General features: G+C 40.0%; 5 protein-coding genes across 9 annotated transcripts; 3 read left to right on the plus strand and 2 right to left on the minus strand.

Moving 5' to 3' along the window:
- Positions 1-4,392: 4,392 nt before the first annotated feature.
- KIAA0232 lies at positions 4,393-242,104 on the plus strand. Of its 5 annotated transcripts, XM_081325244.1 has the most exons (12): positions 4,393-4,486; positions 18,451-18,957; positions 24,088-24,225; positions 27,568-27,634; positions 28,822-28,906; positions 30,733-33,973; positions 37,596-37,704; positions 52,176-52,274; positions 52,491-52,562; positions 53,128-53,226; positions 55,568-55,665; positions 57,130-59,599. In XM_081325244.1, exons 2-12 carry the CDS (start codon positions 18,727-18,729, stop codon positions 57,301-57,303), a joined length of 4,413 nt encoding a protein of 1,470 aa, XP_081181370.1. In that variant the 5' UTR covers positions 4,393-4,486; positions 18,451-18,726; the 3' UTR covers positions 57,304-59,599. The 5 variants fall into 5 exon arrangements, 3 of the variants coding, with proteins under 3 accessions (XP_081181370.1, XP_081181371.1, XP_081181372.1); XR_014026118.1 differs by lacking the exons at positions 37,596-37,704; positions 57,130-59,599 and having other exon boundaries at positions 55,568-55,628; XR_014026117.1 differs by lacking the exons at positions 52,176-52,274; positions 52,491-52,562; positions 53,128-53,226; positions 55,568-55,665; positions 57,130-59,599 and adding exons at positions 50,268-51,475; positions 241,889-242,104.
- On the minus strand, positions 65,285-74,001 carry CFAP184 (cilia and flagella associated protein 184). The gene is made up of 2 exons (XM_081326100.1): positions 72,736-74,001; positions 65,285-66,610 (listed from the first exon to the last, which is right to left on the minus strand). The coding sequence occupies exons 1-2, from the start codon at positions 73,822-73,824 to the stop codon at positions 66,065-66,067; spliced, it is 1,635 nt and encodes a 544-aa protein (XP_081182226.1). The 5' UTR covers positions 73,825-74,001; the 3' UTR covers positions 65,285-66,064.
- TADA2B (transcriptional adaptor 2B) lies at positions 74,454-89,685 on the plus strand. Its single transcript, XM_081324781.1, has 2 exons — positions 74,454-74,729; positions 85,778-89,685. The coding sequence occupies exons 1-2, from the start codon at positions 74,460-74,462 to the stop codon at positions 86,768-86,770; spliced, it is 1,263 nt and encodes a 420-aa protein (XP_081180907.1). The 5' UTR covers positions 74,454-74,459; the 3' UTR covers positions 86,771-89,685.
- Positions 94,672-102,903, minus strand: GRPEL1 (GrpE like 1, mitochondrial). Its single transcript, XM_081323246.1, has 4 exons — positions 102,809-102,903; positions 101,084-101,249; positions 97,701-97,782; positions 94,672-96,513 (listed from the first exon to the last, which is right to left on the minus strand). The coding sequence occupies exons 1-4, from the start codon at positions 102,883-102,885 to the stop codon at positions 96,167-96,169; spliced, it is 672 nt and encodes a 223-aa protein (XP_081179372.1). The 5' UTR covers positions 102,886-102,903; the 3' UTR covers positions 94,672-96,166.
- On the plus strand, positions 110,695-233,060 carry SORCS2 (sortilin related VPS10 domain containing receptor 2; the record flags this gene model as incomplete). The annotated part of the gene is made up of 28 exons (XM_081325247.1): positions 110,695-110,928; positions 116,874-116,941; positions 136,956-137,055; positions 145,621-145,785; positions 146,556-146,629; positions 151,018-151,082; positions 152,466-152,584; positions 160,630-160,719; positions 162,112-162,291; positions 164,379-164,525; positions 179,201-179,303; positions 184,024-184,100; positions 185,243-185,334; positions 187,732-187,839; positions 189,560-189,680; positions 193,649-193,782; positions 195,718-195,843; positions 196,794-196,965; positions 202,187-202,373; positions 213,920-214,053; positions 219,139-219,262; positions 219,601-219,713; positions 220,639-220,764; positions 222,218-222,317; positions 223,268-223,370; positions 225,397-225,551; positions 229,604-229,683; positions 229,952-233,060. 28 exons carry the CDS (start codon positions 110,695-110,697, stop codon positions 229,973-229,975), a joined length of 3,321 nt encoding a protein of 1,106 aa, XP_081181373.1. The 3' UTR covers positions 229,976-233,060.
- Positions 242,105-247,320: the final 5,216 nt, after the last annotated feature.

Below are 247,320 nucleotides of genomic sequence, written 5' to 3' on the forward strand. Positions count from 1 at the left end.
ATATGCCGCCCTATCTCCCGAAGGACTCAGGGCGGCTAACGACAATAAAATACAACGATACAAAAGTTAAAAACAATTAAATTAACAGCCCCAATAAAATAAATTAAAATTGAAGTTAAAAATTAAAAAACATTTTAAAATCCCTGTTGTCAGTCCAGGTCAGCCTGATGGAAAAGACGTGTTTTAAGGCCACGGCGAAAGGACCGGAGATCCGGGCCCATCCGGAGCTCAAGGGGAAGTTGGTTCCATAGGGCTGGCCCTCCCACAGAGAAGGCCCTCCCCCTGGGGGTCGCCAGCCGACACTGTCTAGCCGACGGCACCCTGAGGAGGCCCTCTCTGTGTGAGCTTACTGGGCGATGGGAGATCGTTCCCGGCAGCAGACGGTCCTGCAAACATCCCGGGCCTAAGCCCTGTAGGGCTTTAAAGGTAAGTACCAGTACCTTGGTTGATCAATTGCACTCAGTGTGTAATCCTTAATAGAACTACATTTACATAGAGGGAAGATGCAGTGGGACACATCAAGGTTCTGTCTTGGGCCCAGTGCTCTTCAACATCTTCATAAACGATCTCAATAAAGGGATAGAAGAGGAATTCATTAAATTTGCAGGTGATACCAAACTGGGGGAAATTGCCAACACTTTGGAAGACAGACTCATGATTCAGAAGGATCTTGACAAACTTGGGCCCTATCCAACAAAATGCAATTCAGTGGTGAGAAAAGTTGTGAGAAAAGCAACATCATGCATTTAGGCAGGAAGAACCAAATGCACATATATAGACTAGATGGTACCTGGGACTCAACAGTAGTAACTGTGAGACAACAAGACTCTGTGAGAAGAGTCTTGTTGTCCTAATGTAGCATTCCCCAACCTTTCTGGGTTGGCAGCCTGTCATGGCGGGGGGGCAAGGGATGGTTTTGTGTAAGAGGCAGGCATGCACATGCACAGCTTCATTTGTGTGAGCAGCATACATGTGCACTCGCAGCTCACACAAGTGGGGCTATAAGTGCTGGCACCCTCTGCACACCACTCATGCGGCCCAGTAGCGGGTCGTGGCCCACAAATTGGGGACCCCTGTCCTAGTGGACTATCCCTTAAAGCATGAGCCAGCAATGTCCTGCAGTTGCCAAAAAGCCAATGCAGTCCTAAGCTGCATCTACACAGAGATAGCATGAAGATTACGAGAAGTAATAGTTCTACTCTATACTGTTCTTGTGAGGCCATACTTGGAATACTGTGTCCAGTTCTGGTCACCATTATCCCCAAAAGATGTGTAGATTCCAGAAAGAGTGCAGAGAAGAGCAACAAAGATGATAAGGGGGTTAGAGGTTAAACTGTATGATGAACAGGTATGGGAACTAGGTAGGTCTAGTGGTCTAATGAAGAAAAGGATTAGGGGTGACATGTTAGCTATCTTTGGGAGACAGTCACAGGGAGAAGGGAATTGACTTATTCTCCAAAACACCTGAGGGCAGGATAAGAAGCAAAGGGGAGAAGCTTGTTAAAAAGAGATCCAATCTGGAGCTAAGGAGAAATTTGCAGACAGTGAAAACAATTAACCAATGGAACAGCTTACCTCCCAAAGTTGTGGGTGCTCCATCAGTGGAGGTCTTCAAAAAAAGATTGGTCAGCCAGTTGTCCAGGATGCATTAAGGTCTCCTCCCTTGCATAGGGGGTTGGGCTAAAAAATCTCCAAGGTCCCTTCCAGCCCTATGATTTTATGACTCTGTGATTTATGGATTTGCCATGTTCGTAAACTATGCCTGAGTAATCCTGACAAATAGTGTTTGTTGACCAGCATGGTAAAATAAAATAAAAAAATCAAAACTTGATATTTGAATTATTCATGGTAATTCCAAAGAAAATAACTGAGGAGGGTATTATCTGCTTTGCTTGAAAGTTGAAAAATAGTTTGACCAGAGAGAAGCAGAAACTGTACAAAATTTACATGTGAAATAAAGAACTCTAATAAGCTTTCTCACACTTGCAGAAGAGATAAAATTATTGATTTTGCTTGACAGTAGCAGCTCTCATTGCGCCTTGAAATTCTTTTGAAAAATGAACCTTTAAATAAATATTGAGTAAATATCACATTAAGCCATAATGTAGCTGGTATCTAGAGGCATGCTATTTCCAAGCCATAGACACCATTAGGTCTTAAGAACTAACAGCCCAGTCCTCATATCTATATCTTAAAGCCAAGTTGGTTACCACCACATCCCATGGTAATAAATTCCATGGGTTAATTATACACCATATGAAGTTCTTTCTTTTATCTGATACTAGTGTTTTGAGAGAAAAAGTTTCTTGTTTACTTCTGGCATGCATAATACAACAGTAATGCTATCAACTTTTTAAAGTTAAAATGTTCCCAACATTCTACCTGTTTCTTATACAGAAGCCTTCAAGCCTCCCAATTATTTTAGCTATCCTTTTCTACACTTTTTGTATATGTAACATTCATTTTCAAATAAACCATGCAGAGTTGTATGCAGTATTCCAAATGCATACATACATTTAAGGGCATTACACAGTGTTGGAAGTTTTAGCCATAGTGTGAAATTTGCTTTTTTAAAGTTGCTTCAGCCTGCTATCCAGTGAGTCACAAAGATTATTTTTCCTGCTTAGCTCAGTTCATTCATTAATGTGGAAGTGAAGTTAGGAGTGTTTGCCCCAGTATTCATCTTTTATAGTTCCTGAAATTGATCAGCATTTGTCATTTGATTGCCAATTCATTAGTTTTATAATCACTTTGGTTATTATCACCCAACAAACCTTTTACCAGTACAATAATAGGTGGGGAATTTCCCTTTTGTCAGATCATAGATAATCAAGTAAAAATTTAACCTAATGTAGAAATGTAGTCCATATAGTTAATGAGAACCCAGAAAATTGAGTTAATTTAATAAAACATAAATATGCTATATGAACACAGCCTGAGTTTCTTGAATGTCTTAATAGCTGAGTTTACACCACAATTATGCATAAACCATCATTTTAACATGCTAAGACAAAAGCAGACCATTAAAAATTATAACTTAGTGTTTGCTCAGAATAAAAAAAAGTTTGAGAATAAGAATATACACTAGAAAGAGCAATGTGTTGTTTCAAAGATTGCATTTAACCATGGATTGCTTAATCATGGGGGACAAAACACAACTGATTATGTTCATACATTAAAGAGAATAAAAATGAAAGAAGCTACATTATAGCTTAGCATAATGTGTTTTCAAAGAATGTAAAGCACTTTGCAATGCCCTAACGAATTCCACTTTTTACATACTTATGTGACGTGATTCAAAAACTAAAGGATGCGTCTTAAGGTGTGGCACCATAACACTTATTTTATCAATATGCTATTGTTGTGTTTAAGAAGAGATGCCTATGGTTAGCATACTGTATGGATCCTGTTTAGTTTACATTTAGGGCAGTAAGTAAAGAGAGTCATGGTGCCTATAAACCATGGTTTATGAGATGGCTTTTTGTATAATATATAACCCAAGCCACCACAGCTCTGTTTTCCAACTATACAAAGCCATAATATCATTAATTTGTTTGTAGTTTCACATTATGTCCGACTTCAGCCATTGGGAATTCCTTCTTAAGTCTGATAAAGTTCTTAGATAAGCCTATTAAGCATTGGTCCATTTCAATGGGTTTATCTTAAGCATTTCTTTCTCAATAGAATAATAATAATAATAATAATAATAGTATAATAATAATAATAATAATAATAATAATAATAATAATAATAATAATAATAATAATAACAACAACAACAACAACAACAACCTTTATTGTCAAAGTACAACATGTGTACATTGAAATTAGCTGAAGGGTTGAACTGTAAGTTGATCCATGCAACCATTCTTGTCAAGTTGAATTTAAAACCGGGCATTAATCAGCAAAAAAAAAGCTCTATTCAAAAAGCGGCAGGACGGAAAGCGCTGTCTAGAAATAAATGCGTTCCACGTCAGTTACACTTGGACCGCCACTTTAATCACATTTCAACTCAAGAGACAAAAGCGCCGTAGCGCGACCCTCCGCTGCATATACATAGAATGAAGGCTATTGCTAAGCACATTGGTTTGTGCTTAAATTGTAAGCCGCCCTGAGTCTTTGGAGAAGGGCGGGATATAAATGGGATTACAATAAATAAAATAAATAAATAAAGCCCGGCTGCGGTCCACCGGCTTGCAAATGAAGCCCCTCCCCCCGTGCCAGGATCCGACGAGAGAGGCGCCACAGCACACACAGCCCCCGCCCCGCTCGCGCGCGCGCGCGCGCAGACGCCGGGCGGAAGGAGCGGGGCGGAGCCCGGGGGGAGGGGAGACAGCAAACCGCTTGCGCAGTGGCCAGCGAGGGCGCCCCGCCTTTTCGTTCCTCCCCTCGGCGGGGCCGGTGCCGGTTTACGTAACGCCTCTTCGGGCGAATTCCGGCTTGGTCCCGCCGCCTGACTCGGGACGGGTCGCCAGAGGCCCCGGCAGGTAAGGGCGACCTTGAAGGAGGCCGCTGCCGTCTCTCTCGGACAGCGCCGCACCGCATCCCTCCGCTGCCCCCCCCCCGCCGCCCGTCCGGCCTGCTGAGGCCTGTGGCGCTGTAAGGCGAGAACGGACTGGAGAGGCGGGCCTAGCCTGGTTTGGCCTGGCGGCCCTGTCCGCCGAGTGATCCGGAGGCACGGCTGGCTCGGCGCAGGGGGCAGCGGGGCGCCCCCTCCGGGAAAGAATGCTCGCGTTCCCTCGGCCTGTCAGCCGCCTGCCGCCTGCAGGAGAGGCGGTAAAACTCCGCGCCGCGGCCTGCCGCCCCAGGGAGTAGGTCGCGCCGACCGGGATGGGGAAGGCTACCTTACGGCCTTCGGGAAAGATCGGTCGGCCGGCGGCTTTTGGCCAGATCGGTTCTGAAGGCGGGCGGTTGTCTGCAACTGCTTCGCGCCTCAAATAACGGCCGTGTTTCTTAACCATTCCCCCCTCCCCCTGTGGTTTTGTTCAGATCCGTTTCTTCGTCCTTGGATGGGTTCGGCACTTGCGGTGCCGAACTTTGCGAGAGGGTGTTAGAAGAAGATCCCGAGTCTTTGCTGTGAGAAGCGCTGCTTTGGAGTGGGCATCTTTCTTGGCTCGCTTGCAGGCTCGCACCTTGCTAGTGGCTTGCTGTAGGTTTGGCTGCCTTGGACCTCCCGATGGGTTTGCCTGAATAGTCTGGTTGCACCGTGAGGCTCAATAAGTAGCGATTCGGTTTTGTTGGCTTGGGTATTTGCTGCATTTGTTAACTGTTTTTGTGCTAAGTGTATTCAAGACTGTTTAGGCCAGGGGTCTTCAAACTCGGCCTTTTTATGACTCGTGGACTTCAACTCCCAGAATTCCTCAGCCAGGCATGCTGGCTGAAGAATTCTGGGAGTTGAAGTCCACGAGTCATAAAAGGGCCGAGTTTGAAGACCTTTGGTTTAGGCCAGGGGTCGGCAACCTCGGCTCTTTTATGACTCGTGGACTTCAACTCCCAGAATTCCTGAGCCAGCATAGCTGGCTCAGGAATTCTGGGAGTTGAAGTCCACGAGTCATAAAAGAGCCGAGGTTGCCGACCCCTGGTTTAGGCCTATAATTGAGTTATAAATAGTGTCAGATGAATGTAGGAACCAAATGCTCTTAAACTGTTTTTTTGTTCCAGGTATGTGCTGCCAGTAATAGATAGGGTGACCTTGGTTGATCTTGAAAAACTTCAGCTGTGTTAGACTGGTTACTATTTGGATGGGAGACCATTAGGAAATTTAAAGTGTAGGGTCTAAGCTGGGAAGTAAAAAATAAATCCCCAAAGATAGTAATGACAAACCACTCTTACATAGTTGCTAGATCACTACAGGAGTATGAGGAAGCCTTGAATGCTACCAATTAAGACTGTGGCTTAAGCAATTGTTGATAGCACTGGTTTTTACATAAAGACATTGCTGAATATCTGAATCGAGCCTAAGGAACATACTGCTAGCTTTCCTGCTCACAGTTGCCTATTCATCTGTGGCATATCAGTATTTTGATGAATTACCTGCTAAATTGCAATTGAAATGATCATAGTATTGATGTACCTGTACTTGAAAGGTATTACAAGTGTTAAGATGATGAAACTATAAACTATAAATTCCTAATAGATCAAGTTTAATATGTGGCTTGAAATCAGACCACTATTTTAAATATTCAAAGGAGGAGTTTCAACTATTTAAAATGAATTACTCATCCAATTAAGAAATACTTGTGTGGATTGTGTACATCAGTCGGTAAAACAGTATCTTCATTCTCTCTTCCCCCCTCCCCCCATTGAACCAGAACATACATATGTTGCAATCTTAATTAGCTTGTGTAATTTATTCTCAAGTTGTATATTGGTAGTTTTCAATCCTGAAGATTATTTAATAAAGCACAGTTTCTCTGACTATACAACAGCTAACTGATTTCATGTAGACCCTGGAACTACAGTATTTCCCTTCATTTTCAAGAAATAAACATTCTCTGAATATATGATGAAGGCTCATCAGAAAATCAGATCTGTGACTTGTATTCAAGTGTACAATTTGATGTCTCTCTCTCACACACAATGGATTTGCAGTTGCACTTCAGGTTCTGCTTTTTTGTCATGGAAAAGTATTTCTTACAAGTGTCTTTCAATGAGTGTTCTCCATTGATTCTCTACATCTTTAATAATGCTGCCAATATTTTAATGCCTAATTTTCATTAGAGTCAAAGTTAACAGGTTCAACATTATTCACTTACTCAGTTCCTATTTTTGCTATGCCAGAGGGCATCTCCCATAGTAATCACTGTTCATGTTCCTTCTGTTTGGTAGCATTGCTTTTGTAAGTCCCCTCCCACCCTCCAGTATTGTACACACAATGTTGTAAATAGTGGTAAGACAGATGAAGGCAGAGGATTTTCATAATGACACCAGTTATATTGTATAACAATTTAGTTACAGAGTCAGTTTGGTGTGGTAGTTAAGGTGCTGAATTAGAAACTAGGCATTATGAGTTGTAGTCCTCCCTTACATGCATAAAGGTGGCTGGGTGACTCAGCCCAACACATCTTGCAGTTTGTTGTTATAGGAGGCTGACTACTGCCTTCAGTTGTACAAAATAAAGGTACAATATTTGGTTATTCTACCATCTCAAGTAATTCAGTGTAAAAAAGTGCTTACATATTAATTAGAAGAATGTGATAATTTTTAAAACTACAAATACTCAAAAATAATGGGAAAAGTATAACATAGTTTCTTATTTCTAATCTGTTTTAATATATTGTAGGCTATGTACTGTGTAAACCTGATCACTATGTGATTTATGTTATAGCATAATATGTGAACTGAGCAATTGCTTGTTAGCAGTGATTGGTAGTTTATGCAGGGAAAGGCTAGGGTGAGATAAATCTTTAACATTTGTGAATATTTCCATGGTATGTCAGCTAATAGGGAGACTAACATTTTTCTCCACTATGTCAGTACAAATAGTTCTTGCTTAGTGACTTCCTTTGGCAGTGATCATTTGCAGTTATGATGGTGATGAAAAGTAACTTTGCAACCACTGCCTGCATTTACGTCCTTCACAATATGTTTCTCTTCCTCTGTCACACTTTTGTCATTATAATCAGATAGTACATGTTGTCCTGTGCCTTGATTTTTTTTTCCTCCCCCTTGCAGAATGTAGAGATTGTTTAAGCAAGCTCTCTTCCAGAATTGCTTTTCTGTCCGGTGTAGTGGAGTCCTTCCCTAAAAATATTAAGAGCAAGTTAACAAGTTGAGACCTGTGATCTTAACTAGTTAATTAGTACTCTTGTAGTTGCTACTTGAAATTGACAAACTATAATCAGTTTCACACTACAAGAAGTCCTCAGCTTACGACCACAACGAAGTCTGGAATTTTGGATGTAAGTTATTACAGCTGTAAAGTCAAGGCATGTGACAGCCTCAATTTTACAATTGTTTTTACAATGGCTCTAAAGCAAGTCACACTCATTACGCAAACCATGTGGTTGTTAAGCAAATCTATCATATATATAGTAAGTTTCTCCCCCCCCCCCATTTTCTGGCAGAAAATAGCAAAATGTTTTTGCAAATCACAGTCATGTAATTGGAATGCTGCAACTGGTCATAAATGTGGGCAACTGCCAAAGTGCCCAAATTAATTTGATGGGAGGGAGGGTAAAGTCACAACTTTGAGGACAGATTGTAAGTAGCTTTTTAAAAGTCCATCATAATTTTGAATGGCACTTAAATGATTGGTTGTAAGTCAAGGACTACCTGTAAAGGTTTTTCTTTTCTCCTAAGCCTGGTTCAAAAGCATCAGCAGGCTCCTTTTGATACACATATTCTTTATTGCGTGCCTGCTTACACACTCATAATCCTTTCCTCCCCAACGAATGTAAATACAAACCTCAATTCTCTTCTTGCCAATTATGCCAGCATCAAGGGGAATATTTTAAATGATGGCGGAGAGGGTGAAAAAGAGTTATAAGATTTCCCCTTTTACCTGGCTTTGTTCTGAACTGAATTCCAGAAATCCTCCTGGCTGTTTGGGATTTATCTGACACTTTAAAATAAAGAAAAGCTGAAGTAAAATTGTAAGCATGGTCATGGTCATATGATTTTTCCTCTCATAAACTTTTTGCTTAATAACTGTGTTGCTGATCCCAATAGTAATTGCTAAATGAGGACTACCTATAGTGTAATCCCTGGCTAACATGGGAGCCTGAAATTGAAAAAAACACGATATAAACACTTTTCTCCTAATAGTGCCTGATGAAAGAATGAACAGGTCCTGATATAATTTGAACATGTTTGCACTCTTGAAATATTTTCAGCTAATGCAAATTTATTCTGGTGATGGAAGAAGTAATCAGGATAGCAAATATCCATCTCATAACCAAGAACGAAGATTTTCCAGATCATCTAGCTAGTTGATATGCTGCAACAAAGGAAGTTACTGTCTGTAAAAAAAAAAGACAAAGGGAGAAAATAATTATTTAGAATGATAACTAAGAAAAAAAAAAGCTGTAGCCATGTCATAATAGTCTTAGAGGAAGGAAGTTGAAAAATTCTGAAAAGTCACTTAGTGTTCTCCTTGTATTCCTGGCCCATGAAAGAAGAATATTGTAAGTGAATGTTAGAGTTCCGCAAACTGTGTCATGGATATTTAGTTTTGGGACAAAGTATTGAAAGACCTATTGGCAAGAAATAAGGTGTACTTTGTAAGGGAAAATACATTTGTCTTAAGAATGTTGAGGTTGTTTAGAAAAACCTTAAAATTAATCCTGTGGTGGCTGGAGACGAAAACCGTGAAAAAAAGACTTCAGATAAAACCTGGGGCATGTAGATTGAAGTAAATGAAGGAACAAATAAACAGTATTTTTACAACTATCCAAGGAGATATGGATGATAGTTCAGAAACAAAAAAATGCAGATTTTTCGGAGAGGTATTAAATTGTAGTGATGGGGGGACACAGGGAGATAGACAATCTGACCTTCATACCATGGTAGAGTCTAGAACAGATAATAAAGTGAACAAAATGAAAATGAGGGTGTTTAGAATAACTCAACATGTATTTGACAGAAGCAAGTCTTACCAGGTTGACAATATAATTATTGGATCAGGTAACTTAATAGATTTCAGGAATGTTGTAGGCATAATGTGTCTTGATTCCAGCAAAATATTTCATAAAGGACTACAGGATATTCTAATTAACATACTAATTCTACTTAGCATAATAATATGTTACTGTATGGATGCCACAAGGGTTAGTGCTAGTCCTCCCATTCTATATATGACTTTAAGGGGTGTCTGCTATGACACAAAATTCTATCTAATAATGCTAGATAGAATACATATAGGTAGTCCTCAACTTATTATCACAGTTGTGATCATAACAACATTTCCATTGCTAAGTAAGACCATTGTTAAGTGGGTTTTGCCCCATTTTACAACCTAACTTGCCACAGTTAAGTAAATCACTGCAACTGTTAAGTTAGTAGCTTGGTTGTTAATCTGGCATCCCCATTATCTGATCACATGACCCCAGATACTGCAACCATCATGAATATATGCCAGTTGCCAAACATCTGAATTTTGATCACATGACCATGGGGATGTTGCAACAATCATAAGTGAAAAACGATCATAAGTCACTTTTTTCAGTGCCACTGTAAACTTCAAACATTCACTAAATCAGGGGTCCCCAACCCCCGGTCCGTGGACCAGTACCGGGCCGTGGCATGCCAGCAACCAGGCCACACAAACAAGCCCAATCCACAGGATGCCGGCAGCACACAAAACCACGCCTCCTCCAGTCCACAGAAAAACCTCTCTGTGTAACTGGTCCCTGGTGCCCAAAAGGTTGGGGTCCTCTCCACTAAACAAATGGTTGTAAGCCAAGAATTACCTGTAATTGAAAGACAATCTTGATTGATTTAAAATGAAAATGAACAGATTCTTTGCTTTGGAAGAAATCAAATGAGATTTAAAATGGAGGATACTTTGATAAAAGTGTGAGAAAAAGATCTTGCAGTAATAGTTGAGTGCAGAGTGCATGAGTCAACAGAACGATGGAATTGTGAAAATGTACAGTTGCAACCTTAGTCTGCACCAATAGAAGTATGGTTATAAAATCATAAAAAATAATTTTACTTTATTCCATGTTGCAAAGCCAATGTGTTTTTCATATGAGTGGAAGCAAGTCCTTGATGTTCCATTACTATGAAATTGTCTTCCTCTGGAGATTCAAGCACTGCCATGTCCAATAGCAATTTGGAAACTAATTAATTGGAGCTTTCCCATAGCCTTTTAAATTATGAAAATCTAATCTAGTTGTTTGTCAATAGCAATGTTAATAGATTGGTTATTGCCTTATGGATTTTATATCTCCGATTTTGTTAATTAGACATCAGACTTATTCATGCCCTTCTGAAATTTTCTTTTAAAAAGTAACCTTTTATTTAATTTTAAAATATTGTTGTAAAGTAAGTCTAACCATTATCCAATACATTGAAACATATTTCAACAGACTATCTGATAAATAATTGTTAAGAGGTTTGTTGTTTACAAATATAGAGCTTGGCAATATCATACAAAATTAAAGAAATAATTAAAATAGCATACCGTAGTATGATATATATATAATGGCTAATCTATTTTACAAAACTTTATATTTTTCTATTGTTCTGTTACTGTATATTCATTTTTACTGTATGTTATTGTATCTAAAACTCTTGCATTATTATAGCATGTATTAGAGAAATATGTTACTTGAAAGCATTTTTAAATGTCTTAAGTTCCATTTTGTAGTAATAGAGGACTGTTAAGGCAGAATGTTTTTTTCCTCCTTGTTATCTGCATCCTTTAAATTATTCTGAAAATTTCCTTTCATCTGGAGATTTTGAGGATATATGGAATAGGAAGACAGCACTGAGATGATTAAAAAAATTACCTGCCAGTTGCCTCTGTTTAGTTCTAATGATAAAAAATGTCATTGTATATTACAATGTGTTACTAAAGAGTAATATAGTTCAGTGATCACTTAAAACATTAGAGAACGCTGAAACTCACCAGAGCACAATACAAGGCAAGAGATTACGTAAATTTCCATGACATTTGTATAATGTACAATGATATCACCACGAAAGTGCTGTAAATCATCATGGTGACATCTTTTTATACTTAATGGATATCAAGTATAAAAGTATATATCTCTTTGCCCCCAATTAATCTGTTAAGAAGAAGCTTCACTATACATTAATCTTTCCCTTGGCTGTAGTTAAGCTAAAGTCCTGTAAATGCTTAGTGAACAAAAAATCATTAAACTTGGTAAGATACATGAATAGGGTCAGGTGGAAAGTTAACTGTCTTGGGCTGGTATACTCTGTTGTGAGAAAAATTAGTGCAATGTAACTTAGTTTTATTAGATTTGGTGTCTAAAAATCTTTGCTTCTAAGCTAGGACTTTCATTTTTGATACTGGGTTTTAAAAAATGGAAAGCTATTATAAACTGAAAGAATAGCACAATACAGTACTGTTTGGGGAATATTGAAAAAGCTGATTTATGGTGCAAGTGCAGCTAAAGTGTATGTGTGTGTGAGGCTTTTTGCAGTGCTCTTTTGCCTAAAGAAAGGCTAATAAAACAGCTTTAAATTAGTCTGCAGTGTATTAGCAGACCTTTTAAATAAATCAGCACCAAGAGAGCCTGTAGACTTTGATTCAGTTTGCTTCAATTCTTGATGTTATTTAACTAGCTTACCAGTTCCTACTGTGTTGGCAGAATCTTTGGAGTTCAGTTTGCCTTTTTTTGGCTATAAAATTCATTCTGGCTACCTTCCTTCAAGCTGGCCAGCTTTCGTTTGCTTAACTAAATTGTGCTACCTAGCCATTTCTTTGACTGGATAGAATTGCAACTGCTAAAATGAGTATTTTATCAATATTCATTATATTTTTCAAATGTTTCTAAATGCACATTGTTAACAAAATAGTAAGTGATATAAGCGATTAATGAAAAATATGTGGTCCAGTAAAAGTCTAAGGATTAAATTCAAGATTCTACAAGGCTTGAATGACCAAGGTGGATTAGCACTTCCAAACTTTAAATTGTGTTATCACGCTAGCTACTTAAAATAAAATTCAAAATGGATTATATCTCTTTATGATTTGGTTGTATTTGTGGAAAGGCCAGGTCTCGCATTCTGCATAATATTTCAATAAGAGATTATGCAATATTAAACTATTGAATATCGGGACAAATACAGAAAAAATCAGTATAGATCTCTTCCCCTTATATTGTTATTACATGTTTATTTTATAAAGTAGTAACTACCAAGAAATTTCTCCAGTGCAGCTCTAACAATATTGCAAGGTTTATTTATTAATACAGTGAAGATAAAATCCTTTGAAACTACTTCATAATGGTTTAGCTTACCTTATTGGTTTCAGAATCTTCAAATATGTAGCATAGTATGAAAAAAATGGAGAAACAAAACTATTCGATTGAATCTTGTAGTACATAACTTGGAACATTTGTTGGTTAAATTTATTGCCCAACCCTTTTTTAAACTGATATAATATATAAAAAGAAAGGTAAAGGTTCCCCCACACATGCGTGCTAGTCGTTTCCAACTCTAGGGGCCGGTGCTGATCTCCGTTTCAAAGCCAAAAAGCCAGCGTTTGTCCGAGGACGTCTCCGTGGTCATGTGGCCGGCATGACTAGATGCCAAAGGCACACGGAATGCTGTTACCTTCCCACCGTAGTGGTCCTAGGTTGGCAGAAGCTGGGACAAGTAACAGGCGCTCACTCTGCTATGCGGCACTCGGGATTTGACCCGCCAAACTGCCGATCTTCTGATCGACAAGCTCAGCATCCTAACCCACTGAGCCACCACGTCCCTTGATATAATATATACAATATGTTTAACTATTTACAATTAATTAATGACATATTAGAAAACTATAGCCTTTGTGACACTTTCAAATCCCTGATTTATTTATCTATATTACATATTTTTTCTATGTTCCCTATTTGCTTATCTGTATCTTTTCTTTCAAGTGTATACTGAAAAACAATTTTCAAAATAGAAAAAAATAAAACATTGTAAGGAAACATTTCTTGAATGGATTACACTTTGTCCTGAAATTTATAATTAGTGTTGTGGTAGCTTCCTGCTTGTTTCCAACAAGGAAAACCAATGGGAAAGCTAGTAGAAAGTCACAAGTCCCAGGCAACTCAGAAGCAGGTAGGCGGGTAAGTGGCTGATGCAGTGGAATGAGGGAGGTTATGCAGGTGGCTGCTGCATCACAAGCATAGCAAGGCCCAAGAGGGCGGCTCCTGGGTGGGAGACGTGCAGGAGCTGCCAGGGGCAGGTGGGTGGTGTAGTTGCATGGAAATTTCTTTGAAGGTGCTAAGCAGTAGCGAAGACGATTTTGACAATTTTTGAAAGGGTACTTTGCTTCAGTGAAGATTCAAGTGAAGCACACTCTGAAAAATCTCTTATAGCCCGTATTAAGAGTAAAACCAGTACTGGGAAGATTGCTAGATTTATTTTTATTTATTAAATCACTTTATTATTTATTAAATTGATTAATCAATTTTGCGAATGTGATCTGGGCAGCTAACCATACATTAAAATAATAGAAATATACTAGCAGTCCCATTGTATTAATTCCCAATATGCACCTTTCCATCAGATCCTCTCAGTTCCTGCTTCCAATCATGTTGTTAACTTACGAGGAGTGTTTCTTTGTGGTTTGTCCACTTCTAACAAACTTCCTTCCTTTCTGGGATGGAATGTTGCTCAACTTCCTAGGATGGAGGAACTACATTCCAGAATAGCAGGAGACCGCTCAATTTAGATAGTTCATGTGGGAGAAAAGGGGTCAGGACAGCTCCTCCCTAATGGTTCCCAGAGTATATGTGTCGTGGTGTAAATAAGCTGCTTTAGTTTGGCAAGATTTCTGTCTATAGGTGAGGAACAGTAAAGGAATCTGCTTAGTCAACCTGTCTGTCTTGTTTTTTTTGGAGCCTGACAGTTACTGACTCAAACCCTCTGAAAATTTTCTATTTCATCTTCAGGTTCCATATCAATTTGACCATTACTTTCCCCAACTTTCACCTCATCATACAGACTATTTTCTGGGTTTTTCTTTGCTTGAAAATTGCTACATAAAAATTAAGTGGTGCTTTGTGTATTAGCATAAATCTTTGCATATGCTATATTTATTTAAAAGAAAGATTTGGATTGTTCTATATACCATTAAAATTGAAGGTTGTTTTAGATTATCTGAGACTATGGTAATGGAGGTAGATTTCTGGGCGGGGACAAAATGGCAGCCGTATTTGGGTTGCTGCTGCATGGCCCAAAGACAAGCTACTGTGTTTTGCTGCCTTAACAAGCTCTACATTGTGCTGCAAAAGCTTCCTGCAGCACAGTGCAGATCTCTCTTAAGGCAGCAAAATGAAGTAGTCTGTCTGGTAGCCACCGTTTTGTCCCCATCCATCTGTGCGTGGGGACAAAATGGTCATATTTGACTCGCTGCAGAGTAGCCCAAGACATATGGCCTCCCCTCCTTCCATTACAGGAAGTCCTGACAGCTTGCAGAAAGTAAGTGTGGGTGTGATGGCGTGTGAGGAGGAGGCCCAAATGCTGCAGGCTTCCGGTGGGGTGGGGTGGGATGGGAGTGAGGTAGGGAGGTGCTGCAGCAACCCTGTGGTGGCTCATACAGATGAATTATCACAGCCCGCTGCAGCCGTTGTAATTTTGAAATGGGGTCATAAGTAACTTTTGAGGGGTCGGTTGTAATTTAGAGCATCCATTAAATGACATGTCAAATCTCTAGGATTACCTGTACTGAGAAAGTTGGTTTGTATCTAAGAAGGATGATAGCACATGGGGAGAAATTTAGCACTTCACTCCCATATGGGCATGTGCTGAAGATCTCCTCTCTACAAATTTATAGTAGCTAAGCTTAGAGAAATAGCTTTTATTGATGCTAATAGATTTTTTTAAAAAAAATAATGTCAGAATGAGAAAATTGTGAATTGCAGCATAAGGGTTGGAAAAGATTGACTATCCTTTCTCTGACAATACTTCCCCTGGCCCTAGGTTAATAAAACCTCAGAAAAAAGTGATTTTCTTTTGAATTAATAGATGTATACAATTCTGGAACTGAGAAATATTTCGAAAATAATCTGTAAATGCTCTGTGATGTAGGCCATCCTCAATTTATAATGGCAATTGGGACCATACTTTCAGTTGCTAAGTGATACAGTCATAAAGAACAAACACATCACTTAGTGATGGCGATTCTACAATTCCAATTGCCATCATTAACTGAATTGTGCAGCCTTTGGGCAAGACAACTTCCTGCTGGCTTTCCACAACCAAAGTCAATGGGGAAGCCAGCAGGAAATTGCAAGTCCCAGGCCTGTAGGCAAGTAAGTGGATATTGCTGGGTGGGAGAGGAAACAAGGGTATGTGCAGAGATGTGGGGGAAGGCCAGGAAGGATGCGTGAGCATGTGAAAGAGACGTAGGGTCTAGGAAAGTGCACAGGTGTACACAAGATGTTCAGGTTAGGGAGGTTGCAAGTGTGTCTTAAGTGCTGCGCAGGTTGGGAGAGTACACAGGATTGTATAAGAGGTGCTGCATGTAATCACAGAGCAGCTGAAGGGATACACAGGTGCGGGAGATTACCCCAGTGACTTGTGATCTTCCCTTCCCGGTTTCCCTTTTGATTTTCTGGAGAAGTCAGCATGGAAGGTTGCAAATGGCTGTCATGTGTAAATGCAAATGAGTTGCCAAGCCCCCAGAACACGATTTCATGAACATCCAGGACTCCAAGGGCAGTTATAACCACCATTCATTCAGTGCCATCGTAACTTCACATGGTCGCTGAACAAATGGTTCTAAATCGAGGATTACCTATAACAGTCAGATACCTCAGCCCCTCCATCTGCCGGAGGTAAAAATGTTTGAGTGGCCATTCCCCTTGTTCTCTCACAATAGAGTGACCCCTTTTGGTGTAATCCTTTTAGAAGATGTCATGCCTGTTGCCATAGTTCCGTGGTGGCGAACCTATGGCATGCTTGCCACAAGTGGCATGCAGAGCCCTCTCTGTGGGCACGCATGTTGTTGCCCCAGTCAGCTGGGTTTTATAAAACCTTTTCACTTCAGGCCTCCGCCGCCATGTGCAAAAAAAAAAAGTTTCAATCAATCAATTTCAACTTCTTGCCGGAAAAAAAAAGATCTCGCAAAGTTGGAATTGATTGAACTTTTTACTCCTGCCCAGTCTGCCGTTACCACCGCAGCCACGCCCACCGAATGGGTCATGCCCACCCAATTAGCCATACCCACCCAATGGGCCACACCCACCCAATGGGCCACACCCACCCGGCACCCGACGATACATAGGTGGGTTTTGGGTTGTAGTTTGGGCACTCGGTCTCTGAAAGGTTCACCATCACTGCCATAGTTAGTGTTGCTATCAAACTCCAGAGATGATTGCTCAGGGCAAACGGCATAATGAACTGATTACCATTCCCTAGTGCAGGGGTAGGCAGCCTTGGCTCTTTTATGACTCGTGGACTTCAACTCCCAGAATTCCTCTGGCTCAGGAATTCTGGGAGTTGAAGTCCACGAGTCATAAAAGAGCCGAGGTTGTCTGCCCCTGCCCTACTCTTACCCTTCCCTAATTTTGAGGACATTACTCACTAAGTCATCAGTAGTGAACCTACCAAGATTGACCTGCAAGAGCAGTTTCTTCTGGATAGATGGCTGGGCTTAGAGCCTTTTTGTAAATTCATACATCTGATACCTTCTTTGATGTGACAGTTTTGAAAATCCTAAAATATAACTAGTTATCTGCACCATCTTTTATTTCAATATTCATTTAGAAGTGGAAATCTGGACTTTTTCTTACTTTCTCTCATACTTTCTCTCATATTCAGACGTTAAAAAGTTAATTATTAAGAAGTTAAGCATAGGAAGTTTTTTTTTAAAAAAAAAACACTGTAGTCATTCAGTTCCTCCTCCAGACCATGCCAGTCTCACCATTCCAGGATGGCTCAGTGGTTTTATACTAACCTTCCAACCTGGAAAAGGTTTTTGATGTGCTGGACATAATGTAAAGGACATAAAGAACATTCTAGAGTTCTTCCAAAGTGGTCCATTCCCCAAACTGTAACTTTTACATATCATGTTGCAGAGCCTTAGAAATTTTTTTACTAGCAACTACCCTCAGTGTGCTTTCTGGATGAGCTGTATTCCCGTTACTATGTTTCTGATAGCTAGGATTATGAGATTATTTTCTAGCACAGTGGAGCATGCAATTCTATAACATAGTTAATGTTCCACATATTCTGTTAGGGAATCATAGCTGCATAATTATCTGTGCTCTCAATCATTAACTTTTCATTTTTTTATATAAATGAATGTTTCTAAAACTATATTAATTTAGCAGCAGATTTTGACTAAATTGGCATTTTTTCTCTTTACTTTCTCACATTATAGTTGTAGTTCCTTTGAGTAACAAGGCACTGCCATTGTACTAAAATTCTATTCAGATTCCATCTGTCGTAAGATATAAGCATGTTCACTGCTTACTGCTAATGTAACATGGGGTGGAAAAATAGTGCATGGAAACTAAGTGAGTTCCAAAATGGTGAATGCATACATAGATTTGTATTTCTAAACGTTGAAAAGAGAAAAAAGTGCTGGACATTTTGGAAGAAGCTCTTCAAGTCTTTTAAAATTATAACTTCTCAGCATTCTAAGCAGGTGCATGCCTAATTCTTTCTGTGAGGCTTGTCTTTTATTGTATGTGTCCATTTATAGGAAACCAAGTTTGATTACTGCAGTGCATCAGTGTGCGTGTGTGTGTGTATGTGTTCTTAATTGCCATCTGTTTTCTTAATACAAGTCACAATTTCTTTTTTCCCCTTTTTATAGGTCCTGCTGGGGATTTACATCTGGCTTCAATGTGAAATTAAGGTAGAAAAATGCACATAAACATGTGTTTCCTGTTAAGATTTAGTATACTCTGGTTATGCCTGAAGAGTGGGTCTTGTCTTTAGACTGTTAACTGCCAGCAAATATAAATGATGGTCCCATAGATGCCAAGCGTGTCTCCTCAGTACTGGAGTGAAAATACCCACTTCCAGGTTCCCACGGAATATCATCTACAGAAAATGCTTCATGTTCTAAGGATGAAAGCCACCTAGATTCATGCACCTAGTCTATACAGTTGTTGTGGATGGTTTGCCATCTGAAAGCTCCTCAAGCTCCTGTCTGGGTCCTGTATCTGTTTCAGAAATGTCTCTGCTTCAGGCCTTGGGCCCTGTGCAGACCTGGCTGGGACAAGAGCTAGAAAAATGTGGCATTGATGCCATGATTTATACTCGCTATGTCCTCAGTCTTCTGCTGCATGATAATTATGACTACGATCTGCAGGAACAGGTATTTACATATTTTAGATGTGCTTGACTGAAAAATAAGTATGTTTTAAATTTATCTGTGTATGCTATCAAAATAAATAATGCATCATAGTTTCACATTTTTAGAGCAGCAAACATGGGATGTTTTGAAGCATATCCCAAAATTTAGATATACTCAGTGGGATGTTTGACGGATAAAATAACCATCTTGACAAATCAGAGCAGGCCTTCGTAAAACTCAATTTCAAAAATAATTTGTGATACAGTTTGGAAGATGGGACGTACCTTTTAAGAGACATGATTTTTAAGTCTAGCAATTATGTCTACAAGTAGTCCTCTACTTACAACTATTCATTTAGTGACCTTTCAGAGTTACAGCAGCCCTGAAAAAAAGTGATTTATGACTGTTTTTCACACTTAATGACCATTTCGGCATCACCATGGTCGCATGGTCAAAATTCGAATGCTTTGCAACTGGTTCATATTTATGATGGTTGCGCTGTCCCAGGATCATGTGATCACTTTTTGCAAACTTCTGGCAGGCAAATTCATTGGGGGGGGGGCAGATTCACTTCACAATTGTGTAATTAACGGCTGCAGTGATTCTCTTAACTGTGGCAAGAAAGCTAAAACGGGGCTCACTTAACAAACGTCTCGCTTAGCAACATAATTTATCTTTGGGTTCTACTGCGGTGGTAAGTTGAGAACTACCTGTATTGTATTAGAAAGACACTGTATTTTAAAAGTTCTTAAAAAGTTTGCAGTGAACTATGCTAAATCTTTTTAGTTCCTTTTAAGAAAAGAAAACTTTAAAGAACAGAAAAGTCTTACCTTCACTGAACTAAGCTGTGGTTTAAAATCATGCTTTCATTGTAAGAGTTTATTACGCTACAGCTCAGTCCTCTCCTGTCCCTTACTTCGCTGTGCTCCAATGCCCCAGTGCCCTCCCCATGCTCCCATTTCTTTGAATTTTTTTTTTGTTCCCTGGTGCACCTTTTCCCATCCTCCTTGACTTCTCTTTTTGCCATATTTCCATTACCATCCCTAGCTTCTCTCCTTTCTTCCCACACTATGTGCTGCAGAATGCTGATATCCCCTTCTTTTTTTTCATTCTGCCAGTATGTTGTTTTCCTTTCACTCTCTGCCTCATCCCATTGCTCTCATTTAGCTCCCCACAACTTTCCTGGTGTTCTTTCATTTCCAGCTGTACTTTACTTTCCCGTGTGTTTTCTAGTTACTTACTTATTACTCATTTAATGCAAATGCTTTTATTCTATTTCAGTCATATAACATACAGCTTTCATACACCGCTTTAATTGGATTCCTTTGCTTCCCATCCTGTCTAATATTGTGTGTACATTAATGTGTGCATGTATCCAGGTGAGTGGGCATACATATTAGCGTCTTTTCTGCATGCATATTCAGCTTTGTATTTTTTTTTTAATCTGAATAGACACTCCAGCAGTTCCCTCCTGTCCCAATTTATCTGGAAGTAGGAGAAGGCTGGACTGGGCAACTGAAATTACTTCGGGAATGTGCTTTGTACACTGCATCTCAAAATATGTATGCTTCTTAGCTTGCTAGAAGTCACACTTCTGTAGAGTAATGAGTAGACTTGTGTATGTTTTGAAGACCACTATCCTTGGTTTTGTATTTTTCATTTAAGCTCTTCATTTTAAAAGCTCTACAGTATGTATTTCTGCTCAAATAAATATTAAATGAATAATATATTCCTGCAGCTAGGTTAAGTACTTTGTTCTATATTGTGAAACACAGTTGGGAAGCCAAGTCTTTTTTCCATTGGGGACCATGCCCCAGTCAGGATGGCTGAATTCAGAGCTGGGTGGGCTTTTTCTTCTCCAGTTGGTAGAAGTCTTGAATGGATAATTGCAGAGGACTTCTAAAGTGAGACCAAAAGCTAAAGATTGCCCACCTTTGGTGTAGAAAGCTAGTTACTGGGAGAACTGAAACTTTGTTCAAGTGAAATGAGATTGGTGGCATTTTAGCAAAGGGACTTCGCTAATGAAATGGCCAGGTATTTTTAATTGGCAAGCTAAAACATTTTCGTGTCCCAAGCATTGTTATGCTTTGTAGTTATTTAAATTGTGTGTTCTGTATTGGGGTGGTAGAATTATGCTTCCCCCCCTTTAGTATGCTATATTAATTATCTTGTATTATTTTCGTTCATTTTCTGTTTCTTAACGTGTATAGGAACTTTGTAAATATTCATTTATTAGACCATTCATATAAATAAATAACCTACCACTTGGTCTAGAAAAGCTATGGTTACAGTATTATGGGAGTAGTCACTCCTCCTTAAAAAAAATTTTTTTAAAAAAGTAACAGGAATGCTATTATCACTGTGTTGGCTGATGTTAGGATTGTTTGCCACATCATCCTTTATGTGATACTCTTCAGGTAATGTTCTGGGAGTACCTGAGTTGTGAAGGGACAACTCGCAGTGGCCGACTTACCCTGGCCAACTCACCGCGGGACAATTCAACATGGGATAATTCAAGAGAGGGACAAGTGAATTGCAGCAGGCCTTGTCATGCTTTAGGCTTGAACCTTCTCAAATTAGAAGTCCTTGAGGCTAGGGTGAGTTGCAATTCTACTTGAGTTATCCTGCGGTGAGTTGGCCACAGCGAGTGGTCCCATAGTGAATTGTCCCACTGCGAGTCAACCAGGGCACATTGTCTCATTCCGGTTGTGAAGCTCCCCATTGGCCTAAAGTCCTAGCACTTATTGCTTTGCTGTCATGCATAAAAAGAAGATCATGGCTGAGAAACGTATTTAAAAGCTGCACTCATGTATTCAATATTATACAGTGTTGCAGTCATCATTCTTAAGGCTTAGATTCTGATCCTAACAGGGCAGCCCATTCATTACTTTCTGTAGTTCATAATACTTTGTAGAAAAGAATTAAATGTTGGCTTATTGTAAAGTTCATGTTTTAATTCCAGATAGTCTTGGAAATATTTGCTTAGGCATTGTACGACATGTCACTTGTCTGTTATATCTTCTCTGCCCCCTTCCCCATTCACCTCTGTACTGCAGTCTTCTTGGAGAAGAGTTCTGCAGTGCTAAGGGAGTGTTGCAGAAATTTTTTGGTAGAGCTTTTTCCTAGGTATTGAGCAATCATGCAGTTATTTTCATCTCATAGCCCTGTTTTGACTCTAGGAAAGTGTCTTCCTTGTCACAGCTCAATGCTGAAGAAATAGGCTACATTGCCAACTAATGCAAATTGCAAAATGTGCTTTTGCTTTATTTGGGGTATGCATATCCTGTGTTCCAGGATTTCAGTTGATATGTATGGCTCATTGCTTACTTTTGCAGGTGTTGAAACGTTTGTTTTGCTGCTTCTTTCTAGAAATCTTAACTTTTGTTCCTCAAAGGAACCACCTCTTCAATTGCATTATACTTTGCAGAAAGTAATACACACACACACACACACACACACAGACACACACACACACACAGAGACTTACTAGTAACTATAGAGATGCTTATTGATGTACCAAGATGTAATTTGGCATGTTTATTCTGTATATAAAATGGATGATGTTGTCTATGAGAAATGAGGTGCAAAGTATCTATTGTTACTTTCCTTTCCTAGATCAGTTCTACCTGTATCACGGAATGAAATGGAAACAGATATTTCTGAAAGCTTGAAACTTGAAAGCCAAATGCCAAAGAACTCTTTTGTTTTATCATTTTGGCTCTATATGTCTTTTTGATGTATTAATATAGCTTTGTTTAACCTTTTTCTAGCATATTATTTCTTATTTTAATTGTTTTAAATAGTATAATTTAATTTCCAGTTTAATTTCCAGTTACACCTAGTTTGTGTAGAAGCAATATTTCTGTTACAGTTTATGCTGCAAGCATCTGATATGTGATGGCTTCTTTTCTGCTCAAGTGCATTGAAGAAATGGGGAGACTTGCTAAAATATAGCAAGGGAAAGAAAGAAGAAAGGACTTAAGATACAATTGTATATTAAGTTAAAAATTTTTTTTAAAAAAAGTAGGATTGAAGCATAGAAGAAATAATCCAAACTAATGAGAGCCAGTAGTTTGGATGACTAGGAAGTATAGATGAGATTTTTCTGTTGAATCGTGTATCTTTGATATGATACCGCTCGCATTCACTAGCAAGGTCAGCCTACATTGGTCCTTAAAAGTTTGTAAAATCTTTTGAATTTTGAATCGTTCTGCATAAATATAAATGTGCCCCAAAGCATAATTTGTTCTCCTTGCAAGTTCTAAAACTCGATACAGTGCAGAGAACCCAGTGAAGCAAATAAGTCAAAAACATTACATGTGTTTATTCACTGAGGAAAATTATCAATTTGAGACCATGGTGAGGGGGAAGGGCCACAGTCTTGGAACTGTCATGCAGAAGCAGTCAGTCACCAAGTGGCAGCATATGAGCTGTGACATAATCAGCTGAAAATTGCTGGTATATTTCTGTTACATGGATAAGGGAGTTTTTTAATTCTCTCCTCAGGATAAGTACAATATTCAGTTGGGATTATATTATGCCTCAGTGTCTTTCCGTTTCAGGCAAAATCTATGTAAGGACAACTTGAGTGTTTTCATCTCGCCCTCCCCCACTTTTGCCTTCAGTTGTTTTATGTCCTTTTTTCCTCCGGTTCTTGTACATTTAACTTGAACATTGTGTCCCTGGTTGCTGGTTTCATTAACTTCTTTATTTGGCTTTTAATATTCTGGTTAATGGGATACAATCTGCATAGTTCCTGTTTTAGTGTCCTTTTGGCATGACATCAATTTAATTTTCCTAGTCAGTAACTTGGTCTTTACCTACTTTTATTATCTGCTATTTCAAAATGGTGCTGCTACTAATTTGAATAAATTAATATTACTAATATTTCATTGCATTTTGAATAGTAAAAGTAGTAAAACTGCAGAAAAACTCTTGGAAGGATTGGGTATGGAATGTCAAATATATAATAAAACCAAGAGTTGTAGTAAATAGGTCCACAGAATATATATCTGTAGATAACCTTTCCAGAGTCATACTCCCCCAAGTGTCTTCCTTAAAAGTCATTCAGAGTTCCAAAGACAATATACAAGGAAATATTGCCGTTATTATGATTTTCAATTCTTTTCTTTTCTTTTCTTTTCTTTTTAGGAGAATGACATCTTCCTGGGCTGGGAAAAGGGAGCTTACAAGAAATGGGGGAAAAGTAAGAAAAAGTGCTCTGATCTTACACTAGAAGAAATGAAGAAACAGGCTGCTGTTCAATGTCTTCGCTCTGCTTCTGATGAAGTAAGGACTAGCAACATAGTCAATTACGTTTAAATTCTGATTCTTCATTGTGATGTAAAACAGCATAACAATTTTTGTTCATTTTTTAAAAATCTATTTGAAATTGTTATTTTGGAGGTATCCTTTTCAAAGTAATTAAATGTCAAATGGAATCTGTATTTAATCTGAACATGTTTCTTGTATTCAATTATGGAAAGTGTATTATAAAAAGAGGAATAACTTTTGGGTTGTTTTAAATTTATTTATAAGACGGACAGCCAGTTTAGGGTAGCGGCTCAGGCATCAGTCTAGAACTCAGGAAACCATTGGTGCTAGTCCCACCTTAGGCATAAAGCCAACTGGGTGACCTTTGGCCCATGATTCTCTCTCAGCCCTAGGAAGTAGGCAGTGGAAAATCACTTCTGAAATCTTGCCAAGAAAAGTATAGGAACTTCTCTAGCAGTCGCTAGGAGTCAACACTGATTCAAAGAAACTGTTAAAAAAAATATGTGTGTAGGTAGTCCTCGACTTACAACCATTCATTTAGTGACTTCGAAGTTACAATGGCACTGAAAACAGTGACTTACGACTTTTTCACACTCACAACTGTTGCTGCATCCCCATGGTCACGTGATTAAAACTCGCTTGGTAATTGGCATGTATTTATGATGATTGCAGTGTCCTGGGGTCATCACCTTTTGTGATCTTCTGACAAGCAAAGTCAATGCAGAAGCCAGATTCACAATTCAATGTAGTGATTCATTTAACAACTCAAGTCAGGAAAAAACATAAAATGGGGCAAAACTCATTAACTGTCTTGCTTGGCAGCGGAAATTTTGGGCTCAGTTGTGGTCAGAAGTCATCAATTTAAGTCAACATTAACTGTTTGCTAGCTTGTGCTTGAGTATATCCAGTAAAAGAGAGCTACTGCCTCTCTGGATAATTGATTATATATCTCAGGGGTCTCCAACCCACGGGCTGAGCAAGCAGCCGGCAAGTCTAGTTGCATGCACAAAACTATCTCCTCCCCCCTCCCTCCCCACTGCTGCTGCCTGTCCATGGAGTTAAAAAGTTTGGGGATCACTGATATAGCTTATTTATTGTAAATATTAGGAAATTATTTGTAATATTCAATCAGAACCTGCCTTCCTGTAACACAGACATGTCAAACACAAGGCCCGGGGGCTGGATCCGGCCCACGAAGTGGTTTTATGCGGCCCGCGAAGCCATCCTGGAAACAGTGAGGGAACGGCCCCCACTGCCTTGGCCCTGGCCCAGAGACCCTCCTTCCTCCAGAGACCCCCAGATCTGTCCCACTCCTGCCCAGGCCCCCATAGGCACCCTTGATGCCAATGATGTAGAGCTGGCAATGCCCACCCAGTAGGCCATACACACTCTAGCCACGCCCACCCAGTAGGCCACGCCCAACCTGGCCAAACCCACCCGGCCCCCTAAGGGCAACCGCAATGCTGATGCGGCCCTCAATGAAATTGAGTTTGACACCCCTGCTGTAACCAATTATTCCTTCCTCTGAAATGATAAAAGAGCAGGTTTCTCCCTCCCTATTAAATATGGCAGCTTTTCAATATTTATTTACAAATACTTTATGCTGCTTATGTTGGGCAAATCTAAGTAACTATCATCTCTATCCTTAGGCTTCTCTCCTGAAGGTTAAATATTTCCAGATCTTTTCATGAGAATTAGTTGCGAATATTCTAATAATCTCCACTGGTATTCTCAGATTGTGTTTCAGTTTGCATGAATCCTTCTTAAGCGTGCTACCCAGTACTGGACACAGTACCCAAAGTGGGATCAGACTAATAACAAATTGGTAGAACAATCTGCTATTTGGAAGCTTTGTGTTTGCTGATACATTATAGATTAAAATATAGTACAGTAAATTTGATTTTACTTATGGAGCTACTGTTAATAGATAATCACATATTGTTTTCTACTGTATTCTTCCTATGTTTTAATTCATGACTTCAGTTCTTAAATTTTTAGTATTCAAAATACAGGCAGAAGGATTTAGGGTTGCCTTTGTAAAATTGGCATAGAATTGAAGCGAATCTCACATTAAAATCTTAATGGTCCTCTTCTGATATTCCTGCAAAAAAAAATATGGAGCAACATTGTCATTCCATACATTGCAGGAATATCGGAAAAGTTCACAAGGATTTTCAACAAACCCCAACATACGTGCACACTTTAAACTAGGAACACATTTAAGATAGAAGCTAGTGCACACCAAGGACAAAACAGCTAGACACAAACAGAGCAATATTGTATATTCAGTACAGTGCAGTGAGGCATGTGCAGATGTGTACACTGGGGAAAGTAAACAACCATTACACAAATGCATGGCACAATACAGAAGAACCAATGCATCGGGACAGAATTCAGCAGTCCATCTGCACCTGAAAGAAAAGGGCCACTGCTTTGAAGACAGCAAGGTTCACATTCAGGACAGAACAGCTGGCTGGAAAGCGGCTATCTATGTTAAAATTGAACAGCCCCCTCTCAACAGAGGGGGAGGGATTTATTTTTATTTTTTATTTTTTTTTAAATTTTAATTCCATTTATATCCCGCCCTTCTCCGAAGACTCAGGGCGGCTTACAAGCTTAGCAGTAGCCTTCATTCTATGTATATGCCTGCTTATTAGGGCTTTCATACACCCCCCAAGCGGCATTATTACAAAGTCAGCTTAATTGCCCCCAACAATCTGGGTCCTCATTTTACCTACCTCGGAAGGATGGAAGGCTGAGTCAACCTTGAGCCTGGTGGGATGCGAACCTGCACTAATTGCAGGCAGCTGGTGTTACTTAAGGAGGCAGTAGCCCACTGCTCCACCAAGACAGTACCACCTGTCTTCTCAATCCATAGTTCCACACTCATTGCACTCGGATTCGGTTGGCTCTGAGAATATTCCCAGATGGTTTCAACGACCCTCAGTGTTAGATGACTGCGAAGACTACAAATCTTTTCCATTCCCCACCAGTTAGTTAGAACTGAAGAAGCTTCTTTGATGAGATGTCTTCAAGAATTTTTTTTAAAAGTCCAGTTGCTTTTTAAAAAGCACCTTTGGAACAATGGGCTCTCTTGTTTCGTTAGTTTTATTTCAGCCTTGAGACCAATCTTCCCATTATTTAGAGATCAATAATTCTGTATATTTAGATGAAATAAGTGATATAGAATTGAGGAAAGGTAGATTTTAATTTTAGCGCAACTGCATAAAGAAAGATAGACTATTGCAAATTCTTTTTGGGTTATTCTTTGATAATGGAAATAATCACTAGACATGTATTTTATGAATGTTCAACTGTAAATAATTCAGTTTAGTGTTTTTTTTTTCTTAATGGCAGAGTTCTGGGATTGAGACATTAGTTGAGGAACTTTGTTCCAAGCTAAAAGATCTCCAGAGCGAACAAGGTGAGATTCCATTTTGGGATGAGATTTCTTGGAACATGTTAAACTGGAATGTGGCGCCTTGGTCAGAAATATAAAATCCTGGCCTGAAGCCAGTTTGTTCTGTGGTTACATTTTTTTTCTCTGAATCGCTAAATCCATTAGATTTTCATAGATATGCTTGGCATATAATTTGCTTTTTATACTTATAGGATGATTGGGCAGCATTTACCTAGATTAAGCTTGTATGCCTTTTTAAAAATAGGGATTTTACAGAGCGGTTCCTTTCATTGAGATCTGCATAGAATCATTTATATGTATAAGAAAATGATACCAATACACGGCACTATATTATGGTATCAAGTCCCCTCCAATCCCTTTATTAGATTTGGGAGATTGTGGATTTCTGAAGTAATAATGGGCGGGGGGGGCAGTCAGGGGATGTAAGATGAAATGCTTGGAAAGTATTTAATAATTTGGGGACATCAATCATTGACATGAATAATTGTTTAAATAATAAAGCTTTGAAGGATGCTAAAGAAATGGGGGCTAGTGTAGCTCTTGCAACTAAAGACTATGTATCTTTATTACTGTGTTAGATTCAACCAGTTGCTAGGTAAAATGTTAAAATTAAATTATTAAAATTAAATAAATTCAATACAAGGAAGTGGTTACTATTGCCCCCAACAGTCTGGGTCCTCATTTTACTGACCTCAGAAGGATGGAAGGCTGAGTCAACCTTGAGCCGGTCAGGATCGAACTGCTGGCAGTTGTCAGAATTAACCTGCAATACTGCATTCTAACCATTTCACCACCATACATCAATTAAGAAACTTAATTATACTCAGAAATTCCTTAGATAATGGAATCATACTTTGTTTTCATCCTGTTTGAAATTTTTGAGTAAAGTAGTTGTGACTAACTTAAGTATATACCGTGTACTTTTTCAACAAACTAAATAATGCAACTCATAGTTTAGAACCGTGTGTGTGAGCTTCATCACTAATTTAATAACTGCCCTACTAATCTCCAGATAAATGAAATAGTTTACTGTTAAAAAATATGGGTGATGTAATTAATTTATTTGTAAATTCAATGTATAAATTCTTACATTAAACTTATAGGCCAGAATATGGAATTGATTATTATATATTTGTATTTATTTCAAATTGAGTCTGATGAGGTTTTTGTACTGGTTTTTTTTTTAATAGCGGAGGAGAAGATTTCAAAAAGACTTGAGGACTCTTTGCCTTCTGAAATAGATTTATCTCCTGCAGCAAAAGATCAAGTAGAAATGTATGTTGCATGTTAAAAAAACACTTAGTTATTTTATTCTTCTAAATTGGAAAAGGACACATTTTTCTGGAATGGTGTTAACCATGAAATAATGAATTCAAGCTATCATTTTCTATTAACATGTTTTTATCTGATTATTAAACTTTAAAAAAATAGTATTAGTTTGGATGAACTCTTTTCATTCCAATATAGTTTATTTACCGTTTAGTGAATGATAACATTGATTTTTATCCTCAACAGTATCATACATCTTCAGGCTTTATTGTAAAATTAGGTTTTTGAGAGAAATAATGAGAGTCAGGTTCATAATCTGGGGGAGTAGAGAGGCATATCACAACCTAGAAACACCACAGCATACTTCCCTGACATCTTGTCATCTCTATGGAGACACCTAGACATTCGAGGAAAAGGGATATACAGAATGCAAGCAATACAAATGCTCTTGGAAAAATAATTTTTGTTTATTTTACATGCTTTTTTAGGGCAGAATTGTGGCATTATTGTCAATTACAGACTTTAGTTAATGTTCGTTACTTTATGGATGAATCTGAGAACAGATGGAATTGCTTCGAGTATACAATATAAACAATACATAAGTTTGTATGGTCAGTTAAGACAGTATTGCTAGCAGTTTGCCATGACACTAACTCTAGTACATTTGACATGTCCAACTTCCAGTGTAGAATAATTTCAATATGAGTCTGATTTGGGAAGGACATTTCGATACAACCAATGGCTGAAAACTGAACAAGAAAAAGCTCAGATCTGTAATGTAATGTAGCTGACGCCTCAAGTACTGGGTCTGGAAGGAAGGCCTTCTGTGAGAGATGATTTTACTAGCATAATTAATTTTACTGATCCCCTGCTAAGATTAATAAGAACTAGGGGACATACTGCTTTAATAATGAGCTTGTTGCCATGGTCTTGACCATGCCAAAAGTTAGTAGATGTTTCAAGCACATTATCAAATCAGTCCTTTAAGCTTATAATGTTACTACAGCATTTGGAAACCTTGAGAACAACTGAAGAGTTTTAACCTGGTAAGCAATGAAATGGAGCCAGATCAAGAAATATCAGTCCAGAATCAGCCAGTTTGTGGAGGGATGCAACAGTGCATTATATGCAGCTCTGGTCCCAGACCAACAGTTCAATCTTCTCAGTCATTGGCAGGATCCCAGTGCAAAACACCAAAGCAAGAGGAAAGCAGAAACTATTTATCTCTCTACAACATGGTTATTATGAACCTGTTCAAACAAACTTAGCAGATTACAGAGCAACACTGTTGTCTATTTTATTAATGCATTTTTTGTCTCTCAGGTCCCTGTAAAAGACAAACACTGTCCTGCCCATGAGGGCCTTTCGGTCAATTTGAAAATAGTTGTTAGAATTCTATAGTTTATCTGTTGAACAACCACCAAGCGGATTTTTATATAAAAGAAGGAAAAATTGTCTTTCCTGACTTGGCATCCAATAGAAATGTTGAATTACCTATCCCCAGATAGCAAACTAAACTAGAATGTTTCAACTGTGTCTTAACTGAAAAAATTATTTTATTTTGTTTTATTGTAATCATATTTTGTTTTATTTTAATTGCAGTGACGGTATTTTAGCATTAACTACTTAATAGTTTTTGAAGTACAGTAATAGTTTATTTTTTCCTTAGACATGAGCTAAATAATATATTGATTGGTATGATTTTGTGTTTTAAAACATTAGCTCATAAAAAAACTTAATAAAAGTTCATGTTGATAGTAAAATCACTAACGTTTAGTTTGGTCCGATTCTCCAAAACGTGACACTGCATGTTTTACCTTTTTCTCTCTCAGGTATTATGAGGCTTTTCCACCTCTTTCCCAGAAACCAGTTTGCCTGCAAGAAATCATGACTGTGTGGAATAAATCCAAAATGTGTTCTTACTCCAGTACCTCCTCATCTTCCACTGTCCCAGCAACTAGCACAGATACATCATCTCCAAAGGACTGCGTTAGTGAAAATGAAGCATCCAAAGAGAGAAATAGTAACAAAGCATCTGTAACTATACAGGAGAGAGCCACAGAAAAGAATGACAAAGATGAAAAAGAGAATAAGTTTGGAAATCGTATTGAAGGAAAATCTGTTTCGTACAAAAAGCAAGTCCGGCATAAATCTGAGGGAAAGATACGTCTTCGATCCTGGTCTTCTGGTTCCAGTGAAGAAGGTTCAAATTCTAGTGGCAATCATGGTGAATTAAAAGCAGCTACAAAATATGTAAAAATAAGGCATAAAATAAGGGAGGCTCGGGGTAAAAAAGGATGGAATGGACAAAGTAAGTATTTGCCAAAAGCTGGTGAAAAAACTGAAAGGAAAATTCCTGGCAGCAGCAATGGATCCATCAAGCAACTCTGTAAAAGAGGTAAACGGCCATTAAAAGAAATTAGACGAAAAGAAGGTGGAAACCACGAGAGAAAAGAGCTATATTTTGATGGCAGGAACGAAACTGAGTATAAGGAGGAGCCTCTGTGGTATACTGAGCCAATTACAGAATATTTTGTTCCCCTGAGTAGAAAAAGTAAGCTTGAGACGACATACCGCAACAAGCAAGATGTATGTGATGCAACATCAGAGGCTGTAGAAGAATTAGCTGAATCAGTGCAAGGTCTTTGCATCAGTAACAACAATAATATTAATAAAACATACCTCGCGGCAGGTACTTTCATTGATGGTCATTTTGTGGAAATGCCTGCAGTTTTAAATGAGGATATCGGCCTCACTAGGACCTCAATATGTTCTCCACCAGAGGACGATATACATTTAGATGGTGTACATCTGTCAGAACTAACACACTTCTATGAAGTGGATATTGATCAATCCATGTTGGATTCTGGTGCCTCAGGCAAGATGCAAGGAGAAAGTCGGATTTTGAATATGATTCGGCAGAAAAGCAGAGAAGGAACTGATTTTGAGGCAGAATGCTGCATAGTGTTTGATGGAATGGAATTGAAAGGGGAAAGTGCAATATGGGCAGATTCGGCCACTTCTGGTGCTGAAGGGTGGTTCTTGCAAGATCTTAGTAATTTAGCTCAATTTTGGGAGTGCTGTTCATCTTCTAGCTCTGGTGATGCAGATGGGGAAAGTTTTGGAGGAGATTCTCCTGTTAGACTTTCCCCTACCTTAGACAGCACAATGCTTAATTCATACATGCTTGCAGGCAATCAAGAGCTGTTTGCAGATACTAATGAAGGATCTGGTTTAAATTCTTTTTCAGTGTTTGAAGTGCAATGCAGTAATTCTGTCTTACCATTTCCTTTTGAAAAACTAAATTTGGGAAATGAAAATACAGATTCTAGTAGCAATGTTGGTATGTTTGGGAAAACACAGTCAAGATTGTTAATATGGACCAAAAATAGTGCCTTTGATGAAAATGAACACTGTTCTAATCTGTCAACAAGAACTTGTAGTCCATGGTCATATTCTGAAGAAACACGTTCAGACAATGAGACTTTAAATATTCCATTTGAAGAATCCCCTCAGTTTAACTCTGATGATATTAATTATATAGTTCCCAAGGTATCTTCAAGTTATATAGATGAAGAAATTGTAGATTTTTTGCAGGAGGAAACCTGCCAAGAACAGACCAGATCTTTAGGAGAAATACCTACTTTAATTTTCACAAAAAAGTCAAAATTAGAATCTCTCTGTGGTATTCAGTTAGAACAAAAAACAGAAGATAAAGAATATGAGACTCCACAAGCATGTAGCGACAGTAGTCCGCCTGAAGATGACTACGGCTCTGGAGTTATGAAAGATATCTGGACAAATATGACAGATGAAAATTCTGCAGCAATTGTAGAAATAGAAGGAATAGAAGAGGAACTGTTTCCAACTGATGTAAATCATTATTGTTGCTGCTTAAATGATGCAAAGGTAGAAATTCTTCAAGGTCCAAACAAAGCAGTGCAAAGATCAGAATACCATCTTTGGGAAGGTCAGAAAGAAAATTTAGAGAAAAGAGGCTTTGCTTCAAACAATTTATCAGAAATAGATTGTGGAGATTATACTACACCCTCCAAATCATGGGATGTTAACCAAGATAAAGAAAATTCATTTATTCTTGGTGGTGTGTATGGGGAACTGAAAACATTCAACAGTGATGCAGAATGGGCAATAGTGCCCCCAAATCACCCAAAAGGAAACTTACTACAGTGTGCAGCTTCTGATGTAGTCACAATAGCTGGTACAGATGTCTTCATGACACCAGGAAATAGCTTTACTCCTGGTCACAGACAATTATGGAGACCTTTTGTATCATTTGAGCAGAGTGAGCATTTGAAATGTGATCATGGATTAAATAGAGGTTTTTCTTTTATCTTCCATGAAGACTTGTTAGAAGCTTGCAGTAGTTTTCAAGGTGAAGAGTCTGGTCTTGAATATTCTTTCTCTTCCTTTGATTTAAATAATCCATTTTCACAAGTTCTTCATGTCGAATGTACATTTGAACCAGAAGGAATTACATCCTTCAGCCCTTGCTTTAAACCCAAATCAATCCTTTGCTCTGATTCTGACAGAGATGCTTTTCGCCCTAGAATATGTGGTGCTGGGAGGACGCAGTACAGAGCAATACGGATTTCTCCTAGGACTCACTTTCGCCCCATTTCTGCATCTGAACTTTCTCCATGTGGTGGAAGTGAATCTGACTTTGAATCTGAGAAAGATGAGGGGAATGTTCTTGTCTCTGCTCAAGCTGAATCATTTGATGATCCACAAGCGGCTCTCAAACCACTGGAAGAGGATGCAGAAAAAGAAGGGCATTATTATGGTAAATTAGAACTTGAATCTGGGAAGTTCTTTCCTACATTAAAAAAGTGTGGGATGGAAAAGAGTGCACAGACATCTCTGGATTCCCAGGAAGAATCATCTGGAATATTGCTGGTAGAAAATGAGAGTTCTTGCTTAGAATGCAGTATGAAAGATGTGCAGGATACAATGGCTGTGAAAAATTCTGAAGCTAGCTGCAATGTTGTGGAGCCACAAGAAGAGGAAGACAAGTCTTGCAGTTGTAAAGAAAGCTCATCGATGCAACTGAAAGAGGTATGTCCTTGAGAATTGTACATTGTATAGATAGGTGACACGCTTCATTAAAATGATACATAATTCAATGGATTTTAATGCTGGTCTTCTGTTTTGCCACTCCCCACTGTGGGTGTGTTGAGCCAACTAGATGGTTCTGCCCCAGGCGCTTAATGGACCCTGAAAGGTTCCAGGCAGTGCTGGGGTCCCCACCTGCCTCCTCTGCTCACAGCTCGGCAGATGCCTTAGTGGAAGCCTGGGAAAGGACGACCACGGAGGCACTTGACCGAGTTGTACCCTTGCGGCCCCTGACCCGGCGCAGATCCCAGTGGGCTCCATGGTTCTCTGCGGAGCTCCGGGAGATGAAGCGTCGGAGACGGGGCCTAGAGAGCGGTTGGAGGTCCAGCCGATCTGAATCCGACCGATTGCGACTAAGAACCCATATTAGGTCTTATCTCGCAGCGATAAGGGTGGCGAGATTAATTACTTCGCTACCCTTATCGCGTCCACAGATAATCGCCCGGCCGCCCTGTTTAGGGTGACCCGCTCCCTCCTCAATCAGGAGGTGAGTGAGGAACCCTTGCAGGGGCGTGCCGAGGAATTTAGTCAACATCTGTCGGATAAAATCGCTCGGATTCGGACCGATTTGGACTCCGACTGGGCAGAGTCGGACGATCAGGACATGGGTGATCTTGTCAGTGTGATCTGGGAGGAGTTCGATCCTGTAACTCCGGAGGAAGTGGACAGGATTATGGGGAGGCTGAGCTCCACCACATGTTTATTGGACCCGTGCCCTTCCTGGCTGGTTTATGCAGCCCGGGAGGGGACACGAGGCTGGTTCCAGGCGGTTATATCTGCCTCTTTGAGTGAGGGTAGTTTCCCCGCCGTCTTGAAGGAGGCGGTGGTGAGACCTCTGCTCAAGAAGCCTGCCTTGGACCCAGCTGTGTTAAATAACTTTCGTCCGGTCTCCAACCTTCGCTTTCTTGCGAAGGTTGTTGAGAGTGTGGTGGCGCATCAGCTTCCTCTGGTTCTGGATGAAGCGGATTATCTAGACCCGTACCAATCGGGCTTCAGGCCCGGGTACAGCACGGAGACGGCATTGGTCGCTCTGGTGAATGATCTCTGGAGGGCTCGGGACAGGGGATATTCCTCTGTCCTAGTCCTATTAGACCTCTCAGCGGCTTTCGATACCATCGACCATGGTATCTTGCTGTGGCGTCTCAGGGGACTGGGAGTGGGAGGCACGGTCCTTCAGTGGTTCTCCTCCTATCTCCTGGGACGCTCGCAGTCGGTGTTGGCAGGGGGGCAGAGGTCGACCTTGAGGCCTCTCGCTTGTGGAGTCCCTCAGGGGTCGGTCCTCTCGCCTCTCCTGTTCAACATCTGCATGAAACCGCTGGGTGAGATCATTCGTGGTTTTGGAGTTGGTTATCATCAGTATGCTGATGATACCCAGCTTTTCATTTCGACCCCAAACCACCCCAGTGATGCCCTCGACGTGATGTCCCGCTGCCTGGAGGCGGTTCGGGTCTGGATGGGGAGGAACAGGCTTCGACTCAACCCTGACAAGACCGAGTGGCTGTGCGTACCGGCATCTCGGGATATTCAGGATATTCCATCTCTCTCTATGGGGGGTGAGTTATTACCCCCTGTAGATAGGGCTCGCAACTTGGGAGTCCTCCTAGATTCACAGCTTTCTCTAGAAGACCATATAGTAGCTGTGACTAGGGGGGCCTTCACCCAGGTTCGCCTGGTGCGCCAGTTGCGGCCCTATCTAGACCGGGATGCCTTACGTATGGTCACTCACGCCCTCGTGACCTCTCGTCTGGACTACTGCAATGCTCTCTACATGGGGCTACCCTTGAAGACCACTCGGAGGCTCCAGCTGGTACAGAATGCAGCCGCTTTCCCGACACTCCCATGTTACACCTCTGCTCCGCGAGCTGCATTGGCTTCCAGTTGTCTTCCGGGTGAGATTCAAGGTGTTGGTAATGACCTACAAAGCCCTACATGGCATGGGTCCGGAATACCTTGGGGAGCACCTGCGGCCGGCGTCAACTTCCCTCCGCCCAGTACGCTCCCACAGAGAGGGCCTCCTCAGGGTGCCACCGGTCAAAGAATGTCGACTGGTGGCCCCCCAGGGGGAGGGCGTTCTCTGTGGGCGTGCCGGATTTATGGAACCATCTTCCGGTCGAGCTCCGGATGGCGCCAGACCTCCGCTCCTTCCGGCGCGATCTCAAAACCTACCTTTTCGAACAAGCTGGCCTGGCCTGATGGGATGGGGTTGGGTTTTATTAATCTGTTTTAATCTATTTTTTAATGTGTTCTAACTTATTCATGGGCATTTTGTTTAATTGTTTTTAATTTTTGTATCTTGTTTTTTAATATGTATTGCCCTGTTCACCGCCCTGAGTCCTTCGGGAGAAGGGCGGTATACAAATTAAATAAATAAATAAATAAATAAATAAATAAAATATATCAGGAAGATATATTCCTGAATTCACAAGAATTAGTAACCTTTTTCAATCCAAGGTGCTACTGTGCAATCTTTAATTCTTTTTTCTTCGCACAAAAATTGTTTGAAACAAAACAGCGTTCTAACTGAGCAACTGCCCTCAGGTGCCTGGGAAAAGTGATATAACTCTGTTCTGAAAATGAGCATAGAAGGCAAAAGAGACATTTCCAGTAGTTTCTATGGAAGAGACATTTTTAGTTGGTAGGGGTTATATTACATTGAGTCGTCCTCCTTTTCTTGCAAATAAACATATATATTGTTGCTTTTATGCAGTTATTCAGTGTCGTCAGCCATTCAGTCATGTCTGACCCTTGGCCGCTCTGTGGATTAGCACTCTCCATGCCCCTTTGTCTCACACTGCCTCCTTCAGATCCTGCATGGTCGTGCTGGTGTCATCCTTTATAGCAGGGGTGTCAAACTGCCGGCCCGCGGACCGGATGTGTCATGCAGAAGCCGCACCCACCCCATTGCCGGCAATGGCAAAACCGTCCCGATACGTTGCGCGACGTCACGTGACGTCGTGAGTTTGACATGTCTGCTTTATAGTGTCCACCCAGCAGGTGTTAAGGCATCCCCTTCTCCTTTTTCCGCTGATCACTCCCAGCATGATTGACTTTTGAGTGAGTCAGCTCACATGACATGGCCAAAATATGGTAGCCTTTATTTGGCAATCTTGACTTTGAGTGATGTTTTGGTGAGGCTGAGTCTAGGACTTGTTTCTGATTTTTACAGTCCATGGGATGTGTAACAATTGTCTCCTGTTTCACTTATTTCCGTAGTCAGAATAGGCATTAATACTTCACTTTCAGAGGAAAGATGAAAAAGAGGTTATTGAACATAAAATATACAAGGAGATAATACTTAATGTAATATTTAATGTTTACTTGGAAATCGTATAATTAGAAATTTTAAAACAACTTTTATACTGCAGTAATAGCCCCCTGCAGACTTATCTTAATTGACTTAAACATATACATTTATGCTTTGCAGAAACCAGCTGTATGGAAGCATTTAGTAATTTCTTGAAACAATATCACATTTTATTGGGATACATATTCTCTAGAATAAGTAGCATACTATAGGGTCACTTTCTATTGTCTTTGAACTAAAACACAACTCTTCTCAAAACAGTTTCCTGTATTGAGTAATGACCTTCAGAAAATAAGCTACAATCAAGCAAAACAGTGCTGGTGGGAGAAAGCTCTTTATACTCCACTCTTTCCTACATCACAGTATGAAGGTAGCAGTATCTTTGACCTCTTTGTAATGGACTGAAACTTTACAGCTGAGTTAGATAAAAGATGAATGCAGGTGATCATGTTCCAAATGGAAGCCACTTAATTATCTGAAAAATTGCCCCATTCATTTGCTTCCATTGGTTTCTCATCAGTACCATGTTTCTCCACATGGCAAGAGGATGCTAATTAATCAAGTGGTTATGGGCACACTTTGATAAATTAGTTATTAACTATTATCATATAGTCATTATTCCTTTGGAGTGCAAAGGAATAAGACTATTGAGAAATAAGAGTGGCAGTATTACTGTGTGGGGGATTCTGGGCTTTGCAAGCAGGGAATGAGCTGTAGCTAATTGCATTAGTTTCTGCTAGCCAGCTGTGAAGTCTAGTCCTGCTTGGGTACGCCAATATTACATGCATATATCAATAAAAATATTGTTCAATGAACTCTTGGTTCCAATAGGTTTAAACATTTAACAGGTGATTCATTCTACGTATTTAAATAGCCATCTTCTTTTTCAACCTTTGAAGGCTGCTTTTCCTTTCCCATCTCTCCTTTTCCAGCTCAAATGTGAAAAAAAACATTTGTTTTGCATAAGGTCATACCAGGAGGTCCCTGCATTGATTAAGATATCATTGTTCATGGACTTTTAGTAACTTGAAAACCTTTTTGAGATTACTTTCACAGGTTGCCAAAAGTCTCTGAAGAATGAAGCTCCTTTTTCAAAATGCACTGTATGAACATGAGCCCCACTGCTAAAAAAATCCTTCTAGGCAAAGGCATATGGAGTAAAATCTCTTGATATGTTCAAGTTGTATAGCCTTTAAGATTAAATTATTCTGAATGAGGAACTGAATTGGGCTGCACCAAGCGCAGCTGATGAAGCATAGGCACAATCTGATCAAACAATAAATCCATGTAAATGATTGTGCATTCTTATTTTGGGTTAAGTATACTTTCTGCATTATATCTAACATGCTGCAGTATTTGCATTTTTCCGTCATATTAAACATTACAACTTGGCAACAGGTCTTGGAGAAGCTCTAAGAACCATCCCCAAACCTTGGGAATTACTTAGGATCATGGGAACTATGAGAAAATGTTCTAAAAACTAGTATATACCAACACCATTCTTTATAATTTCATATTTTTATGCCTTTGCAAACACCTTTTTTTTAATTACATCCGTATGAAGATTTGTATCTTGCCTTTTCTTTTTAAAAATTGTAATTATCTTTTTTCAGGGTCGCATCAATTCTTGATCTTTTCCTTCTTTTTCTCCATTTATTCTTCTTTATTTATTTTGCAACTCAGTTCTTTTTCATTCACCCTGTATGACCACATAAACTTGATATAATTCTTTCTTGTTAATCATTCATTTTTGTATTTAATTTTTTATCCATCAGTGTTTATTCTGGACTCAAGCTTCTCTTGTTTTAACTTTGCTTAAATACAGTGTCTCAATTCCACCATATTCCACTTCATATTTCTCCTGTCATACTCAACTCTCATTTCCATGTAATATGGCCCCTTTTAATTCTTTCATTCCTTACCTTTGACCAGATAATATCTGCTAACTCTCTGCACACAATTTCTCAATTTTCCCATGTTAAGTAAATATGTTAACATAGCAAGGTATATGTCTATGAATATTCTCAGTCATCCAGGTCATGGTTGCCCCAATAGTACTTTTTCACGAGGCAAGTGGACTTTCTTTTTTCTCTTTGAAGACATTTCACTTCTCATCCAAGAAGCTTCTTCAGCTCTGACCGGATGGTGGAGAATTAAAAAGAATTAGAGGCTGCTGTGCATGAGTTCTCCCTCCCTCCCTCCCTCCCTCTCCCTCTCTCCCTCTCCCTCTCTTTCCCTCTCCCCCTCCCTCTCTCTGATCTTCTGCTCACCTGGCAAGCTGGCTTCATGCTGTTTTCAGACAAGCTGACACACATTCTTATTGGGCTGGCTCTCCTGCCCTTGAGAGCTGCTGCTTTCTGCTGCTTCCTGTGGAGATGCAGCAAAGGCAGGAGCCCCGCCCAGTAAGCTTGTCAGCTTCTCAGAACAGCACAGGCCATTCTCTTTTATACACACACACACACACAGAGAGAGAGAGAGAGAGAGAGAGAGAGAGAGAGAGAGAAGGCAAGTGCAAGTGCCTGTTTCTGTCTGCAAATGGTGGAGGATGATTGGGAGCCGCAGGAGAAGGCTGAAAGAGCCACGGGTTGCCGACCCATGTCACAGGAGAACAAACCCATCAGGACAACATTCAGCAGTCCATCTGCATTTAAAAAACAAAGGCCACATTTTGGACAGAAAGAACCGCTGGTTTGAAAGAGGGGTTAAAGAGGCCTTCTGTGTCAAAACTGAACAGCTCTCTCTCAACAGAGGGGGAGGAATATGACATCATCTATCTTCAGTCTAACCAACACAGTCCTTTCAACAGTTCCAAGAAGGCTGCACACCCATTTGCACTACTCAGGTGACCCTGAGAACACAGATAAGCCTCCAGGTGGCATCAACGACCCTCTAAAATAATGCAAATGACCAGCTGTCTGCAAGGAGTATAAATTCTTCCATTCCCCACCATCCAGTCAGAGCTGAAGAAGCTTCTTGGATGAGAAGTGAAATGTCTTCAAAGAGAAAAAAGAAAGTCCACTTGCCTTGTGGAAAAGCACCTTTCAGATACCAAAGTATATAAATTAATTTGGTCTGAGTTGTTTTGCCTTTTATGTGTAACTACTTTCCCTTTCAGACACCATGTTTCCCCGAAAATAAGACCTATCCCGAAAAAAAGCCCTAGCTTGATTTTTACGTCTGCGCCTAATATAAGTCCTCCCAAAATACACCCTAGTTTTGGGGTGGAGCTGCTCCATGTGCCCCGCACCTGCTTATCTTAGGACTGCTGCAGCCAGGCCTCCCTCGCCCTGACACCTGTCACGCTGCTTCCTGAATTTGGCCACTTTTAGGCCACACGACACTTGGCTCATTGCACTGGTACCGCTGCTCATTGTGCTGATGCTACCGCTCGCACGTGCTGTGCCATGCAACCTGCCACAAGTAGCGGCACTGTCAGCATGGCATGGCGTGACGTGCCACACAGTCTGCCACAAGCGACAACACTGGTGCGATCAGTGTGATGAGCCATGCCGCCTCCTGCTGTGAGCAGCAGCAGCAGCACCAGCACAATACACCATGTGGCCACAGAAGAACTCGGGCAGCAGCGCAACAGGTATCGTGGTGTGGGAGGCCTGGCTATTGTGGTCCTAAAGTAAGCAGGTAAGATATATCCTGAAAATAAGACCTGGTGTCTCTTTTGGATGCAAAAAAATAAAATAAGACCAGGTCTTATTTTCGGGGAAACCATGGTACAATGTTTTTCTGTAATAAATAAATTTTCAATTCCATACTTCTTGTATTATACAATCTAACATTTGTCGAATAGAGTTTAGGTTCTTAGAAATCAATACAACATCATCTGCTAGCAAAAGTACACGTACATTTACATCCCTAAGCTTGACAGTTCTCTCATCAAAAACATTCCATTTTATCTAAAAATACCTTCATTCTCTCATGTCACATTCAGCAATCACTCGGAATTTTGTATTTACTAAACATTCCGTGAGTAAGTTGATTTGCTTATGTACTTTCTCTAAATCAGAAGACATCCAATAATTTTTCTTCCCACATTCATACATTTTTCATAATTCATACATCCATACATTTTGCAATCGCTTGCTGAATTGTACTTCTAAATTTTTGCTCGTTGGCATCTTTTATTTTATTTTCATCAGAATTCTGCTAAATACCTTTATAGACATGCTTAACTAATTCACCTGTAAATTTGCTTTCATTTTCTTTCTCATTCCATAGGGAAGCAGTAACAATATCTTCTGTTCTTTGGTCACAGGTGCTATTTTTCACAGATACATGACACAAGTCACACAGCTAAAGGAGACACATCTATAACTTAACATTACTCCACTTATATTAGGGGTGTCAAACTCAATTTCACTGAGGGCCGCATCAGCATTGCGGTTGCCCTTAGGGGGCCGGGTGGGTATGGCCTGGGTGGGTGTGGCTAGAGTGCGTATGGCCTACTGGGTGGGCGTGGCCAGCTCTACATCGTTTGCATCAAGGGTGCCTATGGGGGCCCGGGCAGGAGTGGGACAGATCTGAGGGTCTCTGGCAGAAGGAGGGTCTCTGGGCCAGGGCTAAGGCAGTGTGGGCCGTTCCCTCACTGTTTCCAGGATGGCTTCGCGGGCCACATGAAACCACTTCGCGGGCCGGATCTGGCCCCCAGGCCTTGTGTTTGACATGTCTGACTTACATGATCTGCAGCCTTAATATTTTTTGTTTTGAATATTTGTATTAAGAATTTTAATTGCACTGGTAAAAACGTATACAAACTATATTTACAGAAAGAGAAGAGAATTTGGGGGGGGGAAGAGATCTTTGAAAAGGGTTAGAGTTTAAAGAGCATTTAAAAGGCTCTGCCAAGGTTGTAAGCAAGATGTCTCCTGGTCCTCAAACTTGTGAGAAAAAAAGTATCCTGTGGTCTTCTCACAAGAAGCAGCTGTCCTCATCTGGAAAGATTCCAAAGAATTGGTCTACTCAGTGGTTCCTTGGTAAATTGCCATTGTTATTGGTTCCACTTTTGAGACCCATCTTAAGTTCACCTTCCCCAGAAGTCCACCTTAATATTTTTCAACATTCTAACATAATTTATTATTCTTTTTCTTCAGTTGCTTCTTGTATATTAACATTTATGGGACTTTTTTCCAATTCTTCAATATACCATGCTCATTTGAATATAAATAATTAAGATACATGATTCAGCATTCTGTCAAGTTTGTTTTCCAGATTATTTCATCTTTTATTTTAAAAAACACTGCTTGTTTAGACATATTTTATTTGGGCTGATACTTTAGATTAAAAAAAAACATACAAATCTATGTGAAGGCCAGAATCATTTTTGGCAAATTAGAGACTAGTATTTTTCTTTGCTCTAGGCTAATTTTTCATTTTATCATTGTGTATGAATTTAAATACTCTTATATAAGAATATTTTATAGGACTCTAATAAAATTCTGAATAGCCAGAGACCTTGTTGGAAATTAAGAGAAATTTCCAACAAGAAATTGGTGTTTACAGAGACCAGCTTATTTACAGTAATCTAATAGATGTTACTAAATGAGACTGAGGTCCAAATCAAACAACAGGGTTAGATTAGCTCCATCTTTATGATGGCTGCAATATCCCAGGGTCACGTCATCAGTTTTTGCGCTCTTCTGAGAAACAGTCAGTGGGGAAGCCCAGATTCACTTACGGTAACTACCGTGTTACTGACTTAACAACTGCAATGTTTTGTTTAACAGCTGTGGCAAGAAAGGTCATAAAATGGGACAAATCTCACTTAACAAATGTCTCAATTAGCAACATAAATTTTGGGCTCAATTGTGGTCATAAGTTGAGTACCTATAGAAGAGGATGATGAGTTATCTATCTGTCGTGGAAGATTTACGTTTGTGTCAAAGATTTTCCCTGGAGTTGAATCTATAAATCACTGTTATATTTGGGAGAGTATTCCCTTTAAATAAGAATATATTGTATACTCATAAACCCTGAGTGTTATTTCATGGATGAGTGTATGTGTGAGATAATCTCTATTTCGACCTGTTGTTAGTTGGGGATAATCGAAAGTCCTTCCAGAGTTACGCATAACTTTGAAAAGTAATAATTGTAATTTTTTTCAGATGCTTTAGGAAACTTCATGAAAAGGCTATGCAGTTATTTGTAATAACTTTGTAATCTACCTAGAAAGTAAATTTCATTAGTCTGTTTCCCTGGGTTGCTCCATTTAAGATGTGATATTTTATTTATTTTAGCAATACACTATGCCAGGCAAAGTTCAGCATAGTTGCATTTTCCATCCCAAAGCTGATGTAACTCTAATGGTAGAAACAAATTACTTTCAGGAGTTGGGGGTGGTACAAAAGGCCAGATGACCTGAACCTAATGTTCTATTTAGAATCAATAACTAGCAGAGCCTGAACTTGGAAGCATAATTTTCTACGCTCTGCCATATTTTTGTTGTTATTCTGAGATTTTATGCTTAGTGGAATAAGTAAACATCATATGAAGAGAATGCAATTTGAAATTAACTCGCTGCCATTGCTTTGAATGGCACTATTGTGCTATGGTTTATTTTAAGTTTCGGGGAAATTAGTATAGTCAACCTCTTATTTGGCTGCTTTCCCAACAGAAGCCCAGTGAAATTATGTTGGTGTTCTTTCATCCATTTTTCTGGTAAAAAGATAAAATCAAAATTAATTATAAGATTGATACAGTCTGGATCTCTTACCATAGCTCCAGAGCAGCGAGGAAGGAGAGAGAGAGAGATGAAAGCAGTTATCGGCTTCCTGCAATCTGAGGATCAGCCGTCTCTTTTTGTGATAGTGACTTCTCTGTCTTGTCAGCTGGCCTTTCTTCAATTCTTGAAGAATAGCTTCTGTGGAATAGCTTTTCTTGGAGAATAGCTTCTGTTCATTTTGATTTGGCAGTGGCTGTATCCAGCAAATTGTCCGCAAGAGGATGACTTTCTAATGGCAAACACGCATCTCAAAATGGCATGCTTTATTTGCTTATTAAATTTATATGTCCCCTAGGTCGCCATTCCAAGCAACTCTTTTGAGAGGCTCAGAGTGTAATAAAACGTACAGATATAAAAAATGATTATGCATATAAAAACAGATAAAAGTTACAAAGGATTAAAACAAACTTAAAAAAAACCCCACAGATTTGGAATGGAGCAGTGGTAGCACGTTCTGTTTCTGCACTGACCACCTCTAGCCAACTGGCGTAGCCAAGTTTTAAGGCTTTTTCTGAAGGCCAAATTGACGGGGCAGATCTCGCCTCTGGTGGCAAGATGTTCCAAAGTTTGGGTGCCACGGCAGAAAAGGCTCTTCTTCTGGACCCCATCAGCTGAAACTTCTTGACTGATGGGATCCACAATATGTCCCTTCTGCAGAAGGAGTGGGGTGAGCTGATCTCATTGGGGAAAGACAGTTCCTCAGATATCCCGGACTTGTGCCACAGAGGGCTTTAAAGGTAATAAATCTACACCTTGAATTGGACCTGGAAGCAGATGAGCAGCCTGTGCAGCTCATGTAACAGTGGTTCCTTCCTTGTTTGTTCCTCCTCCCTCCCCCCCTCCTCTTCTTCCTCCTGCCTTATTTCCCAAGTATCATTGAAGGAAAAATAGCCTCCTTCAATGCCATGATAATTCTGATACCACCTTAGTAAAATGATAACCATCCTATATAAACCCCACAATCAATGGGATAGATTTGGGATTACATCAGCTGTCCCAAATTTAGAATTTCTCTACCTGAGCTCCATTTCATTCTGTTAATATTCTCATTTGCAGGGGTGCTTGGTTATTGGAAAACTCATTTAATACCTGAATTATTCTAAAGATTGTAGAAGAAGAGCTGTGACTGTAGTAGCAAAAAATTCGAAGAGCCTGGCAATGCCTTCTTGGACTAACAAATTTTATTAAAAGCACAAGGGTTTGGAAGCTTCAATTCACTTCATTACTAATTAAAAGGTTGCTACCAGGCTGGTTCCGAAGGAAGTTTAATTGGGTAGATAAGGTTCTCTGAGGCTTCATTACCACCTTGAGTTTGGTATTGTTCTGCTCTTTCTTCTCTTGTAGCTTTCCTCTTTTTTATGAATTTTTTATTCTGGCTTTCTTCTTTAATGTCACTCCGGATTTTACTTTTTGTACCGCCAAACTTGTTTGACTTTTTAGGTAATTTCTGCACTTGTCTGAATGCTTAAATCAAAAAGTTTCTCTAGTTAGATATTATCTATGTGTTCAAAAATAGAACGCACAAGGCACTGTTTAGATATGAATAAATCACTCATAGTTTCTCTGGGTTGCAACAGAGACTAGTTTATTTATAATTACTATAGCTGGTACCTGTGTTCAGATTGCTTTTTTAATAATTCTATGTGATATAATATGGGACTGTGCAAAGCAAAATTAAAAGGAACACAGCAAAATAAATTAAGGAGACTCCCTCCCTCTCCCTCTCTCTCTCATGCACACACACATGTGCCCCCCCCCCAGTTTTACCCAATAGTCTTGATGAGCAACTCTGTCACAAGTAACATGAGGAATTAAATTCATTGAGTGTTTGGGGTCATAAAATGTACCTTTCCTGTGTTGAAGGACTACATCTCTTACCAAATTCACCATTGTCCAACCATCATTGTAATAGTTCAAAACATCATGGATGTCAGAAAATATTAAACTTTATTTGAATGTCAAATTAATATATGTAATTAGTTCTTCCTAAACTTTAACATTAGGTGATCTCAGACATTTTATGTCAAATGATCTCCAATAGCATGAGGATTTATTCATATTCATATTTTCTATGCAAATGCAGTTGGATGTGTTAATTCCAAAACATCATTTTCCATTGCATAAGGTGTCCAATATAAAATCTACTATTTTTTTGATACTGAGTTTAAAACAATTTCTGTTTGTTCAGATAGAATGAGTACCTCAATTCCTTATTGGATTCCATCTTTAAAATTTGTATATTTTACTGATTTATCTATCCCAGGATTGTAGGATCACTTTTAACAATTTAGGTAACTCTGAGGCTGAAAATGTCTCTAGTCCACTGAGATGACATTAAATAATATAAATACTGCCAGTGGATAGTGATGGACAAACAATATTGTACGTTTTAAGAAAGAAAATGATAAAAATCATTGTCATCAAATAGATGTACAGTGAGAGAGAGAAATTATTTGATCCCCTGCTGATTTTATACGTTTACCCCTGACAAAGAAATGATCAGTCTGTAAATGAGTAAAATAAGTATTTGACCCTTTGCAAAACATGACTTAGTACTTGGTGGCATGACCCTTCGCAAAACATGACTTAGTACTTGGTGGCAAAACCCTTGTTGGCAACCACAGAGGTCAGACGTTTCTTGTAGTTGGCCACCAGGTTTCCACACACCTCGGGAGGGATTTTGTCCTACTCCTCTTTGCAAATCCTCTCCAAGTCATTAAGGTTTCGAGGCTGACATTCGGCAGCTTGAACCTTCAGCTCCCTCCACAGATTTTCTATGGGATTAAGGTCCGGAGAGTGGCTAGGCCACTCCAGGACTTTAATGTGCTTCTTCTTGAGCCACTCCTTTGTTGCCTTGGCTGTGTATTTTGGGTCATTGCCATGCCGAAATACCCATCCGCGACCCATCTTCAATGCCGTGGCTGAGGGAAGGAGGTTCTCACCCAAGATTTTGTCCTGTCTCCTTAGCAGAAAAACACCCCCAAAGCATAATGTTTCCATCTCCCATGTTTGCCAGTGGGGATGGTGTTCTTGGGGCCACTGGCAGCATTCCTCCTCCAAACACAGCGAGTTGAGTTGAAGCCAAAGAGCTCGATTTTGGTCTCATCTGACCACAACACTTTCACCCAGTTCTCCTCTGAATCATTCAGATATTCATTGGCAAACTTGAGACGGGCCTGTACGTGTGCTGTCTTGAGCAGGGGGACCTTGCGGGCGCTGCAGGATTTCAGTCCTTCACAGTGTGGTGTGTTACCAATTGTTTTCTTGGTGACTATGGTTCAGCTGCCTTGAGATCATTGACAAGATCCTCCCATGTAGTTCAGGGCTGATTCCTCACCGTTCTCATGATCATTCAAACTCCACGAGGTGAGATCTTGCATGGAGTCCCAGACCAAGGGAGATTGACAGTTATTTTGTGTTTCTTCCATTTGCAAATTATCACTCCAATTGTTGTCACCTTCTCACCAAGCTGCTTGACGATAGTCTTGTGGCCCATTCCAGCCTTGTGTACAATCTTGTCCCTGACATCCTTGGACAGCTCTTTGCTCTTGGCCAACATGGAGAGTTTGGAATCTGATTGATTGATTGCTTCTGTGGACAGGTATCTTTTATACAGATAACAAGGTGAAATTAGGAGTACTCCCTTTAAGAGAGTGCTCCTAATCTCAGCTCATTACCTGTATAAAAGACACCTGAGTGCCATAAATCTTGCTGATTGATAGGGGATCAGATACTTATTTCACTCATTAAAATGCAAATCAATTTATAACTTTATTGAAATGAGTTTTTCTGGATTTCAGTTGTTGTTATTCTGTGTCACTGTTAAAATAAACCTACCACTATAATTACTGACTAATCATTTCTTTGTCAGTTGGCAGATGTACAAAATCAGCAGGGGATCAAATTATTTTTTTCTTCACTGTAAACTAAACATGTTAGGTTCCATCCAGATTTTCCTTACAACATCTCTCTCAATATTAAGGTCTGAATTATACCATAGCATCAATTTGCATGAGAAAGAGAGATCAAGTATGATTTTTTTAAAAAGATATCACAGTGTTCAGTTTGTTACGATAACGACATAAGCTATATATCTGACATTTTTGAGTCAAAATAGTCAAAATAATGAAAGTTTCCACATTTGAATATTGCAAAGAAATAGGAAATAAAATTTATGCTAAAGTGAACATATCCAAATTTTGGTACTAAGTATATATAATACAGGTAGTCCTCGAGGTATGAGTGTAATGGAGCCTACCCATTCCACTCGTAACTCGAAAACTCATAGAGTGAATCTCGTACCTCAAATGAGATTACTCTCTTGCTCGTTAAAACTCCCGGGGCTCGTTAAACGAACATGAGGTATCTCAGGGTGGGGAAGGCCATGGAGGGCCTAGTGATGGAACAGGTCCCCAAGGCCTCCCCGACCCATAAAAATATCTCATCCTTCCCTCTCTCTTCCTGCCGCACCGGACTCACTTACCTTGCAAAAATCCCTTCTGTTGCAGTTTCTTTCCCCTTGAGGGAGAGGAGAGTCGGCTTGGAAATGCTTTTTACGCCGACAATGGAAGCTCCTAGGTGCTACAATATTGTGTGAGGTCAAAATAGATCATAGCCCACGGAAGCTTCCATTTGGGGGAGGGAACTGTTTGCTTCATTTCCTTGCCTGTGAGGCAAAGCATGGAATTGGAGTCGGCAGGGTGCAGGAACCAAAGGAGTTTGGGCGTGAGCAGGAGACACGGCATAGAGTTTGCGCTGAAAATGAAAGTTTCTGGGGACCGTGATCTTGCGAGAGTTCAGGTACCCATTCTCTGCAAAAGAGCATGGGAGCCTGAACTTGCGCAATACTACAGCATTCAGGAGCTCGTTGTTGTTCCCTGACGTGGTGCTGCAACATTCATAATTTTGGGATTTTCTCGTAAAGACTAGGGGGGCACTTATCGCGTAGCTTCGAACGAGTGTTAAGTGAACACTCATAATTCAGGGATTACCTGTAGTATAAGTCAAGATTCAGGAAACTAAAACTGCAAAATACCAAAGAACTTAGAATTACATTCATGCTGAGTCTGTGTATCCCAAGGATAGGGTTTAAAGACTTCCATAGACAAGAAAACCTCTATATATTTTATTCAACCTTTTCCATGTACTATATGCACAATTTGTGCATTATAGGAATTTGAGCAGACCTACCCTTCAGGAATATGGATAAGAGATGTTGGTGCACATCCTCGTCAAAGCAAAATTACAATTAGGTTGGGTCATATATAAAAACTATTATTCTCCCTTGAAAAAAATTCGGAAACCAGATATGTGCATGAAATTTAACTATACTGCGTCTAGAATTGTATCAGTTCTTTAGCCTGATCCCAATATAAAATATATAACTCTGAATAGAGATACACCATTTTCTTCATTAGGTCTTTCTTCCAAGTGGATTGAAATGTATAATCAGTCCACCAAGATGCATTATAGTTAACAACCCAGGCTCTGGCAAATGCTGAAAACAGTATTTGGAACATGCTTAGGAGTGATTTCTGTACTTGTATTTGTGGTGCTTTTGAAAACAATTGGTGGCATTGCAATGTCATCCACCTATTTTTAAATACAGTGCCAAGTTGTATAATTTTTTTATTCAAATGGTGGTTTTAATATGGACTTTGGATCTATTGGCAACTATTACTTTGGGTTTTTGACAGTTAATTACCAAATGTTGTTCAACACAATATTGGAAAGTAGATTAAAAAAGATCTTCACTGTAGATTTGGGAGTTGCATAGAGTAATTTGCCTATTTTATAAATCCTTTGAGAAATCCTCTTTTGGCTAAAGTAACATATACGTTTTACACATTTAATCCAAAGCTTTTTTTCATAATGTGACAGAATTGTAGCTTTTGTCTTTTTTGTTCTTGTTCAAACCAATCAAGTCTACCACTCACCAAATATTATGTGATCATGTATAATAAAGCCCATTTCATCCTACTTGACAACTGAAAAAATTACTTGTTGAAATTTATTAGCCAACACAAAATATCTAATTAATCAGTGAAGTAGGATTGTAGTTAACCTAATGTATGATCTTTTCCAGGTTTTTATATAATTGTAATTATATGCTTCACTAACTGAAGATAGAACACCATTTTTGTATGGTTTATAGAATTTAGGAGCAAGTATATCAATAAATGTTTTATGCCATTCCACAGGAAATCCATCCAGACCTGGTAGGATCTTGGCAAACCGCTTGAAGTGAAAATTAAAAAAAGAGATGAAAAAGATGGGGATGATAAGATATATAGCTCTCCTGAAGATATACATGTTCCATTTTTTTAAAAAAATGTTACTTGGACTTATATAGTAAACTGAAAACTTATCTGATGAAGATACAGAGGTGTTTTTTTTTTAAGCTAAACTCGACTGTCTGCAATTAGAATTTGAAAGCATGCATAGACCCTGGGAACACCAGTGGCGTGTGGTGGCTCTGCATGCACACAGATGAGGAGACAGCCTTCCAAGCAGTTGAGCAAGCCTTGCCTGGAAGAGGTGCGTTCTGCTAACGCACCTTCCGAACCACCTATTTAAAATGCTTTGCACAGCCCAAATATGTTATTTCTTTTCAAACAGGTATACCAACAAAACTACTACTCTATGCTTAATTGTGAAATGATGGTTTAGTGTGTCATGAGGAGTTACTAGATACCTTTTGTCTGTACTATGATCTTTATTGCCTTTTCTTTTTCCCATCGTCTGATGGCTGCCTTCTCGTAGCTGTTGCTCCAAGCTCTCTGCTTTGCACCTGCTTTCTTTATAAGAACGTAATTTGTTAACCTTTACGTGCATTCTAACAGAACAAAAAGTACTCTCTAATTACACCCGTTTCAATTTTGTTTTGATCTTAAAGTTTTTATTAATATAAATTTATAAACTTTCTATCTTGTGTGTGGTAAACATTTTAACCTGTTGGAGAATGTGGCTGCAGGAACAAAGAAAAACACAACTTTAAAAGGTGCTTGAAAAGGATTTTTTTTTAAAGGTGCAGTATGTTTCAGTTCAGCCAAGTCATTTTTCTCACCTGTGAATGAGTTAATTATTAAAAGAATCTGAGATACACCTCATGAGTATGCTGATGTCTTCTTTGTGAGCTATAATGAGAAAGTCTCATTACATTAGGAAAAGATAACAGCAAGCATGGGGCAGAATGTTTGGAAGGAATGTGAGAATGTAGGCAAGTTCCAGTAATTCATGAGTTTTTATTGGAATCTAACCACATTCTCTGACATCCACACAGAATAATCAGAATTTTGAGGAACAGTTAATGTTTGGAATTAAGACATGTGTTGAGACTATGTTACTTTCATGGTAGGACAGTAAGCATTTTCTGTTCTCTGTAAAATAATTACCGTAATATATCTCAGTGCTAATAGAAATAAGGCTACTTATAGGGATTAATTGAATGCTTGCATTCCTTTTTTTAATGAAGGAAGAGTACTAGCGATAGAGAAACCTATCATGATTTTATTCATTTTCATTTTCTCAGTTGTTTACCTTTAGTGTATTTTTGCATAGTTTTGAACTTGTAAATTAAAAGTTGACCCAGAATTTCTTAGATATTTTATGGCCTTTTTCTAGTGTGTACCTTCTTGCAATTTTCCCTAATGTAAGCAATTTTTGAGATACAAAGATTACAGTGCACAATTCTAAAAAGCACTGGACTTAAAAAATTTTTTGTTCATGATAGATTTGAAAGTGCAGTTTCTCTAAATACTTGGAGGACTGAAAGGATGACAGAATAGTGTTTCATCTGCATCACAGTGCCACCATTTGGAATTGAAAGGATAGAAGGGGGAGAAATAGGACGATTGGAATTTTTTCTCTCTCAACATTGTTCCTTTCCCTTATGCTAATGTGGTATTACACCTATGAAAAATTATCTTAACATATGGCATAAATGTATGGTTACCTTTTCTGTTTGGAGACAATAGTGTTCTATATGATGTGTTCATTAAGCTATGGCTTTGGCAATTTTTATCAAAGGAGGAGTTTGTGTAAATCACAAATAGCCAAGGCTAACAGTAAATACAAGAATAGCAGATGAATAATTTTTGTATTCTTAGACCCCTTACAGGTACTCTGCTTCTGGACTCCAGGCATGCATGTGCACCAGGAACCCCATTGCTGTAACTGGGGATTAAAAGACAAGGCACCTAACATAGGTAATCAAATGGGGAGCTATACACTAGGGAAGAGTATAACTGAAACTCCCTTTCTAAGCGCTCTCAAAACAAGCAACGTACTCATAGGCTATTTTGCCCCATTACTTCTGAAGACTTCAGAAGCTCCGTATTAACTAAATAACAACCCGCTACTTTTTAGAACATAACAGTGACACACTGTATTTGCCAAGGGTTGTGACATATTCTTTCTTTCAGAATCAGAAATGGTTGATGTTGGAACAGAACAGCTGTTGGACAAAGAGTTCCAGTGCGATATACATTTGACGAGTAAGTATTCCATCCAGAGTAACAATACCTCTCTACCTGGCATGCTCCCAAACCACAAGAATGCATACTTGCAGGGATAATGGGGAAGAATGTGGACTGGAAGCCACATTTTCCCTGTTATCCCTGCAAGTATATATATAGTAAAGGTAAAGGTTCCCCCGCACATGCATGCTAGTCGTTTCCAACTCTAGGGGCCGGTGCTCATCTCCGTTTCAAAGCCGAAGAGCCAGCGCTTGTCTGAGGACGTCTCCGTGGTCATGTGGCCGGCATGACTAGACACCAAAGGCGCACGGAACGCTGTTACCTTCCCACCGTAGTGGTCCCTATTTTGCTACTTGCATTTTTATGTGCTTTCGAACTGCTAGGTTGGCAGAAGCTGGGACGAGTAACAGGCGCTCACTCTGTTACGCAGCACTCGGGATTCGACCCGCCAAACTGCCGACCTTCTGATCGACAAGCTCAGCATCCTAACCCACTGAGCCACCGTGTCCCTTTTACACACACACACACACACACACACACACACACACACACACACAATCTGCCCTTTTTTCTTTTTCCACAGGTAACCGGGCAGACACTCAACATACACAGAAGCAAGGATATTCTTCTCACAGCTCGTCATGTAGACAACAAGGAAAATCTACAGCTTCAGCAGCTGCCAGTGAGAAAGCAACTGTTTCTATATGGGGTGGTCTCCATTTTGTTCCAAGAGGGTTTTTTTTAAAAGCTGTAAGATACAGTACATGGGGCAGTAGGGGCACTTGTTCATGGCATATGAATGTAGTGTTGGGGAAAACTGCATCAATATGCTCCTTTTTTGTGCAACTTTCAGAAGGACAATTATCCTTTTGAACAAGGTAGGTGCCATATTTACCCTGTAAAAAGGTAAAGGTTCCCCCGCACATGCGTGCTAGTCATTTCCGACTCTAGGGGCCGGTGCTCATCTCCGTTTCAAAGCCGAAGAGCCAGCGCTTGTCCGAGGACGTCTCCGTGGTCATGTGGCCGGCATGACTAGACGCCAAAGGCGCACGGGACGCTGTTACCTTCCCACCGTAGTGGTCCCTATTTTTCTACTTGCATTTTTACATGCTTTCGAACTGCTAGGTTGGCAGAAGCTGGGACGAGTAACAGGCGCTCACTCTGCTATGCGGCACTCGGGATTCGACCCGCCATACTGCCAACCATCTGGCCGACAAGCTCAGCGTCCTAACCCACTGAGCCACCACGTCCCTTTTTTACCCTGTAAATGATGTCTAAACTTTCTCCATGATTGAAAACTCTCAATAAATGTGGTGACTTTTTCACATGCTTAACCACTGTTATTCATCATAGATGACCAGAGCCAAGTGAATTCAGTTTCTCAGAGCTTTGTTGTTGGAGTCAAAGAGATGATCTCAACAATCTCATGTGTTTATTCCCCTTTCTACAGTTACTGCTAAGACAATAAACTGAGCAGAATTCATGCAATAACGTGAAAAAGAACATAAGCTGCTACGAACTGAATGTGGAAGATAAACATGACAATTTGTGACCTAGGCAGGAATGAGTTAGGCAAAATGGTCAGGAATCAGTGGCTGTTTAAGTGGCTGTATTAAGGTGGATGACAGGGCAGAAGAGGGGAGGTAGGCTGTTACCAGTTTATCATCTCAAGATAGCACTGTGTCCTCTTATATATCCTGAGTGTGCTGTTCTTCAAGGTTCCCTGGAATGGTCAGTATCAATCCAACAGGTTGATGGGACTATCCAAGGGGTTAATGTTATTTGCAGTATTATTTATTAAAGTAGCATTTATTAAATTATTTTCATATAATGAAAGTTGGGAGAGATTGGTGAACAACCTGAAATTTCAGGAGGGTAATGAACAGACAAATTTGGGGACCCCAGACTTAGGGCACAGCTGTTAAGGAAGGTCTTCTCTGTTGGGCTGTGGTGCTGGGATTTCTGAGTTTCTTCACACAGGTGGAAAGGGAATATCTGCTGTGCTAACCCTACAGGTCAATTATTTCATAATGAATTGTGGGTTTTTTTTGGTCTAATCCTTTGGCTACAGAATTAAAATACATCCAAAGTATTTATTGTCTACATTCAAAGAATTGTCTTTGCATTGTAGCTTCCATACTTGCTCTTTATTCAGACATGAAATTAAAGGTGTATTTCCTATTAACCACTGCATTGATCTTTGCTATGGAACAATTTCAGGGTGTGTTAACCAAGTCTCTTTCAAGAGGAAGGTCAGTAAAGATACCAGTATAATGTACACACAACCTATTGGGCTGTACATTTTAAATTCAGTTCATAAAGTTTCTTTGGACCATATGGAATTTGAGTGACCTTATAGAATAAGCATACTGTTTGAGGTAAACACACTTGCTTTGTTGAGTCATGCACATGTTGCATTTCTGTTTCTCTGTTCCAAAACAACTTTTTCAGAATCAGATCAAAAATATTAGACACACCGGTTGTTTAAATTATGTAGCATAATCTCCTCAACATAGGGCCTTCTGTTAGCAGTATGAAGGTAATCTGAATTTATAATAAAACATCTGAGGGTGTTACATCAGTGAAGGTTGCCTTAGTTTCAGAACACTAAAAATACTTGTTGGAGAGCAAAGTGGAATAGTAAATTGGAAGAAATTAAAAGCAGTGTCATAGGAGAATCTTGGGTCTGACTTACCAAAGAATCTCTTGATCTACTTAATTTTCCTCCCCCAATCAATTGCTAAGCACATTGATTTGTGCTTTAGATTGTAAGCCGCCCTGAGTCTTCGGAGAAGGGCGGGATATAAATGGGATAAATAATAATAATAATAAATCTAAAAGTTTTAATTGTTTAAAATAAATTAACTTGACTTCTGAAACTGTTTTTCTCACCAGCTGGAGCTTACTTTTGGTTATCAAATATTATAACGAGGTTTTTTTAACTTAGGTCTTGTGAATTTAATTTTCAAAGTCCTTTTTTCTCTCCATCATTGCTTTGATACTTTGAAACCAAACTTTCAAAGAATGCTGTACAAATATCAAGAGGGAGAACAGTGATGAAGAAATCACAGATATGAAAGAATTACTGCACAGTGAAGAGCATCTTCAAGATTTTAATATGGTAAGTTGAAAAAACATACCAGGTATAGTAGATCTATCTAAAATATGTAAATGTATGCTAAAGAACAGAAGACATGTTATGATTCTTTGTTAGGATTGTAAGAAAATTAAGTCTGAATTGGGGTACAGTTTTTAATTTTAAATCTTCTGATAGAGATACATAGATAATCCCTGTTTAGTGACCCCAGTTGGGACCAGTGACTCAGTCATTAACCCAGGGGTAGGCAACCTTGGCTCTTTTATGACTCATGGCTTACAATCTTATTTTAGCTTTCCTTTGCTTTACAGACCTACAAAGATCGTAAATGCAAAGATTGGTCACAAAGTACTTTTTTTATCTGTATCATAACACAAATGGTTGCTAAATGAGGCAGCTGCTAAACAAGGATTATCTCTATTTTAAAGGCATACAATCATATAACTCATGAATTCACAATTCATCCATGTGACAAAACCAAACGAAAAGAAGGCCAGACTAAAGGGCCAGATGTTTTTGATAGTTCTTTTCAATCATAGCCCTTTAGAGGAGACAAAGGTGCTTTAATGAAAAACAAACTAAGATAGAAGGCCTAACACTATATATTTCAGGACTGATAGTGATAAATCACAACCTGAAAGCAGGTTTAAGAATAGGTTAGACCAGACTGCCAAAATTCCTCAGCCAACGTGCCTGGCTGAGGAATTCTGGGAGTTGAAGTCCACAAGTCATAAAAGGGCCAAGTTTGAAGACCCATGGATTAGACCCATCCTTGCTCCTCTGAATAAGAAGGCCTTTTCCCAGAGTGGATGAGCTGAATTCTAACAGATGATGGAGGTATTTCTCCCCCTTTCTGACAGAATGATTCACCACGTTGTCCCAGAGGGTTCCTTAGAAATTCAAACTGGCGCTAAGGGCTGCAGGGAAAAGAGCCGTTTATGAATGCCATCTTCCTCTCTTTTCTCTCTGTCAAGGAATAATTCTTCCTATCAGAGGGCGATGGACCGTGCTTCAGATGATGCATAACGTGTGTGGGTGAAAGAAAATAAAACCCGACGCATATTCTATTAAAAACCTTTAATCACAAAAGAAATATAATATATATAAACAAAGAAAGCTAACCGACTACATCGTTTCTCATCAGACAGTAAAAGAAAAGTGAAGACAAAAACTAGAAAAACTTTTACGCTAAGCTAACTCATAACGTAGCTAGACCACGTGACATTCACTATGGTTACCAGATAGGTTATCAACACAGGTGCAGAACAGGAGGAAATGTACAATTAGCATTGAGCTTTTCGGACGAACTAAAAAAAACACGCGCAGTGACACTCTCATGCCAACAGAAGTCTGCTTACTATAAATTTGAACCCATGTTTTGTAATTGCAATATGAAAATGTGAATGATTTTGATTTTTTAAGATTTTTAATAATTTCTCCTTTTACAAAATTATAATGTACGTTTTTTTTAAAAATGTAATCCTATAGATTTCTTCCATGCATGAAGCAAGGTGTGCAGATCCTAGAGATTCTGAAATAAAATCAAATGGCTTTAGGAAGAAGTTATACTCCAGTGACAGTTCTGAAGATGCAGCATCAGAAGGTGGAAATGGATGGACAGATCCTTGTGAAGAAGAGCTTTTTTCTCGAACTCACTTATAAAGTTATAGAATAAAAGGATGGCTTGAAGAATAACATGAGGTGGCAAACTCTTCCAGAAGGCTCGTAACTCAGCAACAAATTGAGTTCTTCCTTCATATAATGGATTCAGAAGTGTATTTATCTTTCTCTTCTTGGTATTTTATTTTTAATAGTGGGTTATGGCCCCATTAGAAGCTTTTTTCCCTCTTTTTCTCCAAACTATTAGCTCCTTGGCTATTTGGACCTAGAGTAGATTGTGTTGTCAAATCAAGAATGGATGTGCATGTGATTGTCTTAATAGTATCACTGCTCTTTTGCATCCTAGTTGCAGTTATTTTTATTTTCAACTGCAGCTGTATCAGTATTACTATCCTACTAGCATTGCAGTGTCTACAACTATTCAAGAGATTTTATCTTTTAGCACATTTAGGCTTTTTAAGATTTGGGAGATAAATACTTAACACTGTAATCTATCAGTGCCTTTCTGAATGTGAGAGGAAAGCATGTATGGCTTGTCCTGTCTTTTAAGATCTTACAACTTGGGATTAGAAATACTAGGGCTGTGCTTTAGAGACTTTCAGAAACTGTACTTTCAATTCTAGAATCTCTTCTCCTAACATGCATAGAAACCGAGTTGGAACAATGGTTTGTTCCTTTCTTGCTAACTGAGAAAGCTGCGCGTTTTTGCAGGGATGAGGAGGAAGAAAAATGGATCATTCCCCCTTTCCCCCTCTTGTTTTCAGGGCTTAGTATTTCTTCTTTTTCAGGACTCAGTGTTGAAAAGTAGATGATTCAACAAGTGACACTACAGCCTGAACCAAGCACACTTACTTCATACTTGTAAGTGTACTTAGGATTGCATTGTCGGGGAAATTATGGAACAGTGAACTTCGTAAAGAGCTTCATATAGTTGGCCTGAACAACAAAAGAAATCTTAAGAGTCAATGTTTAATATTTTTTATGCAGAGAATTAGTCTATCACTCAAATCCAATGGCTCCTGCAGTTAGCTACTATTATAGCTGTAATTTAGTAAAAATTTGTAGCTAACTTCGTGTCCTGAGAGAATGTTAGAAGTAAGTTGTGTGTTGTGGGAGGGAATGGGAACATGATTTACACGTGTGATTGCAGTAGTGATTGTTGCTTTATGTGACCTGTTCTTAAAGTTTATTTTAACATAGTCAATGCATTGTCAAAATGTAACTGTGCAAGACTTATCAACTCCCTGTGCTAATAATGTATTATGCAAATCATGTCAGGAGGAGCAATATTGGTTTATACCATTTCATAGTTTTAAAAAACTATACAATAGCAGCATGTTTAAGACACCAGAAAGAACAGAAAGCTTACTGTTGACTTGAAAATGCTAAGCCATTAATTTTAATAGGCAAGAAACTATTTAACAATTATAGTTGTTTCAAATGGTCAGCTGAACTGGCTTTAAATTTTTATTCTGTGCTAGTGAGCTTAATTGAATTGAATGAAGTTTTTTTGCCTTTTCTTAATTGATAGTACAACATTTAAGATCTAGGGTACGGGTTGTATATCATCCTTTCAGTTGAAACTTCCAACTCCTTTGGCTTGGTTTGTACCTTCCAGGGAAATGTCATTAATAACATTAATAATGGCTTTTAAGCTGCTTTATTTTAGCACCCATACTACAAATCTTTACAGTGTTTTTTTTTCTTATTTGAAATTTTGGATATGTGTTTAAATATTTACTTTCTTCTGGAGCTTCCTTTAAAATGTTATATAGGCACATGCACTAAGGATATTATTGTCAGTATGAAAGCAAAGAACAAAACTGATAAATCTTAGTGATTAAAGAATTATTGTTAGAATTATGAAAAGCCAAATGGGAATATTTGGGGAGGGAAGAACCCACACTTCAAAAATTCAGCTTATTTGGACTTTTATCTCAGTGAAAGGATGGCTCATTTTATTATGATTCAATATTCTAACACCTTTGAAAATGTGTATGTTACATGTGTGGGCAATAACAAATAATATTTATTTGTTTCATAACTGGGTAAAATTCTGAAGCTTTTCAGTGAGAAAGTGGATGTGTGAGTTCGTGTTTCTGTTTTCTGCAAGGATAATTTAAAAGTGGAAATGCTGAAATGCACTGTGGTATGAAGCACACTGCATATCCATAGCACTGAAGTATCAGTTTTTCATTCCTGGGCTGAACTTGTTTCTACCTTTTTGCTTCAAGTGGTGTATTGTTCTGATTTCACATACATCAGAGTAACTGAATTTGTTTTTTTGTGGAGTTACTTAACACCAAATAAAAATAAATAAAAGAATAATTAAATTGTGTTTTCTTTGTTCAATATGCAAAATTCCTTTTTAAATAGCACTATGCAAATAAATAACTTTGTACAGTACAGCAAACCTCAAGTTTATGGACCACTTTTTAGTTGCCTTCAAATTAAGTAGATAAATGTATGTTTTTGGTTTCTCAACACTTCCCTAATTTTTAATTTATTTTAATTGGTATTAAAATAATAAAAAAATTGAACAAAACACAAAGATAATTCTAATAGAACTATGCACATTATGTAAATTATATGAGTAATATAAATTATCAGTTAAATTCATTTTTAACAGACAACCTTTACCCCAAACGGGTTTGTAAAATCAAATTTTTGCTATAGTGTATGGTGAGGGGAAAAATTATTTGATCCCCTGCTGATTTTTTACGTTTGCCCACTGACAAAGATGATCAGTCTATAATTGTAATGGTAGGTTTATTTTAACAGAAACAGAATGATGAAAAACGCATTTCAAAAAAGTTATAAATTGATTTGCATTTTAATAAGTATTTGACCCCTTCGCAAAACATGACATAGTACTTGGTGGCAAAACCCTTGTTGGCAACCACAGAGGTTGAGACGTTTCTTGTAGTTGGTCACCAGGTTTTCATACATCTTGGGAGGGATCCTCTTCAAGTCATTAAGGTTTTGAAGCTGTCATTTGGCACCTTGAACCTTCAGCTCCCTCCACAGATTTTCTATGGGATTAAGAGCTGGATACTGACTAGGCCACTCCAGGACCTTAATATGCTTCTTCTTGAGCCACTCCTTTGTTGCCTTGGCCATGTGTTTTGGGTCATTGCCCTGCTGAAATACCCATCCACGACCGATCTTCAATGCACTGACTGAGGGAAGGAGGTTCTCACCCAAGATTTGACGGTACATGGCCCTGTCCATCGTCTCTTTGATGTGGCGAAGTTGTCCTGTCTCCTTAGCAGAAAAGCACCCCCAAAGTATAATGTTTCCACCTCCATGTTTGCCAGAGGGGATGGTGTTCTTGGGGTCACTGGCAGCATTCTTCCTCCAAACAAGGCAAGTTGAGTTGATGCCAAAGAGCTCTATTTTGGTCTCATTTGATCACAACACTTTCACCCAGTTCTCTGAATCATTCAGATATTCATTGGCAAACTTCAGACGGGCCTGTATGTTATGTGTGCTTTCTTGAGCAGGGGGACCTTGCGGGCCCTGCAGGATTTCAGTCCTTCACAGTGTGGTGTGTTACCAATTGTTCTCTTGGTGACAATGGTCCCAGCTGCCTTGAGATCATTGATAAGGTCCTCCTATGTAGTTCTGGGTTAATTCCTCACCGTTCTCATGAACATTGAAACTCCATGAGGTGAGATCTTGCATGGGGCCCCAGACCGAGGGAGATTGACAGTTATTTTGTGTTTCTTCCATTTGCGAATAATTGGACCAACTTCTTACCAAGCTGCTTGACGATAGTCTTGTAGTCCATTCCAGCCTTGTGTAGGTCTACAATCCTGTCCCTGACATCCTTGGACAGCTCTTTGGCTTTGGCCATGGTGAAGAGTTTGGAATCTGATTGATTGTTTCTGTGGACAGGTGTCTTTTATACAGGTAAACAGCTGAGATTAGGGGCACTCCCTTTAAGAGAGTGCTCCTAATCTCAGCTCGTTCGTTACCTGTATAAAAGACACCTGGGAGCCAGAAATCTTGCTAATTCTTGGGAGCAAATAGTTATTTCACTCATTAAAATGCAAATCAATTTATAACTTTATTGAAATGCGTTTTTCTGGATTTTTTTTTGTTATTCTGTCTCTCAGTGTTAAAATAAATCTACCATTACAATTATTGACTGATCTTTTCTTTGTCAGTGGGCAAACGTACAAAATCAGCAGGGGATCAAATATTTTTTCCCCTCACTGTATGTTCAGTGAAATTCCTTTATTGTCTCATATTGAATCATAACACAGTTTACTTGTATCAATTACAAAGCAGTCCAAAATGAGCATAAAAATAAAACTGGCTAATTTCATGCCATCTCTTCTCACACTAAATTGAGCACCTTTAAAAAAATCTCGTGATGATCAGTTTCTATTTATGAACAATATAAACAATTATGTTTGTATCTCTTCAAGAAACTCCCTTAACTCTCATCTTCAGACAGAAAAGAGAAATATCTGCAAGTGCTGACTTGGCAGTGATACTTGAAAGTACACAAGTACACAAGCTAGTGTGAATGGCTAGTGTTACTGCATAGCTAGATGCTGTTTGGTGATGTTACCTGGAGTTTGGTTCTGCATCTCCTTGCCTGAATATAAACTGAAGCTGATAATGCTTTTTTGGGAAGGAAATATATGAACTGGCTAAGCATTCAAATAAATGAAAAGTTATTTCCTTTACTTCCAAATGCACATACCTTACGCTTGTGCTAACCATTTACTTTCAAATGCACACACCTTATGCTTGTGTTAACTCAAGAAAATCAAGAAACACTTCAGTATTAAAAAAAACTCGGTTTCCAAACTGAGACATTTTGTATTAAAGAGGTTTTGTAGACAGAACTAAAAAGGTTCAAAGCGTCTAGGAAAACTGAATGGCCATAGCAGTTAATTTTGTGGTTTGCATGCTGAGTGTATCAGTTCCTTATTATAGATGGTGATTATCCTGTAAATCTTGAACAAGCAATTTCAGCCCAAACTCAGAATTTGTGAAAGCATCAGATATTAAGCAGCATCTAATCATGCTCTTAACAAAAGTATTTTCAAAAATACTTCTAGCAATACACTTTGAATCAGAAGAGCTTACAGGGCCTTATAAGTGAACTCCCCAAATGGCAGCTTTTCAACAGATTGCCATATCTGTCAGAGTAAAATACAAATGATACCATGTTAAAAATTCATGTATATTTTTTTCTATTTTTTAATCAAACATGTTGGAAGAAGTTATATAAACAAACAGTAAAAAGAGGTAAAAAATAAAATTCAGATGAGTAAATGTATAAAAAATGGTTCACAAATATGGTGCTTACAATTTCTCAATATGTTATATAATTAGTTAATAATAATTGAATTAATTACATCATTTTAAAGAACTAAAAACCACTCGTAAGTTTGAAGTAAAATCTGAATATCAATAACCACGATAAAAACAGTATAAAAACAAATGAAACTGCACTCTACAAAAAATTATATTCATGTTTCTAAAAGACTGTTCTGATATGGAAAACCTATATAGTTTTATTTGGTATGAATCCATATACAGTATTAGGTATAGCCTAAGAATGGCTTTCAATTTTAGTTAGATTCTGTTTCAAAATTATACTTTTCCAGTAAAAAAATTTTTATACTTTTGCAGCAACTGATATGTAGAAATGTACAGTAGTTGAGGAAATGAGTTTGGTAAATTTAATAAAAGTTGCAGGTTGAAATGAGAATTCAATTTTAAAATTTGTCTTACTCTGTTATGAATTATTTTTCATAATTGCTGTAATTGCTACAATATTGCTATTAGATACAAAAGAATAATCCACCTGCTCATTACATCTCCAGCAAGTTTTAGAAAATGAATTACCAATTTAAGCAATCAAAAGTGGAGTAATATACCGACATTAAAACATCTTATACCAATATTTTCTAACTAGTTTTGAGGGTTAATGTAATACACTTCTATTGAAATTTCATTGTTGTAAATCTATTACTACATCTAAATTCTGCATCCATGTAATCATGTGGACTTTGCCCTTTTGGTTTTTTTATCATATTGCACCATCAATTTATTAAAAGCATGACCCAGCAAAGTCTCTAAATTAAAAAAAAATCAAATTCAATCATGTCTCTGAGGTTCCTTCTTTTTTTCTGTAATTCTTATGATTCTGGACTATTTATGTGAAGATACTAAAATTAGTCCAAAGAACTAGACTATTGTGAAGTAAGAACCTCAAAAGTTTTTATCTTTGTGTTATTAATAATAAGGTCTTTCAGTCTAAACTAATTAATTCCATACAGCAAATTTCTTTGTGTATTCATAAGAATAAATGTTTAGTAATAACAAAGCAAGAAGTGAACAGTCGTAGGCATTCTTTTCCTGTAGTTTGTATTTAAATCCAGAGTCTATCCATGTGATGAAGGAGCCAAAAAACCCCTTCAAACAAACTTTAATGTCTATTTTATTCCAACATTTGTCAGGACCTGTTACTTCCCTGGCCACTTGATTAGTTCTATTTAAGCCTCTTGTTCTCAGATTCAAATGACTATTCCTTAAGTGTTGCCCAATTATGTCATATAATGTGTACGATGTGCACCAGTTTGAATGATAAATCTGTTACTTTAGATAATATCAATTTTATTTATTCAAGTGTTTCATTGACTACTATAAAGGTTCTGATTCCAAATGTTCAATACATTGCTTACTATTGCATGGTCTCATATAAATTGTTTATTTGTATTTGTAACAGTCCAAAATATTTATGTTTACTGGAACTACTGCCCCTTCTTTATTAGGGCCTTAAGGAGATATGATCCATTCTAAGCCATGTTAAGCAACTGGCATTATGGTATAATATAAACTTTACAGCCATCAATCCACTTCATTTTTCAACACCTGTTTAAATTTAATCCTTGTTTTATTTTTATTGGACCATGTTGTTCATTCTGCCAGTCAGTGAATCTCATTTTCAATATGTATTGGAACCATTTGGAAAAGAAAGTTCTGATAAAAATTAACCTTGATGGCTGCAATTCAAGAAAGTTTATTCCTTCTCTCCTGAAATAACTGCCATTTTCTTTTTCCAGCCTTTTAAATAATTATTTTTAACTAAATAATTTTATGAAGTATTTAATTTTTTTTAGGTCTTAAAACCATTTCTAGATGCAGGTGTTGTTTTCCTTCCTCTATTACAATGCCAATAAATGCTATTGTATTGAGTGTTGGTTGAGTGACTGTGAGTATAATTTCATTGGCATATAATTTCAGAAATTTTATTTTCTTGACATATTTTCATTACCAATAGTTTTAATGCCAGTAGAAAAGGGGAAAAGGGATAATATTGTCTTTTCCCTTTTGTATAATGCATGGTAGTGATAAATAGCCGTTTACTATTTTCTTGGCGTTTTGTCCTTTATATTCTGTATCCCTATGAAAAAAAAGCTACATCTTTTTTATGCAAACATAAAACTTCATCCTAGATTGTCAAAGGTTTTCTGCATAAACAAGGATTTTAGCCATTTTTTGTTGATGTGATTTAATCAATAACAAAAATGATGTTGTCTCTGATATCTCTTCAGAACAAATCCATTCTGATCAGGTTATATCATTTTAATTTAAAAACTACTTGTTGTCTTTGAGTATTGCCTTAAAAAGCTTATCTACATTCAGTAAAGAAATTAGGCTGTATGTCTATAAGCAAATCAAAATCTTTTTAAATTTATAGCTAAAAGTGTTCCTGAATCTCTCTTACTACTTGAGTAATAGTTTTAACTACAATTACTTGGAAAGTCTTCTGGTATATTGCAGAAATGCCATCATATCCCAGAGCTGTTTTTTTTTCCCTCTTTAGTTTTATCTTAGGGGGTATGGAATGATTAAAGAATTCTTGTTGATCTACACATTTTGGAAGTAACATCCTATTCAAATATTCTTCATTGTTTTCTGGGCTTACTATATAATTTAAAATAATTTAATTTACAATAGTTTTTCTGCCCATCTGATTTTTATCCCATCTTTATTGCTTTATAAGTAACTCAAGGCAGCAAACATACTTAATACTCCTTCCTATTTTCCCCATAACAACAACTCTCTGAGGTGTGTTGGACTGTAGTGGGGAAAAAACTAGGCTCTTCAGAATTTTCTTCAAGAGAAACAAGCATATTTCTTCCAAAACTTTCAAAGTCCTTTGTCTTATCACAATTCCCCAAGCATATCTGTCATCTCCAATTTCCCACACATACACATTTAAAAAGGTAAAGGTTCCCCTGCACATGCGAGCTAGTCGTTTCTGACTCTAGTGAAAGCCATCTTTATTGAGGAAAGAACTAAATGACTAAATAAAAAATGCTTTCAAAAGATGACACATAACATTTTTTTAATTTACTAGAACAATTTTGATACTATTAAAGGGTCAAGGAAAAATGAAGATAGGTTACCTATTATAGCTAATTAAAAACACAAAAAGGCGAATTTCTCCAATGGAGGCTAAGCATTTTACAACTTTATTATGCTTATTCATTAATAATTGCCAATGTTTGCTTATGGTCTATTTTTACATTAAAAATTGAATACAGATTCTGTTAGTTTAGTTTTGTATACTTTTAGTGTCAATTATAAATTAACAGGGTATTTATGAAGGTATTATTAAAGTGATATCCTCTCTTTCTGCTTATATAAGCACTCATGATGGCTATTTGAATTTGAGGCCCAATTGTCTCCTAACCACACCTTAATCTATAGACACAAGTATGTTTTAAAATTTTTTGACATATTACTTTGTCCTATTTACCATTAAAGACATTTAGAATGGCAGAAAAGATTTTGCCCCTTTGATTTTCTTTTTGATTCCATTGCAAGTAAGGGACAATCCAGCATGATGACGCTTCAATATTTCCAATTTCTCTTTCAATATCTCAGCAGCATCCACTTTCTCCTCAAAGTCCCTCAATAGCAATGTATTTCCAAGTAAACCACATTTCTGTTGAAGCCTCTGATTGTCTATTCTCAATTTATCACGAGCCTGCTTGGTCCTTGTTAATATGTCTCTGTTTTGAGCTACTAGACTCTCCACTGCCATTAGCTGACCCTTCTGGCCTTGATTCTCTGCTTCCACAAACTGCAGTTTTTCTTTTAGTTGAGACAGTACTTGCACTGTATTGGTGACCTTTCTCCTGAGTTTTTGAAGTTCTTCATTACGCTCTTCAATTTTTTCATTGTAGGTCTGGTTTTCTATCTTCAGTTGCTCAAAGTCTATTAAATGTAAGCCTTCTGCCAGTTCTTCTTGGGCTTTTAGACTTGCATCAAGTTTTTGGATCCTGTGTTTCAATTTTATATTTTCAAGACGTACCTAAAATGATAAAAACTGGTCTAATGATACTACCAAATAATTGTTTTATGTTGGAGCAATACTAATTTGAAATACAGTGTGTGGCATGCCATGAGAACATGGCCTTTTATTAGCCATTCTCTAAATCAGAGATTTGGATAATAGTTATAAAGAGTCTTTAGGAATGATTTGCAAAGACCTCTTCAGTTAATTAAAGAGAAAATTTCTTTCTGATCTCTGTTATGTTATAGGGCAATTCTTAAGATTTAGCCTTCAGATAAGCCCCACTGATTTACCCGTAAAAGACCATGGGATTTGTTGGCAGTCAGAGTGAAAATGGGAGTTATGGGAGTTTGCTTATGTAGCCGGTTGTTTTTGTGCCCTGCTCATTGAGCAGGTCACCGGTCTACCCTCCCTAATACACACACACACACACACACACACACATTCTCTCTCTTAGTTAGTGCTCTGGGACATAACTTTAATCTGGATGCTCAGGGCCTTATCTGCAACCTGTCACTATCAGAGACACATTTGATGAGAACACAAAGAAGGATTTCTTTATGGTTGTTTTAGTATTTGGACATCAAGGCAGGCTTCTGTCATTTGAATGAATTATTGCTGATGATGCTCGGTGGCATGCTGCATCTGATGAATTATATTGTTAGCCAACTTGAGCACCATCCAATATGTGGCTCATCCCATATATTTACAACTACCAAAGGACTTAAGACTTCAAGCTTGGTTATTTCTTATACTTTGAATTTTAGAATATACCAAGTCAAGGGCATGAGTTTTATGAATCAATGATTTTATAATAAAGTGCTTTAATGGCTCCTTCAGCTATTATTTTCTTTTGAGCAAACATATTTGTCATCTATACCAATGACACTGATGTCTTACAACTAGAATACAATGGAGTCCATGTGAATCGGTGGCCATAGATAGTAGCCTATAAAAAAATTGGACACTGTAGATGACACATTAAATTGGGCTAATAAACATTTGAAAATTAATACAACTGTTTGAAAAAAATCATTGATTTCACATCTTCAAGAAGCACTACTCACTAACTGGGAGTCAATTCTAGAATAAGGAAATATAAGGAAATTGCAGAGAAGCTAAATAATTTCTAAAGTCTGCTATGTAGAAAACATAGAGCAGAAACAATAGTTTAAACTGATACTTCCAGGAAAGAAATACAAAAGCAACTTCCAGGAAAGAAATACAAAATCAAAACAGCTAAGACTGTATGGAACTGTATGGAACTTTCCTTTTGCCTACTGAGGCTCTATTCCCAAAGAATGACCTCTAGTTCCCCAATGTTTCCTACTTCTGATTTAGAAGCTGATGTTGTGCAGACAAATTTGAAGACCAAGATGATCCAGCAGATACTATTTACTTGGACTTTCAAAAGTTTTGTGATACAGTCCTTGACCATTATATTCCTGGCTACCATGAGAACAGAATAGTAGATTTTGTTAACATTCAGTATAATTCTTAAGTTTGGGGTGTATATCCTTGCCTCATTGCTCTTTCATCAGTTAAGCCAGTGAAATATTGAATGTAGAAGAACTGAAACTTAAATCTAGATAAGCAGTTTTTTTACAAAAATCCTGATAAGAAATTTTATAAACTAATTATTCCTCATCAACCTGTTACTGTTTGTAGCACACATACTAACCTAGGCTGTTAAAAATTACAAATTCTGCCATTATAAAGGTTTACTTTACTTTGCAATTTAGGAATTTTACAGGCTTATTTACAAGGCTGGCCATAAGATCCAGGAAATGGTTTGGTTTAGATTAACTTTGCTTTTTCTGAGAATGACATTTCAATCAGTTTCAATTCCTCCTAATCATGAATTTGGTGCCCTTAATAGGCCTTATAGTTATGAGATAATACATGCCCGCTCAGTGTTAAGTCTCAAAGACTCTTCAGTTGAAAGATGTAGAAAAAAGAGATTGCCACATCTTAAAATGAGTTAATGCAATTATCCCAACAGCAGGCTGCTTAGACAGGGCATTGCCGGGAATGCCTTTCTCCGCTGCTGGAATATCGTTTGGATTGGCGGGCGGACGCTTGGGGGAGAGAATGTTTTTGCCCTCCCCCCCCAGACTGGCGGCAGTGGCCGGCGACCCGAAGATCGGCAGAGGCCTGGCTTGCTTTCTGTGCTGGCAGGCAGGTACTATGGCTATCTCCATGCCCGGCTGGAATCAAGACCTCCCCATTGACAGACCAGTTTGGCCTGGGACTTGACCGTGGTGGGAGGACGGTCTTGGACTGGTCACTGACCACCTCACTGGTGTGAGAGACCAGTTGGGGTGGGCTTGGCCCAGGACTCCCTCTTCTCTCCACTCCAGATTGGACTCCTCAGCCGGAGTGAGAGGACGGCTGGGGCTTCCTTTTGATTGCCATCTCAGGTGAGAGCTGAGATGGTCTAGTGGATCGAGAGACATGCCTACTGGATTTAATATTTCATATGTATAACAATACTCCATCGAACTACCCTTTGGACATATCTGTAACATCTGCCCTATATGGACATTTTAGTGCTGCATGGTTTGTTTCCATTATTCCGAAGCTGATCTGTATGCCCTCAGGGGGGTTTCTCCCTCCTGGGTGTGACCTACCGCCTGTTTCCACACTCCCCTTAATGACGAGCCCAATTGTTGGGACTCCGAGAGGTGGCTGGGCTTAGATAGGGGCCTCGAGCTGAGACGCGCTAAGAGGCCCCTGATACATTTTTTAGCCGGTTATTTTAAAAGGTTAGGGAGGGGGAGGGGTAGGAGGGTGGGGAGGGAATCTTTAACCAGCACTCAGTCTGGGCCTGTTAGGGGTCCTGACGGGATGGGGTTGGGGGAGGTGTTTGCTGGTTCTGTGAATGTTGGGGTGGGGCTTCAAATCCCCACGACGATAGGGAATGGCAGCAGGTGGTTGCACGGAGGGCCATATCAACATCTGGGATCGCACCCCCGCTGTCTCCAAGCGGTGGCGCGCTCCGACCCTCCGGTTAGCACCCTTTTACCCGGGGATGAGGGTGATAGGTCCCTGAGCTCAGGCTGGTTTATTTTAACGCCAGATCCGTCGTTAACAAGGCTCCCCTCATTCATGATTTGATCGAGGAGGAATGTGCGGATCTGGTGTGCATTACGGAGACTTGGCTGGGCTCGGAGGGAGGGGTGCCTGTGACCGAGTTATGCCCTCCAGGTTTCCGGGTGCTACACCAGCCACGGGCTCAGGGCAGGGGTGGTGGGGTGGCGGTGGTTGTCCGGGAGACTTTATGCCTGCGGGAGGCCACCATTGTCCAGATGGCCGGGAGTGAATCCCTCCTCTTGAGATGTGGTCCTCGGGCTCAGTTGGGCTTGTTGCTCACATACCTGGCGCCCAGCTGTGTGGCAACAGCCCTGCCCGAGCTGCTCGACACTCTCTCAGGGTTGGCGGTGGAGTTCCCCAGGCTTATAGTTCTGGGTGACTTCAACCTGCCTTCACTGGGAGGGTCATCTGAGTTAGCCCGGGAGTTCATGGCCTCCATGACGGCCATGGGCCTGACCCAAGTTATTGAGGGCCCGACTCGTGGGGGATCATACTCTCGACCTGGTGTTCCTATCTGGACAGTGGCTGGATGATCTGGGAGGGGGTTCACCAACCATTGCTCCCCTGTCATGGTCAGATCATTACCTCCTGCGGCTGGTCTTCCGTTATGCCACCCCCCGCCACTGGGCTGCGGAACCGACCAGGTGGTTCTGCCCTAGGCGCCTAATGGACCCGGAACGGTTCCAGAGGGCGCTTGGGCCTATACCCATCACCCTTACCCACAGCCCAGTCGATGTCCTGGTGGATGCCTGGGAAAGGGCGGCCGCCAGGGCACTTGACTGTGTTGTACCCTTGCGACCTCTGACCCGGCACAGATCCCGTTGGGCTCCATGGTTCTCTGCGGAGCTCCGAGAGATGAAGCGTCGGAGACGGGGTCTAGAGAGCGGTTGGAGGTCCATCCGATCCGAATCTGACCGATTGCAGTTAAGAACCTTTATAAGGTCTTATCTTGCGGCGATAAGGACGGCGAAGTCTAACTACTTCGCTGCCCTTATCGCGTCCGCAGATAATCGCCCGGCCGCCCTGTTTAGGGTAACTCGCTCCCTCCTTAATCAGGAGGTGAGGGAGGATCCCTTACGGGGACGAGCCGAGGAGTTTAGTCATCATCTGGCGGACAAAATCGCTCAGATCCGGACCGGTCTGGACTATGACGGGGCAGAGTCTGATGTGGAGGAATCGGACGGTCTTGAGCATGTTATCTGGACTGAGTTCGATCCTGTTTCCCCTGATGATGTGGACAGGATCATGGGGAGGCTGAGCACCACCACCTGTTTGTTGGATCCGTGCCCCTCCTGGCTAGCTTATGCGGCCCGGGAGGGGACACGAGGCTGGTTCCACGCAGTAATAACTGCTTCTTTGAAGGAGGGTGTCTTCCCTGCCGCCTTGAAGGAGGCGGTGGTGAGACCCCTCCTCAAGAAGCCTGCCCTGGACCCGGCTGTTTTAAATAACTATCGTCCAGTCTCCAACCTTCGCTTTTTGGCAAAGGTTGTTGAGAGTGTGGTGGCGCATCAGCTTCCTCTGTTCCTGGAGGAAACTGATTATCTGGACCCGTACCAATCGGGTTTCAGGCCCGGATACAGCACGGAGAGGGCATTGGTCGCGCTGGTGAATGATCTCTGGAGGGCTCGGGACAGGGGTTGCTCCTCTGTCCTGGTCCTATTAGATCTCTCAGCGGCTTTCGATACCATCGACCATGGTATCCTACTGCGGCGTCTCAGGGGGTTGGGAGTGGGAGGTACCGTTTTACGGTGGTTCTCCTCCTATCTCCTGGGCCGTCTGCAGTCGGTGTTGACGGGAGGGCAGAGATCCGCCCCAAGGCCTCTCATTTGTGGAGTTCCTCAGGGGTCGGTTCTCTCGCCCCTCCTGTTCAACATCTGTATGAAGCCACTGGGTGAGATCATTCGTGGTTTCGGGGTGGGGTATCATCAGTACGCTGATGATACCCAACTTTTTCTTTCCACCCCGAACCAACCCAGCGATGCCCTCGCTGTGATGTCCCGTTGCCTGGAGGCGGTCCAGGTCTGGATGGGGAGAAACAGGCTTCGTCTCAATCCCGCCAAGACTGAGTGGCTGTGCATATCGGCATCTCGGGTCAACCAGACTATTCCATCTCTAACGATGGGGGGGTGAGGTGTTACCCCCCGTTGATAGGGATCGCAACGTGGCCGTCCTCCTGGATTCACGACTCAATTTTGAAGACCATATAGGAGCCGTGACCAGGGGGGCTTTTGCCCAGGTTCGCCTGGTGCGCCAGTTGCGACCCTATCTGGACCGAGATGCCTTACGCACAGTCACTCATGCGCTCGTGACCTCCCGTTTAGACTACTGCAACGCTCTCTACATGGGGCTGCCCTTGAGGACCACTCGGAGGCTTCAGCTGGTGCAGAATGCGGCCGCGCGAGTTGTGATGGGGGTTTCCCTATACTCCCATGTAACACCTCTACTCCGCGAGCTGCATTGGCTTCCGGTTGCCCTCCGGGTGAGATTCAAGGTACTGGTGATGACCTATAAAGCCCTAAATGGCTTGGGTCCGGGATATCTGAGGGAACACCTGCTGCCGGCATCAAGTTCCCTTCGTCCAGTGCGCTCCCACAGGGAGGGTCTTCTCAGGGTGCCACCGGTAAGAGATTGCCGGCGGACGACACCCAGGGATAGGGCCTTCTCAGTGGGGGCGCCTGCCCTTTGGAACCAGCTGCCAGTAGAGCTGAGGACTGCCCCCGACGTCCGTTCATTCCGCCAGGACCTGAAGACCTGGCTCTTCGAGCTCTCTGGCCCAGGCTGAGGATTAATCTTAATTTTAACTGGGGTTTTATTTATGCAGGGACAAATATAATTTTTTTTAAAATTTGTTTTTAACTTTTGTATCTTGGTTTTTTAATCACCCTGTAAACTGCCCTGAGTCCTTTGGGAAAGGGTGGTATATAAATGTAATTAATAATAATAATAATAATAATAATAATAATAATAATAATAATAATAATAATAATAATAATAATAATAATAATAATAATAATAATAATTTAACATCCCTCTTCTTATGCAGGGCTCACCTCTGTCAACTCCTTCTCCTTGCTTTGTTCTTTAGCTTGGATCTTGTCCACTTCCTTGATGGCAGCTTGTCTACCTCCCAGCCGCCTCCCCATAGTATACACAGCTACTTCCTTCTTGACTGCCTGATAGGTCTTCCATTCACTCTCCACCTTGGCCAATTTCTGATCGCAGGACCGCTGGAGAGCATCGATCTCTTTCTGGTACCAAGCCGTCTCCTCCGCCTGCTGGTTGCGCAATTTCTCCAACATGGCCAGGTAGCGGCTGTAGCGCTGCTCCCAGTCGGAGATGTGCTGCTCAAGTTCTCGGAGGCGATCCTTGCCCTTGGCTTTGTTCAAGAGCTCGGCCAGTTTGCCCTGCAGCTTGGCGTTGTAGCCGCGGAGGCGGCCTCGCTCGGCCAGCAGCTGGCGGTACTGTTCGGCGAGTTCGGTTCGGCGCCGCTGCTCCTCGGCCGCCCGCTGCTCCCTCTGCTCCTCCGTCTCGTTTTCCAGCGGGCCTTCCTGGCTCTCCGGGCTGCCGCCGAGATCGACGGAGCAGCTGCTCGCCTGCCTCTGCTCCAACTTCCAGAGCGTGCTGCTGAGCCTGTGGCCCAGCTCCACGCCAACCTGGAAGGGAGACGGCTCGGCCAGCTCGCCCTCGTCGAAGGAGGCGCTGGTGGGCAAGTCGCGGAGGAGCGACAACCTGCTGGAGGCGACCGCCGGCGCCCCGCTCGGTCCTTCCAGTTTCTCCAGAGAGGAGATCTCCGACGGAGCCCTCGCCTCCTCCTCCTCCCCATCCTTCGGTGCCTCGGCTGCTCCCGGACCTTCGCCCGAGGTGGCGGGCTCCGATTGCTTCTCCGCCAGGGACTGCCGGTCCGCTCCTTCTAACGCTGGCGGCTCTTCGGCCGTCGCTGGCGATTTCTCTCCTCCGGCCGCCTCGTCTCCCTCGCCTTCCTCCGCCGCCGTCGGAGGCTCCGCAGCGGCGGCACTCTTCGCCGTCTCCGCGTCCGCGGGCGACTTACGTGGTTCTGGGGAGATCGGGACCGCGACATCCTCGAGGTCTTGGGCCACTGGAGTAGAGACCTCCTCCGGCACCTCCTGTATCTCCTCCATAGCATCCAACCCTTTCTCTCTCTCTCTCTCTCTCTCTCTCTATCTATCTATCTATCATCTATCATCTCTCTATCCCTATCTATCTATCTCTCTATCTATCTATCTCTCTATCTCTCTCTATCTCTCTCTCTCTCTCTCTCTCTCTCTATCTATCTATCTATCTATCTATCTATCATCTATCATCTCTCTATCTCTATATCTATCTCTATATCTATCTCTATATCTATCTATCTATCTATCTATCTATCTATCTATCTATCTATCTATCTATCTATCTATCTATCTATCTATCTATCTATCTATCTATCTATCTATCTATCTATCTATCTATCTATCTATCTATCTCTTTCTCCCCCCCCCCGCACCAAACAAATCGCTTTGCTCCGTCGCTAGGCGACAGAAGTTCCTTTTCTCAACCAATGGGAAGGAATTAAGAGAAGCGAGGCCTGATTGGAAGTTGGGCGTGGAAGAGCGTCGGACATTTCGGAGTCGATTGGCCGTTCCTTCCTGGGACACACCCACCAAGCTCTGCCTCGATTAGTGGGCGGGAGTTGGTCCCTGTCGCAAACTTGGACGTCAAACCTTCGCTGCTCTTTTTACCTCTAAAGGAAGGAGGGAGGGGGGGGGGAAGCAAGATGGCGGAACTAGGGAAAAAGTATTGCGTGTACTGCTTGGCTGAGGTCAGCTCGCTTCGTTTTCGCTGCACCGAATGTACCGACATCGAGCTTTGCCCCGAATGCTTCTCAGCCGGCGCCGAGATTGGCCCGCATAGGCGCTGGCATGGCTACCAGCTGGTAGATGGTGGGCGTTTCACTCTCTGGGGGGCCGAGGCCGAGGGTGGCTGGAGCAGCCGCGAGGAGCAACTCTTACTGGATGCTATCGAGCAGTTCGGCTTCGGCAACTGGGTGAGAAGTTCCATGCTGGTTTGTCAGCCGGCCCTGTCCTTCCGCGTCGGGAAAATCCTCCTGTTCCCATAGCGCAGGGGTCGGCAACCTCGGCTCTTTTATGACTCGTGGACTTCAACTCCCAGAATTCCTGAGCCAGCTATGCTGGCTCAGGAATTCTGGGAGTTGAAGTCCACGAGTCATAAAAGAGCCGAGGTTGCCGACCACTGCCATAGCGGTTCCTCACTTCTCATTTTAAGTAGCACGATTTAGCTAAGGGGAAAAGAATGGCTGGAAATATTGGGCAAAGTTAAAGGGGGTTACTTATTCTGGTCAACATTCAAAACACAGCTCAAGCAATAGAGTGAATACAAATCCAAATTTTTATATGTTGTCGAATTGAAAATTAACCTAAATTCGCCTGTATCATATCTCTGCAACCAGACACGCTTGCCTTTCAAACTACCCAGGAATTCCATCGAATAAAAATAATTGTACAAAAATATTGTGAATAATCTATACGTTCAAAATGCTGCAGCTCACATTTGGATCACTCAAAACCATACCATCGTGTTGAGCCAACTTTTCCTGAAAAGTGAAGGAACGTAAAATAATTGTACAAAAATATTGTGAATAATCGATACGTTCAAAAGGCTGCAGCTCACATTTGGATCAGTCAAAACCATACCATCGTGTTGAGCCAACTTTTCCTGAAAAGTGAAGGAACGTAAAATAATTGTACAAAAATATTGTGAATAATCGATACGTTCAAAAGGCTGCAGCTCACATTTGGATCAATCAAAAACCATACCATCGTGTTGAGCCAACTTTTCCTGAAAAGTGAAGGAACGTATCTTGTCTTGCCCGAAACTGTGTGCATGACACCCACCTTCACATTGCAAATAGAGATAAGTAATCAAATATCTCCCTCCAAAAATCTACAGAGCCACCCCAGATCATATGTTCACATGTCCTAGAGAGCCCTTGATATAATGGGAATATATTTTCTCCAGTTCAGACTTCGAGGAGTCCTTGGTGCTCTCTGAGCTTGTTTTCTTGCAGACTTTTTATTACCCAAACTAGGTGATATTACCTAGTTTGGGTAATGAAACTTGTGCAAGAAAACAAGCTCAGAGAACACTAAGAACCCTCATTCAACCTGAGCTACAAATATTCTCCTTTATTAATTCAAACATTATCTGTTTGTGAATAACTATTCAGTAAAACTTGCATATTTCAAGAAGAAATGAAATCAGAAAAGTGTATGGAAAATTCTAAAAAACCCTTAAAATCAAAATTATGCTAAAAACAACTGGAAGTGGTAACTAAACAAAAATGTATATAACTTTATGAGAGATTAAGGAGATCTTGACTGCCAGACTGTTTTTAAATTATTCAAAGTCTATAGAAATACACTGAATAGATGAGATACTTCAGAAATTGAATCATGTAAAAGTGAATATTTTTGACCAAAATACTATGTTCTATCACCATCCTTATAATAGATGTTTGTCAGAATTCCAGTCTTTCATTGTATCTGTCTGGAACTGTGGTTGTATGATTTTAGGTGGCCTAAAATGATTTGGGGTATAAATGCTTTATTATTATGGTTTGTTTAGTCAGACAGATGTTTAGATTGGATTTGGCATTTTTATCTACTTAATTAAGTCCTTTCCAAGGACCTGGGATAAGGAGATGTCTTTCATGGTATTAAACATATTGTTGCAGGATGTAAGTTGTCTTTGGAATTGACTGTTGGTGATTTGTTAGTACCGATGACCTTCGATTGGTACTCCAGAGGTTTTTGGAATTGCACCCAAGGTGTCTATTACTATTGGTACTATTTTGTTTTATTTTGCCACAGTTGTTCCGCTTCTATTTGCAGGTCTTTTTATTTTGTGATTTTCTCCAGTTCTTTCTCTTCTGTTCTGCTATTTACAGATACTGCCCTGTCTACTATCCAGGCTTTGTTGACGATTTGTCAACAATTGTTAAGCCTGAGATGTTATGTGGCAGGTTCTTTCAAAACTAAAGTCCGTGAGCACTTTAGCTTCTTCATTTTCTATTACTTTGTCTGTTTTATGATCCCACCAGTTCTTGCTTGAAGATAAATGGTATTTATTGTGGACTTTCCAGTACACAATTGTTGCTACTTTGTCATGTGATTGTTTGAAGTCCATCTGTTGGATCATCTTGCAGTAGCTAACCAGGTAGTCCATATTTTTTTCAGGTTGCAGAGATGGCATTTGCTGCCTGTTGCTATCTTCTCAAGTTGGGTTTGTATGTGTTTGTTGTTAAGTAGCCCCTCTGTCTTTCTTCAAATTTCCTACTGTTAGCTTAGACACTGCCAGGTCTTGATTATTTTCTGCTTTGCCTGATTTTTTTAAAAACACACTGGCCATGTAATACTTTGTCTTGCTAGATCTCTTTTCTATTCTTTATTTGATCTTTCTTGTAAGTCAGTTTGGTTCCTCCACTATTTAGTAGGCCTTCATAGCTTCAGTGCATCTTTTTCACTGCCCTCCAGATATTCTTCCAATGCCCTTTTTTCTTCTTCAGTTGTCTGGTCTACTTGCAGCATTCCATACTCACCTCTATTCCATGGTAGGTAGAGTCTGTCAGTGTCGCTGCAAGGATGAAGGGCATGATTCATTCTCATTATTTTTCTGGTCTTCCTATCCAGGGCTTTTAGTTCTTCTTGAGTCCAATTCACTATTCCAGTTGGGTAACTAATGACTGGAATTGCCCAGGTGTTAATTGACTTTCCTCTGTTGAGTTTGGACCTTAAGATCTTCACTTTCATAATGTATTCACTTCTTGACTTTGGTGTGCTTGATGTTGTCATCTTGAAGGATGCCTAGGTATTTGTAATGATAATCTTCATCCAGACTTTCAGTGTTATTTCCATAGGGCATATTCATACATACATTACATACATACATACATTTAAAAAAATCCAAAAGAAGACTGAAAAAAGGACAAAAACACAAAATAAAAACATTAAAAATGGTGCATCAAAAAAAGAACACCACATATACATATATTATCCCCTCTAGTTGAACACTTGATTAATACATTATTACAACATTAATTCCCACCCCTTGCAAAATAGGCCTTCTTTAAATTACTAAATCTATTTGCAAATTATTGACCTGTCTTCTATGTTATATTAGTTACAAAGTAGTTAACAGAAAGAATAATAATACTAAAACAAAACAAAAATAAAGTTTCAAAATTCAACAAACTTGTTATTGTAATCCACTTGTAGAAAGTTTACTACGGTATCTTATCTATTCCAAATCATTCCAAAAGTTATAAATAATTTGTCCTGGATCGACTATCCACGTTTACTTCTTAATGCCATCTGTTGTCAATTGTTTGCTTAAGTATAATAGATTCAGTCTCCAGAAGTGGTTACCAGTTAACTGTAATAAAATCCATCCAGTCCCCCTCAGTCTTCATAAATGAAACAAATTTGTTGCTTCCCCTTTCAGTCAGAATCCTGATATTGTAGTAATGTGCAGATTTAAAGTTCGGAGCAACAGATGAAATCCACTCCAGCCGTGAGAATGTCTCTGGTCTGGAACTGGATCAAAGTCCTCTTGTATATCTTTAATCAAAATTCCATGCCCCAACATATTTTGCAATGCAAAATCATTATTGTCTCATCAAGCTTTTAAAAGAGAAATACTCCTAGAAGCTGCATATTCCCCTGCTCTCCTTTTCTTAGATTTCAGCCATTTTAATCTGTGAAACCTGTTCAGGGAACCAAGAACAAAGAAAGTATGTTTTCCTCTGTATATCAATCCAAATTATAAGAAAATTCAATAAAAATGAACTGCAGATTTTTCAAATTCAAAAATTACAGCGATCCAGTGGTGAGAGTCTTAAAACTCTTCAACCCCACCCCACCCCCATGTTTCCATACAAAAGGGACAAAAATTATCCAGAATAACATATATCAAAAACAAAAAGAAAAAGCAATTTAGAGTCCAGTAGGAGGTTGAAATAAATCAGCAACCACTAATCAACTTTTGAGGCCAAAAACAAAATGAAACCATAAATTCAAAAAGTGAAAGTTAATACTCAGGCATGCTTAGAAAACAAAATTGCTGACAGGAAGTCCCAAATATGCTTTTTTTCACGAGGCAACTGGACTTTCTTGTTTTTCTTTGAAGATGTTTCACTTCTCATCCAAGAAGTTTCTTCAGCTCTGACTGGATGGTGGGGAATGCCAGGATTTATATTCTTTGCAGACAGCTGGTCATTTGCATTCTTTAGCGAGTCGTTGAAGCCTCTGGAGGCTTATCTGAGAAAACCACGGCTGCGCCATGAACTCACCTGTGTCCCCCATTGTGGCCAATCTCTACATGGAAGAGGTAGAAGGAATTCCACCCATTCACTGGTATAGGTACAGTATGTGGACGATACTTGGGTGAAGGATCAAAACACAGGAATTGGAAGCATTCACCAAACATATCAACTCGGTGTACAGATACATCAAATTCACACGGAGGAGATAAGGATATTATCATACCTAATATAGACATTAAAAATCCAAGGAGAGGAGCTGCTCAGACATCTCCCCTGAATTGTATCGGAAGAGGAATGGGAGGGAAGAAAGGAGAGGAGAGAGGGAAGAGAGTAGAGGAGGGTGAAGGAAGTAGGAAGGTTGGAGGGAAAGAGGAGAAGTGGGGAGAAACGGGAGGGGAGTGGTGAGGGAAAGAGGAGAGGAGAGGAAGAAGAGGGAAGTAGGAAAGAAAGGAGAAGGAGAAAGAAAGTAGAGAAGAGGGAAGAGAGAGAAGGAGGGTGGATACAGTGAAAGGGGAAATGGACGAGCCGCACCCAAACTTACGTGTATGTATTTATGTATGGCGATATATTTGTTGACTTGTTTGTGGAAGAAATGGGAAAATAAAATTGAATATATATTTATATATATAAAAATAAATTCACACATGAAGATGTTAAGGAAAATAGTCTAGGCTTCCTGAACTGTGCAGTAAAGATTAAGGAAGACAGAAGCCTTAACACTGAAATTTACCAAAAACCCACACACAGAGATCAATATTTACATTTTGATTCTCACTACCCACTGGAGCTCAAAATGGGAGTTATCAGAACCCTACATTGTCGAGCTGAAGTCCTGCCTACCAGCAAAGAAGGAACAGAAAAAGAACTAAAAAAAAAAGCAAGGAAGCCCTCAGAACCTGTGGCTATCCCAAGTGGGGCTTCATCAAATCTCAAAAAAGACCCAGCAGGAGCTTCTCCATAACAGAGAAAGAAGAAAACAATAAATGAAGCAACATAGTCATTCCATACATTACAGGAATATCAGAAAAGCTCAGGAGGATCTTCAGCGAAGACAACATACATGCACACTTCAAACCCAAGAATACACTAAGGCAGAAGCTTGTCCACCCCAAAGACAAAACCCCCAGATGCAAACTGAGTAGCGTGGCATATGCAGTACAATGCAGTGAGCCATGTGCAGATCTGTACATTGGGGAAACAAAACAACCACTTCATAAACTCATGGCACAACATAGGAGAACAACCCATCAGGACAATATTCAGCAGTTTATCTGCATTTAAAAGAGAAGGGCCACTCTTTTGAAGACAGCAAAATCCACATTTTGGACAGAAAGGAGCGTGGGTTTGAAAGAGGGGTCAAAGAGGTCATTTATGTCAAAATTGAACAGCCCTCTCTCAACAGAGGGGGAGGGATACAACATCATCTATCTTTAGAGTACAACACAGTCCTTTCAACAGTTCCAAGAAGGCTCTGCACCCATTTGCAGACGACACAGATAAGCCTCCGGGGGCTTCAACAACTCGCTAAAGAATGCAAATGACCAGCTTTCTGCAAGGAGTGTAAATCTTGCCATTCCCCACCATCCAGTCAGAGCTGAAGAAGCTTCTGAGATGAGAAGTGAAACGTCTTCAAAGAAAAACAAGAAAGTCCAGTTGCCTCGTGAAAAAAAGTATCTTTGGGACAACTATGATCTGGATGACTGAGAATCTCCATAGACAGTTGCTGATAGGAAGATGTATACGCCCAGTAACTTCGATTGCTTCTAGAGGAAATTGGAATCTTCAAGACCCACCCCCCCTTCCTAACTGGGTCCATGATTGTCCAAAAGCTGTCTTGGGTCATTCCTAACTGCTCCCATTCAAAACCAGGGAGCAGCACTGCCAAAGAACCAGCTTTGGCAGTAAAATCAGCAGATTGTTGGTAAGAGAAAAAAGAAGCTCTTACTGTGCAGCAGCTATGAGCTACATAGGGCATCTTGATTCCCTTGGTTTTCACTATTTTTCCTGTTGATGGTGAGGGCTGCACATTTGTCCAATCCAAACTCCACTGCAGTATCTTGGGTATATATATATACAGACAGTGTCGAGCAATGATTCTATGTTAGTTTTATCCATATAGTTTCAGATCATCCATGTAAATGAGATGAGATAGCCTGGCAGATGTTTTGAACATGGCCTGACTTCTTCAGTATTGTTGACAAAGGAATTAGTGCAATGCAAACAACAATAGTGATAGTCTCCTTCAAACATTCCTCTCTTGTTAACCTCTCCCAGTCAATCACATTGACCTGCAGCTGTATCTTCCATTGTGCCATTAATCTTTGCACAAGGCTTCTGATGTTTCTACTGACTCTAGGCACTTGGTTAACCAATAATGTGGCAAGTACTCAAATGCTTTTTCTCTGAGGTTTTAGCTCATTGTAGAAAATAAATTGTAATGAGAGTTTGCCAATAAAATGTTGAAAAAATATTTAGTGCTTCCAAGACTATCACCCATGCGCTCGTGACCTCCCGGCTAGACTACTGCAACGCTCTCTACATGGGGCTGCCCTTGAGGACCACTTGGAGGCTTCAACTGGTGCAGAATGCAGCCACGCGAGTTGTTATGGGAGTTTCCCCATACTCCCGTGTAACACCTCTTCTCCGTGAGCTGCATTGGCTTCCGGTTGCCCTCCGGGTGAGATTCAAGGTGCTGGTAATGACCTATAAAGCTCTAAATGGCTTGGGTCCGGATTATCTAAGGGAACACCTGCTGCCGGCATCAACTTCCCATCGTCCTGTGCGCTCCCACAGGGAGGGCCTTCTCAGGGTGCCGGCGGTTAAGGAGTGCCGGCGGGTGATCCCCAGGGGGAGGGCATTCTCTGGGGGCGCGCCTGCCCTTTGGAATGATTTACCGGTGGAACTTCGGACTGCCCCCGATCTGCATTCATTTCGCCGGGACCTGAAAACCTGGTTTTTTTATCTATCAGGCCTGGACTGAAGGGGTTTTAGCTTTTAATATTGTTTTAATTGTTGGGCTTAAGTAATTTAATCTATTTTAATTTTATACTATTTTTATATTGTATTTTATGCTGCCCTGTAAACCACCCTGAGTCCTTCGGGAATAGGGCGGTATAAAAATTTAATTAAAATAAATAAAATAAAATAAACTGTGAGCAGGACATGTTCACTTGTAGCTATTTACTATATTATACGTAAAATAATCTGATAACTGTTGCATTGGTTATTATACTAAATTAAAACTTTTAAATTTAAATTATAAATATATACCATATAAACCAGCTGGTATGGAATGCTGTACCAGGGTTACTTTTTAAATATGCTTATTAGATGACATTTTGGGTATGTTCACACAGAGTCCTCAAATTATGACTAGTCGCTTAGTTATTATTCAAACCTATGACAGAACTAACTTGGGGCTAGTTACAACCCAGATTCAAAGTTCCTATGGTCACCCCCCCATGGTCATGTGACCTAACTACATGCAGTCAACAACATGACTGCATTCACACCATTTGCAGTGTTTCATAGTCATGTGACCACCTTTTACGATGATTTTGCCAAAAGCCGATAGCTACGGTTTTTTGCAAAACCATCCTCAAAGTGGGCCATTGATTTGTTTAACGACCACTGCAAATGTGGTTGTAGAATTGAATCAGTCATGTGACCAACCTGTTTTACAACTGTCACAACTTACTACCATGATGGGCAGGCTCTATCACAGTCATAAGTTGGGGACTACCTGTACCAGAATTTTATTCTGTCCTTGAGAATAAAGTGGAATTGGTGAAACAGTTTCTTAGCCCATAGAAAGTAAAAAATGTGAGAAAGGGACTCAGAATAATCCTGCTTTTTAGTCCTTAGAAAAGGGGCAGTTAAGATTTTTGACATGCTTTCAAGATTAGTAGTATATGTTAAAAGAATAAAATAGCATTTCTAGAATCTCTGCTTCATCTTTTTCTTGAGCTGGGTGACATCACACCAGATTCTGTTTCTTGGTTAACCTAATCCAGGTTTACTCTATTAATCCAATATTATGAATCTGCATGACATTCCAGACAATAAATTTATAACATAAACTGAGTTTGTACACTATGCTAGGCAATAATGAGGTTAATTAATTTATAAAAATAACTGTTAAGCAGAAGACCACAGGTAGTTAACTCAGCCAAATTTAAAGGATGCATAAATGAGCTGGGACTGAGATATTTTTAAAAATTGGTTCCATAACATCCAGTTAACTCTATGAGGTCCTCAGATAAATTTTGTATCCTGTAATTTTTTTATAGTGAACACGTGCTATAACACTTTCTCTGCTATACTTAAGGTCAACATTCAAGATTAATGGTACTCCTATAAAAGTTACAGTAATCTTATTTTTGAAGGGCAACATATATTTTTTTAAAGTACTCGAAATAAAGATGGATTTATGATTGTATTACTAAAATAAAAATAAACCTCCCTTTTTACATCCCTGTAATCACTTAATTCGGAGTAGAGTTGGGATGACTGGATGGAGCTGAACATTTACTGGCTGGATGCCCTTCCTGGAATTTGCAGCAGATATTTTTTCTTTGTGCCCTAAAAAGGAAATATCTGCCACTATTCTAGGATTGAATTCTCAATCTTCCAAGTGGGACACAATCATCTTCATCACTAAGCCACCACGCTGCTCAGTATTACTAAAATACTATTGATAGTATTAATAAAACTAAAGTTTTAATGTGATTTCCTGAAGTGGGCAACCTGGTTTATGCTTAAGAATTTATATTTAGAATATACTGCTGATACTGTAATTTATTGTGAATTGTAAGTTTCCCTTGTTTTAAGGACCTTTGCTGGGTTCACAAACATGTTGTTTCTCTTTACAACTAATCCTAATAAGAATTTATCAATATTTCTAGTATTCCTTATGCCATTCAAGCTTGTATTTCAGTGGGTTAGGACGCTGAGCTTGTCGATCAGAAGGTCGGCAGTTTGGCGGGTCGAATCCCGAGTGCCGCATAACAGAGTGAGCGCCTGTTACTCGTCCCAGCTTCTGCCAACCTAGCAGTTCGAAAGCACGTAAAAATGCAAGTAGAAAAATAGGGACCACTACGGTGGGAAGGTAACAGCGTTCCGTGCACCTTTGGTGTCTAGTCATGCCGGCCACATGACCACGGAGACGTCTTCGGACAAGCGCTGGCTCTTTGGCTTTGAAACGGAGATGAGCACCGGCCCCTAGAGTCGGAAACGACTAGCACGCATGTGCGGGGGAACCTTTACCTTTACTTTATGCATAAAATAGTCAAAACTAGCGGAGTAAAATCTGCAGGGTCTCCTTTACACACACACACACACACACACACACACACACACACACAGAGGAGCTGACTAAATACATTTATTTCCCTTCTAAAATTAAAAACATTTTTTTAAATGTAAAAAGTTGAAATTTAGAACATCGTACAAAATATTTATTACTTATAAATTCTTTATATTGATGTGTAGTTTTACAACAAGTTGATGATAGGAATATTTATCATGTTTTCCCAATGCCTCTTCCTCCCAAGAAGTGCTCTGGCATTTAATGGATGTTCCAGAACAAATTTAGTCACATATAGAAGCTGCAGAACAGGAAAAAAAATTTTTCCTTGGGTCATTTCTTCTGACTTACTTAGTATCTTTATATTTTTTAACAAGCATAAAATTTAATCTTTTGTATGTTAAGGTTGGCTTTTCTGAGAATTATTTCAATTCATTTGGGAATTTTTGATAGAGGTTTTTAGTGTTCCTGAGCTTCAGCATCATTCATATACTGTGTTTCCCCAAAAATAAGACCTGATCTTGTTTTTTTCTTTTTGCCTCCAAACGAGGCATCAGGTCTTATTTTGGGGGTGTATCTTTTCCACTCACCTCTGGCACCGACAGCGCAGCCCAGCCGGCCCACTTCTGTGGTTCTCAGCTGCAGAGGCCTTCCGGAAAGGCCTCTGACTGCAAGATGCAGGCTGAAGCTCCATTCTCAGTTGCAGAATGAAGCTGCTCCTTCGGCCTCAGAAGTGGGCCGGCGAGGCAAGTGTCGGTCCATGGGAGGCCCGGCTGCAGTGGTAAGCTCCAACCCCCACCCCCACCCTAGCTTGATTTTTAAGTGTGGGCCTTGCCCCAAAACTAGGGCTTATTTTTGAGGTAGGCCTTATATTAGGCCCACCCCCCCCCAAAAAAAAAAATCAAGCTAGGGCTTATTTTCGGGATAGGCCTTACTTTCAGGAAAACATGACAGTAGTACTTGCCAGCATCTTCTTAAAACTGCATTTTCTTTGGGTTGTGTGATTGCCTTTTGCATCTGCAAGAGAATTCTGGATAAAGCATGTTTAGGTGTTGCTGACAGGTACCATGCACTCCACACATGCTCCAAAGCACCTTTTTCACTTTGAACCCAAGCAGTGCATAGCCCTATTTTTTTCCAAACTGACTCTAGATTTATGCAATACTTGATTACAAAGTTCCAGTTCTATACATGATGAGCAAAAAAGTGAATTTCTTGGGGAAAGCTTTACATAAAACTCCTCCAGTTTAGAGCCTTCTCTGTTTGAATCCACTGAACTAAAATAGTACTTTAAGATCACCATATATGAACAAGCATCAGTACTTTGAAGTTCATATTCATTAGCTGTATTGAAAAGAATGTGAAATATTGGGTCGTGACAAACATAATAGGTGTATCTACTACATGTTCTTGAGACAGATAATTCAAAAATTGTTTTTCTCTATTGTAGGAAGATATGGCTACTCATGTTGGAGCATCACGAACTCCTCAAGAAGTTATGGAGCACTATGTGAGCATGTATATACATGGAAATCTTGGGAAAGCCTGCATTCCTGACATTATTCCTAATAGAGTGACTGATCATACGTGCCCAAGTGGTGGTCCACTTTCTCCTAGCCTTACCATGCCTCTGCCACCTTTAGATATATCAGTGGCTGAGCAACAACAGCTTGGATACATGCCACTTCGAGATGATTATGAGATTGAGTATGATCAAGATGCTGAGACTCTAATTAGTGGCCTTTCAGTTAATTATGATGATGATGATGTAGAAATAGAATTAAAAAGAGCTCATGTGGATATGTATGTAAGAAAACTGAAAGAGAGGCAGCGGCGAAAGAACATTGCTCGTGACTACAACTTGGTTCCTGCATTTTTAGGCAAGGATAGGAGAGAGAAAGAAAAACCTTCAAAACGCAAAACTACAAAAGAAGAAAAGGAACTGAGGTTAAAACTGAGGTCGCTTTACCAGTTTATGTCTTGCAAAGAATTTGATGATTTCTTTGAAAATCTGCACAAGGAAAAGGTTCTTCGAACAAAAATAAGAGAACTCCAGCGTTATCGCCGAAATGGCATAACAAAAATGGAGGAATCTGCAGAATATGAAGCAGCTAGACACAAACGAGAGAAAAGGAAAGAAAATAAAAATATTGGTACTTCTAAAAGAGGAAAGGAGGAGGGTAAAGACGGAGAATTCTCTGCAATTGAAAATCTTCCTGGCTTTGAACTCTTATCTGACCGAGAAAAAGTACTTTGTAACTCTATTAATCTGAGTCCAGCACGCTATGTGACTGTTAAAACTATAATTATTAAAGATCATCTCCAAAAACGGCAGGGCATTCCCTCAAAAAGTCGCCTTCCTAGTTACTTGGATAAGATACTAAAAAAAAGGATTTTGAATTTTTTGACAGAAAGTGGTTGGATATCCAGGGATGCTTCTTAGATCTGGACTACTTTGAAATAGTATCAGTATCAACAGAGGAACCAACATTCACCATTGATCTAGTTACCAGCTTTTTAAAAACATCCAGCATTTTGTAAAACTCACTCCTTAACAACTGGATTTTTCTGTAAGGGATCATGTCCATGTTAGATCTTGTTTTATGAACCACCTTACATGTTACCTTAAAACAACACAACTATGGGTGAAGTGATTCATTTTACCAGTGTATCAAAAGTGAGATGTGAACTCTACCTCTGCTGCAAAAACTTGTATTTTAGACATGATACTGGGTTAAGGTTGCTATTCTTCACACATTTACTTGGAAGTATACCCCACTACATTGAGTAGTATTTATTGTCAAGTAAGACCATCAGATCAGGCTGCTTATGTGTCCTACTAAATCCTGGATAATGAACTTAGACACAAATTACAATTTCATATTGGAAATGTATACTACAAGTTTGTTACATTTTTTCACAAGCCAAGGCATTCTGCTATATTGCCACTAGAGCAGAGAATGCAAAACTGAGTAATATAAAATGGTTTAACACAGCACACCACATGATGAAAATGAGTAGACGAGCTCCACAATCTAGCTTGCACAGAATCATTGAAAATGATTTTCAGCAAATAACAGGCATTCTGATTGTAAAACATGGGGGGGGGGGGTGTTTGAACTGCTTTAATATATGTACTAATGTTCCACTTCTATACAATTTGAAAAATGAAAGGAATTTTTGTGTGGTTTTATTTAAATATAAGTATCAGCTGAGAAAATGGGAATGATAAAGAGTTTATGAGAATTGGTATATACTGACAGAAGATTCTTAAGCAACTCCTTGTGACTTATCAACCTATGCTGTTCTTCAGGTTTGTATTTGTTAAATACAAATACAACACTTGTTTAAACACTTTTTTATATGAATATTTTATTAATTTCAAGTTTTACAATCATAAGTACATAATAAACAACTCGGTGTCTGGGTTCATCATTCAGTGGTACATATTAACTTTCACTCAAAATATCCAATACTACACCATCCAGTATTTCCCTGGTCCTCTCTTCTTCCAAATAATAATCATTTTTCCACACTATGCAAATATAATTCTTATGCTATTAATACCTATACAATTAAATATAAACATCTTCATCACGTTTCTAATAATAGTGTCAATATCAGTTTATAATATCTTCTTTAGCCAAAACATATCAAATGTATTTGTAATCAAAGTTCCCTTATGTTGCGTCGAGCGACCGGTCAGGGTTCCGGCCTCAACTCTTAGAGCCCCGTAGCAGGGGTGAGAATTTAGAGGGACCCTCGCAAGGGTGAACACCTTGAATATGGAAGGATTTTGCCCTTTGCCACCGACCCAGTGTGCCGGACGTTCCAACGGTCACACTTGGGAACTGCGATAGCGCAGGAACAGAATCCTAGGACAAACTGAGGCACCAACACAAGTTTGTTCAAGGTGAGAGAGCACAGAGTGCCCGGGGTGGATGGTGTTGCCCCCGAACAGCTTTGCACAGCACTCTTTTATTGAGCATTTTCATCAGGGAGGGGGAAGTACACTCATGAGGGATTAACATATGTAAGGTCATAGGAGAACATAGCTCGTTGCATACAACTGCTAATGAAGAGGGCAAAGGTCATCACAGGAAACAATAAAGCATAGCCTATCGTATACAAATGCTAACAGAGAAGACAAGGAAGCAATAAAGCATAACTTATACAAATGTTAACAGAGAAGACAAGGATTATCATAGGAAGGCATAACTTGAGGCAAGGATAATTACAGGAGACAGGAACCATATACAAATGCTAACAGGGAAGACAAGGGTTATCACAGGAAGGCATAACTTGAAAGGCATAACTTGAAGCAAGGACAGTTACAAAAGACATTATCACAGGAAGGCATAACTTGAAAGGCATAACTTGAAGCAAAGACAATTACAGGAGACAGGAAGCCATATCTTGAGGCAAGGGCAATTACATGAAACAAGTCTTGTTATATACAATTGTAAATGAAGGATCACCAGAGGCAGGAATGTGATTGTAAATGGAGAAGAAAGAGTTTTATCACCAGAGGCAGGAATGTGATTGCAAATGGAGAAGAAAGAGTTTTATCACCAGAGGCAGGAATGTGATTGTAAATGGAGGAATGCAGGACTTTACAGCTTTCAATATAGAAGGCAAAAAGGTCTTTGGGAGTCTAGGATAACTACACCCTTATTCAATCTGCATCCTGTTTTTCCCCCCAATTTTAATTTCCCATCAATATTCAAAATAACTCAATTATCATTTTTCTCATAATTACATTTGGGTAACTAAAAGCTTCCCTTATACCAACCCTCTTAGTATTTTCATATTTCCCATCTCAGAAAATTGTTATCCTAGTTACAAATCACATCCTTCTAATTTATAATGATCCTTTTATTTCTAACAGTTGTCTATTTTAATCATATTCAAACATCCATTAGATGATATAATACCTCATCTAATTAGTCAGGACCTCAATTTTCTTCAGCCTTACTCTAGCTTTCTTCCTTTGCCAAATAACTTTGCAAGTCAGTGCATTTAGGTCACCCAAGTATTTTTTTCTTGTTTCTGAATATATTATTTGAAATAAAAGGCAATTTAATTAGTGTTTATGTAAAAACCCTTAATCCATTTATATTCGTTAAATAGCCTCCGTTTTCTTCTGTTCCGCTTAGTTTCTTGTTCCCATTTTCACCATTTCTCCTAACAGCTCTCTCATCCATTCTATCAATTCTTCCTTATCCTCAAATATGTTCTGAAGTCTTGAAAAGTAAAATGTCTTTCCCATTTCCAGTGTTATTTTGGGGTCTTCGAAATTTTTATTCATCTGTACCTGTCTGTTGGTTTCTTCTTTCAAATCCTCTGTCTTTATATCAGTTTCCTCTATTTTTTATTCTGGTTTCTGAGTTGCTAGTTTATTATGGTCATTTACTGAACGTTTTTTGCTTGCAACTTTAAGTTGGAGAGTTGCTCATTTATTTATTTTTAGTCTCATAATTTAAAACAATTGTCTCTTGAATTGATTTCAACATGGAATTTCTTTCTGAAGTCCATTTACATTTTCTTGTTGATTATCCATGTTTTTTCCAAAGAGAAATAGTCCAGAAGCAACTTTCCCACTGTTTCATAATATTTCTTGATAATTCTTGAAACTAAGTCAATATTTGTAATCCAGACCGGCCAATTCAGAATGGTTTATTGTCTCCTTCATACAGATAAAACAGCCCAATGATTTTTTCCCCTTTTCCCAACTGCAGTCTGCAAAAGTGAGTGTCGAGCCCCGCAGGCCCGACAGTCAGCGGGGGGGTTGAGACCGGCTGGCACACCCCGCCCGCAGGACCTCTCCGCTCTAGCTGCGGCTGCATCACCCGACTTGCCCGGAACACAGGCCTGACACTCAGCAGGGGGGTTGCCACCAGCTGACACACCCTGTCCACCAGACCTTACTGTTCCTGCTGCGGATGCGTCCTCCGTCGAGCCCGGACTGCCTGCACGCTCCCGGCTGCTCTGCGGTGCTGCGCCTGCACTGGACTGCTTCGTGGGTTCCCGGCTGTCCCTGGGAGCCGCGCCTGCAGCGACCCACCATGCGCAACCCCAGCCGGCTGAGGAGGGTGTCCCTGCGCAGGACTCTTGTGCAGGCCCTTGCCCGGCGCTGGAGGCTGCACCAACGCGACCGGCGCTGGAGGCCATGCCGGCATGGGGATGCCTTGCCGGCAAGGAAGCAGGAGCCGTGGCTGCTGGCCCAGGCCTCCCATATTGCGTGGCAGACGGAACCCGGACTGGCGGAACGGGCCTGTCTGACCGGGAACGCAGTGATACCAAGGACTGCGGGTGGTGGGGTTTGGTGGGCTACGTACCTGGCGGGAGGGGCATGCTGTGCCTCGGGGAAAGGTAGGAGCCAAAGGGAGCATGAGGGGAGGGGTGGAGTGTATATAGGGGAAGAGGCGGAAGTTGGTTGGTCTCCCGTTCCTGTTGTGCGTTCTTCCTGCTTTTCATGGACAGGATTTGACAGTAAGTCAGCGTTCCTTATTTTCGTTGCTGTGTATCCTCCAGTGAGAGTTGGGCATGGCAGAGGGGACGCAAGGGGCTGCTCCAGTGGCTGCCATGGAAGAGGCAACCGGCTGCAAAGCCCCTTGACGTGGTGGAGGTAGAGGAGGCTCAACCAACAATGAGGCCTAAGGTGCGGACCTTTCCACCGGTGGCGTCTGCGGCTGAACCCCAGGAAACTGGTAGCCAGGATCGTGGAGGGGAGTGATGGCTGAGCCCTGCCCTGGGGTGCAGAGAGCCCGACTGGGGACAGGCAACCTGGGCAAGTGGGGCACTGCAGGAATGGAGGGAGCGGCACCTGACGGATGATGACGGAGAAGACTGGAGCTACTCCACCGCCCCAGGCAGCCAAACCATGGACGTACTAAGGGACAGGTTCGGGGAGGCTGGTTGCCAAGAACCCACTCCTTGGATGGTCACAGACCCCGAGCAAGATGCAGGATGCTGGTCCCTCACGGGGACCCAGTCGGTATGGTCAGGCCCGTCTCGTTTCCAGTTGGCCAGCCCGAGGTTTCGAGGTCCACCCAGCCTGAGCGTGTCCCAAATGAGGGCCCCTGAAGCTCAACCTCCAGCGGCCATGGTGTGGAGTGGTCCGGCATCCTGGCCAGGAATGGACAGAGGCCCCAGCCAGCAAACAACATGACCAGCCGGGCGCACTAGGGCCCTGGGTGCACAGGCGGGACCCTAGGGGCCAGGTGTGGTGTGGGGCCCACCAACTCTGCCGATGACGTACGACGGCCACCCTGATCGCTTGGCTATGTTTCTGGGACAGGTGATAAACCATATGGACAGGTACGCCCAGACCTACCCATCCCAGTGGGCAATGGTGGTGGCGGTGACGGCTTGTTTGCAGGGGGAGGCCGCAGCCTGGGCTGCCGACCTTTTTAGTGAACACGCCCGTAAGCTGGGGGACGTCAGACTCTTCCTAGAGGCCCTACGGGCCCGTTTCAAGGACGTCTCACGAGTACACCACGCTAAAGCCGACGTGCTGACCCTTTGACAACGGGGCAGACCGGTGGTGGACTACATCGGTGACTTCCATAAGGTAGCCAGGAAACTGCGCTCGTGGCCAGAGCGCCTTCTCGTGCACTTCAAGGCAGGACTCGACGGGGCTCTTCGTAGGGCATGTGTGGTGCGCAGTGTTCCAGCCCGGTTGCAGGAATGGTTTCAGGTAGCCGTGGAGTTGGACATCGGGCTACAGGACGTACGGGGAAGGCCTGAGACCGTGCCTGGAGGTTGGAGGCCTGCCGAGAGGGCAAGATCGGAGGAGCAGAAACCCGTGCACCAATGCGACCGGCGCTGGAGGCCGTGCTGGCATGGGGGGTGCCTTGCCGGCAAGAAAGCAGGAGCACAGCTGCTGACCCAGGCCTCCCATATTGCGTGGCAGACAGAACCCGGACTCGCGGAATGGGCCTGTCTGACTGGGAACGCAGTGGTACCAGGGACTGCGGGTGGTGGGGTTCCAGGGGCCTGGGGTCGTGAAGGGAATGTCCTTAGGTGGGAGGTGGTTGCTGTGAATGGTGATGGGGTGTGGGACCGCGGTGTTAGGGTTTGGTGGGCTACGTACCTGGCGGGAGGGGCATGCTGTGCCTCGGGGAAAGGCAGGAGCCAAAGGGAGCATGAGGGGAAGGGTGGAGTGTATATAGGGGAAGAGGCGGAAGTTGGTTTGTTTGGGCGGGGTGTGGGTGTGTGCGCCGGGCAGCTATAACAGTGTTGGATGCAGTGAGCAGCCAACGCTGACTTTGCTCCTGCTTGGATTTGCTGTGTTCCTGCAATAAACACATTTCTTTTGTGGGTCGTCTCCCGTTCCTGTTGTGCGTTCTTCCTGCTTTTCATGGACGGGATTTGACAGAGAGTTTCCAGGAACAACAAAGCCTTATCTATGTCTGGGCTTTGTGCCAAATTTTCTTTAAGCATAAAAAATGGTAATGCCAAAGTTCACCACTAGATATCGCTAACATCCACCTTCCAACTTCTAAGTCCAAACTTATTTCACCAACTTTCCAAATATCTTTTCCAAAAAGAAAGTTAAAAATACTTTTTAGTCCCCAAATTTGTCAAAGCTATGTCTATATATTAAATCCAAATTAATCTTATGGTTTTCTCTAATTTCCCTCCAAAGAAAGTTATTTACTGCTTCTCTTTTCTTGAGAGAATGGGTCAGAAATACACCCTCTATCATCTGGGGCTATTCTTTGCTTTGGGAATTCTTTTTTCCAGGAAGTTTTAAAATTATATATAGAGGATTACGTTCTCACCCAGTTCCGTGTTGTTCAAAGGTTGCTAATTACCGTAGTGCTTATTTTGGGTTGTTGGCCAGTCTTCTGCTGGTTTGAAGGGCTTCTTTGGATCAAACAGAAGGGCCGCTGCCCCTCTGTGATTGATGAGGGTCCCCTTTGTCGACTCTCCGGGATGACTTTAGACCCTTTTTAGAGTCCCTAGCAGAGTGAAATCAGATGTGGAAAACAGCCGTTTTCCTGCGCCTGTAACGCCGCAACGCCTAACCCAGAAGTCTTGTTTAAACACGGATTCTCTTGGGCAAGAATCCAAAAATAGAAAACGTACATATTACCAGGCTACATGTGAATATAACAGGTGATGTGTGATTTATGTATGATGCTTTGTGTGCCTCAACATGTTTTAGCAATGTAGCAGTTGATAAAAGGCCTTGGCTGTTGTCCTGAAATGATTGTATTTCCTTTCCTGCTACTTTTTTCAACAGTGTAACTGCAAGGTTTTTTTACTTTCTTAGTGGTCTTTATAATACCCGTGCTTCCCATATTTCCTCACAAACTACTTAAAAAGGAAAGACACACTTTGTTGGGTATGAACAATCTCAGTTATACATAGGCAAGATTCTGATAAAATATCCATTACTAAAACCGTACTTCTGGTCTACTCACTTTGCTGGATAATGAGTCTTGATAGCTTTTTGTTAAGCTTATTCCTAAACTTCTTTTGAATACATAATTTACCGCATGTGCAGCAGAAGAATAACTCTTTCATTTGTCAGTTAATTACTAGTAAATGTGCTTTGAGTTACATTACAATTTCTTGTATTTTCAATCTTAGAAATCAGAATCACTACATGGATGCATGGAAAAGTTCAGAATAAATTGTATATGTCTGTGAATCTCTAAATGAAGAGAAGCCAACAAAAGAATTATGTTGTACAATTTAAACATAGGATCTTTCTGCAAATCTGAATACACACTATGCATATGCAATTGGTTTTTTTAAAGTGAATATGGCAGATACATAACTGAATACCCTTTCCACTAGAATTTTGAGCACCTTTGCTAGAAGTAACAGTTTCCAGGATTACTTTTTTCCTCACTCTTCTTGCATAATATCAGAATATTAGAAATATTCTTAGGTCCATCTGTATGCAAATGTTTATTTCAAGTCTGAGAACAATGAAGGCCATTCCAAAACCATTAACTTTTACAAGGACTTCATGGTTAATTTGGGTGTATTTTTAGGACAGTTCTGCATCTGACAGATCTGACATCTGAAAGTGTCCCAACATTATGCACAGAAAGTGTGTGCATTCAAAATTCAACTTCTCTTCACTATTTCATTGCAATATATAATTTGATTAGGCATACATAAACCTTTGCATGCAACTGCACATATTGCATGTCAGTAATTTCTACTTAAGTGATGAAAGTTTTTCTGCTAATGTGCCAATTTAGTATACAGTTCAGGAGAAGGATAATACTAAAATATACTTGCAGTCAATGATAGATCTATATCATTCTGCAAACCTTACATATCTGTCACAAATAGCTTATCATACACATGGAGGCTGGCAACATATTGCATGCAGGCACAATTTAATCTAAAAAAATAACAAAATTCTTCCAAGAGCAAGGAGATATCACAAAACAATATAGCTAAACATTTTTAACATTAAAGATCATATGTTGTCAGTTTCTGGTGCTTGCGTTTTATGATGGAACTCAATAGCCAGGGAAAATTGCATACACCAGTGAATACCAAAGTCACCAATTACAGTTCTATGTTACTCTTACTAATGAAGTAACAGAGGTACAAATACCACTGTTCCTTAAGCAGTACCTTTTTCAGCCTGATGAAACCTCATTTTGCGCAACTTTTATCACGGGATCTCTCATTGAGTTAGATCAGCATCAGATATGCTGACTCAGGAATTCTGGGAGTTGAAGTCCATGAGTCATAAAAGAGCCGAGGTTGCCTACCCCTGAGTTAGATGAATATATCAAGCATATCAATTTACAATATATGACCTTTAATACTTCACCCCGAAAGGGCATAATCAAGACAAAAAGTAATTGTCAAAATTAAATGCAAGATGCTAGAGTTAAAAAATATTGATCCCCCTCTGCATATACCAACTACTTCTTACATACAGACCGTTCATACAAAGAAATGCCTATGACACCATTTCCCACCCTTCAGGAAAAATAGAAGAGATGGGGCTTAGTAATTTCATCGGGAAGAAAACTGAGGAACTAGATTTGCAATGAGATGACACAAAGAAAAGACAAAGGAGGAAAGAAAAGACAAGCTGCTGTGCTCTTACGGGAAGACTGAAATCTAATAGGAAAGCTGACCCTCTCGAGCAGGAGTCAATTTTCAAAGGCATTCATATACAGCTGCATGTCACAGTCATCTATACCTCCTGTTCAGTTTGCTCGTTTCCAGTAATGTCTTCTAAGTGATGCAAAACAACTCTCAATTTAAAGGTAAGCAGCAAACAATTAAAAATATTTAGATTAATTGCATATTACTTTAGCACTGTACTATTCCGACACCTTTATATGAATTAAAGCACTTAGGAGATGCTAAGTGGCATCGACAAGGAATGGTTTCCAGTGATCTCACTGCACGGATAGGATGATGCCATTATTGGTTGTGCATGTGTATCTTGCCACCATCTTTGTTCCACCACAGCGCAATCTCAGCTTAGGACAGGGCTTGAACAGAAGCATAGATGACGCAAAGAGTTTGGAAGATTTCAATGTGGAAATACCTATATGGCATTCTTCTTGTTGCCGTTATTAGGCAACGTATCCTTGAGGACTTACATTAATGAATAGGTACTATATATAATTTGAAGTTGTAATTTATGTTTGTAGTTTGCATTGTCTCCACATTATATACATTCATTTAAAAAAAAATTCACATTGCTCTATATGCTTTATCACCCGTCCGTTATTTTCCTCTGTATCCCCACTTCATTTGATAAATCACCTCTATATAATGGGCCATTATTAAGAAATCTAACTAGTATCTATGTGATGCCTATTAAATCTTTCAGATTAGACTGCTATTGTTCTTTCACAACAGCTACCAATGCAGGTCTTAAAGTACGGCTATGTAATTTATAGCCAACCTTTGATACTAAAGCTACAGTGCCCGGTTCTTTCCCTTCTGTGGGGACATGAAATAATGCTTCATGTTCATAAGGATCAAATTTGGCTCCGAGAGGATTCAATTTCACCAATCCATGTTTTTTAAACACTTTCTGTATTTGAACTTCAGTCATGGCAAGACCTTCATAAAGATTTTTCAAATGGGGGTTTTCATCTTTTAGTTCTTCTTTGGGAACCGACTCGGTTGCTTTTTCCAGAACATCAGCAACTTCCAGTAAGTCCTTGCAGAAACTCTGAATTCCTAAAGTGCAAAACCATAGTAAAATTATAGTCAATCCTTAAAATATAGATGAATATTTCAACATGTAAAAATGGCATTTGAAAATGTATTTTCGCTACATTTTGATTTTACTATAATAAATTGAAGCTGAGAATCAGCTACATCCAGAATGAATCATGATCATGCTGCACATCAGAACAAGTTATCATAACTATATTCATTTCAGTGGGACTACAGTATGACTTTTTAAATGTAGATCCAATCAATGGATATTTTTTAAAACCACAACTAAATTTATAACCAATGATTACCAATTACCAATACTTTTAAGTCTTTCTAGACTCAGCTCCAAATTATAACAGAGCTTCTATATGGTAAAATAGCTGCACTCTACTTTTTCCTCTGTAGAATAGCAGGTGATGTGTGCTAAAGGTTATTAGGCAAATGTAGTTTCTCATTGCAGATGACAAAGTCTTTATTTTCTGAAATTATTTTCTAGGGCCGTGGTGGCGAACCTATGGCATGTGTGCCACAGGTCGCACGCAGAACCCTCTCTGTGGGCACGGGTGCCATCACCCCAGTCCTACGCCTTCAGCTGGGTTTTATAAAACCTTTTTGCTTTAGGCCTTCGCTGCTGTGTGCAAAAAAAAAATTCAATCAACCAATTTCAACTTCTCACAGGAAAAAAAGATCTCGCAAAGTTGGAATTGATTGAACTTTTTAGTCCTACCCAGTCTGCCGTTACCACCGCAGCCACACCCACCCAGCACCCAACGATACATCAGTGGGTTTTGGGTTGCAGTTCGGGCACTCAGCCTCTAAAAGGTTCTCCATCACTGTCCTAGGGTTTTTTTTTTAAATAAAGAATCCAGTCCTCATATCTTTTTGTTTCCAATTCTTACCAAGCCCCCCACCCCAAAAAGAAAATCAAGCACTGATAACAACAGTCCCAGCAGAAAACTAAATAGTTTTAATCAATGACCATTACATGAATAAAAAAACCACTAGTAACTATGGTGTATTTTAAAACTATAATTGGTTGGCTTGTACAATATACGATACCATGGACCATCGTTAACAATTTACAATAACTGAGTACACACATTGAGCCAAGAGCATTCAATTGATATATGGATAAACCTAGTCAAAATCTGTATGTTCGGGCTTGCATCTGCATTCTAATTCCAATAAGCAAAATGTGAATGTACCATATAATTTTGTCTCTTCTACCAATTTCTGAGTTCTCTGCCGCAGATTCTCTGCATCTGCCAGGGCACGTTTATATTTATCCTAGAACAAAAAAAGAAGTGTAACGACATAAGATGAAATATAAAGTCAGTCAAATTATAGAACTCCCCTCATTCCATCCCCATTTATATCCATATAACTTTTCGAGTGAGCTTTTTAATTGTACTTTATTCTGATTATTTTGGAAGTCCCAAATATGTGTTACTATAGGTTCAGAAGACATGCTAAACTTTCAACCCTAGTTAATGAATCCCAAGCAATGGAGGATAGATAGAAATGCATACATTCTCATTAATCCTTTGTTGTGACTTAGGATGTAGTGTGAACACTGTCAGTGAGGTATATCAATCATACCTGTCTAAAAAATATAAACCTAATATTGCAGCAATTTGTACGTTAAATGGGATGGGAGTGACATAATAAATCGCTTCTTATATTGCACAGAACAATGTGGCTTTGTTTTGCACACACCAAGTTATGGTTTACGGCCAATTTTAACTTTATGGTTGATCTATGTGTTTATGGTTGATTTGATTTAACAAGTGAGTTACAAACCATCATCACTTAGCATAATATAGGTAATCCTCAATTTATGTTGGCAACTGTGACTAGAACTCCTACAATTCCTACATTCCCAGTTGCTGCTGTTAAATGAATCCTATGATTGTTAGGTAATGCAACATCCTGCCACCTTCCCACAAGCTGGGAGGAAATTGCGATCCCAGGCAACTCACAAGCAGGTAAGTGGCTGCTGCCTGGTGGGAAAGGGCACAAAGGAATGCAGAGGAGGTACACAGTGAGGCTGGGGAGGGTGCCTAGGGATGCAGGAAAGGCTGAGAGAAGGTGCAGGTCAGGGAGGGTGCATGAAGGTGTGGGTTGGGATGGTGTGCAGGGGTAGCATGGCAAGGGTCTAGTGCACAGGTCTGCAACTTGCGGCTCCGGAGCCGCATGCGGCTCTTTCAGCCGTCTCCTGCGGCTCCCAGTCCTCTTGACATGTACAGTCCCAAAAAAAAAGTGGGACTAAAAAAGTTCAACCAATCAATTCAAATATGCAGGGTAGGTGCATATCTCGCCTTGTCTCCACTCTTCAGTCAAACCCTGTTCTGCGCATGTGCTCATGTATGCGCATGTGCACACATTTTTTGCGGCTCCGTTTTTCCTTTTGTGAGGGAACCGGTTCCGAGTGGCTCTTTCACTGTTTCAGGTTGCTGATCCCTGGTCTAGTGGATGCATGAGGCTAAAGGGGCAATGTGAGGGCCGGGGAGAGTGCAAAGGGATGCATGATGTGAGAAAGGTGCAGTGTGGGTTGGGGAATGTGTGAGTGAGACACCATGGAAGTTTGGGAGGGTGCAAAGGAACTGTGGCAAGGATTGGAGAAAAATACACAAGAGAGGTGTGGTACAGTTGAGCAGGACATGCAGGAATGCATAGGTGGCCAGTGTGTTCCAAGCACAGAAAGGTTAATGGAGGGTACACAGATGGAGACTTATTCGAGTGACTAGCGATATTCCCTCTTAACTTGCCCACTTATTTTCTTGGGAAGCCGGCAAGAAAGATTGCAAATGGTGGTCACATGATTGCAGGGTGCTGCAACTGGTTGTATCAGCTGGCTGCCATAGGCTCAGACTGTGATCACATGACTATGGGGGTGCTGGAATGGCTGGAACTCTGAGAACCAGTCATAACCACCATTCCTTCAGCATCATCGTAACTTCAATTGCTGAATAAATGGCTGAAAGTCAAGGACTAGCTGTGTAAGAACTCACTCTAACTGCAGATACAGGCAGTCATCAGTTAATGACCATAATTTGGACCAGGAACTATGTTGCTAAGTGATTTTAAGAATCACAAATTTTAGTTTGCACTACGACTAATCATTAATTAAAATTCTTATTCACATAAACTAAAAATTCCACTTGTTCCAGATGTGATCCTGTTGCCGAAGGTTGCTTAGCAGATTGTCCAGGAACTCCTATATGTCCTTTCTTTAAAACTGGAAACAATGGGAAACACCTTTCTATGGCATTGGAATTAGTTTTTAACCATGATACAGAGAATCCTCACCTTGACACCATTTGTTTAACAACCATTCACTTACAACGGCATTGGAAACAATGACTTATGACTAGTCTTCAAACTTATGATTATATAGCATTGCTACAGTCACACAATCAAAATTTAGGCACTTGGCAACCAGCATGTATTTATGACAGTTGCAGCATCCTGGGGTTTCATGATCACTGTTTCTGATGTTCCCAGAGGGTTATGACAAGCAAAGTTAATGGCGGAAACTGGGTTTAAAAAAAAAGCATGATTTGCTTAATGACTGTGATAAAATTGTAAATTCAGGTGCAACTCACTTAATGATTGCATCATTTAGCAACAGAAGTTCCGGTCCCAATTGTGGTGGTAAGTTGAGGCCTACCTATAAAGCATTAAACCAGGGGTCTTCAAAATTGGCCCTTTTATGACTTGTGGACTTGAATTTCCAGAATTCCTCAGCCAGGCATGCTGGTTGAGGAATTCTGAGGGTTGAAGTCCACAAATCAGAAAAGGGCCAAGTTTGAAGACCCCTGCATTAAACTGTCTTCCAGAACTCTGATTTTTCACTTGACTCTGCGGCCCCTAACCTTTTGGGCACTAGGGACCGGTTGCAACCTAACCCTAACCCCTTCCTCCATCACCACTCCATGTGTGTCCCTCCCAAAGCTGCGCATTCAGTAGAAGAGGACCATCCCAGATAGAAAACCACCCACCATAAACAATGAGTTTGCTTAACAACCATGTTCACTTAACCACTGTAAAGACTTGTAAAATCAGGTCACATGATCCACTTTATGACCATCATGACTTATGATTGTAATTGCTAGGCTCAATTATGGTCTTAAACTATACGCATACATCTCTATCATACCTGTTTTTTAGTATTTTTTTTTAAAAAAGCAGGCATGATCCAGTGTCAACTTTTAGTAACATCCTTATTACATTATTACAGAATGAGAGTGTTGAAAGGGACTTTGGAGGTCTTCTAGTCCAACCCCCTGCTTAAGCAGGTGACCTACTTCCAAGAATGATTCTAGTCCTCACAGGCAATCTGAGATTGCAGACTGACATTTGGGAATCTGTTCATCTGCCCCAAAGTAGACCAAAATGATATTGAAGGGAATGGAGGCAGAGAGTAATATCACCAGTTTATTTTTTGTTAAGCAACCATTCTGTGGCTGGTTGGCTATGCCCACCCAGTGTTAGCTTTAAAAAATGAGCACACCCTATGACATGTGGTTCAGTTCCATTAAGATACAAAACAATTATTGTTTTCCCTACAATAAATAAATATTCTTACAGTTATTTCCTTTAATTGCTTTTCCAGTTTAGTCTTTTCCTTGGTTAATATATTTGCATCAGAGCAAGAATCAGATTTTTGTTCACTGTGCCTTTGGCTTTGTTCTTCTTCCAAATTTGGTCCAGTGCTTTTTTCCTGGGTCATTGTGCAAAGCAGCTGAGTAGACCTAAACCAACATCAGAAAAAATTAGGAATATGAGTGCACATAAATCCAGAGTATTTTAGAGCAAGAAAAAAGATGCTTTCTATTAGAAAAACTGGCAATATGCCGCTTAACACTCTGATCCCAAACCACTTAATGTGGTTTTTTTTTTGCCAATGGCATACAAATTAAGTCTCTCCGGGAAATCACTTATCCTTGTATTAAAATTAATACTTCCATCATCATCATTGCTTTTTTTCTTGCAGGTACAGGGTCCCCTTTTTGGATCAACAAGTGCCCTCTTGTGCAATCAAACAGTTGTCCTTTATTTGACATAACAATTCTCATCTACTTCTCCAATTATTAAAATAAAATAAAAAATAATGACATTAAACCTGTTGTCACATCATCTACAAAAGCACTTTTCTATGATAAGTTTACCATGACCACTGTAGACCCCAACATGATTCTAGAAGCTTTTATTCTAGTCCTACACCCATCATTCTATTTCAAAAGGTTATTCCATCCCAGGGACCTGAACAGTTCTATTATTCAAATTCCATGCCTATTTTAGCAAAAGTGAACATTATTCCAGCCTGCTTACAGTCTTTCATTAGTACTATCCAGTTTTTCTTTTTTATATGACCTACTTTAAGAGGCTTTTAAAAATAAGAAAACAGGAAGAATGGTTTTAGCTTTGGGTATATTAACATAACGTTAAAACAAACAAGAATTTAATCCTTAAAATAATATATATATATCAGGCAACATTTTATTTCAGTCCAATCTTTGGCCCATTCCATCTTCTTTCACAGTTATTTTATTTACTACAGTACCGTATTTCTCAATGAAGCCCAGATACCAACAGTCATTCTGAGTGACCATTATATACTGTGGACATTTAGGTCCTTTCACTATGACCAAGCAAACTGCTATTTAATTTCCTGCTTTACCTACAGTCCGGGATTTTAAAAACCTAATTTTTTCTATTTTGGGGCAGTAAAATTGTCATGAGGTAAAATGGAAGGGAAAAAAAAAGAGGAGTGCAAGGAGAAAGAAGTAATCCATAAGACTGGCTTGCCTGCTGGGCTAAAACACAACCTTTTGCTTGTCTTTTGCAGCTCTTAGTTTCGAAGAGATTTAGTAAACAGCATTTGCCTGATACACACAAGCTTTTCAAAAACTTAAAAAAAAAAGATATTCCCTCGAAGCACCGCTGAGAAAATCCGAAAAGCAAAACCAGGGAAGGTCGTATCATCTCTCCCACCTTCGCAAGAAGAAAGCGGCCCAGCTCTACACCCAGGTTTCGTCACTTGCAGGACAGGCCTTTCCACCCGGCCAACCTCCCTTCCTGCCGGTTCTCTCGGCACAGCACTTTCCCAACTCCTCCAAGCGTCTTATTTGGTTGGAAGCCGTCCCTGCGCTACACGCCACTCTGGGGAGACTGGCTACCTCGCCTTCCTAAAGAGCGAGAGGCCCTGCTCGAAAAGATATATATATATATATTCGCCTGAGGTTTCCCAGCCGTGCTCCTCTCCCAGGAAAAAAAAAGAGAAGCGCCGCCTCCATCTTCTCCCTCTTACCGCCGCGAAGCCCCGGACAAGAGAAAAGCCGCTCGCCCCGCCAGGCGCCGCGCGCCGAACACCACAACCGCCGCCATGCCGCCACCTGGGTCCCTTCCGCTTAACTTCCAACGGAAACTGATCCCGACAAATCAGAGGGCGCGTCTGTCGTACTTGGCGGCTCACTTAGCCAATTAGGAACGCCCTTGGTACCACGTGCCATGAAGAGCGCTCTCTCTCTCTCTCTCTCTCTCTCTCTCTCGTTTTCCGCCGCTTAAGCGCGGTCGGTCTCCGATTTTAAGGAGATGAAGTATAAAGTGCTTTATCGGCGGAGGCACGGTTGCGTGGCAACTCATGTTTCCCTACGAATTAAGAAAATGTCAGTTGTTCCGCAACGTACACAAGTCAAATTTAACCGAAGGATACTTTAGGTGTCTGGGTTTCTTTCTTTTTTTTTAAAAAAAATGTGTGAACGTGTGGCTTCGAATCGGTGGTGACTCCTGGCGACTACCTGGACCAGGGGTAGGCAACCTTGGCTCTTTTATGACTCGTGGACTTCAACTCCCAGAATTCCTGAGCCAGCCATGCTGAGGGAAAAGGGAGAGGTTTTCATGCTGAGTCATGCTGGCTCAGGAATTCTGGGAGTTGAAGTCCACGAGTCATAAAAGAGCCAAGGTTGCCTGACCTGGACTAATCCTTACAGTTTTCTTGGCAAGATTTCGGAAGCGATTTGCCACTGCCGCCTTCTTAGGGGTTGAGAGAACTGAGCGACTGAACGAAGGTCACCCGGCTGGCTTTGCAGCTAAAGCGGAACTAGAACTCTCCGTCTTCCGGTTTCTACCCTAGTGCCTTAACGACGCCGAATTTGGCTTCCTTCTACCGAACTGGCTCTCTGCCCGGGTTTCTAAACTTAACTTAAAACAGGGGTCTTCAAACTTGGCCCTTTTATGACTTGTGGACTTCAACTCCCAGAATTCCTTAGCCAGGCACTCTGGCTGAGGAATTCTGGGAGTTGAAGTCCACAAGTCATAAAAGGGCCAAGTCTGAAGACCCCTGACCAGTGCTTTTTTTCTAAAAAAAAAAAAGGTGCCGGAACTCTCATCTTGGCGGGCGCAGGAGGCGGGGGTGGAGGGGCAGTGCTGCTGCAGTCACAGGTGCGAAGGGTGTTGGCGGCAGGCTCCCCTCCCTGGGGCCGCGGCTGGTGCTGTGGGAGCAGCAGAGCCCACTCTATATGGTGGGGCTGCGCAATGCGGCCAGCGGAGGCAGTGCGGGCCAGGCGATGTTTTAATCTTATGATTTTAAATTTTTTTTTTCCTATTGTAAGTTTCCCCAAACCTCGCCCTGTGGATTGCATACAAATATTATATAATTGGTAAATAAAGGTAGAACATATGTTAAATATGCATCAAATGATAGTATGCTTCCCTACAAAGTCAATTCTTGCTCAATGACAGACCAAGGAATTAACTCGGAAAGGCAAGAGGAAAATCTAGAAGAGGTCTGTGCAGCTCTTCAACATCTTCATCAACGATTTGGATGAGGGGATAGATGGGGAACTCATCAAATTTGCAGACAACACCAAGCTGGCAGGAATAACCAATACTCCAGAAGATAGGCTTAAGATACAGGAGGATCTGGACAGAGTCGAACACTGGGCGCTATCTAACAAAATGAAATTCAATGGTGAAAAAAGTAAGGTTCTACATTTAGGCAGGAAAAAATCAAATGCACAGGTATAGTATAGGTGGTACCTTGCTCAATAGTAGCAACTGTGAGAGAGATCTCGGAGTCCTAGTGGACAATCACTTAAATATGAGTCAGCAGTGTGCTGCAGCTGCCAAAAAAGCCAACACAGTGCTTGGCTGCATTAACAGGGAGAGAATCAAGATCACGTGAAGTACTAATACCACTTTACAATGCCTTGGTAAGGTCACACTTGGAATACTGCATCCAGTTTTGGTCACCACGATGTAAAAAAGATGTCGAGACTCTAGAAAGAGTACAGAGAAGAGCAACAAAGATGATTGGGGGACTGGAGGCTAAAACTTATAGGGAACGGTTGCTGGAATTGGGTATGTGTAGTTTAATGAAGAGAAGGGTGAGGGGTGACATGATAGCAGTGTTCCAATATGTCGGGCTGCCACAAAGAAGAGGGAGTCAAGCTATTCTCCAAAGCACCTGAAAGCAGGACAAGAAGCAACAGATGGAAACTAGTCAAGGAGAGAAGCAACCTAGAACTAAGGAGAAACTTCCTGACAGTTAGAACAACTAACCAGTGGAACAACCTGCCTCCAGAAGTGGTGAATGCTCCAATACTGGAAGTTTTTAAGAAGAGACTGGACAGCCATTTGTCTGAAATGGTATAGGGTTTCCTGCCTGAGCAGGGGGCTGGACTAGATGACCTCCAAGGTCCCTTCCAACTTCTTCTTCTTCTTCTTCTTCTTCTTCTTCTTCTTCTTCTTCTTCTTCTTCTTCTTCTTCTTCTTCTTCTTCTTCTTCTTATTATTATTATTATTATTATTATTATTATTATTATTATTATTATTATTATTATTATTATTATTATTATTAATCTTGTAGAAAGGAAAGGCCCACACTGATAAATTAAAAATCTTTGTGGTCTGCAAAGGAATGCTGGTGGGCTAATCAATGATTTGGTGACTAGAGGAGCATCTACAGTGTTGGAGCTTGTGGTCATGGTAACCCATGGAGGCACTAGGCAACATGACTTTCAGGCTAGTGGTGGTGATTTTATTACTTTTAAAAAATAGTCTGTGCTCTGTCCAAGGGTGCTTGGTAGGCTGCATGTACAGGCCTGGTCTAGAATTTATTTTGGAGCATTCAACTATCTAGAGCAGACATGTCAAACTCATTTTGTTTGAGGCAACTTTTTATAAAAGAATTGCCATTAATTTGTTTTAATAAAATAATTTAAATCAATTTTTCACTTGATTTCAAATTAAATGAATGAGATTTTTTTAAGTACAATTGCTAAATGCAATAAACTGGTTTTAGGTATATGTTACTGGAAGGAAAAAGCAATCCCTGTTGCGCTACTGATCCCAGAGAAACATTTGCATGTATGCAGGTATCCTTAGGGTTCCATAGTTATGGATGAGAAATATTGGTTGCAAAGTTGGCATTTCTGGATGTAATACAGATATTTTGGACTTATTTTTGTTTCTTTGCATGTTTGATATTTTTTAAAAAGGCATATGCTACTGACTACGCTTATGCACATATGTAACATGATCACTGTTTGTCCAAAATTTTACTATACAGATAATACCCCCAGAAATTATTTTAGCCTTTTTAATAAATGTTGTTATTGATGTTAAGCTCACCAGGGAAAACATCATATATTGTTATGTATATACTAGGTTAATTATTTAAAGACTGAAGTGCAACATAACTAGATTCTAAATAATCTATTTTTCAAAACACACAACAGTCCAAACAGTAAAAGTAAAGTCCAAATTAAGAATATTTCATTCTTAAGAATTGTTTAGATTCAAAATAGTTTTCAAGAGTGTACAAAAGATACTATTTTTTTCTAGAATCAGCTAAATTAGACATATTACATTGAGAAAAGTGTTTCTCATTTCTTTCCTGTTACCTTTGATTTCATTGCAGAGATGTTAACATAAGAAATAGATTATTTTGTTATCTAATTTTACCTTCCAAAAGACAGAAGCAGAAGAAAAATGTGAGGTTCTTTCCTGTTGGCTTTTCTGAATTAGCTGTTTTAGATTCTAAAAGTTTAGTTCCTAAAGAAGTAATCCTGTAAATAATTTTAATGTCCTCCTCTAGTGCAGGCTCTTTTATGACTCAAGGACTTCAACTCCCAGAATTCCTGAGCCAGCATGGCTCAGCTTGGAAACCTCTCTCCCCTTAGCATGGCTGGCTCAGGATTTCTGGGAGGTGAAGTCCACGAGTCATAAAAAAGAGCCAAGATTGCTAGCCCTGCAATAGGCTTAGGAAAACCAATAAGGGAGCTGGCTTGTTTTTTTGTGTTTTTTTGCAAAAAAAAAAAAGGTTCTGGAATGCCGTTCTGAGCGTTCTATGAGAAAAAAAGCCCTGCTTAAAACAATCAGAACATGAGAACAAATACTGATTTATTAGTCTGTAGATAGTATGTGCTGCAAATCTAACCAATTTCAGACAAGAGCTACGTGGAGTTTAGCAATAATTTTCTGAAGAAGCTCTCAGAGATACTAAACTAAGTCACGTTATGGTTGAATTTACATGACAAACATTAACTATAGCTACATCTGGTCTGAACTTTGGGTACCTGACTTGCTCACTGATCCCATGTCAGAGTGTCATCCCTGAGATAGCTACACTTTCTTGAGCTTTTAAATATTTAACAAAACATATTACCAAAAGGTTTAGCTTCTCTTACCCATTATTGCTCTCATTTCATCTCTCCAAATCAATTAGAAGGGAGGGATGAAAATACCTCCTACAATGAAGCTCACAGATACTTCTAAGTTCACTTTAATGGGACATCCCTGGCTGCTGCCACCACCTGCCCCACCCACCACTGCTGTCACTGTCTCCAGTCTCTTCAATCTGGAGTTCAGCATGGTAACAGTGGGGGGGGGGGGTGAAAATGGGAAGCCCCTGGCCACCAGTCTGTGCTCTGCTCACTTGCTCACCCATCCATTTCTCCAGGCACCCACAGTAAGTTGTCCCCATGGTGAGTTGGCTGTGTGTTCTTTGGCGGCAGTGAATTGGCAGAGGCGACTTGGCAGTGTAAGCTGCAAGCAGCGAGTTGGCCATAGTAAGTTGTCCTACACCCCATTTGATATACCTTTGTTGACAAAGTATTGCCCTATTTTCCCCAACTAAAAGTTACAAAGTATCAAACACACAAGTGTTTTAGTAGCATACAGGTAGTGATTTTTTCCCCTAAACCTACCCGCATGCATCTAAAATGATGTAATCCAGAAGTAAAAGGGGAAAATCATTAATATTTGGGAAAATTATTTGCATAAATTATACAAATTAGGAACAAAAACCATTTTAAGTAAGTAGAAAAGTAACAAAAGAAAATGGCTAGAAACCAGAACCAGGAAGAACATTTTAGCTTTGTATTATATACAGGTAGTCCTTGACTCATAACCATTTGTTAAGTCACTGTTCAAAGTTACACCAGCACTGAAAAAAGTGGCTTTCACACTTACAACTTTTGCAGTTTCTTCATGGTCATATGATCAACATTCAGTTGCTAGTTAACTAGCATGTATTTATAACAGCTGGACTGTCCCAGAGTAATATGATCATCAATTGTACTCTCAGCCAGCTTCCAACAGGCAAAGTCAATGGGGAAAGACAGATTGCTTGCGTGATTCACTTAACAATTGCGGTGATTCGCTTAACTGGTAAAAGTCATAAAATGAGGCGCAACTGACTTAACAACTGCCTTGCTTAGCAACAGAAATTTTGGGGTCATTTGTAGTCATAAGTCAAGGAGTTACCTGTATAAACTTTGTCTATATGATGGTTACTGGTTTAATATGTTACATAAACCTAGAAAATTGAATTGACAAATTGTGCTTAAATGTATTAATGACAGTATATTAATTCTATTGATAAGAGTAAATATTGTAGTTCTAGAAACTATGATTGTGTAGGAAAAACCTTGAGAATAAGGACAGTGAAACAATTCAGAAAAGAAAAGTCAAGTTATTTAGAATCTGATAATTATTTACAATATATTGTCAGTAATAATCAGTAATAATTCAACAATATGGAAAAATAAATTATATTTAAGACATGATTCAAAATAGATATAGCATAATAGGATCTTATATAAGCAATATTATTTTATATGGCAGTACATTGGCTTTGTTATAGTTTTATTTTGATGTACAGCATGGGACTTGTATTTCTCTTAGAATTGATTCTTGCTGGAACATTTAAAAACTGCAATTAAATAAAGTTGCTTGTAGTGTAGTAGACTACACGTGTTATGAAATAGCACTTTTCTTTTTTCTTGCACAGGAACATATTCATGGCGCACAATTCTTACTCAGGTTTTTAAGGTGAATCGATGACAATTGCAATAGGCTGCTGGAAGAAGATTCATTTAATGAAGCCTCATTATTGTCACCTAGCTCTTGACAATAATTTTAAGGTATGTCATATCCAGCCTTTTTAACAGGATACCATGAATTAAGCTAGGTAAAGGTAAAGGTTCCCCCGCACATGCGTGCTAGTTGTTTCCAACTCTAGGGGCCGGTGCTCATCTCCGTTTCAAAGCCAAAGAGCCAGCATTTATCCGAGGACATCTCCGTGGTCATGTGGCTGGCATGACTAGATGCCAAAGGCGCACGGAACGCTGTTACCTTCCCACCGTAGTGGTCCCTATTTTTCTACTTGCATTTTTACGTGCTTTCGAACTGCTAGGTTGGCAGAAGCTGGGACGAGTAACAGGCGCTCACTCTGTTACGTAGCACTCGGGATTCGACCCGCCAAACTGCTGACCTTCTGATCGACAAGCTCAGCGTCCTAACCCACTGAGCCACCGCTTTTGGATCCAGCTTTTGTACTTTTGCACTGGTCTTGGACTGTAATAAAATTTATCTAACCCAAAAGAAGTGTACAATAGCCATAACGTTGATTGCTTTCTGACTGGTACCTTGGTTCCATCATATTTTCTACTTGCTCTTCCGGTGGAAGTATTCAGGGCTGCCTCTTATTACAGTAAGACGCTAAAGCTGGAATGACGGAATCTTTATCTTGCAAGGCTGTGTTGTTGTTTTTTTCAGGCTTGACAACAAAAGTGAAACCTGAAATGCTAAATCCTGCTGTTCTCAGCATACCCTACTTTAGAAGGTGGTTGAAAGGATGTAATCACAGATGGAAGCCATTTATGACATTCTACGCTCTAAGGAACGGTGGAGTACAAATGAAATGGGTCCAAGTCTGAATCTTTCCCAAGAACTAGCCACACTCCCTGTATTTATCTACCCCTCACGAGATAATTTATCCATCAAGTTCAAACAATACCCGTTTGCAGTGCTTTTTTTGTAAAAGAAAAAGGTGCCGGAACCCACACATGTCATACAACCCGCCTTGCCTACCCTACAAGGTTCCATCCAAAAAAGGTGCCGGAACTCCGTTCTGAGCGTTCTATGAGAAAAAAAGCCCTGCCCGTCGTATTATCAGAGGAACGTTGTTTGACACAGTGGCGTAGCGTGGGGGGTGCAGGGGGGGCCACATCTGGGGGGGGCGCATTAGATGCATTTTACTTTAATTACATCAGTATTTTCATAACAAACAATACATGTGCTTAGGGGGGTAAGGGTTTCTTTAACTAATCTAGTGGAAGAGACTCGAGTGCTAAAATCCACGGGTTAGGGGGCGCAAATTACTTGCCTTGCCCCGGGTGCTGACAACCCACGCTACGCCACTGGTTTGACATTCGTTGCTTGTTCGATGACTGCCCCCTTAGAAAGGGGTTGGGAAGCCGGCTGCTTCGCGAGGCTCTCTCAGAAGGTGGCACTCACAAGTCTTCAAACCCGTGGCGTGGAGCGAGGCGTCTGTCAGTCATCCGAGGCCCGACAACCGCTGCTCGGCCGCGCTTTCTTCAGGCGGCTAAACTGCGCAGTCTCGTCTTTCTTGACGGGAGCATCAGCGCGCCCCGTCTGCTCCGCTCTTCGGCATCCGAGGCAGCGCCGGCAGAGGGCAGCGCTGCTCCTTAACGGGGCGTGGAGGCTCAGACACGTTGTTTCCCACGCAGCGCAACCTCGCGACGCTCCCTCCGTCTCGGGCTCAGCCTCCCCTCGCCCTCGCTCATCTGCCAGACTCCTTATCTTGGCCCGGCGGCGGGAGCGCAGCGGAGGCCGAGCCGGCCCGCCCCGCCAGCCGCTCTCCAGGAAAGTGGAGCGTCGAGCCTCGGGATGCCGCTAAGGCTGCTGCTTTTGCTGCTGGCGCTGGACGCCTGCCGGGCGTCGCGTCCCCACGGCTGGCTCTACCGCCAGAGACGGAGCAGCCCGCGGGAGGAGGAGGAGGGCCTGCGGGATCGTGCCGCGGGTGGCCCGGAGGCGGCTTCCTTGCTTAGCACCTCTTTCGTTCTGAAAGGCGACGCGGCTCACAACCAAGCGATGGTCCATTGGACGGGCGACAACAGCAGCGTAAGTGCGGAGTAGCCGACGCCGCTCGCCTTGGCGATCTGGGGTCGCCCCTGGAGCTGCGGGCTTTCCTGCTCGTTCGAGCCGAGTCCTCATGGCGCCCTCGCCGGCAGCGGGGAAGGGGAGGGGGAGTGACGTGCCGCGTTTGGGTGGGGAAGGGAAGACCCTCTTCGGTCCTCCCCTAAGGAAGAAGAGGGGTCGCGCGGGTGCCTTTTGGAAGCCTTGGCCAGTCGCCGCGGAAGCCAGCCAGCCCCGTCCTCAACTGGTCAGACAGACCTTCCCCCCCCCTCCCAGGCTTCCTCCAGTCGGAAAGAAAGCTTGACATGTAGATGGACGAGTGGGATTCCTATTTTCTGGAATTTTGCCTGCTTGGGCGGATTAATCCAGGGGTCTTCAAACTTGGCCCTTTTATGACTTGTGGACTTCAACAAGTCATAAAAGTCCACAAGTCATAAAAGGGCCAAGTTTGAAGACCCCTGGATTAAGCCATCCAAATGCCGTTGCTTCCGAATTCGTGGGAAGAAGTTAGTATCTCTGACGGGGTCTGCTCTAACTAAAACACCACCGGCTCCAAAAACCCCCAATGAGATTTCCTCTCGCTCCCTCTCCCCCCCCCCCGCTGTTAGAGAGAAGAAGCCCATTTTTCATATCAATTTCATAATCTCCCAGATGTCAGTGGAAGTATATTTGTCCATTTAAATCTCTCCCAACTAAGATATATTTTTTTTATCCCCTGTGTAACTCTAGGAACGTAATTTTGCCCTCTCCTGGATTGTGATAACTAGGGGAAATCTTACCCTTTTACACTTAGAAATGCCTGCTTGTCCCAGATTGCCATGTTACGGGACCACATTGGGACTCCTCCAATCCCAGCTCCACACACACACACACACACACACACACACACACACACACATACACACATACACACACACACACACACCCGCCACTTGATGGTTACAAATGGACATGTCATGCTTGCACACAAAGAGACACAAGCTTTCTCTTGGCAATGCAAGAACAGAACCACACTTTGAGATCCTCTAGGACAGAAGTCCTCAACCTTTTGGGCACCGGGGACCAGTTCCGTGGAGAGAGGTTTTGCACCGGAAGGTGCGTGATATTCTTTGCTGCCTGCATCTTGTGGATGGGGCTTTGCTTGTTTGTTGCTGGCATGCCGCGGCCTGGTACTGGTCCATGGACCAGGGGTTGGGGACCCCTGTTCTAGGATATGCAGTTTGGTTGAGAGGTATGCTGATAATCGTGAAAATTAGTATTCAGTTCCCATCCTATTTCATTTTATGGCAGTTTTTGAAGAACATGATTTCAGAGGCAAAAGTATTGGTCTTTAAAGTTTTAAGATCTCCAGAAATGCCAACACCAATTAATATCCATCTGCCCCAAAACAATGTGTCTTAAAATCGAGGCAGTTACCGGTATTTTATAATTTGGTGGCATCCTGTGTTGGTTATTTCATTATTTTTTGTGCTTTCCCAAGACAAGATTTTTGGGGTCAAATACCACAACTAATTCATTCAAATTTTGTGGAACCTCTGCACATTATCATGTTGCTTTTTTAAAATAAAAATTAAAGACTATTGTCATCTTTTATATAAAGATGGAATGATAATGTAATTTACATAGCTGCAAATATATTGAGCATTGATGTTCATTTTTTCAAAAAGAGATTGGATGTGTTCATTGATTAATAGAGCAGCTCAAATACTAAAGCATAAACATACATTCAGTATAATCTCTGCAATCAGTTACTTTATATCTGGTGTATTTTATTACTTTAAAAAAATAGCAACCAAATACTTTTCTGGATATTTAAAAAGACAAGTTTAAATAATATGGTTTTAAATTTAAAAGAAATTATAAAGGAAAAGGTAAGAAAAAGCAGGAAAATCTACCACAAAAACATATCTTTATTATATGTTAATGCAAACCAATCATACATATATATATTCATGTCACAGTGCACAATTTAATTAATAACTTTTAAATCAGCTTTCTTAACAGTGCAAAGAGGAATTCAAACTGTATTAACCACTTTTATGTAGTCCAGATTTTCAAGCAGTCTGTGTTTTCTTTTAAAAAGTATTTTATTTCATTTTACCACATGTTTGAAACTTGTAAGAAAATTCTCTCTCAGTTTCTAAGTCGTATTTCAATACTGTCTTGTAAACAGAGCTTCTGAATGTTGTTACAAGCTTTTCAAATTCAGTCAAGTCTGACTGCTCTGCTTAGTTTTATCATTCTTTCCGAATTAGTTGATGATATTAGAACGAATGTCATAAGTTGAGGACTACCTATATGTTTTAATTAAACCACATTTTATCCTGGGTCCACCAGTATTTTGAAAGTATGCCCTGTTTATTGGATCTTCCTCTCAGCCTGAGAGGAAATTTGGCTCTATGAGGAATGAAATATGTATGTGCAATTTTTCCCCTCTCCCTCTCCCTGAAATTTCCTTCCACCAAATTCTTAAAGTGGCTAATTATCTGTTCCTACCCTCAGCAGGGAGCAGGTAAAAAAAAAAGAACATGTCTAATATACTACCATGGTTACTTTCTCTACCCAGCACTGTCATTGCAGTTACTATAGGCCAGGGGTAGGCAACCTCGGCTCTTTTATGACTCATGGACTTCAACTCCCAGAATTCCTGAGTCAGGAATTCTGGGAGTTGAAGTCCATGAGTCATAAAAGAGCCAAGGTTGCCTACCCCTGCTATAGGCTGAAGCCCAGGTAGACAGTTTCCTGAGATGGCCACATTGTCATCACTGTCCAGCCAAGTCTCAGTAATACCTACTAGACCAGCGTCCTCATCCATCATCATATCAGACTTGGATGCAACCTGTTTATGATCCGTCCTTTACAAGCTGCCCTTAGAACTAGGACATCCCCTTCTCCTGTGGCAACATGTGCAGGGTGATGTTGCTTCTCCTCCTGCCTGTCTCTATCCCAATTTGGGTCCCAATTGTCTTAGCCCCAGAGACAGACAATTTCTCCCATCTATCTTCACATGCCCCACTCAGCTCCACTCTTTGGCTTACACTGGCGTGTATACGTAAGCAAGCAGACTGTATCTATTCTATACTAGCCAGATACATAACCCCTGATACTCAAGGTCCTATCTGTCTACCCTAATACGTATTCAGTTTTCTTTTGCCTTCAGCCACATGGCTAGCCTCCTCCAGACCTTTCCAGGAGCTTTTTCTTTGCTCTCCATACAGTATCATGCATTACCTAGTAAAATCAGAACGAGAGAGGAGAACATTTCAGCACTTCTCAGCTGCATCTGTACCATGTGATCTGAAAAGTCCAAGTCCAGGTTTGATTAACCTAGCTCTGCTGTGGCTTCTAGGTCACTTCCTTTCTGCAGCCATGGTATATTCCTTCTCTCCCTGTCATTGTTTTCTTTCTCCATGTCGCTGGTCTCCATGAATTCTTTTTTGAGGGAGCCAGTCGAAAATCTCCACTTCTGTTCTCTTTTCTCTCCTTAATTACCCGCAAAACCAGATTCCACCCTCTAACATTGATCTTTGTTGCTTTGTGTCATTCATGGTAACTGCTCTGTTGTCCTCTGCAGCAATTTCCATGTAGGGTTTTGAATCTGAATTTGAATTATTCCTTGTTGATATTTCTGTTACAGTCTTTTCCAGTTCAGCTCTTGTGGGTATGGGGCAGGAACTGGTATCAACAATTTGGACGATCTTTTCTTTCATCTGTCCTACTTCACCCATGTCTTCCTTCCCTCTGGGACTTATTTAAAGATACTTGCAGTTTTCAGTCATCTATCACTTTCACCCTACCCAATTTCCTTACTCTCCTCTTCTCACTTTTTCATTATCCTGCGGTAATATAATTAACACCAACATTGATTAAGCTGACTAAATTAAACATTTAACCAGAGTGCTACTAAAATTAATCATCTGTCCAATAGTTCATATGCATCTCTAGATCCAAATGCTGGCTATCCTGCATTTGTGGAATTACTGCAGAGTTTCATAAGCTATGTCGTAGTCTTGGGAGGAAAAAGTGCTATCAAGCACCAAATTTGGCTAGTACGAAACAGAAACTATAAGTTCATGATGTAGAACTAATTTTTCATTGAGATACTAGAAACTGTGATATGCGAGCCTCTGATAAGGCATGACCCAAAAGAGTTTTGTCTGTTTTCCTTCGAAAGAATAGAACTAATTTTGGAAAAGGAATATGTATGTTTTCAGTTCCTTTGGAATTGAGCAATAAGGATCAATAATGATTAATACAGCAAAGCCTGTATTTAGAGAAAATATAAATCTGGTTCAGGGACAGATCAACAGGACAATTGCCTTCTGGTGATATTCATCCTTAAAGTTCTTTTAGAAAAAAAAGAGTGGCATGACCCTGCTGAAATCCCAGTGTAATAGAGCAGCTGATTTGAGCACATATTTTATGTGGTTTCCAGAAGATCTCTAGAATGTCTTGAAAGAAAAGAACAGTGGAAAAATAAAAGTTTTCTCTGTACATTGAAAGATCAACTTCTATCAATTTTCCAAGTATTGTGAAGCTCATATTCTGCTAGATCCCTATTTTCTTTTGATTTTGAAATCTCTTTCATTCTGCTGGATTTAGAGTTGAAAGAGTAGGCAGCCAGACTTAAAAGACAGGCTGGGGACATTAAGCAACATTTCTTACCAAGCAGAACATAGCAAAAGAGCTAATTTGGGGAAAAACCTCATTGTGTCAACCATCTGTCTAGCAAATTCAAAATTAAGGAATCTTCACAGCTTTGAGGTGCCAGAAAAGATATTTATTGAATACACATCCCGGCACTGAAGAAATAAAACTAACTCTAGTTTTCCTGCGATAAAATCTGGTTAGTTAACAATAGCTTTGCATAACCTCCACTCACCAAGTGTTCTTGTTGCCCTATGAGAATGTTCCACTTCTCGTCAGACACCTGCTTTTGTGACCTTGGCTCTCATGGTTTCTGGTTGGCTTCTTAGAATTCTGTTTCTTTCCCAAGCTCTCTATTCCCTCCTCCCTATATCTGTGGCAAGTTGAATAGTGATAGAAGTTAGCAAGCATCTTAGCAATTCAACCTTGACACTTTGAGAGCAGGTGAGCGGTATGAGCTATTCCTTGGTAGGTGGCTTGAATAAGGAACACAAACAATTCAGAGATAAACCATGAATAGAAGAGAATAATAACTTGATTGTCACTTTGAATGTACAATAATCGGCATACATTAAAATGAAATTTTGTTGCATACAGCTCTCAAATGGCCACCACCTCCAATATACACTACATAAATGTGACAAAAATAAATACAGAATTATGCATATACTCACATAAATTATAGGTTCTGTTTCAGCTATCATAAGAAACTACATTGTGAACCTACCACATTCTCTAAGCCAAGGATTCAAAGAATGTTTTGCCAGAAAAAAACCCTTCAATTTTATTTATGGAATGAAACAAACAAACAGCATGATGGCTTAGCATTATGTGAGAATGCACCTAAAGACTAGAAGCTTAATTATAGTTTATTTATGAAGCTTATAAAAAAAGTATGTAATGTATCTGTTCATTTAAACTGTAGACCTATGTATACTTTGCTAGGAATAAATCCTTTTAATCTCATGATTTTAAGTAATAGCTGCATCAATCTGTTTTGCTGATTTTCTGAGACATTTTTGGTTTACAGTGCAAACCTGGATTTATCTGTTTGGCAGTAAGCCCCTTTGATACCTCTCTGACCACAAAAAGGCAAAGAAACAATGCTCAGCTTTTTAAAAAGCAGTGATACAATGGATAACTTAATAATTCTTAGAATTCAAGTCTTGTCAGTTTGTTTATTTTATTGCATATTAATATGGATAATTTAATTATGTATATATATATGTGTGTGTGTATATATAAGTATACCTTAGTTTTCTTTTTTGCATGCTTTCCTTTAGGTAATTCTGATCCTTACTAAATATTACCACACTGATATGGGCAAAGTGTTGGAGAGTTCTTTGTGGAGGTATGTTTGTTGCTTATATTCTTAGTTTTCCTAGAAATCAAAGAGAAACTATTTCCTGCTTGAACATATTGGTTTTTTTTAATTGTTGTCACTTGAATGGGGGAAAGATATGGGTATGGCTAATGTCTTCTATTTTGGAGGCTTTTGTTTGTTTTCTTAAATTATGTTGCTTAATGTTTACTTCATAATTATGGGAAAATATCAGGAAAATCACCACATTGATTTTTAGTTGCCGCACTCAGCAGTGTAATAGTAGAAGCTTCAGGAGCTGCAAGAAAGGGGATCGGGAATTTGCAGATTGCTCCCACTAGGTCAGGGGTAGGCAACTTTGGCTCTTTTATGACTTGTGGACTTCAACTCCCAGAATTCCTGAGCCAGCATGGCTGGCTCAGGAATTCTGGGAGTTGATGTCCACGAGTCATAAAAGAGCCAAAGTTGCCTACCCCTTCACTAGGTCATACAATTATTCTACTATATGATTAGCACGATTCACATTAGCTCCAGTGTCAATTTATTTTAGTTCAAATGAATATCTATTGAGTGAACGATTAAAATGAAAAGTCCTTTTAATGCTGTTAAACGGTAGAGAATAAACAAGCATTCTAAATCTACGATCTCTGCTCCAGATCCCACTGCTCTTAATCCAGATTGCTGTAAAATTAGCATGAGCATAAAGATTTCAGCTAAAAATCCCCCAGTTTTCACAATGAAAATATACAGGAAATTAGAAATTAGGGGAAGGCAAACTTATAAGGTCAGGACGGTGTTCTCCCATGTTATTGTATTGTAATGAATAAAAAAAGCTTTCTCCAAATGCTGAGTTTCTAATTTTAATTGTGACATCATTGAGTACGGAATTAGAATAGGATTTGCTTCTGCTTCCTTGTGCTAAAAATGTTTACCAAGGGATAAGTGCTAGATACTAGATTTTTGAAAGAAAGGTGTGAAGAAATAAGAGCATGATTATTTGTAGGACTGGTAGGTTAAATCTGTTTCATTTTTACTACATTCTACCGTCCTTCCACGGAGTTAATGGTATAAAACTAACCACAGGACAATAGCATCGGATGGAATTGTCTACCTCTGCAAACCTCCTCATAGAAATAGAAATCCACGACTAGATGATTGCTTAAATCTGGAAATTCAACATTAAAACATGCATTAAAGTGGGCTGCATATAATTAATTAGCTTCCCAGTCAGCAATACCAATACACGAGAAACAATACTGAATTGAATGTCACTAAGAAATAACATCTTTTAGCTCGGAGGCCTTGTTACTAACATCAGTGAAAAATAGGACCGGAAAGCTAGAGCCTTGGTGGAGCAGTGGGCTAATGCCTCCTTAAGTAACACAGCTGCCTGCAATTAGTGCAGGTTCGAGTCCCACCAGGCTCAAGGTTGACTCAGCCTTCCATCCTTCCGAGGTAGGTAAAATGAGGACCCAGATTGTTGGGGGCACTGACTTTGTAAAAATGCCGCTAGGGGGGAAACCCTAATAAGCAGGCATATACATAGAATGAAGGTTATTGCTAAGCATATTGATTTGTGCTTCTTAGATTGTAAGCCGCCCTGAGTCTTCGGAGAAGGACGGGATATAAATGAGATTTAAAAAAAAAGCTAGATGCACAGCAAAGTAAGAGTCTGGCAAGGACTCTGTGGTTATTTACCTCTAAGGACTTGTAGCTTATGTGCCATCATGTATGCCTTTAAACTTGTACGTGATTGTGTACTAATGAAGAAGAGGAGGAAAGAACACAAGGTCCAACATGCAACTTGCCAGCATTCCCCCCCCACAAGAGGTCCCCAAATGTGTGGAGGCAACTTTTGGTCTTTTTTTGGAGATTTTGAAGGATGCTCAGTGCTGTCCCTTCTACTGTATTTTTTGACTAGCTGGAGCTTCCAAGTGGTCTTCAAGGGAGCCTGCTGTAGGGTGCATTACTGTAGTTCATTTGTGAGGTGATTAAGGCATGTTTGTAAAATGAGCTCCTAGTCCAGGAAAGGGAACAATTGGTGCACTAGATGTACTTGCACAAAAGCCATCTTGGCTACAACTGCCACCTGCTTTTTGAATGGGAGTTGTGAGTCCACTATCACCACCCAGTTGCACACCAATCTTGAATATAATTTCTTTTTTTAAATTTCTTTTTAACTTTTGTATTTTGCTTTTTAATAACCCTGTAAACCGCCCTGTAATAAATGTAAATGTAATAAAATAAATAAATAAATAAATAAATAAATGGTGCGATCCTATCGAAGTCCTATCCTATCCATGAACAAAGATGGAAGATCCCCAGTCTTGTCAGGATTGCGCCTGAATCTCCTCTTCTTCATCCAAATCCTGACACCGCTAGATAACAGATCAGTACATTGAGAGTTTCACCTGCACTGCCTAGGGATGAAATGTATCATCACATACTGGGTTCTCAACTTACTAATGACTTCACCCAGAGGTTTCATGTAGATATTAAACAAGGAGTGTGTGGGGGAGTGAATCTATCCCTTAGTTAATTCACAAGTAAAGAATTCTAAACTTGATCTCTCCCATCCTGTCAACACCAACAGGGACCAACTGCTGAGACAATTGATGAGATATTCTACTCATTGAGTAGAAAACAGCTTTTACATGTAAATATTCAGTTAAATTGGCAATGTAGAGTCTTTTTCCCCCCAGCAACATATGCATTTGCGTAGGCGGTAGCCTAAATGCAAGTGCTGTTGTATATAAAATTAAAAAGAGTACTGTGATAATTCCAACATAAGGTATCTTCTTAATGAACTGTATATTATAAGGAAAACTGTCAAACAAAAATTGAGCAAATCAGTTTTAATGGGTAACCGTGAGAGATGGAGGGGAGGGAGAGCTAGTGTGATGGACTATAATGAAGCAGCAGTTTCCCAGGAAGATGGAGCACAATGCAGAAAGAATCGGGAGAGACAAGAGGCAGCACAGCTGGGAGCTGGAGAGGAGACAGAAGAAGAGAGTTAGAATAGCCACTCCATAGAATTTCCCAGGGTATATCTATTGGGCTGAGAATAGTAAGGATTCTGTCTATTGTGTGTAAGCAAATAAACTGAATTCTGACTGGACAACACTACAACATTCTTGGGATAAGAATGACAGTAACTAAAATAACGCAAGATCGAGTTCTAGTTTCACCAGTGGTGAGATTCAGCCGGTTCGCACCAGTGCGGCAAAAACCGGTAGCTAATTTTTTGTTGCCCAGGCCCAGAATGGACTTCCGGAAGCGGCATCCACACAGAGAACCGGTTGTTCACATACTTGAATCCCACCACTGAGTTTCACCCAAAATCTAAAGTTAACCTGGTGACCTTGGGCTAGTCCCTTTCAGCACTAGGAAGGAGGTAGTGGCAAACAACTTCTGAAAAACATTGCCAAGAAAACTGCAGAGACTAATCCAAACCGTTACCAGGAGTCAAGATTGAAAGTGCCAAAAATAAATAAATATCCAAAATACGGAGCACATTGCTTTCATATCTTATTTGCTCAAATTTCTGCATAGCTCAAAGAATTTTGTCTAGAAATTCAAAGAGCTGAGAAAAATTAAACAAAAAGTTTTATTTTTTTTTTTCATTTTTCTTGCATTTTTAAATTAGTCTGTTTTAGAATTATGAATAAATTTTTCAGTCAAGGTATTCTTGTATTGGAACTCTTTATTCAACCTAAACTTTGTTCCTAAAAACAAGGCAGAATGTTTCTAGATGCAATATAGAAAGGTTAATAACCACATTTGAGCTGAAGACAAAAACAATTTTTGCAATATTTCTCTGGCACAAGAGAAGAAGGAGGATCCAATGCATTCTTTACTTATAGGTGCTCTTATTTACTTTTGTCAATATTGATAAATATTGCTGTGCTCTTGTTGGCCTGACTAGATCTCAAAAGACAAGAAAAATAATAGAATGGGTAAATAGACCATTTATTGCTGTAGGCAGGGCTTTTTTTCTCATAGAACGCTCAGAACGGAGTTCCGGCACCTTTTTTGGATGGAACCTTGTAGGATAGGCAAGGTGGGTTGTATGACATGTGTGAGTTCTGGCACCTTTTTCTTTTACAAAAAAAGCACTGCCTGTAGGCATTCAATTAGAAACGGATTGTCCTAGCTGTACACGAGGATTCAACAGATCTACAGATTTTGCAGAATTACAAATAACATTGAAGCTGAAAGAAGGCATAATACTTACTGAAATATGAAAGTTCTAAATTCCATTTTTAAACTCAGCTTTGCTGTAGTTACCGGTTACTAAAATAATATATTGTATATTGTGTTCAGTTGTATATTGCATCTGAATTCTTAGTAATTTGTTATTTTGTGCAAAATTATCCCTTTATTCATAGTTCTGAGTTTTACAATCCAAACACAGTAATTTTATGAGAAAACCAAGTTATAGTTCACACCACCGATGGAGACAGATGGAGGTTTCCTCATGTCCTGCTCAATTTGTCCTCGCCTCCCCCCTAAGATTAAGCCAACACTCTCTCGTATGGTTTTGGAAAGTTTGAAAACCTGGCTTGGTCTCAGGTGTGGGTCTAATGTTTGCTATTTGTTTAATGATCCCTGTTTTGTTTTATTGATTTTGTCATTAGAACATTTTAGTCTGGGCTGCTTATTTATTTAATTTTTATTTATATCCCATCTTTATTATTTTCATAAATAACTCAAGGTGGCGAACATATCCAAGACACTTTCCTCCTCCTATTCCCCCCCTTCCCCCCCCTGCAACCCAGTGAAGTGAGTTGGGCTGAGGGAGAGTGACTGTCCCAAGGTCACTCAGATGGCTTTCATGCCTGAGGCACGAATAGAACTCACGGTCTCTTGCTATCTCTAGCCTGGTGTTTTAACCACGCTTATCCCAAGAACGACGTAAAATCGTCCACCTGGAATTCAGTTTTAATTTGCTTGTCATTGTTGATTTAATTTTTTTTAGCTGTTTTTATGTCTTGTTTAGTTTTGTGTGCTTCCCAGAGTACATTGGAGTTGGGGAGGGGGCTAATAAATGCTTTTATGAATTAAAATTTCTGGGGATTATATAGTTATTTCCATGTGGTTTTCTTACCAAAGAATTTGGAAGAATTTTGCCATTGCCGCCTTCTTGAATGTCTGTTTGACCTCCCATTCTAATCCACAGCACTGAAATTTTGTGGTGATCTCCAAGTACTAACTAGATCCAGACCATAAAATTATCCCCTCACCCAGTTTATTCTTCCCTTCTTTAAAACAAAAACCCTACAAACTTTCATAAAACTTTCTATTTGTAGCTTGTTTGACAACCCTGATATCCAGTTATCCCAAAGATGCTTTTTCACGAGGCAACTGGACTTTCTTGTTTTTCTTTGAAGATGTTGTGCTTCTTATCCAAGAAGCTTCTTCAGCTCTGACTGGATGGTGGGGAATGGAAGGACTTATACTGCTTACAGACAGCTGGCCATTTGCATTCTTTTAGAGAATCGTTGATGCCACCTGGAGGTTTAGCTGTGTCCTCAGGGTCACCTGAGTACTGCAAATGGGTGTGGAGCCTTCTTGGAACTGTTGAAAGGACTGTGTTGTAGACTGAAGATAGATGATGTCATATCCCTCTCCCTATGTTAAGAGAGGGCTGTTCAGTTTTGACATAGATGACCTCTTTGACCCCTCTTTGTCCTCTCTGTCCAAAATGTGGAGTTTGCTGTCTTCGAAAGAGTGGCCTTTGTCTTTTAAATGCAGATGGACTGCTGAATCTTGTCCTGATATCCAGTTAATTCTCTTTTTGGTGAGGTTGAATGGTGACATCTGTCCATGTGCTATTGAAGTTCCAGTTCCATTATCTTAACTTTTTGAAAGTTTCTACCAATCATAGAGATATTAAAATACATGAAATATAAATGAAACATGAAAATAAAACTACTTGAATTAGTATTTGCATTTTTCCTGTTTTGTTGATTTGTTACTTTTTAATGCATATACAATATCTTACATTGGTTTGTATTTATTATCGTTCTCTTTCTCAAAGAAAAATCTAGTCCTGTGGAATACTGATGCTATCTCTGAAGAGTCTTCTAATACCACAGTAAAGTCAAAAGGCTAGATTCACATAACATTCTATCACAAAATATAGATTTTCAACACAAAAGATAAAATGTCAATCACTTCTTTATGAATTATCCTCAACTTACAACAACAATTGAAACTGCAATCCTTGTTGAGCGAAGCAATCGTTCAATGAGATGTCACGTGTCTGCTTCACTCGATGACTGCAATCCTGGCGCTCCCAGTTGAGGTCATTAAATGATCTCCTGGGTCATTAAGCAGACAGAGTGAAAGAGCTGCCTGCCAGAGAGTCTTGGTCCTGTGCGGGGCTGAATCCCTCTGACGGGCAGCCCTTTTGCTCTGTTCCCTTTGCTGCTGCATCTGTCCTGAAATCCAAACAGGATTTTGGCATGGAGTGTTTGCAGCATGGAGGTTTGCAGCCAGTTCCCAAAGACAAGAGGAGTCCCTCTGGCTTTTGGGACTGACTGTCAATGCATCGTGTTGCAAACATTCTGTGCCAAAATCCTATTTGGATTTCAGGACAGGCCATTTTTGGCCAATGCCCAGAAACCAGGAGTCTTTCAGCAAGCAGAAATGGCTTGTGACCTTCCCTGTTGGTTTCCCAATTGACTTTCTAGGGAAGCTGACCGGGAAGATTACAAACGACAATTACAGGATTGTGAGCACCCATATCTCAATCCTGTGAGGCTACAATGGCTGTAACTTTTTGGGCATGGGCTGTTACATCCTTTGTTCAGCACTGTGGTAATTTTGAGCAGTCACTTAACAAATGATTGTTAACCGAGGACGGCTTGTAGTGTATTGTGTAAACTCAGCTAGTGTGACTTGTAAATTTATTTATTATTAATTCAATTTGTATACCACCCTATTCCCGAAGGACTCAGGGTGGTTTACAGGGCAAAATATAAAAACAATACAGTACAAAATTAAGTTAAAATAAAATAAAATTAAATATGGCCCCAAGAATTAAAATCCCAATTTAAAATCATTAAAACCCCTCAGTCCAGGCCTGATAGCTCAAAGAGCCAGGTTTTTAGGTCCCGGCGAAACAAACGAAGGTCAGGGGCAATCCGGAGTTCCATTGGCAATTGGTTCCATAGGGCAGGCGCGCCCACAGAGAACGCCCTCCCCCTGGGGATCGCCAGCCGACAATCCTTGACCGGCGGTACCCTGAGGAGGCCCTCCCTGTGGGAGCGCACAGGACAATGGGAAAATGACACTATTTGTACTTTACTGTACCATTTTTACCCAGTTAAGTTTTTATTCAAGAAACCAGTATTACACAAAATATGGCTTATGTGAACACAGACAAAATTTGGCAATTGTTAATTTGAAACTGATCTCAGAAAACATGTAACACATTTTGAGAGTGTGTCCCCTTGCAGTGGTCTACTGTATCACAAACAGGTTTTGGTTTTGATCTCCAAAACCGAAGTTAGTTGGGTCAGATTCTTTTTTCTGTTGCCCTGCATATAGAACAACCTTTTTCCAGATATTTTGAGAAAACTCCTATTAAAGTGTCAGAGGTCTGCTATATATTTGTAGACATGATATTTTAGGTAGTTCATTACTGAAGATCTTGTTGAGTTGGCTTTATTTGTTCAATCCTAGTTATTATTTTAATATATGTTTTAATGTATGTTTTAAACTTGTTTGTAGAGAATCCTGTGTAGTTTACTCTATGTAGTAAGCTGAAAATGGAAACTAATTCATGAAGTACAGCTGGGGTTGTTTCAGATTTCACTCTATATGCTAGTGGCTTCAGATGTGTTGCAGTAACAGTGCTTTGTTAGTTATGTATGCCTCACCACCCCACACATCCTATTTTGCAGTTGGGAGTTTCAAGTGCTTTTGTTATTTTCTGTATTTAAAAATAAAACACGGAGCTGCACAAGAGGAGCAAAAGAGGAAAGCATAATGTGATTCAAATGCCACAGGAAGAAATTAAATCTCGACTGCTTTGAAAAAGGGATGCTTCTCGGCAGGAAATAAAAGAAGCATTACTTGTAAGAATAGAAAATTGAGATGGGTTGCTAGGAAACTAATAAATTAATTGAAAGATAGATTCAGAGGGAAAATTGAACAGTTGAAACCTATTGTTACTGTCACATCCATTTCTATTTTTGGGTAACCCCTTTAGTACAGCCAGCCAAAGGTTCCTAAAGAATAAGCAAGTTTTGGAATTCTCCTGAACTCTTCAACATGCAAGATGGGGGGAAAAGCTGAGAGAAAAATGAGTGTTTTAGTCATGAGCTCTGTAGTTCAAGTTGGTTCCAAAATGAAAGTTGTGAATTGAACGTGTAGTTAATGGTGCCGCGATCCGAAAACAGGGAGGATGGAGTGGCTACTCTTATCTGAGGGGCTCTGCTAGCTTTCAGAGACATAGTCCCATAATAAAGGAAGGAGAGATCATGTTCAGTTGGGTTCTAGGGTTCATTTGGGATCTCAATAAATTAAATGGAATTCTTGGGTTTGTTAGTAAGGTTATCTACTTATTTATTAGATCCGTGTCTGTCCTGATTTATTAAAGTTGCCTGGAAAATGACATGCAGTTGGTGATAGCTGTGGCCATGAGTCTCTTTGTATGGAACCATCTTACAGTATGTGGCAACTACATCCTTTCCTGGATCAGGAGGCCTTACTCATGGTTACTATTGCCTTGGTCATTTTATGGTTGAATTATTGCAGTGCACATTACCTGGGGTTGCACTTGAAGATCACTTTGAAGTTATAGCTGGTCAAGAATGCAGGGGCATTAGTGATAATGGGGACACTTTGGTTCACTCAGAAACACCTCTGCTCCATGAATTGCATTTGTTGCCATTAGGCTTCTGCGTAGAATCCATAGTAGCGGTCATCGTCTATATATCCCTTCATGATTCAGGGCCTGTGTGACTTCCTTTCTCCAGTTATGTATCCTGTCCTATAGATTTAGTAGAGTGGGCATATTCAAGATCCCATTGTTAACATTATATTATTTTGTAGGACTTTGGAAGTTCTTCCTTTTTATGCCCACCCCTGCCCTGTGGAGTAGTATCTTTTACCCAAATCCTCCCAGGCCTGACCCCTGTCATTAAGGAAAGACTATAAAACATAGTTTTCCATCATGCCTTGGGGCAGGATTTTTGGGAATTCTCACTTATATTGGGACTTTATTCCTTGGTTTTTAGTAAGATATTTAGGTTGATGTTTTCTACTGTTTTTATTGTTTTAATATTTCTACATATTAAAACAATACTCGGAGTTGCTTGAACAATTCAGGAGGTTGATTAATCAGATAGACAGACAGTCAGACAGACAGACATAGGGGATCTAATGGCTTTTTATATTTATGCTGGGCTGGGAGAGGCAACAGTTTTCTTTATTCCTTAATACTATGTAAGCTTGTCCAGGAGATGTGAGGAAGCAGTTGATGTATTCTTCCATGTGTTTCACACAAATCTGATAAACATGTTACATGAATGTTCAAAAGAGGCTTCTGGCAAATATTTCTTAAGGTAGATTATTAGAGCAGTTTGTGGAAAATTGCAGGCCCAGTTATTGTTCACAATTCCTATCTAGAATTTCTAACTGCTTTTGGATCTCCACACAACCTGCAAATCTAAGACAATTTCAGTAGCCTGCCATTCTCTAGTTAATTAAAAAGTACAATGTCTCAACCGGCGTTCAAGAAAACATTTCACCCATTATTGTACAAAAAGGCAAATTCCAGTAGTATGCATATAGAGTGTGTATTTTGAGAGCAAAATGTAAAATCATATTTTAGAAATTAAATTTTGGATTATATTTTTTTTAAAAAAGAGTCTCAATAGCATTTAAGAGGAAGCAAAGTAGGGCAAAAAGTATCAGAAGTGGCCTGGGCGAGAGATGACACTATGTGAGATGGCAGCCAGGAGTCCGAAGGAAAAGGGATAAAAAATTTCTTATAACTTTTTAAATTTACATCTGGCCTTTATTATTTTTATAATAATTTTATAAAATTTTATAATTTGTTTTTATAAATAAATAAAGTCAGTGAGCCTAATACTCCTTTCCTCCTTCTGTTTTTCTCACAACAACCTTATGAGGTGGGTTGGGCTGAGAGAGTGACTGGTCCAAAGTTACCCAGCTGGCTTTCATGTGTAAGGTAGGACTAGAACCCACAGGCTCCCAGTTTCTAACCTAGAGCCTTAACCACTAGACCAGACTGCCCTAACATTTCCAAACTGAACATTTTCTTATAGCTTGCAAACATACTTCACATATGGCTAGTATCATTTCTATGAATTCTCAAAAGAAAAAAGCACAATAAAATTTAGCAAACACTTCAGGAATATTTGGATCCATTAGTAACTTTTTTTAAACAAGACAGTCAAAAGTGAGTCTGATGCCACTTTAGAAAGAAATAAAAATTAAACAAATACAATATCTTTTGCAGAATACAGGCAAACTAAAAATGGCAGTCCAAACTCCTCGAAGAACACAAAAACAAAGGGCAGCTGTAAAAAAAAAAAAGAGGTCAGAAAAGAAAGGTAAGCATAGAGATTAAGCTGGTATAAATAAAAAGTGATATTCGGACATGGTGATTATTTTGTCTTTAATGAAAAGTAACATTCATCACGTTTTAGAGGAAAGTGTAAAAAGGAAAGGAAAGACATATTTAATCTAAAATCCTCCTCTTAAGTGGTACAAAGGGAAGGGATTATAATAGTAAAATCCACTTTTAACAGAAAAAGTATTGGCAACGTTTACATTGTTAGCGGGCTTAGAGCAGAGATGGCAAATATTGGATACTTGGCTGTAGGGCAGACATGTCAAACACAAGGCCCGGGGGCCGGATCTGGCCCGCGAAGTGGTTTCATGCGGCCCGCGAAGCCATCTTGGAAACAGTGAGGGAACGGCCCCCACTGCCTTGGCCCTGGCCCAGAGACCCTCCTTCTGCCAGAGACCCTCAGATCTGTCCCACTCCTGCCCAGGCCTCCATAGGCAACCTTGATGCGAACCATGTAGAGCTGGCCACGCCCACCTAGTAGGCCATATGCACTCTAGCCACGCCCACCCAGTGGGCCACGCCCACCCAGGCCACACCCACCTGGCCCCTTGAGGGCAACCGCTTATCCGGCCCTCAATGAAATTGAGTTTGACACCCCTGCTGTAGGGCATCCCCCAGCCAGCCTTGTTCCCTTCTTCTCTCCTTGCTTGTCACATAGGACTTAGGCTTGATAAAAGTTTTTTTATTATTAATGGTAGATTTTTTTTCACGTCCAGCTTTTGCAGAGAAGTTTCTTCCATTGTAGTATGAATATATGTCTGAAAAAAATGAGAATTAACCAAAGTATGTGTCTGTCATATGTGAGAGTGTGAAGGAATGCACGAATGTGAATATTATATGTAGATATGATATGGCTGCTGTGTTATCAAACATACTTTTTGCTTCGACTGTGTCCATTTTAACTCTTAAAAATTAGTTAGCAGGGAATATATTAAATTTTTACACCAAATCAGTATGGAACTACACAGTGGCTTATTATAAACATTTTTTTTAATGTCTGATTCTCAGAAACTGCCTGGGCAGGTTCCTGCAGGTTTCTTGGCAAGATTTCAGAAGTGGTTTGCCAGTGCCTCCTTCCTAGAACTGAGAATAATTTGCAGCCTCTTCAGACAATCTTGGTGACAGTACTGAGAAAAGCAGATTATTGTGAATTATTATTGTAAAACCAGCTTCAGGAAGGGTTAGGGTTTGCTGATTGCTCTGATCAGCCTGATGAGTGATCTGTATTTAGGGATCATTGAGGGAGGGTGACCCTGTTGATTTTTCTCACTGCTGCAGTGCCTTTAACATCATTTATAGTATTAACCTTCTGGACTGCCTGAAATATTTGGAAATCATAATGTCTTGATAGATTTCAGATAGCGCTGCTGCAGACAGCTGCTTTTTGGGGGAAATGGAGTTATGGTCTCTCACATGGCTCCACTCAGTCACCAGTGCTTTTTGATCTCAACATGAAAGACAGCAAGAGTGGATTTGGAGCTGGACCTATCAATAAACTGATAACAACCAGAATCCTAGGTAATGGTGTGATACAGTTGACTGCGTTCAGGCACCCCTTGGAAGAAACTTAAAATGATGGTATACATACTGATAATCTCCAGAGTGAACTACTACAATATGTAAGTCTACTTTTAGTGCAGAAAGTTCAGGTAGCATAGAATTATGGGACCAAGTTGGTCGCAATGATTTAAGGACATACTTACACTGTGCTGAAAAAATATACTTGCTATACTACAAGTCATAGTTGCTTGGTTTGGGTTACCTGACATTGTCTTCTTCTACACAATCTTCCTTTTGCTCTTGTAGGAGCTTTGCCTACAGAGGTTAAAATTATATCTCTGTGTCATTTCCCACATAGCATAGAAGAAGAAAAACTTAAGACAACGTGATAAAACAGAGAAATAGAGTACATGATGAAACTCAAATGAGTTTAAAATACTTGAAATGTGAACCTGAATTTCCTGTCTTTTGAAGGCAAAAAAGAAATGCTTGAAGAAAGTAAATAAAAAATATATAAACCATTACTTGATTAAGATATTGTGTGTACTGTACTAATATGTTAAATGATCTTTTTCAAAATTGATACTTTTAATTGAAATAGAAGCAGGAAAATTAATGTGGGGAAAAAGCAGAAGCAGTAAAAGTGAAGGAAAGGATTCATTAACATTCATCAAAATTCATTAAAATATCAAAAATGCAGTAGCAGGAAGCCATATAAAACTCAGTAGATTTGCTTCTAAATAAGCATGTATAGAATGTTGTATTTAAAAAGTCTATTATATCTCTGCATTTTTAATTATGCACAGATGGACGTATTTGGAACTTTATTATAGTTTCCATAATATCTGAGGGAAGTCTCATGAATATCGTAACACCTTCATGCAGATCGTTGTGAATATATATGGTAAGCACGGGGGTGAACAGAGCCAATTCAACAGAGAAGATTGACTGAAAAGGAACTGTTTTGGACTTAAGACACGTAGGAAAAAAGCAAATCATAAGAAATGAGACACAAGGAAAGAAGTAGATGTAAATATTTCAATTGCTGTCATGTTAATCTGTTTGTTGTCTTCACTTGGCTTAATTACAAAAAATAGTACACCAGCGTCATATAACAAGTATAATTTTATCATTTATGAGCATAAAAATATGTAGGTTGGAAAAAGGATGGAGAAATAAGCATTTCATTGTAGAGAAAATTCATATAAATCAATATCAATACTAGGAACAACTTTCACGTTCCTTACTACCATTTTTAAAATGACATCGTTATCTCCCTGGCTTAGTAGAAGCTAACAAGTACAAAATCGGATAACAGCCCATTGAAGACCACAACTAGCTCTTTCCAGAATGGAGAACCTCCCATCGCACAAATCTTTTCATCTTACGTGGGATTTCAGTTCATGTCAGTCATATGCCAAGGGAGCATCCTGAAATATGGAACAAAGATCCAAGCAGCACTTTATTTTTGGATGCTGTCCATGGTGCTGACTCCATTCTCTGCTGCTTAAAATTATTTTGACCATGATCTCTTGGGCTTCAAGAAGAAACTTGGCCCGACAGTGTCCACTTACTTGAACTGCATAGTGTGTATGCACTATAGAGGAAGAGACTGAGATGCAATAGTATATGGTGAGTGGGCATTTTACCTGCATTAACCTTTTTCAGCCACATTTGTGGTTGTTAAGTGCTCATTCATTCTGGTAATTCCAGCATACTCCCTCTTGCTAGTGCCTGATTTGCCCCGAAGTCATCATCATGTAGTAGATTTTTTTAATGAAAAATTAGCTTGTCCTTTGCCAAAACAATATTTACTGCCAGTCTTCTCATAGTCCCCAATTCACATAGCCAGATGATGTATTGAAAGAGATATTTAAAATGGATTGTAATGCTTTCCTTGGTTTTTTTTTAAATGTTCTGCTAGGAAGTGCTTGATCCCTTTTAGCTTGGAGAGGCTAGGAGGATGTTGGAGAAATGATAATGCAGTTGATGATACAGCACTTGAAACTCCTAATCTGGAAAATGATGATTCCTTGATTCCACTTATTTTTCAAGGTTGCCTCAGAGGCAGTTTATCAAATACCATAACTGTTGCTGATATGAACTGTGGAAAACACTCTGAGAGGTACCTCTTTAGAGACTAAAGCAAAGAAATATCAAACTTCATTATGGAAAAAGAAATCAAAGTATAATAGAAATTAAATTTGAACCTTAAGAATTTCACAAAACTCAAGACCTTTTTGAATATAGATCTAAAAGAACAGGAGCACTTGCAGCAATCTCAGAAAGAAAGAGAGATTGGCAGAAAGAAAACTGGTAGATTAGTAGCAACCTTGCCAGTTTTCTTCTTGCGTCTGTGTCTGAAGGTCCTTACTTTACAGTAGGTTGTTGGGATCTTTAGCTACTTGTCATTAATATGTGAGATCCAAGCATGAGTTAGGTTGGGATTTTTCCCCCCATCTGTTCAGCTGTAGCTGACTCAATGTTGCCCCAGAGCCTATTAAAATCTGGGTAGAAGAGGTAATACCATAAATGTGTTTGGATTTCTGGTTCACATCGTGGCACTACAGGCAAAGGAATAGCGGGGCTCCGCTTTCCTCAGCTGATTTCTCCCTGCAGGGGCCCTAAAATGGTCGAAAGTTGCCCGGGAGAGGCAATGAAGAAGGAGGGGACCCTTGTCGATCACAGAAAGACAGCAGTCGATCTGTTTGATCTGAGAAAAGCCCTCTAAACTGGCAGAGGAAAGACGAGCTACATTTGTGTGGTACCTGTTCAGAAAGGAACACCTCAGGAGATTAGGCCCTCTGAGGCAGCCATGGACATGTGTTGAATTGGCCTCCGCTCATGAATGAAGAAGGGCATACTCTAGAACTGGACCTCTATTAAGTTGAATGATCTCTTGGCAACTCTTGTTATCATATTTTAGGCAGTCTACTGCTGATTACCTCCAAAGTGGTAATGGATTGTTGCAATTATGTATCCCATATTTCCTTATGAAACCAAATACTTTCCTTGAGAATTTTCCGCCCTTCTTATCGTATTGTCAAAACATTGGCTGATTTATGGACTAAGGAAACAATAGAAGAGTATATATCTAGTTCATGATTGACCTATAGAATCTTTGGTCTTTCTCAGCTCTGTTGTTTCCTTACAGATATTTCATTATCAACTAAGTAACATCATCAGTGCCCTGAAGATGTACGTACTTGAGTAATGAAACATCTGCAAGTAAGTTCACAGAATACCAGGACTCCACTATGGAAACAGCCTTGAGAGTGAAAACTGTCACTGCTGAGCATGCCCCATGGTTAACAGAAAGCTAAGGAAGCCAAAACAAAAAAGCAGCAGCTTGAGCAGAATATTAGATGTGTATCAGTCTCACACAGACTAATGATCTTTTACAGCAATATTTCATAGTGATAGGAGCAACAAAGAATTCTTTCTTCACAGCATCTGCTGACAATAAGCTCTGCATCTTTTCTTGCTGTATAGCTCATTATGATAGTCAGAGACTTCTTTCTTTACAGGCTGAGTTGCTTGATCCACCTCAACTTGGTCTCCAATTTTGCAGCAGATATAGTAATTTAACCATAGCAACTATTTGACTTATTGGTCTGCATTCTTTTCAACTTACAGATCTCAAGGATTCAGACAAACTTGTCTAGAAAGATATAGATGACCTTGTGCTTGTTTAATGCTGGTTAGTTAAATTGGTTGGAAGAAGACTAGATCCACAGTAAGAAGTAAATTAGTGCCTTCCATCCCTAAAGCAGACAGTGATAAGACCACTATTAAAGAAACCTTTCCTGATTAGAAACTGTTGATTAATCACAATTTTACCATCCTTTCCACACAGACATATTTGGCATATATTATTTATCTGGAAGGGACGCAGTGGCTCAGTGGGTTAGGACGCTGAGCTTGTTGATCAGATGGTCGGCAGTTTGGCGGGTCGAATCCCGAGTGCCGCGTAACAGAGTGAGCGCCTGTTACTCGTCCCAGCTTCTGCCAACCTAGCAGTTCGAAAGCACGTAAAAATGCAAGTAGAAAAATAGGGACCACTACAGTGGGAAGGTAACGGCGTTTCATGCACCTTTGGCGTTTAGTCATGCCAGCCACATGACCATGGAGATGTCCTCGGACAAGCGCTGGCTCTTCGGCTATGAAATGGAGATGAGCACCGGCCCCTAGAGTCGGAAACGACTAGCACGCATGTGCGGGGGAAACTTTACCTTTACTTCTATTTATCTGGAACTATTTTTATTGGGTTTTAAAATGGAATAATTAAGTTTAAAATTTTTATATGAGCCATTTCAGGATCAATTAGGATAGCCTCCCCATCATTAACTAAAAACAGATATATCTTTAGTGTCTGTATTTAACAGATGTAGTGCAAGTCCCCCCCCCCCCCGGTGCTCCCTTTTCCCTCCAGAGGAAGTTTAAGGATACCACCAACAAATGTGGTCCTTTTGTTTCTGAAATCTTGGCTTTTATCTGAATAGATTTGGAATTCATTTTAATTGTAAATGCTTTACATAATTGCATCAAAATCTAAATGCAAACAAATCGAGGAAACTCTTATTAGGATTTATTCTCAGATCCCTGAGGAATAAAATCCTCCTTCAAATCTTGTTTCTCAGAATAAAAAGAGTGTATAGAAACTAAATATCTGAAAGAAGGAAAAAGAAAGAAAGAAAGAAAGAAAGAAAGAAAAGAAAGAGGAAGAAAACAAAGAGAAAGAAAAGAGAAAGAAAGAAAGAAAAAGAAAGAAAAGAAAGAAAGAAAGAAAGAAAGAGAAAGAAAGAAAAAAGAAAGAAAGAAAAGAAAGAAAGAGAACCAGTTTTCCTTCTGCAAATCAGAGGACTGGAACTGAAATTAGAAGATCATTTCTTTGGTGTACCCTATTTTTCATCAGCACTAGCCTAGAATAACCAACTATTATAGAAAATTGTGCTATTAAAGGAATATTAATTCAAGGTGATTTAAAGATAAAAAAAATCCTAAAAGAAGAAATGCAAGGACTATAAAATTATCAATCATAGCAAACATCTGAACAGCAAACAGAGTCTATAAAATAGGCTGTCTGAAGATATTCTTTCTCATGGTGGTAAGATATGCCATACTGTCATTCCAAATTTCAGCTCTACATCTATATTAACTTTCAACCTCCATGCAGATTTGTATCACATTTTGCCAATTTGTTTTGCTGACAGAGTTTCTGACTTCTAGTTTTTGACTTATGACCACAGTTGGGACCAGAGTTTCAATTACTATATGATGCAACCATTAAGTGACTAGACCTGATTTTATGATCATTTTTATTACAGCTATTGAGTGATCACGGTGGCTGTTAAGCAAATCATGTGGTTAAGTGAATTGCATGGTCACTAGTGATTCTGGTTTCCCCAATTGACTCTGCTGGTCAGAAGCCAGCTGGGAAGGTCGATCGTGGGATCCCAAGACACTGTGACCATCTTAAGTGAGCTCACTTACCAAGCACCTGAATTGTGTAGCATGACCTTCGGGCTTGGTGCAACAGTCGTAACTGAGGAAGGGTTGTAAGTCACTTTTCCAGAGATATTTCTAATTTTAATTCATAATTTTAAGGTCATTGAGTACTTCACTGATACTATATTTGTCTTCACTTACGGAATCCCTGCTGAACATATGGTACAAGCCAGGGGTAGGCAACCTTGGGTCTTTTATGACTCATGGACTTCAACTCCCAGAATTCTTGAGCCAGGTGGCTCAGGAATTCTGGGAGTTGAAGTCCATGAGTCATAAAAGACCCAAGGTTGCCTACCCCTGGTATAGGCATTGCACCTTTTATCATCTAAAATTTTTCTTGCTTGTTTCCAAAAGGCCTAAAAGAATCCAAGGAATTTGCAGGGGGACAAGTGGATTTGCTGATTTATATTGGGTAGAATGCCCCTTAGTTCCTTTCAGTTACATTCAATGTCTTTTTGAATTATAAATTTTGAATTTAGGAATATATTAGGAATCTGTAGGTGTTTTGAAAGGCAATTTTATAAGGTTGGATATAACTGCATTTTGTTCAATTTTATTTCTTTGCCGATTTTTAAAAATATCCTAAAAATTATGCTAAAGATAATGTGTTTTAAAGAAATCGCCTTTTGCAAGGGCTTGATTGACTGGTTTTATAGTTAGGCGAGGTATGACATTTTTAAACCAAAGCCATGAAATTGATACATTATAAATTTGCACAACTTTGCAATTAAAGGTATCTTTTCATACTTTTATCCATGGTGGCATGAATTGCTTTAGATAAACAGCCATCAAACCGTAGTCTTCTGTCTGTATTCTCCACATCTGCTTGATTACAACACCTACAGCAGCTAACCAGCACTCAGACTAATATGATGTCTGGAAATTATGTGAGTGTAGTTTTAATACATTTTTAACAATCCATTAGGAAATGTGGCAGTGTTATACATTATTATTTTTTACAACTGGCCTAGGTTTGAATGGTGTAATGCTTGATCCCCACTTTTTCACCAGTCTGATAGCTTGCCTCTCAAGAGTTCTGGATACTCCATCACTGGATGTTTTAAGAATTTAAACCAGAGAACCATTTGTCCAGGACGATATAAGGACTCCTGCTTTGAGCAGAGGGTTGAAGACCACTGAGGTCTTTTCCAGCCGTTTGATTCTATGTGCTATCCCTGGAATTAGCCTAGAGCAGGGGTAGGCAACCTTGGCTCTTTTATGACTCGTGGACTTTAACTTCCAGAATTCCTGAGTCAGCTATGCTCTGGGAGTTGAAGTCCACGAGTCATAAAAGAGCCAAGGTTGCCTACCCCTGGCCTAGAGCATTTTCTAAAGTATTTTTCAAGGAAGCTTTCAGCTAACATGAATGTGTGTCTCCCTTAAAATGGTGTAATACCACATTCAAACCTTTATCAAATATGTGCCACCTGTTTAGTTTGGAAGGATATCCAAGCAATATTGGCTCTTTACCTTCATTATTTTCATTGTTTTGCTGAGAAGGGAACATCGTAATGTGTGTTTTCACTGTAATCTGCTTTATACTGAAAACACGGTGGTAGAGCAGATACAGTCTGAAGGGTACCTCATACATGTTTTCCCTTGCAGAAGAATGACTCTTGGTCCCTTCAGATTTCTTAATAACTGTATTTTTGGTTTATATTTTATAACATTGTAAAAAGAATAACAGAATATAGTTCTGCTCTAGGTTTTCATAAATAACATTTCAGTTGCTTTTACGAATTGCCTTATAAATTTACTGTGTGTCTTGATTAATTGTACATATATTGTGAAAGAAAAAATAATTGAAGTCCTCCAAACTCTATGTGAATTAAAACAGTGAATGAAATAATATATTACTGTATTATTTTACAATTAGTGACAATATTCTCTGCAAATTGAAAGCTGTGAAAAAGAAAAAAAATGCAATCACAAGTTGAGTTTAGCTCTCATTCTTTTGGCTTTTAGGAAACCTGTAAAGCAGATCTTTGTAGCCAAGCCTTTAAAGACCAACTGCTTTATTTTTTGTTTTACTATTTGTAAAGTTGTATTTTTTGTTTATATGTTTTAAATTAAATGTCCCTCTAACTGTTCATTTTGAATGTAGCCCTTAAATTAAAATGTTTTGTGCAGTAGCTAGTTTTAAAATCTTTTTAGGGGGTTTTATTTTTATACTTATGCTTCATAAATGTTATTCTTTGTTGTAGAACTTACCTTTCTTCTGATAAATTAAATGTTTTTGTTTTTCAGAGGTAATATTTTGTAAACAATATTTACAGTCATTTTGGTTTCCTGCTTGCATGAATTTTGGTATTTATTTCAGTTGTCAAATATATAATTAGTGGCCTGAACACTTCTCAGTTATCATTTAAAGTTGAAAATACATGCAGATCATCGGAATACCACTTTTGCTTTTTTCTTGTCTCCCAGGTCGTCAGATTTTGGAACACTATATACCAAATTAAACTTACAGCCTGGAATTGTTACAGTCATTGAAAATTTCTACATCTGCCCTGCTAACAAGAAAAAGGTATGGGGATAATTGTTTAGTTCAATAGAAGAGCCCAGGTAAAAAAAAATGTGTTTAGTAGAATACATTTCTAGCAAAGCATGTCAGTCACATGTACTCCAGCTCGAAAGAGAAACGATCAGAAGTACGAATTAACAGAGAATTAAAACTTGATTAGGAATTAACTAACTGTAATCAAATAATAATTGTACTAACTGTAGCTATATTTATTCGAGCATGAGAAAATAACAATATATATGAAAAAGTAAAACCATGCAATGGAGCTTAAATAATGTAACTACATACACACCCTGTGCAAGACAAAAACAAAATCCTGCAGATATATGCTATATGACCAGGATGAAATTTATTTGAATGTATTTCATAGCACAAGGCAGGGTTAAGGTTAAAGTGTAGTTCTTAATTTCTGAAATCCCTTGATTATGTGTTTCACAGAGGGCCAGTACTTTCTTCAGCACTGCAACTCTGGCATCAGATCTTGAATCTACTTGAACAGCTTTTCTGGAGAGGGCAATAGGGTAAAAATAAGTTATCCCTTCCTTCTTATAGTACTTTGTCCTCAAACAATTCTGTATCCTCCATCCTCCTTTTCACTCTCTATAGCAGGGGTGTCAAACTCAATTTCATTGAGGGCCGCATCAGCATTGCGGTTGCCCTCAGGGGGGCGGGTGGGTGTGGCCTGGGTGGGCATGGCCTACTGGGTGGGCGTGGCTAGAGTGCATATGGCCTACTGGGTGGGCATGGCCAGCTCTATATTGTTCGCATCAAGGGTGCCTATGGGGGCCTGGGCAGGAGTGGGACAGATCTGAGGGTCTCTGGCAGAAGGAGGGTCTCTGGGCCAGGGCCAAGGCAGTGGGGGCCGTTCCCTCACTGTTTCCAGGATGGCTTCACGGGCCACATGAAACCACTTTGCGGGCTGAATCCGCCCCCCCGGCCTTGTGTTTGATATGTCTGCTCTATAGTATGTGTGAATAAACTTGCTGAATAAACATGTAATATTTTTCTTAAAATGTAAGTTGGCCTTAGCTCATACTGTATATATATGTATATATGTATAGACAAACACACATACATACATACATACATACATACATACATACATACAATGTATATTCTTGGTAGTATTTCTCCCTTGCCTACGAGATATTCTCTTGAAGCAGATGATATATGTTTAATTTGGTATCCAGAAAATAAAAATTGGTTATTTTGTTAAATAAGCATATTCCTGTTGTGTCTGTCCATTTATTGGACTGTACCTGTTTTTGGATCGAAGCCCTCCATGCTTCTCAACCTGTTCTATAAGGTTGGGAAACCTTGTGGAGCAGATTTTAATAATGTAGAGGGAGGAAAGAAAAGCTCACTGTGAATTCGGGTATGTCTACACAGTATTGGGTATCGTTCTGTAAAAGGATGTTTTCTGAGAATTAACAAATCATACTGTTTCTCTAAATTTTGTCCATATCAGGGACAAATATCAGGGACAAATATTATTCCCAGCTCGCCTGTACACAAATACCTCTTTTATTTATTTTGTCCAGTGTAAGTTTCTAAAACTTATTTAAATGGTATCTTATTTGAGAGGAATTCTGCAGCTTAATTGTGACAATCTCAGCAGATGTGCTCTAAAATAGCCATCAATTATTCAATATCCTGTGAGATAACTTTTTAAAAATTAAAATGTTTTCACTTAAAAACCGTAACATGTTTTACTTATTACAAGGAAAGGAAGAACACTTCAAAATATTCTGCTTAAACAGGCAGCAGAACAAAAGGACCACAACACAAATATTGCAACATAGCATAGGATGGAAACAATTATAAACAACTGGAAAAAGTTTGGACAGAAAAGACTTCCAAACACCAATTCTATACTCACTCTTCAATAGTGCGATGGAAGCTAGTTTTGTGTGGCAGTCAGGAATATATACAAATGAAGCACCCAGCTAGGATTGGTTGCCTACATTTCTCCCCCCCCCATATTTCTCCTTTCCTGCTAGATAGATACTAGATGTACATTTTATGCCATTGATCTTTGTAGTTGCTTCCTTCATAGAAACCTTCCACCACCCCATATGATATAGTAACGCAGTGAAGCAATATGCACCTAATAGACTACCATCTCCTTGTTCATGCATTGAACCTGGCTTCTTGTAAAGTCCTTAGACTAATTCCAGCACACGACATATCGTATTTTTCCTTTTGCTGATGTGAAATACTTTGCTTCTTGACCGCTGGAAGACATAGGTAGTTGGCACTATAATTAACTATAGATTAAGTCATTTTTGTAAATGTTGAATCTGACAAAAACTCTGAATTCTTCATTCTTCACTTGTAGCTTTTGACAAAAAAAAACTCGTTTCCATTTCCTGTTCTGAGTACACTGCCCTCTTTGTTAGGGTGGAATAGGGCATTTCTAAGATTGCAAGACTTCCTGGCTTTCTTTGTGTGTCACCCTTGTTTAAGTGCCCAAGTCAGACAATAATTAAAGTTTTGTTAGGATGAGACCATCAGTCATGCTTGAAGGAATGTGGGAAATTATAGACTGCTGTTAAATGAAGTGAGCAAAGCTGAAAAAATATTGATAATGCCTGGTAGTTTGGCTTATTTGTCAATCAGTTGTTTCAGATGGCATTTGAAGGCCAGTTGGAGTCAAAGATGCCTGAAGCTGGAGTTTGGAATGTAATGAATGCTTCTTAGTTCACATGACATGCCATCAATTATGGGTTGTCTCATGACAAAAAATTTGTTACTGTTATTTTAGCTTGGTCATTAGTAAAGAGGTTATAGTACTTATCACAGAAATAGTCAAGAAAATATAAGGTTGCAGTGTAACCAAGGAAGTCCTAATGACAGCAAAGATCCTTTAGCTTAAAGATCTTTTTTTACTGTCAGGTCAGTGATCAAGACCAGCACTTTCATCCAGTACTTTTAGACGTTTTGCCAGCAATTAACCAGGTTTGACAAATGGAGGGGATTCAGTCCTCCTAACTAGGATTACTCTAAGATGTAGCAGTCTAAGTCTGTAGGGGGAGGGTTTGAGTATATAATATATGGGATTCTGTCTTATCTTCAAGCACAATACCATTTTGAGTCCTCTGTTGATTTTAGGCTGCTGGGGTAATGTAGATAGTTGGCCGATGTATTTGTATGCTGTTGGGATAAAGTGGTTGGTGTATTGTGTGTGACAGTTGGGTAGTCTCAGGCATGATGTAGGATGTTTCTTGCCCTGGAGCTTTTCAGTGACCAGTCAGGAAAAGCTCAGAATGTCAACCGTGCCTAGGCAACCATGGATGCATCACAACTAGCATATTTGATAAGAGAAAAATAGTACTATAGAGATGATGTTTTGAGTTATCTGACACTAAGACTGACATTCTCACATTGATTGGAATGGAGAGTTTGTTGGACTAAATGGAATTGTAAAAGAACTTTTCTAATGCTCTTTTTAACATTTAAAAACTATTCAGACAGATTAGCTTTAGAGAACAATGTTAGGAAAAGAGCATGTGTTTGCCTCCTCAATATTATTTTCCTAATTAAAATTCTTCACATCCCCACGAGCTGCTAAGAACTTAACTGGGAAGTATGGGGTAAGGAATTTCTTCTTTTACTCCCTGTCTGCTTTTTAGCTTTAAAAAAAATGATATTTTAGTGTTATTTGTATTATTTCTTTCATTCTGTCACTCTGTTTTCCTCTTTTCTAATCCACGCGTTTGTTTTCTAATTTCTTGCTTTTATGCATCAGAACTGTATGTTGCCCAGAGTCACTTTTTGTAGTTATTTAAACTGAATAAACAAACAAAGAAATAAATTGCAACAGGAATGCAATTCCTGTTTGGGAATTGGGAAACATAAAGCTAAAGAAGATGTTCATTTACTTATAATAATGTAGATTTAGTATAAGGTTATCAAACATTATTTTCCCTGCCATTAAGCAGGGAAACAGGAGAAAGAGCAAAGGTTATGGAAAAGAACTAAATTATAAATTATTAAGTGTAGAATGTAGAGATGTAGACATTGCATGATCGTGAGGCGAGGAAAACTGTAACTCAAAGGACGGGCTTCATATTATCCTGAGGAGGAGTGTGGGAAAATGTCAGGGAGCCAGATTTGTTGGGCAGCCGTAACAGTCGGCTTAGGAAGCCAAGATTGAGTTGGAGCCAACTTGTGGAGATCTTCCAATGAAAAGGACCACAGACAATTTCAAATTTGTTAAATAACGTGGCACGGTTAAGAAAGTTAGAAAGTAGTGAAGAAAATAAAGAGGAAATTGTTCGATTAAGATTGATCTCTTGTGACATGTGCGCTGGAATCTTTTGAACCACCCCAGTGATGACAGAGGCCTTTCCCCAGGTATTTAATAGTCTAGTCTTGTCTAGTCTTTCAGATTTTCCGTAGCGAATAATAGGATCAAGAAAAGAAAATCAGACACTCATTCACATTTCTTGTAATGGAGGCCTAATGGATCTTAAAACACTGAACTCTACAAATCTTTATCTGATAATAGATTTGTTACTCCATAGGTACCCTAAAACCTGGGGAGGGGGTTGTAGGGATGGCCTTAAATCACTCTTTTGGAAGCATTTGGAATATTTTACTACTCTTCTGCCTTACAGATATTTATAGCTACTAAAATAAATGTCCAAATATTAAGGTATAGCAAAACTGGGTATGTAGTGAGGATGCAACTTTGGATTGTAGATGTAGATGATAGTACAAACAGTAAATGTTGTATATTTTGTAAAGCCCATATTTAAACAAAATATTATTTCCATGTATGTCCCACGTGTTCCCCATCTATTTCTATCTGAAAGCCTGCTTATTCTGTAACGGAAACTTGATGAAAGCATATAAAGCTTTTGGGGACAGATTTATACAGTCCTTAATTTCACACCATCCAAGTTGCTACTTTTAGCTCTGGCTTCCGTACAGCGAGAGATTTAATTAGCCACTCCACAAACCTCCCTCCTCCGCTCACCTTGCTCACTTTTCCCACAGATGAAAGAGATGTTATGCATCACATTCCAGAAAATTCTTTACGGTTGGGAAGCAGGCACAAGGCATTTGAAAATCGTTCTGCAGATTAAAAAAAAAAGGGGGGGGGAAGCCATTTAGGATCTGCCAAGTAACAGGAACAGGCAACCACTCTAAGCCAAACGCCCCTTGAAGTGACTTACGGAAACATTCATCTAGAGAACTTTTTCTCTCCCTTGGCGTTTTAAACAGTCCTTTGTTTCTCCTCTCTCTCTGTAGATTAGCTTTCCATTGGGGACTGGCATGCAGCAACAGTGTTGGGATGGGAGGAAAGTGTGTGGACATAAAAGGTGCTGTTCCCCAGCCTCTCTTTTAGGTGGCCCTCACAGCAGGTAATGGGCATTTATTTCAGGGCTGCTTTTCTCCTCTTCCCAGTATCAGCAGCTACAGCCCGGAAGATACAGAGCCTAGTAAGCAGACAGGAGTCCATCTTGGTTGGTATTGGCTGGAGGGGCTCACCTGATATTTGTACTCAGCCACTAATGCCACCTTCACTAGGAGTTGAAGGAGGTGGTGGTTCATAACCTTTGTAAAGAAACCCATCTTAGATCCCTTCATTTTTGGCTGGATCAGGTTTGAACTAGAGAGCCACTTCTGTGTGGTGGTTAAAATACTAGGCTAGAAACAGAAAAACTCTACATTCTAGTCCCATCTTAAGCTCATGCTTGGGCCAGTCACACACTCTCAGCGCTAGGAAGGAGGCAGTGGCAATCCACTTCTGAAATCGTGCTAAGAAAACTGCAGGGACTAATCCAGATAATTGCCAGAAGACAAAACTGAGTCGAGGGTGCCAAATTAAAAAAAAAAGATTTGAACTTGGCCAGTTTGGGGCAAGGTGATGAAGTAATGGCATTGGAAGAATTCCAGGTGTCACATATATGAGACTCGATGGTTTTTAGATTATTACAAATTATGATGAAGGTATATTTTTGCCATTCAAGCGTGTGTATCTTTCTATTTATTGAAATAGTACTTCAATTTTTTAATGAAAATTTATCTTAAAATTTGGGGTTAGATCTAATACTGCACAATGTAATACTGATAGTCCTCAGCTTATGAGCTGATGAATTAAGGGGAAATAAGTGAGAGAAGAAACATCTACAGCATTGCTGGAAAATTATGAAGAGCAAAGCATTAGAGCCTGTCTTGTTGCGGTGAAGACAACAAAATATCCTTATTTCTGTGCCCATATTGCACCTGTGGTTGACTTTCCATTGGCCTTGTTTAGGGTAACCTGATTCCCCCTTGGGAGGGGATCCTGGGATCCATCTGCAAAGCATTCTTGTCTTGAGGCACCTCCTGGCTTAGCTATCAGGTGACAGGAGGGGTTGATCCTGTTAAGCTAGACTAGAGGATCTATATGCTGCCTGGTTAGTTAAGGCTGCTGAGGAGAAGGTGGGCTGGGTCCGAGCAATGCTAATGCTTCTTTGAGAGAGAGGTTGACCTGCCACTTCTTAAGGAGGCAGTGGTGTGTCCCCTTTGCAAGAAGCTATCACTAGACTAGCATTCTGGACAATTGTGTCCAGTATCCAATCTTCCTTTTTTTAAGGAAGATTGTAAAGAAGATGGCTGCACTATAGTATAAAGAACCCTTGGAAGAAGAGCATTATCTGTACCTCTTTCAGTCAGGGTTCAGGCTTGGGTGTGGGGCTGGCATGGCACTTATCATACTCTTGGATCACTTCTTGGCATGTCCTTGCTCTTCTTGACCTCTCAGTGGCTTTTAATAACATTGATCATGGCATCCCTGTGTGGTGGCTTTGGAAGTTGGGAGTGGGCAGTGCTGCATTGTGCTCATTCTCCTCCTGCCGCGGTTCGTTTCACTTGCTGTTGAGGAGTGAGAGAGTCCAACCCATGGCTCTTCATTTGTGAGGTGCCACATGGCTGAATACTTTTTCTCTTCCTGCTTAACATCTACACGAACCTACTGGGCAAGGTAATCTGACAGTTTGGGGTGAGGTATCATCAATATGGTGATGGTACTCTATATTTCTACCCCAGGTGGTCTGAGTGAGGCCATGGAGATTCTGTCTTTTTATCTTGAAGCTGTGGGGACTTGTTGGCCTTCTGCAAAGCCTTGAAAACGTGGTTTTATGCCCAAGCCTGAAGACCTGAGTGTGAGACATGGCCCATCTCCTGGTTATTGTTAATGTTTAATTTACAATGCCAGCTGTTATGTGTTTTATATTTTTTGTATCGTATGTATTCTATTTATTTTTATTGTAAGATATCCAGAGACATGTATGTGAGGTGGGGCCAGGGCTTTTTTTCTCATAGAACGCTCAGAACGGAGTTCCGGCACCTTTTTTGGATGTAGCCTTGTAGGGTAGGCAAGGCGGGTTGTATGACATGTGTGAGTTCCGGCACCTTTTTCTTTTACAAAAAAAGCACTGGGTGGGGCAGATATATAAATCCATTAAATTGATTAAGCATCAATTGAATAAGCATCCGAGAAGTCAGTTAGAATGTTCAGGGCGGGGCTCAAGGCAACTGGCTACAGATACCTGTAAAAATGCATGTCATTTCCAATGCAAGTGGACAGCTTTATATAAAAGGCTTCTAGCTTTCATCGCAGTGAGATCACTAATTCCAAGAAATTTTTTCCTTACCTTTTCACACTTCTCTATGAGAGTCCTTTGTCTACCAGCTGCCAGAATGTCTGCAGCAAGCTGAGGGTTTTTTTCCCCCCAAAATGAGGAAAGTATGCATCATGATGTCACAACGCAAGTTCTATCCTTGTGTACAGCATCATAACGCTAGTATGAACTGGGCAAAATTTGCATTATAATATGTGTCTGACATTGCCCAGAGCTTGTCTCCTCTGTTGGTGCCCATGACAATCACACGTTCAAGCTTAGAGGTTATATTGTGGAATCTAGAGTAGAAGCTGTTGTGTAATTACAGAGTCCTTTTCTTCTTTACTTGATGTTGGGTCCTAGGTCAGTTAATTCATTGGCTTCCAAGGTCCCATCACACAAGTTTTCTACAAGACTAATAACAAATAATAGAGTTTTGTTATATTCATTTTCCTAGCGTACACGACTGTATTAGAAAGGTAAGTTGAATGGATATATATTTTTGCAGTTTCCAGTTTCATGATATGTTGCTTCCTCCTCCCAAGACTTCTTTGGTTATTCTGATACAAAGTAGACCTAAACTCAGATTAAACTGCAGCCCCACTTACTAGAAATGCAGAAGAGCATGCCGTAGTTTGTGTGATAAAACCTGTTTTACTTCTCATTTACAAAATGTGAGAGTTGTAGTTATGTGAAAACCACTAGGGATTAGCTAGAAAATCTCCTGCAGTTTTGCTAAGCTTCAGTTTTTAGGAGTCTTTATATAAACTCTGAGAATTTAGGAGATTATGAGAATACTTGGCAGAATACTTCTTTTAATCTATTTTGGATCAAGTGATATTGAGGCATTGCTTATTTAGTTCCTATTTTCCCCCCTTCTTAATTAGATAAAATTATGTGCAGATTGTATTAGAACTTGGCTAATTTGTTTGCTTTGCTTTTTTTTCTTTTATAGATAATTCTTGTAAGTTCTTCCCACAATGACCTGGACCAGAATCTTTTTATTAGTACAGATGAAGGTGCTACTTTTCAAAAACAGCCCATTAGTTTTTTTGTGGAAACACTGATATTCCATCCAAAACAAGAAGATAAGGTGCTTGCTTACACCAAGGAAGGACAGGTAAAAAACTAAAAAAAGTTGTGTGGTTTTGCTTTTGATACATCTGAAATATGTTCTGGACAGCTTGGAGGAACAATATGAAATATCAGACAATTTTACAACATAAAATACTGTAATATAACCAATATAGGAAAGTTTTCCAAAATTGTTTTATGTAACATCTGCATGCATATCCCTTTCCAACTGTCACAGGTGAATCATCAGATACAGAATTACATCTTTTTTTAAATGGCATTAAACTTAACATTTAGCAACAATGATTTGTTTGCAGTTGTATGTCATTAGTTGATCCTGCATTTACTGAGTGATTGATTTGTGTATATGATCCAGTCTCTCTGCACTGTGTTCATTTATAGGAATCCAAATACTGTTTCATTCTGCATCATGTTTGCTTAATACTGAAATGACTTTACATTAAAAATCTGTAACAGAGACACAAGCTATTTACACTTTTAGCTCTCTAGTGTTAATTCAGCTTTCAGTACTAATTTATGCTTTATTCCTTGGCAAAAAATATTATGGATAAGAATATGTAAAGTAAGTTTTAAATATGTTAAAATATGGAAGTGCCAGGGGGGTAATGACTAAGATGTTCGACTAAATCAAGTCCACTGTCGGTTATGAAAATTCATTGGGTGAGTTTGAACCATTCATTTCTCTCCACTCCATCCTACAACTTGTTGAAGGGAAATGTTGGAAGAGTCCTGTGTTTTTACCTTGCACTCTTGGAGGAAATAAAAATATGCTTTCTCCTTCTTTCTCATTTTAAGCTTTATGCATCTCTTGATTTGGGGATAAAATGGACTCGCGTACAAGATCACGTATCAAAAGATCATATTTATTGGTAAGAGGCATATTCTTGCTATTCAGGATTACATAGTACAAATTATGGAGAAAAGTGATATTTTTCAGTCTTTGAGGGTATTGTATTCAACTGTACTGCAATATATAATGCCTACAACTTTTTGCTAGAATTCATAGAAAGTGAGAAAGTTGATTTAGATACCGTGATAAGGAAAATGCCTTTAATTTTTCCGCTTTATTTAAGTAATTTATACTTAATCTTCATTCTTTATGTTTTACTGAAAGGTTTCCCACCATATCCAATTCTAGAATGTTCATCGCTTCAAAGTACCTGCACTGTGTGAAATAAGACTTAAGTTTTAGAAGGTCACTCTTCTGGCACTGAACATTTTTCTGCCAAGAATTTGATGATTATTCATTTGCCAATTATTAAATCAAATACCCTTGCATAAGACATTAAACATACTTGCCAGAGCTTTTTAACCTTCTGACTTGCCAAACTGCATCCTGGTGTACATCAGGAATTCACATTGGGCTGTATTTCTGACAGCTGTTACATACAGAGGTTTGTGTAACTGGTTGTTCAATGTTATATTCTGATTGGTGTTTAAATGATTAAATCATCTCTGTAACTGAATCCTACACATTTTTTCAGGACTTTTCTCAACACCATGATTAATCTCCTGCTGATGCCATAATGAACATATGTTTTGATACCTTTGTTCAGAACCCTTTTTTTAAAAAAAGTATTTTATTGATTAACACCATCTTTAGTGCTTAGTAAACAACATCTTGTCTGGGTTCACATAACTTAACATTAGCTTCTTCAATATAAGTATGTTCAATATTAAACAATCCAGAGTTTTTTTCCTGATCCTCTTTTCTTCCCCAATTTATTTTCATTTCCCCCACATTATGCAATTCTTGCTACAATTAAGGCATAAAAGGTTAGATATAAACACCCTCATCATATTTTCTTAATATTATACAGATAACAATAATATCAGTTTATAACCTCTAGCCAATTGATACTTCAATTTTATTTGCCATTAAAATCTCCTTGTAGAGTCAATATCCTGTTTTTCACGCTCTTATTTAAGCTTGATTTCCCATCAATATTCAAAATATCTTTTATCAGTTATGATTTTCTCGAGATTAATTACATTTATATAGCTAAAAATTTTGTTCATACCAGTCATTCTCTTATTTTCATATTTCTCAGATCAAAGAAGAAAGAAAGAGAGAGAGAGAGAGAAAGTGCTACTCTAATTCTAACATATCTTTTGTTATAAAAGTCTAAATTTGAGAAAAACATGTGACTATGATTTCTGAGGGAAGAGGTTTACAGCCCTGTAATTATTCAGTGAAACCAATAATATTATAAGAGGTAGAATGGTGTGGGAAATTTTTTGCTACCCAGGGTTACCTAAATTGTCTGCAGGTAGTCCTCGACTTACAACAGTTTGTTTAGTGACTGTTCATAGTTACAACCACACTGAAAAAAGTGACTTGTGGCCATTTTTCACACTTACAAATATTGCAGCATCCTCATGGCCATGTGATCAAAATTCAGAGACTTAGCAACTGACTCACATTTACAACGGTTGCAGGGTCCCAGGATCATGTGATCACCTTTGGCAACCTTCTGACAAGCAAGTCAGTGGGAAAGCCAGGTTCACTTAACAACCATGTCACTAACTTAACAACTGCAGTGATTCACCTAACAACTTTGGCAAGAGAAGTCGTAAAATTCAAGGCAGCTCCTGGTCGCATCGTGTCTTCTTTCCTGAAGCTTGTTTGCATGTGACTTGGAAAGCCACCAGCATCCTTAGGAAACCCCGCAAGAATGGAACCTATTCCAAAATCACACAGGACTTCCTCTAGGCTTCTGAAGGATGGAACTTGTTCACCTGGGGCTTCCTGAGACTTTCAAAGTTGCACAGACGGGCACTGGGAAAGATGGCCTGGTGTGATGAGAAGCTACCTCAGATAGGCCATGTGGGGCCTTTTAATAGTAGGAGAAAAATGGCTGAAGGTAAGCAGTGTGTGGCAGATCTCCAGGAGTGCTAAGCAAGGCAAGGTAAAGGAGAAACTCTTATCTATGTGATCATTAAGAGTTGTCAATAACTTGATGGCATATTATTGTATCTAGGGTTCTTTAAGTGAGTTCAGCCAACTGATACTGTAGGCCAGTCTTAGTGCTCTTCTCATGATTTGAGCAGTATCATCAGGAGCTGTGCATAATCAGGTGTGGTACACATAGGAAACAGGACTCTTGCTAGGAGAATCTGTAAACGTTAAGAGGGTTCTGAACCAGCTTTCCAGAGAAGCATAATTCATGTCCATGATTTCACAGATGGCACTCAAAGGAATCCAGTTACTAATAATCAGTTTCATATCCTTCGTCACAATATATAATTTTCTTTATGTGGAATATGAGAGTGGATACAACCAAGTTGTGGAATCCCTGAGGTGAATAGATTATCACATAAACATTTGTTCATGTGTGGATATTTCTGTGGCAATGTACCATCATCAGTAAAATACACATACCAAATTTCTGGTAGTGATTTGTAATATATTTTTATGGAGCATTTTACAAGTGACAAAGCTAATTGAAGATTCGTAAAGAGAAAAGTTTATGTGACAAAAAGCAATCTGAACCATTAAAGTATTAGACAGATAAGTCCTGAATAAAGAACTCAGTTTGGGTACTGTGTGCAGTGTCAAAAGAGTAGCATGGTTACTGTACAATATAAACTATGTCACTTGAGACAGGACTATCAGAAGAAAAAGTCTGGTTAAAAATACAACAATAAATTAAACATACTATGTTGAGTAAGTTATTTTCTGTCTCTACAAGTAACTAAAAGTGCCAGAAAACATGACTTTCATGCTAATTAGAGGAGACTGTTTATTCAATACACTGAAAACATAATCCCCTCTAGAAACAGTACCAGCATCATGTTTCAAATTAGCTGTCTCATTGTAGACATGAATAATGCTGCTTGATTAAAGGGTAATTCATTCATAAGCCAGTATAATGAACTGGAGATCTTGACTCTATTAGTATACTTGGACAAACTTTTTAGCAATTTACTAAATATAGTGAAAGAAGACAGACATGAGAGTATTTTTAGTGCAAGTTTAATTTGAATTGTTTTGAGGATACAGTTATTTTTTTAAAAAAAATAAAATAGTGCATTCATAAAATCTAGAAAATAAAATGGCACACAGAACACCAAAACAATAAATCATCCAAATAGAAAATCTACATCGGAATAAGAAAGAAAAGGAATGAATTTTGAAGTATATATAAATACATGTAATCTTAAGAAACCTGAGAGAGATACAATATTTAAACATCCATATTCAATATTTCTTTCCAGAATATTTCTGTAAACGTAATTTGCTACAAACAATTACTTTGTTAATGTCATTTTATTTACTATATTTATCTAGGGAGATTTCTAGCATTTTCCAGTGATTAACGTTAGTTTTATTTTGTTGACGAGACAGATAGGTGAACTCTCTTGATAAAGACATAGGAATGTTTTGTTAAGATAGCTAAAAAAATTGGCTAGAAAGTTTAATGTTATTTATATCAGAAATTTTGAAATTATAGATATTTAAATTAATTGTCTTTTGAACATGTAAAACTCAACGAAACATGTTTATAGACTTTTAAATATAATACAGACAATGCTATAGTTGGAATGAGCTTTGTTAACTATTTTAAGGAATAATTAAATCGTACTAAAGAACAGTGTTTTCTCAACATTCTGATTTTGCTGAGGTAGATATGAATTAATTTGAAATATAATTGTATTTTAATTAACAGTGCTCATATTGGAGACAGTGATTATATACAGTAATTTTCTCAAATAAAGCTATTTTTAATAAAACTGCCATTATCTAACATGGCAAAGGAAGTATAAATTTGAAATTGATCTTTAAGATCTGCCTTCAAGGAAAGATAGTACTTTAGAGATAATAAACGGCATTTAGTATTTATAATGTGTTAGAAAACATTTTATCTTATGTCTACAGTTATAGTTTTAAAAAATTAGTTATGTAGTGGATAAGACATTTAGACTTAAAATATGAGTTCAAAATCTTGCTCAGCTGTGAACTTGACTTCACAGACTATTGTAATCAAAATAGGATAATTTACATGGACTGTATCAAACTTTTGAAAAATAAATCAGGAAATAAATGTATCTTTTTGGATAATATGAGTAAAAAACATTTCTCTGTTACATGAGTGTTTTTTAATCTATTTCTGCACTGCTTTTTGAGAGATTTTAATAATTAAGCAAAGAAAATGCCCATTTTCTATAAATTCAGAATTGGCAGTAGATGGTTAAGTTTATTCACCCTAAAATTGTAGTTTTTCCTATGGTAACAGCAATTTTATTACTCTTACAGGGCTGTTGATGGAGTTGATGAAGACCCTGATTTGGTTCATACAGAAGTCCAAGATCCAAATGGAGGTACACATTAGGATATTGCAGTTGTTTTTTGTTTTCAACATTTCTGGTTAAATTCATAAAAAAAAATAACCAAAAATTTCTGGTTAAGTTCACAAAAATTGAGAAGCTTGCTGCTAAGTGTCATAATCTATCACATTCTCATGTATTCAGCAACTCTACCTGATCTCTTTTTCTCATTTTTATGTATGCTATAATATTGTCAGTGTAACAAAATCTTTCATTATGGATATCAAAATGGATAATTAGTCTGATTATGATTAAATAATTCATTGTGTAATCAATTTATGATATTGATCAAGTAAATATAAGTTAATATTACTAGAAAATAAGTCCAGCTCCATTATACTTAAATGAGCTAATAACATAGACACAAAGGGCAAACAAAAGATTTTGTACAAAACAAGAGGATATAAACTAAATGGATGAGAATACTCAAGGGGAAAACAACTGGGAAATTTTAAAAAGTGAGATTATAAAAGACCAGTCTAGCACAATACCAATGAAGAAGAAAAATAACAGCTCTCAAAAGAAATCAGCATGGCTACATAAAGAACTCTCTGATAAATTGAAAGACAAAAAGGACAGGTATAAAAAGTGGAAAGCGGGGCACATAACTAAGGCAGAATAGCAGCAAATAGCCCAAGCCTACAAAGATGAAGTGAGGAAAGCTATGGCTCAAAATGAACTAAGACCTGCAACAAAAGTCAAAAATAACAAAAAAAGCTTCTTTCAACATGTAAAAAAACAAGAAAAATAAGGAAATTTTAAGGAAATAATTGGCCCATTAATAGGAGACAGTGGCAAGAAGGTGACAAGCAACAGGGTGAAAGCAGAACTACTTAACCCGTTTTTTGCATCCGTCTTTACACAAAGGGAAAAAACCAGTCCAACCTATCAAAAACAGTACCATAAATAACAGATTAGAAACACAATCTGTGTTTCTAATAATAATAATGTGTTACATGCTGTAGTTGCAAAGTTCAGTAATCACCACGAATATCAGTTCACTAAATTGGCCAATCGAATTTTGTAGATTTCATTCCACAAAACCAAAGTTTTGTATTGTAACCCTGAAGTGAGAAATGACAAGCCCATTAAAGGTTTTATGGAATAATTTATTATTCTACTAAATACCCTAAAATTTACATGCGTCTGTTAAAATATGATAAATTATATGTGGTTCTGGTATTTGTCATTTACATGTGTCTGAATCTTAGCAGAAATATCTTGCTCAAAAATCTAAAAACCAGCTGTCCAGGAAAGCAGATCAATCAATCAATTAGTTGAAGAGGGTGGACTTTTTGAATCATTCAGGTTTTATTCTGGCAAATGATGTAAGCATTTTTTTATTTACTTATATCTATTATTTTTGGTTCTCAATAGATTTTTACTACATGACCTGTCAGTTTCAGAATTGTTCTGAAAAATCAATAAAATCTCCCTTCAACGGTAGGATTGACAAGAATTCCTTGACTGTACAGGATGACTACATATTCCTTCAGGTAAGATCATTGTCTGTGTTAATGCTTACATAATTTTCAGCAAAATCTGTACACCAATGCGCAGAGTATGAACAGTAAGCAGGGTGAACTAGAAATTCAGGTAAATGAGGGCGGATATGATATTGTTTCCATTACAGAAACATGGTGGGACGAAACCCACAAATGGAACACACAGCTAGAGGGATTTACCGCATATACTTGAGTATAAGCCGAATTTTTCAGCCCACTTTTTGGGCTGAAAAATTCCACTTCGGCTTATACTCCATTCAACAAAAAAACTTACCGAGGACTTGTGCGCGGCCGAGGCTTTGGTGCTTCCGGGATCGCGCGCACCTCTCCCAAGCCACCGCCGTCCGGAGACCTGCCGAAGTTTGGGGAGGTTTGGGTGCGCGCGCACCTCCCCAAACCTCCCCAAACTTCGGCAGGTCTCCGGACGGCGGCGGCTTGGGAGAGGTGCGCGCGATCCTGGAAGCACCGAAGCCTCGGCCGCGCGCAAGTCCTCGGTAAGCTCCGGGCGGTCACTTGCTTCGCGTCTCCTGAGGGAAGGGGGGGCGACTGGAGCGGGCGTGTTTCCTCGCCTGCTGGGCGCCGCGATTTGCCCGGGGAACGCGCGGGCCCGAATGGCAGCGTGGAGCGAGGAAGCGGACAGCCAGGGCTTCCCCGAGAGCCGCGGCCACACAGGGTATTCCTGTGTATTCAGGCTTGCAAAATGGCGGATCGAGCCTCTGCTGGCGGCAGAGGCTTGCAGAGCGCGGATCCAGCCTCCGCCGGCGGCGGAGGCTTGCAGAACGGCGGATCGGCTTATACTCGAGTCAATAACTTTTTCCAGTTTTTGGGGGTGAAATTGGGGGTCTCGGCTTATACTCGAGTCGGCTTATACTCAAGTATATACGGTAAATTATTTAAAAGAAATAGACTAAACAAAAGAGGAGGTGGAGTTGCTCTATATATAAGAAATAACTTTATCTCTACAGAAATAGAGCACAACAATGATGAAAACTGTAAACTTGAATGTATTTGGGTCAATATAAAAGGGGAAAAAAATGACATTGCCATAGGTGTATACTATAGGCCGCCCAACCAAACAGAGGAAATAGATGAACTTTTTGCTAGTCAGTTAACTAAGGTATGTAGGAAGTGCATCACAATAGTAATGGGGGACTTTAATTACCCTGATATCAACTGGGAGACAAATTCTGCACCAAGTGGAAGATCTAACAGATTCCTGACAAACCTAGCAGACAACTTTTTCTCCCAAAAAGTAGAGAAGAGAACTAGGGGATTAGCCATATTGGATTTAATTCTCACTAACAGAGATGAAATGATAGAAAGTGTCAAAGCCACAGGAACCTTGGGGGGAAGTGATCATGCAATATTGGAATTCAACATTATGGAAGCACAAGCAATAGAATACAGCCAAACTAGAGTCTTGGACTTTAAAAGAGCTAATTTCAATAAACTTAGAGAGACCTTGGGAAGAATTCCATGGATGAGAATCCTAAAGGGGAAAACAACTCAAGAAGCTTGGGAAATTTTGAAAAGTGAGATAATAAAGGCCCAGTCTAGCACAATACATGGCTGCATAAAGAACTCTCTGATAAACTGAAAGATAAAAAGGACAAGTATAAGAAGTGGAAAGAGGGGCACATAACTAAGGCAGAATATCAGCAAACAGCCCGTGCCTGCAAAGATGAAGTGAGGGAAGCTAAGGCTCAAAATGAACTAAGGCTTGCGACCAAAGTCAAAAATAACAAAAAAAGCTTCTTTCAACATATAAGAAACAAGAAAAACTTAAGGAAATGATTGGTCCATTAGTGGGGGAAAGTGGCAAGAAGGTGACAAGCAACAGGGAGAAAGCAGAACTATTTAACTCGTTTTTTGCATCTGTCTTTACACAAAGGGAAAAAACAGTCCAACCTACCAAAACCAGTGCCATAAAAAACAGAATAGAAACTCAAGTTAAGATAGGCAAGAAAATGGTAAGTGAGCACCTGTCCAGCCTAGACGAGTTCAAATCACCAGGACCAGATGGATTACACCCCAAGGTTCTCAAGGAACTGGCAGACGTGATCTCAGAACCACTGAACTATATTTTTCAAAGATCCTGGAGCACTGGGGAACTACCAGAGGACTGGAAGAGAGCTGATGTAGTTCCCATCTTCAAAAAAGGGAAAAAAATAGATCCAGGAAACTACAGACCTATCAGCCTGACCTCAATACCTGGGAAGATTTTGGAAAAGATAATCAAACAACAAATCAGCGAACACCTTGATGCGAACAAAGTTATCACTAAAAGCCAACATGGGTTTGTCAAAAACAGATCATGCCAGACAAACCTTATTGCATTCTTTGACCAAGTGACAAAACTAGTGGACCAGAGGAATGCTGTAGATATAATTTACTTGGATTTCAGTAAGGCATTTGATAAAGTAGATCACAACCTACTACTTGATAAGATAGAAAAATGTGGGTTAGATAGCATCACCACCAGATGGATTCGTAGCTGGCTGACAGGCCGTACTCAGCGTGTGGTCCTCAATGGAACTGCATCTGCATCAGCCTTGGTGGAGCAGTGGGCTAATGCCTCCTTAAGTAACACCAGCTGCCTGCAATTAGTGCAGGTTCGCATCCCACCAGGCTCAAGGTTGACTCAGTCTTCCATCCTTCCGAGGTAGGTAAAATGAGGACCCAGATTGTTGGGGGCAATTAAGCTGACTTTGTAATAATGCCGCTTGGGGTGTGTGTGAAAGCCCTAATAAGCAGGCATATACATAGAATGAAGGCTACTGCTAAGCTTGTAAGCCGCCCTGAGTCTTCGGAGAAGGGCGTGATATAAATGGAATTAAAATAAAAAATAAAAATAAAAAAATCTACATGGAAGGAAGTGTGTAGTGGGGTGCCCCAGGGCTCTGTCCTGGGCCCAGTGCTCTTCAACATCTTCATCAACGATTTGGATGAGGGGATAGATGGGGAACTCATCAAATTTGCAGATGACACCAAGCTGGCAGGAATAGCCAATACTCCAGAAGATAGGCTTAAGATACAGGAGGATCTGGACAGACTCGAACACTGGGCACTATCTAACAAAATGAAATTCAATTGTGAAAAAAGTAAGGTTCTGCATTTAGGCAGGAAAAATCAAATGCACAGGTATAGTATAGGTGGTCCCCTTCATGGATTACTGCCTTGTCGTGGCGAAGGGGCTTGCGTAATTCAATGAAGCTATGAGCTATGCCGTGCAGGGCCACCCAAGACGGACAGGTCATAGCAGAGAGTTCTGACAAAACGTGATCCACTGGAGAAGGAAATGGCAAACCACTCCAGTATCTTTGCCATGAAAACCCTATGGACAGTACCAAAAGGCAAAACGATATGACGCTGGAAGATGAGCCCCTCAGGTCGGAAGGCGTCCAATATGCTACTGGGGAAGAGCAGAGGGCTAGTACTAGTAGCGCCAGAAAGAATGAAGCGACTGGGCCAAAGCCGAAAGGACGCTCAGCTGTGGATATGTCTGGTGGTGAAAGGAAAGTCCGATGCTGTAAAGATTTTTTCTCCATAGGAACCTGGAATGTAAGATCCATGAATCAAGGAAAACTGGACGTGGTCAAACAAGAGATGACAAGACTGAACATTGACATCTTAGGTATCAGCGAACTAAAATGGACAGGAATGGGTGAATTTAATTCAGATGACCATCAGGTATACTACTGTGGGCAAGAATCCTTCAGAAGAAATGGAGTAGCCTTCATAGTCAATAAAAGAGTAGGAAAAGCAATACTGGGATACAATCCTCAAAATGACAGAATGATTACAGTTCGAATCCAAGGCAAACCATTCAATATCACAGTAGTCCAGGTCTATGCCCCAACCACCAGTGCTGAAGAGGATGAAATTGACCAGTTCTATGAAGCACTACAGCACCTTATAGAACTAACACCAAAAAATGATGTTCTTATCATCATGGGGGATTGGAATGCTAAAGTAGGAAGCCAAAAGATAACTGGAATAACAGGCAAGTTTGGCCTTGGAGTGCAAAATGAAGCAGGGCACAGGCTGATAGAATTCTGTCAAGAGAATACGATGGTCATAGCAAACACTCTTTTCCAACAACCCAAGAGACGGCTTTACACATGGACATCACCAGACGGTCAACACAGAAATCAGATTGACTATATGCTCTGCAGCCAAAGATGGAGAAGCTCTATACAGTCAGTAAAAACAAGACCAGGAGCTGACTGTGGCTCAGACCATGAGCTTCTCCTTGCAAAGTTTAGGCTTAAACTGAAGAAAGTAGGGAAAAGCACTAGGCCACTCAGGTATGAATTAAATCATATCCCTGTTGAATATACAGTAGAGGTGACAAATAGATTTAAGGAATTAGATCTGATAGACAGAGTGCCTGAAGAACTATGGACAGAGGTTCGCGACATTGTACAACAGGTAGCAACCAAAACCATCCCAAAGAAAAAGAAATGCAAGAAAGCAAAATGGCTGTCTGAGGAAGCTTTGCAAATAGCTGAGGAAAGGAGGGAAGCGAAAGGCAAGGGAGAAAAAGAAAGATACACCCAATTGAATGCAGAATTCCAGAGAATAGCTAGAAGAGATAAGAATGCCTTCTTAAATGAACAGTGCAAAGAAATAGAAGAAAATAATAGAATAGGGAGGACCAGAGATCTTTTCAAGAAAATTGGAGAAATGAAGGGAACGTTTAATGCAAAAATGGGCATGATAAAGGACCAAAATGGCAGGGACCTAACAGAGGCAGAAGAGATTAAGAAGAGGTGGCAAAATTACACAGAAGAACTATACAAGAATGAGCTTAACGTCCCTGATAATCACAATGAGGTGGTCACTGACCTCGAGCCAGACATCCTAGAATGTGAAGTGAAGTGGGCCTTAGAAAAGCTGAGCAACAACAAAGCTAGTGGAAGTGACAGTATTCCAGCTGAGCTATTCAAAATCTTAAAAGACAATGCAGTAAAAGTGCTACACTCAATTTGCCAGCAAATTTGGAAAACTCAACAATGGCCACAGGATTGGAAAAGATCAGTTTACATTCCAATTCCAAAGAAAGGCAGTGCCAAAGAATGTTCAAACTATCGCACCATTGCACTCATTTCTCATGCTAGTAAAGTCATGCTTAAAATCCTACAAGCTAGACTTCAGCAGTATGTGGATCGAGAACTACCAGAAGTGCAGGCAGGATTTCGAAGAGGCAGAGGAACTAGAGATCAAATTGCCAACATACGCTGGATCATGGAGAAAGCTAGGGAGTTCCAGAAAAACATCTACTTCTGCTTCATTGACTATGCTAAAGCCTTTGATTGTGTGGATCATAACAAACTGTGGCAAGTTCTTAAAGAGATGGGAGTACCAGACCATCTTATTTGTCTCTTGAGAAACCTATATGCGGATCAAGAAGCAACAGTGAGAACTGGACACGGAACCACTGATTGGTTCCAAATTGGGAAAGGAGTCCGGCAAGGCTGTATACTGTCGCCCTGCCTATTTAACTTATATGCAGAGCACATCATGAGAAAGGCAGGGCTAGATGAATCAAAAGTTGGAATTAAGATTGCCGGAAGAAATATCAACAACCTAAGATACGCAGATGATACCACTCTAATGGCAGAAAGTGAAGAAGAACTAAAGAGCCTCTTGTTGCGGGTGAAGAAGGAGAGTGCAAAACTTGGGTTGAAACTTAACATTAAGAAAACCAAGATCATGGCATCTGGCCCTCTCAATTCCTGGCAAATAGATGGGGAAGAAATGGAGGTAGTGACAGATTTTATTTTCCTGGGCTCCAAGATCACTGCAGATGGGGACTGTAGCCAAGAAATTAAAAGACGCTTGCTCCTGGGGAGGAAAGCCATGGCAAATCTAGACAGCACACTAAAAAGCAGAGACATCACCCTGTCAACAAAAGTGCGTATAGTCAAGGCTATGGTCTTCCCAGTTGCAATGTATGGCAGTGAAAGTTGGACCATAAGAAAGGCTGAGCGCCAAAGAATTGAGGCCTTTGAACTGTGGTGCTGGAGAAGACTCCTGCGAGTCCCTTGGACTGCAAGGCGATCAAACCGGTCAGTCCTAGAGGAGATCAACCCTGACTGCTCTTTAGAAGGCCAGATCCTGAAGCTAAAACTCAAGTACTTTGGCCACCTAATGAGAAGGAAGGACTCACTGGAGAAGAGCCTAATGCTGGGAAAGATCGAGGGCAATAGAAGAAGGGGACGACAGAGAATGAGGTGGCTGGATGGAGTCACTGAAGCAGTAGGCGTGAGCTTAAATGGACTCCAGAAGATGGTAGAGGACAGGAAGGCCTGGAGGAATGTTGTCCATAGGGTCGCGATGGGTCGGACACGACTTCGCAGCTAACAACAACAGTATAGGTGGTACCTTGCTCGATAGTAGTAACTGTGAGAGGGATCTCGGAGTCCTAGTGGACAATCACTTCAATATGAGCCAGCAGTGTGCTGCAGCTGCCAAAAAAGCCAACACAGTGCTAGGCTGCATTAACAGAGGGATAGAATCAAGATCATGTGAAGTACTAATACCACTTTACAATGCCTTGGTAAGGCCACACCTGGAATACTGCATCCAGTTTTGGTCACCACGATGTAAAAAAGATGTCAAGACTCTAGAAAGAGTACAGAGAAGAGCAACAAAGATGATTGGGGGACTGGAGGCTAAAACATATAGGGAACGGTTGCTGGAATTTGGTATGTGTAGTTTAATGAAGAGAAGGGTGAGGGGTGACATGATAGCAGTGTTCCAGTATCTCAGGAGCTGCCACAAAGAAGAGGGAGCCAGGCTGTTCTCCAGAGCACCTGAGAGCAGGACAAGAAGCAATGGATGGAAACTAGTCAAGGAGAGAAGCAACCTAGAACTAAGGAGAAATTTCCTGACAGTTAGAACAATTAATCAGTGGAAAAACCTGCCTCCAGAAGTGGTGAATGCTCCAACACTGGAAGTTTTTAAGAAGAGACTGGCCAGCCATTTGTCTGAAATGGTATAGGGTTTCCTGCCTGAGCAGGGGGTTGGACTAGATGACCTCCAAGGTCCCTTCCAACTTCTTCTTCTTCTTCTTCTTCTTCTTCTTCTTCTTCTTCTTCTTCTTCTTCTTCTTCTTCTTCTTCTTCTTCTTCTTCTTCTTCTTATTATTATTATTATTATTATTATTATTATTATTATTATTATTATTATTATTATTATTATTATCTAGTGCTTGTTTACTTATGAAGCTTATTAATAAGAAAATAAATGCAGCCTCAAAAAGATAGCGCAAAAATTATCGTAATCAAATGTTGGCGTCTCCCTTAACCTCCAAATGGCAAGTTATTTTCTAGCCCAAATTGCCATTTAAAAGCTAATTCTTCATGTGGTTGGCTTCATTTTTCCAGGGGATTACTACAAATGCAAGTGTCAGTTTAAATTTTCTCTGATGTTGCATAATTGGCACCATCTTTACTTATTTTGCAGTCACTTGTCTGAAATGGTATAGGGTTTCCTGCCTGAGCAGGGAGTTGGACTAGATGACCTCCAAGGTCCCTTCCAACATTATTATTATTATTATTATTATTATTATTATTATTATTATTATTATTATTATTATTATTATTATTATTATTATTATCGATTCTATCAGATAGCTGATTAATTGGATAGCTACTTTCAAGACTGTCTAGCACAGGTTTGGTAATTTGTGTCCATACAGTTCATTTTTGCATTTGTAGAGTCCCCGCAGATTAACAAAGTTAGACTCATTTGTTTCTTTACAGCCCTGCTCATTGTACCCTGGCTGTCATCTCACTCCGAAAATAATGTTTAAAAGTGCAAGCGCGCAAGCTGTTAACTAGCCATCGCTTGATAGGTATTCTTTCCCCACTTCACTCAAGAAGAATTTCTGCAAATGACCATGACTACATTAGTGCCCCTTCTGTGTACACTCTCTATAGTCCCTGTTCTTAATTAAATAAATCATTACTGTGTACATTTTTACCATTTTTTCCACAGATAAAATTGTTCTCCCCTATTTTTTTCCACAGGTGTCTTCAGGAAACCAAACAAAATACTATGTTTCTTATCGTCGAAATGAATTTATACAGATGAAATTGCCAAAGTATGCTTTACCTAAGGTAAATTCCTCACAAAATCCACAATTCTTCTTTCATTGCTGGACCAGAAGAGATTTACTCAAATTGTTTATTGGAAAATATATATTTCTATTTATAAATCATTCTTCAAGAGTTTCTATAATTTCCATACTTGTATTTTGGGGGGGCGGTTTTGCACTTAAGCATCAGGCATAAACCTATGATAAAACATCGTTACAGGCTAAATCTTATGCAGATGTTTGCCTGCGCGCAGAAAGAACTGAAGATGAAGAAGGAAGATGCAGGAACCACGAAAGTCCCATCTGCAGAGTCCTGCTGCTTTTGTCCTCTGAAAAGTCTTGAGGCCCTGGCAGTGGTGGGATTCAAATTTGTGAACAACCAGTTTTCTGTGTGGATGCTGCTTCTGGAAGTCCATTCTGGGCCTGGGGAACAAAAAATTAGCTACCAGTTCTGCCGAAGTGGGGTGAACTGGCTGAATCCCACCACTGGGCTCTGGGCTTCGGAGCAGATTGACTACTAGCTCAAGGTTGGCTGGCCGGCTGGCTGCCGTGCGGGGGAAGGCTCTAGCTCATGGCCCAAGCTTCATTGCAGCAGTAGAGTCATTTGGTGCTGCTGCAGTTGAGACTGAGAAAGAGCTCTGGATATGGTGGTGCTTCTGCTTAACTCGTACTGGGGCACCAGCAATCTCTGTTGCTTCATTGAAGCTTAGGCAGCGAGCTGGTGCAGGATTTCTTGCTAGTCACCAACACAAGAGTTTTGGTGATTGGTAACTTAAGTTTATTATTTAATTTTAAAATGTAGTATCATTTATGCTTTATTGTATTGTTAATTTTTTTAATTATTACCCAACTGCATTTTAATCTGGTACAAGCCACATTCAGAATGTAATGTACTGTTTATGAAAAATTGCACTTCCATACTGAGCTGATCACTGTCTGATATGATTCAAAAAAGAAGTACTTAGGACATTGTATTAAAAAACCCCTTTCTGTTATTGATTAAAGCAGCTGAGTCCTTTTTCAAGCTTCTGCATAAATGTGGAAAAGTTGCTGTGACTTTAAAAGTCAATTGATTAATGCAATTCTTAAGTACAGCAGCATTTTTTTTACAAGCCTGTACTTGAAAAAGTGATTGTAGAAAGCTTTCTTGCTATTCTTTTTTTCTGTCCCAAATAATAGGGAGATAGGAATGATGGTATACAGCAGGGGGTCTTCAAACCTGGCCCTTTTATGACTTGTGGAGTTTAACTCCCAGAATTCCTCAGCCAGCGTGGCTGGCTGAGGAATTCTGGGAATTGAAGTCCACAAGTCATAAAAGGGCCAAGTTTGAAGAACCCTGGTATACAGTATTTTCATAAACACTACGTAGCTCTAAGTTGTAAGTCTGTGTTTTCCCCCCTCTTTTTCACTTCAGGATTTGCAGATTATCAGCACTGATGAGAGCCAGGTGTTTATAGCTATCCAGGAATGGTATCAGATTGACACATATAACCTCTACCAGTCTGACCCACAAGGCGTTTCCTATTCCATTGCATTAGAAAATGTCAGGAGTACCAAGCAACCTGAGGAGAATGTTTTAATAGATATTTTGGAGGTAAATGTCTTTTTTAAAAAAAACAACACAATTTTACTAACTATAGTAATAGTTCTTCAGCCTCTTTGATTTTTTGTTTAAAGATTTTTGTATTGGTTTTCTTGTTTTCCTAAAATGGAATGTTCCTATCAATATAACTACACCTTATTTAAAGTACAGGTATTCCTTGGTTCCTGTTGTCTGTCCTTAAATTGAATTTATACGTAAGCTGCAACAATTTTATTGTATAATACTGTATAAGTAGTATACTGTAATGAATTTGAATCATTACGTATTTCACTTGAATTTTGCCTCAGTAGGCTATTTTCTTAATTATCGATCAGCCTAAAACTGGGGGTGCTTAGCCCAGGGATTTGCTGTATTATAGATAGTAGTATAAATATAAAAGTGGGTATATATTTTAAAAATAAAAGGTAAAAGTATTCCTATTTGTTTTATGTATATTTTTGACAACCAAGGCTGTGTTACTATTAATAAACTGCCTTTCTGAGACATATTGAGCTGATAGGAAGAAAATTCTTCAATCTACAAATTTTTATTAGTATATACATATATCTGTCTACGTATGTAGTTCAGTCACATTTATAGAGTAAAATGCATGTCAGATATATAGTGTATATACCCTCACTCTAGGGTATATGTAGCCCATTAATTATTACAAATAATTGAATTGCCTATTTGCCTTTCAAAAAGAGGTGTGCCTTCACATATTAAGGGGCCTCCAGTCGTATTTGATAACATATGTAGAAAACTCTTGAAGTAATAACTCCACCCTTTTTTTTCTCCCCTGGTATCCCATAATAGAATGGGTGGATGACCTTGGGGGATGAGTGGAATAAGTGCTGCTTAAGAAACAATCAGACAAGGGAGGCAGGAATGACTTAACAGTTAGAGAAAGAAACTTAGGAAGAACTCCCCCTAATTGAGCAAGCAGTTAAAATTGGTGCCTTTTGTAATTTCACACTTGCCAGATTCTGCTAACGTAGCCTTACAATAAAGGAGAATTAGCTCATCTAATCATGTTTCCTGTCTGGTTTACCTGGAAGGATTGACATATCCTCTGTCCTCTCTCAGCCATGTGCCATGTTAGAATGCCCAAGAATATTTGTCTGAAATAATAATCTTTTCCTTCTTATGTAAGCTGTTGGAATGAGAAGATGTTTCACCTCCACAGGGAATTGATATAGTGTATGACAGGATTATTGTATTTGGTCAGTCAGATGACCAGCCCTATACATCCATGTATCTTAAAGGGATTAATTCTCAGCATGAAATCTCAACAATATTTATTGTATAAGGGCTTAATACTGCATAAATAGAAGAATACCTAAATATCCATGTGACTAAAAATGTTAACCAACTACCTAATTACTATGTTTGACTAGAATCTATAAGTCTCTTTAATAACCAAGAGTTGAACACCTCCAACTCATGACTTCTTCAGAATTGTTCTATATCTTTCTGTTTGAAAGAGAAAATGTTATCCCTGAATGATCTGCTTCTACATACTGCAATATAATTTACTTACATAGCAATTAGCTGTCTAAAACGTGGTACAATGGATATGCAACACAACTTAACCATACAAGGAAAATAGATTTCTGGTTTAGAAAGACAACTTTTTCTTTCTAGTTGGAGAGAATTTCTTGAAGTGTGGAATTAGAGCAGCCCCTGAAAGGCTACAGCTTGGGAATCAAAACATAACTAAAGGAACAATTGCTCTCTTTGTTTGGGTGTATTTGGGAGGGGAAGGGGAAATTACTGGAAGATTGCTCTCATAACAGCAAAATCTGCTTCAGCTCCAGTTAGCTCTTGTTATTTTATAATGACATCAACAGAATTCTTGCAATGTTTATAACTAACTGGGGTAATACATTTGTTAACAAGAACTCTGTTAGAAAGGTGTCCTTTTTGGTGGGAAAAATGGTGGAGGCCTTTCTATTTCTGTCTTGGTCAGATCCAAATTTCTGAGAGTAGTTATATTTCAAGGTATTGACATGCTCACTTTTCTACTAGTATGTTAATATATTGAATATGTATTTGATGGTTGTTTATTAACTTGGCTACATTTTATGTTTGCAACATAGGTTAAAGGTGTCAAAGGAGTGTTTTTGGCTAATCAGAAAATAAATGGAAAAGTTACCACTCTTATAACATTTAATAAAGGCCGTAACTGGGATTATCTAATGCCCCCAGCCACTGATATGAATGGTAAACCAACTGACTGCAAACCAGTGAGTATTTCCCCCTGCTCTTAAAATAGCAACAAAAAACCCGTTTATTTAACAAAGACATAAAAAATATGTTGACCATGAGAAAAACAGATTAACTATGGAATGTTTTTATGAAGTAAATAGAATATAATTTGAACTGTTGTGCTCTGCTATTTTTGGTTTTCTATCAATAAAAGAATCTGTACCTTACAATAAGATGGAAACACTTTAGACTTCAACAACTGAAAATTATATTTCCAAAAGGATTTACAAATATTTCTGTGCTCCATTTTCCTGAAAGCTTTGGGTAAATCTCTGTTGATGTGTAAAACTACTCTAGATATAAGATCTGCATTATCATTCAGTTTTTTCTTAAAAAAAAGCATTTCCCTTTTACTGTAGAGACTTCATAGTTACTCCAGCGTTTGCAGTGGTTTTGCATGGCTTTAGTAAGATGTGTTTTCTATGGATGTGGGGATAAAGGATATAGAATACATCCAAGTTTTAATGCATCAGTCAAACTAAATTCATAATTTCCTAGTATTTCATATGTAAATTGTATATATCATATATTAATGCTTTCCCATGAAATGATTCTTTGCAGACCTCATTTAGCAGCCAGCTAGGTCAGTATTCAGCTTGTTTCCTGAACTTCTTCATATTTTTTTTAAGATGTAGAAGCTTTTTGCATTCCAATATTATTTTGGACATTAATTTTGGGGGTTTCATCTTATAAACCTTAATTAAGTTTTTTTTTTATTGAAAAGTTTTAAAATACAATTTTCCTTTAAGAATCCCCCCTTCCCCCTCCCTCCTCCCCCCCACCTCCCCCCCTCCCCCCCCCCCGACTTCCCAGAGCTAAATACAAGGTATATATATAAAAAGCAATCATAAACAATCATATACTAACAACTATAAACTCTAAAATCCATCACTCTCTAGCTTATAAAGGATAAAACAAGCCTTAATAATATTGAATATGTATAAAAAGAAACTAAGATAAGAAAAAAAAAACGAAAGAAGACTTATTCAAATGCTACATAAAACTTCTTAACCCTATACTTGTTCTGGATAAACTCAATCCATTTTGTCCATTCCATAATATAGCGTTCTTGCGAATGATCTTTCAAATAGGCCGAAATCTTCGCCATCTCTGCCAGGTCGGAAACCTTTAAAGTCCACTCTTCTATGGTCGGCAGTTCCTCTTTCTTCCAATATTGGCCTATCAAAAGTCTTGCCGCCGTGATTAAATTCAACATCAACTTGGTGTCCACAACTGTAGCGTCTGCAATTATTCCCAACAAAAAAAGTTGCGGACAAAACTTTATCCTCTGTTTAAAAATCTTCTGCATATTCCACCAGACTTTTATCCAAAAAGCCTTAACCTTCTTACATGTCCACCATATGTGAAAATATGTTGCATCTTCATCACCACACCTCCAACATTTAGGCTGATAATTCGGATACATACTTGCAAGCTTTTTAGGATCTAAATGCCATCTATAAAACATTTTGTAAAAGTTCTCTCTTAGATTTTGAGCTTGAGTAAATTTCACGTTCCTCACCCAAATCTTTTCCCACGTGTCCATTGTGATAACTTCCTGGATGTTTTGGGCCCATTTTATCATACAATCCTTAACAAGCTCTGTTTCTGAGTCAATCTCTATCAATGCAAGATATATCCGTTTGATATGTGCTGGTCCCTGATTTCTAATTTGCTTTATCAAATTTTCATCAGTCATTGTAAATCCATTTTTCTGGTCTTCTTTCCACCTGGCCCGTAACTGAGTATATTGAAACCAATTTTGAACAACCTTCTCTTCTCGCAAGAGGCTATATGATTTCAAACACCAAACATTTCTTTCCAAATTGAGGATCTCCTTATACGTAGTCACATCATGTTTAAAGCCAGCATGTATATTTTCTATTGCGTGTTTTGGAATTGCCCACAATGGTATCTTGCAACTTAACTTATGTCTATACTTCTTCCAAACTCTCAGCAATGCCTGCCTTAAAATATGCACCCTAAACACGTTGTCTACCTTCTTATCATACAACAAATATGCATGCCAGCCAAACAACAAATCATGGCCCTCAAGATTTAATAACCTCCCTTGCGTCAAATTAATCCAGTCACTTATTCCTACTAATGCAGCAGCTTCATAATATAATTTAAAATTAGGCAATTTAAGGCCACCTCTCTCACGAGTATCCTGCATAATCTTAAGTTTAACTCGTGGTTTTTTCCCTGCCCACACAAATTTATTGATACCTCGCTGCCATTCCTCCAGATTAGAATCTTTCTTAAGAATCGGTATCATTTGAAACAGAAATAAAAATTTAGGCAGGACATTCATTTTTACTGCTGCAATCCGTCCCAACAAAGACAATTGCAATTTTTCCCAACTCTCCAATTCTTTTTGAATTTTCCCCCATAGCTTTTCATAATTATTTTTATATAGCTTTGTATTAGAGGGCGACAAAATCACCCCCAGATATTTAACCCTTTTAACAATCTCAAATCCAGTTAATCCTTCTAAGAGGGCCTTTTGCGGTGATGTCATATTTTTGGCCAAAATTTTTGTTTTTTGTACATTAACCTTAAATCCAGAAACCTTCCCATATTGTGTTATTATCTCCATCAGGTCCACAACAGAATTCTCTGGCTGGGTCACTGTAACAACCAGATCGTCTGCGAATGCTCTCAATCTGTAGTCCTGATCTCCAATTTGAATCCCCTTAATTTTTTCCGAATTCCGAATTTTAACCAATAATATCTCTAATGTCAACACAAATAACAAGGGCGATAACGGACACCCTTGCCTTGTGCCCTTCTCAATATTACATGCTTCTGTCAAGCTATTATTAACTATAATTCGGGCAGTTTGTTTTTGATATAATGCCCTAATCGGTTGTAAAAAATTTTCCCCAAAATCCATTTTTTCTAAAACTTTCAACAAAAATTTCCAATTCAATTGATCAAAAGCTTTTTCAGCATCTAAAAAAATTAGCACCGCAGCAATCTGGTTGTTCCTTTCCAAAAACTCTAACACATCAACTATATGCCTCACATTATTTTTCATTTGCCTACCACTAATAAACCCCGTTTGATCCCCATGAATCACCTGTTGCAGAACCCTCATCAGTCTATTAGCCAAAACCTTAGCAAATATCTTGTAATCCGTGTTTAAAAGCGATATCGGTCTATAATTTTTAACTTGAGTAGCATCTTGGTCTTCCTTCGGAATCAAAGAAATAAAAGCAGTTCTCCAAGACGGTGGCACCTTTCCCCCCCTCTGAATTGTCTGGAACAGTTCCTTTAACGGTTTTATCATTTCTAATTGTAAATTTTTGTAATAGGCCGCAGTGAAGCCATCCGTACCTGGTGCTTTATCCACCTTCAATTCCTTAATTGCTGTAAAAATTTCTTCTTCTGTGATCAGTTGATTAATCCCTTCTTTTTGTACTTGCGTAAGAACCGGGATGCTAGCATTTTCCAGATATATATCAATGTCTTTTTCATTAATTTTCTCCTTAGCATATAATTTAGAATAAAAATCCACAAAAGCGTCCTTGATAAGGTCCTGTTGAAACACAACCCTTCCTTTATGCTCAATCTTGTCTATATTAGAAGCCCTTTGTTTTTTCCTCAATCTATAAGCTAACCATCTACCTGGTTTATTAGCGTTGCAAAAAGTATTATGCCTGGCAAACCGCAGATTGGTTGCCACTTGGTCAGCCATTAATTTATCAAATTGTCCTCTTAACAATTTAATAGCCTCCTTAGTCTTCACATCCTCTGAGTTCAAAATCAAAGCCTTTTCTTTTTCCTTTATTTCGTTCTCCAGTTCTTTCCTCCTAGCTTCCACAACACGTCTATGTCTGTTATTCATATATATCAACACCCCTCTCATGTATGCCTTGCTAGCATCCCACACCATATCCATAGAGGTACCTTTGTTCATATTAGTTACAAAAAAATCCTTCATCCGCTGTTTGCATTCTTCCACATTTCTCTGATTTCTAAACAAATTCTCATTTACGCGCCACGAGCGCCTATCTCTTTTCTCCTTATCAATCTCTAACCAAACTGGACTATGATCAGAGATAGTTCTTGCACAAATCTTCACCTTTTTAGTCCTCAAAAAAAAGTCATTAGTCACCAAAATAAAATCAATCCTCGAAAAAGATTGATGTCTATCAGAATAAAAAGTATAATCCTTTTCCCGCAAGTGTCTCTCACGCCAAATATCTCGCAATTCCAAGTCATCCTTCATTTCAAAAAAAGATTTAGGCAGTCTAGCATGACTTGGAATGCGCTTAAAAGCTCCAGCCTTATCCATCTGTACATCCAAAACACCATTCCAGTCCCCCATAAAAATAAAAGATTTATAATCCAACTGGGTAAGTTTTGTATGAAGTAAACTAAAAAAGTCAGCCTATTGTTGTTGTTGATTAGGGGCATACAGTCCAACTAAAAGCGTCTTTTTGCCTTCTAGCAACAAATCTATCAATACGTATCTTCCATGCTTGTCTGCTTCAATTAAGTCCGCTGTTATGGCACTTTTAACATAAACAACCACTCCATTTTTCTTATTCATTGCAGAGGCAACAAAGTGCGTGCCCAGTCTTGAGTTCAATAAAAACTTTTGGTCCATAGCCCTAATATGCGTTTCTTGCAAACATATAACATCTATCTTGAATTGTTTTAAATATTGAAAAACTTTCTTTCTCTTCTGTGGTGAATTTAGTCCATTAACATTCCAAGTCAAAAATTTAGTTGCCATGCATATCCTCCCAAAGCTCTTAATTAAACCTTAATTAAGTTTTATATCTATAAATGACTCAAAACCTCACCATAATCAATACTGAGATAAATGGCAGTGGATTACAGTACTGGTTCAAATCCACACTTCATCTTGGAGTCCTTTAGATAACATGGCGGTGATCGTTAGGGAGACCTTATGTCCGCGGGAGACCACCGTTCCTCAGATAGTCGGGTGTGAGATTTTATGAGATTTGGCTCTGGGACGCAGTTGGGCTTGCTTCTCGTGTACATTTCGCCTAGTCGCGTAGCGGCAGCCCTGCCCGAGCTGCTCGATGTCCTCTCAGGGTTGGTGGTTGAGTTCCCCAAACTTATAGTTTTGGGAGACGTCAACCTACCATCCCTGGGAGGTTCATCTGAGCTTGCTCGGGAGTTCATGGCTTCCATGACGGCCATGGACCTGACGCAGGTAATTTCTGAGCCAACTCATGAGGGAGGCCACACCCTTGACCTGATTTTCTTATCTGGACGGTGGTTGGATGATCTTGGTGGGGGCTTTCCATTTATTATGCCCCTGTCATGGACCGATCATCACCTCCTGCGGCTGGTCTTCCATTTTGCCACCCCCCGCCGTGGAGGTACGGAGCCAACTAGATGGTACCGCCCCAGACGCCTAATGGATCCTGAGAGATTCCAAGCGGCGCTGGGGTCTCCACCTGCCTCCATTGCTCACAGCTCGGCGGATGCCTTAGTGGAAGCCTGGGAAAGGGCAGCCACTGAGGCACTCGACCGGGTTGTACCCTTGCGGCCCCTGACCCGGCGCAGATCCCAGCGAGCTCCATGGTTCTCCGCGGAGCTCCGGGAGATGAAGCGTCGGAAACGGGGCCTAGAGAGCTGCTGGAGGTCCAGCCGATCTGAACCCGACCGATTGCGGTTAAGAACCTACATTAGGTCTTATCTCGCTGCGATGAGGGAGGCGAGGTGTAATTACTTCTCCACCCTCATCGCGTCCGCAGATAATCGCCCGGCCGCCTTGTTTAGGGTGACTCGCTCCCTTCTTAATCAGGAGGTGAGGGAGGATCCCTTACAGGGTCGTGCCGAGGAGTTTGGTCAACATCTGTCGGATAAAATCGCTCGGATTCGGACCGGTTTGGACTCCAGCTGGGCAGAGTCTGACGATCAGGACACGGGCGGTCTTGTCAATGTTATCTGGGAGGAGTTTGATTCTGTGACCCCTGATGAAGTGGACAGGATTATGGGGAAGCTGAGTTCCACCACATGTTTATTGGACCCGTGCCCTTCTTGGCTGGTTTATGCAGCTAGGGAGAGGACACGAGGCTGGCTCCAGGCGGTTATATCTGCTTCTTTGAGTGAGGGTTATTTCCCCACCGTCTTGAAGGAGGCGGTGGTGAGACCTCTCCTCAAGAAGCCTGCCTTGGACCCAGCTGTATTGAACAACTTTCGTCCAGTCTCCAACCTTCGCTTTCTTGCGAAGGTTGTTGAGAGTGTGGTGGCGCATCAGCTCCCTCTGGTCCTGGATGAAGCGGATTATCTGGACCCTTACCAATCGGGTTTCAGGCCCGGGCACAGCACGGAGACGGCATTGGTCGCTCTGGTGAATGATCTCTGGAGGGCTCGGGATAGGGGGTATTCCTCTGTCCTAGTCCTATTAGACCTCTCGGCGGCTTTCGATACCATCGACCATGGTATCCTGCTGCAGCGTCTCAGGGGATTGGGAGTGGGAGGCACGGTTTTTCAGTGGTTCTCCTCCTATCTCCTGGGACGCTCGCAGTCGGTGTTGGCAGGGGGGCAGAGGTCGACCCCTAGGACTCTCGCTTGTGGAGTTCCTCAGGGGTCGGTCCTCTCGCCTCTCCTGTTCAACATCTATATGAAACCGCTGGGTGAGATCATTCGTGGTTTTGGAGTTGGGTATCATCAATATGCTGATGATACCCAACTTTTTATTTCGACCCCAAACCACCCCAGTGATGCCCTCGCTGTGATGTCCCGTTGCCTGGAGGTGGTTCGGGTCTGGATGGGAAGGAACAGACTTCAACTCAACCCTGACAAGACTGAGTGGCTGTACATTCCGGCTTCCCGAGACACCTGGGATGTTCCACCTCTTTCTATGGGGGGTGAGCTTTTACCCCCTGTGGATAGGGCTCGCAACTTGGGAGTCCTCCTAGATTCACGACTCACTTTGGAGGATCACATAGTGGCCGTGACTAGGGGGGCTTTTGCCCAGGTTCGCCTGGTGCGCCAGTTGCGGCCCTATCTGGACCGGGAGGCCTTGTGTACGGTCACTCATGCGCTCGTGACCTCTCGCCTAGACTACTGTAACGCTCTCTACATGGGACTTCCCTTGAAGACTACTCGGAGGCTCCAACTGGTACAGAATGCGGCCGCGAGAGTTGTCTTGGGAGTTTCCCGGTACTCCCATGTTACACCTTTGCTCCGTGAGCTGCATTGGTTACCAGTTGTCTTCCGGGTAAGGTTCAAGGTTTTGGTTATGATCTTTAAGTCCCTACATGGCATGGGTCCGCGATACCTCGAGGACCACCTGCTGCTGGCGTCGACTCCCCTCCGCCCTGTGCGCGCCCACAGAGAGGGCCTCCTCAGGGTGCCTCCTGTCAAGGAATGTCGACTGGTGGCCCCCAGGGGGAGGGCCTTCTCTGTGGGTGCTCCGGCGTTATGGAACCAACTGCCGGTTGAGCTCCGGATGGCATCAGACCTCCGATCCTTCCGTCGCGGGTTGAAGACCCATTTATTTGAACTAGCGGGTCTGGCCTGATGGGGGTACTTGGGTTTTTTATAGGTTTGTTTTATTATTCTGGTTTTAACTTGGGCATTAATTTAATTATCTTTTAATGTTTGTACTGTTGTTTATATTTATGCCCTGTGAACCGCCCTGAGTCCCTTTGGGAGAAGGGCGGTATAAAAATCTCAATAAATCTAAATCTAAATCTAAAGCCAATCACTGTGCCCGAATCCAATTCATATCGCAGGATTTTAATTATAATAAAATGTACTGTAATTCCCTAAAGAAAGAAGGGACACAAATCTGATATCAAACACAACAATTTTTAAGAGCTGTGGGAAAGTCTTTACTAGACGAGATACTGCATGTTGCATGCAATTGTCTTTCAGTCTCCAGGTTCAAGTCATCACTTGTGGTTATAATGGCAATTCAGGCAACATGTGTTCAACAGTGATAAAGATGGAATTGTGAGTTTAAGATGGAATTGTGAGTTTTCTAGCATTTGCAAGAGAGAAACTGAGGAATAGAAAAGCAATTGACCTCAACATATTTTGGATGGAGAGAGCATGTAGAAATTCTGCAACCCAAAATATTGATTTAGGATAATGGAAAATTAGGTTTAAGTCCTCACATAACCCTAAAGTTCACCAAATGACTTTAGGTAGCTATGCTTTCCAGCCCAAGTTAAATCACAGGACTGGTTGATTAAAATGAAGGATGAACTGCATTTACATAGTCCAAAAAAAGATGGGAAATACAATAACATAATGAAATGTTCGTGCAGTGAATTTCAGATCAATGGATGACATTTTGGGGAATAATTGATCATTTAAATAAAAAGCTTCACTTGTAGTGCTGAGGAAGAAGAAGAGGAGGAGTAGAGTAGTAATTTTATGTAGGCAATTTCAGTATAAACAATAATATTCAGTAACAGAGATGAATTAACTTAATCATCTTTCCTTAGGGCTGTAATAGGTGCTCCCAAATGTGTTTCTGATGTAATCCTGAAGTTGGAAGCAGGCTTGCCAAGCATTAAAACTCAGGCATGGTCCAGAATATTAACAGTTATTTCAAATCTCAGAAGATTACATCTACTGTTGTTAATGGGTAACTATAAAGACAGTTGCTAATAGGTTTGCAAACAAAAACTCATTACTTATGTTTCACACTATATAATATATAAGCCAACTGGGACTTGAAGATGCCATGGAGATGGTTAATGAAAAGATAGCCAATATAAAACACTGGAAAGGCCTGGCCCAAGCCCCATACTGCCAGTACATCAGATTTCGGTAGTTGATTAAATGATATATTTTGGACTTGGACGTACCTTCCTTGATCCAATCCATGCTCATATGAATTAAATAATAAAAAGCAACTTTAGTTTATTTCAAGGAAAGTGAAAGCTGTACTTTTATGTATATTAGATTTCATCAATTATCATTATAATATTGGACAAATAAAAAATATCCATTTTATTGAAATCAAAGGACTCTCTTTGGCATTATAGAGAAGGCACTTTTCAAATATGATAGTTCCGTTTAATTCAGCTTATTCTTGTCAGTATTTTTCCTTCACATCTCTTTGGGAAAACATACAAGAACCCCAAACCTGAATTATTAGGATGATTAAAATTTCAAATATCTGAAAGCAATGATTGGAGATCGTGGTCTTGATGGAATACTATTAAAAAGTAATTAAGGTAATTAGTACATTTATAAAATCTTGGGACTAAGCACAGAAATTCTTTCTTGTGAAACTGAGAAGTTATTTTTCTGGCATTTGTACCTGGTGTATTTTAAAAATGGCAAAATAGTTTTCAAACAGATTTATATCTCTTTGGACTATATAAACCTTCAAAGGCTGGGCAGGGATAGGGGCCTCCAGTATAAGAGGCCCCTGGTTAATTTTTTAGTTAATTTTTTTGTGGGGTTATGGAGGGGGGAGGGATTTCGTGGTTGGATGGAAATAGGGGGGAGTCCACCAACTGTTGTTCAGGCCAGGTCCGGGATTGATCACGCAGGGCGGGAGCTGGGGTTGGTTGCCTCCGGGGCTCCGGAGCGGGTCATGGGATTACCTATTCCTACGACGTTAGGGAATGGCAGCAGGTGTACGAACAGAGGGCCGTATCAACATCTGGGAGTGCGTCTCCGCTATCTCCAAGCGGTGAGGCGCTCCGACCCTCTGGTTTCGGCCTGAGGCTCCGGGAGCGAGGATGAGCAGCCACCTGAGCTGGTGTACTTGAATGCCAGGTCCGTTGTCAATAAGGCTCCTCTCATCCGGGATCTGGTTGGGGGTGAGCATGCGGACCTGGCTTGCATTACAGAGACCTGGTTGGGCCCAGAGGGTGGTATCCCTCTGGTTGATCTTTGCCCACCAGGTTTCTGGGTGCTTCACCGGCCTCGGGCTCAGGGTAGGGGCGAGGGAGTGGCGGTAGTTATGAGGGAGACCCTGTGTCCGCAGGAGGCCACCGTTGTCCAAATAGCCAGGTGTGAGTCCCTCCTCCTGAGATGTGGCCCTAGGGCGCAATTGGGCTTGCTGCTGGTGTACCTTTCGCCTAGTCGCGCAGCAGCAGCCCTGCCTGAACTTCTCGATATCCTCTCGGGGCTGGTGATTGAGTTCCCCAAATTTATGGTTTCGGGTGACTTCAATCTACCATCCCTGGGAGGATCATCTGAGTTAGCTCGGCAGTTCATGGCTTCCATGACGGCCATGGACCTGACGCAAGTAATTCAGGGCCCGACTCATGTGGGGGGCCACACGCTTGATTTGGTTTTTCTATCTGGACGGTGGTTAGATGATCTTGGTGGGGGTTCTACAATTGTTATGCCCCTGTCATGGACCGATGATCATTTCCTGCGGCTGGTCTTCCGTATTGCCACTCCCCATCGTGGGCCTGTTGAACCAACGAGATGGTTCCGCCCCAGGCGCTTAATGGACCCTGAGAGGTTCCAGGCAGCACTGGGGTCCCCACCTGCCTCCTTTGCTCACAGCTCGGCAGATGCCTTAGTGGAAGCCTGGGAAAAGGCAGCCATGGAGGCACTTGACCGAGTTGTACCCTTGCGGCCCCTGACCCGGTGCAGATCCCAGTGGGCTCCATGGTTTTCTGCGGAGCTCCAGGAGATGAAGCGTTGGAGACGGGGCGTAGAGAGCTGTTGGAGATCCAGCCGGTCTGAATCCGACCGATCGCGACTAAGATCCTTTACTAGGTCTTATCTCGCGGCGATGATGGCGAGGTCTAATTACTTCGCTACCCTCATCGCGTCCGCAGATAACCGCCCGGCCGCCATGTTTAGGGTGACCCGCTCCCTCCTTAATCAGGAGGTGAGGGAGGAGCCCTTGCAGGGTCGTGCCGAGGAGTTTAGTCAACATCTGTCAGACAAAATCGCTCGGATTCGGACCGGTTTGGACTCCGACTGGGCAGAGTCTGATGATCAGGACATGGGTGGTCTTGTCGATGTTATCTGGGAGGAGTTCGATCCTGTGACTCCGGAGGAAGTGGACAGGATTATGGGGAAGCTGAGCTCCACCACATGTTTATTGGACCCGTGTCCCTCCTGGCTGGTTTATGCAGCTCGGGAGGGGACACGAGGCTGGCTCCAGGCGATGATATCTGCATCTTTGAGTGAGGGTAGTTTCCCCGCCGTCTTGAAGGAGGTGGTGGTGAGACCTCTCCTCAAGAAGCCTGTCTTGGACCCAGCTGTATTAAACAACTTTCGTCCGGTCTCCAACCTTCGCTTTCTTGCGAAGGTTGTTGAGAGCATGGTGGCGCATCAGCTCCCTTTGGTCCTGGAGGAAGCTGACTATCTAGACCCGTACCAATCGGGTTTCAGGCCCGGGTACAGCACGGAGACGGCATTGGTCGCTCTGGTGAATGATCTCTGGAGGGCCCGGGACAGGGGATGTTCCTCTGTCCTAGTCCTATTAGACCTCTCAGCGGCTTTTGATACCACGACCATGGTATCCTGCTGCGGCGTCTCAGGGGATTGGGAGTGGGAGGCACGGTCCTTCAGTGGTTCTCCTACCTCCTGGGACGTTCGCAGTCGGTGTTGGCAGGGGGACAGAGGTCGACCTCGAGGCCTCTCGTTTGCGGAGTTCCTCAGGGGTCGGTCCTCTTGCCTCTCCTGTTCAACATCTATATGAAGCCTCTGGGTGAGATTGTTCGTGGTTTTGGAGTTGGGTATCATCAGTATGCTGATGATACCCAGCTTTTTATTTCGACCCCAAACCACCCCAGTGATGCCCTCGACGTGATGTCCCGTTGCCTGGAGGCGGTCCGGGTCTGGATGGGGAGGAACAGGCTTCGGCTCAACCCTGACAAGACTGAGTGGCTGTGCGTGCCGGCATCTCGGGAAACTCAGATCATTCCATCTCTTACTATGGGGGGTGAGTTATTACCCCCCGTAGATAGGGCTCGCAACTTGGGAGTCCTCCTAGATTCACAGCTTCCTTTAGAAGATTATATAGTAACTGTGACTAGGGGGGCCTTCGCCCAGGTTCGCCTGGTGCGCCAGTTGCGGCCCTATCTAGACCGGGATGCCTTGCGTACAGTCACTCATGCGCTCATGACCTCTCGGATAGACTACTGCAACGCTCTCTACATGGGGCTGCCCTTGAGGACCACTCGGAGGCTCCAACTGGTGCAGAATGCAGCCGCGCGAGTTGTGTTGGGGGTCTCCCGATACTCCCATGTTACACCTCTGCTCCGTGACCTGCATTGGCTTCCAGTTGCCTTCCGGGTGAGATTCAAGGTGCTGGTAATGACCTACAAAGCCCTACATGGCATGGGTCCAGAGTACCTTAGAGAGCACCTGCGGCTGGCATCAACTTCCCTCCGCCCAGTGCTCTCCCACAGAGAGGGCCTCCTCAGGGTGCCACCGGTCAGAGAATGCCGACTGGTGGCCCCCAGGGGGAGGGCGTTCTCTGTGGGTGCGCCTGACCTGTGGAACCGTTTACCGGTTGAGCTCCGGATGGCTCCCGACCTTCGCTCCTTCTGACGTGATCTAAAAACCTATTTGTTTGAACAAGCCGGCCTGGTCTGATGGGTTTGGGTTTTAATTATTGTTTTTAAGTAATTTATTTATTGTATTTGGGCACTATGGTTTAATCTGTTTTTAATTTTGGTATTTATTGCCCTGTTCACCGCCCTGAGTCCTTCGGGAGAAAGGCGGTATACAAATTAAATTAAAAAAAAAAGTAGATGTGTGTATTTAACTTTAAAGAATACAATTACAAGTAGTCCTCAACCACAATTGGGACCACAGCTAGAATTACTAAACAAAGCATCATATGACTGTGACAGGTTTATCAACTCACTTCTGCTTTGGTCATTAAGAGAATCATCATATGACTGGAACGTAATGCTTTTACTTCCACATTCCAATTGAAAAGCATACAAATGGTGATCACATGGATATGCACCAGTTGCAGAGCAGCTGAATAGCATTGATCACAGGATGCTGTGACAATTATAAATGCAAGGATTGGTCAGAAAATTGGGGTGGGGGGGATGGGCAGGTTAATACAATCATAACTAAATGGTTGTTTAAAGGAGGTATTCTGTAAGTTAGAACTACCGGTATGTATTATATTAAGATGTCATACAGTATTTAAACATACTGATGATATACAGATAATCCTTGAGGTACAACAAGCCGTTTAATGAACATTCAAAATTAGACACCCCTTCAAAAGCTACATATGACCCATTCAAAGTTATGATGGCTGCAGCCGGCCTGTGGTTATTCACCTTTATGGTCCACCTCCGGATCACTGCAGCCCCCTCCTGCCTCTCCCCCATCCCATCCCACCAGAAACCTGCAGTACTTGGGTCTCCTCCCCACACTTACCTTCTGAAGCTCTCCAGTCCTCACATTGTACAAGGAGGGTACGCCATGTGTCCTTGGGGCCTGAGGCCAGCAATCCAAATGTGGCCACCATTTTGTCCTGCTTGCTTCTGGGAAAGAACAAAATGGTAACTGCCAAAGAAATTACTTCATTTTGCTGCCTCAGAGAGGTCTGCACAGTGCTACAGAAGCTTCTAAATCAGGGGTCCCCAACCCCCAGTCCATGGACCAGTACCGGTCCGCATCATGCCAGCAACCGGTCCTCACAAACAAGGAAAGCCCCATCCGTGGGATGCAGGCAGCACACAAAACCACGCCCCCTCCAGTCCGTGGAAAAACCTCTCTCCACGGAACCGGTCCCTGGTGCCCAAAAGGTTAGGGACCTCTGTTCTAAATGATGGAAAAAGCTTCTGCAGCACTGTGCAGACCTTGTTAAGGTATCAGAACAAAGTTAATTGTCTCCGGGCTGTGCGACAGCAACCTGAATATGTCTCACCCATTTGTGGCAGGGGGCAAAATGGCAGCTGCCAGACAAGCTGCTTCATTCTGCTGCCTTAGAGAGGTTGCACAGTGCTGCAGAATCTTCTGAATGCTGCAGAAAGCTTCTACAGCACTACACATAGCTTGCTAAAGCAGCAAAATGGAGTAGGTTGTCCCCAGGCCGTGCAGCAGCAACTCGAATGGGGTTGCCCTTTTGTGGGCAGGACCAAACGGCGACCACTTTTGGAATTGTGCCATGCAAAAAAGAAAGTCATCCCAGCATTCAGAAAGGTAAGTAAGGAGAAAGTTGTTTTGCTTGGTGGGATGGGAATGAGACCTGAGGCCTGACAGGACCCAGTGGGAGTGGGGAAAGGCCTGTTGGGACCCAAGGCAAGGGAAGTGGAACATGGGACATTTCAGGGATGGAGGAGTCATTGAGAGGGCCAGGACAGGAGGCCTGCACCTATACTAGGCCTCCTATGGCCTCCCCTACTCAGGAGGCATCCCACACTCTACTTAACAACCCACACATTTGTTTTACATTTCATTGGGGAGAGCAGGGATGCAGGGTTGTTACTTGACACATTTCACCTAACGGTTGCCAGGATGCGATGGTTGCAACCTTCAAATTCCCCATAAGTGGCAGGCTCTGTTACAGTCATATCTGGAGGACTACCTGTACCCTGTGGTAATATTTTATGCTGGTGCAATGGTATAATGCTATTATTACATGAAAAGTAAGAATAAATTGTCATGTTCTGTTTAATCTTGGTGTGGCTGTTTCAGAAATTAAAAGTATTCCACCGACTCTGCTAAAAACAGTGTTTTTTCTTTGTTAACTTTGTAGCCTGATTGCCATCTTCATCTTCATCTGCGCTGGCCAGATAATCCATATGTGTCAGGGATGGTTCATACTAAGGATACAGCACCAGGACTCATAATGGGGGCAGGTAAAAAAAAGAGATAACTTAGTATTTTTCTTCTGGTGTTTTTCAGTCTACATAATGATACATAATGATGCAATTTTGTTTAAAATTGCCTATCTCTAATAGCTACTGGTTTCAATTCCATCCTATCTGCTTGTTTCTGTTTGGGTGTGAAATCTAATCCACAGAGGGAAATAACCAGGAACAGTTTTCCCTCTCTCTTTTTGTCTTTACCTTTTTCTGTAGATACTGCTATACCAGATGCAATCACCATAATATTATTTCTGACGTGTGTCAGAAATGTATGATCTCTAAATTTTGTTTACCTAGCAAGGAAAAGCACCAACAATAAAAGCTATGTATAATAGATAGAAATGGAACATTTGAGGAAGCCAACTAGTGGTATCTGAAATACTGTATTCCCCTCTCTTCCTCAGATAATATGTTCAGGACGTTGCCTTCTGAAAGAGCCTCTAGCAAAGTCAGAGGGCTCCAGACACTTTATGAAGCTTCTTGACCTTCCTCTCTCATTTAGGAGCTAAAGGGACAAAGTGTCATTCCAATTGCATAGGAGTTAAATTGAGGATAAGAAGGGGGTCATTTCAGATGGAAATTGGACTGATTAAAGAAGAAATAGGGGCAAAATCAGCCACATTCTGTGTTATATTTCACCGCTACAGGTAATCCTGTTTAATGACCGCTTCTTCAGAAACCACTCAAAGTTACAAAGGTGCTGAACAAGTAGTACTTATGGCCAGTCCTCAAAGTTCTAATTCAGGGGTCTTCAAACTTGGCCCCTTTATGACTTGTGGACTTCAACTCCCAGAATTCCTCAGCCAGCGTGCCTGGCTGAGGAATTCTGGGAGCTGAAGTCCACAAGTCATAAAAGGGCCAAGTTTGAAGACCCCTTTTCTAATTGATGCAGTCACATGGTTGCAATCTGAGTGCTTGTACTTACGATGGTTGCAGCGTCCCACCTCATATGATTGCCATTTGCAACCTTTTCTGCCAGCTTCTCACAAGCAAAATCAATGGGGAATCTGAAGGTCACAAGTTGCTCTAATAAGTCGCTTGCACCCACTTTCAGCCAGCAACAGACATATAAGCTTGCTGATAAGACAGTGTTTAAAAAGCACAAGTGAGAATGTTTTTCTGAATTGTACACTTACTGCCCAATCCAATTTAGATTCACTACTCTTTCTTTCTCTGGAATGAAACCAACAGTATACCTCCAGCAGCCGCTAGAATTAGAATCATATTAGGCATTTAAGCTGCCAGTCATCACCTCCATTTCCAAGTTTATTCATCTCAGAATCCTCTTGAATGATTTTACTGCCTATCTGTGCCCTCCCTTTTTTGTGAGAACTGATTTTATCTAAACTAAATCCCTACACTTAGTTCCTTGTCAGCAAAGCAAGTATAAATTGTTTCGTCTGCATGGGAACATTGGAACATGAAAGCTTAGCAAGAAGTAATTGTTAAATGCAGGCTCAGTACAAGGATATGTGTGGTTTATAAGCTACAGGTTGCATTTTAAATGTACAGATTAATTCTAGCATTTAGGCCTTCATATTACGTTTACGTTTATGTTTTATTTAATTTGTATACCGCCCTTCTCCCTAGGGACTCAGGGCGGTTCACAGGGCATATATAAATAACAATACAATACAATACAAAAGTTAAAAAAAGATTAAATCAGTGCCCAGTTAAAAACAATAATACTATTCTAAAACAACAATTTAAAACCCAAATCCCCCGTCAGGCCAGACCAGCTAATTCAAATAAATATTAGATACACACATTTTCTCCCTGTAGAACACAGTATTGTTTCTGACTTCATGTGTCCTTAGAAATATTACTGGTTCTAGAGATGAGTCATTGAAACCAGTTACTTCACTTTGCACCTAGCACAGATGTTCACTATGTGCAACCTTAACAACACTTCCAAGTCCACATTGTTTCATGAATAAGAATGGGAAACTATGAATGACTGTGTGTAAGGGGAAAAGCTGCTTGGTATTTTGGAGCTGAATAATTAAAAAAAACCTAGTGGAATGTCATCTGGCAGTCAGCACAAATGAAAGCTGCCATAGCCTAGGCCAGGGGTAGGCAACCTTGGCTCTTTTATGACTCGTGGACTTCAACTCCCAGAATTCCTGAGTCAGCTATGTTGAAGTCCACGAGTCATAAAAGAGCCAAGGTTGCCTACCCCTGGCCTAGACCTATCTTTCAAACACATCCACTTCCTAGTGCACTTAAAAACTAAATATCTGACATACAAATGCTACAGTGTACAGGAAATGTATAAATTGCCTTGCATACCTATTTGCTTCCAGCTTCCAGAACAGAGTACCAGATCCATCATCTATAGCCAGGCTATATACTTCAACTGCATTTGTTCTGGCTCACTTGAGACAAATGTTCAACTGATAGAATTAAACCAGCAATCAGGAGATTGAATTCCCCACTTAAATAGACAAATCAATAGAGCTAGATCAGATTTCAAGAAAGATCTATTAAAAGATAGACCATAGAAACAGACCACTTATCACCTGCAGCTTACAGTTCAAACCCCTCAAACATTATTAATAAGCTACAATCCATACTGGATAATAACACCATACTTTCTCAAGCATTGGGTGTGCAGACAACAATCCATACTGGATAATAACACCATACTTTCTCAAGCATTGGGTGTGCAGACAACCATCCAACCTGCAATAAATTATCATAAGCAACAAGAAAAGCACAGAATAGTAATATCAACATATGAACCATCTACATTACAGCACTGTCATAGGCCCTAACAAGTACACACCCAAGATTAGAACCACCTTTGCATGATGTTCTAATGTGATACATGCCAGCAATGTTGCTCTGGATTACTCATAGCACAAAGAAGACAAACTTTGTGTAAAAAAAATTAACGGTCACAAGTTTGACATTAGGACTCAAAATAAGGTCAAAGTAATGTGTGAGCATCTCAACCTCCTAGAGCACTCCATAGCAGATCTCAAAAGCTTTTGGAAAACAGAACCACTGAACGAGAAATAGTTGAACTCACATGAAAAGGTTTCAGACAATCTCAGATTTCAACAAGCACAATAAGGTTTTTAACACATTATAATTGTTAATTGTTAATTGCACTCTCTCACACATGTAAACTGCATCTATATAGCCACCTTCTCTTTCCTCTTTCCCACTTCACCGCAGTTTAAATCCTACATCAGTCTAGCCATGCTGTTCATCTGATAAAGTGAGCTGCAGCTCATGGTCACTTCTGCCATCTCACCAGAGATAGATGGAATACGTAGAAGAAGCAAAATGGGACAACTCACCCCGGCCGACTCACCCAGGCTGTCTTAAGGTGGCTGACTCGCCCCGGAACACCTCACCCCCGGACATAACACCTCGCCCCGGGATAACTCAATAGAGGGACAAGTAGAATTGCAGCTCACCCTAGTCTTGAGGTCTTCTAACTTGAGAAGGTTTAAACCTAAAGCAAGACAAGGCCCACTGCAATTCTACTTGTTCCTCTCTTGAGTTATCCTGCATTGAATTGTCCCATGGCGAGTTGTCCAGTGGCAAGCTGTCTGTGGCAAGTTGTCTGTGTTGAGTCAGTCAGGGTGAGACAGCAGGGCAAGCCAGCTATGCCGAGTGATCCTAGACCCTAGAGAAGACCTCTGGCTGTGTGTCTCCAAGTTCAGCAGCGTTTAGTCATTTCAGAGTGACAGCTGTTGTGAAGAATATGAGAAAGGAGTTGGACCTTTTTTCTGCTGGGTCTGGAGAAGAAGGGGGAATGACAAAATTGATTCAAATACCAAGGAATGAAATCAGACCAGGAAAATAAAGAGAAGCAGTTTTTTCAACTAATGAGTGTTACGTTAAAAATGAAATTAAGGAATAGGTGGCTGAAGCAGAAGGAACATAAAGCAGCGAATCACTTGAAAGCAAGTTGCAAGGTAGTTTTGATCTAGGTACCTTAGAGGATATCTGAGCCATATCAGAATAAATAGAACTAGTAATTCCTGATAGTTTTGATGGTGTTGAAGATTCTGATGACAGAAAAAAATCACAGTAGAATAAGTCCTGGTATGCACTATAACACAATGTTGAGTCTAGTGAGAGTATTGGTGATGCCTGTTTTCTTGGGTACTTACAATGTGGCAGATCACGTAAGCATAGAACGTGGGAACTTCTCAAAATGTGGTTATGTTAGGGTTTGTCACTACCCAGCCATGAAATTTGCATGCTTTCTTGGAAAGGTAGCATCACTTAATTTAATTTATGTAGTATGGCTGTATTGCTGTTAGATTAAAGTGAAATATCTTTATATGTCCTGCCTTTTAAGTTGTTGGATAAAAATGGAGGACAAGGAAAAAGGATACAGTAAATACCATAAAATAAAAACATCAATATGTAACCCTGCTGTTAGGGGCTAGCTGTCATCCGTGCCATCAAGAACAAGTCCCACATCATTCTTTGGTGAGGGTTATAATTGGGCCAGTTGTGGCTTTAGGACAGTCTTCTCCAACTTGACAGCCTCCAAGCTGTGTGTGGAGCTTCAATTTCTATAATTCTGCTTCTTCTAAAGTAGAAACTGCCCTAGGGATTCTCTTTTTCCCTGCACGTAGACAGGGTTTTTTTAGCCATAAGGGTGGAGAATAGGAGCCTTTGTAAAAGTAACTACAGCAAGCATTTTCAATAGTTTAGTAAACTCTGCTTATTATACTTTTATTTTCAGGAAATCTGGGTGCCCAGCTTGTGGAATACAAGGAAGAAATGTATATTACGTCAGACTGTGGCAAAACATGGAGACAGGTATGGAAGTGAAGTGAATAACTTGTACATAAAACTCAATGTGATCGATTTGGTTCATTCTCCATCTTTTTATATTTATTTGTTTGTTTATTAATAAAGGTGGGATACAAACAAACAAATAAATACGATAAAATAATGCAATTTTGCAACCCATAAGCATGTTCTGATTCAGTGAAAAAAATATATATAGAGAAAAATGCTTTTCAATAAATCTTTCACGCCTCATGTGTCAAATCCTAATATGACCAAGCTATTCATTATGAATAGCTTGGTCCTTAATGATAGTCCAAATCAACTCTAAAGACAGAAAGAATGAGTGGGTTATTGTTTATTAGCAATCATCTTGCCACAGTGTTGTGCCCAGTAGAATCTGCTTTTGTATACATCATCAACTAAGATTAAGGATATGATATATTTTATCATCTATATTTTATTACTACTGAGATTTTTCTCGTAGAGGCTTGATGACATAATCAATTTTTAAACATTTAGTTAATTGCAGTCTAGGTCTAAGCATATTTACACAAAATTAATTTCACTTTCAAGAAATATGCGGAGGACTATAGCCTTGGGAAAGCATAGCGATCCATTATTTTTTAATTAGGGCATAACTTATTTTTTTTTGAACGATGTTTTAGATAAGGGGTGTCAAACTGCCGGCCCGCAGGCCAGATGCGTCATGCCAAAAACGCGCCCACCCAATTGCTGGCAATGGAAAAAAAGTGATACATCGCAACACGTCACGTGACATTGCGAGTTTGACACCCCTGTTTTAGATGAATGTATTTTCACACTATCACTTGGGATTTTTATAAATGTCATATTATCTTTCACCTTTACATACTTTCCCATCATCTGTGCTGTGTCTTTCACTATTTTCATGACCCAAAATATTTGATGTTGCAATTTTCACGAGAAGAATATCATTTCTTAATCTCCATTGTTATTTCCCACCCCCCATTTCCCCACCTCCCATTCTGTTGTAACTCCAGTTTTTCCCAGATTTCAGTCTGCCTCCCCGCCCCTGTTCCGATGAATCCCCTTTCCCCTCTTCCAGTTTTAGTCTGTTGTTGATCCAATATGCTAATATGGTTTTCCTGAAAACCTAATTACTTTGTTGTTTTTCTTTTCCTGGCCGTTAGGTTTTTGAAGAGGAGCATCATATCTTATATCTGGATCATGGTGGTGTGATTGTGGCCATCAAAGATACATCTATTCCTCTGAAAATACTCAAGTAATTCTACAGCAAACTTTCCTTGGTCTACTGTATTTTCAGTACTAAAAATATCCCAGCTGAAATGTTTTTTCTCTAAGAGAGTTATTTACTAATTTAATATTTGCTCCATGTTTGTTAGTTATATTCACATATGGAAATCAGGAAACAAAATATAGGTAAGGAGGTCATTCTTCCCCACCCCCTCAGCATCTACAAATAGCTATCATAGAACAATAGGGCTGGAAGGGACCTTGGAGTTCTTCTAGTCCACACTCTCTACCCCGTGGCAGGAGATCCTATATCATTCCAGACTTTCTTTGGGCTTGATGTGATGGACACATGTGATCATATAAAGAATAACAGAACAGAATAATAAAAGTTGGAAGGGACGCTGAAGGTCCTCCAGTGCAGTTCCCCCCCCCCCCAGGCAGGAGACTCTATACCATTTCAGGCAAATGGCTGTCCAATCTCTTTTTAAAAACCTCCATTGATGGAGCACCCACAACTTCTTGAGTCAAGCTGTTCCACTGGTTAATTGTTCTCATTGTCAGGAAGTTTCATCTTAGTTGTAGGTTGCTTCTCTCCTTGATTAATTTCCATCGATTGCTTCTTGTCCTGTCTTCAGGTGCTTTGGAGAATAGGTTGACCTCTCTTCTTTGGGGCAGCACAACAAATAATGGAACACTGTTATCGTGTCAACCCCAGTTCTTCTTTTCATTAAATTCAGCATACCCAATTCCTCCAACTATTCTTCATATGTTTTAGCCTCCAGCCCCTTAATCATCTTGCTCTTCTCTGCACTCCAGTTTTGGTCACCACAATATAAAAAAAGATGTTGAGATTCTAGAAAGAGTCTCAACATCTTTTTTTATATTGTGGTGACCAAAACTGGATGTAATATTCCAAGTGTGATCTTACCAAAGCATTATAATGCAGTCAGGAAGTTTCATCTTAGTTGTAGGTTGCTTCTCTCCTTGATTAATTTCCACCCAATGCTTCTTGTCCTATCTTCAGGTGCTTTGGAGAATAGGTTGACCTCTCTTCTTTGGGGCAGCGCATCAAATAATGGAGCACTGTTATCATGTCACCCCCAATCCTTTTCATTAGACTCAACATACCCAATTCCTGCAACTATTCTTCATATGTTTTAGCCTCCAGCCCCTTAATCATCTTGCCCTTCTCTGCACTCCAGTTTTGGTCACCACAATATAAAAAAAGATGTTGAGACTCTAGAAAGAGTCTCAAAATCTTTTTTTATATTGTGGTGACCAAAACTGGATGTAATATTCCAAGTGTGATTTTACCAAAGCATTATAATGCAGTACTAACACTTCACATGATCTTGATTCTATTCCTCTGTTAATGCAGCCAAGGACTGCATTGGCTTTTTTGGCAGCTGCAGCACACTGCGGGCTCATATTTAAGTGATTGTCCACTAGGATTCCGAGATCCATTTGGCAATTACTGCTATTGAGCCAGATGCCACCTATTCTATTGTTAGTCGAGGCCACTTCCTTTCAGCTACTCACAAACAATTAATTGGAGAAGCTGTCAGGAGATTGAAAAATCCCACACCTACAGACAGGTAAATGGGTGCTGGGTGGGGGAGAGAGTGAAGAGGTATGCAGGGTGTGAGGGTTGAGGAGGGTGTGTGAGAGGCATAGTCTGTGAGGGAATGCTCAAGGATGGGAGAGAGGATCTAGGACAGGGGTAGGCAACCTTGGCTCTTTTATGACTCGTGGACTTCAACTTCAGCAATGGCTCAGGTTGGAAACCTCTCCCTTTCCCCTCAGCATGGCTGGCTCAGGAATTCTGGGAGTTGAAGTCCATGAGTCATAAAAGAGCCAAGGTTGCCTACCCCTGATCTAGGAGGATACAAAGTAGATTCCACGAGGGTCAGGGAGGGTGCTCAAGGGTGCAAGGGATTATGTGAGAGTTTGGGGAGGGATATACAAGAAGCACTGTATGGGTTGGGGAGAGTGCATGTAGGTCAGGGGTTACAACGGAGGCGTAGAGAGGTTGGAGAGAGTGCACTGGGATGCACAAGTGGTCAGTATGGCACAGGTGCACATGGTGTGGGGGAGGGTAGAAGGATGGGAGAGTTACCCCAGCAACAGTGAAGGCTACAAGTAGTGTTCATGTGATTGCAGGGTGCTTGTAAATGTGAACAGATTGTCAAAACACCCAGATTGCAATCACAGCGTTGCTGGAACAGCCAGATCTCCGAGGACTGGCCCTAACAACCCTCATCGTAATTTTGGAACAGTCGCTGAACAAATGGTCCTAAGTCGAGAACTACCTATAATGGTTAGCTGTAGAATATCTGCTGTTGTAACTACTTTGGACTGTGAATCCTATGAGATAATTAAATTATTTAAAGAAATGGTACTGATTATTTTACTACTTCCATTACAGATTCAGTGTAGATGAAGGTCAGACTTGGAGCACCCATAATTTCACAAGTATTTCTGTGTATGTGGATGGCCTACTTAGCGAACCTGGAGATGAGACTTTAGTCATGACGTAAGTGCCTTTGTGCCAACCCACCAACGGCATGGAAAAAGTTTAAACGTCAACAGTTAAAAGTGTTTCATTACGTTAAGTTAAACAATTATCCGTCCTTTAGGAACACATCCAAGCTCTTCATTTTTTTGTTGGACATCTTTAAATGAAATCAAAGCCAATTTAATCGATGACAATTAAATGGGAGAGTACTTATGGGAAATACTTTTGTGATAATGTGAAGTCTTCCAAGATTCAGTAGAAGAGTAAAAGGAATGCTTTAGATATATAGATAGTAGATAAATGGATATCTAGCTAAATATACATTACTTCAAAGCTAAACACATATACTTTTTGCTGTGAAGTCAATAAATATAAATGTTCAGGAAAGCAAAATCCTTGACTAGCATATAGTTTCCATTGTTGATTACTACAGTCTCTTCTTCAGTTCTGTTATCCTTAGGTGCTGAGATGTAGGTATGCAGGGTCAATTAATTGCTAAGTATGATATAGAACAGCCTGGTTATGAAAATAGTTTGAAATTATAACATCTTCATGTACTGACTGCTCTTTCATTCGAAGTTACCGTCGTGGTCCATCAGCTTCCATTAGAGTTAGAAGCAGAGTCAAAGGAGGAGGAGGTGGAGGGGGACCCTGGGTCAACATTGGAGCCTTTGGAAGGCTCCAATGAGGAAGCAGAGGCAGAGGCAGAGCCATCTGTCTGCACCCAGGCGGAGAGGCAGCTGTCTTTGGGGCCTAGGATAAGTGAGAGGGAGGAACAGATGGGGCCCGTCCCAGATGCGCGTATGCGTAGAGAGGAGAGGAGAGCAATGGAAGGCAATAAGCCAGCTCTCAGGGAAAAGAAGACGTAGACGCTAGCCAGCCACCACCACCCCTGTCTGGGAAATAAATAGTAGGAGTTTCGGAGTGGCCTGTTATAGCAGACAGCCGTTCCTTTTCCAGGGTACATCAATCAAGTCGAATTCCTTTACCAGAACCAGGTTTGTCGGGACCACTTGCTCTGTATTTGAGGTGCCAGCTGAGTCTCCCCACTGGGAGATGAACAGGGACTGTTTCTGCTTGGCTTAATCCTTGAAAGACTTTCTATCTGGAGGTGAACAGAGACTGTTCATGCCCCTGTGTCAGAAGGGGAAAAGGCTTTCCTTTCTGACTCCTACTTTTTGGTTTCCTCTACCCAAAGTGAACAAAGATGGTTCCTGCCCTGTTTTAACAAAAGGGGTTTATTTGACTTGCAAGTAAGCGGTTTCTCATTGCTTGCGAAGGCTGCCTCAGAATAGTTACGTCAGCACTGGAAAAGGAGATTTATAAGTGGTCCTTGAAGTAGCGGCTTTCTGTAGTCATGTGATCACCATTTGGGTGCGTGGCAACCAGCAGACATTTACAATGGGGGCAACATCCTGTGGTCACGTGATTGCTATTTATGACCTCCATAAATATGCTTATGCTTCCAACAAAGCAAAGTCAATGGGGAAACTGGTAGGAAGTCACAGTTATATGACATTATGACTGCAGGCGGAACTGACATTGTAAGCCAACACGGCTCACCTTACAACCACACCCCCTAGTGATGGAGTTGTTGGTCCCAACTGCGTTCAGTAGTGAGAACTACCTATATCTACCACAGCCATCCATAGTGGAAGGTATTCCTTATTGTTATATTATTGTTTTTCACTCCCAGTCTTTTAGTTGGGATCTCATTCGGATTTTTTTTCCTCTTTAGGGTGTTTGGTCACATCAGCTATCAGTCAGACTGGGAGCTAGTGAAGGTAGATTTCCGTCCATCTTTTTCCCGCGAATGCACCGATGAAGACTATGAATCATGGGACCTGACAAATGTGCAGGTGCAACTACGTAGAAAGAAATAACTCTCATATTTGGTGACATTTGTTTGTGTAATACTAAAACATGTTTGGCATTATATGTACTAACTGCAATAAGGCTATGGTTCATTTAAAGAGAACTATAATTTGTCTAACTGAACTGGTTAGCAAACCAGCACATCAAACTAAAACTTAATTTTGAGTTAATATCTAAATTCTAAATGAAATGTGATTTGTAAAAAACCTCAGTTTTTCTTATTCAAATGATCTGGAAATTTATAGCATGGTTTCATTCCATCATAAACGAGACAGAGAGAAACAAGGGGGAGTATGTATGCAGGTCGCGTAACTTTATGTGTGTGATACAGTCTCAACTTTTGTTCCACTGAACGTAGCTTGATTTCTAAATAGCCAGCCATAGGATTGTACTATACCCATGGCTTACCAATTACACATGAAACAGACTGCTGTGAGAGAATAGCTCGATTTCTAGGATTACAGGTAGTCCTCAACTTACAACAGTTCGTTGAGTGACCGTTCAAAGTTACAACAGCACTGAAAAATTTGACTTATGACCGTTTTTCATAGTTACGACCTTTGCAGCATCCCCATAGTCACGTGATCAAAATTCAGATGCGTGACAGTTGGTTCATATTTGTAACCGTTGTAGTGTCCTGGGGTCATGTGGTCCCTTTTTGTGACCTTCTGACAAGCAAAGACAATGGGGATGACAGGTTCACTTAACAACCAGGTTATTAACTTATCAACTGCAGCGATTCAATTAACAAGTGCACCAAGAAAGGTCGTAAATGGGGCAAAACTCACTTAACAACTGTCTCATTTAGCAGCAGAAAGTTTGGGCTCAGTTGTGGTTGTAAGTTGAGGATTACCTGTATGTTCTGTTTATTCCAGGAAATTCATACCCATAGAAGCCATCAAAAATAACCTTTGATTAATTAAAAGCAAAAGTTATATACAGTCATGGCCGAAATTGTTGGCACCCCAGAATTTTTTCCAGAAAATCAAGTATTTCTCACAGAAAAGTATTGCAGAAACACAGGTTTTGCTATACACAGGTTTATTCCCTTTGTGTGTATTGGAACACAACAAAAAAAGGGAGGAAAAAAAGCAAATTGGACATAATGTCAAACAAAACTCCAAAAATGGGCTGGACAAAATTATTGGCACCCTTTCAAAATTGTGGATAAATAAGATTGTTTCAACCATGTGATGCTCCTTTAAACTCACCTGGGGCAAGTAAAAGGTGTGGGCAATATAAAAATCACACCTGAAAGCAGATAAAATGGAGAGAAGTTCACTTAGTCTTGCATTGTGTGTCTGTGTGTGCCACATGAAGCATGGACAACAGAAAGAGGAGAAGAGAACTGTCTGAGGATTTTGAGAACCAAAATTGTGGACAAATATCAACAATCTCAAGGTTACAAGTCCATCTCCAGAGATCTAGATTTGCCTTTGTCCACAGTGCACAACATTATCAAGAAGTTTGCAACCCATGGCACTGTAGTGAATCTCCCTGTTCGTGGACAGAAGAGAAAAATTGATGAAAGGTTTTAATGCAGGATAGTCCGGATGGTGGATAAGCAGCCCCAAACAAGTTCCAAAGGAATGCAAGCTGTCCTGCAGGCTCAGGGAGCATCAGTGTCAGCGCGAACTATCCGTCGACATTTAAATGAAATGAAACGCTATGGCAGGAGACCCAGGAGGACCCCACTGCTGACACAGAGACATAAAAAAGCAAGATTAGAGTTTGCCAAAATGTATTTGAGTAAGCCAAAATCCTTCTGGGAAAACGTCTTGTGGACAGATGAGACCAAGATAGAGCTTTTTGGTAAAGCACATCATTCTACTGTTTACCGAAAACAAAATGAGGCCTACAAAGAAAAGAACACAGTACCTACAGTGAAATATGGTGGAGGTTCAATGATGTTTTGGGGTTGTTTTGCTGCCTCTGGCACTGGGTGCCTTGAATGTGTGCAAGGCATCATGAAATCTGAGGATTACCAAAGGATTTTGGGTCACACTGTAGAGCCCAGTGTCAGAAAGCTGGGTTTGCGTCCGAGATCTTGGGTCTTCCAGCAGGACAATGACCCCAAACATACGTCAAAAAGCACCCAGAAATGGATGGCAAGAAAGCGCTGGAGAGTTCTGAAGTGGCCAGCAATGAGTCCAGATCTGAATCCCATTGAACACCTGTGGAGAGATCTTAAAATTGCTGTTGGGAAAAGGCGCCCTTCCAATAAGAGAGACCTGGAGCAGTTTGCAAAGGAAGAGTGGTCCAAAATTCTGGGTGAGAGGTGTAAGAAGCTTATTGATGGTTATAGGAAGCGACTGATTTCAGTTATTTTTTCGAAAGGGTATGCAACCAAATATTAAGTTAAGGGTGCCAATAATTTTGTCCAGCCCGTTTTTGGAGTTTTGTTTGACATTATGTCCAATTTGCTTTTTTTCCTCCCTTTTTTGTTGTGTTCCAATACACACAAAGGGAATAAACCTGTGTATAGCAAAACATGTGTTCCTGCAATACTTTTCTGTGAGAAATACTTGATTTTCTGGAAAATTTTCTGGGGTGCCAACAATTTCGGCCATGACTGTATATTAAAGACATAGCTTCCAATTTGAATTTAAAGCTCACATTTATTTATGAAAGGTAATATGGCATGAACTATCAGACAGCATTTTGATGCAAAGCAAATAAGCGGGGGGGGGGGCGAGAGGTGGAGGAAAATAGTTCACAATACAATGTAGAGTGCAATTTTCCAGTTAAGTGAACATAAAATCAAAACAATTAGGGGTATGATTTTTTAATCATTAATGACATTGCAAAATGAATAATGTGAAAAGTATGCAAAAACAATTTCAGAGTAGTATATTGCTCCTTAAATTCTACAAAAAACGCTGTTTTCTAGCTCAAATATTTACAAATACGGCAGTGTGTGCTCCTTGATTCAACTTTTAGCTGGATAACTATGCTTCAGTATTTTATTAAATGCAACCAACATGATGCACATTAAACATGTTGTAGGCTGGACTGGCTAAGATTTATTTGGTTGATCTGGAGATAAAGTATTTATTATGGACTGAGTATGAATAAACTCAGGTTTCAACAGTCCATCTTTTAATTGCCTGTAATTGATGTCAGACCAGTTAAGATTAATGAATCAAGATATTTTTAAGATACAAAATTTAGGGAGAATTTCTTTTTGACATAGCAGGCAAAGAAATAGAGGTGTGATTTGAGCAATAGGCACACAACTTGCTGAGTACAATCAAATTAATTAAAAGTGAGGAAAGATGCCCTCTATCGAGTTGACTTCAGTATTGCTTACACTGGAAATAGCTCTGTATAGATTTAGACAAGAAAGTTTCTCAATGGAAGTTGCACAGCCCAAGAACTGAGCTTGTTGTCTTCTGTTCTGTGAGATCAGTCATTTTGTTTTAGCATTTAATTTGCTTCACGCACATGTGCCTATAAATATTGCTCTATTTCCTATACTAAATATTAGGATGTGCTGTTAAGCTTGCTCAAAAATAGACATTGTGTGTTTATAACCAATACAAGAAATGGAAAAAAGGAAGAAGTTAAATTGTGTTGAGAAAGATAAGCTCATGCAGTCTGCAATGTGAAACACTAGTTAGATCTTATTCCTAAGATTCAGTTGACAATTCCTACTGGGTTCTGAAAATTAGTCCAATAATGTAAGTCCTTAAACTACAAATGCAAAGTGTAAGATTCAACATAAGAAGAGCAATTTGGTCTAAGGGATAAGGCACCAGGCTAGAAAGCTGGAGACTGTGCTCTCAGGCCAGTGCACCCACCTCACAGGGTTGTTGTTGTAAGGAAGATAGGAGGAGGGAAGTGTGTTGGATATGTTTGCTGCTTTGAGTTATTGGTAAAAATAATAAAGATGGGATACAAATAAATAAATACCGTTATCTAGCAGCTATGAGAACTAACCTTTAATATTCAGGGTGACAGTTGCATAATGGGCCAGCAGAGAACCTTTCGAAGGAGGAAGAATTCATCATGGTGTATTAAAGGGAAAAACTTTATGTCAGCACTTTCTTCCAAAATTTGTGAATGTAGTTCTTCTGATTTCTTATGGTAAGTTTTTCTCTCTTCCTGTTTCTTCAGGTGGCTGAGTTGTTAATGTTATGTATAGACATACTGAAAATCCATACAGGTGGTCCTTGATTTATGACTATAATTGAGCCTGACAATTACGGTCATAAATCATGATGGTCATAAAGTGGTTACAACAGGACATTCCCATTTTATTACCATTATTGTGGCAGTTGTTAAGCGAATCACTTGTTGAGTATAGGCCAGGTTTTGCCAGAAACCAGAAGTAGATGCCAGTTTCTAGCAAAAACATCCTAAATTATGGCCACTGGGTGTGGCAACGAGGTGTAAATGTAGGCCGGTTGCTGAGGGCCTAAAATGCAGTCACATGACTGCAGGGGAGAGCTGACATCAGAACTTCAAATCTGGGTCGCAAGTCTCTTTTGGGGGGTGGGGGGGTCTATCACAATTTCAAACAGTTGCTAAGTAAGTTGAAACTGCCTTTATTAATAGAAATTCTGTTTTTTATTTGTTTGGAAGAGAACAGTTATCTCTGCAAAAAAGAAAACATTTCATTTATTTTGTGACACTTCATGGACCATCACTCGGTCGAAAAACAATCTGTATGACGATTCACAAATATATCTTAAAGACTTAAAAAAAACCTTCAGTAGAATAACAATGAAAATTTTTATCCATAAACACTATTTTGTTGCACCAACAAATGTCCTGGTTGAGTCAGGAGAATGTTTTTCAGATGAATATCATTGTGAAGTCATTATTGAAAATGACAACTTGGCGACTTGCCCTACTCACTTCTTAAAGGTGACAAAACTAGAAAACAGATTTGGAGATAATTAATCTGCATGAATATATGGGATTATTTACTCCAAATCTATTATATCAGCTAAATTTTTAGCTTTTAAAGGTTTAAAAAAGTGGGAAGTGGATTGCCCAGGGATTGCACTTTGTGTGTGTTTGTTTGTAAAGTATCAGATCTGTCATTTTGAATTGTGCTTAAGCAATACGGATGGAATTATCTTGGGAGTTTGCTTGTTTGTTTGTTTATTAAATTTATCTGCTGCCCATCTTGTATCACAACAACTCTGGGCAGAGTATACTGTATGCATGTGTTATTTTCTATTTCAGCAATACAGCATTCTTTACTTCTTCACATCCTGCATGTTACATTTTAGTAGATTTAATACAATAAACTGAAAAAAATCCTATTCAGTTAAACATGTTTTCAGTTTTAAAGGTGGCCAGTTTGTAGAGAAAAAGATCCCATATCGCTTGAATCACGTCCATGCTTTTGTAATAAAACGCTGCCTTGTCTGAAATAGACTTGTGGACCGTGAGGGAACTGTGTGTCTGCCAGCACAGCTGCTGGTAGCAGATTTATTACCGGTGGCCACCAAGGCTGGTTGCCAGAACCATCTGCTCCCTTTGAGTCTGCTCTTCGGAGACAGCCTGAGGAACTTTGTTTCAAGAGGGATTTTCTGTCTATGTTAGACCTTCTTTTCTTCCTTTGAATCTAAGCTGGATATCACAGCAGTCCATAACAAAAGAAGGAAGGGTGGAAATTAAGACCCTTTCCCCTTCCAGTTGCCCATATGCTTTCTGATCTTGTGGAATGTTCTAACCTCCCAGAGAGGTTGTGTTCCTTTGTAAATAAAATTGACTAAAGGATTGCACACTTATTCATCGTTTCTCATGCAAAGAGAATAAACCTGGTTTTTTGTAATGGAAACTTATTGCTGCTAAACTAGAGGGCTAATGAGTACCTCTGAACTCAAAATAAAGACACTCCTAGAAAGTTAGTTTGTTGGCCAATATGACAAGAGCTATAGAACCCAAAAGATGTCTGGTAAAATATACCATCCCAAAAGGATACAAACTGCTTCTGCTATAATTGCATACAGTTATGTGTACAATAAAAACCGATTTGTTGTTTTTGTTGTTGTTATTATTCCGTAGTGATTATGGATTTGAACTTTCACTGTCAAAATCGGAGCTCAGCATGTGCTTTGCTGACTTTTGGTTTAATCCTAAAGCCCCCCCTGAAGATTGCATCACGGGTCAGTCCTATAAAAGTAGTACAGGGTAAGTAAGTGAATAATAAATAATAAATATGCTTGGAAAATAGCTCTCTGTTTTCCTCTCAGCCTTGTATCAGCCTCTTTACAAGTTGCTAATGTGATAGAGACAAAAACTTAATTATTCCTGATAAAGTATTTTGGTTTTTGGGAAAAAAAAGATGTGGAAAGTTTCTGCATAACATTTTGCCTTGATGAATGCTCCTTAATATTTAGAGACAACATTACCTCTGGGGATTTCTGTTAGCCACCAAGTTGGTGTCACTGAAGCTGCTTTTCTGAAAGATAGCTAACGTTTTCAGTAGGGATGCAGCTACTTTTTCTTTCTGGTGTATCTAGCAGCACAAAATCATATTAAGCAAGTTAAGGATTGCCACTTTGAGAAATGTAAGGTTTCTGTCTACTTTTTACATACCTTAAGTCACTGCACTAGGAGAGCATTGACAGGACTGCAGTACAGGTACAGAGAAAATATGTAACTTTACACGTTCATCCTGTCATTTCCTTTTGGGGTAAAAAAGGAGTGTTTAATAACAGGCTAAAGGAATGAAAGGCATGAGAAAATAAAGAGGAAAGGAAATAGCACATACCAACAGCATTCACACGCATCTTCCCATGCTTTCTATCCTTGTTTCCAATATCTCCATACGTTGCTTTATAATTTGCTGCTGTTCTTTCAAGTTCTCAGTTCTTTCTCTTTTTAGCTTCTCATCAATTATATAATTTTTACTTATCCATTTATGTAGATTTTTCTCTGGATTGCATTCATCTGGAATTTTGCACATTTTTTTCTGATGCCATGCTGCCTCTGCTTTTGTTCTAAGTATGTTATGTGAATATAGAGGGTTAAATCCAAATTTAAGACTTTGTTCTAGGGCATGAGTATATCTTTTTCTGTATCTGTTGATCAGTTGTGTTCCTCCCTCAGATATGCTCTCCATTTACTTCTTCCTACAGATACCGTAAAGTTATATCTAATATATGTAAAGGAGGTGTGGATTTACAGAAAAATTCTTCTCAGCACGTCTGTCCTCTAACTGCTCCCAAAGGATTGCAGATCAGCATTAAAGGGGAAAATCTAGCCATTAAGCCAGGAGAATATGTCACCTTTGTTGTCAAACAAAATCAGGTATTGCTGGAATTTCTCATCTGTGGAAGTCAGGGAAAATGTAATTGTCCTTTTAACCTGAAAACACGGTTGCACTAGAATTTGCCTTACAATGTATTTTGTTTTCCTTTCTCTTTCTCTGCTGACTTATTCTCTTTATTTGGAGATAAAAGCTTTATTAATCTCCTTCTCTTACTTCACAGTTTATTTCCTAAAGTTCCTATAAGAGACACCCCTCCTTTTTTCCCACTGATAAAAGAGGGAGATGGGAGCTATGTTATAGTCTGTTACTATCTGGCAGTCTAGCCTGACAGTGCTGTATATTAGTATGAAGATAAAGTGGTTGGCTTGGCAGCTGGAGGTAGTATGTGAGTCACTGAGGGCTTTCTTCCTTTCCTAGGAATAAAGAAATTGAAAAATAACTGAAGGTAGTGTCAGTAATCAAGAAACTTCCTCTAGCAGGAAATGGCCAAACCGCAGAACAGTTAGTGTCTAAATTTAAATTAATTATTAGTGGAGAGGATTTTAATCATTTCCTTTTCCCAGAAAGCAAGAGTAAATCTTACATGGAACATCATGGGAAATATGCCACTGCATCTATATCTGAAAGTTGATAAGAACTTCCAGGCTAAAGTTATTGTGGCATAAAGTATTATGACTTTAAGGGACGTGGTGGCTCAGTGGGTTAGGACGCTGAGCTTGTCGATCAGAAGGTCGGTAGTTTGGAGGGTCGAATCCCGAGTGCCGCGTAACAGTGAGTGCCTGTTACTCATCCCAGCTTCTGCCAACCTAGCAGTTCGAAAGCACATAAAAATGCAAGTAGAAAAATAGGGACCACTACGGTGGGAAGGTAACAGCGTTCCGTGCGCCTTTGGCGTCTAATCATGCCGGCCACATGACCATGGAGACGTCCTCGGACAAGCGCTGGCTCTTCGGCTTTGAAACAGAGATGAGCACCGGCCCCTAGAGTCGGAAACAACTAGCACGCATGTGCGGGGCAACCTTTACCTTTACCTTAGTTTAGAGATGCCTGTGAGACCTGTCTCCAACGCCTAATCTATGTTATTGTTTGCATCTATTTTGTGTGGTGTTGCTGTTTTTCATATACTACTTGATGTGGGCCCCAGATTTCAAATTGAGGCAAGGATAGTAGGGAACCCTAACTGCCCTCATGTCTAGTCGTTGGCAGCCTGGCAATAATGGGGAACACTGCAGAATTGGTGTGAATGGCTTCAAGCATTTCAGTGGTATTTTGACTGCCAGCAGGTCCAAGTGAAAAGCAGAATGACTTCAGTGTCCTCCCCCCCCCCCCGTTTTGCTGGCAAAGAGGCATGGGAGTTTCACAGTAAGTTTCAGCTTACACAGAGGCAGTTAAGGAAAAACCGCAAATAATAATAAAATGTTTGCAAAAGTATTGTTTGTGAGATACATATGTATTTTTCCAGAACTTAAGGAGTATTGGAGACTGTTGATTTGTTATGGTGAATTTGGAGTTGCTTGTAAAGGACCGGACTGTGTGCAGTGCATGCACATATAGAGATTGTTGATAGTGTTACTTCATCTTAAATAAAGTAGTAGATATAGCCAGAGCAGAAGTAGCTTTGATATCAGTGGTGGGATTTAGCCAGTTCACACCACTTTGGCATAACTTGTAGCTAATTTTTTGTTGACCAGGCCCAGAATGGACTTCCAGAAGCGGTTTCCACACAGAGAACTGGTTGTTCACATATTTGAATCCCACCACTGTTTGATATGCAGATTTGTGATGCCTTCAAAAGCAGACCTGCAAGTCTTTGGCTAAATGAATGGATAGCAAGCTTCTAGTAGAAGTGACTGGTAGTAGGTTTACATGCAGATCTTGTGGAAAAACGCATGCCCCAAGAAATTGTTCAATTCAACTATAAGGCAGGGTGAGAACCCACTGTAGTAGAAGGAAGTGTGTAGTGGGGTGCCCCAGGGCTCTGTTCTGGGCCCAGTGCTCTTCAACATCTTCATTAACGATTTGGATGAGGGGATAGATGGGGAACTCATCAAATTTGTGGACGACACCAAGCTGGCAGGAATAGCCAATACTCCAAAAGATAGGCTTAAGATACAGGAGGATCTGGACAGACTCGAACACTGGGCACTATCTAACAAAATGAAATTCAATTGTGAAAAAAGTAAGGTTCTACATTTAGGCAGGAAAAATCAAATGCACAGGTATAGTATAGGTGGTACGTTGCTCAATAGTAGCAACTGTGAGAGAGATCTCGGAGTCCTAGTGGACAATCACTTAAATATGAGCCAGTAGTGTGCTGCAGCTGCCAAAAAGGCCAACACAGTGCTAGGCTGCATTAACAGAGGGATAGAATTAAGATTGTGTGAAGTACTAATACCACTTTACAATGCCTTGGTAAGGCCACACCTGGAATACTGCATCCAGTTTTGGTCACCACGATGTAAAAAAGATGTCGAGACTCTAGAAAGATTACAGAGAAGAGCAACAAAGATGATTGGAGGACTGGAGGCTAAAACATATAGGGAACGGTTGCTGGAATTGGGTATGTGTAGTTTAATGAAGAGAAGGGTGAGGGGTGACATGATAGCAGTGTTCCAATATCTCAGGGGCTGCCACAAAGAAGAGGGAGTCAAGCTATTCTCCAAAGCATCTGAAAGCAGGACAAGAAGCAACGGATGGAAACTAGTCAAGGAGAGAAGCAACCTAGAACTAAGGAGAAACTTCCTGACAGAACAATTAACCAGTAGAACAACCTTCCTCCAGAAGTGGTGAATGCTCCAACACTGGAAGTTTTTAAGAAGAGACTGGCCAGCCACTTGTCTGAAATGGTATAGAGTTTTCTGCCTGAGCAGGGGGTTGGACTAGATGACCTTTAAGGTCCCTTCCAACTTATTATTATTATTATAGTACCTAGCAAGCTAAACAGCTGAAGAGCAGATACCTACATGAACAATTCAGGGAGAATGTGTACCCACAGTGATTTGTTACAAGATGTCTTCACAACATGGTGGGGAGAGAAAGGAAGAAACAAGGTAAAGGACCAACTACATGGTACACCCTGCCATACATCAAAAACATTTTGGAAACAATAGAATGAATCTTCCAAGATCTGCAAGTGGGCATTGCACACCGCCCAGAGGCTCCCTTATGAGGACAATTTATGCATTAAAAAGATCACATGGAAGTGGGAGATACTTCTAATGTAAACTACTGAATCCCCTGCATGGATTGCCCCTGTGACTATGTAGGACAGACAGGGAGAAAGCTAACCACCAGATTACAAGAACACATAAGCCAGCGGTCAGACGAGGAGACCAAACTCATTGGTAGCTTCACATTACAATGAACAAGGACATACATTCAATTTTGCAGCTACTAAGTTTGTTGGATGAGCAAGCCCCAAAACAGCCTGGGAAGTGATTGAAGCCTGGGAAAGAAGCTTCTCATCAGTCAACAGGAGTGCTGGTTTGCCACCAGCTTATCAAGTACTTAGGAGACAGCACAAGGAAACAACAGCCAACGACTTAATAGCCAGCCATCAATATCCCATCAACAACTAAAAAGCTATACACAACCAGGCATCATATAAATACCACACACACTATAGCCCAAAGCACATACTTTGCCAGAGAGAATTTCCCTTAGGATGGGTTCCAGCAGGAGTCCTAAAACTTGGAAGAGTAAGTCTCTGGTTCCGGTGACCAACCCAGATTGGATTCTTCAAATTGTTCAATGTTTGGCACTTTGTGTAGCACACGCTCTAGCCAAAAACCTTTGCAAACATTGTGTAATCAAATCAATATCAGTCAGCAGATTGAGTTGATATAGGTGTTAAAGCCAATTTCTTCCTTAGCCAATGCCAAAATCACTGTCAGGCTTGGTACAAAGGGTGAAATCTCTTGGGAAACATGGTAGTACTTGATGGGGCATGAATTGCACCAGAAAGAATGGATACAACCTGATGCAAACTATCGTGTTTCCCTGAAAATAAAACCCTAGCTTGAAATTTATGCTGGTACCTATTATAAGCCCCACCCCAAAATGAAACCCTAGTTTTGGGGTGAGGTGCACATGTAAAAATCAAGCTTGGGTGGGGGTAGAACTGCCCCACATGCCCCCACACCACTTACCTTAGTATTGCTGCAGCCAGGCCTCCCATGCCCTGACACCTGTCACACTGCTGCCTGAATTCTTCTGCGGCTGCATGCCACATTGTACATCGCACCGCTGCCGCCACTCACACCAGGACACTGTCTCGCTCGTCACGCCACTCACGCTGCTGCTGCCGCTTGCAGCAGGAGGCCACATGGCTCATTGCGCCGATCACGTCACTGCCGCCGCTCATGGCAGGTGGCCATATGGTACATTACACTGATCGCGCCACTGCTGCTGCTCACAACAGGACACTGTGGCTTGGCACGCTAGTCGCACTGCTGCCACCGCTTGCGAGCAATGGCAGCAGTGCAATGAGCCACACGGTGTCGTGCTGGGAGCCATAAGTAGCTGCAGAAGTACTCAAGCAGCAGCAGCACGACAGGTGTCGGGGTGTTGGAGGCCTGGCTGAGAGGTATCAGGGGAAGATTTATCTTTAATAATAAGAGTGTATTATTGAATTTAAATGGTCTAAGCATTGATTTTTAAAAAATATATGCACCATTCTTGATAAAATTTATATAACACCACCCAGACTCATGTTTTTGTGAGATGAGTAGCCATACAAATATGATACATATATAAACTCAAAGTAACCTGGGTAAATTCTGGGTTTCTTATCTTAAATTGATCAGTTCTCATCATGCAAACAAAAAGAGTAGGTTAATCCTCCAAAGACAAGAATAGCATCACAAATAAAATTTTCTGAGGTATCATGGATTTTAAAAGATTTTTAATAGAGCTTTGTGAAAATTCTGTTTCATTCATTCATTCGTTCGTTCGTTGTTTCATCAGAGAGTAAAATACAAAACAATAAAACAAACAAAATGAAAAAAACCCCAAAGCATACATTCAACTCTAACAACAAAAAAGGGGAAAAAAATAGTGTACACAAACAGAGGAAAAAGTGGTCAATTAACAGAAATTCTGTTTCTGATGTAACAGAGACCACAATCAGTTCAGTGGAAGGTTATAGCTAAGCTTCAGAGCTGCCAGTGTCAGTAGCCTGATACATAGTTTTTGATTGCTTCCCTCTTCCATTTTTGTGATGTGCCCATTTACTTCTCCTTATTCATGGTTTTCATATAGGGTGATACTTTAAACACCAAGTACCAAGTGAACTTTGGAGATGGTGTGAAGGCAAATTATATGAACCTGACACTGATAGGTGAAACATTTCAACACCATTATGAAAATCCTGGAGTTTATCATGTCTCTGTGGTCGCCAAGAATGATGCGGGTCAAGATGAAGCGGTCATATTTATTCAGGTTCATCGTAAGTTTTACTTTATTTTTCTCTTTCTCATTACTATAGCAGTATTAGTATAGTAGTAACTTACTTATTTGTTACATTTGTATATTCCATTATAAAATAGCTAGCAATTTACAATGGAATACATATTGCACTCATGGAGCTTTTTTTCCTATTCCAAGTTTTATTGATTTTTTAATATTTACATATACATGTATTTGTGAAGCAATATGGTGGTTGGGTAGTCAAAATAACAAATAACAAGTTGTAAATTGTTCAGATTACATCAACAGGGATTCCCTCTCTGATTCCCTTAGTTATCACGTAGTCAAAATAATCAAGTTAATACACTTCTAGTTGTACCTAGTCAATTAACAAAATTTTCAATATATTTTCACTAATTCATATCAATATCCTGTTTTTAAATTTTATCTAATTGCAATAAAATATTCTAGAATAGCCTATAGTATACAAAAGAAAGCTTAATTTTTGGGTAACCCACAATTCCCTATTTCAATAAAGAATAATTCTTTTGTCTACAAAACATACATTGTTCGTTACAAAACATTCTTATGTTTTACCATTAAAGTCTAGTTTTCATCTTAACAAATCACCAATTATTAGTATATTTTTTATCTTAACCATTCAACAATTATTAAAATACTGTCTTTTATATATAAAATTCTAGATTCTATAACAGGGGTCTTCAAACTTGGCCCTTTTATGACTTGTGGACTTCAACTCCCAGAATTCCTCAGCCAGTATGCCTGGCTGAGGAATTCTGGGAGTTGAAGTCCACGTCATAAAAGGACCAAGTTTGAAGACCCCTGTTCTATAATATAGTTCAAAAGTAACTACTAATATCTTCTATAAGTCATCTTAACTGTACATCAGTTGTTAAAATACTATCTTTTGATATCTCATTCCAATTTCTATAATATAGTTCAAATTATATTCTAAGAGCTTACTTTTGTTTTCCCTTACAGATCAAAAGCTAAATATAGAATCAGTTATATTTTTAGAGATTCCCCTTAATCCATTGAAAGGTATTTTTATACTCTATCTTTAGGAATCCCAGAAAAGAAACAAGTTCATTTTTTAAAATCTAACCCTTGCCTTCCTTTTGTGCCAACCAGGCTTCCTACTTGGCATCTTTAAATTCTCAAATGTATCTTCCTTTCTTCCTACAGCCATTATTTGAATCCAGGGAGCGTATCCAAATGTCAATTTTGCAAGGAAAATGTCCCCTTTATAGCCATTGTAGTTTTGCTTTGATAGTTCACTTTTTTTTTTTTATTGAAAAGTTTTAAAATACAGTTTTCCCTTAAGAAACCCCCCTTCCCCCTCCCTACTCCCCCCCTACCTCCCCCCTACCTCCCTCCCCCTCTCCCTCCACCCCCCTCTCCCCCCGCCCGACTTCCCAGAGCTAAATACAAGGTATATATATATAAAAAGACAACCATAAGCAACCATATACTAACAACTATAAATTCTAAAATCCATCACTCTCTAGCTTATATAGGATAAGACACACCTTAACAATATTAAATATATATAAAAAACTAGAAAAAAAAACAGAAAAAAAAACGAAAGAAGACTTATTCGAATGCTACATAAAACTTCTTAACCCTATACTTGTTCTGGATAAACTCAATCCATTTTCTCCATTCCCTAATATAGCGTTCTTGCGAATGATCTTTCAAATAAGCCGAAATCTTCGCCATCTCTGCCAGGTCGGAAACCTTTAAAGTCCACTCTTCTATGGTCGGCAGTTCCTCTTTCTTCCAATATTGGCCTATCAAAAGTCTTGCCGCCGTAATTAAGTTCAACATCAGCTTGGTGTCCACAACTGTAGCGTCTGCAATTATTCCCAACAAAAAAAGTTGCGGACAAAACTTTATCCTCTGTTTAAAAATCTTCTGCATATTCCACCAGACTTTTATCCAAAAAGCCTTAACCTTCTTACATGTCCACCATATGTGAAAATACGTTGCATCTTCATCACCACACCTCCAACACTTAGGCTGATAATTCGGATACATACTTGCAAGCTTTTTAGGATCTAGATGCCATCTATAAAACATTTTGTAAAAGTTCTCTCTTAAATTTTGAGCTTGAGTAAATTTTACGTTCCTCACCCAAATCTTTTCCCACGTGTCCATTGTAATAACTTCCTGGATATTTTGGGCCCATTTTATCATACAATCCTTAACAAGCTCTGTTTCCGAGTCAATCTCTATCAATGCAAGATATATCCGTTTAATATGTGCTGACCCCTGATTTCTAATCTGCTTTATCAAATTTCCATCAGTCATTGTAAATCCATTTTTCTGGTCTTCTTTCCACCTGGCCTGTAATTGAATATATTGAAACCAAGATTGAACAACCTTCTCTTCTCGCAAGAAGCTATATGATTTCAAACACCAAACATTCCTTTCCAGGCTTAAAATTTCCTTGTACGTAGTCACATCATGTTTGAAACCAGCATGTATATTTTCTATTGCGTGTTTTGGAATTGCCCACAATGGTATCTTGCTGCTTAGCTTATGTCTATACTTCTTCCAAACTCTCAGCAATGCCTGTCTTAAAATATGCATCCTAAACACAGTATCTACCTTCTTATCATACAACAAATATGCATGCCAGCCAAACAACAAATCATGGCCCTCAAGATTTAATAACCTCAATTGCGTCAAATTAATCCAATCGCTTATTCCTACTAATGCAGCAGCTTCATAATATAATTTAAGATTAGGCAATTTAAGGCCACCTCTCTCACGAGTATCCTGCATAATCTTAAGTTTAACTCGTGGCTTTTTCCCTGCCCACATAAATTTATTGATACCTCGCTGCCATTCCTCCAGATTAGAATCTTTCTTAAGAATCGGTATCATTTGAAACAAAAATAAAAATTTGGGCAGGACATTCATTTTCACTGCTGCAATCCGTCCCAGCAAAGACAATTGCAATTTTTGCCAACTCTCCAATTCCTTTTGAATTTTCCCCCATAGTTTTTCATAATTATTTTTATATAGCTTTGTATTAGAGGGCGACAAAATCACCCCCAGATATTTAACCCTTTTAACAATCTCAAATCCAGTTAATCCTTCTAAGAGAGCCTTCTGTGAAACTGTCATATTTCTAGCCAAAATTTTAGTTTTCTGTGTATTTACTTTAAATCCAGAAACCTTCCCATATTGTGTTATTATCTCCATCAGGTCCACAACAGAGTTCTCTGGCTGGGTCACTGTAACAACCAGATCATCTGCAAATGCTCTCAATCTATAGTCCTGATCTCCAACTTTTATCCCTTTAATTTTTTCCGAGTTCCGAATCTTAACCAATAGTATCTCTAATGTTAACACAAATAACAGGGGCGATAACGGACACCCTTGCCTTGTGCCCTTCTCAATATTACATGCTACTGTCAGGCTATTGTTAACTATGATTCGGGCAGTTTGTTTTTGATATAATGCCCTAATCGGCTGTAAAAAATTTTCCCCAAAATCCATTTTATCTAAAACTTTCAACAAAAATTGCCAATTCAATTGATCAAAGGCCTTTTCAGCATCTAAAAAAATTAGCGCTGCAGAGATCTGGTTGTGCCTCTCCAAAAACTCTAACACATCAACTATATGTCTCACATTATTTTTCATTTGCCTGCCACTAATAAACCCCGTTTGATCCCCATGAATCACCTGTTGCAGAACCCTCATCAGTCTATTAGCCAAAACCTTAGCAAATATCTTATAATCTGTATTTAAAAGCGATATCGGTCTGTAGTTTTTAACTTGAGTAGCATCCTGGTCTTCCTTCGGAATCAAAGAGATAAAAGCTGTTCTCCAAGACGGTGGCACCTTTCCCCCCCTCTGAATTGTCTGAAACAGTTCCTTTAACGGCTTTATCATCTCATATTGTAAATTTTTATAATAGGCCGCAGTCAAGCCATCCGTGCCTGGCGCTTTATCCACCTTCAGCTCCTTAATTGCTATAAGAATTTCTTCTTCTGTAATCAGTTGATTAATCCCCTCTTTTTGTACTTGCGTAAGAACCGGGATGCTAGCATTCTCCAAGTATATATCAATATCTTTTACATTAATTTCCTCTTTAGTATATAATTTCGAATAAAAATCCACAAAAGCATCCTTAATAAGATTCTGTTGAAACACAACCCTTCCTTTATACTCAATCTTATCTATATTAGAGGCCCTTTGTTTTTTCCTCAGTCTATAAGCTAACCATCTGCCTGGTTTATTAGCGTTGCAAAAAGTATTGTGCCTAGCAAACCGCAGATTGGTTGCCACTTGATCTGCCATTAATTTATCAAATTGTCCTCTTAGCAGTCTAATAGCCTCCTTGATCTTCACATCCTCTGGGTTCAAAATCAAAGCCTTTTCTTTTTCCTTTATTTCATTCTCCAGTTCTTTCCTTCTAGTTTCCACTGCACGTCTATATCTATTATTCATATATATCAACACCCCTCTCATATAGGCCTTGCTAGCATCCCAAACCATGTCCATAGAGGTACCCTTATTCATATTAATCTCAAAAAAATCCTTCATCCGCTGTTTGCATTCTTCCACATTTCTCTGATTTCTAAACAAATTCTCATTTACGCGCCACGAGCGCCTGTCTCTTTTCTCCTTATCAATCTCCAACCAAACTGGACTGTGGTCAGAAATAGTTCTTGCACAAATCTTCACCTTTTTAGTTCTCAAAAAAAAATCATTAGTCAACAAAATAAAATCAATCCTCGAAAAAGATTGGTGTCTGTCAGAATAAAAAGTATAATCCTTCTCCTGCAAGTGTCTCTCACGCCAAATATCTCGCAATTCCAGGTCATCCTTCATTTCAAAAAAAGATTTAGGCAGTCTAGCATGACTTGGAATGCGCTTAAAAGCTCCAGCCTTGTCCAACTGTACATCCAAAACACCATTCCAGTCTCCCATAAAAATAAAAGATTTATAATCCAACTGGGTAAGCTTTGTGTGGAGTAAGCTAAAAAAATCAGCTTGTTGTTGGTTAGGTGCATATAATCCAACTAGAAGCGTCTTTTTACCTTCTAACAACAGCTCAATCATAACATATCTTCCATGCTTATCTGCTTCAATTAAGTCTGCTGTTAAGGCACTTTTAACATAAACAACCACTCCATTTTTCTTATTCTCTGCAGAGGCAACAAATTGCGTACCCAGTCTCGAGTTCAATAAATGCTTTTGATCCAAAACTCTAATATGCGTTTCTTGCAAACATATAACATCTATCTTAAATTGTTTTAAATATTGAAAAACTTTCTTTCTCTTCTGCGGTGAATTTAGTCCATTAACATTCCAGGTTAAAAATTTAGTTGCCATGCATATCCTCCAAAAGCTCTTGGACCACAGCTTTGATAGGACTAACTTCTTTAGGCCGTGCTCCTCCCACAGCTTGACTATATGTACGTTGTGAAGAATCTGAAGACTTTTGCTGATCTTGTTCTTTTATTTTCTTTGCTCGTTTTAAAGCAGCACGCGTTACTCTTTGCTCTCTAGGATCATCCAAAGAAGTTGTAGCTTGATCTCCTCCAGCACCACTTTCCTCTGTTTCATCCTCTTGATGTTCTCCTTCTCCAGATCCCTTTCCAGCTTCCAGAAGTGTTAATGGGGTAGCTTTTAAGACATTATTGTAGAAATCACGCGCTTGCTTTACAGTAATCAGCCGATACCTTTTACCTTCATGCATCACCATCAGCCCATCTGGAATCTCCCATCTGAACCTTATATCTCTTTGCTTAAGCTCATGCACGAGAAATGTATAGTCCTTCCTTCCCCTTAAAATCCTTGGAGGAATTTCTTTTAAAACCAAGACTTCTTGTTCAGCAATCACCACTTTAGCATCATAGGCAGCTTGTATAACTTGATCTCTAATCTCTCTTTTTGCAAAATAAACCACCACATCTCTAGGCAGCTTTCTCTGTCTGGCAATCCATGAATTCACCCGAAACACTTTATCCATAGCTGCTCTTATTTCAGATGCTGGCTGATTTAATACCACTTCAAGAGCCTCAGAGATCAGCTGCTTTAAATCTTCTTTAATGTTCTCTTTTAAACCTCTGATTCTGACAGCAAACTGCATCTGGTAATATTGGGCTAGGCTTACCTCCCTTTCCACTTTGTCTCTTGCAATTTCATTCTCCCGTGCTTTTACTTCTAATATAGCATTCCTTTGAGCCAAATCATCCATTTTTTCATCTAATTCTTCCACACATTCCGCCACTTTATGCACTGAAGACAAAATGTCTACCTTCATCACGCTGAGCTTCTGTTCCATCCTCTCTTCCATTCTCTCCTCCAATTTCTCCAATTTCTCCTCCATCTGTGCAAATTTATCACTCATTGATTGATTGATTGATTCCAAAAGTTTATCCAGAGCATCTCGTAAGTCCTTCGATGTCAGCGCTTCAGAAGGGTGCAACGCCTGTAGTGATGACTGTTGCACCAGCGAGGATCCACCGCTCCGAAGAGTTTTAGGGGGAGGTTTCGCCGCCATCTTTTAGTCCTCAATTATGACGCACTTTCACTTAAAGTTTAAAAAGTCCAACAAGCTAGAGAGTATAGTAAAATAATCCTCTTCACCTTTGCCACTTGTACCGCTCTGCCTGCTCCTTTAAATCATAGTCCTTTCTTCAGGCAGGGATGGTTCGCAGACGCCTGGCTCTGCTCCAAAAAATTCAGAGCAGAGACGCCGGCCAGCTGGGAGCAACCCAGGCTTCGGGGGAGTTCAATCCTTCAGCCGCCCAAGCTCCATGCTCAGGCGGCCCCGGAGAACTCTACCCCTACCAGGGGCCTCACCCCCTCCTCTTCTCCCGAGGAGGGGGCTTCAATTTCGCCCGAACAGCTGATCGGCGCTGTTTCGGGCGAAAAAACAAACAGCTGAGCCGCGGGCAGCCGGGGAAGGCTGTCTTCGGCGCCGCGCCGCCACCGGAAGTCGATAGTTCACTTTTTGATGATTGATGTAATATAGTTGTCATTAGATCAGTCAAGTCTTTTTGTTCTTCCAATTCTATCTGGGTTAGGAAGAAAGTAGTAGCTGGTATTATGATTGTCATTTGGTTAGTTGAATTCTCAATATAGTGTATTTGAAGGCCTTTAGTGTCTTCACTCTTAGTATTGCTTTCTTCAGGTGCTGTTGCTTTTTGAGGTGTAAGTTTTGTAGTTGCCATTAAAGTTTGGACTTTAAGGTTTTCTATAGGTTGCTTTTGTTGTTCTTTGAAATCTCCTATTTTAGTGTTAGTTTCCACTTCTTCTATTTGGTTTTGGGTTATCTTTTCCTCATTTGAAGTCAGAATTTGATTTGGTGGCTTTGAGTTGTCAGATTTTTCTTGCAGTTTGGCTTTAATTTGCTCTGTCATTGCCAAAATCGTGTCCAGTATCAATTTATAGTCACGTGGTGGGATATATTCATCCATTTTGTTATTGTTTGCAGCTAAGTCTTCCATGGAGGCTATTTTAATAAGAATCAAGGATTATCCACCTCCAAAAGAGTTGTTTTCAGTGCCAGGTGTTCCCACACTTATCTTTAAGAATAATGTCAAGGACAGCTCTGTTATTCAGTCAGCTCTCACAACAGAAAAAAGAAATTTACTTGCTGTACCAGGTTTCGCCACAAGATGTCATCAATAACACATAAAATGCAATGTAAAAACTTTCTTTTCTTTGTTTTTTCCCCCAAATTAATATAGAACTTTTGTAACATTAGTCCAATTTTTTTCCTTAATTCACAGCTTAGAGAGAAGATAGGATAGTGGATCCCCAGCAAAAAATAGGAGCTTTTTAATAATACAGATGAAATTGCTTAATTTCTTTGCTGAATTAATTAAATTTCTTTTAAAGCTTTAAGGCTTTAAGATTTGTTCCCAGAGTAGATATTCACCGTTTTCTCAAAAAATGGGGAAGGAGATTTTCAGGAAAGTCCCACAGGAAGATGGTTAAAGGAATAGGAAAGGTAAAGGCTCACCCAGGTCCTCCAGATTGCTTCTTAGTGCTGGGTAGTGCTTTTGGCTTTCGGCAGGGAGCGGCTTAGTGATCAGCCATCTTTATGTCTGGTTTTTTCTTCAGGCCAAAGGAGATTGTCCCAGATTCAAACGGAGGGCTGCCACCCTTCCGCGATCGCAGGAAAGTCCTCCTCTTAGTAATCGCCCCTCCAGGGTGATTTTTGACCCTTTTCAGGGTCCTCCCAAAAGGAAAGAAATGGACCGCAGGAAGTGGACTGTTCCTGTGCATCTGGAAGCGCCGTGTGCGCAAACCGGAAGCCCACTCATGGAGCTTTTTAACAGTCAACAGAATGTTGGATTTTCTCCCTTTAGAGTAGAAATGACTTTCTGATCTTAAGTTTATTCATTTGACAGCTATTGTTATCAGTACCAAACTTTCTATGTTGAGAAACGGGAGGGATGCATTTTGAATGCACTTTGGCTATAAACTAAATTGAAAAATATATTTAGGTTATGTCCATACATGTATTCTGGTTCTATCCAGTATATTGTCAGTGTAGTACAACCCTGAAAGTTGATTTAGTATCTTGCTTAGATAAATGCTCACCCTAGTCATAAAGGAAGTAAGGTAGCCTTCAAGATGAAAAATGGAACACCAATCCATGTGATGCCTCATTGCTTTTTGCATTTGCTATCTTTTGCATATGACATTTTGTGCTGGCACACAAAACAAGTAGAGCAGAAACTCTGCTCTCACTTTTGGGTACAGCTGAATCATCAGAAGTGAAAAATTAAAAAATGCATGAAATCTGGAGATAAGTTTTTTCTTTAAGTGAAAAATGCAGCTTACAGATCCATGAATTTGTCTGATCAAGTTGGGAAAAGCTTCCTTTCCCACTAAACTGAAATTTGTTCAGTTTCCTTTTATATATTGATATCAGGGATATATTACAGGGTTCTGCCTAAATTTAGTTTTGAAGGCAGTGTAGCTCAGCTGTCCACAACCCCCGGTCCATGGACCAATACCGGGCTGCAGCATGCCAGCAACCAGTCCACACAAACAAGCAAAGCCCCATCCATGAGATGCAGGCAGCACACAAAACCACACACCCTCTGCTCTGTGAAAAAACCTCTCTCCATTAAACCAGCCCCTGGTGCCCAAAAGGTTGGGGACCTCTGGTGTAGCTGACATCTGACCTGTCTTATGACACACAACCAACACTATTTTCTCTCAGGATTGCTACCGTGTTTCCCCGAAAGTAAGACTTACCCTAGTTTTGGGGCAAGATGCACACCTAAAAATCAAGCTAGGGTAGGGGTGGGGTGGTGGTGGAGCTGCCCCTTGGGCATCGCACCTGCTTACTGTTGCAGCCAGGCCTCCCATGAATCAACAACTGCCTCACCTTGACGGCCCACTTCTTCTGTGGCGCCCCCCAGCCTGCATTTTGCCGTCAGATGCCTTCAGGAAATGCCTCTGCAGCTGAAAATGCAGCTCCATTTTCCCCCTGGCCTGCATTTCGCCCTCAGAGGCCTTCCAGAAAGGCCTCTGCAGCTGAGAACCGAGCTACAGATTTAATCCGTAGCTCGTTTCTCGGCTGCAGAGGCCTTTCTGGAATGCCTCTGATGGTGAAATACAGGCCAGGGGGCACCATGCACGTCAATCCAAAGCTCCATTCTCAGCTGCAGAGGCATTTCCTTTGGCCACAGAAGAAGTGGGCCAGCTGGACGGGGCTGTCGGTACCCCCGCCGCAAGGTGACACTGTGGAAAAGACATCCCTGAAAATAAGACCTGGTGCCTCTTTTGGAGGCAAAAAAATAAATAACACCAGGATTTATTTTTGGGAAAACACGGTAATCCTGCTTTGATTGCTGTTTTCAGTAATTACAACTTTGAAACACAATTAAATACTGATTATTTAATGTTGCAATATATATAACTATGAATAGATTCAGCTTTTGATTTGTGGATAAATAGAGGGATAAAATCTGTCAGCTTCTTTTGGAAGAAGAACGTAAATGGTACTGAGAAAAGGAGAAAAGGGAAAGAAAAAACACAGTCCCAGCAAAGAAGTTGGTAGGAAGCCTTTTATTGATTATATTCATCGCTGTGCAGGGTGTTTATCTGAAAATAAGACTGGGTCTTATATTAATTTTTGGTTCCAAAAGACGCATTACTAAATGCATCCATCTGTCTTGACAATCTGAACTGGGGCTTATTTTGGGGGTAGGGCTTATATTACGAGCATCCTGAAAAATCACGCTATGGCTTATTTTCCGGTTAGGTCTTATTTTCGGGGAAACACGGTAGACATATGTGATTGTTTACATATAGTTGATGGAATTCCATGGGAGAAAATTATTTGAAAATGGAAGCCTCTAAAACCTGAGATTCGCAAAGCTGTAGGTAGAAAGCATTTATAGTTGTTCTAACATCTGTCGATCCTGCACTTAGAGCCCTTTGTGACAAATATGTAGTATACTTTTCTAATGAATGCGTTGTCAACAATGAGTAACAATTGAATTGAGGAAAAACAAGCGCTACACAGTACAGGACATCATTCATATGAAATTAGCTTTAATGTACAGGGAAACTCCCCTGAAGAACTGCAGGATCAGTGTCTCAGACTCATGGTCCACAGGTCACGTGCACCTTGCAACAGTATTGGAAAAAATAGTCCCTGTCGCTCATGCAACTTGTAACTAATAAATTCTGCCCATCAGAAGGCGGCATCACCCTGAGTGTAAATAATGCAAACATAAGACTTTCCCTAGACTTGGTCAGACAAGTTCAGAGGTTTCAGATTCCCTTGTTCCCAGTGTTTGGAAACTCTGCTTTTCCCTAACTGAAAATCTCACTCTTCCTATTTGCTTCAGTGGGTTAGGACGTTGAGCTTGTTGATCAGATGGTCGGCAGTTTGGCGGGTCGAATCCCGAGTGCCGCGTAACAGAGTGAGCACCTGTTACTCGTCCCAGCTTCTGCCAACCTAGCAGTTCGAAAGCACATAAAAATGCAAGTAGAAAAATAGGGACCACTCCGGTGGGAAGGTAACAGCGTTCCGTGCGCCTTTGGCGTCTAGTCATGCCGGCCACATGACCACGGAGACATCCTCGGACAAGCGCTGGCTCTTTGGCTTTGAAACGGAGATGAGCACCGGCCCCTAGAGTCGGAAACGACTAGCATGCATGTGCGGGGGAACCTTTACCTTTTTAAATATATATATACACAACCCATCAGCTTCAGGTTTCCCCTTTCTGATTCGGAAGGAATATAAATACAATATTTATTTAAGTCTTCCAAATAAAATAAATGCAGCTTTTTAAAAAGTACCTTAATTAAAATTTAAGTTTAAATACTTAAGGACAATTTAATTTGCAGTGAGAATTACTATCGTTAATCTTCTATTGAGCAATAAAATTTGATATAAGGAAATGATGGTTTTAGTTCGGTCCCTGAGGAAGTAAGGTTCTCTTGAATTTGCTTGAAAAGTTTAAAAGATGTCCCTGAGCACTCTTGTGCATTCTTTGGAATATATATTTGAAAGTACAAGATGTTTGATAAATTAATGGCTTTTTAATTAACAGTTGGGACTCTTTCCAGCTCCACTGCAGGCTTTACATCTTGAAGTAGTTCCTGCTGTTGGGAGAAACCAGGAGGTGAATTTGACAGCCATTATCCTGCCAAGGAACTCTAACTTTACACTTTTTTACTGGTGGATTGGAAACAATATTCAGGTATTGAATAATTATTACTGTCCTTTTCCCAGCATTTGAATCTTTTTATGCTAATTTCAATATGTATCTATGCATTTATTTATCAATTTTATAGTCATCTTCGTATCCTAAAACAGCTAGTTTTATTTTCTTACAAAAGTATAGTTTTATTGTTAGATTTTTTGAAGGTTTGACATACTGTACCTCCCCCGTATTCACTTTAGCACACTGCAATCTCAGTGAGAAGAACAAATTGCTAACTGAGGTTCTTTGAGTGGCCATCTTGCACTCACTCCAACCCCCTGCCCTTAGCGGGAGATCCCATATAATTCCAGACAAATAGCTGTCCTGTCTCTTCTGGAGAACGTCCAGTGATGGAGCACCCACAACCTCTGGAGGCAAGCCTGATTAATTGTTCTCATTGTCAGGAAATTTCTCCTTAGTTCTCCTTAGGTTGGATCTTTCTTCAATGATCTTCCACCTGTGACTACTTGTCCTGCTCTTAGGTGTTTGGAGAATACGTTGACTCCCTCTTGTGTGTGACAACCCCTCAAGTCCTGGAAGGCTGCTATCCTATCACCCCCCCTAGTCCTTCTCTTCATTAGAGTAGACATACCTAGTTCCTTCAGTCGTTAATCATCTGGTTTAGCCTCCATTCCCTTAATCATCTTTGTTGCTCCTCTCTGCACTCTTTCTAGAGTTTCAACATCTTTTCTGTATCGTGGTGACCAGAATTGGATGTCGTATTCCAAGTGTGATCTCACCCATGCAGTATAAAGCATCACTAACATGTCATGTGATCTTGAAACTATCCCTCTGTTGATGCAACCTAAGATTTCATGAGCTTTTTTGGCAGCTGCAGCACACTGCTGGCTCATATTTAAGTAAGGAGCTGCTTATGCACCCAGAGCGTGATTGAGACTGTTGGTGTGAAAGCAACATAGCAAGCTGCAAAATGCCACTGCAAAGAACAGTTTACCGTTAGGTATTTTGTTCTGAGTGGGACTTAGGTTTGAACTACTGAAGCGCTAAAGAGGTGGTTATTGTTTTCAAACCGGGCCCCAAAAATAGTCAAGGTAGTGGAGAGAATAAACTTTAGAAAGTTCTCTACACTTTTGGAAAGTCCAGTGTTTGCCTTCTGTTACTCTCTAGCCAGCTCCCCACTTCTTTGTCTACCAGGGTCTCTACCACAACAACTGTAGACTGTTTCTTCCTTTCCGGCATTTAAACCTCAAATGCAGACCACCTGTAAAAAAAGGTGTGAACTGCTAGGGATGAGCAGGTCAAATAAAGGAGGGAGACTTGGATTGTGTCAATCAATTTCAAGCTGACTTCTATAACAGCTCTCTAATGCAGAAACCCCATAGCACTATGTGTTGCAGGCTTAGGTTGTGTTTTTGTTAGCAGTTCAGACTGTACTCCTGAGTGCATGAGATCTTTTTGTTCACTATCCATAACTCCCCCTCTTGATATGGGGAGTTACTTTAATAGTCAATAGTGAAGGTTGTCCTGTTAGAAATAGTGTTACTCCCAATCCTCAGTCCCATTAAATGGAACTAATAGCAGCACTTTCACTCATGTAAGTGTGACTATCAGATAGTTTAACCACTCACAATAACAGTGCCCCATATGAACTATGATTATGGCAGGTTTGTTTAGCAACATCACACCAACAAGCCTATAACTCTCAATTAATGTTTGCAAACATGGTGGTTCAATAGGCGTCTAGTTCATTTTAGAATTTTTAAAGGAAAATGTTCCTGAATTGCTACTACATGGAGACTGAAAAGAAACTGTGGTAATTGATAAGACCACACAGGGCATCTAATCTTGAATTGAGAGTCCTTCATGTGAAGGCAGAAAGTCCTTCATCTAATGGCAGAAAGTGAAGAGGAACTAAAGAGCCTCTTGTTGCGAGTGAAGAAGGAGAGTGCAAAAGTTGGGTTGAAACTAAACATTAAGAAAACCAAGTTCATGGCATCCGGCCCTCTCAATTCCTGGCAAATAGATGGGGAAGAAATGGAGGTAGTGACAGATTTTATTTTCCTGGGCTCCAAGATCACTGCAGATGGGGACTGTAGCCAAGAAATTAAAAGACGCTTGCTCCTTGGGAGGAAAGCCATGGCAAATCTAGACAGCACACTAAAAAGCAGAGACATCACCCTGTCAACAAAAGTGCGTATAGTCAAGGCTATGGTCTTCCCAGTTGCAATGTATGGCAGTGAAAGCTGGACCATAAGAAAGGCTGAGCGCCAAAGAATTGAAGCCTTTGAACTATGGTGCTGGAGAAAACTCCTGCGAGTTCCTTGGACTGCAAGGTGATCAAACCAGTCAGTCCTAGAGGAGATCAACCCTGACTGCTCTTTAGAAGGCCAGATCCTGAAGCTAAAACTCAAATACTTTGGCCACCTAATGAGAAGGAAGGACTCACTGGAGAAGAGCCTAATGCTGGGAAAGATTGAGGGCAATAGAAGAAGGGGACAACAGAGAATGAGGTGGCTGGATGGAGTCACTGAAGCAGTAGGCGTGAGCTTAAATGGACTCCAGAAGATGGTAGAGGACAGGAAGGCCTGGAGGAACATTGTCCATAGGGTCGCGATGGGTCGGACACGACTTCGCAACTAACAACAACATGTGGAAAAAAAAAGCTTCAATGCAAGAAACTTCTGAACAAAAAGTATCATGCCTTGTGAAAAAAAAATCATAATGTACATACTTATGTGAGGAATATAATATTTAATAGAAGGATTTAGAGACTTTAGAAGATTTAGAAACTGTGAGAGAAATTAAGAAACTCCTGTATTAATCTAGTTGTCAGAGACTATGGAGTAGAAATTCTGAAATTAACTAGACACCTACTGATTTTTGATTGGGATTTAAGTCCAGATCAAAAGTTCCACTGCATAGTCTCTGACAACTAGATTAATGCAGGAATTTCTTAATTTCTTGTGTGTGATTCTGTTGCCAAAGAAAAATCAATATTAGGACATCTGTGTCATTATCAGACACTTCCATGCCCTTCATCTACCACAGTGAAAAACTGTAGACAATTCAAATAGGAGTCTTTGAGATTCAGTTACTTTCTTTCAGTTGAAATTAGTTTTTATCATGTTATATGCTTCCTGCTTCTATTTGCTTCTTTGTTTTAAAACTACGTGTGTTTGGGAGCCAGGGCAAGCAGCCATCTCCCCTTCTCAGAACTCTTAGAAATGTTGAAACCAAAGGGATTCATTGGAACCAAGTAGGTTTGGGGCTCGGCCAAGCAAAGCATCCGGTCATCAATTTTAAAAAGGGGGAAGGAAGAGAGAAAAAGAAAAAAAAAAGGAAAGAGTTTTTGCAGGATTTTTTTTCCAGTTTTGAAAAACTGAAGGGTCGAAGCTTGTAAATGTAAATGAGGGTTATGAAAATGCATTATTTTCGTTTAAATGAAACCATGAATTGTATTATAATTCAATATTTTATTTTGCATTCATGATAATACAATAATAATATTGCTGATAATAATATTGTATAATGTTTTATTTTTCACATACTTGGAATCAATAGTCCTCTGTTCTGTAGTAGACAGTACTAAAATGTGGGGATTTTCATCAATTTTAAATCCTTTTTGCTGTAAAGAAAATGAAGGTTTCATGGATTCCCCCTTTCCTTCATTGAAAATATCTACGGGTAACATTCCTGCTACCATTTAGAAAAAGTGGATAGATGAGGGAATGTCTGCATGTTCACGAGGACATGTGTCTACTAAGGTACACATTAATAGGCCAGATCAAACAAAACACCTGTACTTTGTAAGTTGTGTCACAGTTGCAAACTTAAATGGGACCTGTGCATCTGTTGAGTGATTTTTTGCCTCTCAAAAACTATTAAAAAGAAACCACTTCTAGAGGCATGATAGTGATGTATGATATCTGAGATGAATAACTGGGATTTATGATTTTGTAATTACAATTTTTACCATGAAGATTTTATTTTTTTATGTTTCATTGATGAAAACTACCAAGTAAATTATTTGTGGCAGGTAGCAAACTGAATAAATAAATAAATAAATGTGTGTGTGTGTGGGGGGGACTTTGACAAAATAAAATCTAAAATTCTTGTTCAGAGGTAACTAGAAATGAAGCCTCCTGACTTTGAATCCTTCACCTTAGTTGTTGACATATTGGAACAATCTTTATTATTCATTGCTAAGAGAAATTATTTGTGTGTCTAATGAGTATTTGCATAATTGAAGCCCATTGACAATGGTGGGATTCAGACAGTTCACACTGGTTTGGGAGAACAGGGAACTAATTTTTTGTTGACCGGCGAATTGGCTAAAGCCCTAGCCATTTTTCACAAGGCCCAGAACAGACCACCAGAAGTGTGTGGACACCATTTCTGGAAGTCTATTCTGAGCCTTGGAGGCCCGGGGGAGGCCTCCCGGGCCCAGAACGAACCGCCAGAAGCACATGGAGGCCATTTCCGGAAGTCTTTTCTGAGCCTCGAAGGCCTGGGGGTAGGCCTCCCAGACCCAGAACAACCCACCGGAAGTGTGTGGATGCCAGTTCCAGAAGTCCGTTCTGAGCCTCAGAGGCCCGGGGCAGGCCTCTAAGGCCTAGAATGGCCAACCAGAAGTGCATCTACGCACTTTTGGTGGGCCATTCTGACCCTCGGAGGCTGGGGGAGAGGCCTCCCAGTCCCAGAACGGACTTCTGGAAGCGGCGTCCACATAGAGAACTCGTTCAGGTATTTAAATCGCACCACTGCCCATTGAGATATATCAATATTTAATATTTATCAGCCTTGTTGTTATTTTTACTTCATTAGTTTTTGTTTTTGTGATGGAAAGGGTTGCTTTTTCCATTAACACTAACAATTGATACATGCAGCAGAGCAATTCATGGTGGTTACCTGCTGGTGACCCTGTTTTTGCTACACAGAATAAATATTCTAAGGACTATGTTCACATGTGTTCCCTGTGATATTTTAGTGAATTTCCAAATTAAGGAAAAAAGACATTACTGTTGGCAAACATTTTAAACACCCCAAATTTAAAGATGAATATTCACAGTGGGGAAGTTTTTGGTTTACATTTATTTTCTCTCTGTCACTTATTTTCTTTAGCCAGTTCTTTCACTGGAAAATTTCTTGGTAACCAGTTTTGCTGAAGCAGGCAAAGTCAGAGTTACAGTTCAAGCTTCTTGTGGAAATTCTATGCTCCAAGATTCCAAGATTATTCAGGTTTTGGGTGAGGCACCATCCTTTTAATGATATTTAGTAATCATATGTTGTTATCATCCTGTAGTAGGTATTGTGAGTTTAGAGTTAAGTTTACAATCTACTGGATATCACAGCCATTGCAATTGCTGTGAAAATGCAAATTGGAGCACTTGCTGATATCTGGTTAATTCTATTCCTCCCATGATTTATAGTTATGTTACTTGTTGTTGTAATATAACAAGTTATAACTTCAGGATACTTGTTTAATACACATGCATAATTACATTTATAGAGTACTTTCAGTTGTTTTAGAATTGCTATTTTTAGAAGGCTTTTTTTCAATTATTTATTTCTTTATATTCCCAGATCATTATCAAGTACTTCCATTAAGGTTTTCTGAACATCTAGATTTATACAATCCAAACATACCTGCTTGGCGGGAGGATGTTGGTCATGTGGTAACGCAACGGATTGCCCAGGTACTCTGTTTGGTTATGGATAACTCCTCAGATTGTAAACTAGCAAATTTAAAGTAATTAAAGTTTCCATTGCGGCAGAGGTCGATTGTTCTTTAGTACATTACTTTTGATAAGTATATATTGGAATATTTCTTGCTACTGCTTTATTTTTTTAAAAATCAAGACTTTGTTCCTTAAACTGTAGAACATTTAGAGAAAAAGGCCATCAGCTTTAGTTTTAGAAAAGTAACCCACAGGATGCATATTTTTGCTCTTAATTTTAGAAGGTGTAAGTATGTCCATATTAAAATTGGGTTGATATTTTTAATTTGGGTTTTGTCTAAATTATATTGGATATTGAAATTTGGATGGGGGAGGTGGGATTTATTAGGCAGCACATAAGGCTGAGGAAATTCTTCTAAAAATGCTGTGCAACATGCTGGAAAGTTCATGAAGGACTCTCTTTGTATCATTAAAGCAGCTGGGAAACAAGAGAACTGAAGTATACACAAGGGTAGACAGCTGGAAGCAACTGCATGTCCCTTGAAAAAGATAATGGCTGTTTTAATAAGTCAAAGAGAGGTCTTTGTATCTTCTCCTCTGTGTTGGCAGAGAACCTGTTTTTAAATATTTTCCTTGTCCTAATTAGAAGTAGCCTAAAATCTGACATCGCCAAACGAAACGTATGGGAAACTCTTAAAATAGTTGGATTTAATGTGTAAATTGTTGGAAAAATATTTTTATAAGCATCTCAAATTTTGGGTTATTTTATTAACATCTCTTCCCCCTTCTGAAAAAGTGTTTCTAGTGTGACTAAATAATGTCAGACATGATGCGGTTTCTGTGCTTACTGTATATCTGACTAAAACACTCAAAAATACATCAGATTCAAAGCCATCTCTAGTTGAAGGAGGTCATGGAGATCCAATGTTTTTTCTCCTTTTAGGAAACATGCTTACCTGAAGAAAGTCTTATGACAGTGATAAAACCTGGGCTACCCACCACTGCTGACTTTTATGTGCTTCGGTCTACAAACCATCCTGAAGGAAAGAAAAATGTATTTAATGATAAGGTACTCGGCTAATGTATATTAATCTGTGATGAGTCATCCCTGCCTGCATCTCATTCTTAGTGAAATTAATGGGAAATCATTCTCTTGTTGTAGGGTGGTGGTAAGTTTTAATCTGACAAAATTGTTCCCACAAATTGCAGCAAACAGGATTTGAGAGGGAGACTCAGAAGACACTGTCCCATTCTCTACATACATAGTTGTTGTTGTTTTTTTGGAGAGATAATGAGCTGCCTTTTGAGACACAAGAGAATCTTTGTTTTCTGGCTTTCCTGTGAGCCAAAAAAATTATTCCTTCGTTCACTCAGAAGACAACAGAAACAAGGGATAGCTTACTTTCTTTAACTAAGAAAAATATTGAACTGGAGAGGAATAGAAATTACAAATGGGAAGTGGCCTTTTCCTCAACTCCTAGAGACAGGATGCAGAAATCTTGAGAACCATGTCAGCTATCAGGTGGAGATTCCTGGTCCTCGCTTTAGTTAACACTACGGTGGTGAAGCTGTCATTCCATGACTGAGGTGTCAAAACTGGCGGCCCCGTGGACCAGATGCATCACGCACAGGCCACGCCCACCCTGGCTCCACAAAGGCAAAAAAAACATTGCGATATGTCATGATACATCACGTGACGTGATCGGGTTTGGCACCCATGCTCTAAGAGATCATTCATGTTCATCAACATAGTATGAGGGCTCTTTCAGTGGGTCTGAGTGATGAATTGTGCAAAAGGCGAGGGTTTCATATACTTCATCACAGTGGACTACAGTACTATAAAAAAAGTCATTAGTTCCTCTGGGCATCCTATGCTGTAGACATCTTGTAGCAAACTGTTGCCTGAGTAGGCTGTAATGACACACTAAGAATTGGGTTTAGATTCATGTGACTACTAGGCTATTATCTCATTTCTTACAAAATGTAGTCTTAGAAAAGATACAATGAAACAGGGTAACATTATATGCCCTTAGACATTCTGCCCTGGTACAAATAGCATCCAAATTTGCCTTAGGATGTCTTTTGTCTTATTTTTAGACAGGTGAAACATGGATTACCCAAGTGGCTGGATTTGTATACAAAAACATTATCCTCTCTTTTTGGCTAATTTCAACATACCTTAATCTGGAGGTATTACAATTTATTATGTGGAATTCCAATAGAAAAGTTGAAATAAAGGCAGGGATAGATAAGCATGAAAGTGTCACTCTTCCAGTAACCTTTTTCTTGGCCTTACGCTGGGAGCTAATCAACTTGCACATAGAAGCAGTTAATAGTTTAGAAGCAAAGGTTCCATTTCATTGTCTGCATAAGTTGCATCCTTTATAATTTCCTGTTTTTTAGGATGTATGAAGCCAATTCCATCTCATCATTTCTTCCTTATTCTGAAGTTACTGAAACTTAACAGCAGAAATACACTGATTTGTTGTTTTGTATGACTTTATTATTATTGTTATTTCCAGCGGTTAGCTGTTATTAAGCAATCTCTGAATGCCCAAAACATCAGTTTCTTCATGAGAGGAGGAAAATGGGTCCTTGTGGTATTAGGTAGTTCTGATTCAGGTAAGCTATCTCTCCCCTTACCCCTCTCCTCTCTCCTCTTTCCCCTCCCTTCCTCTCTTTTTAGACAATCACAGTAGTAGAGTTTTCCCCAGAGAAAATATTTTTCTAATATTTAAACTACACTAATATTAAAAAAGGTAAAGGTAAAGGTTCCCCCGCACATGTGTGCTAGTCATTTCCGACTCTAGGGGCCGGTGCTCATCTCCGTTTCAAAGCCAAAGAGCCAGCGCTTGTCCGAGGACATCTCCGTGGTCATGTGGCCGGCATGACTAGACGCCAAAGGCGCACGGAACGCTGTTACCTTCCCACCGGAGTGGTCCCTATTTTTCTACTTGCATTTTTACGTGCTTTCGAACTGCTAGGTTGGCAGAAGCTGGGACGAGTAACAGGCGCTCACTCTGTTACGTGGCACTCGGGATTCGACCCGCCAAACTGCCGACTTTCTGATCAACAAGCTCAGCGTCCTAACCCACTGAGCCACCACGTCCCTTACACTAATATTGATGGTAGATAATTCAGAATTATTCTGTGACAATAGTCAGCTTTTGCCCTGTGTTATTTATTTTATTTTATTTTATTTTTTTAACTAAACTTGGAAACTGAAGGGCTATATTATGAAACTGGTCGCCCAGGTAATTAAAATTAAGATATATTTTAACAGAGTCAAGGAACTGGAAGGAAATAGGAGGCGAACATGAAAGCAAGACTCAGGTTGATGCCCTGAAGGTGTTGAATTTAAATTCCTAACATCTTAAGGCAAAATATTCTGAAATCCAACACATTTGGAGAGTACACAGGGAGTGAAGGCTGATTTCATTGCTGCATCACTGTGGGGGGAAAAAAAGTGTACTCTAGTGCAAGTTGCAGTTTGAACAGATAAATGTTTTAGGATGGATCAGAAAATGATTCTGCTAAAGATTCCACTTACCAGAGTTTAACTTTAATTTCAGATTCTCAGAGCATCAGAGGAGGCAATGGGTATTGGATGATAATGGCTCTTTTTGTCATTTCACTTGTGGTTATAGGAGCCATAATCCTTTACAAATTCAAAAGGTAAGTGATCATATACTTTATATCTGCAGTCTGAGGACGATTAATTTATTTTTTATATTATTTCACTATTATTTATTATTTGTCATATTCATTTTATTTACCCAAAAGGAAAATAACCATGAATTTACAACTCTCCTTTCCCAAAAGAAAGAATAAAAAAAAATGTAGTTAAAAATGTTTTTTTTTACTGCTTTTCGCAGCTTTCCTGCCCTGCCAATTCCAACTGAAACAAATCTTGGATATTTCCATCTCTCCCTAAATGTGTGCATGCGACAGACTTCTTCTCTCTGTGTGTCTATTTATGTGTGTATAATTGTCTTGGTCTGGGATGGGATACGCAGGATGAAAAATAATAATTGCTAGTGATTAAATGCAGTTTCCTTGCCAATAGTTTTGGGAGTGGTTTTGCTTTGCCTTTGGTGCTTGTACTTTAAGGTACTCTTTCTATAAAATTAATTGATCCGTAATTGATTAATATGCTAACTATTCTCTTGCACTCAGAATTAGGTAAGTATATATATACATTTCCATACATACCTATTCCTTCCAGCAAAAACAGAAAATAACAGATGGGGATTGGATGAAATAACTGTATTTTCTGATATGTTTATAACTTTCTTTTTTAAAAAAAATTCAGGGCCATCTTCCTTTTGGGTAAATATGGTGTGAGGGCATGGTCAGATGATAAGAATATTTAAATCTATTCTACATGAATGAATAGAATGTTTTCACTGAATTCATTTAATTAAAGCAGCGAATGTTTTCATTTTGCCATGTGTTTCCATGTTACAAAGTCGAGTAGCTCTATACATTTTTTTATAGCAACAAGAGTCCTTTATCTTCAAGCATCCTTTATCTGTCATTAATGAGCAATAGTCCATTGGACTCCAATATAGGAAAGTGTTTTGAAGCTAAACATATACTTTACTAAATTTAACAATTCTTAAAATGTTTCCTTTCCCATTTGGTGACTTACATTGTTCAAAGATTACTGTGGGAATTCATGAATGTGGCAGCAGTTACCTCTGTTATCTCTACTGAACTTTTTTTCTACTAGTGAATTGCTGTATTCAATTATGATGTAAGGTTGTGGACATCATGTCTATGGAGATTCTCAATCATCCAGGTCACTGTTGTCCCAAAGGTGTTTTTTTTCCAAAAGGCAACTGGAGTTTCTTGGTTTTTTTTCTTTGAAAACATTTCACTTCTCACCCAAGAAGCTTCTTTAGGTTTCACTGACTGGTAGGGAATGGAAAGATTTCTATTCTTTGCAGTCATCTGATTATTGGCATTCTGAGGGTCGTTCATTAGCTGTCAGTTAGTTCCAGGTTGGATCTTTCTTTAACGAGCTTCCACCCATTGCTTCTTGTATTTTTTATGGAAAAAAATGCAAAAGTTATTACTGTATTTTTTAAAAAACACAAAACATTATTTTATTTATAATCTAAGTAAAATTATGAAAAATAGCAAAAAGAATAAAAATTCTTGCATTTTTATGAAAAAATATCATAATCTCTATTGCAAAAGATAGCTTGTTTTTTTTAGTATAGTTAGTATAACTATGTATAGTATAACTATGGAATCCAGAGGAATTGTGAGCTCTTGTTGAACCTGCCCCAAAGATGCTGCATTGTGTGCTTGAAAACTCTTAAGTTCCTGTGTAATAAGGTAAATGCAGAGCATTGAGCAACACATAAAAATTCCAAGATAATTATCTGAGTCTTGAGGCCATAGATTTGTTTGGGATATTTGCACAACATCAAAAAGGATTTCATAGTAGCTCAGTGAAGTCTAAATGACAATCATATTTGCAATGGATGCTTCCACCTATGGGTCACTCTTGGTAGATCAAAGCAATGCATTACAACAACTGACGGCCTGCGGGCCGGTTGCATCATACGGAGGCCGCGCCCACCCCAGCCCCGGCAATGTAAAAGAAGTTGCGATACGTCGTGACATGTCACGTGATGTGGCGAGTTCGACACCCACGCATTACAATATTAAAAAACTATCTTATGTTCTTAAGGAAATTACCAGGGAGAAATGTCTATGCTCAGATGCAAAACGAAAAAGAACAAGAGATGACCAGCCCTGTAAACCACAGAGAGGATACACAAAATATTCAGGGGGAGGAATTCATTGATGACGATCTTGATTGTCAAACACTGGGAAATGCAAGAGGTAAATATAATTTCTTTATTAAAACAATGTATGAATCTAGTTGGTATTCAAGATGATCCCATACCATCTTATTTCAGCTTCCACAAAATCTTTTACAGTCATGTCAGACCACTGACAATATGTTTAAGATCCAGGTGCTTCCTGGAAAAAACAAACAGAGAGAAAATGCTAATGATTATGATGATTACTGTAAAGCACGCTGCCATGTGAGAGTGTTATTGGAGATTTTTTAAGAAAAATGTATCTTATGCTGAAGTAATTTACAGGACTAAAAGAATATTCAAGACTCAAATTTGTTGGTGTTAAATGTTTTAAATATATACAGGGAGTGCAGAATTATTAGGCAAATGAGTATTTTGACCACATCATCCTCTTTATGCATGTTGTCTTACTCCAAGCTGTATAGGCTCGAAAGCCTACTACCAATTAAGCATATTAGGTGATGTGCATCTCTGTAATGAGAAGGGGTGTGGTCTAATGACATCAACACCCTGTATCAGGTGTGCATAATTATTAGGCAACTTCCTTTCCTTTGGCAAAATGGGTCAAAAGAAGGACTTGACAGGCTCAGAAAAGTCAAAAATAGTGAGATATCTTGCAGAGGGATGCAGCACTCTTAAAATTGCAAAGCTTCTGAAGCGTGATCATCGAACAATCAAGCGTTTCATTCAAAATAGTCAACAGGGTCGCAAGAAGCGTGTGGAGAAACCAAGGCGCAAAATAACTGCCCATGAACTGAGAAAAGTCAAGCGTGCAGCTGCCAAGATGCCACTTGCCACCAGTTTGGCCATATTTCAGAGCTGCAACATCACTGGAGTGCCCAAAAGCACAAGGTGTGCAATACTCGGAGACATGGCCAAGGTAAGAAAGGCTGAAAGACGACCACCACTGAACAAGACACACAAGCTGAAACGTCAAGACTGGGCCAAGAAATATCTCAAGACTGATTTTTCTAAGGTTTTATGGACTGATGAAATGAGAGTGAGTCTTGATGGGCCAGATGGATGGGCCCGTGGCTGGATTGGTAAAGGGCAGAGAGCTCCAGTCCGACTCAGACGCCAGCAAGGTGGAGGTGGAGTACTGGTTTGGGCTGGTATCATCAAAGATGAGCTTGTGGGGCCTTTTCGGGTTGAGGATGGAGTCAAGCTCAACTCCCAGTCCTACTGCCAGTTTCTGGAAGACACCTTCTTCAAGCAGTGGTACAGGAAGAAGTCTGCATCCTTCAAGAAAAACATGATTTTCATGCAGGACAATGCTCCATCACACGCGTCCAAGTACTCCACAGCGTGGCTGGCAAGAAAGGGTATAAAAGAAGGAAATCTAATGACATGGCCTCCTTGTTCACCTGATCTGAACCCCATTGAGAACCTGTGGTCCATCATCAAATGTGAGATTTACAAGGAGGGAAAACAGTACACCTCTCTGAACAGTGTCTGGGAGGCTGTGGTTGCTGCTGCACGCAATGTTGATGGTGAACAGATCAAAACACTGACAGAATCCATGGATGGCAGGCTTTTGAGTGTCCTTGCAAAGAAAGGTGGCTATATTGGTCACTGATTTGTTTTTGTTATGTTTTTGAATGTCAGAAATGTATATTTGTGAATGTTGAGATGTTATATTGGTTTCACTGGTAAAAATAAATAATTGAAATGGGTATATATTTGTTTTTTGTTAAGTTGCCTAATAATTATGCACAGTAATAGTCACCTGCACACACAGATATCCCCCTAAAATAGCTATAACTAAAAACAAACTAAAAACTACTTCCAAAAATATTCAGCTTTGATATTAATGAGTTTTTTGGGTTCATTGAGAACATGGTTGTTGTTCAATAATAAAATTAATCCTCAAAAATACAACTTGCCTAATAATTCTGCACTCCCTGTACATTAACTCATTGAAGCAGGCATATTAAAAAAAATCTTCTGACAGCATAATAAATAGTGTGTGTGTGTGTGTGTGTGTGTGTGTGTGTGTGTAAGGAGAATCCCTTACTATTGGGTGTACTGGTTGGACTGCTAGGCAGTATAATTCAGCAGCATCTCTGGGGCACACAGGTTCTCCTTTCTGTTTTAAATGATAGGGCAATTCTCCTTATATTCCCAACGCCTCTCATAAAGTGGCCTAACTGCTTCATAAACCTCAGATACTTTTATGTAAGATACTTCCGTGGACATGGATCAATACCGTGATCCTGGTTCCTGAAAATTAAATTGAACAGCATTGACAAAAGATGCCCGAAATCACATAAAATACTAACCCCTCACAACATTTGAGAGGGAGACCGCACAAATTCTGCATTTTTTTCCTCTCCTTTTTTATGTTTTTAAGGTCATCTGTCCAGTGCCTGAAAAGGTTGCTGATGCCTGGCCAATTATGTCCTATGGTTTTAGTAGTTTAGTATGGGATTATTTTACCACAGAATGAGTTTGAAGCAGAGAGTTGAATGGAAGCAGTGGCAGGAGAGGCATAGCATGGAAAACAAACCTCTCCTATTGATTTACAATTTATCTGTAGGGATGTCTCAAAAAGGGAAGATGGCAGGCTCCATGATGTAAGTGAAGCCCCAACACATGCATAGGAGTTGAAGCAGTAGCTGTTGCCATCTTGACCTTTTGGGTGCTCCACCCCTCTTGCTGCTTGTCTAACCTGGCTCACTGATAAGATGCAGCTGGATTGTTAGCTAAGATATTCAGTTGGATTCTGATAACTTTTTCATGCTGGGAGGCAGGAGTGGGTGGGTAGAAGGGAGAGGAAGGAAAGATAATAGTGTAATACCGGTAGGTAAGGGAATGTAAAATGGCTTTTTGCGTCTCCAAATTTTGGGTATCACCAACTAAAGATTGAGGAGAAATGTAATAACATCCCAGAAATCCTAGAATAAGTTTTTGGGAATAAAATAGAATAATAACTACAGTCGAAAAACATTCTAACCGTATGAAGAAGTTACGTTACATTGAAGTAGCATGGAGTAGCAGCAACGCATCGCTGGATCAGTGATGTATGTTTTGATTTTTAATAATAGATATTTTTTAACAAAATATTGAAGAAAATTACTGAAGTTAGTAAGCGATACCAAAAATGCTTGGGTCTGGAATGTATTGAAAAGGATGAAATAATTTCCTAATTGCCTTGGATTCTCAATTTCCTGTTTTGCTCAGGGTAAAAATAATTTTGAAGAGAGATTCATTATGTTTGTATTGCCAGATGAATCATATTTTTTTTTTGATAAAAGAGCCATTCCAGAATATTTTTCCCCCCTCTTCATTTCTATCATCTCTTCATATTGCTAACTGGAACCTATTACAACTTTGATGTGCATTCTCTATCCAAACCTACCAATATGTTTTTGCACTCATTCCTGTGATATGCTCTGATTCAGTTTAGGGACAGTCAAGCATAAATGGAACAACTCTAATGTTCCATAGTGGATGATAAAGTGCCACTATACCTGACTGCATTTCAAATTAGAGCCAGGAAAACATGGCTTCAAATTCTCACTCATCACTATAAAACTTAAGGGCTGATCTGGATTACTCTTAGCCCAGCACAACCTTGCCTTTCCCTATGCAGGGCACTTTATAAATGTCTGGATTGTAACTTCCAGAAGTGTCAGCAGTGGCCATACTGCTTGGAAAGTTCTGGAAATTAGTCCAGAGTTCAGAAGAGGATCATGATTTGAGGAAGTCTGGTCTAATGCAGAGGATATTGTGAAGGTAGACTGCATGCAAATGAACTTTTTATTTTAGGATTTCTTAACAATAGAAAATTTTTCTCTACCTCTTCTTACTAGAATTTTAAATATTTGTGAGAAGGTCATTTAAATTTGAAAGGCCCTTTTGTCACCCCTGTTTCACTGAAGTTATTGATGTTATTTTTCTGTTCATAATATAATGAAGCAAATTGAATTTTCTGTTTTCATATTTTTGAAAAAAATATATGGCATATTCCTCAGCTCACCCATCCATTTCTGTTTCTTTTGTATATTTTATGTTGCCTACTTTATCGCCATCCCCACCTTGGGACTCCTCCTCCACACCATTACCTTGCAGTGACTCCTTCTGGGAGAGGTGGAAACTTGAACAGCTACAGAGTTCCCTTATTGCTGATGGCAGTCAGTGTCCAGTCCCAGGTCAGTGTACGTTGAAGGGAGCCCGTGGGGCCGTCCTCCTTTCTCACCTAACTCTGCTTGAATCTGAAGGTTGTCTTTTGGCTTAGAGTTGTAGGAATTCATGAGGATTCGACAATGGCCAACATTTTCGGCATTACACCTCAGATCTGCCGCACCACTTCCACACCCTTCCACTGTGGCAGAATTGTTCCTTGAATAAAAAGGGGGGGTTATTTTCAATGCCCTATATAATTTGCTAATCTTGGTGCTTTGTTTGTTTGTTCCATAGGCAATCTCTCAGGCATGGTTCTGAGCATTAGTTCCAGGGAAATGCACAGTTACCTGGTTAGCTGAGACAACTCAACCTATATTCAAGAATCTTCTACTGTGGGTCCCTCCTTTCCTCTCTGAAGAATTCACTGCTAGTGGGAAGGAGACTGTCTCGAAGATACAACAGCCATGTGTTACTTGGAAAACACAATAATACGCTTTGTGTTCATGGCTGCTGACCTCAGACTAAGATAGCAGATCTGTAGCCCTAGGCATGTTTGCAACCACTTTGTCTGTCTCTGGGTCCCTTGGCTTATTTACGTCCACGTAATCAAACTCATTTCAGACTTTGTTCACTGTGGTGACATCAGGCTGCCATTCTTAAGGCACGAGGGTTAGCTTTAAAATAGTTGAAACAGAAATGGGTGAATATTTGGGATTTTTTTTCTAGTAAATCAGCAACTTGAATCAGATATGGCACATTTCAGAAGGGATGCATTGAAGAGACAGGGTGATCACTCATTGGCATAACTCTTCAGGCCCACTGGAGATCTAGATAACATCTTCCTTCTATTTCAGAATATAATAACTGATGCTGATGTTGGAAAATGAGTAGAAGCTTTTTGTAATATATCACCAAAAGAAGCTTTCAGCTTCATTTTGCTCCCAGGTCAGGTTCGTCCTAGTCTGACACCCCCATCTTTTGGTCAGGATGTTCCACTAGGCTTTCTGTCACTTTGCAACCCACACCATAAAACAGCTTGGGCTGCCTTATCTCTTCTTTAGTTTCCAGAACAGCAAGTGTAATTACTTTTTAAAATTTCAGTAGCTTTTTTGTATCTTTTTACACTTTCTATTTTTATAGCTATAAAAGCATTCTTATCTCAGGATAATGCTGTCAAAGCAGCCTATTTCAAATTTGCTATTTTATTCTTTTTTTCCTATTTCTACTTTGGGGCTGAACAAACTAAAAAATATCACTGCCTTGGATGTGTTTGACAATCGGGTGAATCCAATTTGATTAATTCCATTTAAATAATTGCACTTTTTTCAATTTCATCCTAAATATCATGCTTCATTTTTCAAACTGGAGCTAAGCGAAGTCTTAACTTCTACAGGCAGGAAATAATTTCTATTGTTATTTAGAAGAATTGCGAGTTTAATTGTGAATATGCTTGTTTCACCCCAGTAACTTTATGGAGCAAAAAGTGCACTGGTGCTTGTCAAAGAAGACACATATAGAAAACTAGCCACAAAGTAATGTAGAGATAATACACACGTAAGTGCACATTTAGAAAGAGTTTCCAAACATCAATGAACGATCCTTACAAATCACTTGTGCTGCACTTAATTGTATGTATTACATGACTGGGTCTCCAAGGTGCCAATGAATTCTTTCCACCGAAGGCACATTCCATTTTGTGTTGTTGTATTTCATTCTCATGTGTGCACAAAAGCAACTACTGCAGTACTGTGTCAAGCACAATGCATTCAGGAACTGATCATTCCAGCAGATAGAATAATGCTGCTGGAAATGAATGGCAACATTTATTTGCCACCTGCTCAGGATCTCTCTGTCTGTCTATGCAGCAGAGCTCCTAGTGGCCTGCACATTTTCTTATAAAAGAGCAACACTTCCCCACTGCCTTACCTGTACAGAGAATAATTGCAGTTGAAAAAATATGGAAGTCTAAATGTTCAAAAGCAAAAAGGGCAGCTTCTTCATAAAATGTTTTTATTCTTGGTATTAAGGGACAGAACTCTTCATTTTACTATTTCTGGTATTTCTGGTACTGATTTTTTTTTTTCAAAAAACCCACAATTTTTGTGATGAAAAATTACTGGTCCACTATAATTTGGAAACACGTTTAAAAAGTAACCCTAACAATGCCGCAGGATGGGCAGATCTCAAATCTAGACTCCATGTTTTTTTTTACAAATCTATGAATGATCAGCAGTAAAAAGTGTACATGTACTGATCACAGCATAAACATCTGATTATGTTATTTTCCTAAAGTGAAAACCTTGTTTCTAGCTCTGCTCTTCCGCAACTGGAGATAGAGTTAAATGAAGGGTGGTCTTTGTCTGAGATGTTACTTTACTTCATTGCTGTTCAGCAAACTTAGAATATCCCAAAATTCACACTTTCTGTTTCCTTGTGTAGGGTAATGTCTGTTTTAAGGTGGGGGCACTACATTGCAGTACAGTACAGTACTGTATATTATTTGTGGTTACTGTAGATAGAGCTACAACTTCTCACTAGCTTTACTAGAGGGAGAAGCTCCATCTACACAGATTACTGTTTTTCATATTGCCAACTCTTACTGAAATGGGTGTTATTCACGTCAGTATCTTCTGGACCCTACTATATGTATTTTACTCCTACCATCTCGGCTCATTAAAAGGTCCCTCGGTTTAACGTTTCTCTAGCGGTTTCCCCCCTCTCCTTCTCCCAATAAAGAGATTTTTGTTTCTGCAAATGAAGAGAGCAGGTTGGGATCTAGCCACTGCAAAGAAATTTCAGTCCAGATCTTTTGATACAACATTGCTTTGCTCTGTAAAATGCAAGGGCAGTATTTTTAAGGCAGCTTGCTTTCATTATTGTTTGAAAAGCTGCTGGTATGTGGTTTACAACTGTGGTTAAGCCAACAAACAAATATTGGTAATTGCATCTCCTGAGAATGAATAGAAGCAATACTTGTCATAGGAATTTTTTATAGAATAAAAAGACTGGATTCTTTAATATTTTCTAGCCTTAGATGCAGGTATCTCTTATATTGGCAGATTAGTTCTTGAGAGAAATGTTTGTTGCATCATTTGTAAGAAAACCACTTTGTACAGCATTTGTATAATTGAAATAGACTGATACGAAAGAAGTAGATTTGGTTGTAAGAGTTGGATATTTTTGTGACACTGACAGTAGTGAGTCAAAACTGGACTTTTCTTCAGAAGCAATAAATTTCACCAAATGCCAGCATTTTAAAACATGGAGAAACAAAAGACTGGAATGCAGAGAAACTTTATTTTTCCTGCTGGCTGTTTTCTCATGTGGTTCTTCCCCTGTCTAGATATCCAGGTATATATTTCTTCCTGCCAAGAATGCTTTCCATTAAAGCTTTCCACTGATATACAAACAATAAGTTTATTATTTTTTTTGGTCACACTTCAATATATAACATGTAGTTTACCCTTTATTAAGAGCCAATATAGAACTACAAATAGCAAATTGCATACCTGTTACCCTGGAACAATTTTTTTTCATTTGTTCCCAAGTCTGCAGAAGGATTACATCACTGATGTCACATAATGGATATACACTACATCATACTGTACTGGATGGACAGACAGATAGACTTTACACTTCCAGAGATAGTATATTTTTATCCAGCCATGCAACAGAAAGAGTTTATAGATAGATTGAAGTAAATGGAATATCAGGGCGATCTGGCTGTCACATCTCACCCCACTGATCACTAGGGATGATCTGGCTGACTAGGCGGGTGTCCCTTTCCTCCCTTACTGCTCCATGTTCATCCCTCCCAATGCTACACACTTGGTGGAACAGGACAACCATCCCAGATAGGAGCGATGATGAAAGTAAATGCCAGACCATATGTTAAACTGCAAATTTCCTTTGGTGATGGGTGATAAAAGACTCTTGGAGGAGAGAAACTTAAATGTGCCTCATTGCAGTAAACCGGAGGAAGGTTTAGGTCAGGGGTAGGCAACCTTGAATCTTTTATGACTTGTGGACTTCAGTACCCAGAAATCCTGAATCAGTCATGCTGACTCCGGAATTCTGGGAGTTGAAGTCCACAAGTCATAAAAGAACCAAGGTTGCCTACCCCTGGTTTAGATAAATTAAGCTTATGACAGGGAATTGACTAGATAGGATCCAGATTCCCATAAGAGAGTCATCTACCTTCTTTTTCTGTGCTTTTCAGCTGTTCAATAGGACAGTGACATTTCTGACAGTGAAGCATTGCCTTCCTTAGCAGCCTCCTTAAACAAATTGAAGGCCGTCTAGGCCACAAGGAAACCTGGAGTCTCTTCTGGGTGCATGTTGGACAATATTTATAGGCAATATTTATGGGCCAGAAGACTTTGAAATTTCAGAAGGCCACCCAAAAAGTAGGTGAAAATTACACTGATGAAGGTCAGTCTTGTTGTTGTTGATTTTTAATGGTAAGATCTTGGAGTGATGTTGGGGGCTAATAATGCACACCTCTTGAATAAAATGAAGACAAACATTGATGCTCTTGCACCTATTTTTTTTCCAGTTTGCTAGGATCAAATGTGGGCATTGCACCCTCTAACCAATCATCTTGTTCTTGGTGATACTATGGTTTTAGGAAGGCCTTCTAGGAAGAAAATTCCCCATAAGAGTATGCATAAATAAAACAGTCTGATAAATTCAGGTTTAGTTGTAGCTTAAATGGATTAATACGTCATTTTGGAAATGAGATAGACTTAAATGGATAACATTTTTGATGAAAAATTGTGTTTTGAATGGAAGGTAGGAATTGAACATTAATTGGTTAAAAACTAGGGATAAAAGGACAAAGCAGATAATTTAAGAAGACTGGTAAAGTTCCAATGAATGGGCTTTTAAGTGCCATTGATTATAGTGGGAGATGTAAGTATATACTTCAATTTTATGAGGAGATATTAATGCCACTTAAAACCACTTCAGCCGGATTATTCTTTATATTAAACGTAAGCCTGTGATTACACAATAGGTGAAATGGGGTATATGCAGCAAGAGTGGACTGAAGACTCCAGTTCATTAGTGCTGCAAGTTTAAAATTCTAGAAAATAAGAGAAAATTTACACACACACACACACACACACATATATATATATATATATATATATATATATATATATATATATATATATATATATATATATATATATATATATATATATAGTATAAAAAAGCATTTGTTCCTATATTGCTGTAATTAAAATAGTTGCATTTTGCTATATGTAAACACAAGGTGGATTTACACGGTTTCATCAGAAGAAGAATATACATATAACACAAATAATGTACACGGATACCATCATATATAACTGAAACTATGTGTACATAAATTATATATCTGAAGTGAAACCAATACTTCCTTAGAGGCAAATATATGAACTACATGAATCAGGGTGAATCAAGAGGAGAGAAAAGTTCTGGATGTCCCGAGTAACCTAAAAATTTCCTGCTGCTTACAATACAGATAAGTACTATAATATTCCATATAACTAAAACCCAAATTAACATACAGTATGTCCTTTCTTGTCTGGTAAAATCTGATTTATATCACGGAAGAGACCTTGTGGTCCAAACCCCTGGTCAAGCAGATTGGTCTGTAGTTTCCCGAGTCTTGTGTTTTTTCCCCTCTTTTTGGAGCCACATCAGCTCTTTTTTCAGTCTTCCGGTACCGGTAATTCCCCAGTGCTCCAGACTCTTCGAAAGATTTTGTTCCCTGGTTCTGAGATCGCATCTGCCAGCTCCTTCAGGAATCTGGGGTGTAATCCATCTGGTCCTGACAATTTGAACTCATTATTAGTGGACCAAATGTTTTGGTTTTTTTAACTTTATTCTTGTTTTTTACATGTTGAAATCAACTTTTAAAATTATTTGGGGCAAGTTTTAATTCATTCTGAGGCTTAGCTTTCCTGACTTCATCCTTACAGATTCGTGCTATATGCTGATATTCTGTTTTCGTTATGCGTCCCTCTTTCCATTTCTTATACTTGCCCTTTTTGACTCTCAGTTTATCAGAGCGTTTTTCCTGCAACCATGCAGGTTTCATCTTGTTTTTGTTTCTCAATTGTATTATATTAGACTGAACTTTTATAATCTCATTTTTCAGAGTTTCCTAGGCATCTTAAGTTGTTCTCCCCTTTACGATTTCCATCCAAGAAAGTCTTCCTAAAGTCTCTCTAAGTTTCTTGGTTATGACTTTTTGGTATCCACCCACACAGCTGCAGATGCCCCTAGCCCTATCCTGCTGTGGGGAAACAATTTGACATGAGTGGCATTCATAGAATATTAATGCTTTTTTTTGGCAGATGATTTTCAGGAACATTTCCTTTTGCAGTACTTCCCAATTGCAGAAGCCTAAGAGAAGAGCCAAGTGGAGGTTTAGCATTTCAGGGCAGCCAAAACCTATACAGTCCTACCTCTTTCATTACTAAAATTCTGCTTTGTTCTATGGTGCAGTTATAACACCAGTATCCATTTGTCTCTGTTGTAGATTCTGTCTGTTAACCATCTAGAAACAAGCATGTAAGAAAGTCCTTGGTAGGTCTCTGGTAAACCTCTCTGGTTTTTCCAAAATTTTTGAAAATTGAGCAATCTAATACAATGGGTGTGGATAAGTGCGGACTTAAGTATCTTGTTGTGCAATTTTATTCCATTATTTTCTGTGGGACTGAGGCACACCTATTTTGCAGAGGATTGTATGTACTGTATATGCATATTTGGGGCATTGGCAATCCTTAGGAATGAGATGGGTGTATTTTTATGTTTTGTTTTGTTAAGATTTACTCCCATGAGCCTTGGGAAACTATGCAGGATAAATAATCTTTGTGAGATGAGCCAGATAGTGGTTTCCAAAAGTTAACTATACAAAAATATTGTAATGGGAATGGTTAGGCACCATTCCATTTTGCTGGTCTTCATTGGTGCTCTGGAAGGATTTTTCTGCGGTTCTGTTTCTTGAAACAACAATTCTTATGGGTTATCCTTGACTCCCAGTGGGAAAATTTCCAGTGAAAACTTAGGTGATGTTCTGATTTTGGTTTTGACACTTGTAGGTCCTGCCAATATTAGTGCTATTTTTGCTCTGTTCTGCTTATAAGCCTTCCTTATTCTGAAGATCTGGACTGGTAATACATAAAAGACTTAATTCTATCTATTCTCTCTAGACTACTTTTTGGTTCAAAGTTTTGAGGCCTAGATTCTATTGGTCTGCAGGAATGGGAATTCCTTATTTTGAGAATGCTTTTCCATGCTATTTGAATGTGGAACTTGAGAAATTTTCAGTTGAGCTTCAAAATAAACAAGCTCAAATATACAGGTAGTCTTTGACTTACGACTGTAATAAAGCCTGACAATTACATTTGTAACCCGAGGGTTCAATTAATGTGATCCCTCCCTGATTTACCCAAAGCCTTTGCTAATCAAATGCTCAGGTCGTTAAGTGCTCAAGTTGGTAATTGCACATGAGGTATCTCACGGTGAGGAAGACCATGGGGGGCCTAGTGCTTCCAACCATCCAAGACCTTCTGCAACCCACGGAAATATTTCATGCTCCCCCACCACCTCCATCTTGCCCCACTGGGCTTGTGGAGACTCACTCACATTTTGAAGATCTCAGTGATCAAGTGAGCTGCGTCCTCTCCAGCTTCTCTGCTGTAGTATCTTTGCCTGCATCCATGCAGGCTGTGGTCATCTTTGCAAAAAGCTTTTGGCGTGAAGTATGGAGGCTGGAAGATGTGTGCGCACTGCTCCCGGCCTCCTTTATTGGCAGCAAAAGCCTTGGGGAAAGCCAGCCGAAGCCTTCAGGGGTGAGAGATTGCGTCCCTGCACACTTCGGTCATCTTTGCAAAAAGCTTTTGCCGCCAAGAATGAAGACTGAGAGTGGTGCGCATGCCTCTCCCGGCCTCCGTTCTTGGCGGCAAAAGCTTTTTGCAAAGATGACCGAAGCGTGCAGGGACACAATCTCTCACCCCTGCAGGCTTCGGCAAGGAAATGGCAAACGGAAGTCCTGAAGCACCAAAGCCTCCTGTCTGTTTGCAAAGCCTTTTGGCGTGGATTTTGTTCAGCCCTCCATTTGCAGAGAAGCGCCCGTGGAGATCTGGCAGGGTGGGGGGAGAAATAGGCAGGGCAAATTTGCAGGCCCTCTGCGGTCGTTCATAAGGGTAAGCGATTGCCGTGGTGCTGCAACATTCATAATCTCGGGACTGTGTCATAAGTACTTGGGGGGATGATGTCATAACTTTGGTCTCTAAGTGAACTGTCGTAACTCGAGGAATGCTTTCTCTCTCTCTTTTTTTTTTAACCTGAAAATAAGGATGCAGAGCAAATGCTCTCAAACTGCTCCTTGTAACTTCTTCAATTAGTGCATTCTGCTCTAGAGGACATGGAAACAAAACATGTGAAGTACATTGTAGTAGACGAGTCTCAAGACTTTTGAAAGTAGGCTGCCCGTTTCTTCTTTGTTTTGTTTTTTAAGGTGCATTCCTCCCTTATGAGATGGAATTGAAGGATGAAGGTATGGCAACAGCCCTTTGATTTCCTTTGCCTTTATAAACATTGTGCTCTCCTGGAGCCTGGAAATTAATAAAGAGCTAGATAGGCAAGAGTTAACTGAAGGCAGATAGGTGCCTAGAAGCCCTATACTGTAGCTCAGACCTGTCAAACACAAGGCCCGGGGGCCGAATGCGGCCCGCGAAGTGGTTTCATGCGGCCCGTAAAGCCATCCTGGAAACAGTGAGGGAACAGCCCCCACTGCCTTGGCCCTGGCCCAGAGACCCTCCTCCTGCCAGAGACCCTCAGATCTGTCCCACTCCTGCCCAGGCCCCCATAGGCACCCTTGATGCGAACGATGTAGAGCTGGCCACGCCCACCCAGTAGGCCATACACACTCTAGCCACGCCCACCCAGTAGGCCATGCCCACCCGGCCCCCTGAGGGCAAACGCAATGCTGATGCGGCCCTCAATGAAATTGAGTTTGACACCCCTGCTGTAGCTGATTGAGGGGGTACTGCACGTACAGGGCTTAATTCTCTTCGAAAGAGCAGGCAAATAGCTTAGGAGTTTTATTTTATTCAGCTTTATCACTTCAGGCGTTGTTGACCTCCAAGTTCACCAGCTGCAAACGTTGATGAACAAAAGTCATCCAGCAACATTCGTTATCCGTGCTTGGATAACCTTCCAGTGTGTTACTGAAACACAGAGCGAGGTGCTGCCCAGTTTTGCTGAGCTGCATTTCCCAACATAGCCAATGGTGATGAATGCTGGAAGTTGTCCTTAACTTCTGGAAATATACAGGTGCCCCACCCTCACTGTATTGTGTTGCCTGTGCTGCAGTTAGCCTTGAAGAGGAGCCAGATGTTTCAGCTAGGACAGAATGGACCTGTAGGGCTGTCAAGAAGTCCAGCCAAATTGAATCGCATTTGATCAGTCTGGAGGGAGCTGTGCTGGATGTTTCATGACTCCAGGCCCAGTTCAAGGTCTGATTTTAAAACTGCCTTAAAAATAACACAAAAGACCATTTTGGACCCCCCAAAAATGACTGAAGGAAAACACATCTTTCTGTACCAGGCAGTTTTTTATCCAAAATCTGTCAAGGAGTGACAATGGTTGATCTCACATAAAAAGTACCTTTAGAGATTTCTGCCATTTCATCTCTGCAAATGTCTATCCAAATTTGTTGGGTTTTTTGTCCAAGGTCATTCAGCATAGTTTGAATTTAAATTTCCTGCAGGCTGACGGTTTGATGTATCTTATGTTACACTAAGTAATTTGCAAGAAATAGTCATTGTTATATGGTCGGGATGTCAAATGTGAATTGTTGAAGCATTTTCATTCTATCGATACAAAGTCCCCAGTGAGTCATAAATGAAGAAAATGAAGAGTATTGCAAGATGCTATTTAACAGCAATGAATTTAATGACAACTTTACTGCAAAACTGAGGTATGTGCAAACCACAGCTAACAAAAGCTAGTCTGTGATTTAGCTGGCAGCGTTTTTTATTAATGAAAATACCAGTGCGATATTGATCTGTGATATTTTTTTTCAAATTCTTTCCTAAAATTAAATAGTCTAGAAAACCATCTCACTAAGAGCTGGTAAAACCATGTCTTTCTCCCACCTCCTTGCTGAGCAGTTTTTTTCATTTGCTTTCTTTTGTTTCTCCCTGCTCTGCCTGAGACATTTTTAGCAGAGAACTCTTTGAGGTTTTTCCCCCACTCATGTGGGGTCCTTGGTGCTGAGTTTGGTTGTTTCCTTGCAGACATTTCATTACCTGAATTAGGTAACATCATCAGTACATCTGCAAGAAAACCAAGCTCAGAGAGCAGCAACCCTTAACTACAAATATTCTGGTTCCACTTCTGCCTCATAAAGAGATCCTCACAGCAGACTAAGCGGTCCTGGCCTTCCACCTCAGCCAGCCCCAACCTGCCAGCTTGGCTGCCCAAGCCAAGTCTCCTCAGCTGCTTCTGCAGAGGAACAGGGTCCAGCAGCCCACAAGAGCACATGGGGATTCCAGCTGGTGGTGCAGCTTAGCATGTTGACTTATACTGCTCGGCTGACAAGAGACTACTCTTGCCAGGAGATACACTGGGTTAGGCTGAAGTAAGTGGTGAGGCTATGTCTTACAGCTTATTCCACTTCCACAGGTTTCCATGGTCCATCTTACCTAACTTTGTGGTATGTAGAGCATCCAGAGTCTTCTTGCAGGCAGCACAAAGAGAGTTCTTTGTTACATGGCCTTCCTGTTCAATTACTCTCTCCTGTCCTGTTTTGACCCTGCTTTGGACAATTTGCCTTTATCTCAAGAGATTTCCATTAGACATGTGTTGGGCTTAAACTTGCCCAGCCTTTTATGACTGCCCCAAGGATCTGAATGTTATTCCCATCCATCAAATGCAATAATGGTATTATCTTCTCAGAAATTCTCTTTTCTGCTGGCATGTCCTTTCGCTCTAGGGCTGTAGTATGTTTAGGCTCCATGTAGTTTTGTCCCTTTTGTATTTCCCCTTTACCTTCCGTTAAATAAACCATGTTGATTTTTCCTAAATAAGTGTAAATTTATTTCCCCCTTATTTTCTCAAAACTTATTAGTTGAATAGTTGAGAAATCCTACTGCACTTTTTCCCCCCCAAGAGGTAGGAGTATTTATTTGGTCTTGAGATGCCTATATTTTTGAAAATGCAGTGATGTAATCTGATATGCACCCTCATTACCCACCGCTTTAGCCATCTTAAAAATGTTCAGTGGAAATTTGTCACACAGAAGAACCAGATTGCACTTTACATAGTGTTTGTGTTGTTTATATGACGATTGCTGAAATGTGTGTGCTTAGAAAGCAAACACTGAGCATGAGAGACCCTTGACCATCTTGGCGCCCTAGTGAATAAATACCACACCATCCTAAAAAGATGCACATCATGTTTTATTTCCCGTAGCAAACAGCTTCAGTAAAGGGGAATCTGTCTAAAAGTGTTAATAGGTCCTAAAATATGCAAGTCTGGCTTAGTTGTTATTTATGACATGAATTGATAAGCCACCTGATGGAATTTCCTGCATTTGATGGAACATGAAAACAATTTTGACACTCGTAAATTATGAAAAGTTTACAGTTGATATAATAGTAATAATACTCATTTCTCTTTGCTTTCACTTCACTTAGTTTTGTGATAATACAGTACACTTTCCTATTACTATTTTAGATAAGATTATCCAAATCTTGTTTCTATACAAGGGAAAATAATTGTCAAAGAGGTGTAAGGTGGATGAGATTTAGGAGTCTGTATATTTTTGTATATATGTGACAGATAAAATGTCAAATTTGTAGTGATGTGATCACATTGAAAAGCAGAAGCAAATGTTGAAATATACATCATGTTAACATTTAACTACAGTTCAACTGCACAATCTAGATAGCTGGATTAGGTCTTGCTACAGCTTTGATTGCAATTTATTTATAAGCTGTGGAATTCAGCTTAAGACTGTTCTGCTTTGAAATATGTAGCAGGTAGTGTGTCCAAAGGAATGCACTTGTTCCAAGAAACTGTATTGCATTTTCTTCATTAAAATGCTTTGACACTCTTGATTACTTTGTGGGGATTTTTTTAAGACAAATCAGACAAGACGGAAGCTCAAGTTCCCTTTCAGGATACTTAACTGGCCATTTATAACCTCTTCCTCCACACAATTACAGGGAGTGCAGAATTATTAGGCAAGTTGTATTTTTGAGGATTAATTTTATTATTGAACAACAACCATGTTCTCAATGAACCCAAAAAACTCATTAATATCAAAGCTGAATATTTTTGGAAGTAGTTTTTAGTTTGTTTTTAGTTATAGCTATTTTAGGGGGATATCTGTGTGTGCAGGTGACTATTACTGTGCATAATTATTAGGCAACTTAACAAAAAACAAATATATACCCATTTCAATTATTTATTTTTACCAGTGAAACCAATATAACATCTCAACATTCACAAATATACATTTCTGACATTCAAAAACATAACAAAAACAAATCAGTGACCAATATAGCCACCTTTCTTTGCAAGGACACTCAAAAGCCTGCCATCCATGGATTCTGTCAGTGTTTTGATCTGTTCACCATCAACATTGCGTGCAGCAGCAACCACAGCCTCCCAGACACTGTTCAGAGAGGTGTACTGTTTTCCCTCCTTGTAAATCTCACATTTGATGATGGACCACAGGTTCTCAATGGGGTTCAGATCAGGTGAACAAGGAGGCCATGTCATTAGATTTCCTTCTTTTATACCCTTTCTTGCCAGCCACGCTGTGGAGTACTTGGACGCGTGTGATGGAGCATTGTCCTGCATGAAAATCATGTTTTTCTTGAAGGATGCAGACTTCTTCCTGTACCACTGCTTAAAGAAGGTGTCTTCCAGGAACTGGCAGTAGGACTGGGAGTTGAGCTTGACTCCATCCTCAACCCGAAAAGGCCCCACAAGCTCATCTTTGATGATACCAGCCCAAACCAGTACTCCACCTCCACCTTGCTGGCGTCTGAGTCGGACTGGAGCTCTCTGCCCTTTACCAATCCAGCCACGGGCCCATCCATCTGGCCCATCAAGACTCACTCTCATTTCATCAGTCCATAAAACCTTAGAAAAATCAGTCTTGAGATATTTCTTGGCCCAGTCTTGACGTTTCAGCTTGTGTGTCTTGTTCAGTGGTGGTCGTCTTTCAGCCTTTCTTACCTTGGCCATGTCTCTGAGTATTGCACACCTTGTGCTTTTGGGCACTCCAGTGATGTTGCAGCTCTGAAATATGGCCAAACTGGTGGCAAGTGGCATCTTGGCAGCTGCACGCTTGACTTTTCTCAGTTCATGGGCAGTTATTTTGCGCCTTGGTTTCTCCACACGCTTCTTGCAACCCTGTTGACTATTTTGAATGAAACGCTTGATTGTTCGATGATCACGCTTCAGAAGCTTTGCAATTTTAAGAGTGCTGCATCCCTCTGCAAGATATCTCACTATTTTTGACTTTTCTGAGCCTGTCAAGTCCTTCTTTTGACCCATTTTGCCAAAGGAAAGGAAGTTGCCTAATAATTATGCACACCTGATACAGGGTGTTGATGTCATTAGACCACACCCCTTCTCATTACAGAGATGCACATCACCTAATATGCTTAATTGGTAGTAGGCTTTCGAGCCTATACAGCTTGGAGTAAGACAACATGCATAAAGAGGATGATGTGGTCAAAATACTCATTTGCCTAATAATTCTGCACTCCCTGTAAGCCACTTCATCCCAGTTCTCAAGCTACTCTTTAAATACGTGTGTCCATTTATATAAATATAAAATGGGGTGATGTCATCTATGGGGGGCACATCCCTCTAGCCAGGGCAGAAATTTATCTTGTTAACCATCTTAAATAACTTTGGCTTTGTCACATTACTTTTATCCTCTTGTTCCCAGCCCATGGTGGAGGCAGCTTAAAATGAGCCAAAACTGTTCGAGTTTTAAAATTTTGCAGTCTGCCTTCTCGTCCCTACTTTTTGCTATGAACTCTTATCCTAGGATGCTTGGTGAATTTGGCTGATGATGAGTGAAGTATTGTTTCTCAACTTTGGTAACTTTTAAGATGTGTGGACTTCAACTCCCAGAATTTCCCATTCAGGATGCATCTGAATTCTGGGGCTTGAAATTCACACATCTTAAAATGGTCATGGTCAAGAAATATTGCAGTAAAGGCTGTGATTTGCCCACCTCCTACTGACCAATTGAAGCTGAGGTTATCTTCCCTCACCATTCCTTTTTGTTTCAAGAGAACCTGGAAACCTCAATTAGCTCTGCAAGAACTGACCTGTCAACATGTACAGGTAAAACGGGTGCAGTTCAGTGACCTCATGAATTTCTTTACCTGTGAAAACTGTTCCTATGCCTAGCAGCCCTGTGTTGTGAGGGGAGCAGGCAGGTTGGAAACTTCAACAACAGACCCAAACTATTTTTTTAGACTCTTGAGTCTAGTTTGTTTATTAAATGTATGTGATTGATGTGCCCACTAAGAACAGAGATCCTATACTGGCTGTAAGTTAGCCAGTCCCACATATTTCTCCCCCATAGACATGGATAGAAAAGTATACTATTTAGGTTCAAAAAAGCCTCACCCATTTACCTCCCATGCGTAATAGCACTGTTACAGAGATCATACCAAATTATACAATCCAGATGTAGCAGTGAAAGAAGAAAAAGTGGAAAGGGCATAGTAAGTAGCCCAGCTAACATAAAACATTTTCTTAGCACGTCAAGTGCTAAGTTGTGCAAAACACCAGAAAAAGAATTCTGAAAAACAAACGTTGATTTTTCACAATTTTTCTTTATTAATAAGAAGTAAATGTTACACCAAAAAAAGGTGCCTGTCGTTGCATTTGGGGGACAGAAAGGTAAAAATAAATCATAGCTAATGAGGCCTAAGTTTCTCGTTGCCATTTTTTCCCATTTGGAATTGATTCATAAAGATGTTTTCTCCAAAGTTAAACTGCAGGTTTAACTAATTCAGCATTTAACTTCTAACAGCTGAGAAACACAGGAAAAACATTAAGCAGTATAATAAAATACAGGAGACGTAAAATAAATATAGAGAAGAGGCTTCCTCTTACTGATATGTTTCACCTGCTTGGGGAACTGAAATACGTTTTCATTTAAAAAATACAGTAGGAAATTACAGTTTTAATATATGAATATTTTGGATTAGACAGTTCAGATTAATTGGTAGGTGCAGTAATTAATATTAGAAGACTGATATAAAATTAGTATTAAAATGTTGCAAATATAGTTTTTTTAAAAAAACTGCTCATTCCCCAAATACATTGAAATTATACTCATATCCCAACCCTATGACATCAAATATGATTTCCTAACAAAAATTTAAACAATACCATTGCAACTTAAATCTGTAAAATGTCCCTGTACAGTAGTGTAGAAATACAATGTGTATAAAACTTTTTAAAAGTTGCTGGGAGCACTGTTGCCAAGGCAGCCTGATGAATGACTTCATAAAGCTTTCCTATTTATGAACAAAAGGATAGTGAAATGCATGATGGGAAAAGAGAATGGACCAGTGAAATACACTTTTTCATACACACCACATCTTTATCCCTAGAAGATGCTATATTGCTCCTCTGGCCTGAAGATTAAATTGTTCTGTACCAATTCTTCAATAAAGCATATTTCAAAGTGGCTTATATTAATTTCTTAGAACAACAAAGTGTAAACACACATAAAACTGAAACTGAACAAGCAATACAGCAAAGAAAGACAAACTAAACTGCAAATTTAATTCAGTTTCAAAGGTCTGGAAGTGCTTAGGCAAGCAAGAACATTAAATATGATTCCAACAAATGAAAGTCAAGATATCTTTAAAATGTATAAAACTGTTCTAGAATAAGGCCACTGGAGCAACATAACAGGCTCATCTCTCATGCTTGTCTGTCAGCTTTGCGGTTAAATTTAGTGCAGACCTAGGGAATCCATTGTCTTCTGATGCTACTGAGCTAAAAAGCTAACAAGGCTAGCTAGAGTTGCTGGAAGCTGTAGGTCAGTTACATCTGGAGAGTCACAGGTTCCCCAGCCATTGCATGGCCAGTTGAAAAAAGGATGAAATGATAGCAACTACCATTCAAAATGCACCCTACGCTCAAAATAATGTTCAAAAAGATAAAATTGGACATATCTGATATAATTATTCTAATTATTCTCTTTGTTATGTGGTATGTAATAGACACCATAAAAGGAATCACTTCCTTGTTGATTAGAACTAGATCTAGTTTCATAAATATGTACATCCATAAATTAAACATTTATTCAAACATATAAATAAATTAGTTTCTAATAATTTGCCTAAACAAAATAACTTTTGTTTAAAACTTCCTTTCGGTAAAGATCAATGGGCTACTGAAGGTAATTCAGCACACTGCATTTTGCCAACCCTGTCAAATAGACAAAATATCCAAACAACTACAGGGAGTGCAGAATTATTAGGCAAATGAGTATTTTGACCACATCATCCTCTTTATGCATGTTGTCTTACTCCAAGCTGTATAGGCTCGAAAGCCTACTACCAATTAAGCATATTAGGTGATGTGCATCTCTGTAATGAGAAGGGGTGTGGTCTAATGACATCAACACCCTGTATCAGGTGTGCATAATTATTAGGCAACTTCCTTTCCTTTGGCAAAATGGGTCAAAAGAAGGACTTGACAGGCTCAGAAAAGTCAAAAATAGTGAGATATCTTGCAGAGGGATGCAGCACTCTTAAAATTGCAAAGCTTCTGAAGCGTGATCATCGAACAATCAAGCGTTTCATTCAAAATAGTCAACAGGGTCGCAAGAAGCGTGTGGAGAAACCAAGGCGCAAAATAACTGCCCATGAACTGAGAAAAGTCAAGCGTGCAGCTGCCAAGATGCCACTTGCCACCAGTTTGGCCATATTTCAGAGCTGCAACATCACTGGAGTGCCCAAAAGCACAAGGTGTGCAATACTCGGAGACATGGCCAAGGTAAGAAAGGCTGAAAGACGACCACCACTGAACAAGACACACAAGCTGAAACGTCAAGACTGGGCCAAGAAATATCTCAAGACTGATTTTTCTAAGGTTTTATGGACTGATGAAATGAGAGTGAGTCTTGATGGGCCAGATGGATGGGCCCGTGGCTGGATTGGTAAAGGGCAGAGAGCTCCAGTCCGACTCAGACGCCAGCAAGGTGGAGGTGGAGTACTGGTTTGGGCTGGTATCATCAAAGATGAGCTTGTGGGGCCTTTTCGGGTTGAGGATGGAGTCAAGCTCAACTCCCAGTCCTACTGCCAGTTTCTGGAAGACACCTTCTTCAAGCAGCGGTACAGGAAGAAGTCTGCATCCTTCAAGAAAAACATGATTTTCATGCAGGACAATGCTCCATCACACGCGTCCAAGTACTCCACAGCGTGGCTGGCAAGAAAGGGTATAAAAGAAGGAAATCTAATGACATGGCCTCCTTGTTCACCTGATCTGAACCCCATTGAGAACCTGTGGTCCATCATCAAATGTGAGATTTACAAGGAGGGAAAACAGTACACCTCTCTGAACAGTGTCTGGGAGGCTGTGGTTGCTGCTGCACGCAATGTTGATGG

This window comes from Vipera berus, assembly GCF_964194415.1.
Source record: "Vipera berus genome assembly, chromosome: 3".
Lineage (NCBI taxonomy): Eukaryota > Metazoa > Chordata > Lepidosauria > Squamata > Viperidae > Vipera > Vipera berus.

What these genes read in the sequence shown, in the direction of transcription:
- KIAA0232 (XM_081325244.1), top strand. Translation starts at nt 18,727, where the DNA reads ATGCACCTAGTCTATACAGTTGTTGTGGATGGTTTGCCATCTGAAAGC. An exon ending in ACTACGATCTGCAGGAACAG is followed by an intron (nt 18,958 to 24,087) that starts GTATTTACATAT and finishes TTTTCTTTTTAG; the next exon opens with GAGAATGACATCTTCCTGGG. An exon ending in TTCGCTCTGCTTCTGATGAA is followed by an intron (nt 24,226 to 27,567) that starts GTAAGGACTAGC and finishes TCTTAATGGCAG; the next exon opens with AGTTCTGGGATTGAGACATT.
- CFAP184 (XM_081326100.1), bottom strand. Translation starts at nt 73,824, where the DNA reads ATGGAGGAGATACAGGAGGTGCCGGAGGAGGTCTCTACTCCAGTGGCC. An exon ending in AGGAGAAGGAGTTGACAGAG is followed by an intron (nt 66,611 to 72,735) that starts GTGAGCCCTGCA and finishes TTATCATTTTAG; the next exon opens with GTACGTCTTGAAAATATAAA.
- TADA2B (XM_081324781.1), top strand. Translation starts at nt 74,460, where the DNA reads ATGGCGGAACTAGGGAAAAAGTATTGCGTGTACTGCTTGGCTGAGGTC. An exon ending in AGTTCGGCTTCGGCAACTGG is followed by an intron (nt 74,730 to 85,777) that starts GTGAGAAGTTCC and finishes TCTCTATTGTAG; the next exon opens with GAAGATATGGCTACTCATGT.
- GRPEL1 (XM_081323246.1), bottom strand. Translation starts at nt 102,885, where the DNA reads ATGGCGGCGGTTGTGGTGTTCGGCGCGCGGCGCCTGGCGGGGCGAGCG. An exon ending in AGCAATTAAAGGAAATAACT is followed by an intron (nt 97,783 to 101,083) that starts GTAAGAATATTT and finishes TTTTTGTTCTAG; the next exon opens with GATAAATATAAACGTGCCCT. An exon ending in AGAAGAGACAAAATTATATG is followed by an intron (nt 96,514 to 97,700) that starts GTACATTCACAT and finishes TTTGCACTTTAG; the next exon opens with GAATTCAGAGTTTCTGCAAG.